This window comes from Crocodylus siamensis, chromosome 15 (assembly GCF_052110815.1).
Source record: "Crocodylus siamensis isolate JL-2025a chromosome 15, ASM5211081v1, whole genome shotgun sequence".
Lineage (NCBI taxonomy): Eukaryota > Metazoa > Chordata > Crocodylia > Crocodylidae > Crocodylus > Crocodylus siamensis.
Genome location: NC_143409.1, coordinates 11,354,719 through 11,643,076, shown reverse-complemented (window position 1 = coordinate 11,643,076; position 288,358 = coordinate 11,354,719). Strand labels below are relative to the sequence as shown.

The 288,358-nt window shown below is 46.9% G+C and overlaps 2 protein-coding genes and 1 long non-coding RNA gene across 9 annotated transcripts; 2 read left to right on the top strand and 1 right to left on the bottom strand.

The window, feature by feature from the left end:
• Positions 1–80,598: 80,598 nt before the first annotated feature.
• Positions 80,599–95,979, top strand: LOC149852101 (uncharacterized). 6 transcript variants are annotated; one of them, XR_016439319.1, is made up of 6 exons: positions 81,203–81,537; positions 82,120–82,216; positions 83,250–83,320; positions 84,081–84,173; positions 89,700–89,762; positions 95,541–95,979. It is a non-coding gene; the product is annotated as an uncharacterized LOC149852101 (long non-coding RNA). The 6 variants fall into 6 exon arrangements; XR_016439321.1 differs by having other exon boundaries at positions 81,520–81,537; positions 82,150–82,216; XR_016439320.1 differs by lacking the exon at positions 81,203–81,537 and adding an exon at positions 81,544–81,974.
• Positions 95,980–98,498: 2,519 nt separating this feature from the next.
• Positions 98,499–173,911, top strand: CHD2 (chromodomain helicase DNA binding protein 2). Its single transcript, XM_090029591.1, is given in 40 exon segments — positions 98,499–99,101; positions 99,467–99,601; positions 114,004–114,235; positions 117,739–117,825; positions 125,550–125,611; positions 126,897–127,019; positions 127,535–127,684; positions 128,499–128,632; positions 129,547–129,772; positions 131,666–131,766; positions 133,331–133,375; positions 133,506–133,681; positions 136,093–136,217; positions 137,091–137,307; positions 138,386–138,475; positions 139,474–139,664; positions 141,376–141,564; positions 142,079–142,241; positions 142,648–142,800; positions 144,373–144,444; positions 146,279–146,428; positions 148,142–148,290; positions 149,372–149,468; positions 151,739–151,831; positions 152,407–152,580; positions 153,565–153,740; positions 156,288–156,329; positions 158,160–158,299; positions 158,824–158,962; positions 159,105–159,255; positions 160,100–160,222; positions 160,789–160,917; positions 161,604–161,744; positions 163,785–163,919; positions 165,499–165,677; positions 167,513–167,612; positions 167,822–168,038; positions 168,606–168,805; positions 168,807–168,856; positions 169,877–173,911. Coding segments are annotated over 39 exon segments (5,517 nt in total). The 5' UTR covers positions 98,499–99,101; positions 99,467–99,539; the 3' UTR covers positions 170,211–173,911.
• An 8,881-nt stretch (positions 173,912–182,792) lies between these two features.
• Positions 182,793–220,935, bottom strand: RGMA (repulsive guidance molecule BMP co-receptor a). Of its 2 annotated transcripts, XM_090028764.1 has the most exons (4): positions 220,608–220,760; positions 207,289–207,404; positions 189,333–189,844; positions 182,793–185,683 (listed from the first exon to the last, which is right to left on the bottom strand). In XM_090028764.1, the coding sequence occupies exons 1-4, from the start codon at positions 220,619–220,621 to the stop codon at positions 184,973–184,975; spliced, it is 1,353 nt and encodes a 450-aa protein (XP_089884890.1). In that variant the 5' UTR covers positions 220,622–220,760; the 3' UTR covers positions 182,793–184,972. The 2 variants fall into 2 exon arrangements, with proteins under 2 accessions (XP_089884890.1, XP_089884889.1); XM_090028763.1 differs by lacking the exon at positions 207,289–207,404 and having other exon boundaries at positions 220,608–220,935.
• Between the last annotated feature and the right edge of the window lie 67,423 nt (positions 220,936–288,358).

Below are 288,358 nucleotides of genomic sequence, written 5' to 3'. Positions count from 1 at the left end.
CTGTGCCAGAAGCTTTTCCCCAGTCCATTGCTCCAATATCCTGCTTATTTCTTGGGACAGGGATAGGTGGAGGATTTAACTCTCACAGCTTAAAAGCACTTGTCCTTTTCAAAAGGTTTTGAGACCTTTTCTAATTATTCCTCAGAGACCTGCCATGAGGTAGATCATCATTATCACAGCCCATCTAAAAGTGAGGGGAGCAGAAGCCCCTGGGTTGTTCAGTAGAATGGGACTCTAGCAAAGTGATGCTTTTATTAAAGAATAAAGTCCCAAGGCACCTGGAAATGAAGTGGGGGAAAAAAGATCTGATCTAAGGTTTTCGCTGTTTAAAGGAAGGCATTTCTGATAGGCCCAGCCAAAATCCTGGTCTTCAACAGAGGTATAAATTCAAGGAATGAGCAGTGCAAAATTGAGTTAATGGGAGAGACTGGAGATCATGCTGCAAATGTGGGTTATCACCTTCCAGTGATCTATAGCGTTGGTCTCCAAAGTGGGGTGCTCGCACCCCTGGGGGCGCACAAGACGATCCATTGGGGTGCGGGAAGAAAATATTAGAACTTCTATTTCTATTTATATAAATATACATATATTGGGGGTGCGTGCTCAAAAATTTTTAACTGATGGGGGTGCGTGCTCAAAAAAGTTTGATTTATAGCATAACTTGACTGCTAACGGTCAAGTAAGAATCCAGCCCTCCAAGGTGACTGGTTGACCCGAGATTAATTATGAGATCTGATTACTAACCTGGGGTCAACTATATAGTGCAACCTGCATGTCCTGGTAGACCTGGAAGAGTCTGTGCCTTTGTGCATACCAAGTTAGCCGATTGCAGTATGTTGTTTGTTTTATATATAAAACCCCCTAAGCGCTTATGGCTCTTTACAGCCAATGTTTCCACTGCAGAAGGCTTGCAATTTAGGTCAGCAATAAGATAAAGCAGCAGACTCTTAAATAAAGGTCGGTAGGAGCTTTAAAACTCAGGTGCAAGGAGATAATCTCTTCCCTGCAATGTTGCTAATGTACACAGTGTCACAGTATAGCTGTTAATCATTATAAGCCAGGAAAGGAAGGACACCAATAAACCACAAATCTTTGCTTAGTCTGGATAGCAATAATCAAAGGACACACAAGCTGATTATGAGTTTGCCTCCCACTGCTTCCCTGGCTATTCAGGCAGTAAGTAAGGCTGTCCTGGTTAAGTGCAATCTGAGTGAAATTCAGAAATAATCCATCTGGTTTTTTTTAGGTAATGTGCAGTTCACATCCTTAGACAGTTTTCCTTCATCTCAGCTGCAGCAAGCAAACTCCCTGGCACCAGAGCTGCTAATCTTACAGTTTCAGATGGCTTGGGGGTTTACTGATGATGTTACAGTCACTGCCAAGTAGCCAGACTTCCTCCAGAATCACAAGCATCTTGGATATGAAAAATGGAATTATCTTTTAACCCCTTCTTTGTCCTGGCTCTTAAGTTGGTTGAATGCATTTGTCCTGTAACCAGATTACCTTGCAATATTATTATTGTAAACTGAGAGGTCAGGTCAGGTGTTTGTGTGGTGTTGCATTGTACTTTCAGGTATGTGAGTCCTGCTCTGGATATGTGCGTTAGGTGCTGGTTTTATGCACGAGACTTACCCAAAGGTTCAGAGCACATGTGGTCCTGTAGTACTTTGTGCAAGAGGAAGGGTGGGTGCCTTACTACCCAAAAGAGCTTCATATTGTTGCATTAAACTCTGCCTCTTTTGGCAACTCACACTTCATTACAGCTGGATATTGTGCCCTCTACTCCTGTCCTAAACTCTTCAGGCTGCATGGCAATGCATCATGAAACCACTGGCACCTCCGGGGCAGCTGTATTACAGTAGGGGATGGAATTATTCTCACAGTAGATCTGCCTGGCAGAGTGTAGGGCTGGCTAGAGAAACTCAGGCTTGCTCTGAATGAGCCAGCATTGGTACTGAAAAGCAGTATGACCCATGAGGAGATTCCCTAAACCTACTGCTGTGGTGTTGCAGCAGAGCTCAGCTGTTTATATTAGCCTGGGAGCCACACGTTGTCTAGGCCTGAAACAGTCACACTCATGACACAAGGTTGACAAGCAGACAGAGCACTGGGTTGGGACTCAAGAAACCACAAGTTTGCAGGGCAACCTTAGTCAGGTGACTCCACTGCTCTGTGCCTCAGTTTCCCCATCTGTATTATGGATATAATGATATTTATGTCTGAGCTCTGCTGGCATGAAGTACTGTGTAAAAGCAAGTTAGTGTCAACTGAAGTAGGTGGTATCCATCTTTCAAACCTTCTGTAATATCATAATGCCTTCTTAGTAAGTCAGGCTTTGTACTGGATGACTGATGCAACTGATAGCTCTTCTGTATGGGTGGACATTGCACAAGTACATATCCATTATCAACCATCATAAGCTCTATTTATCACTGCCTGTCTAACTCTCTAATCCCTACAATTATTACAGCCCAATTTTGGCAGACTTACTGAAGTTTCATCCTGCATTGCTCTGTTTGGAGCAATCCCTTTTTTTGAAGTATGGGGCCCACAAACGGATGTGGAGAATGTGGATAGAGATAAGGGTATTGTGCCTGTGGAACAGCTTCTAGTAGGAAATCGTCTTAAGTCCTTTTCTGAGTTGTGTGATTCATTTACCCTTCCGAAAACAGTTGAATGGCAATATATGTGGTTGCATCACGTATTAGAAAAGCAGTTTGGACCCAAGACTTTAGGTGTATCAAAGCCAAACTAGGAGACTGTTGTGTCAATGCCTACACAGTCAGATGGGTCACTAACTGGCTGGAGGGCCGCACCGAGAGAGCGGTGGTGGACGGGTCTTATTCAACCTGGAGGAGTGGGGGCAGTGGGGTCCCCCAGGGCTATGTCTTTGGGCCTGCATTGTTCAAATCTTTATCAGCAACTTGGACAAAGGGGTAAAATGCACCCTGTTCAAATTTGCAGATGACACTAAGATGTGGGGAGAAGTGGGCACGCTAGAAGGGAGGGACAGGCTGCAATCAGATGTGGACAGGTTACAGGGGTGGGTGGATGAGAACAGGATGGGTTTCAACACTGACAAGTGCAAGGTGCTGCACCTGGGGAGGAAGAACCAGCAGCATACCTACAGCCTGGGGGACTCCCTTCTTGTCAGTGCAGAGGCAGAAAAGGATCTTGGAGTCATCATTGATGCCAAGATGAACATGGGCCGGCAGTGTGGGGACACGGTCAGGAAGGCCAACCGCACCTTGTCGTGCATCCACAGATGCATCTCAGGCAGGTCCAAGGAGGTGATCCTCCCTCTCTGTGCGGCACTGGTCAGGCTGCAGCTGGAGCACTGCGTCCAGTTCTGGGCACCGCACTTCAGGAGGGATGTGGACAGCATGGAGAGGGTCCAGAGGAGGCCACTTGCATGGTCAGGGGGCAGCAGGGCAGGCCCTATGAGGAGAGGCTGAGGGACCTGAACCTGTTCAGCCTCCACAAGAGAAGGAGGAGGGGGGATCTAGTGGCCTGTTACAAACTAGTCAGAGGGGACCAGCAGGCATTGGGGGAGTCCCTGTTCCCCGCATCACCACCAGGAGTGACAAGAAATAATGGTCCCAAGCTGGCAGAGGGTAGATTCAGACTAGACATCAGGAGGCGCTACTTCACTGTCAGGGCGGCTAGGGTCTGGAACCAACTTCCAAGCAAAGTGGTGCTGGCCCCTACCCTGGGGGTCTTTAAGAGGAGGCTGGATGAACACCTTGCTGGGGTCATCTGACCCCAGTACTTTTTCCTGCCATGGCAGGGGGTCGGACTTGATGATCTGCTCAGGTCCCTTCCTACCCTACCAGCTATGAAACTATGAAATACTTCAGATATATTATTTTTTGCCTTGAAATCTGCTTCTCTCCCCCGCCTCCTGTGCCATCACTCTTAAGAATATATAATGTCACATAACAAACCTGATACAATCTATTTAAGATGGAAATGCAATGCAGAACTAGGTATCCAAATGTCAGAATCCCAGTGAAAATCAGCAAGTCGCCATGTTCAGAGATGGGCAGTTGATCTTCAGCTTTGTCTACAGAACAAAAGATCATTTTTTTTGTCGCACTGGGCTCCCTCTAAACTTAAAAAAATTAAATATATGTTTTGGTGATGCCTTATCAAGCCTTTGTGGAAAGGAATTATAAGGAAAGTTAGTTAGCATGGTGTTAAACACAGCGTTGAGACCTTTGGCAAATATGTGTGTTCTTGGACATATTCAAGGTGAATCCTTCTCAGAGTGCACTCTTAGAGCAGGAGTGCAGGTTGTAGCCGTGTTGGTCTAAGGATATACACAGACAAGGTTCTTTGGGTGAATCTGATATCTTTTATTAGATCAACTTTAAATAGTTGGAAAAAAATATTTGCAAGCTTTTGGGTTTAAAAACCCTTTGTCAGGCGGAGGAAGTCTCTGCAACTGGTATGTGCTTTTCCTGGATAGACTGAATAGCAAAGAAGCCTCTTAGAGCAGGACATGCAGGATTATATTGCTGCATCGGAAAAGTTAGGACATCTCTGAAGGTCAAAAGCTGGTACAAAGAGATGGCGCAGCTGGCATCTGTGGAGAGAATCAAGTTTATCAGGTTTAACGGCTGCAAAAAGTTTGGTGCAATTTGGAGGACGTTCTTGGAACATTTTAATGGCTAGAGAGTTGCTTATTGCTCACTTCTCTTTTCTTCTTCTGTTTCTCCCTCTTCCCTCCTCCTCCTTTTCTTTCTTTCTTTTCCCTTTTACTGTTTGTGACAGTTTGGTTTCACATGTACACTTGATATATGTGGGTTTCTTCTGTTTTTTTTTTGTGTTGTATTTTTAAAAAATCAATAAAAACGTTGTTTTTTTTTTTTTAAAAAAAGGACAAGTCAGTGTTATAAAGAGGAGCTGCCAGTTTACAATCCTACAGCTAAGAGGATCCAAGTGCCCATTTCAGAGACAGCAACTCAGCTGTCAGACCCATCTCCTTTAACAAGGGCAGTATGCTGTTTAACCCATTGTTAACCAGATAGTGTGTATAGTTGCCACCCCAGCACTTGCATCACTAACTGGTGTAACAGGGTTTCCCAGCCCCCCAGCACAGCACTCCAGATGCAGTTTCCTTAGTGTATAGGATGTGATACCACTTGCGCTCCTGGGATCCAAAGCTTTGTCTGCAATGAAGATGGATCCCAGTTTGACGCTGGTGGGGGGACCCCAGCATAGCTTCACACATGCACACCCCTCAGGTATGTAATAAGAGAGCTGTGAGCCTCCATATGTGTGAACCTGTACCAGCTGCTGATGTCTGCAAACCACAGTGTGGACAAGAGTTAATATTGTTTTACTGCAGGAAAGATAGGCAAAGAGGGAGATCCACTGGCCTGACGAGAGGAAATCACTGTGTTCATGGTCCAATCCTTGGAACATCTGAGCATTTATTAACTGTCTGCCATTGCAGTGGCAGGGCATTGGCAGTGCCCTCATCTTCCCCTGCTTTTACTTACGGCGCTTTGTAGAGCGGTGTTGGGATTTCTGGTTCTGTGCCTGACAGTTGTGCATGAAGGTTTGATGTGGTGAGTCCTTGGCTAAAATGCATGCTTGCAAATGCAGGGAACTGGACTTGATGGCTGAGGAGGCCCTTTCTCATCCTAGGCTGCTATATAGGGGCCTGATGTCTGTAGTTTGCTGTAGATGGTGTTTAACAAGGGGAAGGAAGCTCTCTGTTTTCACCTCGGATCTGGCCAAATGTCTGTTTTGCTGGAGATCGCTAAAGCTGAGCAGAGATCAAGCAGGATTAGGAGATTACTGAACCAAGGGAGTAAATACTGAGCAGTTTGTCTGGGAAAGGAGTTTTGGTTAATCTGTTTAAATCGGCAACAACAACGAAGAGGTTTAACTCAAACACTTCACAAACACTTGGGGAGAAAAACATGCCTTGGGGAAAATTCAAGCCTCTCAGCCCCCCTCAGTTAATTGCTCAGAAAACTTCTGCTCTGGCTTGAAAAGAGTGAAGCAAAGAAGCGAGAAAACGTTTCTTTCTGGTCCTGAAATACCACGTAGCCTATGTTCTTCTCTAAATTTGCAGGTCTCCTTTACCTGCTAAAAACAAAATGCCAAGTGCATTTGTGCCCTTTCCAAGTCACTGTTAAATAAGCCCCAGATCTGTAGCTCTCTGCTCCCCAGACTGTCACTTCAGCCAGCCTCCGGTCGGTCGCTCCGGCTTCCCCCTGCCACTTATTTGTGTTGTCTGAAATGGCATTTAAAACATTTCCAGCATCCGGCTTAACGCAGCAGCAATTATCAGAAGGAAGCACTTCAAATAAGGCTTGTTCTAAAGAGATCGCACAACTCAGAAAAGCACTAAACACCTGCTGTCACCACAGTTAGCATCCCGCAGGCAAGGCCGGTTTTGTGGCACTGTGCTGATAACAGATTTATTGCAGCCGACGCTCTGAGATGAAAGATGTCTAGTCTGTAAGACTTTCCTGCTCCCCTTCCGCAGGCCCCTCCTTCGCCTAAACCTCTGAGAGGGAATTTAATTCTCTTGGAAGGGGGGCTAAAAGCGCTACCTGGAGCCAAGCATAATGCAGGCTTTCTCCCTGCAGCTTTGCTAATGCACCTTGGGTCTAAGTGGCCATAAGCACCCTGCCGGTCTAGGCCAGGCTCCTTGTCCCCCGCTGACCTCCAGGCATCTGCCTGCTCTGACCATCTGTATCCCATGCTGTTCCCCACATGAACCTGTCATTAGAGGTGCCTCGGACCTGGTCTGCAGCCCTTTGTGCCCCTGTTCCTTCAGCTGAGCAAGTCCCTCTAGCGAGCAGTCTAGGCAGCGGCTTGCCCAGGCTCAGAGACGGGAGAAACTGAGAATTGTATTATAATAATTCTATATTATTATGATATTATTAAAACTCTGATCTTGGCTCATAACAGTTTGCTCTCACATATACCTAGCACCCTTCTATTTGGGAAATCAACGGGAGTTGGCTAAACCTCCCTGCAGCCCACAGGCAGGATGCGAAGATGATTAATAGTAATAGCTGGCACTGCAGGGCAGCATTAAAGTGCTTCTTCGAAACATTCACTCCCTGACTGAAGCCATTGTGACCCCATTTCATGGAAGAGTGAAATCCTACGTGGGGAGTTGAGCAGCTACACCTTCATTCGGGGTAGGATGTTGGGGGGGGCTGCATTACCTAGTGGTCCGTGTGTATCTCTAATTGAATGTTAAATCTGCCAGGGAGGAAACACTGCACAAATCGTGGCAACAGGCCTCTCCGCTAAAGAAGTGGCTCATGCACCTTCAGCAGGAGGGCAGGGCCCTGCGGGCTGTGTGGATGGGGTCTCTGCAGAGTGCAGCCAGTCGGCCCAGGCTGTGCCTCTTGCAGGTGCTCTGCAAAGAAGACACTGCACGTTTCCCCAGAGCTTTCTACAGGGGCTAGGAGTGCCCTCCAAGGAGAAGCAGCCCTCTCCTGCCACACACCAGGATCCCTTTCAGGAAGGAGCCATGTCAAGGCACTTGACTTTAGGCTTCGGTCTTCACTGCCACCTGCCAGGCTGCACTGCTCCGCTGTCCCCTTCTGCCTGGGCGTCCTGTGCCGGTGGCTGCCCTGGAAGTTCCCACAGGGTGCAAAGGAGGGTACCACAGAGCTGTTGGTAGTGACTCGGGCTGTATTATTTTGCAGTATTCCTCAGGGCACTTGGAAGAGCATAATGTATGTAGAGCTGGCCCTGGCCGCTGGCCCGTCCTGCTCCTTGCTGCAGCAATGGATGCTGGGCTTTGCAGGGCTCTTCTGTGGGGACATGCATGCAAACAAGGGAAGAAGAGGGACCAGGCTATGTCAAGTGCTCTTTCCAGAGCTCGGCATATAACGGGTGAACCCATGCATGAAAGGTTTCAGGTGCAGCTGTAGGTTGGATCAGTCCCAGCTTTTCAAAGAAGCTGCCACCATTTGCTCGTTAATTTGCTGCTCTACCAGGGAAGCCTGCACAGACTTCAGAGGAGCCATGGAGATTCATCTTGACTTCCCCCGTGTCAACAGTGGCTGCTAGTAGGGGCTTTCCTGGGCCTGCGGATGGAGATAAATGCACGGAGGAGCGAAAGCGCTGCATACTTTGCAGGAGTGACCGTAGTTTAGTGAATGGAAACGATACACGGTGTTTGATGACACGATCCTCGGCTAGACCCAGTTTTAAATGGATTGCCTGGCAGACGTGCTGCAGGATTTTCCTGTCGGTTTTCTTTCCTGGCAGCTATACTACATATCCCTTCTGGTTTGAAATGAGCCTGTGTCCCTCCAGGGTGCTGTCTAGGGATTACATCCCCACAATGAGTGGGGGCATAACGAGTGTCATGTGCAAAGCCTATAGGCAGCTAAAGGTATGGGACATCCACGTACTGCTACTGAGATTAATCTTGTTCTCAGTCTATGTTCACAGCCAACTTGGGTTCCTTTGCACTACTTTTCTGTCGTCCCCAGTGCTCGCCACTCCTGTCAACTTAGTGCCGCTCCTGTGAATACTGTCATCCATCTGCTTACTCCTTTCTTTAGAGGCAGTAATAAAAATATCAGACAAGACCAGATCAAACACTGATCCCTGGGATTCCCCACTAAACACCTCCTGGCAATATGATGCTTTAATTGATGAGATGGCTTTTCATTTGCAGCTACTCAGCTGCATTTCAGCCCTTTGTACCCGGGGCCAGTTGGCATGTTAGAGTTCGTGATGCCATATGAAATGCTTTTACTGCATGCTCCTAAACACATTCGGAGATTTTTTTTTTTTAAGACCAGACATGACGTGTTAAATCGGGGTCGGCAATGTTTTTGCGTAGAGTGTCAAAAACAGCCCAGCCTGGACTTATAAGGTATTGCTGTGCCAAGTGCAGGCAGAGGGGGAGCCAGGAGGGGCCCAATCTGTGTTGTGGCAATGCAGCACCAGCCCCTTCCCAGCTGTCCACCCAGAGATGCACGTGCACCCGCCATCAGCGACAAGCCGGGCTGGGACTCCATAGACCTCTTTACAGTAGTTTGCAGCCTCCTGGCCCCTGCCACAAGTGGCATAGGCTCTGGGCAGACCCTTGCTGCCCACCACAGATCCCAGACTGCTTGCAGCAGGCAGTGGGAAAGCTGCAAACAGCCGTACCAAGGTCACAGAGACTCTGCCTGGCTTGTTGCTGATGGCAGGTGCACGCACACCTCCGGGCTGATGGCAGGGGAGCTACGAGGGGCCTGATCCTTGTGGTAGCGGTGCAGCCCCATCCCCTTCTCCACCATCCACCCTGAGGCGCATCTGGCAAGCACAATGCCTTCACATGCCACGCTGTAGCATGCGTGTCCCCTGTGTTAGTTCATCAGCCAGTAAGTCATCTTTGTATAACCCAGGCCATAGGATTTTATCCAGTTCCTCTTGTACTGATTCCAATCGTATGCTTGATTGAAACAGGCCTTCCAGTGAGGCAGCCATTCTTGATCGAAGATACTACCAGATGGGGAATCTCCCACTTGGCCTGCAAGGTTGATTCCTTGGTTAGTCACCCACACTATTTAAATCACTGCCTTCCTTCTCATTGAATCTGTCTGGCTTTGATGTCCGGTTGTTCGTTCCCTTTGTGGGCTTTTTTTCCTGCAAGTGTAAAGTGCCATTTAGGAACTAGTCTTTCTCCATGGGAAGATACTTATGCATTTGTATACATTCTCTGTGTGCTTTCTTCTTACCCCCATTGGCTGCAGTCCCTGCAGCTGATTTGTGCCAGTATAACCACGTGGAAATAGCAGAGCTGTGGGAGGGACAGGATCTTTAAGACCCAGCTAGACACTAGTTGGGGATGGTCCTGTGTTGAGCAGGAGGTTGGACTACAATCTAGGGGGATGGCAGGAAGAAGAACATGGGGGAGGGAGGGGAAGCCCAGAGACCCCAGCAGCCTTGGTAGCGAGGGGGCAACAATAGCAGCAGAAGCAGGCACTGGAGGGAAGCAGCAATGGCTGCGGGGAACGGTGTCCGGACCCACGTGGGAAACTGTGGGATGCCAAGGATGGAAGCAGGCTGCAAATTAAGTACTCATGAACCACCAGCAGTCTGTAAGCTGCTAGTTGGACAGCCCTGTTCTGGAGCAATGGACCTGATTTCCCTACTCAAATGACAGCAAATCCAGAGTAACCGCTGCAGAGTCAGTGATAAGGCACTGATGGAAAACTGGTATAAGCACTTGGGGAATGTGCCCCAACATCTTTTAATATCTTTGAGCAGGTCATGCAGAATCAGCATCACAAATGATATCTATGAAATTAGCTGTTCATCACGTGTGCCCCATCATTCTCTGCTCACCCCCGATGCCACCTCCCAGCTGACAAGGTAAGGGACTAATTCAAGAAAACCCATTACCACCTCCTGCTCTCTCCTAGTTGATGCTCATTGTAAAAAGGTCAAATGACCTACTGTATTTCAGCTTCAAAACTGAAGACACTGGTTGACTAGCAGCTTTTCATCATACCTTCATTTGCAGAGCTAGGGTCCCTATCTGAAAAAGTCTCAAGAACTTCAATGGGAATTTTCATGAATTAAAAAAATAACCAAACAAACCCTTCATGATATGTTATAATGGGCCAGATCCTACCTGGTATAAATCAACACTGGTCAATGAACTCCATTGCAACCGAATTGAGGACTTGGGCCATTATATATGTGTACATGCAACATATCTTCAGCAACAGATTGTTCTGGTTCTAACTGCAGGCATAATGCAATCTAGGCTGATGGAGGATTTGATAACAGTCTTCAAGTACTGAAAGGATGATTACAGAGAGTATGGAGATGGGATTTTCTCTGGCGCTATAGAGGACAGGACTAGGATTAATGGCCTCAAGCTGCAGCAGGAGATGAGAAGAAATGTTCTGACTACAAGGTTGGTCAAGCACTAGAACAGGCTACCTAGAGATATTGAAGACTCTCCATCCTTGGACATTTTCAAGAGTAGGTTAGACACACTTGGCTGGGATGGTTTAGTCTGGGATGATCCTTCTTTGAACAGGGGGCTACACTAAATGGCCTTGTGAGGTCCCTTCTGGCCCTACTTTCCTGTGATCCTATGATCTCTTTAATCCCATTAAGTCAGCATTAGTATGTTGTACCATTCTTTCCCTGTTCATGTCTTCAATTGATGGGAATATGAAGCAACTATACATTTCCTGATCTGGACCTAGCATTTCCATACAGAATCAGTCTAGCAGAGGTGAGCAGGCCTGTCCTTAGCTATATCTGCTACTTGTGGTGGAGCTGCAGTTGCCTAGAATGGAGGAGTGCATAAGACTTGCCAAAAAATTGCAGGAGTCCAAACATCTGGCTCTTGAAGGCCATGTCTGTGGCCTTGCCCAAAGCTGTCACAGAGAAGTAAGCACTCCTAGGCCATACAGTCAGGCAGCAGACATGGCTTAGAGGTCCTGAGTGCACATCCCATTGCATTTTCCAGCTCTGTGTTTCAGGACTGTTGGGGCCTGTGCTCAAGACTGCTCTAAGCTGAATCACCTACCCTAATTGCTAGCTTTGCCTTCGCATGGAGGGAGCGAATGAGTGACGGGCTTATTTCCTCGGCCATCATCCTCAGGAAGCAATATAAACCTGGTCTAGGTCCTGACCTAGACGTGAGAGCTGGAAATACAGGTTTGTAGTACTGTCTGCTTTCTAAATCCCATGCACGTCTTGAGTAATCCATGAAAGCCCTTAACACACGTTTTACACGTCCACGTCTCACTCCATTTAGAGCTGGAATTTAGCTTCTGCTCAATCCAAAGAGCAAGTGTAACAACCCTAGGGCTGTAAGAGCACATATCATAACAAAGCTGATCAGCAGAATTCACACACATTTTCCCTTCACAGGTTATAGAGACGGATGAACATAGCCAATAGCCGACTGCGATCCTGCATAAAGCCGAAGACGCATTCAGTCTCCTGGCATCGAGGTTGCCAAGGAACCAGAGCCCCAGAATCCCCTTCATGACTATCTGCATTGTTGCATAATGAATCAGATACATCAACTCTATTTATCCCTCGGGCCTTGAACTAGCCACTTTCTGCTCCCTCATTTGACTAGGTGGAAAAATGTCACAAAGTTAAACAAATGACTCCAAAAGCAGAGACGGTTAAAAGCAATTTGCTGAGAGTGGAGTGTCACAGCAGTGGGAAATTGTTTTACCTTTGGTTTCGTGCTCTGCAGCAGCGAGAAGAGCCCACGTTTTCAGGCAGGTGCTGAAAGTGAACCATGTTCAGGTACCTCTGATGCTCACATGTGAACATTTGGGTCATGGTGTGCTTCCCTGGCTCTGTGCCATGTCTTGTCAAATGCCGGGTTTCATAACTGCTTTCCTTCATGCATCTCCTTTGTGCGAGAAGGCTGTGCCTCGCTTTATAAATGTCCTGGCACTAGGGTACGAAAGACCTGCCCAGTGCCTGGTTGGAAAGGATTAGAAGCCATCCTTTCTTCAGGGAACGGCTGTCTGTTCTGCAACAGAAGCTGCAGTGGGACTGGGGAGCACAGGGTTTCCGCATGAGAACCACAGCTCTTTATCTGCACATGCACCTGGAGAGGTGGGGGAAAGGAGCTTCAGTGCAGGGGGAAGAAGAGAGGATGAGCTAAGCAGGAGCACTGGCCTGAGTCCAGCAGAGTGATCAAGGAGCCCTGGCAGGCAGAGAGTCCCAGGCAAGGCTTGCAGCAGCTGGCATCCCTCTCCTCCTCTCCCTTAGACCTCTGCTCTGGAGGCTACAAGCACCAGATTTTCCTCTCCAAATGCCCATGGGCTCCATTCAAAAGAGCTGCCTCCTCCCCTTGCAGGTGGATCTCAAAGAGGATGAACGGCTTTACAGAGCAATGCCTCTGGCCTGCTTGTATAAGGACAAAATGGCAAAGCTGGGCGGTAGGACAAGATGGCCATCCCCCTTGGGGGCAGCAGGGAATTTCAGGCAGCGACAGCAAAGCTTCCTTCGTAGGAGCAGAGTTGTAGAGCAGGCATTGCTATCACTGTCTGGACCAGGGGCAGGCAATTATTTTGGGTAGAGGGCCACTTACTGAGTTTTGGCAAGCCATCGAGGGCTGCATGACAGGCAGCATGGGGCAGATGAATGTTAATTTTCTAAATTTTTTAGGGGCCCCACAGGCCAGATAGTATGGCCTGGTGGGCCACATTCAGCCCGCGGGCTGCAGTTTGTCCACCCCTGGTCTGGACTAACTGTAATGCAAAGGCAACAGGGCGTTAACAATGGGATCTCCATCCTGGACTGACAGATCTGCTCTCAGGGTAACCAGCCCCCAGCTAGAGCTATCGTAGCTGGTGCCACACTGCATGCCTTTGTGATTCAGGCTACACAACCTGGGGGAGATGGAACTCCATGAAGGAGGAAGAGGAGGGTCTGCTTTTTTCCTGGAGTAGTTAGTTCAAATCCATATAAGCTGCTCTTTACACATGAAACGGACCCTCTGCGGGAAACAGCTGCCTGTAGGAACATTAAAGAGTTCTGCAAAGGGGCAGAGCTCTCATGACCTGCTGCTTCAGCCTTGATCATGCTGCAGCAGGCACACAATGCACAAACAATGTGGGAACAGTGGCATGACTAGGGGACGTGGTGGGGTCTGAGTCCCAGTGAACAAGGGGTTGAATCCCATTAATTTAGCATCTGCCTTTCCCCAGACATCCAAAAGAAGGTGTCTGGGATCAAGAAATGTTTCACTGGGTGCGGCTACATGAGACGCTTTACTGAGAAGTGGCATAGTTTACTACACAGTAAGCATGTGCATCTACACGTGCACATGCTTAGTGCACAATAAACCACACTAATTGCAAGTAAATTTGCTATCTGCAAATGCAAGTAGCAAATTGACTCGTGATTACTAACTGCGCAGTAGCGCTCGTGTAGACGCCTGACGGGGAGCAAATCTGCTCCCGGTCAGCCAGTCATCAAGGGGCAGGAGATTACTCCCTGTCCCCAGGAGCTGCTTGCTGTCAGGGTGAGCTCCATCACCAGAGCCCAGGCAGGGACTATGTCCCCGAGCCCTGGCAGCAGGGAGCTCCAAGACCCCCACTCCAAGATCTTGATCAAGGAGCCGGGGGCTGGGAGATCCTTATCTCCCAGTGCTACCTGCACGGTCACGGGGCCACTGCTGGGAGCTCCCAGCTGCTGGGGGGTGGAAAGCAGTTCCCAGCCCTGCGCCCCAAACAGGTGATCAAGACACAGGGCTTGGAAAGAGCTGCAGGGTTGAGGCAAGTCCCAGACCCCTGCCCCGATCCACTGGCAGGGAATCCTGATCAGGGGGGCAGGGCTGGGAGCTCCCTGCTGCTGGGGCAGAGACATTGTGCCCGCTCCAGCAGCAGGCAGCCTCCCCAGGGAAAAGGAGCAATGTCCCAGCCCCAGCCAGGGGACAGCTGTTTCCTGGCCCAGCGCTCCCTGCCAGCTCCTGGGCTAGCACTCTGGTGGAGCCTAAAGCTCCCATTGGTGGTGGCAGGGCCCCAGGAAGCGAGACCAGTTTCCTGCCATCAGACATGTAGTTGCCTGCCTGGGAGCTTTTACTCATGAGTAAACTGCTCCCGGATCTAATGCATGTGTAAACACACGCGCTGAGCCCTTCGTGTTTACAGAACTACATGTTCCTCCTTGCTGAGTGCTTGGTTGCAGTGTCGAATGCAGGTAGAGTGGAGTGACCCATGGAGCCTCGTGTAACAGAGGAACAATAACAGTCTGTCTCAAAGCAGCTTCTCCCTGGCTGTATTTCAAGAGTTTTTAGTAACGCGTGGGTCCTCTTAAAACAGTGAGCAGCTCTGTGTTAGCAGTATACTTTGAGCACCCATATTGTTTCATGGCCTGGGAACACTTTGGGACCATGTTTCTATGTCAACGCCTGAGAAGTCGTGTGGGGAGCAGAGGGCATCGGAAGACAAAGCAGAATCCCCTTCACATCACTATGCCGTCGTGTCCAGAAAGGACAGTAAAGACCCCGCCAAACTTTTTTTCCTATGTAGGATTAAAGGCACTTTCTGCTTCAAGGCTGATGGAAGCGATATGACTTTTTGCAAGAGTTTGGGACTGGAGATTTTCTTCTCTTGACTGCTCTTGCTTTTGTGAAGGCGGGGGGACCCTGTCTGCCTGCTGAAGAGGCCAGGAGGCTTAACTAATTGAGGCTGGCCAAGCACTACAGAAATGCCTTAATGCTTCTACAGGTAGTAGTACTGCTCTGGGCTGTGAACCAGCTGCCCTGTTTCACTTCAGAGGGGTTGCCCTGAACGGGCTGGTGAAATGAACTCTATTATGAGCTTGCTTGGCAGTGTGCTGGGCTGATAAAATGCTGTGAGATTTGTTAGGATGGAAGGCAGTATTTGACTCTGAGCTATTCGCATGAAATGAGTTTCTCACTGTAACTGCTTACTATAGCACTTTCGGTCCAACGGTCCAACAAACCTTCCTCAAGCCCCACAAAACCCCCGTAATGCCCCTCTTATCTTCTCCCCTGTGCGGCTGGGGAAGGGGGAGCAGTGATGGATTACCTTTGTAGCCAGACTCACAGAAGAAGTCAGTAGCAGGATTTAGGCATCCTGGCTCCCAGTCTCCTGTGCTTCTGTGCGGTAGTCCATGGTGAAAGACCTCCAACTTCTTTGGGCGGGTCTGTGATTCACGGATTGGACTCTCAAGTCATCTTAAGATTCATTGAGCCATGGTAGAGGTCATCCTCGAATCGAGGGATTGCTGACGATGATGATGCCTCTCTCTGTCACAAAAAAATACGGAAGGAAAGAATGGCCTATGAAAGAGCTTTCCTGCTTTAGAGATGGCTTCTCGGACCATAATAGTTGCTTGGCTTTTGATATTCACAGCAATTTCCACCTGCCAAATAACTGCTCCTCAGAACTTCCTGAAGAAGGAAACTGAAGAATATTGTACCCATTTAACAGACTGTACCATTCAACCGACTTGAGGAAGGGAAATCTGGCGGTTGTGGCATTAACCCAAGACTCGGATACCTTTGTCCATTCACAGCACTGTCACAGACTCCTCCTGTGTGACCTTGCCTACGTCATTTAGCCTGACTCCATTTTTCGCCCATCCTGTACAGATAATACCGGGGGGTTATAAGTGAATTACACTAACACACTGTTCGAGTGCAGTGGTGACAGAGCCAGATAAGTATCACAGATAGATTGGCAGAGACCCTGAGGCAGGGAGCTGGGATTTCAGGCCCCCAGGCATGTACTCAAACAGCCGGACCCTGCTCTCATGATTACCTAAAGAGGGAGAGTGTAGTTTGGTTGACAAATTAGTATTTATTGGAGGTAGAACGGAGAATCTCAGTGTTCCTCTGTCCCCCTTCACAGTCCAGGACTGCAAGATAAAACTGCTTTCAAGTTGTTTTGAGTCTTTCTCAGTTGCAGAAGGAAGCAGTTCTCTCTGTCCTCGGAGAAGATGTGCAGCCTCTGCCTGGGGAGTGAGACAGAAGCCAAATCACTACAGTCTTATGAAAGGCTCGAATATTTTGCCAGCATGGAGGGACATCCCTCATTGTGAGACTCCAGGAATTACTCGTAGCTTCTGGCCAGTAGCTTCTTGGGTCCTCTCAAAGCAGCAGCAACAGCATCAGCAACAGCAAAACAGCCGTTGCCTTTTGGCTTCCTGACAGACAAAGGCTGCCTCCAGGTGATTCTCTGATCCAATATGCATGGCAAAGTTAATACTATGCTTTTAAGAAGCCAAGAAATTAATTTTTTACATGTCCTAGTTGGCACAGAGAGCCTGTTCTTATGCAAATGTAATGAAGAGCTGCAGAGAACGTGCTACACACACAAGTGCACAACACTGATGCACTACACAAGGTAGCTGAGAAGTCGAGACCTCTTTCTCCCTTTCAACAAACCTCAGCTGTGCTTGTTCATTGCTCTATTTGTGACTCTGTTGAGATTCCTTCTCTTTTTCTGCCCGTCAGTCTTCTTCCCCTTGCTTCAGTGTAAGGAGGAATCAGTCCCGGGGTGGGTGGGTGTGTGTGGCAACAAGATTAGAGTGCTCCCAGTTGTTTCAGCAACCAACTTTTAAGTCCTCAAACCTTGACTTTATCTTTGTGATATTTTAGAAGGAGCAAACATTAGGTTTCCCAGCCCTGGTTAATGAAAAGCCAGAGTCCTGTGTAAATTTGTCCATTGTTCTCTCACGTCTTCCATCTGGTGCATGAAAGCCACAAATCAATAGGTTAAAGAAGAAAGTTATTAAGGTTGATGGGTTTTAAGCCCCTGTCTTAGCAAAACTATAACACATTCAGTCCTAAAACCTGGCTTGTGTGGGGCTGGCTATCAGCAAGGTCACAGAGACCTCGCCTGTTGGTTCCCCCTCCCACTGTTTCTTTCTTATATAAATCAACTTGTTTGTTCTACCCTAGATCGAGTTCTCTCTCTCTAGCATGGGCAGCAGTGAACTTTCTGCACAATATCCTGCCCAGGAGATTGAATCTTGACCTGGAGGGGCCTTGTCCATGTCTGAGGTGGGAGACTGGTTTCCATGTCGATTTAAGCAGTGGCCACAACAGAGATTGCTGGCAAAGGCAGCAATCGTGACCAATGCAGGAGTAAACTGTGCACCCAGAATTGTGGGCAATGATGGCCGGATCACCTAGCTATGGATCATGATAGATTTGAACCAGAGAATTCACATGAAAGGATTCTGTGTCTTGTAACCACCAGCCAAGTGCTGGGCTGGCTTGATGCTCTCCCTGTCACCTGCCACCCTGGCACTGCCCAGGCAGCCTGTCTGCACCAGCGCTGCCCTGGAGGTCTGTGATTGCACGGAAGTGTCCAGTTCCCATTGTTTGGCCAGAGACCATGACAATGAGAAATAGCAGGGAAGTGGCTGACCATCTTGTTGAGGTAGGAAAAACAATACCTTCCCTGGGAATGTCGGTCGGTGCTTTCACAACAGCATGCAAAATAGACACTCAGACACCCTGGTTCTTAAGCAGCTGGGGATGCAAGTGCACGTGGAGAGTGTCCCACAGATGTACAGAGCCGTGCACACTCGGTCACAAGTGCACACAGCCATCTGCACACATACATTTCATCTGGTTTCCAAATATTCCCTTTTAGCCTCTCAGCAATGTTCATCCTTCAAAATACTGCTGAGTGATTAGGGCACCATACCGGGGCCGGGACCTGCTAAGCCACTAGTTCTCTCAGGCAGCTCAATCAAGCTGTCCATGCCACCGAGATACAGGAAAATCCTAGGGATTTTGTGCATCGCAGTTGACAAAAAAGCATCAAACACTGGACTCCTTAGAAGAAAACTGTGGTACAAAGGTGAATTCATCAGGTCCAGTTCAGTGCTGCCTTGTGCCCTGCTATCACTGGAGCCACAAAGACCATATGAGCATGTTTTCTAGGGCACCGGGGGCCAACCTTTTTGGCAGGCATACCATAAATTAGTCCTGCACCCTCCCCTGAGTGCCATACTGCTCCCTTTCCCCTCCTCCCCACTCTATCTCTTGCTCTGCCTTTTATTTCTTGTGCTATCTGCTGCTGTGCTGCCCATCCCCTCCCTGATTTACTGCATGCCACAACCAGAGGCTGCCGGTGCCCCGGTGGCACATATGCTAGGTTGGCCATCACTGCTGTAGAATATCTCCCATATATCTTGGCATTTATCCAGCTCTTTTGGGGTCAGTGCACTCCAGCAGGCATCCAGTCCAGCCACTGGAATATAGGAGGAGCTCAGATCAGAGTGGGCCATGGGCTGATCAATCCTCTTCAAGAGATATTTGCCCTGAGTCTCAAATTGCCTGACCAGAAGTGCTTTATCGCTGTCACCACAGTCTGTGCCAACAGTCTTGAAGCAAAAGATCCTTTTATAAACTGGGGCTGGCCTGGGAGCTGTGGACAAGAGCAGGGCAGTGTGCAAGTCACAAACAACAGCTCTTCTCATTGGGAAGAGGAGTTGCCCAGGAAAACTGTCTCCCATAGGACACCCCTGACTTTAAATATTCAGTAACTGCCCAGCCAGGCGTTTGTGTGAGAATGCATTTTCCCCTCACTTTCTCCATGTCGTCTTCTGTATGTTATTTCCTACCAGTGTAAGTATGTGGCAGGTGTTTGCAGGGGGAGGTGGAGAGAGGCAGTTTGCTGCTCGCTACTGAAGCCTGAGCTGATAAAATGGGTAAAATGCTGATCATCAGCTCTAGCAGGGACCTGCTACACACTCAGTTCAAAACATCATATAAACCAAGCACAAAAACGTTCTGCATTATGTGTAGAAGATTTTTATGGCTGTTTTTTTCCATTTTATGGCACCTTAAATTGGGTGCACGTGTCACACCTGTGCCATTTATGCCATGATTAACAGATTAATCACAGCATAAACGTGATGTGTAGAGGAGGTCCTGGGCTCCACACTGCGACAAACTGTTCCATAAGGAGAGAGCGGTAGTTAGCCTTGTTAGTCTGAAGTCAGGCAGGGTGGCAACATACAGTTTAACTTGTTCAGAGAGGCATAAGCTTTCAGAAGTGACAGCCTACTTCATCAGATACTATGAACTGTTGCATGAAATTCATGTCTTAAAGCATTCTTTGCTAGTTATACACTGATCTGACATGCACTAAACTAAATATAGCTCCTGTCATATATCTATTGCCTTACATCTCCAAAGTGGAGAGCACTAGCTAATGAATCCTTCCAGTATGTCCTGTGGAGTAGGTAAATATTCTTATTCTTGCTTTATGGGGGTAAAAGTGGAGGCAGAAAGACTCAGTGACTTCATGAATCCAGAATCATAAATTAGTGTCAGAGCCAGGAATAGACCTCTGGAGTCTAAAGTCAGAAGCAGTAGCAAGGGGTGACTTCAACTAGTGTGTGTGTGTGCGTGTGTGTGTGTGTGCGCGCGCGTGCGCGCACGTGCACATGCGCGCATTACCCTTTTGATGAATGAGTATCCATTACAATCCTAGAGTCATACGTTTTTTCATGTGTCCTGATGGTGAAGGCAGGACGTAGCAAAGACAACTCAAGGGCTGTATGGCTGAGTCAGCTGGTCCCCATAAAATAAGAAAGGGCATTGAAGTCCTAAAACCCTTGGGCAAACCCTGGCTCTTTATATATCCTGCTGCCCTTGCAGGATGGTGAAATACGGGGGCTGTGTTTTGCAGCCCTGAGAAGCCTGGACCTGATTTGAACAACTGAACTCGGAGAGATTTTCTGCCCTTACCAGTAACCGCTGAATGGCCCATCACCAGCTGGGAGCATTCCCCTTACCAAGCCACCCTCATGATGATGCTCTAGATTAGCACAAGGCAATGTTTTTGGCAGGCATGACACAAATTAAGCACCGCACTTTCCCCAAGGGTCACTCCGATCCCTTCTCCATGCCAAATCTGCTGCTCTGCTTTCTGCTCCCTGCCGTTTGTGCTCACTGCCCAATCTCCCTGCCAGCATGGCTTCATTGCGGGTAGGTCTTGTCTTACCAATCTCATCTCCTTCACAAACAGGTCTCTCGCCACCTGGACATGGGAGAGAAGGTCGACATTATATATCTAGACTTCCAAAAGGCTTTTGATCTAGTATCTACAATATCTTTATGGAAAAATTGGAATATTGTGGGCTTGACTGCTCAACAGCTCAGTGGGTGGAAAACTGGCTGCATGGTAGGACCCAGAGAGTTCTCATGAACAGCTCTGTGTCGTCCTGGTGCGAAGTGGCCAGTGGTCTCCCTCAGGGGTCCGTGTTTAAATCGGTGCTTTTCAGCATCTTTATCAGTGATTTGGATGTGGGGGTGAAAAGCTCCCTGGCCAAGTCTGCAGACCACACCAAGTTCTGGGGGAGCGTGGTCATGCCAGAAGACAGGTTGCAGATACAGGCAGACCTGGACAGGCTGGACAGACCAGAACCAGATGAAGTTTAACACTCAGAAGTGTAAGGTGCTCCATCTGGGGCCAAACAATCCTCAACATACCTACAGGCTCGGTGGCAACAATTTGACTTGCACCACAGCTGAAAGGGACCTCGAGGTTATGATCGACCATTGCACGAACATGAGCCGGCAGCGTGAGGCGGTGGTCAGCAGGGCAGACACCACTCTGGCATGCATCCACTGGTGCATCTCATGCAAAACTAAGGAAGTGATACTCCCACTGTAACCGCACTGGTGAGACCGCAGCTGGAGTACTGCGTCCAGTTCTGGGTGCCGCACTTCAGCAAGGACGTGGATAAACTTGAAAGGGTGCAGAGAAGAGCCACCCATATGACCAGGAACTTGCAAGGCAAGCCATACGAGGAGAGGCTGAGGGACTTGGGCCTCTCCAGCCAACAGAAGAGAAGGCTGAGAGGGGACTTGGTAGCAGCTTACCGCTACATCGGGGAGTACATCAAGAACTCAGTAAACAGCTGCTCACCAGCGCACCCCTGGACAAGACCAGGAGCAATGGAAATGAACTCCTGGAAGGCCGCTTTAGGCTCAATTCCAGGAAAAACTCCTTTGCAGTCAAGGTGTCCAGACTCCCGCCAGTGGTGGTGCAGTCACCTACCCTGGAAACCTTCAAAAGGAGACTGGACAGTCACATCGCTGGGGTCACTTGACCCCTGTTGTCTTTTCATGTCTAGTGCATGGGGACTGGACCCGATCATCTACAAGGTCCCTTCCAGCCCTTAACAATCTATGAATCTGCTGCTCTGCTTTTTGTTCCCTGCCTGACCTACTGCTCGTCTTTCTGCTCCCTTGCCTTATCTGCTGCTATACTGCCTGCCCCTTCCCTGATCTGCCACATGCCATGCAGAGGCTGCTGGTGGCACCTATGACACCATGCCACAGGTCAGGCCCCCCCAAACTAGATAGTCCTTTGCCTTGCAACCTGTGCAGTGGTTGAAATCTGTCTGCATGTTTCCCTGTACTAAAGGGGTTGAGTATCTCTAAAAACAGGGAAAACTGATTTTTTTCCCAGCTTGAATTTAAGCCCCCACCACAGTCCACGCAAAAATGCCCGACACTGCTACAGCCAGCATGGGAGGAAATTATTTCCCTCATTTTTGCCTGCTTGCCATTTTGGTAATTTCGGCCTTAATAGGAAAAATAACAGCCAAAGAGGCTGGCTGCATTCGCCCAGTTTGAAGCCAGATCGTTCCTTTGTTACATTTGGCTGCCGCTGTTGTTTCAAACAAAGAAATCTTCGGCACGTAGAGAGAGAAGCAACCCAGGAGGCAGCTGAGAAGCGGATTAGACTCCAGGAGAGAGGCACAAATGATACCTGGAGGTGACGCCTTTGGTGCTGAACATTTCATTAACTCCCATGATGCTGTCTGACAGCTGCCTGTTCATTAGCCGCGCACATCCTCAACCAATTGCCCATGCTGCTCTGCAAGAGATCCCATCTCCTCGTCCCAGCCGTGCCACATGTAGCGCAGGGAAGCTGTAGACTTCAAAACTTTCCCCTTGGTGGGAGACACCATTACAGAGTCCCCTCCATCAATATTTCACTCTGTCTCCACCCCGAAAAGGAGCCAGATGCGGGATGCTTGTCTCACGCTTCGCAAACTTATCTCCTTGACAACTCTTTTGTTTAAACAAAGGTTGCTTCAGAATCAGAGTACTGCGAAAATCCACTGGCTCCGCAGTGCCATCTTCTGTTCCTCCCTCGCAGCGGCCTTCCTTGTCAATCTTTGGAAAAATCATGTGTGCACGCGCCTCTGTTAGCTTAGGGCAAGAGAACATTTTGAGTAAGATTGAGAGACTGTTTTCCATGCTGAGAGTCTGAGCCGTAAAATAGATAAAACACAGTGTTGGGGAACTGTAACTACAGCTGGGTAGCCCAGAGGGAGGACGGTCTCAGCGGTAAAAGCAGAGAATGGGAAAGCAGAGCTCATGGGTTTTTATTCCCCTCTGTGCCACTGCCTTACTGGGTGGCCTTGGCCAAGTCATAGATTTTACTCACCGTAGATCAGTGGTTCTCAATTGTTTTCAGCTCAGGGCACACCCCCTTGGGCCAAAGGCACCTCTTGGAAAATGCTAGATCTTGCTTTTCCTTCAGTTTTTTGACTACAGAAAAATTATAGAGCAAATCTTCGGTTGCAAAGAACGCAAAAAGACCACAGCAGGTCAGAATGCTTCTAACACAATGAATTCCTATGTAAAATCTCTGGGTTTATCTTGAGAGTCATGTTTGCACATGTAACAATAATGCTGCATGGCACCCTTGAAAGAATCTCAAGGCCCCCCAAGGTGGCACAGCGCCCTGGGTGGGAATCATTGCCATAGATGAGCTGAACACAACGTGCGCAAGGCATTCAAAAGCGTCTCTGATTTTATCCTTGCAGTGAGTCCAATAAAGCAAGAAGCATAGCATCCAGAAAAAGTTCTTGCGCCTCACGTAATTCCCCGACCATCATGGTTATGACATCATTCTCACACTACCACTGAGGCCGCAGCCCTTCTCACAGCAGCAGCTTGGGTAAAATCAGTGCCAGAACTCACAAATACACAGAAGTTTAGGGCTGGAAGGGACCTTGTGAGATCATCGGGGCCAGCCCCCCTGCTGTGGGCAGAACAGACTGCTGGGGTCAAACCACCGCAGCAAGGTGTGCATCCAGTCTCCTTTTGAAGATCTCCAGGGTAGGTGCCTGCACCGGCCCCCGGGAGTCTCTTCCAGAGTCTGGTCACACGAACTGTGAAGAAGGTTTTCCTTCTATCCGGTCTGAGACCTTCTTCTAGGAGTTTATGACTATTGCTCCTAGTTTTCCTCTGGGGCACTTTGGTGAATAGTTGTTCACCTCGCCCCTGATGTCCTCCCCTGATATATTTGTAAGCTGCCACCAAATCCCCCCAAAGGTTTCTCTTTTCCAGGCTGGACAGTCCCATACCTGTCAGCCTTTCCTTGTATGGCTTGCTCTTCAGGCCTCTAATCATATGCGTGGCTCTTCTCTGGACTCTCTCAACCTCCTCCACATCTTTCTTGAAGTGCGTTGCCCAGAACTGCATGCAGTGCTCCAGCTGCAGCCTCACCAGTGCTGGGTAGAGCGTGAGAATAATGTCCTTAGTTTTGCTTGAGATGCATCCACTGATGCATGCCAGCACATTGTTTGCTCTGCTAGCTGTAGCATCGTACTGGTGGCTCATACTCATTTTGTGGTCCGTTAACTTATGACTTACGTGAACAAGGGATGCAAGGCTTGGCCATACCAGCTAGCACTCCTGCTACTACCCACTTCCACTAGGCTTTCCTTCCTCTGGGTCCAGAAAGGGAAGCCAGAGAAAAAAAGCAGCCTCCTACTTTTCATGCCTCAGTCTTTGGCTGCTGTACCTTGGTCACCTATCTACTTTGGGCTGATTTTCAGAGGTATTGCAGGCCTAAAAGCTCTCTTTGGCTTTGGCCAGAGCTACTGGTGCTCTCAAAATCCAAAGCAATCTTTTAAAATCTGTCCCTTGAGCTCTCTGTGCCTAACTTCCCCACCTGTGCAACGTAGACAAGAAGAGGACTCTGCCTTGCCGAGGATGAATTCATTCTTGCTAGTAAGAATCCCGCTGGCCTGAGGGCCTCTGTGCAAAGTGTCATTGTCAGCCTAAACAAAGAGAAACCCTGGGGGATGGGGTTCATGGGACTCACAGCAGCAAGAGAGGCAGCAAAGACCAAATGGAAGGGGCTAGGGCAAAGCAGGGAGAAACTCACTGAGCTCAGAGAAGCCCAGAGAGGCTGCTGGGAGCATGTACGTGCCTACAAAATAGACCACAGTAGTAATTAATAAGGTATCACCAGAGGAATTGGAGGAGTAATTGATTGCTGTAGTTCTCTGCAGCTCACTGGTGTTAGCAGCAGTCTTGGTGGTGCAAAGTGCTCCTCCTGATCATGTCAAGTTGGTGGTTTCAGCCGATCTTCCAGACCAGCTGCTGTCTGTTCTGACTATCGCACCATCTCACGTACGAGCTCTCCCGCCGTAAGCATGTTCCAAATCCTTCTTCCTCTCTGGGGGCTTGGTCTGTTCACCCATCCTGCCTCTTCTTCACAGTGGTGGGTACCTCGGTGTGAGGAGTCAAATCTTCAGTATTCAGGCTGATGACTCCTTGATCACCTTTTTTCCATCATCTTCAACCGCCTTATCTGACAGTCTTGCCTAACATAATGTCCCTCCTGCCTGTAGGTAAGTGCGTTGTAATATGTGACTGACTCAGAAGAGTATGCAGGGATACCTTTAGCGTGAAAGAAGTCCTACATGGTTTTGTGCCTGCAATCAGCTTCGCCAGGGAATATAATGAACTTAGTGGGCCCTGCCAAGGTGCATCCCAGCATCCATAAGGAGCACCCCTGACTTCCCACTTGTGGATCCAATTGCAGGATATAGCCCAGGGGTGGGCAAAATGCGGGGCCCCCCCCAGACCATTTTGTCTAACCTGCAGGGCCGCCAAAAAATTTAGAAAATTAATAGTTATCGCCCCTGGCTGCCTGTCATGCAGCCCTCGATGGCTTGCCAAATCTCAGGAAGCGGCCTCTGCCCAAAATAATTGCCCACCCCGATACAGCCTCAAATTGTATTGTTCTCTGCATGTGTTGCATTATACTTTGTGTGTGTAAGAAAGAAAGGAACAGAGAGATCTGTGTTTATTCAGCGTTGTGAGGCTTCGTTAATTAATCTGGGTAAAGCACTCAGAGAACCTAAAACAACAAAAGCGACACAGCAAAGTATTCAGATGAAAAATGCAACAAGGCTCTTCAGCTGAAACAAGGGGGTCTCTCTGCTGTGAAACGTTCCCCGTGAAGGTTCCTGGATCATGACAATCAGCTGCTTTTCTATACGCTTTCCAGGAGAGTGTAAGAAATACTTGGAAAGCAGCCACCACGTTCTCACCGGCGGCTGATAAATGTGTGTCAGGTTCCAGGCTATTTCTGTTGTGGAAAGGCTGGGGGTAACCTGTCAGAGACGACCCAGGGAGTGCATAGCAGTAGTTTAATAATGAATGCAGAGTTTATTCCAGAGCCTTCCAGTTGCAAAGCACTGCCCAGATGTTAAGTAGGTAAGTGTTTGGCATCAAATTCTCTTCCCTGTTTGATATGAAAGGGTTTTTTTTTTCTGAAGAGTCACACAAAGCCTAATTTAATTTGCAAGGAATTCAAAGGAATGGATGGAGTGAAACCTCATAGACACAGCACATCCCTTTGTTACTGTTGCGGTGCTCATAACACATCACTAGAGGCTTAACTCTATACCGTTTGGTGCCGATTCAGTGATGGTCCTCTATGGTCCTTGTATCGTCAAATGTCCACGCACCCAGCCAGGGCCTAACACAGGCATGGGCTAACTGGGCAGCTGCTTGGGGTCCAAACAGAAAAGGGGGCCAAAGGACACCTGGCTCTAAATATTCAGTAACTGCCCAGGTGATTTTTTGATTATTATTATGATTATCTCTGGCAAAGTGGGACCCGATACTAAAAATTCACCCGAAACTGCCAGGAGTCTAGGTACAGTGCTGCACCTGGTTAAATGATGACATGTATGCCACCATTTGCACTATGCAAAGCGCGAACGATCCCTTTGCACTAGTGCTAATGAGTTATGCAAAGGGGCAGGGCAACAGCAAATCAGGTCTGAAGGTGTGGCCCAAGGAACAAATGGTACCAAGGTAAAAGCAGCGAGAAGAGCCAGCAGGAAGGTATCCCTTCTCCCTCCTGCATGGTATATTGTTGTCACTGCTCACAATAATTGTCCAGGTAGCACAACCACTGAACCCAGGGCCCTTCCTCCTGGCTCACACCTGCAAGTGGCTGTCTAACACCCAGCTGCTACACAGTCTGTTTTGGGGTTTAATTCTCATTTGTCTCCTTTCTCTTCATGCTCATCAGAACCAGACACAGAGGGACCGCTCACATTGAAATGTCACAAGCCCACTAATGACATTCCGAGCATAGGAGAGACATTTGCTTGTCATGTCTGATCAACAGGGAGAAACCATCATGGAAATTGGACTGCAGCTAAAAGGGAAAGAAAATAAGAGGGCAGATGACTGTGACAGCTCAAGCAGAAGGAACGTATTTCAGGGTGATAGCTGCAAGCAAGGGGCCTGGCAGCTGTGGGAAGTGACTTCTAATGAGCACTTCCCATCAGCAGACAAATACTGAGGCTGGTGGCAGGGGGCAGCAATCATTTGAGCTGGGAAGAGAACTGACTTGATTTTTTTTTTTTAAAGAAGCCCTTTAAAGAAATGACTAATGACAATTTTTAAGACGGGTCAGCGCATCAGCAGCAGCTGAGTACTGTCTGAGCAGGTAACACGAGAGGCTCTTGAAAGGAATCCGTTTTGCTCAGCAAAGAATAATGTATCCTTCGAGATCTCTAAATATTAATCCAAAAAGCTGGCGCAGAACTTCCTGTGGGACTAATAGGAAATGAAACAGAGATCAAATGTTATGAGAGGAGAATGGTTGTATTTGTATGAGCAGCAAGAGAGCTAACGGTCAGCAGGCAGGATGGGGAACCATCGTTCCATTTCCAACCCGGCCTGACAATGCTGAATAGAATCGGAAAAAGCATCCTCTGCCTCATTTTACACATTTGTAAAATGAATGCAGTGATGCTTATCTACAGCATGGGCTCACCTCAATGTGGGATGCACCCACAGGGATCATGGGAGTGTGACCCTTGAGATCCAGCCTTACAATGGAAGTTCCACCCATTTTAGAGGTGGGAAAACTGAGGCAAAGCAGGAGAGCTGCCCATTAGATCTACGTTGAGGCCCTGCTCTCTCTCAGTTGTTAAAGCCACCCTACAATGTGTCCTACCCTACAATGCAACCCAGTGACTCCTCCTCTCTCCTATAATCCCACCTTTCCGCAGGGCTCCTTTGCTGTGTGCTGACCTGTCGGCTCCTCCCAACTGATGATGGTTTCGGCCCCGGGCGGTTTTGCTGACCTGGCAGGGGAGATCCCCTCCTTCTAGGTCTTGAATGACTTGGTTTAGCTGAGGGTTGCATTGCATTGCATTGCAGGCAGGTCCCACTGCGACCATCTATTAAAGCCTCCCAACGGGAGGATCTCAGGTACACAGTTTATGGTAACAGGGGATTGATCTCAGGCTTTCCCTCTTAACTTGCTCCTTCAGCCCTTTGGCTAGGGGCAAGCGAGGCTAGGGGACATCTGAACTCCAAGGCCTTCAGGCTTGGGGCTTGCATATAGACGCCTGCTAGGGCTTTAGGAGTATCTGAAGCCCCAGGTTGAAGAGTGTGGGAGGAAGGATACTTGCCGGTGGTAGCACCACAGACTTGAACAGTTGATAGAATTTGGGACTGATTTGGCTGATTTGGCCCATTAACATTAAAAAATCCTGCTATTTCTTCAGTTGCTCTGGGCCCCTGCTCTCCTCTCACTAGGAACTGTAAGCAGCAGCCCAGCAGCTCTCTCCTCTCTCTTCCCTCCCTTCTCCTGCTATGAGTAAAATAGCAGCCTCGACTGCTCCTTCTCTAAACATGCCACCTCTACGCCACCGGTGTGGTCAGCTCATGGTCTTCCCCTCCCTTCTCTTTGGAAGGACGCAGCAGCAAGGGCCTCGGATCTGCAGGGAAGAGGGTCTCTGCCTCCTTCTTCAAACTCATCAGGCAGCTGCTGGTCCTGTCCTGTGAGCCCGGTGCCAGGGGGGACGTGGCAACCCCTCCAATAATGCAGTCTGGGGAAGAGGGCTTTTGCATACCTTCGCTATGTGCACATCAGCTCCAATTTAGCGTTTGGGGGAAGCAATCTTTGCGCGAGGGAAAAAGAAGTCGGGGGCTCCTCTCTCTTTTCCTGCTTGAGTCAAACAGTATTTTCTCTGCAGCTCGTGCAGTGAGAGCTCCCCCTCCTGTTTCAACCAGCTTTAACCTTTGTTTGTAAAGAGTCTGCTCCTGGGACATGACAAATATCTGGGCTCAATTACAGGTTCTGAGTGCTTTCGGTGTCAGGCCTACACAAGATGCCATAAATAATACAGTTCCACTGACAATCAATATCCAGCCCCTCTGTTTTATTTCCATCCCATTTATGGGTTTCAGAAGTTCCATGAACACATACAGCTCTTCTTGCTGGTCTTCTGTCTTATCTTGCAGCAAAATTACACTTTGTCCGGGAGAATCGCAACTGTCCAGTATGCAAATCATTCATCTGAGTGGCTGGCTATTATTGTCAACTGAGAGACAGCGGTCATTTTGGTCCTAGTCCATGTGGGCACTAACGATGCGGCCAGGAGGAGCCCTGATCGCCTGATGGAGGACTACCACGCTCTGGGGTGCGTGCTGAAGGAGATGGGCGCACAGGTGGTTTTCTCTTCTACCCTGCCAGTGAGTGGACGAGGCAGACGGCATGAAACGTGCATTGCGGAGACCAACTGGCGGCTACAGGAATGGTGCTTCGAGGAGGGCTTTGGCTTCCTCAGCCATGACCGGCACATCACGACGAGAGACATGCTGGGGTGGGACGGGCTCCACCTTTCCCCTAAAGGTAAGCGTGTGTTCTCTTCTAGGTTGGCGGACCTCCTCCGGCGGGCTTTAAACTAGGCTCGTCAGGGGAAGGGGAAGATGAGGGCGGAGGAAACATCAGACTGCCAGACCAAACAGCACCCACAACTACAGCCCAGCCCAGCCCAACGAGTGAAGCGAATAAACAGGTAAGAGAGAGGGGCCAGGGTAACGCTGGGACTAGGGGGTCAGCACACACACCCACAGGAGGCCTCAAATGCCTCTACACAAATGCTTGTAGTATGGGTAACAAGCAGGAGGAACTCACCCTCCAGCCCGGACATAGTGACACCAGCCCGGACATAGTGGGGATTACGGAAACATGGTGGGATGCAACGCATGATTGGGTGGTGAATGTCAAGGGCTATCGGCTGTACAGGAAGGACAGAATAGGAAAGAGAGGTGGGGGCGTGGCACTCTATATTAAGGAGGAATACACATCCTCGTTAATTAGCAAGGAGTCAGGGGAGGGGCACTCTGAAGTGCTTTGGGTTAGAGTACAAGGCAGTCGAGGGGAAAGAGACTTAATGGTGGGGGTCTACTACAGACCTCCCAAGCAGGGAGAAGAGCTTGACCGGGAATTCTTGGGTCAGCTCACAGAGGCAGTGAAGGCTAAGGATGTGGTAGTCACGGGGGACCTGAACTTCCCGGACATCTGCTGGGAGGAGCAGTCAGCCAGGTCTGACCGCTCACGGAGACTCCTAGCCCAAGTGCAGGACCTCCATCTAACCCAGGAGGTGCACAGCCCCAACAGGGGAGACGCCTTGTTGGACCTGGTGCTGGCCACGGGTGACGACCTGGTGAGGGGGCTGCGGGTGCTCGACCACCTGGGCAACAGCGATCGTCGCCTGCTGGGATTCACCATCCAGCGCAAGGTGGCAAAGGCCTGCAGTAAGGCAGCGGCCCTGGATTTTAGGAGGGCGGACTTCAACGAGCTAAGGAGGATAGACGGGGAGGCACTGAGGTCCCGGGGGGGAGGGGAGCCAGGTGTCCAAGGAGAGTGGTCGCTCCTTAAGGAGACGATCCTCCAAGCCCAAAGGAAGGTAATCCCAATGAGGATCAAAGGGAGCAGGAGAGCACGCAAGCCTCCGTGGCTCACCAAAAGCATCCGGGAATGTCTCCTTGCTAAAAAGGAGGCTTACACCCAATGGAAGGAAGGGGTCATCACCAGGGAGGACTATTCTGCTGTTGCTTGGGGATGTAGGGGGGCAGTTAGGAAGGCCAAGGCAGAGATGGAACTGGGACTGGCTTCCCAGATTAAGGACATTAAGAAGTCCTTTTTTAAATACATAGGGGGTAAAAAGAAGGTCCCGGGTAATGTGGGGCCCTTGCAGGACGCGATGGGAAACTTAGTTGTCACACCAGACGGCAAAGCTAACATGTTTAACGATTTCTTTGCCTCCGTCTTCCTAAGTAGGGACCAGAACAGCCACCTCCCTGCTGGGCCCCCCTCGGGCCCTGGGGGAGGCACACCTGGGCTACGGGTTAGTGAGGATTTAGTTAAGGAGCTTCTGGAGGGGTTGGACGTATTCAAGTCAGCCGGACCGGATGATCTCCACCCTAGAGTTCTAAAGGAATTGGCCGAGGTCATTGCAGGATCCCTGGCACGGCTGTACGAGCACTCGTGGTGCTCTGGTGAAGTACCGGAGGACTGGAAGAGGGCCAACGTGGTCCCCATCTTCAAAAAAGGCAGGAAGGAGGACCCGGGAAACTATAAGCCGGTTAGTCTTACCTTGATCCTAGGCAAGCTGTTCAAGAAAATTATGCTGGCACACATCCAGAAGGGGCCAGCAGGGGACTGCATGCTTAGGGGCAACCAACATGGGTTCATCAGTGGCAGGTCCTGTCAGACCAACCTGGTGGCCTTTTACGATCAGATCACCAGATCATTAGACGCAGGGGTAGCAGTGGATATAATCTTCCTGGACTTCCAGAAGGCTTTCAACACTGTCTCTCACCCCGTTCTCATTAAGAAACTGGGGGGCTGTGGTGTCGACACCCACACAGTCAAATGGGTCACCAACTGGCTGGAGGGCCGCACCCAGAGGGTGGTGGTGGATGGGTCCTTCTCAAACTGGAGGGATGTGGGCAGTGGGGTTCCCCAGGGCTCGGTCCTCGGGCCCGCACCGTTCAACATCTTCATCAGTGATTTGGACGAGGGGGTAAAAAGCACCCTGTTCAAATTTGCTGATGACACTAAGATGTGGGGGGACGTGGGTACATTGGAAGGATGCAACAGGCTACAATCAGACCTAGGCAGGTTACAAGGGTGGGCGGACGAGAATAGGATGGGTTTCAACACAGACAAGTGCAAGGTGATGCACCTCGGGAGGAACAACCGGCACCATACCTACAGGTTAGGGAACTTCCCTCTCGTCAGTACAGAGGTGGAAAGGGATCTGGGGGTCATCATTGACTCCCAGATGAACATGGGCCAGCAGTGTGGGGATGCAGTCAGGAAGGCCAACCGCACCTTGTCGTGCATCCACAGATGCATCTCAAGCAGGTCCAAGGAGGTGATCCTCCTCCTCTATGTGGCACTGGTCAGGCTGCAGCTGGAGTACTGCGTCCAGTTCTGGGCACCGCACTTCAGGAGGGATGTGGACGGCATGGAGAGGGTCCAGAGGAGGCCACCCGCATGGTCAGGGGGCAGCTGGGCAGGCCCTATGAGGAGAGGCTGAGGGACCTGAACCTGTTCAGCCTCCACAAGAGGAGGCTGAGGGGGGATCTTGTGGCCTGTTATAAACTAGTCAGGGGGGATCAGCAGGCATTGGGGGAGTCCCTGTTCCCCCGAGCACCGCCAGGAGTGACCAGGAATAACGGTCACAAGCTGGCAGAGGGTAGGTTTAGGTTAGATATCAGGAGGCGCGACTTCACGGTCAGAGCGGCTAGGAGCTGGAACCAGCTTCCAAGAGAAGTGGTGCCACTCCTACCCTGGGAGTGTTTAAGAGGAGGCTAGATGAACACCTTGCTGGGGTCGTTTGACCCTAGTACTCTTTCCTGTCATGGCAGGGGGTCGGACTAGATGATCTGCTTAGGTCCCTTCCAACCCTAGAAAGTATGAAACTATGAAAGTATCTTCCCATTTTTAATGGGGTGGCATCCACACCTGTGACAGACAGATGTTGGTGTGCTACGCCAAAGGCAGCGTGCTTGCATTATGAATTGCTGTAACTAGAAAATGACCTTTTAAAATAATTGAACAACCAGCAAAGGACAGCTGTCTCATCAAATATGAACCCAAACTTCCAGAGATCAAAAGGTCCAACCCCCCCTGCACAAATGCAGAGTCACTCTTTCTAAACCATCCCGGGGCGGGGGGGGGGGTGCCTCCACAGCCCCTCTTTGAAACCCCCCAGTGAAGGAGATGCCACATTTCCCTAGACAGTTAGGATTATCATTCTACTCTTCTTGCAATTAGAACAGTTTTTCCGGAGATTTGATCTAAATCTTTGTGCAGTTTAAAGCCATTGCCTCATGTCCTGCCTTCTAGTAAAGGAAAACAAATGTTGCTTTACCTTTCTCATGGCACAAAACTGTTCAAATACTTGAAAACCACTACCAGAACTCTCCATGCAATCTCCTTTTCTTAAACTAAGCGTACAGGCTCATTCGTCTTCCCCCATTTTGAATTTTCAAGCACCATCTCACATTAGTAAGCTAAAGCAAATGTTACAATGTGTTATCTCAAGTTGTCAAACTGTTCTCATATATTATATGGCATGATTTGAGAAACAGAAGCTGATCCTCGACTTACAAGCTGTATTGTAATGCATGCCCACCAAGCTGTAGAATTAGGTTGCAGTGACCTTTCATACTTTCCAGTTTTTAAATTGTGTCACATATATCTTCCTTTGCTATTGCTTTTGTATGGAATTTCTTAGGCTTTAGACAAAGAACAATGTTGAAGCAAGAAACCTTAACTGTATTTCAGACGTCGACCCGCTGGCAAAGCCTTGGCGATGCGTGTCGGTTCCATTCACTTAAAACCATGGACCCAATCCGTGATTCTCGATGAGAGTGCCACGGCACGTTTTAAGGGTGATGTGAGGTGCTGTTCACCATTAGTATGGTTAGGTGTGCAAATACCTACACATGATTCACAAGATAAAACCCAGAGGTTTCAAATAGGAATCTACAGGGTAAGAAGCATTCTGACTTGCTAGGGTCTCTGTTTGCAACAGAAAGATTGCTCTGTTAATTTTTTCATAGTCAAACAGTAAGTGAAAACAAAAAAACCCAGAATCTTCCAAAGGAGGGGCTTTAGTCTAATGAGGGATACTTTGAGCCTAAAAAGTTTGAGAACCGCTAAGCTAGACATGAGCCCTCAGCTTTGTTTCATCCAACTTTAGGAGGTCAATAGGAGACGGCTCTTTCCCCACACATTTCAAGAAGTTTTCAGGGCTTTTAGGGATGCTCAAGTCCGTTAGCGGTCGATATTTGAAATCCACCTATGAAAAGAGATTGTCAGTATACGCAAAAATGCTGTTATCCCATTGTGCCAGAGTGATTAGCAAAAATGGGGGTCTTGTGGGTTATTTTAATTGAGAAGAGAAATTAGTGATGGAGTCAGGCATTGTCTTAGATACCATCTGGATCTACAAAGAATGCATTAAGTCCTGTGTTCCTGAATGGAGGAGGAATCAAACCGACAAAAAACAGTTTCCTTGCTCACAGTCCTCCAGTTTTGGTAGGCCCGAAAGCTCTCAGCCTGTTCAGGCTGTCCTAGAGACTCCTGCTCTCTCTCTGTCTTTGTGGTGCTCCTTCTTGCTTCCCAAAGGGAGTTACCTCTCCTAAGCACACCTGCTCCTACACAATACCAGCAAAGACGATCTGCCCGAGCTGTCTGACTTCCTGAGCCACCTCACATTTACCTTTGTTTTGGGGTGGCGTTTAAAGGGCATTGCAATGGCCCTTACTGCTGTCTTCAAAGAGGGACAGCAAGCCAAGTGACTAGCATCAACTAGGTATAATCCAGCTTATAACAATCTATTGGGCCAAATGCTGGAGGCCTCAGTCAAGCCAAATTATCATTGGTTTCTCTAAGTAAAGACAGAGTGAGAACTCAAGATTCAGGCATCTGATAGCTAAGGATTTGCAGAAAGACACTGGCATCTGCTCAGAGTGCAGCCACCAAGAGAAACCTATTTTATTCTATTCGAGTCTATTTATTTATTGGATTGATATGCTGCCTTTCCCCACAGCGGTTGCATGGTGGGGGGATGTTTTGAAAGGACCAAAGGATCAATGTTTTGAAAGGATCAAAGGTTTGAGAATCACTGCCCTAAGTAGTCTGGAACTTAAAAGGAAACAAGGATATCACAGTAAAGAGACCCCAAGCAACATTTCATCCTAGTTTTGTTTAGTAAGTTCCTGTCCCAGCAGGGAGGTCTTACAGCACATCCCAAAGATGTCCAGGCTCTGGCAGACCTCAACAGGGAAGCAGTGTCAGAGCTGACAAGTAGCTGCGGAGAATGACTTTCTATGAACTTTTGCCAAGCAGACTTGATATACTGAACATACATGTAGGAGATTGTTCTTCAGAGATTGCAATGCAACGTAAGGGAGAAGGTAGTCCCTTATGTACATAAGGTCCAGACTACTTAGGGCAATGATTCTCAAACAAGATGCTTGAGATCCTTTCAAGGGTGCCATGGGACACCACGCAATGTTAGCAGTGTTAGGTGTGCAAACGTGATTAGGTGATAACATGATAACACAGGTGTGCAAACATGATTGGCAAGACAACCCCAGAGATTTCAACTAGTGCTTAAACCATGCTGACTTTACTGTGGTCTCTCTGAATGCTTTGCAACAGAAGAACTGCGCTATTCGTTTTCTTTAATCAGACATTGAGTGAAAGCAAAGAGGCGGCATTTTTCAAGGTGAGTCTGGAGTCGATTGAGGGGTACCTGCAGTTTGAAAAAGTCGAGAACTGCTGGTTAAAGGACTTGTAGGTCAAAAGCAGCACCATGAGTTGTACCAAGCAAGCTAGCGCAGACTCTGGAGCACTGGAGTTGTGTGTGGCTGGTGAACCATGCCCATCGCAAGGTGGGTCACAGCGTCCTGCACGAGCTGCAGCTTCCCGGTGTCAAGGGCAGATGTCAAGGACAGGGACTGATGACGGTGACCAGTTGGCAGTCTGAAAGACAGGGTTGCAGCCTTCTCACACGATGGAGTTGGGAAAGACTCTCCTCGCCCTTGCTGCTATTTTGGCTGTGTAGTGTACAGTGAATACTAGCTAATTTACTGAGCATAACCCAATCTGTCTGCCACGGTCACTTATCCATCTCTTTAATCTTTTGGAATAAGAATCAAGGGACTTCAGCAAGGAAATGCCCATTTTCGATAGACTGGTGCTGGAGGCCTGGGGGAATACAGGGATCAGTGGGTGGGTGGGTAGATGCAGCGGGTCTAAGGGGAGGTCCAGGCTAAAACTCAGTGGGTGCCTTAATGCCACTAGATGGCAGCAACCCATTTCCTTCAGGACCTTTCCTCCCGGTGTAGCTGGGGCTACAGATGCCCTAGTACGCCGGTTTCCGAGGCAACACCCAGAAAGCAGCAGGGGAGAGAAAGATGGGCTGCAAAAATGGCGCAGGGAGGAGGGGCGAAAAGGAGCCTTTGTTAAGGCGCAGGCGGACATGCGAATTGCTAAGGTCATCAAACCGCTGGCCTGTAAAATTCACCCTTTTTGTGCAAAAGGAAGATGCTTTTTTGTGGTTGTCTACTTGACTGTTCTTTTCAACGGCCCCTCTCCAGCTCGGAGCATGGCTCCTGCTCGCTGGGAAGGGGGCAAGGGGTGCGTGCAGCCACTTTTTTTTTTTGCCCTTCATGGGCGAAGACGACCGCATGCAATATGCAGCCACTAAAGGCAGGGATATGGGAGCTGGAGGATTTGCAGGGTCCTTGTTGGTTTATTAGCAACTGTTATTAGCAAGTGAAGCACGTTAGGGCCGTTTCAAGTTCGATTTACATCCTGGGATTAGGGGCTGTGGCCTGCTCCTGCTGGCAGCTAAAATAGGTCTTGCCCACCTCTATCCTCTGCGATCTAGAAACTCAGCGGTGGGCGTTTGGTTTTATTTGCATTCACATTGTGCCTCGTTTCAGTCTGTTCACTTAATAGTTGGGGCAGAGGCAGTCTCTCGCAGGCTGCTAGCGCTCATAGCAAGTGAGACACATTAACAGCCCCTTCCCCTGATTTCTTAACATGTTTTCCTTTTTTTAAAATTTTTCCTCGAGACACGAGTATATTAACTCTCAGTGACAGGGATTCATTTCTCCAGGGCCTGTGATTCCACTGTTTGTGCCAAATGTGTCTGCTACCTGCTCTGCATCCCACTTTTGGCTACATTTATCTCTGGGGGATTGGTGTAAAAGAAGGGCCTTTTCTCTTGCATCAGCAATATCCTCATCTCAGGACAGGAGGGGAATGAGTCCGAGTGTGCCAACGAGAGGAAGAGAGAACACTTGGCACATTTCGTGAGTCTTTATATTTCTTCGCTATCAGGGTGTTGTCAAGAGCCAAAGAATTATGCACGGAAAAGGGCATTGTTTGACTCATAACAAACTGCAGTGACCTTGGGAGGCAGATTACTGCATCCTGCTGAACCGGTTCTTACTCACCGACAGAACAGCTCTGTGTTTAAACAACAGGAAAGGCTGATACAAACCCTTAAAAATGAGGAATTTCAGGCGAATGCTGCAGTCCCATGGAAAGACAAGAAACTAAAGGCCAACAAGATCCTTTTTGTTCTCTGGCCTTGGAGCACCGGGGCCATGCGGGGCCCTAGCGGTTCCACTCAGAAATGGTGTTGGCAGCAGATCGGGGGTCTTTGAGGTCCCCACACTAGTCAATGCTGCACGCTGGGGTACTAAGTCCTGCGTAGTCACAATAGGGAGCGAATCTGATCCTGCTGCTATCACCTGAGCCAAGGGAAAATCTTCCTTGGTAGGTACCAGATTAGGATTTACGAAATAGAGCCGAGACATTCCAACTCCATCCAGGAGTTAATAATATGTTAACCAGTTGATGACCAGTTCCTCATACACAGTTTGAGGGGACAAATCAGCCCTTGGTGATCCTTTCTGTAAGGTGCCTGACCCGTGCATGTACAATGCCTGTATTTGCACACACTATTACACAAGCAGTGCACGTACAAACTGGAAACCGGGCTCCAAAAGTCTGCCTGGGAACTCCCCCACTCTTGTTTTCCTTGTCATTGTATCTTTGACAGGACCTGGAACAGATGGGATCTAAATTGCTGAGACCATCCTAGCAGTTCAGGGCTGTGATTCTGTCCATATTTAATAAAAATGCATTCTTGAGCCAAGGCAAGCTGCAACAATCAGAGGTGAGATCCAGTGTGTACAGAGCTGTGATTTCAGCTCCAGTTTATAGACTTAAATGATCCTTCTGGAGCCTGGATCCTGCCCGAGGTCCATTCCAGTCCTATTTCTCTATGATCCTCTCATTCTGCCTCCAATATGTATATCCGTTTTCTCCTCCCAAGGCTACTTGTTTACCTGCTGACCTGTAACAGCCTCATTCACAGCCGAACTAGAAATGTTTGATTTAATCCTAATGCATTGTGATTTCTCTCTCAACAAAATGATCCCATGAGCTGTGCTCAGTGAAATAGGGCACATCCCAGCCTCTGCTGCTAAGAACTGCACTGTGAAGATGGGGAAGAGTGGTGTCACCCATGCATTCTCCACCAGTGTGCTATTTATAGTTATTTCTATGTTTGGGATGGCTTAGACTGGGATAAAATAAGGCGTTAGACTAGATGACCTCTCTCAGGTCATTTCTAGCCCTATTATTCTATGATTTTATGAATGCCAGCAGAAGGCAGGGTGATTCAGACTGGGATGATGAAGGGCACTGGCCAGAATGGTAATTACTCCCCTTTCGGGTGCTCTTGGGAGCACAGGGTCAGATTCCTCCCCTCTTGCTCCATCCAAGTCAGAAGAGAAGCAGCTTATTGCTTCTTCCTTCAGTGCCTCACAGCAGAAGGGAGGATTTGGCCAATAAAAGATGCAAAGCAAGTTAGAAAATGAATACATGACAATAATATAAAAGGCTTCATTCAGCTGAGCTGAAATGAAGCACCATGAGCAAGTGAACCATGTTTCATTTCCCCACCCAACCAAACCCCACTAAAATTTTCCAACAAGCTATACAGTTACAAACATGGCATCAGAACAAACTCTTGCCGGCTGAAGGTAAGATAACTGGCTCTAGCAACACCCAAGATTTGCCCTTTCAGGGGCAACACAGATACCATATGCTGATATGAGCCATTGCATAGTTTGTGGGGATTTTAAAATAGTACATTTTGACAACAGGGGCTGTAATAACTTCTTGTTTGAATGGGGTATCCTCCCACATCTACCTCTTCTCCCCATCGTCCTGATTCACTCTTTAGCCAAGAAGACCTGGTCATGATTTATTCTGGCAACAACAACGCGGTACAGTAGTCAGTACAGTCATTCTTCTCCCTTGCCGACTTCATAGTGCTCCGAGCCCTTGTTGTCCTGGGAGCAGAGGACTAAGCAGAGTCTAAAACAGCAATTTCCCAGGTGGCATTGAAGCTGGCAATGCCCACTGGTACCTTTTAGTCAGTGCTGCAAGGTCTGATTGGGTCCACACTGCCTCTGGTGCTGAGAAGGAAATTCCCATAAGCAGTTTGAGCTGAAAGCACAGTATTCAGTTTTTGAACTGTGGGATTTGGGCTGGATATCCAGCCAGATCTATTTTACTAAGGAGTAAAATAGATCTAGTTGCTGTTTGCAGGGCTCATATGTGTCAGCTCAGAGTGGGTTTTTATAGCCCATCTACACTGTGTTGCTCTCCAGTTGCGCTTGTCGTGCATGGATTCACTAGGCATTTGACAAGCCCTCTTACATGTACACCATGATCCAGAGGATCAGTGATTGCCTATGACATACACTGGAGGGAAAAGGTGCTTTAATGGAAGTGCTGACACAGGTTCACCCGCATGGCAACCCAGCTACCACAGCACACAGTAGGGGAGGGGACTTGGCACAGCGTGTGCAACTGAGCTCTGGGCAGACTTGACAAAAAAGCTGTTCCAAAATAACCTTTCAGCCTAAAAATATCCAGAGTCTCATCCTGCCTTCAGCGAGCATTACTCCCAGGGAGTTTAGCCTGGAGTCCAAAACTCGTCCAGGGCCCTCCTGTGGGAGCGGTTGTTACCTAAGGTGTCATCAGAAAAGCTGGGCATGGCTTATTAATACGGCCCGCCCGCTACACGAGATGCTCAGAAGAGTGAGGGAAACTGGCCCAGCTTGTCTTGGGGGAGGGAGGACAATTAAAGCCATCTGCATTTATGCACCGCCTTACTGTCCTATTTCTTGGTGAAGTTCAACAGATACCAGCCCTGAACCTCACATCTGAGAATTTTCTAGGCTGCATTGAATCACTGGGGTCACACTATGCCTTTCTCTTTATGCTTTTCATGAAAATGACCCTTTTAGCCTGCGTGCGAATGGAAGTGCTATTCACAGGGGCAGGGAACAAAGGCTGGCTGTTTTAATCCATGACGCTTTGATCCTTTAAAGAATTTATAATCACATTCCCGGTCCTGTTTCCTTTCTTTTCCACATTGCAACATATGTCACGTCATGAGCCACGTGAGTTGCCAGCAGGGCCAATTCTGCTGCTGGCACAGTGAATCTGGCCTAGGGAGATACCAAATGCACAGATCCCAGAAAAATCAGTCACTGTGCTTCGTGCTTCTGTCCTGGCTGTTCTTTTGCACCTGACTACACATAAAACCTGTCATCAGAAAGCATTTTGTGGGGGTATTAACTAAGCTTGATGCACTTCTGATGTGAGCAAGAGTGTGATCCATTTTAGGAACAGACACCTACACCAACTTCTGAGTGACTCTGCACTCACTTATGCTTTCATATGAAAAGCTCAAGTTGGGTTTGAATTGCATTCAGAGTTTAGAGGTTTGTTCACACTACAAGGTACAAAGTGAAACTTGGGGATTCTGGGGCCTGACGCTGCAAATTGATCTGTGCAAAACCACGAACTTGTACTAACACACCTGGCTTCATGCCAACATTTACAAAGGGAAGGTTATACCTGGTGTATATGACCCAAGCAGTAGTGAGAGCGTAAGACAGATGTGAAGCAAAGTAATATGGGATAGCTATGGGAGGATCCCCACAGGACCAAAGTCAATCTAAAGCACATGTGTGTCCACCTCAGTGGGTTATCCAATTTCGAAAAAAAAGTGTCCAGATAATTTGAAAGAAGAGTTACACCGTGTGAGCACAACACATTTTAATTTGAAACAAAACAAAAGTTCAAAGTGTAAATAATCCCCCCCCCCCATGCAGACAACCCTTCAAATGAGCACTCCACAGAGGATGGTACGCTTCCTTGTGCCATCAGCCACACATCAGAGGGGGGATATAAGTTTAGGTCCCTCCTATTTCCTGTAGTAATGACCAGAGAAAGGATATATAAGGTTTAGCTGTGGCAGTATCTATACATCTCGTTCATTTGGAAGACACAGAGCTCGGGGAACAGACACCAACTATGGTTAGGGCTCTTAAAACTATCCCCATTCCTGGGAGAAGAGTGTCTGATGGTTGGAAGAGCAGACTGCGTCAGCAATGTGTGAAAAGCTGCTGGAATGGAGACACCTTTCTGTTCGACCCGGCTGTATGCATGTGCAGGACCGTGGTCCTTCTGCTGCTCGCCGCTGGCTCTGGGACAGCGGTCGCAGGTTCCAGTAATCCCCGCCAGCTCCGCACAGAGCAGCTACTGTGCTACTCCACTGCCTGCGGCGGCGTGACCTCTCTCGGTGCAAGCAATGCAGCCCAGGAAAGCCCGCACTCAGACACCCAGCCAGCCCCGCATTAACCAGGCTTGCGCGAATCCCGAGCTGTTAGACTAGTTCTGACCTGCACCGTCACCTATCATCCGCAGGACACACTTGCAGGTGCTCGGAGAGAAGGCTTTGTGTCCTGTCGGAGGGTATAATTTCTCAGGGGTTTGAAAAAGAGTTGTTAGAAACCACAGCCCTCTGCTTTTCATTTGTGCATAAGGTAGCTTATTTGCCTTAGGTTTCACTTTCCAAGCTGTATGAGATGATCAGTAGGTAGGAAGCCAGGTACTGTCTATCTTTATTTAGAGGTCACAGCTTCTGATTATGCCCCCCTTTGGAGTTCAGCGCTGAGGACAGGTATGAAATGATGTCTGCATCTATTAAATGTGATTATTCTCCCCGGTGGAGTTTACATGGAAGGTAAAACAACAGTGGTATGTATTAAAAGAGAGAGCAAGAAGAGGAGGCAGCTCCTCTTCACAGAACTTCCCACCGCAGAGCAAGTGCTTCATTTTCTTTTGCCGTCCCGGTGAAATCACAGAGCACCTGGCTAAGAGCTTAAAGCAGGGATTTTACAGAGGAAACAGGCACATCAAAATGTGCTTTTTTGACAAAAAACAAGGCAGCTAATGGCAGAAGTTCGAACAATAAGCTGCTGGGGGTGCTAAGATGGCACAGGCTGGCCAAGGATTGCCCAGAAATGCGGGCAACCCCAGTAGAGGCCACAGCCCAGGGTTACCTGGTAGCTATCTAGATTACACTGCAACCTGAACAATACCTGCACGGTATGACAGACATTATGGCAACGGTGTCAGTGCAATCATGAGGTTGTTTCTAAGCAAGCTAGAGAGGGGTGGGATGGTTACTCATTCTTTTTTTTTCCTGATATAGGGGAAGTGGGGAGGACTATAGAAAAAGACAGAAATAGGTCAGAATGTATCCAAACAAGTGAACTCCAAGCTCACCATTAAAGACAAAAGTAAAATCACAAAAAAATGAATTCTTGTATTATTCTGAATGCATAACAGGCATGGGAACAGAGTCCAAAATGCAGAAAGGGCACAGGGTGTGCAAAACCAACTTAAGTTTTCTTATGAGGCAGTTGTGAAGGGGGCTTCTACGGGTGCCCCGCTCCTAAAAGCTAAGTCCCACAGGTCTGTGAAACCTGATTTGCAGTAAATGAAATGCAGGCTAGCTTGGATGGCTGCTTAATTCTATAATACAAATTGATTTGTACAGCAGTGTCTATTAGAGTTACATGTGCGACTATTTACAGGTGAAGAAAAATGAGCAGAAAGCAATCCTGGCTAACAATTTTAGCCACACTTGAAAATGGGACTAAGCCAACCCGGGCAAAACTGAACCAAAACATGGCTGTAATCCATATTTCTTTTACTGCCCGACACGGTGATGTTTCTGTTAGGTATCGTCTTTTCCCTTTGCCTTGCTGCTTAGAGATTAACCAAGGCAGTTTGTTTGAAAGCTGAGCCTGTCAAGGACTGGAAAGCAATTTTTTGGCTTCAGGTCTCGGGTAATTTTAACTGCGTCACTCGGAGGAAGCCATGTTAGCGTTGAACGCAGCTCTGTAAAAGCAACCTCTACTTTGTTCCCCTCCTACTTGGTGTAGCTCAGCTGCCCCACCACGGTTTAGAGCTATGCTAACATGATTATGAACCACGTCCGGTGAAAAAAAAGGGTGCGGATAGCCTCTCCTTCAGCATTCACATGGAGAGTGCTAGAAAGCAGGGACTCTTTCTCTTTAAGACGAACCCTGCAGTATTTTTCCATTACCCTGCATAGTCTTGCCTACGTGGCAGGAATTGTTTGCACGGCTGATGCATCACGGGTGAGGCTCAAGCACTGATCTTTTTGCTGTTGCCTGGAGACGGCTCTTGGTATGCAGGCTGCATGCCAGGCTCCTGGGAAGCACCTTTGTTTCCAAGAAGGGGTTTGAATTCTGGTTTCATGCTAAAGGCGGAGGACAAACGGTGCCTGCCTGCAGCTTCCTGAGCTGCAGGATTGAGGTTTAGAAGTGAAACGAGCATCAAGAATTGCTCAATAATAATATTTTTTAAAGCTAGGGACTGTGACGACTTGGATGTCTTAAAATAAAGAAATAGCCGTGACCGGAGGCGTCCTATTGTCCGCCGGCCACCATGCTCATAATTGTACTCGTTCTTGCGGCAGTAAATCATAGGAAAAACTCTTGGCATTCCCTTAGTTCGGCTGGTCCCATTGAATTCACTCGAATTACGTTGACGGTTCTGTAGCTTGACGAACGGGTGACATTACACGGTGTTGGGAACCGAGTGACCCGAGTGTCGGTGTCAGTGCACCTCGCAGAGGCACTTAGTCCAGCGCCGAGTAAAACGGTGCGAGACGCTTCCATTCATGTTCGTAGAAGAATGGAGTAGGGTGGCCATTTGTCCAGCTTGATAGAGGACAGTCCGGTTTTCTGGTCCTTTGTCTTCTGTCTTCTATTGGTATGAAACTGGACGCCTTTATGTCCTCTATTTTTCACTACTCGGCACCCTCCCCCCTGCCACCGTGGCTGCCTGTGGGAGCTCCCCGCTCGCCGCCACCGCCGCCTGCCGGAGCGCAGCGTGCCCCCCCAGCCTCGGGAGGCACATGATATTCATGGTGGTGGGGATGGCTGCACTAAATGCAACTGTCCTCTATTCTTGAGGTACCTCGATGGCCATCCTAGAACGGAGACTCATGTTCAAGTGCTTTATCTGTGCTAGAGCTGTGGTAGAGCATGCAGCAGTAAAGCAGTAGCCATCTTCCTACCCTTCCAGACTTGCATTTTCTCCGTAATGTGCTTTTTTTTCCTTGTCAGAGACCTGCCATTTCCAGTGTTACCCTTACTTCATACTCCTCCATTAATGCCCTGCACTGCATCTGCCATCCAGGCAGGGACTCCCCCTGTGCTGCCCACCAGTATCACCCTTTAATAGGCCCCATGGTGATAACTTAAGCAACCCAGACCCTGCTCACTGGGTGACCTGGCTGCTTTTGTTCTAGAGCAGTGGTTCTCAACCTTTTTTGTACCAGGACCCATTTGTAGACAGGGATGACCAGTCCTAACCCAAAGCCCCTCATTCCCGACCCGCTGTCCCCCACCCCCAGGCTCCAGGTCCCCAGTGCATGGGGTAGGAGGGAGTGTGTGGGACATGGGGGAGGAGGTGGGTGGGGCAAGCAGCCCATTGCAGGCTGAAACTCTGCCAGCCTGCAAGGGAAATGCCACAGTTTCCCGTGCTTTTAGGAGAATCCATTTATAAAGTTTGTTTGAAATCCTTTCATATATTCTTGCGACCCACTTTTGGGTCACGACCCACAGGTTGAGAAATGCTGTTCTAGGGCACTCCCAGCTCTTAGTGTTTGTCCACAGTTAGAAATGTACACCAACATGTATTAGCTCACAAAGAAGAACTAACATTTCAAAATCCAGCTAGAAATAGAGGTTGCATTTGTCCTGGGACAAGTTGTGCCTGCTTGTCACAGAACAGGATTTTTTGGGATTGACTTGTATGCTCATGGCTGTTCTGATCAGGGGTCGGTGAGCAGCTGAATGCACTGCTGCTTTTCTGCCATTGATTCAAAGATGCAGTCCTGGGACAACCATCCAGATATACCTCATGCTATCCCGGGAGAAACCATTAGCACTTCCTATTCCACAAATCTTTTTAGGGTTTGTCCCAGGACAACAGACATGGAAGTTGGAACAATTGCACTGTGTCTTGGTATAAAATGGTTTCTCCTAGCAACAAGCTCAATTGTAGCTGTAGTTGAATCAGCGGGCTAATGCAAGCCCTACAGTTTTTACGTTTACAGGTTTTTAGGGACAAAAATCTCTAGTTAGAAATTATGGTTTAGCCCAGGGGTGTCAGACTCACTTTATGCCTCTGGCCAGATCCAGCCTGGGGCACAAGGAAGTAGCAGTGTGTCCCACTGGAGTCAGATGGGCCAGACAGAGCAACTTTGCAGGCCAGATTCATAGATGTCAGGGGCTAGAAAGGGCCTTGGAAATCATTGGGTCCAGCCCTCCCGTCGCTCTAGGCAGGAAGACAACTGAGGTTAGGTGACCCCAGCAAGGTGACTGTCCAGTCTCCTCTTGAAAACCTCCAGGGTAGGTAACTGCTCCACCTCTGGAAGGAACTTTTTCCACAGCCTGGACACCCTGACTGTGAAGGCGTTTTTCCCGGTATTAAGCCTGAAATGGCCTTCTAGGAGTTTGTATCTATTGGTCCGGGTCTTCCCCAGGGGCGCCCTACTGAATAGTTGTTCACAGAGCTCCTGATGCACTCCTCTGATACGGTGGTAAGCTGCTATCAAGTCCCCTCTCAACCTTCTCTTCTTTAGGCTAAAGAGGCCCAGGTCCCTCAGCCTTTCCTCGTGTGGCTTGCCTTGCACGTCTCTGATCATACCTCTGCACCCTCTCAAGTATTTCCGTGTCCATATTGTAGTGCGGCACACAGAACTGGACGCAGTACTCCAGCTGTGGTCTCATAGCGGGAGCATCCCTTCCCTAGTTTTGCATGAGATGCATCGGTTGATGCACGTCAGCGTGCTGCTTGCCCTGCTGACCACCGCCTCGCACTGATGACTCACGTTCATGCGATGGTCAATCATTACCCTAGGTAATTACCCTTTCACCCGTGGTGCAAGTCAAGCTGTTAGCACTGAGCCTGTATGTATGTTGGGGGTTGTTTGCCCCCAGACGGAGCACCTTACACTCGGAAGCGTTAAACTTCATCTGGTTCCAGTCTGCCCAACTCTTGAGCCTGTCCAGGTCTGCCTGTATCTGCAACCTATCTTCTGACGTGACCACACTGCCCCATAACTTGGTGTCGTCTGTAAACTTGGCCAGTGAGCTTTTCACTCCCCCATCCAAATCATTGACAAAGATGTTGTAAAGCACGGTTCCAAGCATGGACCCCGAGGGATGCCAGGGGCCGCTTTGCATCAGGATGACACGGATCCGTTTGTGGGAACGCTCTGGCCCTACCCTGTAGCCAGTTTTCCACCTACTGAACTGTCGAGCAGCTGAGCCCACAATCTTCCAGTTCTCCCACAAGGATATCGTGGGATGCTAGATCAAAAGCCTTTAGGAAGTCTAGGTATATAACGTTTACCACGTCTCCCGTGTCCAGGTGGCGAGAGACCTGGTATTAGAAGGAGATAAGATTGGTAAGACTAGACCTACCTGCGACGAAGCCACGCTGGCTGTCATTCAGAATCTTACCTTCCACAAGCATATCACACATAGATACTTTAATGAGCTTTTTCCAGGATTTTCCCTGGGATGGAGGTTAGGCTGATTGGCTTATAGTTGCCCGGTCCTCCCTCCTCCCCTTCTTGAAGATGGGCACAATGTTGGCCCTCTCCCAGTCGTCAGGGATTTCCTCGGCACGCCATAAATTTTGAAAGAGCTTTGCCAGGGCTTCTGCAATGACCTCAGCCAGATTCAACTCGCAGGCTACATGTTTGCTACCCCCACTTTTGATCCAGCCTCCTGCCTAACACAGACCAAAGAAAATCACCTGGCAACATCTTTGTTGTGTCCCTGTCTTCTGTTTCAGTTAAACCACCTCTTTTAGAAAGATGGCCAACTTTGATTCAAGGCCTCAAGTAATGGAGAATCTTTATGCACTAATTCCCCCGCTCATTAAAATCCGTCCACCATATTTCCCTTCTGTTGGAGTGCACTTCACCCCCCCCTCAGCTAACACATGTTATGACTACAATTGCTCTATGATTTTTAAAGAGTCCTGGTTACTGGATGTTTAAAAAAAAAATGTGTGAGCAAGGCTGACAGTGTGTCGTCCAAGCAAAGGTGAGAGGAGCCATTCTTCCTTCTCTTGATATGCCAGTCTTCTTCTCCTAATTAAAGTGTGCTTGAACTCTTATTTACCAACAAATAAAGTCCAGGGCAGACGTTTATGAAAGAGAATTGGCTTGTGAAGTAGGTAGATCACAGTGCCATTGCCAGCGCAGCGCAGCAGCTCTTCTACTTGCAGCTCCGGAGGATTTGCTCCGTGTACTGGAATGTGGATCTTCAGGTCTGCCAGAGAGAGACTTCACCTTTCTTGTCTGGGCAGGTAAAAACGTGGCTGAGACAGTGTCTTGTTTGCTACGTGCAACCTTAGCTCTCATTTTCCTGAGGGCTTTTACTTTGTTTTGTGTTTTTTAATGTTAGCGGTGTTTTTAAAGGTAACATCCATCGCAACTGCTGATATAAATTGCTGATATATAATTGCTGATATATTTAGGAAATATTTTCTCACTTGGAGGGTATTAAAAAACTGGAACAGGTAACCCAGAAAGGTTGTGGACTCTATCTTTGGAGGTTTTCAAGACCCGGCTAGACAAAACTTTGGCTGGGATGATCTAGTTGGGGACGGTCCTGCTTTGAGCAGGGGGTTGGACTACATGTGACCTCCTGAGGTCCCTTCCAGCCCTCATTCTCTATGTTCCTATATGTGCCAGTAAGCTTCACACCATCTTATGAAGCCTTTCATGTGTATTTCCTTGATCTTTAAAAAATAGGCCTACAGTCCACTGGAAGGGATATATGTTCCTGCAAGTCCAAGAAAATCCATGTTATCCAGCAGACCTGTAAAGGTCCATGTCAAAGTCCCCATGAGTATCCGCTGTGCAGTGTCTACAGTGGTTCCTGATACAGACAGTCCCTACTGGGAAGCAGAGGCCAGATACTGTGGTTTTTGCAGCTTCTGTTGGCAGAAATCAAGGTTCCTCTCCTGTAGAGCCAAGGGTGAGTACTCAAGGACACTGCTTTCTTCCTACAGCAGTGTCACTATCTGAAATATTAATAACTTTCAAATATAAAACCAGAATTATTTTTGGAGGCTAAATCCTGTTGGCTCTGCTCCCCCAACCTTTTATCTTCAAAGGAGCCTTTGACCCTGCACAACAGAAATCTGTGGCGTAGGCTCACAGTGGAAGGATCCTGTTTCTTCTCCCCCGCTCCAGCCCCTCCTAAAATCATTTTCAGTACCAGCCTCCTTTCCTCTTTCACCCTGGCTTGCTGACACACTTGCAGAAAAAGAAGATCTAGATGCTAGAGGAGCTGAGCTAGGCCTTTCCCTGTACAGAGTTGGAAAACTCCTTCCTTGTTTTTGTCTCTCTTCTTCTCTACCCACTGGGTATCAGGGCTCACGACAGCAGAGGCCCAAGGGCTCATCCTGGGAGCGCTGCTCCCAGTTCACACTGCAGTAGCACATGCTGTGGTGGCTACGTTAGTCTCAAGACTGCAATAGTCCCTGCAGCTCTTGCACCTCCACTCAACAACAAATGGCTCTACAAAGCAGGGGATCTTTTTCCTCCGTCCCTGTTTCCCCTGGAGTTGCTCTCACAAATCCCATAGGGCTGCAGGGCGAGCTGTTTTATGCTCTTCGAACCACTTTATTCTTTGTGAAGGTTTTGCTATAAATCAGACCCCTGCAAACGAGTGGGAATAAACTACGTTCTTAAAGGTGCTGTTCTGCTAGGAGCCTACGGTTTTTCACAGAAGCTACTGGTAGAGCTGAGTACCCCTGGCTCCCTGTAGGGTCATAGCATCATAGAGAAGTAGGACGGGAAGGGACTGGGATGGGTCATCTAGTCCAACCCCCTGCTTTGAGGCAGGTTCGTCCCTATCTAAACTATCCTACACAAATCCATTGTCTAATGTCTTAGCAAAATTCAACCTTGGCACACCACAAGATGTAACACCCTAACCTGCCACAGGTAAAGCAGAGGGACTGTGGCTGCCAATGTGAAAAGTTGGTCGTATATTTGTTTTCAGGAGCTAAGAGGCCTAGACTTCAACTGGGCCTTACATAGAAGCTTTTTTCCCACCAGTGAGCAAGCCATCCCTCCAGTAAAGTGGTCTGTGTTTACCTTGAGGTTGGACGGCAAGGAGCAAGTTTTCCTAGGAGCCACACAGCTTACAGCCACAGTTTTGCCTGAATGGTTTACTGCACAGGCAGTTCGGCCAACTGATTCTCTTTCCTCCAAAAAAACAGAAATACATCAGCTCCAAGAGTCTCCAGTCCTTAGGAATGGGAAAATGATAGTTCTGTTCCAGTGCTATTACTTGTGCTATGACTTGGTCAGCCTATAATAACTTGAACTCCATATTCAATCCATTTTTAATGTTACCCTTCCTTCTCACTGTCAAAAGGCACAATAAGCAAGGATGCGAAGGAGACAACTAAAAACCCACCTTCTGCTAAAGTCTACCCATTAGCTTCAGTTGCAAAAGGATGGGGCTCTTAATAAAACTAAGAAAAATAAAGGGAAGGATAGGTAGGTAGAGAGGAGCAAAGAACAGTTGCAAAAAAATGTGAAACATGAATGGGGAAGAAACAATAACATAAAAAGCCCTTTGAGTACAACCAGTGGAAACTTACATGCAAAATTGTCACTATTTTTCAAACTTGATCTAACAACCTAACACCATACCAATATTTAGGCACATGAAATAAGAGGCTTCATTTTTCACACATTATTAGTACCCAAGAGTGTTTTTACACATGCTCCAGAGGTGGGGGTGGGGACCACACACTTAAATTAAAGTGGCTCCAAGAGCCGCTCTAAGTAAAACACTCACAGCGTCTTGTGTATCAGCATCCTTGCGCTTCAGAGTGGCATTAGGGATGCTTTAACGCAAATGAGCTTTAATTGAAGTGCCTCTGCTGCCATTTTGAAGTGCAGGGACACTGGTACACAAGATGTGGAGGCTGCTAGAGCGCACTAATTAGCACACTCCAGCAGACTTGATTAATTGAGTCTGCTGGAGTCTTGATTCAAATTGAGCAGACTGGATTAATGAAGCCTGCTCTGACGTGTTGTAATTACAACATGCCAAAGCAGTCTCCCTGCACATCTACAGGCACCCCAAGAATTCCTAGTGATTTTACCAGTGGCTGTGGTTACCCAGTGTTATAAAATGCCCAATTTAGTATTATGAAATTCCCAAGTTTGAAAAGAGGAAGTATTTAAACAGAGCCAATTTTTATAAACATCTAGTTTTGATCCTACTTCACTTTAGAACCGTGGTGGCTTATGCTGTGTATATATCTATATAAAGAGAGATGGGGGGAGGTAATTTTTTTGTTTTATCTCCAGTAGTCCTTCTCAAAAGAAGGACTCTTAATTTATGTTTTCCAAGACAAACATGAGTCATATGACTGCACTTTATATCCCAGTTAACTTTTGGTATCTTGTTGTTGCAAAATGTTCTTCAACCAGATCTTCTTTGACTACATAGTAAATACTGAGTACTAAGATTACAAAAAGAAAAACTACCTAAAAAACCCAGGGATTAAGATCAGGCATGAGGTATTTAATTTTCTTCCCAGCTAATCTGGGTTACAGGGTAAATCCAGCTCTCCCTCCCTTTTGTAAGTGGTAAAACTTTAGAAATGGACCAGATTTTGTCAACCTCACTTTGTCGCTAAAGAAAGACTGATGAGGTAAGGAGGAGGCAAAGGATATAAGGGACTAAAATCCATGTCAGCAGGCAGTCTGTGGGGGAGGAAGATCGCATAGGTCTTTCCTCCTCTTCAGATTTGAGCCAGAGGATTAGTGATATCAGAATGCACATGTCATATTCATTTCTCAGATATAGGAATAGCACTTGGTCCTCAGTCAGGATGACGACCCGCTTAGGTGAATATTATACCTGATTGGTGCAAAGGTGCAGCAGAAGGATACAACAAATATGGAAAGATAGCATGAAAGGGGGAAGGGAACCGTGGTGTATATGTCCAAAGAGCTCCCCTCTTCTCCTAGCATCACTACTGGTTTGGTGACTGGGGGGGTTGGGGTGGCACAGGTGCTGAAGTGTGCAGTTGTCAGCCCCGCGCTCGCAAGGTTGAGGCCAAAGCAGAAGCGCTCGTGGCGTGGCCTGTCAGATTCCAGCTTCTCTGCAAATTCTGCTAAATACCTTGTCACAAGAATGTGAAAAAGGAAGGGAGTTTGGCGACTGCTGCCAGTGATCTAGTGGATATATGCACCAGAGAAGGTATTAAAAACAGCAATGAAATTAAAACCACAAGGAATCCCATTAACACCTGCATGCTACTTAGACTGCTTCTCCCTACTCTCTGCGCAGCACCCACACCAGCTAGTTATATGTCATTATTTGTGAAAGCTCAGATGAACAGTATGATCATTCTGTGGGTGGCGCTGAGGAAATGGGGCAGCAAGTCTTGTGCGCTTTTCTCCCCCCCTTCTCTACTCCTGCTCACATTTGGCTGGTGTTTGCCTGTTTCCCTCTCCTCCCTGCCACAAAGCACAGAACAGGACCCTAACTTCAGAGAGCTGCTTTACATTTTCTGTGTCAATTTAGTGCTGGTCAAGGAGGCCTGGGCAGTGCAGGCGGTAAGGCACATGGCTGACAGCCCAGAGGTCACAAAGTTTGGGGCCAAAGCAGAAGTGCTCAGTGTGGCCGGTCTGCTTCCAACAAATCTGCAAATTCTGCTGCCTACCTTGTCACAAGGGCGCAAAGAAGGAAAGGAAGGTGCTTGTGAACGTGCCAGCTGGCTATCCTGAGAGATGACAGCCCTTTATTGATGCCCCAAATGGTAGTGAGCAGCTAGTCACTGTTCAGCTTCCCCCACAAGCCAGGATTGTGCCAGTGTGCTGCAATCTTGGTCTCGAAGGAGCACTTCCAAGTGTGGAAATCTAGTGGTCTGTCCCTTTGAAAAATTCAGCCCTTGAGCCGTCTCTTAGCTAAGACTGTGCCCGAGCTTTCGTGGGCAGTTAGTGCCATCTGTGCTGTGTGGGTTGGATCTTTATACGTATGTATTTCTTTCTTTCTTTCTGTGCTGACACTGGTTTTCTGAAAACTGGACTGAAACTCAGCAATTCCTGTCAGGTAGACTATCGAACAATTGTCAGAAGGGCTCGACTTTCAGTTCTTGATTTTGGCAGCATGCAATGGGTAGGTCAAATGAGGAAGCACCTATATTGTTATCAGACCCAAGGGTTCATTAGCCAGCTCCAGACGTTTCTTCTTGAAAGAATCTGCGGCCACGACATTTTCACTCAGATGGAGGAATATTCTTAGTCTTTTCCATCCTGCACGATATCCTGTAACTAGGGCACTGTTGCTGACTGCTTGCATGTCCCGAGGGATCCTGACGTTGTTTGTGAAACTCTGATTGGCCCCAGTAAAGGGTGGAGAAATGCAGTTCTCTGCACAGGATATATTTAGTGAGTGCAGCTGTGGGAGGCAGTAGGAACAAGAGAGTGCTTGTGCTGCCAGAGCTCTGCATGCCTCTCAGGCCTAAATAATCTGCTTTTTTCCTGGCACTGGATTTCTCCCCCTTCCATGCTGTTTGGTTTGAGACGTTTAAACGTACGGTTTAATGTATCTGGAGGTCTGGAAGAATACACTCCGCTGCCAGCTCCACCATCCCTTGAAGGGATGTGGCGTGCACTGTACCTAGTGGGAGGGCGTGGGATGTTGTGTTATCTTCACCCCACCCCCATCCTCATGGGAGAGGTTCGTCCTGTTGGGATAGATCTGCAGGCACAATGCAGAGCTGCGTGATACTGGAAGCAAAAGAGCTGTGTTCGAGTGGCGCGCTGCCCTGCCCGGGTGGAAAGTGGTGCTAATATGGCTGTGCTGCTGCCAGTACCTGAGCTAGCTTGTTCAGATCTGGCTGGGGTCTGTCTCTGGCGCACTGGATTGTACTGTGTAGGCATACCCTTGGGGTTGCTGGCCTCACCAAGGGGCCAATCCATTGTTGCCGTGACCCATATGTAGTAATTTACACCCATGGAAAGGTTGGGCAGGAATGGATGGAAAACCTTCTCAGATCTGAATGGCAACCATCCCTGTGCATGAAAAGGAAGGTGACAAGGGCCCCAAGTGCCTGTGGCTTTCAGCCTCATTGTGTCTGGCCCTTGTGAGCGGTAACAAAGGTTGGGCAGGTTACTTGTACCTTTCTTCCCCTAGTATGTACACTCAAGCACGCAAAGGTAGACCATAGGGCAGTGGTTCTCCACCTTTTTGGACTCGAGGCCCCCTTCACTGCACCTGAGGCACCCAATTTCAAAAACTCATTTAGCTATCAGGGCTTGTGGACAGAGATGATATCTTTTATTAGACCAACAATATTTTTGCAAAAAAAATTCTTTAATTGCAATTAAAGACTTTTTTTGCAAAAACCTTGTTGGTCTAATAAAAGATATCACCTCTGTCCATGAGCCCTGATTGCTTTTTCCTCTAGACCAATACAGCTACAACCTGGTTACCTAAAACCTCATTTATATATTGCAGTGCACTTCCTTACACAGGGCTGGGCAGTAGGGGTGGGGGATCCTCCAGGCAGGAACCAGCCTGATCCTGCCTTACCTGCTTATCTCTTTACACCTCTCTTAGCTCTTCACACTTCATGGCACCCTTCAAAGGATCTGGTGGGACCCCAGGGTGCCTCATCACCCTGGTTGAGAATCACTGGCTTGGGGGCTGGAGATCTGAACTACAGCTTCTTGCCCTTTCCTGGCTCTGGAAAGAGGAGGTCTATATTCAGAGCAAAGCAGATGTCCTCACTGTTTCCGAGCTGATGCCTGTGTAGGGGAGCAGCTTTAAATTACAGCAGGCCTCTGCAGCCACCCTGCCAGCAGAAGCTGTTGAAGTGATGTGCTGAATAGTCCAAAGTCTGGTCTCCTCTGCTAGGTCAGATCCCTGCCCATCCCACCCACAGTTTGCACTGCACTAGCTTACCAGTGGAGGGGAGTACAAGCTGGGTTGCCTTCCACTGCCCCAAACTTCCTACCAAACTTTCTGCTTCCAGTGGTCACAAGTCGATGCCACTAGATGCTGACATAGATCCTGAGATAAATCTGACCATAGATCTCTATTGTGGAAGTTTATCAGCTCTGGACACAGCTTTTACCCCCTTTACACGATGAACAAAGTTTTGGTTTGTTGCATTTTGTTTTATTTTACACACAACACTTCCTTAGCAGACAGTTCCGGTTACCAGTTTTAGTAGGAAAAGTATTAAGAATAAAGAATGGTATTAGAGTAGAAAACCACATTATAGGGAATAATCTTTTATTGGCAGTTGATCAGACTAGATACCCTATGTAGTCTTTTCTGTCCCTAATCTCTTTGATTCAGTGCCTGACACTCATTTTTCAGCAATTAAATGGTTAACTTCAGGACTAATTGGCTCAGAGAGCTCCAGTACTTTGCAACAGATTATTGGCACACTCTTTAGGAGCTGCTCCTCTTCCCCTCCCCCTTCATTGTAAAAACATGTACTGCAGTGAGAAACCAGATACCACATGCTACACTATACGGATCCCATCAGTACTTCAGCTGAGTGTTTTGTACAAAAGTCCTTTTATATTTGAAATCTAGAGGCAAAAAATCTATAGTGTAAGATCTCAATAATACTGACTGAGTTAAGAGAGTTATTTCTCAAGAGATCACTGTATTTGTCATTTAATCTGATTTTTTTTTTTTTTTTACATAATATGTGTGTGTGTTAGAGCAGCCATTGCACACACCCATTTCTCATCTTCCAATTACTTGAACATTTCTGGGTGTGACCTCTATGGGTGTTTTTAAACAGCAGAATCCAATTAGACTGGTTTGAAAAGACCAGTCAGAAGAGCTTTGTCTGCCTCCTGCCATCTCTGCAGCTCGCAGGATGGAGCCATGCAAAGGGCTTCCTGGCAAGGATCTCTGCAGGATCTAAACATAAAGCAAAAAATGATAAATAAATAAAACTAAATGAAAGCACAGAAAACAAGGCACTCCCCACCCCTGGAAAGGTGCAGGTACATTTATGGTTTCCAGGCAAGATGCTGACATTTCTGCGAGACTGCTGTCTGCAGAGGCAGTAGACATTTTGTGAAGCAGAGTTGATGCAGCAGAAGAGACACGCATGGGGTTGATGAATGTTTCAGTTTTCTATGCTTACTTTTCATCTCAGACCTCTTCCTTGCCGGCCTTCTCTCTTTTGATTGCCCCGTTATTGCTGAAATTCTAGCTTTTGCGTTTCCCAAACAGCAGCCACCCACATTCAGTTCAAGTAGCTTGCATTTAAAGGAAAATGAAAACCGAACAGAAAAAAAAATCGTGGAAGAACAGAAGTAAAGTTTCCATGGAAGAGCACAGCATGTACAATGCTTATCTATTATACTACATAACATAACAACTGACTCTAGCAGATTCCTACAATGTTAAAGGTATATCAACCTGGTTTGCCGAAAATGTCCCTAATAGCAGTGATTTATCATGCTTAATGCTTGCACAATTCCAGTATAGTTTGGATAAGGTTGAAATTAAACTGTGCAAACAGAATTTAATTGTATTCCAGTTGATGAGCAGCTGTTTTTCCTTATGTTTCTTCCTGTTTAGGTGAGACTGGTTATAGAGGCGCTACTGTTAGACGTTGTGAGAGATTGCTGCAGGTGGCACTAGCCATATTGACCCAATCAGAATTCATTATTTTTTGTTAACAACGACCTGTGACATGTCCATGGCAAGTCAGGTAATGCAAAAATCAGTTTTTGAGCAGAAAGGTGGTTAGCCCCATTAGTCTGAAGTCAGGCAGAAGGCATGTCAGGGTGACTAAGACGCCACTCCTGCCTGCCTTTTGTGACTTGTAGGTGTACGGTAGGTAAGGAAGCAGAGGCAAACCCTGGAAAAAAGATGATCAGTTGCCACTTCCAGAATGGTTGGAGTAGAAAATGTGGTGCATCTCCTTGGACCCATAGATACCGGTACTCTGTGGTATGTACCAGCTGACTTGGTTTCCAGGAGGAATTTAAAGTATTAATTTTGATCGAAAACACCCACACAGATTGGTAACTGCTTCCAGTTAGAGATTATTCCCCTGCTCTATACCTGTGTATAGTTGAGGTCAAATAAAGGTGCTCAGGCTGGAAAAGTTTATGCATAAAAGTGTGAGAGCAAACAGCAAGACGTTTTCCTTTAACGGTCCTCGGCGCTGGAGCTCACTCTCCATACTCCATGGTCCAAAATAATAGATTTAATTGGCTTTCAGAGCACACTGCAAGATCCCCAGTTTACCCCAGGCTTTGGGGTGAACAGAGTCTGGTTAATGTTATCATTTGGCGGTGGAAGAAATATTTTTGTATTTGACTTTTGCTCGGTTATTTTCGCATTTTGGAGTAAGAGGAAGTTGCAGGTTTTATTTTGTGTTATATTATATTTTGATGTAGGTCAATGATATTTTGAATCCAGAATTAAAAGACTTTTAAAAATGTCATTAATTATTAATAAAACTTATGAGGAGATTGAATGCTTTTTTCCACTGCATGAAATTTCCAAGGTCACACTTTGTTCTACAGCTCCTTCGGCATCATCCAGCCTACAGGAATTATTGCAGCTGAATTTCTCAGTCTTTCAAGCGCTTCTACCATCTCTTTCTTTGACAGCTCTTGAGTTGACAGTTTTCTTGCTTTCACTACTACTCACCTGCTTTAGAGTAGACCAATGCAAAGAAATGCATTTTCCTTATCTTCATGATTGACACTTTATACTCTGCAAATCTAATGGACCTTTGGATAAGCAGAAGCAAGTTGTGCTTGTGGTTTACCAGAACTACGTTTGATGCTGGGGCGCTTTGATGATGCATCTTTCTCTGGTCTTGTAAAACAAATATTTTTGCAATAATATTTTAAAATTTTATTATATTTTGCATATTTAAAGCACCTTATCAATATTTACTAGCGTGTTTTCTCCAAACTTTTGAATACCTTCTTACATATCCAGCCTTATGCTCCCTTTCTTTTAAGATCACTTGAGTAGGCTTTCAGTATTTAAGTAGTTCTTCAGCCTCTCTTTTGGCTCTAAGTTTCATTATGTTAAGTGACACTTTTTTTGATCTTCTCAGCAGGGCTGGCCTTAGGGAAAAAGGCACCCTGGGCGAACTTGTATTTTGGCACCATTTCTTTGAGTTTAAGAATGTTGTAGTATTAGCAAAAGTTTCAAAAATAACACCCCAGAGGAAGCTGCTGGGCTGGATTGGGAGATTTGCTTCCCTTGGTGGTGCCCAAACAGGGCAAAGGGAGAAGGGATGGAGGGAATCGGGGAAGGTTCATCTTTTACTAGCCCTGAAGTGAAGAAAGTGGTGAGCAATGCAAGGCAGGTGCCTATGATGATGAGCAGCAGGAACATAAGGAGCTCCTGCAATAGTAGGACTTGTAGAGCCAGTCGTGGGCAGGGGGCAGCGGGTATTGCTCACAGCCTGCCTGCTTAACCCTGTCTGGCAGGTAGTGGCACTTCCTCATCATTGCTGAGCCCTGCAGCCAGCCAACTTCTCCCAACGCTCCCGAAGTCAGCAGCGCTGCTGCAGAAAGAAGCAGAGGCAGGGGCTCAGGGCACAGTCCAGCGGGGAGGCAGAGGTTGTGTGTGTGTGCGCGCGCACGTGTATGCATGTGTGTGTGTGTGCGCGCACATGTGTGTGCGTGGCACCCCCCCGACCACAGCATCCTGGGTGGTTGCCCCCCCATAAGACCAGCCCTGCTCCTCAGTGCTGCTCTGTTCATTCATACTGGACAAGTCTTGTTCCTGAATACATGATATCAGAACCTGTTATGCCATCCAGCAATGTAATACGGTAGTTAATTTATGGGATTTAAGAAAATGAATCAGATTTGAAAGTCCCAAAGAGCATTTTTATGCATATTATCATTCCAGATCATTCAGACGTTTGACCTTATATCCTACACAGGCAAACACACACTGCCAACATGCATTTTTCAGGATGCTCCATCAATTTATTTACCTTGTGTTCTGGGACAGAATACAAGGTTCAAATATAGGTCATAATACTGAGTCGTTTTTTATTGCAAGAAAATTGCACATAGAGCAAAATAGAAAACCTCCATTCTGGAACCTTCACTGATACTCAAAGACATTTCCCTGTCTAACTTTCTCTCAGTAACCAACATCCCACCTCCTCAGAAGGTTTTAATAACAAATATGAGGAAGATGAGAAGAAGAAAAAACACTGTTCTGTATAATCTAATTGAAGCACACACTGAAAATCTTATACTGCTTATTAAAAAACTATGCAGGCAAAAATGAACTTTCAGGATCATGTGAGAAATACTGGTGCATGCTTTTCCTTGTTACTTTGTCTTTTACATATCGTCTAGCCAAATTCTTGCTTTTGTATTTTTCTCTCTAGTGAAAAGGCTATGTAGTGATAGCTATGCAGTAGCATATTGAAATTTCTGTTATAAAAAAAATCGTTCAAATTCTTAACACAACAGTCTGCTCTCAGTTATGCCAGTGGAAATCTGGAGTGATTCCATTGACTTTAACAGAATTACTCAGGGCTGGATTAAATAGACATTTAAGTAGGGTCTGGGCTCCAAGATAAAACAACTGAATAAAGTTTAGAGAGTAGTTTCCAGTTCTGGGGTTATGTCCTAGTATCCCCCAAACATTCCTGAAACAGGATTTTTGTCCTGAATTTGGAAAATTTGTCTCAGATTGGTCAACCCCTCCCTCCCCACAACTAGCCAACTTCTGACAGTAGAAGGAAGTGTTCTGCTGCATCAGCAGACACAGTATGGTGCTGCCTGATGTCAAGGGAATACAACTATATAGCTCATAGCTTCTGGTTCAGGAGATAGCTGTCTCCTGAATTGGAAGTAGTTTAGCTGTGTGCATATGGTGCTGCCCTCCTGCTAATTAGCCATGTGCATGGGCGGATCTCGAATTCTGAAAAGGGCGGTGGCACATCATCACATATAACAGAACACATATTTTCTCCACTTCAGGGGAACCTAGATGCTTTACTAATAATATGTTAGGGGGTTAGCACTATATCATTGAGTTTACTATTAAAGAAAAAACACATATAGCTATTGGAATGTGCATTAATTTGCTAGGTTATATATAAACCTTTGAAAAAGCACAGCAAACTAGGCAAAATAATCAAAAGATATTGTTTAATTAGTTCTGTAGTCATTATAGTTAAATGTAAATCTCTTATTCAGATTCAAGGAAAAAAAATCTAGTCTTCTTGAGCATTTTGACAGTCCCTTCAATACTTCACTATCAGTCATTTCTACACGTGAGTTAATATTACCAGACCTGAGTTATGGTTTTTAGCTAGTTCTAAAGAGAATCGGCAGGACTATGAATATAAGAGAATTACTAGGAATAGCTAACATAACTAAATTGCAGAAGAAAAACTAGTTTGAATAGTGGAACATCTTTAAAAAGGATAGAGGGCCACTAACACCTGTGGAGTAGAGAGAGGTTAGCAGGAATCAGGTAGATGACAATGAGCCATGAAGTCAGTTAACTCTCTCATTGCTGCGTGAATAAAAATGCCACTGCCGCTCCAAGACTGTTGGTTTTGAACTTTGGGTGGAGTAGGAATCAAAGCGGGGTGCAGCTGTACCACTACATCCCCCCACACCCCAGATCTGCCTCTGGTCCCTTGTACCACTGAACTAATGGGCATCTATACATGTGCTCCAGGGTGGAGAGGGGGGACACTTTAATTAAAAAAGCTCTCAGAGCCATTCAACGAGCTTTAGTTAAAGTGCTCCTGCCATCATTTTGAAATGCAGAGATGCTGAATACACATGACGCGGAGGCTGCTGGAGCATGCTAATTAGCACACTCCAACAGACTCAATTAATCGAGTCTGCTCCAGTGTATGCTAATTAGCACATGTCAGAGTAGAGGTCTGTCATATGTTTAAGTGCTCAATGTGTCTAGACTAAACAGAAGTGGGAATTCTGTAGACTACTTCCAATCCTGGAGGTCTGCAAAGTGTCTAAGGCTGCTTCCCATATTTTGCTCCTCAAAGTTGATCATTTCATTCCAGGAGCCATGAGATGACACTAGAATCACAGCTTTTATTTTTTAAATAATTACGTTTCTAGCCCTCAGGCTTTCAAAGAAACCCTTGGATCATATTTTCAAGGTTAATAATGCATGCTATGGCGTTTACCCAGTCTGAATGGTTCATAGCAGGTAGATCCTGGCTGACTAACGTTGTTTCTTTTCTGTGACCAAGTCACAAAATGTTTAGATGCAGGACTCAAGGTTGATGTAATTTACCTGGATTTTAAAAAGACCTTTGACACACTGTCTCACCCCATTCTCATAAATAAACTAAACAGCTGTGATGTAGATGATTACATGGTCAGGTGGGTGGCAAATTGTCATAAGGAATGCACCCAGACAGTGGTGGTGGATGGATTGGTATCGACCTGGAAAGATGTGGGCAGTGGGGTCTCTCAAGTTTCAGTCCTCAGACCAGTGCTTTTCAATGCCTTCATCAGTGACATGGATGAGGGTGGGGAGAGCACTTTGTCCAAATTCGTGGATGACACCAAATAATGGGGCAAAGTAAACACTAGTGTGCAAGGAACAGATTCAAGTGGATTTGGACAGATTGGAAAAGTGGGCAGAGCAGAATAGGATGCAGTTTAACGAAGATAAGTGCAAGGTATTGCACGTTGGGAGAAGGAATCTCCAAGGAATAGGAGATGCTCTGTTTACCAGGGCACCCCTTGGAGCTACTAGAAACAACAGCCACAAACTGACAGAAAGCAGATTTGGATTAGACATCAGGAAGAACTTCTTTACAGTAAGGGTTGCCAGAATCTGGAATGGGCTTCCAAGGGAGGCGGTGCTCTCCCCTATCTTGGGGGTTTTAAGAGGAGACTGGACATGCACCTGGCTGGGGTCATCTGACCCCAGCGCTTCTTCTTGCCCAGAGCAGAGGGTCAGATTTGATGATCTACTAAGGCCCCTTCTGACCCTAAATATCTATGAAATTTATGAATGTGCTTTACAGCTTAAAACAATAGTTGTGAAAGGTGGTTCTGCCCCATTAATCGTCATATGTTAACTCTAAAACTGCTATTTTAGGGGGCTTTTTCCAACACAACCCCAGCAAAAGTTTCTCTGCATAAATGATGTACTCTGCTATAGGAACTGACAAGAAGTTCATAGGGTGTAGAATTTGAAATGTTCCTTTTGTACTGACTATGCAGTATTAGCTGCCTTGACATAAGGTGCATTTCTGCTCCTACTTGAAGTCAGTGACTAAGTTCTATCAACCTCATCTGGCAAACAGGATGGTACCAATCGTCTTTCCACGTGTATTTCCTGAACGAGTCATCTTCTGATCAGGTTTGACTATCCTGTAAAATATGTCCATAATTACTTCAGGCTGAACCACACTTAACAGTGTGTTGGTTAGGTGAGAGAAGAATGCTATATTTTACCTTGTAGAGTTGTTGCCTGCAATGCAGAAGGATCCTAATTCCAACCTTGGCTGTCATAAAGTGTAGGAAATGCATAAAGTTTCTCTGGTCTTCAGCCTGGTGAATTATGCTGACTGAACAAGGCTCTTTCTAGCAGTGTAGAACCTGTTAGAATATATGTAAACCAGACTGAAAAGATTTTACTATTAAGATGAAGTTACAGAACGAATTAGCTGGAAATTCTGGGCCATATCTATCCCTGCTTTAAGCTCGTTTGATCAACGATAGATTTAGCTCTGTATCTTTTACTGATCTACTGCTACGCAAAAATGAACAAATCCTCAGAATGAAGTCTTGTTTGGCACTACTACTAAATAGGGTCTTCTCTTGTACGCTGTATTACAGTAGTGTAATTTACCACATAAAAATATGCATGCATATGCAGTAAATATATGTGTGTGTGTGTATATATATATATATGAGTGTTTCTTTTAAGGTTACATACAAAGATATAGTTCTGTATCATTGTAAGTGGCAATTTGCTGAACAGTAAACTGCTTTTCCTACAATAATAGAAGAAAATAGCCTACAATACTCTTTACACAATGTGAGCGAGAAGATGTTTGTTATAGAACCAAAACATTACTACATTTTCTGATACTCTGAAGATAAAAATGTCAATTTTATATTTGTATTATTATAGAATTTGTAGGTCTTTCCTGTGTCTGTTAGCAGCTACACCCCATTTAGTTCAATCTGAGTGTAATTCAGTACTCATTAATCAGATTTAAGATAAACTGTACCTATTTTCATCCCTATCACTGTAACTTATGAAAGAAGTATTCTTCAACAGGAATCAGGGATGGCATTTATTGGAAAGTAAAATTATAGTTGAAGTTGGCATTTCTGAGACCTATAATAGTCAAAATAATTTCCAGCAATATGTGAAAATATCTTTTAAAAAGATTTTGCTTTATCTTTTCTGGTCATTCTCTGAGAATATTTAAACAGTCGTTCAAAGCTTCATAGGTTAGTATTTGTATAAGCTGAGCTTTAATTTTGCACATGCAGTAATCTTGCTGGAAATCCTTGCATACTTATCCAATTAAGGAACAGAAAAAATGGGTTTTCTTTACTGCTCATATTACACTAATGCCTAGACCACAACATGAAGGCCATTAGTTCCAAAATACTCTCACAACCTGAAATTTTTCGAGGTTTCTCTGAGGAATAAAATATGTTATCTTCTTTCCAACCCTCAACAGAGTGGTATCTTGGCAGACAAAGAAACCAGTATTTTATGTTGAAATTCTACGTTGGCACAGCTCTCTTATCCTTGCCAAGTGCATTTTGGACTCTCGATAAAATGATGAACTTCTTAAGCATAACAAAGCATCCCTATCACTGCCCAGATTGTATTTACAGATACAAAGCACTGGTGCAAAGCTTCAGTTTGAAACCACTTCCTTTTTTTATCATGTTTAAAACTTTAGCAGTATGCCCAGTCTTCTCATATATGCAATCAGGCAAGTTCCTGAAAACAACATTAAATCACATTTTCCAAGTTGAAGCTCAGAAATACTAAGTCAGTTTCTGGGAAATGGCTCCTCAACTTATTATATATACTGTACTTCCTAAACTGACCTCAGCAGCGTCTCAGACTTGCACCAATTATTTCGCATGTAAACAGGCATGCATAACTAGATTTCATTTCACTGATTTATCATGCCTAGATAAATAGTCATGGTCAAGAATGGTAAATCAAAACCTGTCTGAGCATTCTCCTACATTCTTATATATGTTTTCCCACATTATATAAAGTACTTGTACCTCCACTTTCATACCCTTATATGTAAAAACTGATAACGACTATATGTGTGTAACGGAAGCAAAAGCTGTTTGGGTGGTGAAACAGATGTGCTGCTCAAAGCTTTTATGACCTATTATAACAGGTAATTTCAGCATCCTATATAATAAAGTTCAGTGTCTTTTGAAACAATTTTGAGTTAAAATTGCCTCATAAAACCTACTCAGACTGGAGCTAGGTTGTCTGTTCTTGCTTCCTCAGACTCCCACTGAGTTAAAGTTAAGAGCCACTTTTAGGTGTTGATGAACTTAGAACCTTATAATTATTGTTTATTTTAGTTAGGAAGGCAAAGAAAGCTATAATGCTGTTAATCTTGAACATCAGCACAGAACTTTTTACCTTTTTATCACTCTTTAAAAGTAGTGGACCTGATTGCATGAGAAAAGTACACAGATAAGCCCTAAGACTTCCCTATAAGATCAATCCCATAATTAATTCTCAACACACCAATGTGAAATACAGCAAGTAAGTATTATTAGCCTATTTTTACAGATGTAAAACTGAAGCAGAGAGATGGGTATGCCAGATTTACAAAGTCCTGGTCCTGGTTCTCAGGCATGACCTCTGTAAACTAGTATTGGCAAAGTAGTACTGGCCTTTGACACTGAATGGCTGTAACTTTTTAAGAACTTGAATTCTTGAACAGGGAAACAAAAACAACAAAATATATTGTCCCCTCTTATTTTTACTTATGCCTCATTACCTTTATTTTCTAACTTGCTTTCCCTAGTAAAATAAGAATATGAAAAGTCATAGCTGCATTTATAGGCTAAAATAGTTTCATTCTGAGTAAAAAGAAAAAGCATGGAAGTTTGGTTTAGCAGACTGGAATTTGTTTTTCTCACCATATGTTCATCAACACTGATGAGCATTTTTTTCTAATTATTCTTGGTAAGCAGTCTTTTGCTGTTGTTTTGAAGACTTCTAATTCCAAATCTAAATATAATAAAAATATTAGCCAAGCCATCATACTGGCTTGATCTTGGTTTTCACTGTTAAACCACAAAAATAAAAAACGAACTGTTAAACCACAAAAATAAAATGGTGTGTGTGCATGTGTGTGATATGTGTGTTTGAATGTGTTTGTAGTTATATGTTGGCTAAAACCAAAGCCGGAATCTGAAACCTAGATCCAGAATTGAATTGTATAGCTTGAAATATAGTGTTACTTTTAATTTGAATTGTGGTAATGCCCATAGGCCCTAGTCAGAACCATATGTACTAAATTCTGTCAAATGTAAAGGAAGGCAAGGTCCATGTCTAGGAAACGTGACTTATGAAAAAAAGGTTGGAAGAACTGGGAATATCTAGTCTGAAAAAGAGAAGATTTGTGGAAGGGAGGGTTGCTAACAGCCTTTAAGTGCCTGAAGGATGGTTATAAAAGAGGATGATGATAGATTATTTTCTGTGGCTGCAGGGGACAGGATGGGTCTTAAATTGCAACATGGGAAATTTAGGTGTGATATTAGGAAGAACTTTGTTATGATGAGTGCGGTTGAGCATTGGAAAGGATTACCTAGAGAGGCTGTGGAATCTCCATCCTTGGAAGCTTTTAAGAGCAGGTTGGACAGACACTGGCTTGGAATAGCTTAGATGGGGATATCTGCCTTCAGCGGGGGCTTGGATTAGACCTCCTGAGGCCCCACCAGCCTCACTTATATACGATTCTGTGATTCCAAGGCTTCAAGCAGATTTCACCTTTGTACGGCCATAAACGTTTTTACGGTGTCACAAAGCAAAAGCAAACAGACGTCCATGCCCTTTGTCATGTCATAAATGCCCAAATTTATGGCCATGACAAAAGGTAGTGTTAATTTGTCTTGGTATTTTGTGGCAGATGTCATTGTTTTAAGGTGGGATCATGTGGATAACTTGGAGCTGCCCATGCTCTCCAGCTGCCCCAGACTGGTCTTCCTGGGACCTCGGGGGGTCTGATCCTGCATGCCTTGGAGATTGCCCTGGATTCCCCAGCACCCCTCTGCAAGCAGGGAAACCCAGGGTTCCCCCATTCGCAGCGGTACGTCCTGAGTGTTGTTCCACAGGAGCCCAACCCCACGGGACCACAAACAACCTCCATTTACACGAAGAAGTGAATCCCAGCACAGCTGATCTGCTTCATTTGGCAGTGCCTGTTTATAGCCTTAACTAGAGCTTACAACTAAAACGGTGGCTAAAAGCAGACCCATTTCCTGCTTCCTCCATTCTGGGAAAGTTTAGGACAGATGTAAACTTTAAAATCTTAACTTCTACCGTGGGTGTACTGTAAGTCTCTCTAAATCTTTTAGAATCACTCTGTTGATCTCTTCAGAAGACATCTCAACAATTTTAGTTCCTGCACTCAAGTAGTGGTTTTTACCTCAGGTACCTGAGGAAAATGCACAAGTCTTGTTTTTTTATTCTTCCTACCTCTAAAAATTTTATGCAATATAACAGAAAATAGAGCTCATGATTATTTCCCAGGGAACAAACTATTCATGTGAGTTCAGTGAGCAACATTTGGCCCACAGATGGTACAGTATTATTTTATCTTATAGAAGTATCCAAATGCATGGATAACTGACTTCTTGGCCTGATTTGTCTCACATTTACAGCTCACATTTACAGAGGAAATTCATTTAAGACAACAGAAAAACATTAGCTTAGGAAGCGGTAAATAAGGCTTACATTTTGGGAGTAGTTGGCTAAGTTTCATCATGTTAATTTGCTTATAGAGTAGTGCACTAATACCTGAACTGAAAGAAAAAACCAGACACAGTAACATGAAATAAATATACATACACATTGGGTGCATCTACACGTGCATTAAGGCACTTTTTAAAATTCACATTAAATTTAGAACCTCCAATGTTGGGGTGCCTGTATACGAGTGTTGTGGCTGTTCTCATGCGCTGTGATTACTTGTGGTTAATTAATCAAGTCTGCTGGAGAGTGGTAATTACTGTGTTCCAGCCAGCCTCCTATGTCTCATGTATCAGTGTCCCTGCACTTCAAAATAGCGTCGGGGGCGCTTGAAATAAAGGTTGTTGAACAAGCTGTAGTTGAAGTGCTCCCACTGCCATTTTGAAATGTGGGGACACTGATACGTGAGACACTGCAGTGCTCTAATTACAGCGGCTCTTGGAGTGGCTCTAATTAAAGTGACACCCCCTCCCACCACCAGAGCATGTGTAAAAGTGCCCTGAGGTACTACAGAAATGCATGTTAGGCTGCCTTAATGTTCAGTAATGTTCATTACTTCATGGTTTTTAAGTGCTGTTTAAAACACATAGTAGCCTATTTTATTGCACATTAGCCTAATCATGTGTTTTTGTACGTGACACTTTAATGCACAGTAAAATAGGCTACTGCACATTAAAGCACATGTGTAGATGCACCCAGTATGTATTGTATTAATCATCTTGCTAAGAACTAATTTGGCTTATATTTTCTGCATACTACACAAGGGCCCAATCTGCACACAGAAGTTATTCTGATTTTTTTAAATTGTTTGTAAAACAATTTAGTTAAATCAATCAATGCTTCCCAGACAAATAATATTAAATCAATAGTCAGTTTTTCGTTTGATTTAGTTAAGACAATGCCTGAGTCCTCGATTTTTCAGAACTGAGATTGTGGGCAGAAATTGTGCCTCTAATATCAGGTGTTTGAAAGATCTAGATGCATCAGCTATTACTGTGATTTAAATTATGAATTATAGATTGGGAAAAGGTAGAAAGACACAGAGTTTAAATATAAAAAATATAAATAATAACAATATAATTTGAAAGAACCATCTCCTTTATCACTTTCCCTAGAGTCTTGGCAATAAGAACGTAGGATGGGGCAAGAAGGGAACACAATCAAAACATAATATGCTCTCTTTACTCTGTAATTAACTAAGAACTAATTCTATCATATTACAGATGAAAATACTGCTACATGATTTCATTAGGCCATGGTGTTTTGAAGCTAAAAGTAAAGTATGCTTTTATATACAATGTTCTTCCGAGATTGTGCTCTGTAGCAGTACAGCGAACGTATGCCAAATGCGGAATTATTCCAAATTCTGTTTGGGAGACTTGAGCTCAGCCATGCATATGTATGAGAAGTATTTGCGCCCCATTACTTAGGCCTTTTCAGCTTCCAGTTTTGTGAAGAATTCATGTTTACATGCTTACAAGGTGGTGACCTTGGAGGAAGAAGCAAAGGTAGCAGAAGGAAAGAATTTGGACAGTATAAAGGGTGGAGATAAAGTAGCTGAGAGGTTAAGATATTCTGCACTGGGTGCAGGGGGTCTGAGTTGGATTCATGCCAAAAGCTGTCTTCCATCAACTCAGTTGTAAATAGGTATCTGATCATCTGAGCTGTAGAGTCAAAGGTGGCTGGATGTGCACTAGTTACATCATTCTCTTGTATGCCATCATGTATATAAACTGATATGTCTTAACCACATAGGCTCAAGTAGACTTTTGTTTAGGAAGCTAGTTCATTTTCATGTAAATAGAATGCTAGTGGCAGTTGGAGTGTCTCTTTAAATAGTTCTGTTTATTATTAGAAACATTAAGTTGCCTTATGTTACTGTCCAGGGCTGGGTACATGAAACAGGGTGACAGCGATTTATGTACAGACACCCAGAGCAAGGAGGGAAACAAAACCAGCACCTAGAAAAAGAGCAAACAGGCAGCATGAAGGGATTCAGACCAGCAGAAATGCTGGATTTATAGACAGTAAACTTGCACAAGCGTAGTAGCGGTGGAAGCAAGGATGATGCGTATAAACAGAAGTGACTTTGGGGGATAATGATAAGAAAATGAAGATAAAATTTTATTACTACCTCATCAGGGAATAAGGATGAGAAGAAAGTAAGACATTTCCCCCCCACCCCCGGAATAATGCCTGAAGTAGTAAAACAACAGATAAATGTGTTGGATGAGTACCGTGACCCCAGGCAAAATGAGCCTGTTGAGAGATACTTATGCTTTCTGCCCAAAACCAGAAAAAAGAGGGAATGGATGTTCATGTTACAGAGCTGAGAACTGCAGCATCCACATATAACTTTGCAGACATTACAAATTCCATAATTAAAAAAAAAGAATTATATAGGGGGGACAGTTTCACTTCATGGGACAGTTGATTGAGACAAAGCTCTTGAAAAATGCATCCAAATAGCAAGGATAGTGAACTGTCCATGGAACAAATCAAAACACTGACAGTCAATGATACAGAATAAAACCAGAGGCTTAAACCAAAGGAAGCCAGGAAACACTACAGAGACTACGACTGCCACAGGGTGGGATGGATCCTGTATCTCTTTCTGAAAGCTGCTGCCTGCTTCCTTATATTCTTCTGCCATGCCTTGATGGAAACAAATGAAGGGAAGCTGAATTGTGAAACAAAAAGGGAAACAGCATTCACCCGACAGGGGATATGTCCTCTTCACAGGGCTTCACCTCCCTTACACCCTGCCCTTACCACACCTGCCAGGTTGGACCTATGACCTTCTGAGTGTGTCCGAGTCTCTGGACCAGTGACTTGTCCAGTCACTGAATGCTTGTTTAGAACCATGTCACAAGCTCCCCAGGGCTCAGTTACTCTGAGTTTATGCCCCTTTAATTTCTAAGCATGCCCTTGATCAAAACATTACAAGAGTTCAGGATCAGTCAATTGGCCCCTGGGCAACCTCGAATAAGGGTTTTTTAATCAATCAACTCAATCCCTTTTTACAGCCTTATCAATTTCTTCTCAACTGTCCTCGGCCATATCACATCTGCACCTTCCCTGGCAATATCCTTTTAGCTGGCACCACCATCACCTGCCCATCAGCTTAGTACTCAGGTTCCCAGAGAAACCTCGCAGTCACTCCCTGCATGTAGATGCTTACCCCTGTGTCCCAAGCCTGACACTAAAGGGTTGTGGTAGGCTCTTCTTCATTGTTTACTCTTTACCAGCTCGTTCCAGTCATCTGAGGCTTGCCCTAGGCTGGGACCCAGGTTCATAGCATTCCTGGTCTTCTTCTGGGCCTCTGCAGACATGCTACGCTCTCCTCCAGGAGACCATGCGCTCCCCTCCAGGAGTTTATGCATCTCAGCCCTCTCACTTTTAAATCCACTGGGTTTCTCATGGTCCAATCTTCTCTTACTCCCTAGTCACGTGGTTGCCAGCAGCTGAGGATTGCCAGAAGTTGGGGTTTGCTGGCACTTCTGGATTTCTCCCAGATGAGCTGGCTGCTGGTGGTGGTAGGATCCCGGTGTGGCTCTTGGCTAGGTCAGGCGGGGACCCTGTCACTCTTGAGGTCCCCTTTGTCTCTGGTGTTGTGGTCGGCTCCCAGCCATACCCAGATGAGACTGCCAGCAACTGTCTGCTGAAGTTGTGTGCAGAGTCATTCTAGGAGATTCAGAAAGACTCAATGTACACCCATTGCAGAAGTATACTACCAGCCATTCAGCTAACTTATTTGTAACTATGCTATTGGATCAAAGCCATCTTCAATGGAATCCCAGCAACACTGATAAGCAGCAATATTAGAGTGAAGAAATGTGACCCAGTGCTGATGATGTACAATAAAACCATTTTGAGGCTAGTGGACAAATGCAGATTGTTGGTAACAAATCCACAAAATAAAAAACTCTGTTACCTGGAATATATAATAGGTGCACAGGAATACTGCCAGCTGCCAGGCAGTAGAACAGAGCCATGGGTTTGATCGCAGAACAGCATCAGAATATTTTTAACACAGTAGGGATGGGGGAGAAAAGTTACTGTGGTCTCTAACTAACAGTATAGCAAAATGAAGTGCATTTTCTTAAGGAGATGAACACCTACAGGCCACAATAGGAATATGCTATGGCATATTGAGCTAGATGAGTTATTCTGTCACCCAAAAAACCTTTGCCACACTTTGGCAGGTACCACTGGGTGGGAATGGCTATGGGCATCAGCCTTATCCTGAAGGTGTTCCAGTGTAAACCAAACTAGACAGTAGGAAGACTCTCAAGCATCAAGATAGTAACTGATGGTGTTCTTGTAGGAGAAAGGGATGTCAAGGCATAGGCAATTCAGGACCATGATACTAACCTGTGACAATTCCTTAGCAGGTGGAGGGAATAAAATAGTTAGCTGAATGCATATAACTGAAGAGAAACTGAAGATAACTGAACTCCCTTGTAAGTGGGAATCTGTTAATTGCTGAGGGGCTGTGGCTAGATTGAAAAACGGAGAGCTATTAAATGTCCAGACTATAGGTTGTGAAGGAAGTTAAGCGGTGTATCTTTCTAGATCTTGTGAGAGATTTGACAATGATGCAGCTGGGAATGTTCAGAGAATCAAGAACAAGTGTTTGAAAAAGTAAAGAAAATCAGAACACTGGTCTTGAAGCACTACCACGGATTGGTGGTAAATGGACCAAACTACTGAATGTTACTGAGATTCCAGCACTACGATAGGAGGACATATTGCCCAGGAAAATCACTGTTGGTGGCAGCTATGCTGAATGGGGCATACCTTCCAATATAAAAAAACCAAAGGATTCTGTGGAATGGGAGACAAAGTTTGTTAACATGCTCTAAAACCTTGCTATCTCTCATTCAATTTGAACAAAGCATAATGGGGTGAGCAGGCTGGGTTGATATAGGAGTAAAACAATTCATCCTCCAAACAGAAAGAATCACAGAAAACCCTTCCGTCCGTCCCCTCCCCTCCCCTCCCCTGCCACTTGTCTACTAGGTGAGGAATAAGCCATGTGTACAAGGCAGAATTTTCTTTTAAAATACCAAGTGGTAATCTCGCAAGATTTATGGGCTGATGGGCTGGAATAAATGCATCTTTCATGCCTGGGTCTAGAGAGGGAAGACTGATATGAGTATGATGGATATACTGACCAGGTGAGAATTGAGAGTGTACACAGAACAGTGCAGAATGTATACAGTCCAGTGACTGGCAACAGAAGAAGACTCCACAGCCTTATTGCTTCTCAGTACAACCCTGAGAAAAGGTTGAAAGGAACCTATTCACTTGAAATGACAAGTACAACTGTCACTGTAGATGAATATTCCAATTTCTGGAATGGGGGTTATTTTGAAGACATTCAAGCTGTGATCTGGAAGGTTAAGATACATTTTACAACTTACACCATAGCTGACACAATATGATCAGACAATGAGCCGCGGTACACTGCATCAGAATTCAAAAGATTCATCACCAAATGGGAATTTGAGCTAAGACATCTTTCCTTGGGAAGCTACAGAGAAACATCAGTAAAAGGTGGATAACAGATTAATAAAAAAAGCAAAACTGATAGGGAGAGATCCCTGCCAGGCAACATTGGACCACATCAAAGAACCCTTCCAGGTATTAGATATAGACAGCAACCTGCCAAAGTGGACCAGTAGAGAATCAGGGAATCATGGGCATTTATACACGTGCTCTGGGAGTTGGGGGAAAGGCACTTTAATTAGAGAGGCTCCAAGAGCCTCAGAATTCAAAAGATTCAGCACCAAATGGGCTCTAAGAGCCACTCTAATTGAAGTGCTCGGAGACTCTCGTGTATCAGTGTCCCTGTGCTTCAAAATGGCGGAAGGGTTGCTTTATCTAAAGTTTGTCAAATTAACTTTAGATAAAGTGCCTCCACCTCCATTTTGAAGTGTGAGGGCGCTATATATGAGATACAGGAGGCTGCTGGAGTGTGGTAATTCCCATGCTCCAGTGCGTTGGAGAAGCCTCCCTGCTTGTGTATAGGCACCCCACATGTTTTAATGATAATCTGTTATAAATACAATATTCTTTCCCATCTAAATGTTATGGTTACTAGTTTTTAGTTTAAACCTAAAGCAACATACAAAATAACATCAAATACAATTTTTCAAGAATTGGTTATAAAAATTTACTCTGAAAAAAGTGTCATGTCCTTTAAAGGACTTCTAGTGGATTTCACCATTTTCATCATCTACTGTAAGTTACAGCCCATATACTTTCCTGTTCGTACTCTCCGCAGTTTCTTTTTTGGTCACATGTAGAAGCAATGCAGTAATTGACTTTTTATATGTTTATGAACAGTGTGCAAGCATCTGTGACTATTTTTAAATGTTTGATTTCACTTAGTTTGCTTATGTTTACTGTAAACCATCACAGTTTGAAGGACCGTATATATAATAAGCAATCTTCTAGGCAGTTACAAAGCACCCATGCACCCTAAAAATAAACAATGAAAATGAGAAAGACTGGCATCCCTGTTCTTAGCTTTGCTATGAAGTTGAATCCCTCAAAATCTGCTATAATATGTATATACAATTAATTTCTGTGTCCTACTTGTGTATTAACGTTGTCCTGGCTTGATAGTATTTAGTTAGGTTGGTGGTTTTTTTCATCTTTTATCTTCTACCCCAGGTATTCTTCCAAGGAACAAAACCTCTGGGTTCCAATCCTGTAAACACTTTCATATATGAATAACTACACACACATGCACAGTTTCACTGAATCAGAAGGGAATCGTGTTTTCAAGGATTTGGATACTGGTTTGCAAAATTACAAAGCAAATTTTCTGCCATCTGCATTCACTTTTACAAGAGTGTATGCCTTCAACTTTTCTGTATGTACAAAACAGTCTTTCTGCTTTTCTCTTCCACTAAGAAGCAATAAATGGTGTGCATCACTTATGTGCATACCAGCTGCGTACATAAATTGTTTAACTGTATACCAAAATGTCTGCCCCAACTTCTTCCTTGTTGAACATATTATTAAAAAAAGACTGGCTATCTCCAAATTGGTTAAGTACATAAACTATTTAAAAGCATAACATGTGTCAAGCCCCTGATGGCTACTTTCTGACTCGCTTGTACTCCAGTAAACTAACTACTAACTGTAACCGGAACTGTGTACTTTATAAATAACTGTACTCTATTTGACTATGTCCGAAACAGTAAAGGGGAAGCAGTGGTCAAAGGACTGTTATTAGAAGCTTTGCAAAAGTGATAGGAACTAGTCAGTATTATAGCTGCCATCCACCCACATTTTCAAGGCTTCTAAATAGCAGCCCTGAGGCTAACAAGCTCCCTTCTTTTCCAAGGCTTCTTATAGTCAGTTTTGTGCTGCTGTTAGAAACTTTGAAAATAAATGGAGCTAGTCAGTCTCATGCCTGTTAATAACACAGAACTGAAAGCTGCATAAGCAATGTTCAGTACCCAGTGTTGTCTGCACTAGGTGTGTCTACACATGTATTTGCGCCGGCTAAAATTTACTGTGCAGTAAGCAGGAATAGGCCAGTGTCTACATGTGCAGGCATTAAAACACATTAATGTTGTGTGTGGACTGACTTGGGACTGACTTTAGTCCCAAGTCAGTCCACACTCAGTGTTACTGCACAGTAAACAGTGTTACTGCACAGTAAAGGGTCTATATATGGATTACTGTGCAGTAACTAATCGGCTGCATGATGCAGGTATCAAATATATGCTCAAGTCAGTATAGGTAGCCATATTTACTGTGTAGACATGCACCTGTACGGCGCAGTAATTCCAGTTACTGCACAGTAAATGCACACATGTAGATGTGCCCAATGTGTACCTTAATGAGCTTTGCTTACATTAAGTTTGGAAATGTGCAAACTTTGGGTGGGCAAATGTATAGCTCGAGGTTATACCCTTAAATAGAGTATGTTGTATCTATTTTTCACCACAGAGGGCATTCACGTTCCCTTTCTTCTTCCTCTTCCTGGGAAATTCCATCTGCTTCCCTCTGACATTCCTAGATGCTTCCCAACCCGTGCTACTCAGAAGGAAATATTCCTCCCAAAATCTTTCCTTCAGAGATCTCTTAGTGAAGAGTATTCTGATGTCTCCCCAGTGAGCCACTTTCTTCCTGTTCCTAAGCTTCCCTGCATTCCACAAAGTAGGAGTCTGAGTCCAACTACTAAATTTCAGCTGTCATAAAACCTATTGGGACTTTCCATAATTTTCTTCTTTAATATTGTAGCTTTTGTTACTGCCACAGCCCCCATATTATTCACCTATGGAATGAAGGTTAAGCCATATCACCTTGCAAACAGAATTTGTAAACATTTTAAATAGCAAAGCAGCATAGAGAAAAGCCCTGGATAGCCTCTAAAAGTCTGTAAATGCTCAATGAAAAACTGGCTAGCTGTGGCCTCAGCTACATCACAGTCCACTGGCTGGGGAATTGGCTCTGAAGTCAGACCCAGAGAGTGGTAGTTGACAGAAGTCAATCAACATGGTGCGCCGTGACTAGTGGGGTCTACCAAGGCTCTGTCCTTGGGTCTGTTCTTTTCAACATCTTCATTAATGATGTGGATATTGGTGTCAGAAATGGACTGGCCAAGTTCTCTGATGACACCAAACTTTGGGGTAAAGCGTCCACACCTGAGGACAGGATGGTGATCCAGGCTGACCTTAACAGGCTCAGAAAATGGGCAGATGAAAACCTGATGGCATTCAACACTGAAAAATGCAAGGTACTCCACCTTGGGAAGAAAAACCTGCAGCATGCTTATAGGCTTGGCAGTGCTACGCTTGCTAGGACCACAGCTGAAAGGGTGACTAACCAGAAGATGAATATGAGCCACCAATGTGATGTTGCAGCTGGCAAAGTGAGCAAAACTCTGGCTGGCATCCATAGATGCTTCTCTAGCAAATCCCAGGATGTCGTCCTCCCTCTGTACTCGGCCTTGGTGAGGCGGCAGCTGGAGTACTGCATATAATTCTGGGCTCCAGGATTTAAAAATGATGTGGAGAGGCTTGAGAGAGTCCAGAGGAGAGCCACGTGCATGATCAGAGGGCAGGGAAACAGGCCTTACCATGAGAGGCTGGGAGCCATGGAACTCTTCAGCCTGGAAGAGCGCAGGCTCAGGGGTGACCTGGTTGCTGCCGATAAGTATATAAGGGGTGTACATCCGGATCTGGGGGAACACTCATGGGATGACAAGGACAAATGTCCCAAACTCCAAGATCATTTCAAGCTGGGCATAAGGAAGAACTTCTTTATTGTCCGAGCCCCCAAGGCCTGGAACAGACTGCCTCCAGAGGTGGTGCAAGCACCTACTGTGAACTCCTTTAAGAGCCAATTGGACATTTATCTTGCTGGGATCCCTTGACCCCAGCTGACTTCCTGCCCCTGGGGCAGGGCCTGGACTCGATGATCTTCTGAGGTTCTTTCCAGCCCTAATGTCTATGAAATCTATAAATCATGTTATATGTTCTGAGAATGGCTGTGGAAAGGGAGTGTCATGACTTGGTCATGACTGACATAGTCAGACCAATAGCAGCAGGGTAAGCCATCTGATGGGAGATAATACTGGTGAGCAGTCGAAAATAGATATTATGGAATAGTTTCTGCATTAGGTTAGGTGAACCAAAAGCTGTAGGTATATCAATAGAGAAATAGTGAACACAAATATATGTGTGGGAGGAGGGCAGATATAAGAGGGGCTAGTTTGACAAACAAGGGCATAGGTAGGGACCTACTTAATTTGAGGTTTCATAGATTTTGCAGAAATTGTGAAATCTGGGATTGTCCGTGAGGGCTGCAAAATCAATAACAACAAAACTTAATAAAATGCTTGCTTCTTAATGGGAGCCAGCAGTCACCGCTGCCAGGAGGGAAAGACAACAGCTGGCAGGGTGGCATGAAGGGCAGCAGACAAGCTGGCGATTGCCCCCTTGTCCCTTCTCCTTGCTCCCCTCCCCGATGGGGCCTCTCCGCCAAGCAGCGCTGAGGGGCGGGATGGCACAAAGGGCAACCAGCAATGAAGATGGCAGCTTCCCCGTCATTGCTCCTTTCCTCTGGTCTTCTCTACCAATCAGCCCCAAGGAGTTGGGCTGCTGCGAAAAGCCCGTTAAATTAGCTCTGCACGTTGTGAGTGGGCTCCAAAAACCCTTTTGTCTTATCACAACTTAGGTAGGTCTCTAGATATATGTGAGGGGGAGATAGGAGAGCAGTCTTAGTGGAAAGTCAGCACTGAGGCTTCCATTGTTAGAAAAAAAGCCCAGCTGGGGTAAGTACCCACCTAATGACATTTTACCAACAAATGCATACAAACCGCAGGTCTGGTTTTTAGTGGTTATGACCTTGCCACCTCTCTTTTATTGCTATTTTTATAACAATGTTTTTCCTAAAACAGAAGCTCCCAGAATTATGTATATATCTGAAAATCTGTTTTCATTCAAAAAATAAGTCTCTAGCTCTTATGGAAGCTTGAATATGTGATTTAAGTGTACACCAAGTCCTCAAAGAAGAAGGCAAATATAAAACACCCAGGGTTCTTTCTTTTTTATTTCATTATTTTAAAACGAATACTATGATATTAAGGGACTCAGCTCACGATTTTTATCGAGCTCCATACTGTACTTAGATCGAAGACATGGCAACAATTTGCATTACGGAAGAAATAAATTAATATAGACATCTTTTCTGAGAATAGCAAAGAACTTGCTTTTATTTTTTTAAATCCATTATACAATTTCTTTTACTTGTAAAGAATTTCAAGGTTTTTGTAAGAATAAATAACTAAAAGTTAAGTTCACAGTGCAGAAGACAAGCCAATGCTAGAAAAAGAAAAATACTTAAAACAGCTAAAATATCAGTGGGTCATAGTCTGGATGTCTAAGTAAGGCTGACATGTAAAATTGCTTTTGTGGCACTGGCCAGACTAGGTAGTGATGCAAAGGCCAAGCTGGGAAGTCAGATGGTGTCTGTGATACTGTCCAAAACAGGGATGGTATCCTGGTTAGGCTGGCATGTGAAGTAAGTTCTGAAATATTGGCTTGTAAGAGTGCTTATGTGGCAGTGGCTGAAATACAGGCTGTTGCCCTGGACAATGCAGGGCATGTGGGGTAATTTCTGTAGCCCCAGCCAGGAGGCAGATGCTCTGGAAGTGTCTCTGCAGCACTGGTTGGAATAGTTTATGCTCACGTCAGGCTGGTGTGCAGGATGGTTTCTGTGGCATGGCTAGGTAGGGGGCAATATTCAGATTAGGTTGATGTGTGAAGTGGTTTCTATGGTGCCAGTTGAAGTTGGGGTTGATGCTCAGGCCAAACATGGCATGTAAAGTGGTATCTATGACACTGGCTAAGGTAGAGGGATATGAGCAAATTAGGGTGGTATATGACGTGGTTTCTGTGGGACTATCTTGGCCCAGGGGGTGCTAAGGGGTCCAACTGTCTGTAGCACTAAGTTATGGAGTGATCTTCAGGTCAGCCGAGTGTGTAAGTCTTCCTGTGGCACTGGCTGGCATAAGCAGTGAATGCTTCAGGCATATGTGGTGTTTTCTGAGATGTTAGCTAAAGTAGGGTTGAAGCCCAGGTCACTCTGATATGTGGGGTGGTTTCTGAAGCTTTTATTGAACACCAGGTGTACACCAAGTGCTCCAAAGCTTCAGAAAGCACTTCACGTATCAAAATGACAGTATAAAAGGTCATGTCATGCTCAGGTTGGCATGTAAGGTGGCTTTTCTGGCACTGGCTGGGGTAATAGTGGATGCCCAGGCCAGGATCACATGTGAGAGTTTCTGATGCATTGCTTGAAGTAGACAAAAGTGCTTCACTCAGATTGGCATAAGATGCCTATGGCAGTGGCTTTAGTGAGGGTCAGTGGGAAGTGCGTGATACAGTTTCTATGGAAATTAATAGGGCAGTGAGTGGTGGCCATATAAGACTGGCAGGTGAGGGAGCTTGTATGGCATTGATGTTGCCCTGGGTAGGCTGACACAAAAGCTAGCATAGTGGGGAAGGGAGTTTTTCTGATACTGGCCAGCAAAGAAGGATGGCCAGTCAGGCTCTTGTGTGAGTTGCTATCTGTAAGGAAAGGCCAATGGGGCTGATGGCCAGATCAGACAGACATGTGAAGTGCTTTCTGTATCATTATCCAAAGTAGGGAATGATGCCAAGGTCCTGCTGGTGTATGAAGTGGTTTGTGTGGCACAGTTGGGTGATGCCCAGGTCAGACTGAGGTAAAGTTCATAGATTCACAGAAGTTTAGAGCTGGAAGGAACCTTGTGAAATCATTGGGTCCAGCCTCTTTGCTCTGGGCAGGAAAGACTGCTGCGATCTGATAACCCCAGCCATGAATGATGCGTGCCCCAAAGTCTGGGGGGGGCACGGTGACCGCCTGCAGGCGGTGGCAGCAGGGGTGTGGCAGCGGCAAGCAGGGAGGTTTCACAGGGAGCTGCAGTGGTGTCGGTGGTAGGGGCAAGCTGAGCAGAGAGCTCCTGCAAGCAGCCGTGGTGGTGTTAGTGGCGGCAAGCACCGACCAGCAGTTGGTGACCACCCGCAAACACCGCTGGTGGTGTTGGCAGTGAGGGAGGGGGTGGCGACCAGAGACTGCCTGCAAGTGCCACCAGCAGCGCTTTTCATAGGGGGTGCACTGCCAGTCTCAGGGGGTACACGTGCACCCGCACGCATCCCCTATGCGTCGCCAATACCCCAGCAAGGTGGGCATCCAGTCGCCTTTTGAACAACTCCATGGTAGGTGCTTGCGCTCCCCTCACTGGGAGTCTGCTCACACAAACTGTGAAGTTTTTCCTTCTATCCAGCCTGAAACTTTCTTCTAGGAAGGTATGACTGTTCCTTCTGGTTTTCCCCTGGGGCGTATTGGTGAACAGTTGTTTGCCTCGCCCCGATACTCTCCCTTGATATATATATATTTATAAGCTGTAGGAAGTTACAGCCAGACCTTGACTTACAACATTTTGAATTACAATGTTTTGCACTTACAACATTTATAAATTGATACCCTGTTTCAACTTTACAGCACCAGCTTCAACTTACAACACTTGATCTGATGTGACACCACGCCAGTGAACAAGTCGCTGTGTCACCCATCTTCCTGGATAACATCTGTCCAAACTTCCTTGGACACTTTCTTTAAGAAAGCTGACAAGACTCCAGAAAAACCCACAGCCAGGACTCCTGAGAAGAGTCCACCCAAGAGCCCTTCAAAAAGTCTAGCAAAGTCACCTCAAAGAAGACCTTATAAATCAATGATTGCTATTTACAATATAAATATACTAATGTAGCTATATTACTCATCTATAATTGATCGAGTACAAAATTCTAAGGTATTTCTGGTGAAAATAGGGTATCGGGCCTTGGTTCAGGAACCAATCCCCCATTTATAACATTGTTTCTTATGAGAAAATTGGTTCCGGGTTACAACGTTTTGACTTAAGATGCAGTTTTCAGGAACCAACTGTATTGTAAATCCAAGGACGGCCTGTATTATCCTGCTGTACTTGGCATCAGTGACGCCGCCACCAAAGTATGGCGTCCGGCCTGGATGCCGCACTTCAAGGACATGGAGAACCTCCAGAAAGTCCAGAGAAGAGCCACTCGTACGACCAGAGCCCTGAAGAGCAAGCCAGACAAAGACAGGTCAGCAGATACAGGACCACCCGGCCTAGAAAAGAGAAGACTTTGGGCACTTTACGAAATATGAGGTCCGCTTGGTTCCTATGTAGAGGGCCAAGCCTGGCTCAGACGGTGTTTTCTGTGCCGGAGGTTTGAATTACAGGGGTGGAGCCGGCGGTGGCTGAGCGGGTGCGAGCGAGGTGATTCTTGCACTAAGTTGAGCAGGTGTGTGAGGGCATTTCTGTGACGGCGGAGGTGACACGAGGCACACCATGGTGTCACGGGGCAGTGGCAAGGCCCAGCGAGGCTTTCTCTGGTGCTGAAGGAAGTCTAGGCCCATGGGGTTTCTGTGATGGCAGAGGTGTCATGACGCAGAGGTGACATGAGGCATACCGCGGTGTCCGGGACAGTGGCAAGGCCCAGGAGACACTGAGGGGAGCCCAGGCCGAGGGGACTTCTGTGGCGCTGAGGTGGCCTCAAGGCGGAGAAGCGCGGGAGGAGGGGCCGCGAGCGGGGATTACAGCCAATCGGAAGCGCCGGGCTGAGCTCTCCGCGCGGCGACCGTTGATACCGAGGGGAGGGGGCGGGGGAGGACCGCGGCCAATAGAAAGCCGCCGCCGGCTCGAAGGTGGGAGCCGCGCGGGCCAATAGCGGCGCGGCGCGCTGCGGCCCCGCAGGGGAGGGTGTCGCGCGGCCAATGGGGAGCAGCCGTGGACGCATGCGCAGAACTGGGGTGGGTGGGTAGGAAGGGAGGGGGGAGGTGACGGTTGGGGGCCCCGCCGCAGTGAGGAGTGAGCGGGCCGCCATATTGCGCGGGGGGGAGGGGGAAGGGAGGGGAGGAAAGAGTCGAGAGGAGACGGGCGAGAGTCTCCCTCACACACAGCGCAAGATGGCCGGGGAGGCAGCCGCAGCTCGGCTCACGGGCGCGGCCCCGGTGTCCCCCCCCCAACACCCGGCGGGGAGGCGCGGGGCGGCGGGAGGCGATGGCGCCGTGCCCTCGGGCTCGCCAGGCGGGGAGCTGGGTAAGTGGCTCGGGCGCTTCGTCCCTTTGTCCCCAAAATGTCCTTGAAAGCGAGGGGGGGGCTGCGGCTGCAGGGAACTCCCCTCCCAATGCCGCACTGCTTGGGGGGGCTGCAGGCAATTCACCCCGGGGGGGCAGCTTTGTCCTCTAAACCCCCCCAGGCTTGGGGGGTCCACAGGGCAGCCCCTGAACTCTGTTGCAGCACGAATGGGGGGTGGGGGGGGGCCTTGACTCCACTCCATCCCTGCTTAAATGTCCCCGTCCCCCCCCCCCCTCGGAAACCCTCACGCGGCTGTTTAAACAGGCAGTGGAATGGGAGAACAAAGACGCCACGTCTGCTTCTCTTAAAACAAAACTATTTTTTTTCCCATTTTTTTTTTGGGGTGGGGTGTTGGCTTTTAACTCTTCCCAAGCCGGTTGCGGAAAGCAGGCGGCGGAGGAGACTGCCCTGGCTTCATTTGCGAGCGGCTCGCTGGACGAGAAGGACAGGGCGGGCGGGGGGAAGGCAGAAGTTGAACCCAAAGTCGGAGATGCATAGACAATTTAAGTGGCGTTGCCTCCACTTGGGCAGCTTTTTTCCAAACAGCCTCGGCGGTGCCAAGCCCACAGCGTAAAGTGGGGGGTGGGGTGGAGGGGGAAATGCCGCCGTTTGGATACGAGCTAGAAAAATGGGGTGACAGTGCTGCCGTTTCGGGGGAAAGGAGGGTGACCAGAGAGGATGTGTCGAGTGAACGGATAGATTTGTACGCTGTGCAGTGAGTAGCTTTAAAACAAACAAGAAAGAAAAAGTATTGAGAGTATTTTGTCTCTTAGGTTTTTATGTGTGTCGCAGGTAGCCAGGGTGCAGCCCTCTTTATTAGCGTATTTTTGTTGCCATTTAAAAAGGACTTGTTTAATAATTCAGACTCCGTGTACAGATAACTGTGCAACTTTTAAAAAGAAAAGTTTTAAATGGAGCATTTAATGTTTGCTTGACGTTGGCTCAAGTCCAGTGACGATTCCCCAGGTTTTGGAAAATGTTCACATTTTTGGTTTGTAAAAGTTGCTGTAAGATATGGGAAGGTAAATGTTCAGCAGCTGTACTCTTACATTAAATGGAGATGATGTGTAGCCATGTTGGTTGCATTTTAGTTGGTGTTGAGTCATACGGGATTATTAAAATCTTTATATTCTTTTCGACTGCGATTGAAAGGTAAATCTAAGGTTTCATGACAGCCTTTATAAATATATTAATTGGGGCATTAAGATGATGAAAATAGGCTTTTAATTTTAAAAAGAAATTTGAAGGGTCATTATTGTTATTCTCCATGGAAAGTGTTTATATATCTTTATTTTAGATTTGGATTATGATGATTTTATGATTACAGAAACACTCCTGCAGTGTTGGGCAGGCTGTGACATGCATAGTTTGGTGAAAGAAAGTTCTAGCTTTAGGTGGGTGTCTGTTATTTTTTTAGTATGTTAATATAAACATTTATATAAATAAATTGTGGTTTTCTTCAGCTTTTGTTTCAGCTTCAGTAGTTAATTTGGTTTAGAAAACAAACAAGTTGATCTTATTTCTTAACAGGTTTTTCTTTTCTCTTTTTAAATGGTTAAAACATCCGCACCCCTTGTACTTTAAGAGATAGGAGGAATTGAATTTACGTATATAGGTGTTTTTAGTTGCTGATTTTGCAAATGAGTTTAAAATAATATTTTTGTAGAATGATCTTTCAAACTTTTTCTAGGTATGGAGTACGAGGGATGGATGTAACTGCTGCAGCATTATGTTAAGGCTTTTGACAAAAGATGACAAAAGTTGGCTAGAGCTAATGCAGATGTACTTTTAGTGTGAAAGAGCATAGTCCTGGAGCTGATTAAAGGTCAAAGATGCTGCAAGTTTTAAAACTGTACTCTAAAGGGCAAAGCTGATATCTTACTTGGTGAGATCAAGTAACTTGTGGCTTAAAATTCACAGAAGCCGATGACAGAAGCCATTTTAACAACACTGGTTGCTGTTAGTGGGGGTGGGTTTATTTTAATTTTGCATTGCTTGCTTTTAAGGGCTTTGTTGGAGGGAAGGATTTGAGGGGACGTTGTGGGTTAAATTGGAAAAGTCACGCTTTGGAAAAATAACTTTGGTTTTGCTTTCTAAAACACACAAAACTCACTGCAGTTTTTTTTCCTCTTAGTAATATGGTAGTAGTAAAAATTAAGAAAAGTCAAATTTACCTCTTTTCATGCAGTAAAGCTTCATGCATGTGATGTTGAAAATATACCTTATTCCAGTGTCTATCTTAAACCAAGTATGTAGAAAGACCAACGTTCTGGCTTTTTTTCCCCCAGATTTTAGTTGCAGACGTACTTCTGACTTCATCTTAACATAAAATTTCTGAAATATGCTTATATTAGCTTTACAAGTAATTATTGCAATGAAATAAAGGGGGGGAAAAACCCTAAAACTTATTTTTTTTCTCTCTCAAAGGTTGAATTCGGCAAATATTTACCTTGATTCCTGACTGTCTTCCAGAAGAATTGTATAAAGGTAATTGTTAGGTAAGGGTGGTTTATTCCTTCTTTTCATAGTTTGCGTTCATTTCCACTTGAAGGTTTTTTTTCAGTTGTAAAGGTTTGTCTAACTGTAATCTTCTACTATGTAAAGAAAAATTAAAATAGACATTCTTGAAAACACCATTCTTAAATGAATGGGTATATTAAAATAATTTGGATTCTATAGAGTATTCTATTTAGGTAGTTGTGAGCCTCATCAGGAAAATTATCAAGTTTAACAGTCCTGCTGTATAAAATCCTGAGTTGGTTAAAACACTTAAAAAGTGAATAAATTATACGTTTTAGTTAGTGCATTTTGGGAGAGGAAAATTGTCATCTTTAATTGGAATATTTCTTTTTTATTTTTCCTTTCTTCTAAATGAAAAATATGTATTGACTTTTGTAAAGATTTGAATGGTCTATTTTTGATGTTCAGTTAAAAAAAAAAAACAAGTTCACTTAAGCATACTGAGAATTTTAAATGTGGCAATATAAAATATTGGGTATTTATATACAAAAAAAAATGCTTCTTGGAGCAGGATCTCTTTTTTCCTTGGGATGAGCTTGATCACCTGAAGTCTTTAGAAAGAATCACGTTTTGGTTTTATTCGATATACTTTGGACAGGGTTTAAAACACTCATCACAAATATGCTCTTTTAGGTAGAATTTTAGATATTCCAGGTGCTGAGATATTGGAATGTAGATAAGTTACTCTTTGAAACAAATCTGTTTATTTTTCTCTCTCTCTTTTCTTTTTCTTTGAAGGAAGCACTGGGTATTGTTTCGTGTTCCTTTCTGAAGATTTGGTTGGCTCATCTGTTAAGCATTGATGGAAAGATGCATTCAGAATTCTGTATGGTACGTATCAGGTATGTTACAGTGACTGTTACTCCCCTAAGTCACTTTTTGAGCAAAATAAATAATAACAATTTAAATGGTAGCTTTTGTTTAAAGCACAAACATCACAAAATACTGTATTTTAACCAAGCTTTCCTTTTTTCCCCCAGTATTTAAAGACTATATGCTAAACACCATTTATAATGTTGGTGTGCTTTTTAAACGCATCTTTTCTTAGGGTTATGCAAAAAGCAGATATGTTTATGACATCTGAAATGATTTTATGTTAAATGTTTAAAGAATGAAGGATTAAGAAACTGGCTTCCACCAAAAAGGTGGAACTTCCTATCCTTCTGTATATACACTTGTGCATGTACAAAGTCTCATTGGACATGTATAACCAAATTGAACTAATACATTTCCCCTTATTTTATTGCTTTGAGGTCACCTGAATCTGATTCTTGTTCAGGTTTTTGTGCACTTAAAAAAAAAAAACCCAAACAAAAACCTCTAATGTTTATATACTAAAATATTTTTATTTTTTCTTAAGAATAACTTGGAACGCTAGCCGTATCAAATATCATATTGTCCTGTCTGCAACATACAGCGACTAGTTTTCAATTATGTTTGAATTTGAGACATCACCTAAGATAGAGTTTTGGACTGATACACTGTAACGTAATGCCAGGTAGAAATGTGATTCTAATGTAATTCAAAGTTGCCAGTCTCTGTTTAGATTAACAGGTTCAGTCTCACAGGTTACCATACCCTGTGGTACTTAATACCAAATTCAGATCTTAAACTTTTAAGGTCATCTTGACGAGGAGACTGAGAAACCTGACATGCAACTCTTAACTTTGCCTGTTAGTGCTGAAGAAGAGCAACTGCTTGATACCACAACAAAGCAGTATGGTTCTTTTAAATGTCTTCCAGCTGAGAATGCATGACCTTCGACATATTTCAGCTAATTGCTTTAGTTATTAAAATGTGTGACTTCTGTGAGCACATTTTCAAAACACCTCTGCTTCGTGCAACTGGAGTTTCACGTTAGTCCCAGTATTATTTGAATGCGGACTTCTTGCCCATCTTTGACTTGCAGATCGTTTGCATAATATATGTGGATAACATACAGTATAGGTAAACTGCTGGAAAACACATTAAACGTTGACTGCGTACACTGTGTAAAAATCCAGCAGAAATCAGTTGTTTAAATGCTTAGTGTGAAACTTGTGAATTAGAAATCATCAGTAATCATCTTTGCGAAGAGCAGAACGTGATATATGTGGTATGACTCTGAAGGGCCGTGGAACAGAACAGTACCAAGCACAGACTTACTGAATAACTTAGTAATGATAAAGCTAAAAGAAGCTTATAACTTTGGTTGAAGAGTACACTTGTAGAAGTAATTCTCAACCAGGGTTTCACGACACCCTGGGGTGGCTCGAGATACTTTCTGGGGTGCCACAGGATGCCATTCAATGCTCACATTGTTAGAAGTGCAAACACAAGTCACAGGCCTAACATTTTCAAATAAGAATCCACAGTATTTATTTATTTTTAAAGTCGGATCTATTGTGGTGTTTTGGAGTTCTTTGCAACAGAAAAATGCTTTATTTTTTCCTACTAAAAAAATAAATGAAAACTAAGAGTGGGCATTTTCTGAGGAGTGCATTGAGCCTAACGTGGGGTGCTTTGAGTCAAAAAAGTTTGAGAACCACTGTTCTGTAGTAATACTTCCACTTAATTTGAGAGAGTCAAGGTTTGTATTTCTTTGTCAAGCCTTTCACGATCCAAAATTCAATATTGATTGATCTATCCATTATTAAAGATACATATTTATGGTGGGCTGGCTCACCTTGACTGAGTTAGAAGCTTGTCAGGCATTTGAAAAAAGAGTACCTTGACCTTATTGGCTCTACATTCTTCTAATATCAACATCGTATTCTGTGTAGTAAATATCATGTAATGTAAAAATATATTTTTTTAACTTCTGAATTCTTTTGCCTACTCCTTGGAGCTTCACTTCAGTTTTCCTCCCTTATTTTAATTCAGGGTGGTACATCTTTTGATGTAGTATATGCCAGTAATTCTGTGATGCAGATCTTAGTAGATTTGATACATCTCACTACGGAATCAAGGAAAGGTGTGTTCCAGGCACTTCACAGCATAGTAACATGGCAACCTAAAAATGTCATTTTATGTGCTGTCCTGTTGGTGTCACTGCTGTTTCAAACTAATTGCCCCCCAAACAGCCATGGTTAGTACAACATCACACCAAAGGAGCTGCTGCTTTCTTCTCACTTAGGACTCTCTTAGAACTAGTAATGCCCGCCCTTTGGTTGAAGAGCCACTGTCAAGTGACACAACATGAGACACCCCCTTCTGAGAAGCAGAGCATAATATTTCTGAGCTTCTAACTCATGGAAATGCTTGTACGTATCTCCGAGGTCAGCTGCAAATGTCAAATGATTGCTTATTTTCCTGTTTTGGGGTGACACGTTTTTTACTATGAGTTCTTCAAAGGTTACAACAGCTAGTCAGACTAATATCCTATTTTGCAGTTGAATAAAATAAATTTAGCAGCAAATGGGAAATGTATACGTGCTAGCTAAAAGTGCTACTATTCAGCTAAAATTATGTTTTTCTTATGACCACTATCCTAATTTGTGGATCTTACGCCTTTGTGAACACTTTTTGTTCTTAACTGATGTAAGATAAAGTTGTAAGTAAGTTAGTACTGTACTGGCAAATCAGTGTGATTAGATTTGAAGTTGTACAAAGGTATTTCAGTAAATAACTCCAATTTTGAAATAAAATAATTTTGTGTGCGGTGATCATTTGCTGGACCACATCTCTTCTCTACATAGTCATTAATGACGAGCATGTTCAAAAATACCACCATCAGTGTTCCCTGCTGCCATGAAGTTTCCCATACATTTCATGCAAAATGTTATATTTTTAAATTGCAGTTCACATGGGTGTTTCAGAAAATAATGGCAAGTGTAGTGGGCATGACTGGAAATTAGAGAAACTGTACACTAGTGATTAGCAGGCAAGAAATGTCATTGATTACTATCATTTCACTTCTGCCACTACTTGCTTGCTGTGAACCTTCTTTCTTAGTTCGTCTACTCACTTAGGGCAATGGTCTCCAAAGTGGGGTGTGCAAGACGATCCATTGGGGTATGGGAAGAAAATATTTGAACTTCTATTTATATTTATTTTTTATCTAAAAAAAAAAAACAAAGAAATTAAGCTTTACTAATATTTAATATACGGATTGACACAGGCGCTTTCACTTGGTCCGTATGTCAGACGGTCACGTGTTTATAATTTATAAATAAATAAATATACATATATTGGGGGTCCGTGCTCAAAAATTTTTTACTGATAGGGGTGCGCGATCAAAAAAGTTTGGAGATCACTGACTTAAGGGGTAGACAGTGCTACTTGATTTTTTTTTTTTTTTTACCAAAATTATACTGATTTGTAAAGAGCCCTTAAGTCAGTATATTCAATCCTGCTTCCTTTGTCATTGGAACTGTTCTGTTGCCTTTTTTGAGTTTAGGGTCTCTGGATTTCTTTGGGTGATATCTTTTGTTGCGATATCCATATCGCCTTTAGTCTATAAGGTGCAGATCTACCTTGCCATCTTTAATTGGACCAACTGTATCATTGCGATAACATTAGATACATTTTTGAATGCAAAGCATTCTTGCTCAGACCTGTAACTTGAGTAAGGCAGAATGACTTTACTGCTAGTAAGGTCGTTGTGAAATTAGTTTAAGTAGATATTAAATGCACATTGAAAAAGATCTCTAAATGTGGGTAACTGATGCCAAGAAATTATGAAATGCCTTTAGAAGTGCCTAGATTGGGCTTTGAATTTCTCCATAGGTTTTATATAGTTACTTTAAAGGTGTTTGTGTTGCATATTTTTCTTAAAGAGTGAAGTGATAATGTCTTCTGTACATTTTTTTTAATTGGACAAATGAGCATATTGTTTCTGTTTCATCTCAAATTTTGCCCATCTTTGCTTGGAACATAGGACTGGAAGGAACCACTTGGGTCTTCAAGTCCAGTCCCTTGCTGTTTCAGGCAATCATATCATAGTGTCTTTCATATACTCATCGTAACAGTCAGTGGTTGTTGCCTCAGTACTACTGGAAAGTTGATTTAGTTTCATAGCCTGATAGTTAAAAATCTTTAAGTTCCAGCCTAAATTTCTTTGATAAAGAACCTCCTTTAGCTGACTGAATGAAAATGGAAGTATGCTGAAAAAACAGACTGCTGTACTCCATATTCTACTGGATCAAATAGGAGCTGTTGAATCACATTTAAATGTGTTGTTTAAACCTATCAGCTCCACATCAGTGTATCTGCATAAATTGACTGGCATATACTGATTATTATTTTAAGTTTGTTGGATATCCAGATGTGAAAAGTAACCATATTTCAATAAGTTTTTTTGTTGGAGCTAGTTTACTTGAAATGATAATTAAAATGGAAAGATCTGATGTTGAATGGTAAGTATTAAGTGAAGAGGGTAACTTGTAAGGAAGAGAGCTGAAGTAAAGGATTGGAATTTATAAAACTGCATCACAATTTCCCAAATCATTGGATGTATTCATATATTACGACATATTGGGGATTACACTTTTCATGAGGAATGTGTTACCTGAAGCATAAGGGAATAATTTATCCTGACTCTCTTTGTAGGGTAATGTGTATGGTTTATTGCTTTAGACCATTTGATTCAGATGAAGGTTTTCGAGCTCAAAAAAGAGCTTTTAGTATTTTGCTCTTCATGTTGTAGTTAGGTATTTACCTACCTACCTACCTATTGGAGATGGACCAATATACTAATACTGATATGGGTTATGAGTAGATGTTTATAAAAATAGGCCTTCAGTTCATTCCAGCTGACCACGTGTGGAAAAATGTGTTGGGTCTAGAATTTTGCTGTATTCTTACAGCTGCATTATAAGAAACATCAGCTGCATGGCAAAATGTGTTTGAATACCTGTACTATACTTAACTTTATTATTACCTGAGTGATACCAAGGATCACCTGAGGATCCTTTTTTAACTGCACTATCACTGGAACTTTGAGAGTTCCAGTTATTGCTGTCAGAGTAGGTGACTTGTAAGTAGACTGGAAGTATCAGGGTATTTTACATGGGTGCCTTAGTCTCCTCCATCTGGTTTGGTTTTCAGATGGCTAGTTTCAGCTTCCTTTTTCAGTTGCACCTTTGTGTCTATGGGCTTTAATGTAGCTGGGTCTGGAGGGTAGTTGTAAACTGCAGTGGTGATTTTAACAGGACCTAAAACCACACAGTCTGTACAGTTACAATTTTTGGCCCAAGTGCCTTCTCCCTTCCAAATGCTTCAGCCTTTTTTGCACTGTTCTCTCTTGCTGAGTCTTTATTTCATCTACACAGAATGGGGGCTTTGGGGTAGGCTGAAGCTGGCATTTGTGTGTTCACATTAAAATGTGTTTTTAAAGCTGAGTTGACTGAATTTGGGTGTTTTAATTTTCCCCTGCAGGTATGTTGTAGGAGATTGACCCACTCAGTATATACAAAGTAGCTGATGTTGACTGAAGCACTGGTAAGCCGTTCTTGCTAATACATTTACATATGATTTAAAATATGTTCTCTGTGGATGTAGTGTTTTAACTTGATAAAAGTTTTTTATTTAATTTTTTTAAACTGACTTTAAGTATGTTTAAAAAATATATATATATATTTTTGAAAGGACCAGAGTAGTAAACTCTTAATTTGGGGATTTTACACAAGAATGCAATTTTTACATGGCATCTTACATGGCTCAGTTGCTTATTTTAAAGTCTCTTCCAGGTATTGTAGGAGTTAGAGTAATCCTTTTTTTTTTTTTTACTTAAGTCCTTTACGCATTAAATATATTACTTTTTAAAAGTACTGTTGTGTTTCATTGATGCTATATTACACATTTGTAATACAGAGTAGCAAACGACATAGCCCAATGAACAGTGTTATAAGCATCCTGTTAGGGGCTGTCCTTGCGTTCTCCAGTTAACATCAACAAAAGTTCTTCATCTTCAGTAGGCTGGTTAGTAACCATCTCAAAGGAATTTTCTTTTCTGAGATTGTTCTCATGTCTTTACTTAATTGGGATCAGAGGCCTTTAGCTTCACAAAGGACAGTACATGATTTTGGGTGTATGAACTACCGTTTTAAAGAGGTAGTTTATAGGATCTTGTTTAGGAATAATTATCTGTGCAATCAAGGGGCAAGATTGCCAGGTCTGAATAGGAGAAAAGGGTTGATGCTACTTTGTAGGTATTATTACTGGATGAAAATGGTAGTGGCATTTCATGGGGAATAACATTTTGCTTTCAGTTTCTGGTTATCAAAAGAACCAAACTCTGGGGCAAGATATTGCTGCCTTTAGTACATAATTCTCTTGGGGTTCTTTCATCTGCCAAGATATCAGGCTTCTTCTTGACTGTCTCTGTATAAACTTCAGGCACCTTGGTCCTTGCTTTAACCAGGGTGTTTAGTGCATTTTAAGGTCCTGCAATGACAAAATTTACTATTAAATTTACATTTTGCTACAGAACTGGCTCAGATTATAATCTCTCCATCTTTCTTTCTTTTGAAGCTAATCTTCCAAGTGTGAAATATTAACTGATTCAGTAGTGCCTTAGATTGCAGGCAGTACTTCCAAGATGTGAAGACAGTCCAGCATCTGTTAACTTTGAAACAAGGAGATGACATTCCGTCATCTTAATAGTTTCACTACTACTTGTATTACCACATTATCTGGGTGTTTCTGCTTACCTTGCAATGCATGTTACCTTCTGTGCCTCCACAGGTGCCAAATACCCCATTGCTCTGCATGTGGCTGCCAAAGCTGCTCACTCTTCCTGATAACTTCCAAATTAGTCATTCTTGTCAAGACTAGATAAAGCTAGAGCATATTGTAAACGCAAAGTGAGTGGGTGCAGGTGTAGCACAGACCATATTTTAAATCTAAAAATAAATATGCTAGGGGCTATAGTATTTTATTCCTTTTAATTAATTTTAAATCTTCATTTTGATTAAAACTTCCCGTGCCTTCAGGCAGTTAAGTGGAGTTCGCAAGCCTAGCTGTACAATCTAGAATTTGCTAGATTGTTGTGCGAGGGCTTGTGGGGTCTTGAGCTTGGTGACTTAATTTTTGAAGATTTTGTGTGCTTTTTTTTTTTTCCCTCAACTTTTTCCTGTTTGTACTGTTAGCTTTCTTCTTTCTTCAGGTTTATTCTGTGTTGTTTTCTACAGTGCTACCTACATTTGGATCAGAATATGCTTTGCTGTGTTTTAAACAATGTTTGCCTCTTGAAGTTCCTTCTTGGAGCTTGCTTTTGCCACGTTATCCAGTAGAGACCGTTGTGCTGTGTTCCTCACCTTCCTTCTTGCCATGCTAAAGCCTCTGTTTAAAAGTACAAGCATTTCTATGCTTTCTTGGCATGCCTCATACCTTTTGTGGTAACTTTTGCAGTCTTGTTTCTTATACTTTATTATTCCTCTAATTTGGATTTTAAAACTCATGTAATCAGGGTTCTTGTTTCTCAAGCAGTAATTTAGTGACATCTCAGGCATACATTGCGGAAGTCTTTCTTTATGTAATTTCTTGAGTAGGCTGCATCTCAACTTGGAACCCTGAACCGATCTTGAGGAACAGTTATTTTAACATGTATTTGCAAATTAAATGAGCACAACCTAATTTATTGGTCTGTGAAGACCTTGGTGTCATTTTTCATCAAGTTCAAAGGTAGATTAAGTTCACATTTTTCAGTGAGCTAATGGTTTGGGATTCAAGTTGTTTTCGAATTAGAAAAATGTGTGTGCTCACAAATAAACGTTTGTATTTGGAATTGGGTTCTCATTGCCATCTAGAATGCTTGGTTTTGGAGGTACTCCCCAGACATTACAGTTAATTTCAAAACATAAGATGTCAGCAAAAACTCTTGGATCCAACTTCAGGTAAAATAAAATCCAAGGAATCTGGGGGATACTTTTTCTGAGCCAAAAATTTATGTAGCCGTTTGTATGAAGTTGTCATGCTCATTGCTGTGCTATATGAGCACCTATAGTTAAAATCAGCATTGTCTCAGTGGGAAAGGAGAGAAACTGGTCAGTCTCTCTTACAAAACCTTGTCCTTAGCCAGGCAAGAGGTATGTTAATATCAGTGGGAATTAACTCCCCCTCCCCCCGCTCCCCGACCTCTTGAAGTGGTCCAGAACCACGTTGAGGCTTACTGAGACTGTAAAAAGCAGTCTTACATTTTTCTTTTCCTTGAAGGTCTCATCAAGTATTGTTGAACAGAGAATGTTCTTTCATTTCATTATCCTTCAGTGAAAGATGAGGTGACCTCTTTGTACTAGTGTAAAAGTCTATCACACCTCTGTCCATGCAGAGAAAGCCTACTTCTGTAAATTTTGGCAAAAGTGAAGTCTTCTGACTGTTCGCTCTGTACTGTGGTAGTGTAGTGAAACAAGGTTTTTTGACAGCTAAGGGAACAAACCAAGAACACTTAGGACTATAACAGATTTCATTTTTGTTTGTTTCTGTGGGCTCTTGCCCATCTTTCAACATGGGGGCAAAAAGTTGGTTTGTGATTGTAAGAATATGATAAGCTGAACTTAAAAATATCCAAACTGAGTTTAAACCTTTCCATAAAAATTGACTGTTCCTACTTAATGGATAGTTTGACATGAATTTTGGCAGTGTTGTGGGGGAAATTTACTAGAATTGCACTGTATACTGGCTAGAGTATTAACTTTGTTTAGTCAGAAACAGATACAATAGCCAGTAGACTGAGAACATTTTGAAATGTGGGTGGCTGTCTAGCCTACTAATTCTACAGAAGGATGTAAATAAAGTGTAAGCTTCAAGTAGCAAAACTTGACAACTATGTGGTCATTGATTCCAATAAATACCTAGCGATTTTTAAAAGCTTACTGGAGGGAGGAATACATTCTGGGCAGACATTGTTTTTTTTCATCAGATCTACTTGTAAAAACCATACAGAGTAGACAAGTAGTCTGAAAAAATGTTAATTAAAACTTTTAGTATTAGATATCATGTCCAAATGAGCGTAGCTTTTCAGTGAATACTGTTAATATGTTGCCCTCCGCTATAACAGGTTTGGGAGGGAGGGGGTAGATCTTTCTACAGAAATACTAATGAGTGTATAAATGTGAAATTTGGGGATTCTTCTTAAAAGGAAAATATCAGTTATTTTATAATGAAAGATGTCTCCCCACTTCTTCCCCCCATATCTGTATCAGCCTACTTGGTGTAACCAAGTATGGCTGAACCAAAAGAAGTTAGGATTAGATGTCTTTCATCAAATTTACTTGCTTTTCAGGCAGAAGAATAGAATTAGATTTGCATAATTTGAAGACCAGACTGGTTAGCAAGCCAATGATTAAGCTTCCCTTATTTCTTAACAGAAGTAGTAAGAACTTAATGACTTGTTTATGTATTGGGTATTAGCTTAAGTCTTCATATTTGACTGAGGCAATTGATAAAACATGGCTCTTCATTTTTTGGTGCCTTAGACGTAATTGGCTTTTTACAAAATTAAAAAAGGCCCATTTTTAGGTGCCTAAATTGCTTTAAATCTAGGCTTTTTGCATGTTTGATTTGATAAATTAGTATGAAGTTAAACTCAAATAATACTGTTCTAAAATACTTCCTTGCTTGCCATATTGTTTGAACAAAAAAAATAAACTTGGGCTATGTGTTGTATGTTGCCCACATCGTGCAATGTAATCTGAAGCAAAACAGCAGGTCTGTCTGTCATTTCACTGATGTAGAAGTACATTGTAATAAAGTGGTGGAGAGGGGGACATTTTGCCCCTAGAGGAATGCTAGCATGGGGACCATGATATAAATGGCACTCATGAAACTGGGAGATGAACCTCTTCATTAACTTGTAGGATTTTTCACTTGTTGTGCGTGGATATTTGAAATGAAAATGGTGGAACTTTCTTGATGAGGTAATTCCCCCCCCCCCCAACCAATACAAACCCCAAAAGCAAATTAGATGGCTGCACTCAGTTCTGCGGTGTTTTTCAGACTTTCAGGACCAATTTCTGTTTAATATTCTAGAACTTTCTGAGCAGACCAAATACTGGTGGTATTGGTTGTAAAAACTGAACTAATGGCTAAGTTAAAAAAGCACGCTATAAAAACCAGGAGGAAATAAAAGGTCTCAAAAGCAAAACTGGGATGCAAATAAACAAAATCCAGAGAGAATAATAATGAAAAACCTTTCTTACATTTTAAGCTTTCCCCCCCAGTAGATGGTACTTGCCTGGCGATGTATAGGTTTTTAAAGTTCTGTTTGCTGTTCTGCCATGTAGTGGTTTCCTTGTTTCAGTTTTGTCTACTGGGGTCAAAAATCATTTACAAAAGTAAAAAGTCCATTTTTTTTCTTGAAAGTCAATGAAAAAGATTGATATTGAACCAAATGTCCTATTTTGATATAAGTTACAGTAGGGCTTCATTTGCCACTTGTTGCTTTGACCCAGACTGCTGCCATTGCATGATGGGTAAATTTGGAGGGTTGGAGGAAGTACGATTGGCTGGTGTGGCATCCTGATGGCCATGCTGAAGGCAGATACTCAGAGTACTATAACTTGTACCTTAATTTCCATCTCATTTCGGCATTTTCCTTTCCCAGAAACCACGAAAATGATAATTCCATATATTTTCACATGTTAATTGCATAGAAAATTGCCATGCGTTTCTTGTAGGCTAGGCTGTTGAAGCTAAGAAGGTGCTGTTCTAGGAATTTCTAGTGTTTTCCAGTAACACCCTGTCTTGGTAAACCTACCTTTTATGACTTTGGTATTTTGAAGTAGAGACTGTAATTCAAAATACCAACTTTAATTGTAACAAAGTTTACCTTCTACTTCAGAGCCTCATGAGATAGCTGGTCTATGCTGACTGAAAGTACTTAACAGTAATAACTTGTTTACCTCAACTTGAGGTGAATATAGTATCACTTGTTGCTAGACTTCAAAACTCTCTTTTTACCCTATGTAATTTCTTATGAAACTTTCCATGTGAAATTTTTTATTCGCGTTTTTAATTGTCCTCTCAATTTTTTTATTATACTTTTTTAAAAGGAAAAATGCTAATTGGCTATCACATTGTGGGATGTACTCACGTTAGCCTGTGACAAAAACAGGTGTTCTGGCATGTGTAATTAAACTGAACCAAATTCATGAAGCTTTAACTGTGAAATAGATGTTTCAAATGTCTTTGAAGAACAGTACTTGAATATCTCTGCTTTAGTTTAAGGATAAGATTACCTATATTCCAACAGCATTTTTCTTTTAATTTTTTATAAAGAATCCAGTCAGATGAAGAGTGTCAAATGGAGTCTACGAATGGGAAACCAAGATGGCAGTTCCACTGTTGATTGAGAGGTTGAGGAAGTGGACTAATGCATGTGTGCTGTGATATATCCATCCAAGACAGGGGCATTTTAACATGGACTTCAGTATTACTAAATCAGAGAAGATGTGGGTTTGTGATCATCTTTCCAAAATGGACATTGGACTGAATTGACTTCCTAAGGGTATTACATTGGTGAATAGAAGATGGAGCTGTTGGAGGGGTGGATGTCCTTTTTTTAAATTTTTTTAAATTTTTTTTTTTTTTTGCTTCAGGAGACATTCACTTAACCAGGAACTTAAGGTGGCATCAGGTGTATTGCTGCCTAATTAGACGACATGTATTATTGTGCTATAACAAATGATTTATTTAATAAAAAATATTTTACACTTTATTCTTGGTTTGTCTTTTGTGGTGGAAAAAGTCTTAAAATGTATTGATGCTTGGGTATTTTAACTTTTTGTTTGCGTGGTAGCATAAAAATAAGAAATATTGAAATGTGCTAAATATTGAAGGCATGAGATGCTTCATTTGAAATGTGGTATTTGGTTCCAGGGCTCTTCACTTGGTCACAGCTTTCAAAAAGAGTCTGTTCTGGGTTGTGTTCAGGGGTGCAGCAACTACTTGAGAAAGGGGTGGGGGGTGTTTGTTTGTTTGCTTGTTCGTTTTGTTTTGTACTTGGTGAGTTAAAAATATTCAATTTTGTTAAACTTCAAGTTGCTATAGGATGGAACAAATTTCAAGTAAGGGATTTGCAATCTTGACAATAAAACATGACAATTGGCTTGCAGTGAAGGGCCCCTCTTAACTGTGGTTGGTCTGACTGAAGAGTTCTTCCAACATCTCTGTTACCTTGTTTTACTTATTTGTCTCTAGCTGTGTGTGCGCTCACCCCTACTGAATTCTAAACGACTTTCCTGAACAGTATATTTTTAAAAATTGAAGATGACTTGTGTCAAAATCTTGATTTATATTTGGGGTTATTTAAAAAAGTGCGCATGTCATTCCTAAAAATCTGTTTTGGAGTTTTTTACCTTGGCTCTTCTAAACCACCTATTCAGGTTTCTTCAGATTGGGTCTGTACAAAATGTCCAAAATTATGTCTATCCTCTAATATACAGTTAACTGCTTTAATAGTTGCCCTTTATTTGCCAAAAATTAAGTAGAGCAATTCTGATCTGCTTTTTTTATTATTATTACTTGTAAAACACCAAAGCTTGACCTTTACGGACTTAAATTGACTATAAAAATAATGTTCAAAAATCAGTTTTTCAACTTGCACAAAAAATTAATAGTTACTATAACCATCTGATCTAGAGAAACATTTTTATATTTGAAACTTCCTGTTGAACTGGTAGTCCAATTTTTTCCCCTCTTACATTGGAATATCAGGACAGACCTAGTTGCTACCTATTGAGACAATGTAGACAAAGGGGCTCTTCCAAATGTTGCGACTTAATCATGTGGGTTGTTCATATTTTACTGATAAGTTGTTGGATTCTTTTTAATGTGATAGCGGTTGTACCAAACTGTTGTCTTGTGATGTTGAATATACATACTTGTCATCCAAGTTATATGTTTCCACCATTTATCATATAGTGGAATTAAGTTCTGAGGTCTGTCTAAAAAGACGAATTTTCACAGTAGTGGATTTCCTGAATACTGTACAAATTCATTTTGGCATTACAATGTCTTTTTTTTTTTACCTTTATGGATTAAATTTTTTAATTTAGGAAAAGTGCACAGAGTCGCTAGCATTCTTCTATAAGCATTTGATCGATAGCATGTCTGTAAGTTGGTATTACAGTGTAGGAGATCAACCTATTCTAGTGAGTACTATAGGGGATCAGGCTAGATTGAAGAGATGGGATGGATTGACTTAAGGGTATGGTTGGGAAAGATGTGGAGGAGTTAAAAGAGAGCTTCTTGGTCTTGCCTGGTAGAAGTTGATGCTTGCATTGGTTGAGACCCTGTGCCATTGATGCACTCACTCAGTATGAGACCAAATTAGAACATTGCCCCAAAATCTGGACCACTAATGTCTTGTTCCAGCACCTTGTGTAATCTATTTAAAATAGTGTGAAAAGCCCCTGTGACACTTACTGGCAGGCTATTGCTCCTCTGTGTGGACCAACAAATGGTGGTGGTGGAGGAGAAGGTCATGGTGTTGTGCTTAGGCTTCCTCCAGTTCCTCAGTGTGGGGTTTCTTTCTCAACTCCAGGGTGCTGTATCTGAGAACTTGGCTGGTTTGGCACCACTCACCCTGGGCCCTGAACACAAGGTGGCTGTGCAAGTGCCACTCCCAGGACTTTTAAAGGCTGTTCCTAACAAGAATGGGTTAAGAATTGGGACTGGGGGATGGACTTGCAAAGATGGCAGCCTTCACAACCATGCCTTGAGTTGCTGCAGGAAAATGAGAGCTCTTGCAATTTTGCTCCTCTCCAGCAGAGCCTCCAGGGAGGCGCTGTGGAGCTGAGCAGAGTTACCCTGGCTAGCTGCTTGCTCAGGGCTGGAGTGGCTGCAGTCCCCAAGCCTGCAGGCACTCAGTGGCAACTGGAGGAAATCCCCCTTGCAAATGGACTTGTAACCCCACATATTTGAATTGCTCCCCACTGGGTGGGGTGGACACCCAAGGTGGGCACTTGCTGAATCCCTGCCTCTTAGCCCCACTTCCAGTTCTTTCAAAATGGCTTGTTCCAGCAGCACTTCCTGTCCAGGGAGGAAGTAATTTTAGCCCAAGGACTGAAATATTTAGCAAATCTTGACAACAAAAGGAACAAATTGCATTTTTTGCTGGGTGGCAAAGGGTGCCTGAGCCAGCTGGGGTTAAGGTGCCCCTCCAGCTGGGGTGGTCTCGGGGAGCCAGGGGCTGGGGGGTGGCAGGCACCCTTGAGGTGGAGGCTTTCTCTTTTTTTGGTAGAAATGAAGGGGTGGGTCTATGGTACATCACCTGAGTTGTGGGGTAAATGTAGAGAGTGTCAATCAAAGGCAGAGCTCAGAGCTGGGAAGGAGCTCTAGATGGCGGCTGTGCCTTAGAGAGAGCGCGCTCCGCTCCGTGCCTTCCCCGACACTTTACGCAACTTTCCCCAACTTTCGGGCAGCCTCAGGGGGCCCCCACGGCCCCTTGCCTCTCCTGGGCACCGGTCGGGGGCTGATCGAGCCCTTTTCGGGCAGAAAAGCACATTTTGAGGGCACTCTTTTCGTGCCTTGCTGGAAAGAAGAAGCCGTGGAGAGAGCCCAGGTCGTTGTTTTTCCAGCTTAGAAGCCATGGCGTACCTCCATTTTTGTGCGCTCTCCTAATGAGCTTTTTCCCCCGGACATTTTTGGTACTAATTATCGCCTCTCCTGCTTTAACAGCAACCTATTTTGTGGATTAGCATCTATTCAATTGTTTTTCCTTGCCGTTTTTGTACGTTTTTCTGTTCGATCGTTTTCCCTCGAAATATTTTGGATCTAATGTTTTTCCACCACCCGAAACTAAAATCGCCTGGGTCCTGGCGCCGGTGCATGGATCAGGTAGGTGGGCAATTAATAATCCTCGTTTTCCAATTTCTGCCGTTTTCAGTCCTTTGATTCTTTTTTTTCCGACGGATTTGAGCTGCCTTGGGATGACGCAATAAAATACAGAGATTATTTGCATCCACTGTTACTTTGGGAAAGTTTGCAGGATGGTCCTCTGGTGTGTGTGTGTGCTCCTCTCTCTCTCTTTTCCCCCCCCCCCTTCTCAAAATGAATATTCTTGTTTTTAAATCTCCGTTTTCCCGTGTGGATTGGTGTTGTGTATTGTTATAACAATATCATTGCAGCGTCAGGACTTTGTTCCTGCTAACGAAAGCCAATGAGACAAACTGGGACCTTACCTTTCTTTCAACTTTTGACAGTAAATACCTGGGCACAGGACTTCAAAGCAAACACAGACACCCCTCACCCCCCTTAATATTTAAGAATTAAAAGATGATGAGAAATAAGGACAAAAGCCAAGGAGAGGAGGGTTCAGTTCACAGCCATGCATCGAGGTATGATCTGTCAACTTTATTTTATTTTTTTGTAAAAACCTCTGAATACACTGTTTACCTGGACAGCCCTGGGCTCCTGTCAATACTTAATGCAGAATATTTTACTGATTTTGATTCTTTTTTGAGGAATGACCTTGAGATTGTTAACATGCCACACCCTAAATTTTTTTTTGGTAGCAATTTCTGAAAGTTGTGTTGTGACTTAAGGGCCCATGTCACAGTCAAAAGGTAATGTACCTTTATACAAGGGAGTCCTTTTCTCAGTATTATGTTTTTTATGTTTCTGAATTTCAGTTTTTAGGTTTTTGTGCTGTGAAAAATGACCTTGTCGGTTTAGCCATTGCTGCATTGCACCATTTTACATACAAGGCAGATTTTTCTTTGAAGAATCTCAGAAGTCTAAACTTTAACTGAGGGCCATACAGAAGCCTGGTAGTAGTAAATTATAGTAAATAGACACTAGAGGAAGTTAGATGAATGAAAAAAACCTCATTTTAAAATATAAACTGAAAAGTGTCTGTTTGACTGACACCCCTTTCTTCAAATTTTATTTGGGCTTGTAGAACTTTGATACTGTTTAGGTATTTTTAGGATATTTTGATACAATTTTACCAAACTTTTCCCCTCGTGGTGGTAGTATTTCATGCTCATAATATATAACCTGAGATTGTTAATGGGAGCCTTGGAGTCCTTTGATTGTTTTTATATTTTTGCTCATTGTGGGTTTTTTATTTACTTTTATGTAAAGTGATACAATTCTTTTCAGATTTTGCGAACTTAACCTTGATTTAGGGAAGGATACAAAACATTGGAAAGCTGTTTCCATTTGATGGACATATAGAATATATTTGTAAAACTTCTCATTTTTGTACTTTAATGCGTGTTTGTTCTAAAACGAGTCTAAAAATTTTGCACTGCTCTTCTGTGGCTTGTAAGTATGCTGAATTTTGGTTTTGTGTTAACATAATTTAATTTATGACCTGTTTTATTTTTTTGAGTGTTTTTTTTGAAGCAACTCAACAATAAAATCATTCTCCACAACTATCTTTTGTATCACATGTGCACTATATAAGGTTTATGTTTATGAATGCTGTTCTTGATGGCCAGTATTTAATCCATTCCCGGACACGAGAACTTGAAATATTGGGATAGAAACATGTTTCTGATGAGGTTATTTTACAAGAATCCTTTAAAATGTGCTCTTGCATTGTATTTGGGTATGCTTTACAGTTGCAATGAAATAAGTAATATCATTTGATTTAAAATGTTTGTTGGATACATCTGTTTAAAAGGATATTAAAAACATACTAAAATAGCACCTTCAAGGGCTTGCATTTTAAAAGTACACTATATATTGTTTTTCAGCCTTAAAGGTATTCTTCTACTGCAGCTAATGATTGTGAAATGCATCTAAAAGAGGTCGAATGGGCTTTACTTAAAAGAAAAGTTGGTTAGCAATTTAATTCAGATGTCTCTTTAAATGTGCATTATCAGTTGCAAAAGCAGCAGCAACAAGAATTTATATGGTAATCCGAATAGAGGCATTTCAGAAGTGTGATAAACATGTTAAATACAAAATGAAGTTTTGGTGATGCCTAGAGATAATAGGGAACACAGACACACAACCTTCGGTTCTTTTTCTGCCCCTGAGGTCTTATTTGCATAGTCTCGCATGCAGTTTTTTGCTTTCTTGTAAATCATGTGTTTAGCCTCATTGATCAAGCTGTCTGTGTGACACCTGTTGTATTAAACAAAAGTAAAAAAAAGGTTACCATTTTTCTGCCCCCTTTCCCATCCTCACTAGAATAAATTTACTTCTGGTAACATTCACTCGCCTGAACTGTGGGAACAATTGAACAGAACCTATGAGTGAACCATGTCAAGCTTATTTTCTGAGCTGTGAGTCAGCTGAATGTCGTAAAACGTGCTTTACTTCCTGAGGTTGAGTTGTAAGATATAGGAGAAATGATTTCCAGGAAGTAAAAGCCTGTAACTTGCTTTACTGTAACACTGAAACATGTTGATATGTGCCCATAGCATGCTTCTGACCTGTCACTTATTTATTTATTTATTTATTTTTGTGGGACAAGTTCAGAAACATGTCAAAGCAAAAATACAGGCCTAGAAAAAGTGTTGAACCTGAAGACACTCACTGTCTGTTGAGTACCTTGGTACAATGACTGGGGAATGTGATAGGAATTGTCACACTTGCATTTCCAGCCCTAGGAAAGCAAAAAAACATATGCCAAGCCAGCATACACATTCCTCTGAGAGTTGTCTTGAAACAGAAATTATCCTTGAGGGAAAATTATGTGAAATTTAACTCTTTAACAGCTTCCAAGTGTGAACGAGTCTGCATTTAGATCCTTCTTGGGGCCTTTGAGATGAATAGCAACACCTGTCTGTCACTATACACCCAGCACACTTTGCTTAACTATCACTATTAAGGTTCACTGATTCCATTTAACTTTCTAAACCCAATCTAAAACTACCATGTTGCAGAGATACCAACACCTGTCCCTAACCTGAAGCTTAAGTACTGGAACAAAGTTCTGATGGTAGTTACTATTTAAACCCCCTCCCCCCACCCAAAAAAAAAAAAAGGCTGTCATCATCTGCCTTTTTTGAAAAAAAACAAACCAAAACTTCCTTTTCAAATCAGGCAGAAGATGCCAGATTATTATTTTAAGGGAAGACGCGGTGAGGAGGAGCAGCTACACAATACACATGCTTAATGTCACCTTATGTTTAAAAGCTGCTCTCCAAAATACAGATTGTGATGCATAAGGCATACCTGTAAATCGGGGAGTGGGAATTTTGTGTGGAAAGTGGGTGACATGAGGCAAAGATGCATTGATTGCATATGTGCAACTTTCCTCAAATCCTTGGGCATTTCTTTATGGTTGATCCTTTTCTCTCAGTCCTAGTGAATGCAAAGGACTGTTCGTGTGTCTCTGTGGAATACATGAGCCGCACAAACAGTTGCCTGTCCTTCCAGCTTGCACTTCTGCAGAGCATAAAACACAGCTTGGCAATATTTGTTGGCAGTGGGTCAGTGTTAAGCCTGCTTTCTGCTCAGATATGCAAGCTTTAGAGCCGTAGCAGGGCTTATTGGGTGGAAGTAAGCTGCAGAGCACTGCAGCCTTGCAAAGCAGAACAGGCTGCGTTTCTGTGGCAGCCATTTTATGAAGATGGAGTTTCATAGAAAAGGGATTTTTTTTTTTTTGTCTGGTGGTGGGGGGGGGGGAAGGGATGTGGAAAAAGCAACCTCTCTGCTGGCTGGGGAAATGAGACCGTATTTTTTTATTTTTTGAATCTGGGGGATGCTTCAAAAGCAGCCAGGCACCCCGAAGGAAAACGAGAGAAATTGGGGAACGCCTGGCATTTTGGTGCAGGTCCAGTTCAGTCACAAAATGGCTGTTCCTTTGTGCCGCAGAGCTGACAGACATACTGCATTGCACTGTGTGCACTCTAAAAACAGCAGGAAGTTGCTGGTGGGGAGTTCAAAGGCCATCTTGTCTGTGCTGCGCGAGCTGATTGGCTGGGAGCTCACTTGGTAACAGGAGGGTCAACAGTGGCGCCTCTGTGAAAGCAGAGCCCGGCCTCCAGTGATGTCACCCGGCAGGGCCTCCCCTTCCTGCAGGCCCCGCCCGCCTTCCCCACTGCCCTGCCTTCACTTCCTCTTTGTCACCAGCGTGCTTCTTGAATAGAAACCCTGCCAGTTATTTTCGGAAGCAAGGGGGTAGCCAAAACCTCGCACGGGTTTTTGGGGGAGAATCTGTCCCTGTTTAGTTTAGTTTTGTTTTTTTTAAAGGCTTTTCTCATCCCGAGTTCAGTATATTGTACGACCAACAATTTTATTTTTTATTTTTAGTTTTTTTAATATATGCATTTTTTTCAGCCTACTTTTAAAAGCTCCTCTTCCTGGCTTTCCCCCATTCTGTCTACCTTCTTTAATAGGGGATTATTTTTATCCTTTTTTCACTTTTTCACTTTGTTTTTTTTTTTCCCCCCTCCCAAATGGCAGGAGGAGAAAATGCTGAAGATCCCTTCCCGCCCCCCCCTTCTCATCCACCAAATGCTTTTTAGTCCTTTCTGGTTGCAAATTCATGTTGTGCTTTAGGGACAATTGACTTCCTTGTGACAAGAGTGCTGCTTTTGTGCCAAATTTGGCAGCAGGGTTTTACTTGGTTCTTTATAACCTCATGAAGAGAAGTTTGCATGTATGTGTGTTGTGTTTTTTTTTTGTTTGGTTTTTTTTTACCCTTTGATAATTTGTAGCCTGAAACTTTTCCTTTTTAAAAAAGTAAAGGCATGGCAAAGGAAGTGACATGCAAAGAATTGAACTGAATGATGAAGAAACCTGCCTGGAACATGAAAGAATTTTTGTGGTCTTGCTCCTGCTGCCTTTCCACACTGGCATCTTTTTCGGGAAGTAACTTGCCTCATTCCAAATGCATGATTGAGAGATTTTTACATCGTTTCCTGTTGTTTGATCATAGCCAGGACTGAGCAAAGAATATACAGAATGCTTTCTTGTTTGTTTGTTTTTTAAATAACATCTTGTAAACTAATTGGAAAGTTCAGTTTGAACTTTAGGGAACGACTCCCTCCATTTTTAAATAATTTAAATTGGTGCTGTGCAGTTCCTTAAAACACCTAGCCTGAGTTTTATGGAAAGCAAGAATAAACAGATCAACTGCATCTGATTCTGCAGGAACTGCTTTCATTATCACTGTCAGCAATGCCTTCACTTCAGAGTTAACCCAGGTTCTCGCCTGTATGCTGCATTACCCTTCTCCTACCCCACACACAATCTCTGGGCCAAATTTAGGAGTGCTTTCAGCCACACTTGTTGACATAATTAGGATTTATAAATTAAAATTTGTGTTGGCCACACACCTGCTCTATTAACAGTGAGCACAAAGAGTAATGCTAATTGTCCTCCACTAGTTTTCTAGTTCTCCTGCTATGCCTAGAAAGGTGCACAAGCAATCCCATGGTTCACAATGGCTCAGATTTTGTGCACAAAACACCCTGGAAAATCCTGACTGTGTAGGCAATGCAGGATTAAGATGGTGATTGGAGTTTGTGTATGGCTTTACACTTGGTTGTTTCCACCTGTGTTAGGCCTGCCCAGGCAGCCATCGCTACAGCCTTGAAGCTGAAGGGAGCTTTGGGTGTTACAGGGTTTCTACAACTGAGAAATTAAAATCTCTAATCCTTTGAAGAGGTGGATCAAAGTCACCCTAGAGTTCAGCCTCAGCTCAGCTCCCACTGAAATGGCTTGTAAAGGTGACAGGCTGCCTATTACCTTAGTCTGCTTCCCCAGTGCATTCAGAGCTGATTTTAGTATGCCTAGCCATACCTCAGCTAGCTTTTCAGCTAGCTAATTTGGGTAAAAACAAGGGCTGGGATACTTGCACTAAAAAGTGCTCAGGATTATGAGGCCTGTGCTGCTGTGGATCCAGCTAGCTAGCCTTAAAGCTAGCTGGGGTTTGCCTGTAGAGGCTGAAATTTCACCTTCCTATTGCAGTATATTTGTCAGTTCTTGCCAATTCAGGTGTGTTGCCTTTGGATCCTGGTCTAAGTGTGTTTCAAAGACCAAAGAATTCACATCTGAGGAAGGTTTCTGGTACCCAGAAGATCAGTTCAGGAAGCCAGTAAAAGCCAAAAGAAAAAAGATTCTGTTCTGAATTAAAAAAAAAAAAAAGATAAGCACTAAAACATGCTTGAAAACACTTCCTCTGCATTTTATAACACACTCATCATTGCATCGGAGTCCTGTGAAGGGTTCTTGGTTGTGATAGCGAAAGCGTTTAACTATTGGGGGAAAAAAAAAAAAGATTTCTGTGGCAGTTTTGCATTCAAGCTTTTCTAAATTTGTCATTCTGTCAACATCTTATTTTCCTGCAGTACAGAGGAGGGGCTTTATACTGAAGTAGCTAACATGTGAGTAGGGGAGATTTTTCAAAAACAGTAGTTTGAAACGGTATTCTCTTTGTAGCAATGCTGTTTGGGACTTCAGTTTCCAGTGCTTCTGACTGCTTTTGCTTCTTGGGGGATAACTGCTGAATAAGGTGCAAAATTGGAGGAGGCAGGGAAATAGTGAGCAGTTTCTTAGATTTCCACCCCCCCCAGCTTTATTTTTGTCCTGGAAGCAAAATGAAGTTTTGGTTCAGCTGAGAAATAACTTGCTGTGCTAATAACTTCTCAAGTGAGGCTTTTTATTAGGACAGAAGGTTTTTTATTGCTAAGTGCTGTCCTTTACCCACCCCGAAGCAATTCTGTCTTCCCCACTACAGAGAGGCAGCCTGCTCTTTAAACTACTGTGCTGCAAATGCTTGGGCTCCTGCAGTGTGTGTTGTTTGGAGGCATAGACCAACATCATTCCTAATCTCTTGTAAAGACAAAGTACCGAGTTTGTAAAACAGCTAATCTTTTTTGTTCTGCCTCTTTATTCTGAATCTGCCACTTCCTTAGAGCTCTATCCTTGTGTGGGGAGCTGTGGCTGTCCTGTGATGTCTGGGGGGCGGGGATGAGGCTCATAGAGCAGAATCCCAATTCCTTCAGCCAAAACTGCCTGTAAAAAAAAATCAAAAAAAAAATCAGTTAAAATACAATCCCACATCAGGCCCAGTTTTCATCAGAAACCTTTGGCTGCTGGACTTCAAGTGATTGCCTTAAGTTTAATCAAGAATAGGAAGAAGACTCTAATTCCAGATCTTGGTAGTGATATTTGGGGGCCCTGTTTCTCATACAGCCTTATCTCTAGACTTGTATCCAGCTTGATCCAGACCCCAGGTGATTAGGCAAGGCCCCTTTTTGTTACTAATTAAAATAAGTTAACTGTTTTGATTGGAATAGCTGTGGCTGTGCTGAATCACGTTTTCCTTCAAAGTCTTTGGCCTCAGATTTGCAATGAACATGCAATCTATCCCATGCAGAATCTCTTCTGAGCTGCCCATTATGTTTCATCCTGACTGTGGTCTGACATAGTTAAGGCAAAAGTCATCTGAAGCTGCAGTTTAAAATGACTGGAGTGATGTATGGATTAGTCTCTACTCTGTTGGCTCTTGCCTCAGGGAAGAGTATGCATATTAGCCAGTGGGTGTACACACTGAGCAAAATGCCTTTTATCCCTTTCTATGCAGTTGTTAGAGGGTTCTCAGCAGTGGGTGCTATGGGAGCAGGACCATTTTTAAGTGAGTGTTGACTATAATGCTTCCACCCCCCATGCTGCAGTTTTGCAGACAGGAGGCTCTTCTGCCCCTTTGGGAAGCCTTAAAAGCTAGAAGTGTGTGCTCATTTAACTAGGGGCAAACTGGGAAGAGGCTGTTTCTGCAGCTTCTCAGTGATTTTCCTGAATCAAGCAGACAAGTTGTGACTCCCTTTGTTAACTACATTGAGTCTTTTCTCCTCCCACCAAACATCCTGCATTTGCAGCCGTTGACTCAGGGGATCAGAGTAATGGAGCCACTATTCTGATTTTGAATGTCCTTTATTATGCAAACGTGTGTGATATCCATGTACTGAAAAGCAGAGTTAGGAACAGGGCTTTCATAGTATCCCAGCGTGCTTTCCAAAGCAAGGAATTCCTTCAGAGAGAGGGGCAGTGGTGTGAGCGGGGTGTTTAGCACAGCGCAGACTCATGCATTGGTTTTATCCGGGGAACTGCATGAGAAGAGGCAGTGTTTGCCAGAATACTGTATGGTCCTATGGCCCGAGGGGCTGGGAAAAGTCTTTTGGAAGCATAACTCCTGGGGGGGGCGGTCCATCCCCTGAAGTTAAACTAGAACAAACCTATTAGGGGCTTGCACACATTGGGTATCAGTTGTGAGTGACTATGCAGTTCTCTGTTAGGGGTAATTAGAGAGCCCTATGGTGCTGGCTACCGTTCAAACAAAAAACAGTAATTTATGCAACTTCTTTATAGGTAGAGCTGGTGGTCGTAACCCAGAGGTTCCCAGACTTTTTCTTATTCCTTCCTTCCAGATTTACTAGCTGCCTTTGTACTCCTGCCAATACATGTTTGATATTTTAACTACTTAAATGCCAATTATTATAATGAAAATTAGATCTGCCATTACACAATTTCTTCCATGTGCACCCCCCCCAGATGTCTTGTGTACCCCCCAGCGGTATGTTTGCCACAGTTTGGGAAGCCCCGATATTTGGTTCCGTATGACTTGACCAGTTGTTAGTCATTCAACCTGAAATTTTCATTGCTTGCTCCACGCTGGGCTTTTTTTTGGAGTTTCAGCAAAACTGGTTTAGTACTTCCTGAAAATGAGGATGGAGCAAAATAGTTCTTTTGTTTTTCTTGGAAGGGTGCTAATGCCTCTGGTTTGGCGAAGGGGCAGGCTTCTTGGAAGAAGAATTACTGTGGCTATAAAAAGGGTGCTGTTTGCTATGCCCATGAAAACCAGTTCAGAAGTTGGCCTAATTATAACCTCTGAAAATCACATTTACTTTTTGCAAATCTGTTTAAGATTCCATCTGTGCCAAAGTATGCTGTTAGTCCCCTACTCGGTTGTAGTTGCAGGAAACATGTTCACAGATACAAGCAGAGATGCAGACAGGATGAAAGTACTACAGTATTTTATTTTTTCTAGCCTCTAAGAAGAGCTCCTTGCATTGGCTGATTAATAATTTTGTGCACTTCTCAACCCTTAACACTGAGCAGATCTTCCACTCCTGGTTTAGAAGATGGTAAACTTTGCATGCCCATCTTACTGATATGGTACCTCAGAGGTTGCATGAAGTCATGAGCAGGGATTAAAACTGTATCACTATCTCTAATTAGTAGCTACTGGTCTCATCCATTTACCCACCCAGTTTTTCAGGTTCAGTGTGCCAAGTGTATGTGCTCAGTGTTGCTGTTTGTAACTACCAAGTTATACTCCTTCCAGAGCCCGAAATAGAATCAGGAATTCTGATTCCCCGCATTCCTTGACTGTGACACAGCTAGGTAAGGCACTAGCACAATGCATTACATCTACTTTCTGGCTGCTTGCAAACTTTTAAAAAATGCTTTAGTGGAAGCAGCAGCATGTGACTTCATCCTGGCTTTGGAGCATCTGTAAAAATTGGGCACTTCAGCCAGGCTTTTTGGTGGTTTTAGCTAAAGCAGATTTAATCAGACGATCAGGAGTGAGCAGTAAGCAGGGGGATGCACGGAGGAACCTGTAAGATTAAAGGAGCCACAGTACATCCCACTTCTGCCATTGATTCAGTAGGGCCCTATATAAGGTTGCCTGGTGCAGCCTGAGTTTGGTTGACCCTTATGGCTAAAATATATTCCTCCTCTGCACATCTATTTGCAGGTGGGCAAGCAAATGTCCCGTGGACAGCAGAAAGCCAGAAGTGTAAATGGCAGAGATATGCAGAGGAGAATCATTATTGAAATTTAAAAGTACCAGGAGGCATGGCTGAACAGTGACATCCATGGTGGCCCACTTTGGATCCAGCGCAGAGCTGCTGCATTTGTATTGAAAGCACCATGGTCGCTTTCTTCACATTGCCTAACGGAGCATTCCTCCTTTTTTTCCTCTCTTTTCCTTGCATTGTTCTGTAGTATCCATATTAGAAATGCATAGGCAGGGTTTGGATTGAATCCAGTCAAACCAGGCCAGTGATCCACCATTGTTTTTCAGGTTGCCCTCTAGTCCTCTAGAATTGCAAAGAAAATCTGCAACGCGTGAACTCCCCCAGTCCAGTTCTGGGATCCGGGCCTGAAACACACTCTGCCTCTCACTTCAGATGAGTGCTAATGCAGATGCCCAGTGATGACCAAAGCATGTGATTACTAAGAAGACTGCTGATTTGTGAGGAGTGTGCTCTTGTGGAGTCACAAATGGAAGGTATTTGAGGGAACCCCAAAAACTCTCCTGTGGATCCAAAAAGCCAGAGAGGAAAGATTAAACTGAGGGGCTATCCCATCCTCACTGAGGAGGAGACAGTTCCATGGAGATTAGTGCAGCATCAAAGCCAGCAGGGACCTTGTCTGCTCCAGTCAGCAGGTCTGCAGCTTCTCTCCTGACTTTAATGGCTGCTTGCAGACTCAGGCACAATTGGTTACAATTGGACCACGTTGTGAAGCTTTTCTTTGCAAATGGGAAATCGTTTTTGAGTTTGTTTTCACCAAACACTTAGATTGTGATATTACATGATTTTAGAAACCCAGGTTGCAGGATGTTGAACCCTGGTGCATGGGCCCTGGCCTGATGGAGCCTAGCAGAGCATTCATCTGCATAGTATACTTCAAATGGTGTTTCCAGTGGGAGGTGGTTGGTTTGTGGTCAGATCTCGGGATAAAGAGTACTATTCTGCCCTCCACATAAAATGCCAAATTTGAGTGTGTCAGGCAGAATCCTATCACTACTGGCACAAGAACCCTTGCAGTTTATTAATATTTGAAACAGTCTTCCTGTAGCTTTCTGCTTTACAGGCTGCATGTCCTCAAAGCATGCCCCTAACTTCTGCTCTCCAGTTAAGTGTGGTAAGTATGTTGTGATGCATTAAAAGTCTATGCAAAATCCAGTTTGCATGGCCCAAGGGTGAAATGCTACAGTGCTGACTTAAGATGTAGGCCCTAATCCTTTTTTTGGGGGGAGGGGAAGGGAGGGGTTTGGGCAAACTTAAGAATCATAGTTGTGAAAATGTGACACAACTGGAATCTAGCTCTGTGGTTAGGCTTCTTGGGAGGATGATTTCTTCTTCTTTAGTAAGGAATGCATTTTACCAAGATCAGAAACATTATTCTCATAAAGTCGCAGCCTGAACTGCCACCGTTGCTGAGTGAAACTAAATTTGTACACTGCCACCCCACTGTAAAACTGGTTGCCATAAAAGGTCCATCTGAACTCCCACCTAAGTTGAAAGCATTTGGCCTTTGGTGGGTGTTGGGCTGGGACCCAACTGATTTTCAGATACATTAGCTAATAGCTTGATTGAAAGAAGTCATGCTGTGATGACCCTTATTTAGCATCCCAAAAGTTCATCTCCCAAAAATAGACACTAGAAGAGGGAAGTTTAATCTCCAATTATGTACTACAGCTCCCAGGACTAACAGGGGACACAACTTGACTAATCCTTCACACTTTATTAAGAGAATTGGAATTTCCTGGTTGTCTTTGAGATGGTTAGAAAGGATCTACTTCTTGGAATGAACTTTTTATTTTTTAATAACTTTCTATGTATTAAAATACAAAGAAAAGGAAATGTTAGTAAGTGTGCACACACACATTCCTCCTGTCCCTAAAGAAATTCATCTCGTGTATACAGTGTGGTGTGTTTTCATTCCATCTCTGGATTATAGTAGTACCATAATATACTAAATACTAGTAAAAAAAATTATGGAGATGGCATTCCTACTCCAGAAGAACTTCGAAATACAACAGACAGCAGGCAGTGAGAAAGAGAAGACTTAAAATCAGTTCTATTTTGTTTTGTTTTTCAATAAATACCTGTTGTGTAATACCAGTATGAGCTGGTTACTGTCTTGGCCTTAATCCGAAAGAGTTTGATTTTTTTCATACTTCCAAAATTATTTTTGTAGGAATCCAAAAGATCTGTCTGGGAATATTAGGACTTGGCCTCATGGAAGTTGTGGTTTGGGCAGCTCAAGTCACTATTATTCCTGAAAGCCTGAGCTCCTTGGGTAAACTGCATGTATCCTGATGTAGGCAGTTCACGGGAACGCCTGGCTGTGTAGTCCAGCTGCATCGAGCCATTAGAGAACTGGATGGTGCATCCAAAATACAATTTCCTGGGAGCACTGTGGCAGTACGCTGGGGATGGTTTCCATAAAATATACCTGCTTGTGTATGAGACAGCTTGCAGTGAGCTCTGATCAAAAGGAATTGTTGAGTTAAGTGGTCCAGAGTCAGGATTTGGAAGAGGAGGGGGAAAATGTTTTGGACAAAATTGGTGAGGACCTGTCTGTATGTAAGAGGAGGGGTAAGAGGAGTTGGAGAAGTGCAGCAAGAGGGGGAAATGAGGCTGGCATGGAGGGAAATGCAGGAAAACATGGTCTGTTATATAGCGAAGGACAGACCTGTGAAGAGCCTGGATGATAAGGACAAGGAGCTTGTAATGATGGAAAATGAGAGGGGGTATTCAGAGATTTGGGGAAGCATACCAGTGGTTGTTTCAGTTTACTATGGTGGTATTCAAAGGTTTGGGGGAGCATAATTTTATTTTGACTGATGCTCATAGCTTTCTCACAGCAGTTTTGTTTTGCATGCTCTGGGTCTATGGCAAAGGCAGTGTGACTGATGGAGAGGCCTAGAGAACTAGGACTGGATTTGATTTTCCAGTTCCTGGGAGAGAGAAGGGGAAAAAAGAATACTGAATACTCCTTCCCCTTTTAAAACTAGACTGAAGCCGTGAAAAGACAGCGGGCATCAGTGGTCATTCATCTTGAAATACAACATAGAAGACTGCATTTCCATTGCTGTATGTAGATTTGAAATTTTCACTGACGGCTACTTCTTTTTCCCTCCCTTCACATTTCAAGTTCCTCCATTTTAGGACTATACAGCAAACCAGAAGCCACAAGAGCAGTGAAATCATAAGATGGTGGGAGAAAAAAAGTGCTCTGAAATGGCGTCTGGAAGCCTGGCTGAGTGCCCGGCACTGGAGGAATTTCTGGATCAATTTTTCATGTAGTGCTTCACTGCTGCCCTCTGCCAGATCTCTGAGAAAAAGCAGTTGCATGCTTTAGGGATGATGATTTACTCAGGGAGCGACAGAGATGTCTTCATTAAGAGCTGGGGGTATAGTCTTAGGCCCTGGAAAAAGGATTTTTTATTTTTACATGAACTCATAAGAACCCCCCTGCCCTCCCATTCTTCTGTCTGTGGTTAACTCCCTTCTATTAACACGTGAAAGTGTTACCAATTTTAATTTACTGTATCTCTTCAATGCATACTGTATGTTGAACAATGTGTATTTTTATATGTTATCTGTTGATTCCGCTTTTACTCTTTTGGGGTTTTTTTTTTTTTTAATGTATTGAATTTTCTTGAACCAGCCAGACCTGTAATAAAAAGCCCAATGCTTTTTATAATTTTGTAGAAGGGGAAACATTAGAAAGGTGCCTTATGAATCTACATTCTCTGCTTTTCTGTACTTTCCTGCAATTTATTAATTTAAACAAAAAAATAAAAATAAAAATATTGATTATGAAAGCACATAGTCACAGAACAGAACCTGATTTCATTAGACTTTGAATAAATGAAGGACAAAAAAGAGTTTATGGTCTCATGTTCTTTCATATTATTTCTCTTTCTGGTTTGGTGTTGGTGCAGATAGTTTTACTAGGGTTGCTAACTCCACCTTCAGTCCTTGTTTTGTGTCACCTGGTGTAACCAGTTTTCCTTCCTCTCTAGTTGGGTGGTACTTCTCCCATTTGATTTGTTTTGGAGGTGAGAGAGCCTGGAGAAATGGAAAGAAAAGCAACGTGGTGCATCTCTTTGAAAGAGACGGGCTGTGTGGTGCAAACCTTTTGGTTGCCAAGAATTGTTGGGTTTTTAAAATAGTGTGGCCTCACCATTTTAATTTGGAGAACCCCCACAATGCAGTGATATAGGTGTGCATAAAACTCTTGGTATATCTGTGCTTAAAGGACCGTTCCTTTTTGCACATCAGAAAACTGGAAGCCTCTGAGTTTAGAAGCAGGTGAATTACTTCAGTGTGTGTGTGTGATGGCAATTTACTTTTTGAAACCAAATATCCTGATTTAGACTGAAAAAGAAGAGATACTTATGTGCCCTACAAAATAAATAAAATCCCAGGAGGGTTAACCATTTCAGCAGGAACTCAGCCAGCTAGATACTCATGTAGAAACCCCTTTCCATTGTGTTTTTTTTTAACTTGTCTGGAAAATTTACCACTAATGCGGCTAGTGCTGGCCCCTTTCTGACAACATACTAGCCTACTGGTCTCATGTCACGTGAACCTTACTCGCTGCCACATGGGAGATGAACGGCGTTCCTGGCCCAATCTGTGGGTCACTATCCTCTCTAATTCAGCAGTGCAGCCTGTGGAGCCTCCCTATCATGTGCGATGCTCCCTCTTGCTCTGAACAGATCGAGTCTTCTCAAGAGTGTGCTTTCTTGCTGCTTTAGCTGAGCAGAGGGAGGGACTGGGGCATGAAAGGAAGCCCATCCCTTCCCTCGTGTACCAAACACACTTCCTCCATTGGGCAAGAATGGTACCCGCACAGGCGTGGCAGTGCGTTGTGTCGTTGTTAGTCTCCGGTGTGATTTGACACCTCCAGGGAAGCCTCTGAAAACAGACGGATTGCACGGTGGATGCGATTCAGGTTTATTCAGCCATTGTTGAAACTAAAGAACTTAAGAGAAATACATTTTCATTTCTTCTGTCTTTACCATTAGTCACTCGGCATCTGAAGAGGCCTCTGGCTCCGACTCTGCAAGCCAGTCTGAAAGTGAGCAGGGCAGTGAACAGGGCAGTGAGCATGGCAGTGATTCGAACAGCAGTTCGGAGTCCTCCGAGAGCCAGTCCGAGTCCGAAAGCGAGTCGACGGGCTCAAAATCCCAGCAGACCCCGCCTGAAGCCAAGGAAAAGCCAGCCTCCAAGAAGGAAAGGATAGCAGATGTGAAAAAGGTATCATCCCCATCACGTTTAAGGAGCTACATATTGCCACGCACTGTCCACCCCTCTGCTCAGAATGCAAGACACAAAGCGGCGTGCTAGCAAAACCGTGGTTGACTTCCTGTCTGCCAGCTTTCTAAACCCAAAACACCAGCCCTTTTTACAGTTAGCTTCCTTGAGTACCTTGTCAGTCAGGCACTGCCCGTGTGCACTGTGCCAGCCTGACGGCTTGAGATGTATGCTCTGGGAGAGGAGTAATGACAGGATTGACTGACATGAAAGAAAGAGGCAGACATGAGAAAGGCTTTGCCAAGCCCCTGCTCACCTTCAGGATGGTAAAAGTAGTAATGTGTCATAGTGGAAAATGCCCAAAGATGAAAACCTGGAGCTAGTAGTCAAGGGCGCTGCATATTATCAGGGAGTTTTAGCGCCATCATTTGTGTACCTCAAAAAAGAAGTGGATTTTTTACTGCCTGATTCCTTTTGGGAAATGGTTCTCAACCATTTTTTTTTTCTCCCTATGAGGGCCCTTCCTTCAAAATTTCTCTCCTATCTCACTGTGATCACTCTTCCACTTAACAGCATGGGAAAGGCAGGGAATTGCACTTGCTGATGTTTCTGCTCCCTGGCATTACATTTTCCAGGTTGAGAGCTTTCCCCTTGTACAGAAACAACTAAGACTAACAGATTTATCTATGTTACTATTTTTAAAGCAGTTATCTTTTTTTTGCAGCCTTGATAGTAAAAACATGGTGGGGAGCGGGCTGAGAAAGATGAGACTAGGTTTCTGTTTAGGAGTGGGAACCCAGGAAAGATAGCAAACTAACAAAAACACTCAAGTCAGATTAGGCAGTCTCTGTTTTCCTGGTGTGTGATTGTCGTCATTTCCATTAGTGTTTGCAATTCTAGATTGCAAAGTCAAAACACAAAGGGTGTGGCCAGATGATCAAAAAATGCTGTTCAGTGGTGACTGCCTTGTGTGTCTGCTCTTCCCCCATGGTAAGTGGAAGCAAAAATCACTGTAAACTCAGCCCTCTTTCAGTGAGAGGTGACTACCACTGTGTAGCTTTCACTTGCGGCAGGGTAAAAGCATGCACACCAGCCATTCACTGCATGGGAACTAAAGTGTGATAATTCCCCACTCCCTCTTATCTCTCTGAAACGTTCGGCCATGACCAATATATCTGTGCAAGTCTCTTCTTGGAAAAAACAACTTTGTTTGCCAGGCTTCGGGGAAGAACTGTGTTTAAAGCCTAAGATGTCTGCAGGGAGAGAAGGAGCATTCTGGTGGTGAACTACTGAAATTCAAATCCTTGTAAACCATTACAGTGCCAGCTTAAATCTTAGTGTTCAGGGGGGCAAGGAAGGGTGCATGTGTAAGGTGGTAACAATAACACAAAACTACACTTTCTGTTTTATTGTTGTTTAGTGGGGACCAAAGGAAGTTGTCCCTTCTTCCACTATGAGCTCTTGGCAGCATAAGGCTAGGAGAGAAACACATCCATGGCCAGGCTTCTATATAGCATGAGCCAGGCAAGGTTGCAAAGTGAGCCTGCTGCCCCTGAAAGCCCAGATGCAAATGTGCTTAGGCCAGGCAGTTAAGTGTGGGTGTGTGGAGTCTATTAGTGCTTTGTGTCAAAGCCTTGTTTCGTGTAGGTGGGGGAGGTTTGCTTTCTGCTTAGTTGTTTGTAGCTGTTACAAGCAGACAAATCCCTTAAAAACCCTGCGGTATAATGAATTACCACATCATGCATGTATATGACAGTGAGGTCCAAGCCCCGGCAATCAGCATTGTATCAAAAAGAAAAGGGGGTCACAGAACTTGCTCTGGGAGCATTACTGTTTAAAAGGTGATCTCTTTGAATGGACCTCTGCGATTAACAAAAGAAATCTTTAGCCAGCCCTTTATTCCTAAGTATATTCAGTGGAATCTAATATCTTCTCGTGTCACATCATATCCCCATGTAAATGTACCAGCCAATGCTGGTGGGGTGCAGCACATACCTGAATCCTAGCTACCACTTTTGCAGCAGTGTAGAAGTGCTGATCCACATCAGCAGCAGTGGATACAGTTCCTAGCTTTACTGCTCCCAATGTTTTTAAGCTTCCTTTTCCTGCATATTGCTATAGAGATGAGTACCATTGAAAAGTGATAAAAATTAAATGAGAAAAGTAAGAGGTAACCAATACAGACTCATGCAGGAACATCTAAGTAGCTTGTTTCACTGATATTGGTGTCCCACGTCCCCAACACAGCCGTGCAAACATCTCCTTCCAGGCCAGTAGTTCTTGTCTTTTTCTCCCTCTGTATAAAATACAAGTCATATTTCTGTAAACGGTTTCCAAAACACTTTTTTGACTTGTTTACCACAAACTTTGTTTTTAGGACACAACTTTTACCAATAATTAGTTTGGCACATTCATACTTGTGCAGCTTAAGCACATTCACGACCATGCATTTAGGGGCTACTAAGCAGCCACACCATCTTACTTTATCGGGGAACAGCAGGACTTAGAAGTACGTGCAGTGTGCAGCATCCACAGTAAGTGGGACAATGATTTATGCAATGTCCTCTTACAGGATGCTAGGAGGAAGGACTGGCCCATGTCATTATGCAGGCATTTTTAGGAGACCCCATCTACATAGTAAAATCTGCAAACTAACCTTATGACAAGGGCAAAACCCTGTTAGCAATCATGATGGACCATGTTTAAAACCAATCATGCCATTTACTGTTTACCAACCCAATTACCAGTTTCAGATTGGTCTCTGGGGCAAGAGTGATGAGCTCTTGAAGTAATGAAGTTCACCTGCTCTGATTAAGGCAAACAGAAATCCAGCTGCTTTCTATTATCCTACATCAGCAGGAGTGGCTACAGTTCCTGGCTTTACTGCTCCCAGGACCCCATAAGATCCAGTTAGTATCCAGATCAGAATACAAACCTCAGAGCTATCCTGGGTAGCTTTTTTTGTTTTGGTTGCTGCTGGTGACCCACATGTTTCTGGGAATGGGGTGGGAGGATGTAGCTAGCCAGGAAATTTTCCCTAAGGTAGAAATAACGGGGGGGAAGGGATAAGATTAGAGAGATTTCATCTGTTTTGCTTTTTTTTGCAAAATGGAAGGATTTTCCTCCTTTGTTCCTGCAGGATTACTTGGAGTGCCTGGTCCTTCTAAAACCTTTTGTCCTGCAGAAGGCCTTTTGAAGTAACTTGGAGGAAAGACACGTCAGTTCAGATGGCTCAGCAGAACCTCCCATTAAAACGTACTGTTACAAAACAGTGATTGGCAAAGAGCTAAAAAAAAAACCCAGCCACCCAGACAACTCCACCCCCCGCCCCCATGATGCTTTCAGTTTTGTTTTACAAGTTTCCAGAGCTTATCTAACTGACCCTTGCCCCTGATGGCCCCTCCTGGTTTCATATCAGTTGATCAGAAATTCATTATCAAACCTCTCAAAAATAATAGCTATAATTGGGGTGAAGCAGGCCTTCTGATGGTCTGTTTATTTTGCAGATGTGGGAAGAATATCCTGATGTTTATGGGGTTAGGAGGTCAAACCGAAGCAGACAAGAGCCGTCGCGATTTAATATAAAAGATGAGGTAAGGAAAAAACAAAAAAGATGAGATGAGGGAATACTGAACATATAAAAACAAAAAAGAAAGAAAAGGACAAAGGCAGTTCAAATTGGTGTCACCTTTTAACAAGCACTGAGATCTATGCTGATCCATGGATGTTGGGTTTTGCAAAATAAGGCCCCAGTCCTGCAGCTGGATCCATGTGGAAAGAGGCCCATGGAGTCAGTGTCCCTGTGGGCATTGAGGTCTGCATGTGCTGATCTGATTGCTAGAGACGGGTCTTAATGCAAACCATGCTCTGCTATAGAAACATGCATCAGAGAAAGGGAGGCTTTTTGTTAAAGGAAACTTCCCAGAAACACCTTACAACAACAAAACAGTTTTTGCTCTACGTCCCAGAGTGTATCACAGGGGAAAAATGCATTTGTTTGTATATTCAGCTTTATGAACCATCACTTTTACATCTTTTTTTTTTTTTCTTTTTTTTGGTTGAATTTTTGGAATATTTGCGTTTCAGTTTAACGTGAGGGACAGTGGTACATGAGTTCAGTATAACCTGGCAGTCAGAACTCTAAATGATTCTGTACTGCAGAACATGAAGAAATGTAGACATTAGCTGTTGCCATGCTCGTGCACGTTAAATGGTGTTTACCGTGTAGGACTTTTCACGTGCACTTCTCCCAGCAGGTTTGGCATCCTTTTTGCTGTTTTATAGAGGGGGGGAAGTGAAAGAGAGAGAGAGGTTCAAACTAAGGTTTTTGAAAGTTGGAGGCCTACAACTATGATCAGATACCTACAAATAAACAGCCAGGTTTTTCAGAGGAGCGGGATCCCTGTTGAGTCCTCTGATAATCAGGCTATTATGGGCAGGTGTTTTGTGTATTTGAATGGCTAATAATTATGCACATAGGTTTGCAAATTTTTGCCTAAACCGTGATGTCAGTGTCACAGATGAGCGCATGGAATCTAGGTTTCCTGACTCCAAGAGCCAAACTCCAGAAAATCCTGGACTCGCGCTGAACGTCCCACATAGCAGCAGCAGCAGGGGAAAAAAGGCATCTGGCACCTCATTGACTTAGCTTTTGTTTTCCTTTTCAAGTTCCGCAAAGCCCAGACTCGCTGGCGGCCTCTCTGTGCGATGCCCCAGCATGCACTATGCTGGCGATGTCACACCCACCACCGATCTCCGCTGCAGAGCCGTGTGCCCTGTAGGGGGCTCAGGTAAGTCCCGTCTTTTTTTGTTTTACAATATTACGTGGTTTTGCAAATGTTTGTTTTCTTTTTCGATATCTTCATTTCCTACCAAACAAGGCACCGTTTAAAAAAAAAAAAAAAATCCGAGATGTAAAAACTTTGCTATACCACACAATATTGTAAAAAACAAAAAAAAAAAATCCGTCAATTCCTCTCACCAAAAAAATAAGAGAAAATTTGCAACCAAATTCTTCCCCTCCACCCAAAGCAGGACTGATTGATTCCTGTAGGGCGGCTCCCATCTGCAGCAGAGTCCGATGGAGGGTGTGACCGGTCAGTAGCACAGCGCTGGGGCTTCACAGTGAACAGAAGACGGAAAGTCTTGAATTTGGAAATGTTAACTGTGGAGAATAGTTGCCCTTGGGCTCTATCCTGTGTAGTGCTGAGCACTCCCCGTTCCCAGTGGAGTTGGTAAGAGTTGAAAGCACCTAGCACCTAATGAGTGTGCTTTGTAGCTTGCAGGATCAGACCCTTTGACAACGGCATTGTTTTTTTTCATTTGATGTCTGGGGCTTCCAGCACAGTGCAGAGGAGCTTTTCATCTGCACTCTTTCCTAAAGTGTTTGTGCAGTTAATGAAATGATTCGATCAGGCAGCATCCCAGGTTGAAATCCTATCAATACAGAACAGAATATCTCCAGTAGCAGCTCTTTCAGCATTCCTGTGTGCTGCCCTAAAGGGTCTCCTAAACTCTTGACCTGAAGGGATTGCTTGAAAGGTTAGATAGTCTCTAGGGACCAGTCAGTTGCTGGTCTCTGCTGAGCCTGCTGGTTTGGGCAGGGTTATTTTTGTGCTGTGAATGCTTCTTCCTCTGGGAACTGAACTGACACCATCGAACATATATCACGCAAGTCACCCAGCAGACATCAGAGATGCTAATGACTTGCCATCTGTACTGGTTTGGGCCAGAAGGTTAGGAAGTGAAAGAGAAGTTTTGCATGTTTCTTAAACGTTTGTGACCGTAAAGCAACGTCCAGGAATGAAGAGGCTTTGTGAGAGCTTGAAGTAAGAACAGTCCCCACCCATGCCTTCTCACTTTGAGCAAAAGGGCAGCATTTCACACCAGAGGGAAGTGAAATGTTGACGTTTGCTTTTGCTATTCTGAGGCATTAAGTAAATTAGCTTGCACTTGCGAATATAACTTAAGAAAGTTGTTTCCTGTTTGGAATGAGTAAGAGCCTACAAAGCTGGAGGCTTGTGTTACAGCAGGAGTCCGCTGCTGACAATTTCTTGATTCATTACTATTTTAAAAAAATCACAGTTTTGAATGTATTTTTATCCGCCGCCTTATTATAATGTGTAACGTGCAAGCTCCTCTACTGCTGCCTAGTGGAATACTTGGTTAGGCAGGGGAAACCTAACCTTTCGGTCAGGATTCTCCAGCATTTGGAGTACAGCACAAGATGACACCTACAACCAAAGGGGAAGGGGGTGAGGGAGGGGAATAGAGAGCTTGAATGATGATGAGCTGAGCTGGACTTTTATTACTGTTCCTTATTTGTTAAATTCTGGCATTGGACCTGGTCCTGTGCAAGACATAAAATGGACAAGGCCTTAGTCATTATAATGAACTTAGGGGCACATCTGGAATGGGAGCGCAGTCTTTCAGGGACTTATGTAGCTGCCTAACTCCTTTGTAGTCTAAAACGGGACCTGAAGTTGCTACCAAATGAAAAGTGGTGGGCACATCTACACGTTGCCCTATGGCGATGTAGCGATGCACTGCATCGCTGTACGGCGTGCTACGGTGACATAGTGGTCGCATGTGCTTACGCATGATCACCAGCTATGTTGCTGTAGTGGCACGCTCCTCGGGTGTAGTGTGCTGCTACAGTGACGCAGCGGGAAAATCTACCCATGTGCCACGCGCATGGCGCAGTAACCTCCCATTCTGTGCCGTGCTTTACTGCTTCCAAAAGGCAATGTGTGGACATGCCCAGTGACTCTTAAAACTTTTTATTTTGCAGTGTGATCTAAGCATACTCCTGTAGGCCTGTGAACACACTGCTTGATACTTGCTGGTTTTTATTCTGGATTACTAAAAAGGAAGGACTATAGATCACAGAGAGTCTAGCAACACCTTAGCGCTTCTGATCTGTAGTCCTCAGGAACAGGCAGCATGGTTGTAGTTTTATAGCGTTGCTTACATGAACAGATGTTTCAAAATACAATAGAGCTAAACAATGCGGGGAGACAGAGAAACATAAAAAAGCTAGTTAGGGAATGAGTCATTTAGCGGTTTTTGCAAAAGATGCAAGAAATGGGATGAAAAGTCAGAAAAGCAGGAGGCAGAAATCTGTTTCCTGTGGTAGAAAGTCACGGCTGCTAAGTAAGCAGGAGGAAAAAACAGGAGAAGGCCAGTGCAAGTTAAATTGGAGTGAAACAGAGACAAGTGAGAGATTTCACACTGTACCTCTAGGGGAGGAAAAGCTAAAATGGGTTAAAGCCATTGTTCCACCACCCCCGGTCTAGGCTGTTCCAAGAGCTAAGTTAATAGACAGCCCATGCCTATCAGTTTTGGGAGCAATGCAGCTCCCTCTGTCCCCACCTCTACTTGTCGGCCTTAAAGGGCATCTTTGGAAGGGAGAGCATTGAAAAGTTAGTTTATCTCTGCCTGATGGATTGCCCCACTAGGCATCCGTAGGCTCTCTCTCTCCCTTTAGTTCATGCACAGAGGGGAAAAGTCTTCCCTGGTGCATTTAGAGCCCCTTTTGGTCACGTTGCCTTTTTTACTTGGCCAGCAGAGGTCAGAGTGGGGAAGAAAAAATCTCATCCAAGTTTTGTTAGTTGGAGCAAATCTGTGGAGGGCTTTTGAACGGGATGCTGAAAATGACATGAAGGGCGAGTTAAAACAAAGATGGGCACGTGCTTGCTTTTTTGTGCGTCTGGAGCAAGTAGGCAGCAACTTCCTGCATGGGGCCTGGAAAAGCGGGGTCAGATACTGTTGAACGGAAGGCGAGGTTAGTCCCGAATAGAGGAGGTGACGCAGCAGAAGATTTCTGTAGAGGCGGAGCTGGGCCAAAGGGTGTTTATGAGCAATACTGCAGACGTGACACTAGGCCTGTCTGCCGACCCAGGAGGCTGTGGGAGCACAGGGAAGACTCAGGCTTGGATGAACTCAGCGTTAAACAACTAGCAGACAGGTGACTCATATGGGAGGCTGGCTGAGCTTCAGGGAATAGAGCTGAACTCCAGATTCATGTTACCCAATGGCTGTATCTGAACAATTTAGCCGAAGGTGGCTGCGATGAAGCCACAGGGTCCCTGGGTCAGAGCAGAAATATACAGGAAGCTGGGGAATCATCCAAGACTTAAGTATCACTCGGGTAATTTTAATGGTAACAGAAAGGCAATTGAATGGGAGGAAATAGAGAAGGCAGAAAATTGAGCCTTGTTAGACTAGAGAAAGAGCAGCCACGATTAGAGCGCAGCAAAAACAGTTGCCCTCTCCACACTTTATCTTGTATGACGCAAATCTCTGTCTACAGAGTGAAAATATAAATTTTGTTATTTGTATGTTATCAAAAGAGAAAGCGAAAAAGTAGGTGTGCAGCAAAGGAAAGAGAGAAAACTTGCTCAAAAAAAAAAAATCCCAAAACTGGGGATGGAGGAAAGCGCAGTGGGGATGAAAGGGTTTGGAAACAAGGAGAGAAGATAACTAACAAAAGGGACCAATGGTTCTAACCAAGCATATTGTATTATACTTGTTCAAATACTAGAAATCATAGAGATGGGCTCATTTATTCAGTGAATGACGAGAGGCCTGAAATTAGAAGATGTAGTTAGTGTGATGCAGCTCGGCATTATCAGCCAGCCCTTGTCTTGTTAGATAGCGGGGGGTAAGGGAGGGGACCAATTTTATGTTTATTGCAGATAACACCGTATGCTGGTTCAGAAATACAGATCTGTTGCAAAATACAATTCATACCGTGTTAGATTGTCATGAGCAAAATGGGCACAAAACACAGCAAGGGGTGTTTGTCTTTCTGCCAACCTAGTCTGTGGCTAGGATGGTGTTCAGTGCTTCAGATCAGCTTAACATAACCCTCCACTTAAGCAAGGAAGAAAGGAAATAAATGACAACGAAGGCAGAGAAAGGACATAAAAGTTGTAAGAAAAAACAGGTAAAAGGGGTATGTTCCCAGTGTCCATGGGATTGTCTCCTTAGTGAACATCCTGGCCTGTGCCATTTAAAAAAGTTGTTATATTAATGCCACTCAGTTGTGAGCTTTGTTTGCTCTTCTCCGTGTCATAGGATAGGGATGGATCATGCATCGAGCACCTCCAGTTTCCATGGAGTTGGGGTGTTCAGGTTTCTCTGGAGCACTTGAGCGTCTTACAGCTTCCAGTCTAGGTGGTATTTGCATTGCCTGAAACACACCGCAAGTTTTGGTGCAAGAAGTAGCTTGTCAAATTGAGTATACAGGAAATATGAACGCTATCTCATGTCTTTCCCAACATCAGATGGCAGAGGCCAACATTGTTTTAGATCGGGGTGGCCAACCTACAGTATGAATGCCACAAGTGGTGTGGGAAGCCTCTGTGTCTTGTGCACAGCAGATAGTGTGGGGAGCAGAAAACAGCAGCAAATCCAGAAGCGGATTGGAGTGGCACTTGGGGAAGACATGGGGATTAATTTGTGGCATGTCTGCCTAAAAGGTTAGACTCCACTGCTTTAGAGAACAGTTTTCTTAGGTGTTCCTTCCCAGGAGTGTTTAAAAATTACTGCATTTGACACCTCAGTCTTTCATTGCTCATGGTACAGCTGTTGTACGATGGGTTGGATGTGCAGACAGTGCAAATCCAAGTATCAGCATAGAGTGAAAGGATATACTCTTAGTGAATTGCCAAAGCCATTGCCAGTAGCAGTATGTCCCAGTGTTGTAGCAAAAAGTGGTTTTGGAAGGAGAAATGCAAACGAGCAAGTTGCACAGAGCAAATCTGACGTGGCTGTTTCTGTCATTATGGCACGATCTGGGCCACATTGGACTGTGTTTTTTCCTATGCTGGTGTTAATGCTTTGTGTTTGTATGAGGGTGTCGAAACCAAAAAGAAAGGTGATTTGTCTCATATCAGAATCTTCTATTTTGGATAGCTTCTTTATAGGACTGCTCAGTTTTTAAAAAAAATGAGGTTAGGCATATGGCTCAATTGAGTTTTTAATTGTCTCAGCACCTCCAAGTTAATGAACCTGATGTTAAAAAAAATATGGCAGTTTTTAGAGAATCCATCTCTAACTAAGAACTAATTGCAAGGAGTGATTTAATTTCATGAGGATTAAGAGGAGGGAAAGCAGCAGAGTATCCTTTTTGTTTGCTCATCTTATTAATTATTTTTACTGAGGGGAAAAGAAACGTGATTCTAGCAAAGTTTCCTTTGCTTTGTTAAGACCTCCAGGTCTTCTTTGGGAACTGGATGATGAAAAGTTGGGTTTTTATTTTATTTTATTTTAACTGTATAATTTTTACATTCCTAACATTCCTAAAATGTTTCCATCTGTCATTCTGAGCTTAATTTATACGTAAAGAAAAAAGCCTGAGTTTTTTTATTGATGAACATAACTAGTTTTGATTTTTGTTGTCCTTAAGTGTTCAAAGATCACGAATCAGGACCCTCAAACCTATTAAATTGGCTTCAAAATCATGTGATTTTAAAAATAAGTGTCGTCTTTGAACCTCTAGTTTTTGCGTCTTTTAGGGCATGCTTGGGTTTTTCTCCATGACCATGATGGGCAGGAACATTTCTAATGAAGTGGCTTGATTTCAGGATCTAGGTCCAGATATCTCAAGACTCGGGATAGTCACAGTGGCTGGCATGCATTCTTCATCACTGCCTCATCAGGCAGTGGCCTAAGAAAATAGCTGAGCCTTAGTCATACACTATCCCCTGAAAAGTACTGAGTTTTGGCTTTGATCAAAGAGCACAAATATCATCTTCGCATTCAAGGAATGATCCTTAATGTTAAAAATGTAGAAGTTGTTAATAAATGCATCCTAGCTTATCATCTTGTCTCCATGGTACATCTGCAGCCTCGGACCTGGAGGCAGTAGCTCAGATTTCTCTTGAGTTGAACCTTTAGGAGACAGTATATAATGTGCATCTTGCTGCTGCCATCAGGTGTTTTTTGTGCTTAGAGACTGATGCTGAGAGGTAGGTGGGATGTGTAGCCTGTTGCTTGTCTGGGCTCAATGAGTCCAAGATCCATGTTCTACCAAGGCTTTTTGTCCTTTCTTCTGAGTTGCCTTTATAATCCCTTGCATTTAGAAAACAGTTACATTTTTAGTCTTCAGGCCACTGAGTGGTGCTGGTAGCTGCCACCTTTTAGTAACGTGGTCACACAGTTGCATCCCATTTTAATTTTAGTATCACAAGAGAGAGTTCATGGGCTGCTTTTGAGCTGCTTTCTAGCTTAGGCAGTCTGTGTGTTTCAGTTGCTTCCGAAAGGAAACTGTGCGGAATAAAGTCTACAATCTGATCTCTCTTTTTAATTGAAGGCAAGTAGCGAATCTGAAAATGAGAGCCCCAAAAGAAGAGGCCAGAAGCAAATGAAAAAAACGTAAGTTTTGGTGGAGCGGGTTTGGAGTTGGTTTGGTTTTATTTGACGTCTTTGTAGAAAATGGGCAGTCAGTTATATTTGAGGGACACAGCTGAGAGAGATCAAAATATTATGAAGTAATTCTGCTTATTAATAATGCGTTGGATGATTAACCCTGAAACAGCAAGGATTTTGGTGAGAGAGATCTTTTCTTGGATGAACTGCATGGTTAGGATAGAGTTAGACAAGCACGAGAAGCAAGACTTAGACCATGCAAAGCAGTCTGTTCCTTTTAGCAATTTACATCCTTCATTTACCTTTTTTTTTTTTTTCTTTTTCACATAACTGATGGGGAAATTGCATTAGTTTTCTTAGTTAGTTAGTTAGCTTAGTTTTCCTCATCTGGTCTTTCACCTCTTTTGTCTGGTGCTGTTGATTTTCAAGTTTTCAACGCAATAAAGAAAGCTGACTTTTGCAATCCTAAGCAAATGTTCTTGTTCATGGCAAAAAATCATGAATTTGTCTCTAGATACATGAGATTTTTATGATTTTTTCTCTCTCTCAAAAAAAAAAAAAAGGAAAGACCCTTTACAAAATTTTAATCCCAGTAGACTCACCTATATTCCTCTGGATTTGTGTAATATGGCTGTATTCTTGCAGTATGTGCTAATAAGCCTGCTGTCAACAAGAGGGGCTTCCATACTAGTGAACACTTTGAAACACTGACATGCCACAAAATTTAGTTGCTTTTCTTTAATTTTTTTTTTGATTACCTACTTGCAGTTCAAATGAGATTGTATATAACATAAGACGCAATAAGGTTAGGAGAGAACCTAGACTATATGAGATCTTACATAATACAGACCACACTCACCAAGCTGAAGCCCATACTTTTTAGAAATATGAAAGCAATGTTTTCAGAAACTTCCCCTGCAGGTTTCCCAGATAAGCTCAGAATGCCTGAGCGGAAATGAAAAATAAAAGGAATGAAAGTCCCTACATATCAAATCATTAGAAATGCAGCTCTGTTAAGCATGTCACAGCTATGCATTTTCGGCATTTTTCTGACCTCAGAAAATATGTAATTATAGTGTCTAGGTGCGTGGTGGAAGTAGGGGATGATAGTGTGAGATCCAGGTGTTTTCCCTCGAGTGATGAATCTGGCAGTGCTGGTGCTGAACTTTCTTTCTTGTCTAGCTCCAGTCCACGGGCATGAACCCGTGATCCAGCTGACCTGAATTTCTGTGTAGTCAGCTGATGTTGTTGAAGTGCAAGTGTCCCTTCTGATTTATGTTTTTGACCATAGAAATAAATGGAAAAGGGAGGTTTCTGGGGAAGAGGAGGATGAAGATGGAGGGGGGCAAGGCACCAGTGCAGAAAGTGAACCAGAGCCGAAGAAAGTTAAAGCTAGAAGACCTGCCCCAAGAAGGTGAGAAGGGATAGGGTTCACTCGTTTTCCCTTTGATATGGGATCTTTGATATGGGATGTCTCTAACTTCACTGCTCCAGAGATACCTGGTTAATGACCTTCTGTAGGGAACTGCTGCTGGGAGCCTGTATGTGCAGGTGGAGCCAGTTAACATGGAGCTGAAGCTGTGGAGCAGCCTCCCATGGGAAGAGGTTGGAAACCTCATCCCTTGAGTAATTTAGAAGTGACTGAAAAGTATGCTGAAGGGACCAGTCCTGCACTGGGGTGGAGGGGGAAATCTCTGCAGGCCCATGCAGAGGTTTAATATTGTTCTCAGTTGTGGTGCTGGGGACCTGATTCTGCTTTCCGTTACACCAGTTTAACACAGCTGTGTGTAATCCGTTGATCTCCATGGAGTTGAAGGGGAAATGGAGGATATTGAGATAGGCACATCCTGAGGGTTGGGCAGCCCTGTTGAAATAGGCTCCCTGCCTAAAACGTACTGTATTACATCTTCCTATTCATAATCATTTTAGAGCAGTGGCCAAAACCGGTGTTAAAAAGCCCCACAAACCCCAGCGTGGGAAGAGGAGAAAGAAACAAGACTCATCGGAAGATGACGATGATGATGATGATGACGAGACTCCAAAAAGGCAAACTCGCCGCCGAGCAGCCAAAAATGTCAGGTACAGCTGAGCTGCTGAGGCACGTTGTGAGCAGAGCAGGGACTTGGGATTTGGGCCACCAGCTGGTTGACAGCATGAGTCACAGCAAGGTCCCCAGCTAACTGGTATGGGTGACTCGCTGTGTTGCATGTGCACCCACTGATTCTCACACAACCCTTCCCACAGGATCAGGGCCTCTGATATTTAGCCTCTGTAGCTCATGATGTCCATTATATTGCTTACTGGTCTATCTCAGTGAGGTGTTGGGAAGCTTCATTAATGTTTCTGGTCTGCTCTGAGGTCAGAGGAAGGGTGCTACGATAATGCAAACTTTTGGATGGAAACGTATCAGACCTGCAGGGTATCAACCTGCAGAATATTTGCCCACGGCTAGAAGCTCACAAAGGTTGAAACAGGGTCCCCAGCATCTTGCGGGTCCCTTTCCAGGCACTTGGCACTCTGTGAGGCTCATGGTTCTGAGCGGAAATTAACCTTTCGTTAATGAAGGATAGGAAGAAACTCTGTAGGCAGCTTTTTGCATAACTCTCTGTTGCTGGTTTTATTGTACCCCCTTCTGGCCCTCGTGAGAGGCAAGGGTACAGGACTAGGTGAACTGCCGCTCTGATGCAATATATCTATCTCTGTCTCTTAAGAGGCAGAGTAAAATTTCAGCCAGGCTGAATGGGGACTCTGAGAAACTTAGGCATTGCACTCAACATCAAATCCTAGCATAAATGCTGGAGGGGTCTGTTCAATCCCTTCCCCTGCCACATGTGTTTGGCTGTAGTTTAAGAAAGTTAAGGACATTTTCTCATTTGAGCTTGGTCTTGTACAGTTACAAAGAAGATGATGATTTTGAGACTGATTCGGATGACCTGATTGAGATGACTGGGGAAGGAGCGGACGAACAGCAGGACAACAGCGAGACCATTGAGAAAGTCTTGGATGTCAGGATTGGAAAGAAAGGAGGTGTGTTACTTCAGGGTGCCGTGTTGGGTTATGAGTTTGCTCACATTTGCTCTCTGAGTCTTGTGGGCAGGTGTAATGCTGCTGCATGTTTACTTTTTCCGGAGGGCAGAGGATGTTTAAATTCCATAACCTCTTTCCTCTCTCATTTCCATTTTCATTTTATGTTGAACGTTTTTGTTTGCAGCAGTACCTTTCATACAGTCTGTTCCTTACAACACCTAAATGTTCCCTGTGCTGCCTGACAGTTTCCTGTGCATGTGTTAGAAACCTGCAGAAAAATACGGGAGGCAGGAATGAAGCAGGTGCTTCCTTCTGCTGCCTGTTTTCTAAAGAAATCCGCTCAGCTGGTATAAGTTGCTTTAAGTCCATTGCTGGAACAGGAATACTTTACACCAGCTGGAGCCCTGCCTCCAAAGCTTTTGCATGATTGAACAGCACTAGAACGTTTTAGGAGAGCTTTAAAAGGTGAAGGAACAAAACACTTGTGACAGTAGGGTTTGAGGGGGATTCTGGTATAAGGAGAGACTTTAATGTGGTTATGGTAGGTTCAGAGATGCTGTGGGACAGTGGTTTCCGAACTGTGTTCCACAGAACCCCTGCGTTCATGACAGGTCATCGGGGTTTCTACAGAGAGACTGGGGCTAATAACATATTGGGCTAGGAGGCAGTACTCCATCATTGTCAGGCTGGGTTGCCCAGGCCTGTCAGCTCACAGGATAGGGGTAGGAGCTGCGCAGCAGCAGAAGTGATTTGAAACTTTCTTGTCATTTTAGGACATTTGAAAATCACTGCTGTAGGATATTATTCATGTTCCTGCAAAGATGCACTAGTTAGGAACTGGTCCCTTCCCCGGTACAGCTCACTTTGAGCACTTGGCTAACAAATGTATCAACTGCAGCCGAATTTTCTTCCAGCCACTGGTGCATCCACCACCGTGTATGCTACGGAAGCCAATGGTGACCCGAGTGCTGACTTTGACCCTGAAAAGGATGAAAGAGAAGTTCAGTACTTGATCAAATGGAAGGGCTGGTCTTACATCCACAGCACGTGGGAAAGTGAAGAGTCCCTCCAGCAGCAGAAGGTGAAGGGTCTGAAAAAGCTAGAGAACTTCAAGAAGAAAGAGGAGGAAATCAAACAGTGGTATGTTTCCCTGGAGACAAATGGGGTGGCAGACACGGGAGGTTATTTCACGCCAGGCAATACCTGAGCTCTGCCAAAGTGAAGGGTCACTTCCCCTGGGTTTTTCTGTTCAAGGGTAGGCCTTGGAGAACTTTTTTCTTTGGATGCTGTCTAGTGGAAACAGATCTCTCTTTACAGAGTAATGTAAGGTGCAGTTTCTGGTAGGAACGTGTGTGCCAGATGATCCCAGCAGTATAGTCTTGCTAAAGTATCTAAGTGAACTAGGGATATAAATCCTATTTTCAGTGATGACTTAAGCGTTAATTCCATTGACTTTCCATAGGACGTTGTCTCCTTTGGACCCAAGTGACTTGATAAGCTGTTTGGGCATCTAGGTCCCATCGGATGCTTTTGAATATTTGAATATTCGATGCTTTTGAATATTAGGCTCGGCAGTGCTACGTTGGATAGCACTACAGAAGAAAGAGACGTGGGGGTCATCATTGACCACAAGATGAACATGAGCCTGCAATGCGATGCTGCGGCTAGTAAAGCGACCAAAACGCTGGCTTGCATCCATAGATGCTTCTCGAGCAAATCCCGGGACGTCATTCTCCCCTTGTACTCGGCCTTGGTGAGGCCGCAGCTGGAGTACTGCGTCCAGTTTTGGGCTCCACAATTCAAAAAGGATGTGGAGAAGCTTGAGACAGTCCAGAGGAGAGCCACGCGCATGATCAGAGGCCAGGAAAACAGACCTTACAACGACAGGCTGAGAGCCATGGGGCTCTTTAGCCTGGAAAAGCGCAGGTTCAGGGGTGATCTGATGGCCACCTACAAGTTTATCAGGGGTGACCACCAGGATCTGGGGGAACGTTTGTTCACCAGAGCGCCCCAAGGGATGACGAGGTCAAATGGTCACAAACTCCTGCAAGACCATTTCAGGCTGGACATAAGGAAGAATTTCTTTACTGTCCAAGCCCCCAAGGTCTGGAACAGTCTGCCATCGGAGGTGGTTCAAGCACCTACATTGAACACCTTCAAGAGTAAATTGGATGCTTATCTTGCTGGGATCCTATGACCCCAGCTGACTTCCTGCCCTTTTGGGCAGGGGGCTGGACTCAATGATCTCCCGAGGTCCCTTCCAGCCCTAATGTCTATGAAATCTATGAAAATCTATGAAAACCAGTCTCCTCCAATAACAGAGGTTCTGGTAGAAAACTTTTCCATGTCTCTATGGAAGCTAGGGTCCCGTTGACAATACCTTCCCTAAATGTCCTGAGACAGACACACAGAGTATTACTTTTTGTGTAAAGCTGCTTTTCATGTAATTTTGGCTTTGTAGAGGAGCAGCTTGCAAAAGTATAAGGGAAAACTGTTAAGTTCCCCAGTGTTTTGCCATTGGTGGGGTTTGGCTGTCAATAACGTGTTCCTATAAAAACGTTAAGAGGTGTATCAGGTGTATCAGATAAGTGACTGACAGTGATTCTAGGACAGTTCTCAACCTTTTCAGACTCTAGGCATCCCTTGGAAAATGCAAATTTTTAGTTTTCACAGGTGTTTTGACTCCAGAAGAAAATTAGAGTAGTTCTTCTGTTACGAAGAACTCAGCCCACAAGAGGACCACATTTTTTTTAACCTTTGTGGATTCCTGTTTGAAATCTCTGGATTGATCTTGTGAATCATGTTTTCACAATTAACAGTACTAATATTGCATGGCACCCCTTGACAGCACCCTTGAAAGGCTCCCAAGGGACCCCAGGATGCTATGTCACCCTAGCTGAGAATCACTGTTCTAGGAGTTACTTAACTAACTCATGAAACTGCCTGGGTTGGGTAGACTTTCAGCGCATGGCCTTGATGAGTGCTATGTAGGAAGCGAGCAGGAGAGTTGTTACACATGTCTTTTCTACCCAGGCTAGCTAAGGTGTCCCCCGAAGATGTGGAATACTACAACTGCCAACAGGAACTGGCTGCAGAGCTGAATAAACAGTATCAAATAGTGGAGAGAGTGATTGGTAAGTGGAATAGTAAATATTAGAGATGCACCGATACATCGGTCTGATATTGGATCGGTACCGATATAAAGAAAATGTGTTGTATTGGATATTGGCCCAATGAGGCCGATATAAACGCTCATGCTGCGTGCAGCTGCAGTGCAGCACTCAGGCGTCCAGGAGCACAGCCAGCAGCGTGGAGAGTTGCCTCCTGCTGGTCAGTCTGTTGTGGTAGAAGGAGAAGGGGGAGGGAAGGGGTGTGGAGGGGGATGCAGATCAATGCCCCCTGCGATGAGGGAGGGGGAGGGGGCAGGCGCTGGGTGGAGAGGCAGCTCCCACTGCTGCTTGCACCCCTGGGGGGTGGGGGGGCATGTGTCCCCGGATCAGGGCAAGATAGGCTGCAGCCTAGGGCTCTAGGGGCGCTTGGAGCAGGCAGTGGCGGCACTGGGAGAATCCTGCATCCACCCCAAATTTTGCCCCCACTATGCTCCCAGCGCTGCCACCTGCCAGTCTGGCTCTCCCCAGCGTGTGGGTGGAGGTGGGGCATTGAACTGGAGCAGCAGCAGTGCTGGGAGCTGAGCTGCGTCAACATTTGGGGTGGATGCAGCATCCTTTCAGCACCACTGGCACCTGCTCCAAGACCAGCCCCCACCAAGAAGAGTCCCGTGCAGCCCCACCCTGCACAGATCCAGGGGCACATGCCCCTCCGTGCCCACCCGGGGAGCAAGCAATGGCATGAGCTGCCCTCCCCACCCCGGCTGTGGCTCACGTGGCCCCCCCCCCCCCCCTGGGCAGTACCTGTCCCTGCCTTTGCCCCCTCCCTCACCACGGGGGTGGTTTTGATCCTGCCCCCAACCCCTTCCCTCCCCCTTCCTCTTCCATCACCCCGGACCTACCAGCTGGAGGCAGCTGTATGGGAAATAGGATCGATATCAGCCGATATGCCTCCTTAAATATCGGCTATCTGTATCGCCCCCCCCAAAATCTTTGTTGGTGCACCCCTAGTAAGTATTCCTAGAGGATGAAGAGCAAGACTTCAGAATTCAATTTATTGGGGGCGGGGATTCGATTTTGTAAGAACGAACCTCTCTGCCATCCATCCTATGGGAGACAGGAATCTCAGGATTAATGCACAGGAGAGCTGGGTTTTCTGTGGCTCAGTGACCCGAACTGTAAAATGTAATTGTTAGTCCCTATTTCCTGAGTATTATTGTTCATAAAGGTGTTGGAGATCTATATGTAGAAAGTGAGTGAGGCACAGCGTTGGAAGGACCACGTGGTCTGACATGTTGTTAATAAGAGTGGCTTGTCAGGTTGGAACTTAGGTTTTTGTGCTTAGTGACAAATTGTGGCTCGGTCAGGTATTGAGTAAGTTAGTAATGTAACGCCGATTTAGTGGGGGCTGCCCAGTGCCTTTGGAAACTAGACACGAAGAACTGAGTGTTGTGTTTTAACAATCTTTGAATACATTGAAGAGATTAAAAAACTGTTAGTATAACTATGGGAGCTCCAGAATATCTTGTTTGCCCTTTCTTCTGGCTGTTCAGACACTAAAGCCCTTCTTTTATTGCTTCTGTAAACATAGCTATGAAGACCAACAAGTCTGCAGCGGGACATTCTGAATTCCCAGGTAAAGTGGTCTTTAATTCCCTTTTTGCCATGCTGGGCTGTCATTCATGTCCTGTCTTGCAGTGGCAGTGGTTGACAGCATCATTGCCTTGGTCTCCTCTTGCTCACGGTGTTTTGTTTCTGTGCTGTAGCTCACAGTCGGAAAACATCCTCTAACGATCCCGAGTACCTGTGCAAGTGGATGGGGCTGCCCTACGCAGAATGCAGCTGGGAAGACGAGGCTCTGATCAGCAAGAAATTCCAACACTGCATCGACAGCTTCAACAATCGCAACAACTCCAAAAACATTCCCACACGGGATTGCAAGGTGCGCTTCCTTCCCTGCTGTCTGCTTGCTAAGTGCTGGATCTAGGTCTCTTCCGGTTTTCTTGGGGCATTCGGGGGAGTTTGGAGCAGAAAAGCAAGATGGTCCCAGTCCCCCTTCCCCCTCCTGCAGGTTAGTTCCTTTGTTCAGGGGTTTGCTGCATTGTTTTTAGTGCCGTATCGTGATTTTCAAGACAGGTCACTTACCCTGCAAAACAGGACCTGGGACTTTTTTCCGGGAGCTGTTTCATTGTACTATGTAAGCAGATGGGGCGGAGTTAGCACTAAGTCCAATGGCAGCTCCTCTCCTTAAGTTTATCGTCTGCCACTAGTGATTGTTATCAGAGGATGTCTTTTGTTTTACTACATGCATTGCGTGGCAGAGATTATGTTTGTAAGGCCCTATCCTGTATTGCCCTGCATCTGTACATGAGGTACTGTAGTTTTGAGCTGGAGCACATTTGCCACACCAGGGTATCGTGTTTTAGACAGCTCTGTTTAGTGAACTAGTCAGAACTGAGTGTCGTTATGCTCAGCAATACAAAAAATCGTCTCCCTCCTTCTTTGGGGCTTTATGTGATGTCTCTTTAGTTTGCCAGGACCATGCCAGCATAGATTGCATCTTCAGGACCTGGCAGGAGTTAACTGGTGTTTATAACTGAAATCTGAAATAACTGAGCTCTGTTTTGGTGGGAGGTGAGCGTAATAGATTTCTCATCCTGACTCCCTCAGAAAATATGTTTTACCTGCTGCATCTTCTCTTAATTTGAAATGGAGCATGGCATGTAACTGCCATGTTTCTCTGTGGGAAGAAAAGATCCCTGCTTAGTGCCATGTCAGTGTCTAGAAATACTTTTGAATGATTGCTTGTTGTTCTTGTACTGTCTGTCGCAGTAGCAGTAGTAGTAGTATCTATAAATTGGAACAGTGACACTTACGTAGCCCACGGGGTGCGGGTGGGGTGGAATATGAAACTTCATTAATGCTTGTAACGTGCTTCATAATTCACAAAGAAAAAGGTGTTTTAGAAATGTGACAACATGCCCAAGGAAAAGGGGAGATTGGGATTTGGTGGTGGATGGGGGTCCTTCTCAACCTGGAAGGACGTGGGCAGGGGGGTCCCCCAGGGCTCGGTCCTCGGGCCCGCACTGTTCACCATCTTCATCAGCGACTTGGACGAGGGGGTAAAAAGCACCCTGTTCAAATTTGCTGATGACACTAAGATGTGGGGGGATGTGGGCACGCTAGAAGGAAGCAATAGGCTACAATTGGACCTAGACAGGTTACAAGGGTGGGCGGATGAGAATAGGATGGGATTCAACACAGGCAAGTGCGAAGTGATGCACCTGGGGAGGAACAACCGGCAGCATACCTACAGGTTGGGGAACTCCCCTCTTGTCAGCACAGAGGCCGAAAAGGATCTTGGAGTCATTGACTCCAAGATAAACATGGGCCGGCAGTGTGGGGAGGCAGTCAGGAAGGGCAGCCACACCTTGTCATGCATCCACAGATGCATCTCGAGCAGGTCCAAGGAGGTGATACTCCCCCTCTATGCAGCACTGGTCAGGCCGCAGCTGGAGTCCTGCGTCCAGTTCTGGGCACCGCACTTCAGGAGGGATGTGGACAGCATGGAGAGGGTCCAGAGGAAGCCACTCACATGGTCAGGGGGCAGCAGGGCAGGCCCTATGAGGAGAGGCTACGGGACCTGAACCTGTTCAGTCTCCAAAAGAGAAGGCTGAGGGGGGATCTAGTGGCCTGTTACAAACTAGTCAGGGGGGACCAGCAGGCATTGGGGGAGTCCCTGTTCCCCCGAGCACCGCCAGGAGTGACCAGGAATAACGGTCACAAGCTGGCAGAGGGGAGATTTAGGCTAGCTATCAGGAGGCGCGACTTCCCGGTCAGGGCGGCTAGGATCTGGAACCAACTTCCAAGAGAAGTGGTGCTGGGTCCTATCCTGGGGGTTTTTAAGAGGAGGTTAGATGAACACCTTGCTGGGGTCGTTTGACCCCAGTACTGTTTCCTGCCATGGCAGGGGGTCGGACTAGACGATCTACTCAGGTCCCTTCCGACCCTAGAAACTATGAAAGTAGATAAAATGGAAGGAATGAGAATGGAAAATGGGAGATGGGAATAAAAGAGGTAGAATGAGAGAGCCAGGAGGCAGAGACATGGTAAAGGTCTGGTCAGTGTGGGTTACACATTGTAGCTTTACAGGGTTTCCTTGGAGGGTTGGCCTGTGGCTCTGAATGTGAGCTGGGGCAGAAGTGTGTGAGCAAGCTGTTGTTGCTGGTATGAGTACTCAGAATTGCCTTTGCATAAGTACGTGCACGTGTGTCACAGTAAGAAGTACTGTTTTTGTGCATTGAGTCTGAAGCCCTTATTTCTACTGCAAGCTTAACGATTGTGCCTTTTTAGGTGCTGAAGCAGAGACCTAGGTTTGTTGCCTTGAAGAAACAGCCTTCTTATATTGGTGGCGAGAACCTGGAGCTCCGAGATTACCAGCTGGAAGGCCTCAACTGGCTGGCTCACTCATGGTGCAAGTATGTGCAGACGATGTGGTAATCTGGTTGGGTAATACTCTAGTTTTGTCTGGGGCTGCAGCATTAGTTTTATTTTTATTTTATTTTTTTGAGACATTGGGCCGCATCCCTTTCTGATGTATCCCTGTTGCACCACACCAGGATGTGGCCCTGTGGTAGTTATATCTTTGTCTTCATTTAACCTGCTTTTTGCACCTTGAAAGTTAAGGATCTCAAGGATCTCATATTCCTCCAGCAACACTACCTAGGCCTTTTTTGCAAAAAGGGATTTTTTTTTTTTATATGAACTGAATGGGGAAAAAAACAACTCCCAAAACTAAGAGGGGAACCCCATTGCACTTTGACGATGGGTACAGGAAGAGGCATATTCCCAGCACTGCTGTCTCATTTGTTTTTTCCCCCTCCTTATTCCCAGCATCATCCACTTGGCTGTATGGAGAGGTGGGTGAGCCACTGCTGTGGAGATGGATCCTGAAGTTTGAAGGTCCGGTGGCCTGGGCCAATCCCATATTCCTCAATCAAATGAGAAAAGCTGAATCTCTCTCTTGGCAAGCTTGAGCTAGCCCCTGTGGAACTCTGTTCCACATTAGCCCACCAGCTTCTTTTTTTTCTTTTGGCTTGGTGTTTATTTTCCAATTTTGTGTGAATGTGGCCCATGCTTTGACCTCGTCACTCAGAAGTAGTTTCTTTGTAGTACAGCATAATGTGGATTCTTCTAGGCTTTTCCAGCCAGTGTTTAAATGGTGTTTTGCAATGCACACCTTTCAGTCTCTCTCATTGTTTATATCTCTGTCGGTGCTTAGTAAATCGGTTGTAGCCTGATGCTACAACTATATATATGTATATATATATGTTTTCTGTTCTCCGTCTCAGGAACAACAGTGTGATCCTGGCTGATGAAATGGGCTTGGGGAAGACTATCCAGACAATATCATTCCTCTCCTATCTCTTCCATCAGCATCAGTTGTACGGTCCCTTTCTAATAGTGGTACCTTTGTCTACTCTCACCTCATGGCAGAGAGAGTTTGAAGTCTGGGCACCGGAGATAAATGTGGTCGTGTACATAGGAGATCTGATGAGCAGGAATACGGTGCGTGAACAGAGGCTTAGGGGTGGGTAGAACAACAGCCGCAGTGTAGCCTGCTTAGATAGATCAGAGATAGCGTGATCCTCTATGGAAAGGCAAACTGCACTAGAATTTGTTGCAGCGTGTCTATGTTATGATACCCTGGCTGGCATAACCTTGAGATCATGTATGAGTTTAAAAGACTGCCTTACTTTTAATTCCAGGAATATATATGTAATAGTTGTCTCACATAAAGAATCTTGGGGCTTAATATTTATAGTGTTTTGCAACCTGCTGACTGTAGATGTGCAGTCTTACCATTTGAGCAACAAGGTAGAAAAAGACGCAATTTTATTGGGCAATATAGAAAAGCCGTAGGTTGTGATTCATGATGGGACCGCAAGTGTCGTATTAATAGAGACTAGTGAGTTAAGACCATCCTTTAGCAGCTCACCCTGCTGAGGCCTTCCCAGTCGCAGTACTTTCTCTGCAAGAACAGTTGTAAGGTGTGTGGATTACAGTGGGATTCCTACGGATCTTACAACGAAGGGGTGGTCATATGGTGTTACAAATTTCACAGGCTTCTGCAGCTATGGCACTAAAATATACATGAGGCCAGAAAAATGTGTCTCATTAAAAGAAAACTGGTCCCTTGTTACTGAACTTGTTGGCTCTGGGTTGATCTAGCCAACTAATTAACCTGCTTCGTTTGCTGACTGAACCAGTGTTTTTGCTCAGTATCTCAGTGCAACTCCAAGCCAGCATTGCTGAACAGAGCACACTGGAGCATTCATGGGATTGCCAGCTACGTTCTGACCCTTGCACATATTTATTGCTGCTGATGAAGGAATCGGAAAGCACAGTTGCATGTTCAGGAGACTAAGCATGGAAACCCAAGGTTTTAGGTAGTCGTTTGTCTGCCTGTGCCTGTAGGTAAACTGGCAGGTGCCTTGCTGTGGCCCCACTTTGTCTATAGAAAATGGAAGATTTTTGTGAGGGAAGCAAATGTTAGGCTTTTCTGATTCGGATAGAAGGACGGTGCTGAAGGAAGGCAGTCGACTGTAGACTCGTCTTTGCTCAGCTTTGTCATCTCCCCTCACAGATCCGTGAATATGAGTGGATCCATGCTCAGACGAAAAGGTTGAAATTCAACGTGCTCATCACGACATATGAGATCCTCCTCAAAGATAAGGTGTGTAACAAGCAAAGAGGTGTTTGTGTGGACTTCTTTATCATGCGTAAATGGGGGAGTCCCTGAGACTTCTGCTGTGAGTAGAGCATCTAGCCATGATCCAGAGCTGCATCCTCCTCTGTGCTGGCTGAGAACCTGTAGATGCTGCTTGCTTTTACTTGGTCTGCTAAAAACACAGAATATAGTGTTCATGTGATAGGATTGTTACACAGTGGGAATCACAATGTTCACCATTACACACACAAATAAGCACCCGTCATCATGAAATCTGGGCTTTCTTTGCTTGGGTTAATCTGTGCTCATGGGGGTGGATTAAAGGGGCATAAGTGGGAGTAGGGGAGAGGTGTGCTGTAGGAACTTAGAAAATGTAAAGCCAGTCTGTTGCAGAAAAGCCCTTGTAACAGGTGGCCGGTCCTCTTAAGAAGAAGCAGCAGGCAGCCCTGTTAAGGATGTTCGGTTGTGTTGCATTTGGCTAAAGAGGGAGTGACCCACTGGGGCCTTTTCAAGTTCCTGGAAGCTGGAGTAAGGAGGGATGGGGCTGGGAGTGAAAATGGCTCTTCTAATATCCAGGAAGGACAGAGCATTTGGGTTTTGTTGTGTTTGTTTCATGAAGAATAAACTGTCCTGAAGCACTAATAACACAACCAACTCCCCTGGTTAAGATAGAAAGAGAAATGACCTTCTTACAGCCCTTAAAACATGTTTGGGGCACTAGATAGCATGCTAATTTTAAACATTTCTGTCCCATTTAAGTGAAATCATAATTGATGTGGGGCCTCTCTCTCAAAGGCAAGATAACAAGATAATAAAATAACTTCTTTTCAGGAGTTCCTGAAATCAGTAGGTGCCCAGACACCAGGATGATGGGCACAGTATAAGAATCACAGTAGCACATAATGGGATTACATGACTGAGATGAGGTGCACAGAGAGGTTAAGCCAGATGCTTATGGTGCTTGTCTAATCTGGTGTATCCTTTGGCTTTGTTTTTTGCTCCAGGCTGTCCTGGGCAGCATTAGCTGGGCCTTTCTGGGAGTGGATGAAGCCCATCGACTGAAGAATGATGACTCTCTGCTATATAAAACTCTGATTGATTTCAAGTCCAATCACAGGCTGCTGATCACTGGGACCCCACTTCAGAATTCCCTCAAGGAGCTCTGGTCACTGCTGCACTTCATTATGCCAGAGAAGTAAGTCTTGTTGTGTACTTCAGGAGAAAACAGCATGTGTCAAAGCCACTCTGTTAACTAGACATGAAAGTGAACAGCATGGAGTAGCTTTGGAAAAGCATGCACACCTGTGAATGAAGTGTGAATAGAGTTAGAGCAGAGGTTGGAAGCGGGAAGTTAGCACGTGCATAAAACACATAACACCGATTCCAAAAACAACCCCAAAAGCAGCTCTTGCTGGATTGCAAAAAGAAGAGATGAACGAGTCAGTCTCTGCCAAGTGCAAATGGGCAGATTTTCAGTTTCCTGAGGGGCTCTTATGAAAAGATGGAGAGGGCATAAAGAAATTGATTTTAAAATGGAGTAAAACCAGATCCATTTTTAGGGAGGACTGTGGCAAATACAAAACCTGCTGTCACGTAAGCGCTGGGTAGCCCAGAGCGGGGGAATGTGAGAGAGTCTGATTTTAATTCAGGAGACCAAGTATAGTGTCACAGAGATGCAGGGTAACATTTTAAAAAACGCATGTCCCATTTTCAAAATGGCTTTTCAATGAGATCGACAGTCCATGTGCTTAAGGCAGTTTTGATAATGCGACTCAGCATTTTTGAAAATGTTGCCTTTCACCTAATTAAGCTGGTACAGGCACTTTCAAAAAAATTTGAAAAAGGAAATATTTGGAGGATGGTGGGGGTTATGTTTAATATGTGCATACTTCAGCAACTGATGAAGTGAACATGGGTTCATGAAAGCATATTTTCTCTCTAGATATGCATCTTATTTACTGTATGAAGATGCATATCTGCTCTGTCTTCTGACTGCCCACTAACATGGCTAAATAGCTCTCTCTGCAATATGTACTAGCACAGATCGCAGTTTGGTAGGGAAAGCACTGTGTCTGAGACCAACTGAAGGATTTCAGTTTTGTGTCAAATTGTTCTGGTCACTGTTCAGTCTCCCATTGGCTCCAGCTGGCTTTGGGTCAGGCTCTTCAACAACTGACACATTACACCCCAGAGTGGTTGCAACTCAGTGGTGTATCCTTCTGCATACCACTGGGAAGAAAACTATTAAAGACAGATGAGGTGTTGATAGTAGTTGGCTTGGAAACCAAAAATCACAGAAGAAATCTGGACTGGAAGGAAGGGATGGTAGGATAGTATTGCAAAGGCCCATATTTATTCAGTAGTACCTGACCTGATCAGAGTAAATGTTAGGTTTCCAGGCTAACCTCAAAAGTTGTGAAAAGGAGACTAGTGTCTGCAAATGGTATGCTGAATGGTGATTTTTTTGGCTACCGTTTTTAGTAATATCTTTATTTTGGAAGGCGATTCATATTTATATTTACACGCTAGAGATCATTAACAGTATTTGGTAACCCTACTTTTGTTTGCTGGAGTGAATGGTGATGTATTGTATGCAACAAAAATTCTGGTCCCTTGTCCAGGAGACACGGTTCATCAATGAAGGCTGATTTGTACAGTGATTAGAATAGGAAGCTAAGGTTAGCACAGTATTCAACGTTGCCATTTATTGTCTTGGGCAAGTCACTTAATCGCTCCATTTTACCCTGCTATAAGAAGGCAATTTTGCAGCTCACTCACAGGGGCACTGAGTACATTGCTTTTGATTCAGTTGGGACTCGTCAGCTAGGAGGCATAGTCTAAGGGCAGATAATGAGATGGCAAGCCAAGAGGCTTTCTAACCCCCAACTCCTAAATTGTACCATCAGGTTTGAGTTCTGGGATGATTTTGAAGATGATCATGGGAAAGGGAGAGAGAACGGCTACCAGAGTCTCCATAAAGTCCTGGAGCCTTTTCTCCTGCGCAGGGTGAAGAAGGATGTGGAAAAATCCCTGCCAGCCAAAGTGGAGCAGATTCTCCGGGTGGAAATGTCTGCCCTGCAGAAGCAGTATTATAAGTAAGTTACTTTCTGAGTTACTGACAGTGACCAGTAGGTGTGGGTATGGGCTTCTTCATTAGTGCCTAATGGATCGTTCTTTACCCAAAATCTGCCGGACACGGTGTGATTGGCAGCTTCCTTCAGCAGAGGAAGAAGCTGGGAAAGGTGGCATAGCATCTTGTCCCCAAGTCACCTGTGTTTGGATGGACATTATAATTTACGTACATGCTGGGGTTTTTTTTGAAGAGAGGGCAGTGATAGAAATTAGCTGGTCAACTTCACAGGGAAGGGACCACACACTTCTCATTTCTGTGAAGCTCCGTGTTCTTTACTGTTAAAGAAGTTCACAGAGAGCAGCATTGGGATCTCAAGGGAAGAGCAAGCGGAAGTGTCATGGGGGAGAAATGAAATGGAGAGACATCGGTGAAACTGGTGCCGGAGCAAAAATGTCTCTCAAAGGTATTTTTCCTGAGGATACAAGTCTGTCTGTCTCTCCCCACTGAAATGATTTTTTGTTTTCTTCTGCCTGCAGATGGATTTTGACCAGAAATTACAAGGCTCTTTCCAAAGGGACAAGGGGCAGCACATCTGGCTTCCTAAATATTGTGATGGAGCTGAAGAAGTGCTGCAACCATTGCTATCTCATCAAACCTCCGGAGGAAAATGAGAGGGAAAATGGCTCTGAGATACTGCTGGTGGGTAGTTGTTTGGGGTGTAGTTGTTTGGGGTGCAATGGCTTTCTCCTTTCCTCTCCCCTTACTTCCACGCTCAGGCCAAAAAAAAGTTTTGCAAGTACTCTGGCCTCAGCTTGCTGGAAATCTGTTTTCTCTCCACAGCCACTCTCTATCCAGCCTTCCCCCTTGCTTTTGGGAAGACCCGGTGTCTGTTTAAACTGGTCGTCTAGGGTAGGATGGGCATATAACACCAGATCAGAGTTTGACACTTAGACTGTTTTGAACAGATGCATTTTGATTTGCACTGCAAAGCTGTATGATGTAGTTGGTGTAATGAGGGAAACATTACCCTGTATGTGTTGGGTCTGTATGGGACTTGCAGGGGAATGGTTGGAAGGATCAGCTGGAATGACTGTTACTTCTTTAGTCTCTGATCAGGAGCAGTGGAAAGCTAATTCTCTTGGACAAGCTGCTGACCAGGCTGCGTGAGAGGGGTAACAGAGTCCTGATCTTCTCTCAAATGGTGAGGATGCTGGATATCTTGGCGGAGTACTTGGCTATCAAGCACTACCCTTTTCAGGTGAGGAGTTCAAGCAGTTGTACACTGTGATTAACTGGAAAGGGCAGATTGAGAGCATGGGCCATTTTGAGTGCCCAGATTCTCAAGAGATTTGTAGCTGGTACTAAAGCAAAAGGCTCTGGTATGAACTGGGAAATGCCATCATATTCCCCCATTGCAAAGTGCTAATTGGGTTAAAGGAATGAGCACTGCATAGTCTGGGTGGATAGACAGAACTGAGCTAGGATTTAGGAGATCTAGGCTTAGTTCCTGGCTTTGCTGTTGGCCTGCTTGGTTAATCTTGGAGTCAGTCACACCATTTCCCTTTATCTCAGTTTCCCCACCTATAATATGGAGATGATGTTACTGACTTCCATTTAAAGCTTTGTTGAAGAGCTACATGCTGTTATTCATGTTGTCCTTATTACTCATCACATGTGAACCCGGGCATGGTGGAAAATACAGTGTGTCAATTCAGTGGTCTGTTCTGTTGACCTTGATTACCAAAGTGCCATGTGGCATCCAGAGAAATCTTTTCGTCCATAGTGGGTGCATCTACACATGCACACTTACTGCACAGTAATTAGGTTATTGTGCAGTAACCAAAAACTACTGCATAGTATGGGCACATGTCTACATGTGCGCACCCGTACTGTGACTTGTAACTATGGTGACTTATGCTAACTTGGGTGTAATTTTGCTACATGATGCAGGTAACAAATTTATGCCCGAGTAGTTACTGTGCAGTAACGCACCTGTAGATACGTTGCTGTGCAGTAATAGTATATGTGTGCGCGCGTATGTGTATGGACTGACTAACTGTACTCCCAAGTTGGTCCACACACAACATTACTGCATTGTAACGCCTTCACAGGTAGATAGATGCTGGCTTAAAAACGCACTTATTGCACAGTAAGTGCACATGTAGACATGCCCATATTGTTTCTACAGTGCATACATCTCGAGCTAGAAGTCTCCAGGGATGTGAACAGTTCTGGTCTGCTCATAGGGTGGTTTCATCAGGGAGTCCTGAGCTTTGGACTGGGCTTCTCCTTGTGGTACAGTTAGCTGATTCCCTCAAGATATGCTTGCTGCCTTCTGCTTGAGTGGGAACATGAGTGGGCTCCCTTGGCTAGTTTGGCTGTCCACTCCATTTCTCTTTAATGGATGCTGGCTTGACAGCCTTCAGCCCAGACGTTATGGAAGTGTCCATGTGCACAGAGCTTGCTAAAAAGGACACGCTTTACACAGGCAAATGTGCAATAAAGCCCCTCCTCCCTGCAAAGCAGGCCTTGATTCTTAAAACCCCACTGAGGGCTGTAAATACAGAGATCCTGGCAGGGAGCCTGTAACGAGAGCTGCCGTGTCACCCACCGTGTGACTGCTGTCTAAGCATGTCCCCCTGCCCTCGCAGCACAGCAGGTTATAGCAGTGCAGTTATTTTTAATTGGCGGTTATTTTTAATGATTAAAAGCTTGTAGCTGACAGCAGGCAGGGCAGGAGCCTGCAGAGCTCCCGGAGCTTTGGGGCAGTGATTTTTTTTTTAGGGGTCCTTTCTTTTTCTTCCTTTCACCATAATTGTTGGTTTTGCAGCGCTTGGACGGGTCGATCAAGGGGGAGATCCGGAAGCAGGCTCTGGATCACTTCAACGCTGATGGCTCTGAGGTACGGCGGCCAGGGGACCTGGGCAGGACGCTTGATCTGTGGGAGTTCACAGCTAAGCTGCAGCTGCAGTTTATAGCTACTGAGTGGGAGTGAGTTTGTGGCTTTTTTTTTAAAGGGCTCTGGGTACAATTAAGGGCATGGCACTGGCAGGTTTTGTATCCTACAGCTGTCAGCATTGCTTATTATAAACACCCTAAAGCCACAGAAAGCAAGGGGGGCTGTCTGGTTAGATCCAGACAGGATGCTCATTGACTACCAAGGATCAAAGCTGCTTGGACTTTCCCCATCTCAGTCCTGGTACTGAATCAGTCACAAAACGACTTGACTTTGCTGGGGTGCACAATCACCTCTGGGTTTGAACTGTTGGGAGGGGGGGTGGGAAATGGCTGGAAGCGCAGCCTGGCAGAGGGGTCTAGTGATTGCTGGATAGGGTTACGGTGCAGAGAGGCTCCTGGTTGCAGTCTCTTCCCTCTGGGCCTGCCTGCTGACTCACTGTGACCAGGTGTATGTCACAGGCTTGTTTATGCCTCACTCAGTCCAGTCCTCTAAAAAAAACAAGACCTTGCTTGGAAATCCAGGGTGGTGATTCCTGAGGAATGGGCTGGGAAGAATGAAAGGAGACTTAGCTTCCTAGTAGCACAAAGCGGCGTATTCAGAATGAAGGTGAAAAGCTGACTGTGATGCAGGCAGGGGGCTGGCAGAAGGGGAAAGAGGGCATGTGTCTTAAAACCTGCTTTTTCCTCCCTCTGGAGGAGACCCTGAGAGCCAGGCTGGCACAGCCAGTGACTTGGGCAGTCCTCAGAGTGACGGTCAGGTCAGGTGTCATTAGCGTGGGGTTGACCTCATACTGAGGGGTCCCAGGTGACGAAAAGGAGCATGCATTTGTCTGCTGCCTGGCGTGACCTTCAGAAGCAGCCGACTCAAGGTGCCTTTCCTTTTGAGCTGCTTGTTCCACCGCCCGTAGTGACACCTGCTGGCTGATTCTGCAGTCACACATCTCCTCTCCAGGTCTTCTCTTTGGTCTCACTGTAAGTCAGATGGCAGCCACCAGCAGTGACAAGCTTCTCTGCAGGCTGCAGGTGGCTTCAGTCAGGGGATCCTGGTTTCCTACCATGGCCCCCAAGACCATTAGTGCTAGGATTGACATGTCAAGGGTGTGCAGAAGGGGAGTCTTTCTGCCGTTACATCTCTTTCCTGTTTGTCCCTGAGCTCATCGGACTTCTCTGTTGTCCTGTTCTTCTCTGCGCTCCCTTGTAGGAGAAGATCTTTCTACCACGTTGTCCGCATACTCGAAACCTAATGGTCTCCCACTGTCCTTCCCCTCCTGTCTCCTCCCAGTGTCCTGGTCTCTCTGGATTCCCTCCCTTGCTCCTCCCCACCCTGTTCCCCCTTTGAGAATCTCTCGTTCTGCACTTAATCTTTCTTCCTAAACTATAGATTTCACTACACCAGGGGTAGGCAACCTCTGGCACGGGTGCCAGACCACAACACGCGAAGGCATTTTGCTTGGCACGTGCACCTCGGGGTGGATGGTGGGGAAAGGGTAGGGGTTGTGCTGCCACAACAAGGATCAGGCCCCTTGTGGCTCCCCCGCCGTGTGCCCCTGGCACACCAACATCTTGCAGGTTGGGGTTGTGGGTGTTTTTGGCACTCTGCCCAAAAACGTTGCCCACCCCGTACTACGCCTTCCTCTTCCTCAGCCTAGCTTGCAAGTCCCTATCGGGTGTATTGTAACCTGTGTTCCTTTACTGGCATTTGGACATACGTGTTTTAAGCGACCAATCCTATTTTTTTGCAAGCAGAGCTGTACCAACCTATCATGCATTGTACACAGGACTTCTGTTTCCTGCTGTCAACACGAGCTGGTGGACTGGGGATTAACCTGGCTTCTGCAGACACCGTGGTGATCTTTGACTCGGATTGGAACCCCCAGAATGACCTGCAGGCGCAGGCCCGGGCTCACAGAATCGGACAGAAGAAGCAGGTCAGATTAGCTGCCTGGTTCAGTCCCTCTGGGAACTCAGTCTGTTGATATAGTGCAGCAGATGCTACAAAACATCAACATATCCCCTTTACGTGGACTCCCAAGAATCTGAGCCTTCCCATCAGATCCAGAAATCTGTGGAAACTCAAACTGAGATGCAAAAAATCAAGCCAGATTTTGCTCAAAGCCAGGTCCAGACTTTCTCAGTGGGCTTGCAAGCTTCCTAGCAGATTGACTTTTATTAGTAGATGTTTTGGATGGGGAATCCAGAAAAAAGACGACAAAGCTGAGATGGAAATACAAAGCGCCCGAGCGAGGGACGGGGGAGAGGAGGGGAATGCGACTAGGTTACAAACGATACAACGTTAGCCGACTAAGCCCGGGGGTGGGGGGATGTGGGAAGGGGGGAGGGGAGGTGGGGGTTGCGACGCTGAGAGGGAAAGGAGATAGATACACACATACCTGTTACAGTGATCTGCAGCGTTGGAGGAAGTGGCTCGGAGAAAGCGTCTCAGTCCATAAAATCCGATCGCGGGGGTCCTCTATTGCATTAATACTACAGCCCACAAGCAAACATGTCCTATCAATCTTAGTCTCGTGCAGTTGTGGTATCCAGTGGTTGACTCAAGGAAGGAGTGGTCTAGGCCAGGGGTATCGAACTCCTCAGATCCTGTGGGCTGGACTGGGCCCACAGACTGGCCTTGTGTGCCTGATCCATTGTGTAGTGTTGGTCTATTCTGGCTGTCGCATGCATTATCTACCCTGGACAGGCCCATGTGCTGCCAGAGTGCACAAGGCCAGGGCTGGGGCTGGGGTGCGCTAAATTTAGGACCAGTCTGAGACCAAGAGGCAACACTGCGGGCAGGTGATAGGTTTACTTCAGCTGCTTCTTCAGTGCCCCAGGTCGAGGTCTCCCAACTTTGATAAGTTGGTTGAACATCTCTGGATAAGAAGCCTGTTAGAACAAATATGGGGCTAGAGACAGTGACCATGTATTCCACCTACTGTATTGTGGTTCACTTGTGCTGCCTTGTTAATATGTAAATGCTGTAGTTCACTCGTTATAGACATGATGCCGGGTGAAATTCCTTGGCTTGTTCTATTCAGGCAGTCAAACTTATATGATCAAAAATTGGCCCCCCTCTGACCATAAAATCTGTGAGTAACATTTTTCCACAACATCACAGAAACTCCAGTGTGGAAAGTGTTCAGGAGATCTGCCAAGAACTGCCTTGGTCTGTAGGCTTTGGTGGGGCAGAGAACATGTCGCACCAGGGCTGCATTTGCCTGTCCTGGTGGGGCAATGATGGGGAGCGTTTGCACAACATTTGAAAGCCATGAAAGAGAGAGCCACATAACTGGACTTGTAGCAGACTTAGCAAAAAAGTCCCTTTTGAGCTAAAGGCACAAGAGGTTCTTTACTAGTTTCCTTACTGTCCAAATCCCTGTAAAATAGTTTGCAGTGAAAAGGCTACCAGACCTTCAGCTCATTATTATAAGGGTCCCTCCAGGCTTAGGGGTGTGTGTATTATGTAACCTGGTCAGATGCACTATAAAGGACACTTATTTGCAAGAAGCAGATCTGCAGACACATTATTGCTGCCTTCTGGGAAGTGCCCCGAGACTGCTAGGAAGTAGCACAGGCTGTGAGGTAGTTTAGGCCAGATATATTACAGGTCCATAAAATATCCCTTCTCTTTCCTTACCCCTTAGGTGAACATTTACCGCTTGGTAACAAAGGGAACAGTAGAAGAGGAGATCATCGAGAGGGCCAAGAAAAAGATGGTGTTGGATCATTTGGTGATCCAGCGTATGGACACCACAGGTCGGACTGTACTGGATAACAATTCTGGGAGATCCAAGTAAGTGTCTGAGGAGGGTGAGGGAAACAGGAGCATCATGTGAAGTAATCAGCATGACTCTCACAGAGTCTCAGGGTAGTCCATGGGTAGTTTTTCTGCCAGAAAAGCACTAATGGTAATAGTTCACCATTGACTCTGGCTCATGTAGTCATTGGTATGGAAGCCCCATGGCGTGTCAAAGCTAGCCAGGATATAAAGAGCATTTTGTCCTCTCTTGTTTCCTATTCAGTCTCTCTCTACTTCCTTTTCCTATCTTTTCCTCTTTCTCCCCTGTATGGCTAGCACGTTTTTTCCTGCAGGATCCCCCGAATCATTAATATGTGAAGAATGTTAATTCCACAGCTGGAGTCCACTAGGATCAGCTGCAGTCTTTCTCTGGCTCTTCACCAGAATGTCTATTTAAATATTGTAATCCTTAGTCACTTCCCCTTTGCAGCTGGAGCACTTGAGGCTGTAGTCATCTCCTGTAGCTGTTGTTGCTCTCGGTGAAAGACCAAATAGTTGGACGGGTATAAGAGAGAGGATCATTTTCTTCTGCAAACGTCAGGAGAAGGAGGCTGTGGGATTAGCTTGCTACTGGGTCTCCCCATCTTGCCCCTTCCGTTTATTTGTCAAGTGATTTAGGACATGAGAGTAATAAAGGCACTGAAATCCAGACCTGCTTAATACCTCCCTTTTGGCAGCCTCCATGCCTTCCAGAGCTTTCTCTGCTTGCTCTTCCTCATTTCATCCTCCTCAGCCCACCCCTGAAGCCACTGATAAAGATAACCTTCCAAACACATAGGAACTCTTCCCTTTGGAGCCACTCAGTACTGCCACTTAATAAGCTGTGATTTAGAGTACAGACCTTCTAGGTGTCATATCAGCAGCCTTCTCAGCACTCCTGGCCCCTGCCAGGCCAGAAAGAGAGAGCCAGGGAACAGGAGGCAAGGGTTTCCTTAGTGCAGGGGAAAACATACACTAAACACCTTTGCAGATGGTGAGAAACATAGCTGTGTTTTTATGCTGTTGGAGAGTTGGCTTGGTGGCTTTTGAGAGGTCCAACTTCAACCTTTGTTTCCCTCCTCTCTCCTCCTTGCAGCTCAAATCCTTTCAACAAAGAGGAGTTGACAGCTATTCTGAAGTTTGGAGCAGAAGACCTCTTCAAGGAGCTGGAAGGGGAAGAGTCAGAACCTCAGGTAGTTTCAAGTAACCTCTTCAGGCTCTGAGGCTCTTTGTGAACAGCACTTCATCTGTACATTGGGATGGCGTAGAGGCTTGCCGGTTCACTGACCCTCTTGTTTTGTGGCTGGGGAGGATGGTTTAGGAAACCTAGCAGCTGAATTCAAGTTTCTAAAGCAGGAGAAGGAAGGGAGCAATGAGCAAGCCAACTGTGAAGATCCCTGTAAAAATGGGAGTGTCACAGCTGAGGTTTCAATGATGGAAGTTTTTAAAGGGGAGCTGTTCCTTCTTTTCAATATACATCTGTGAGTGTGTTTGTCCAGGACAGAGCAAACCGAGTCCCCCAACTCTACGAACAATCTATGAAAAATATGAAACTCCAGTGGGCACTTTGCTTTGGTAGTTTTTACAGAAATAAAGGAGTTGGCTAGAGCCAAAAAATTGTTGGGTCCCTTTCACCCTGTTTCCATGCATGGTTGTTTGACAGCAGTACTCTGAACAGCACTGTTAATGGCCCAAATAGCATACCACCGTTTTGTTTGGGGGAGAAGATCCACAATAAATAGGAGTCAGATTGAAATTTTTTGCTGTTCAACTGAAATATTCCCTTTATTCATCTAAACCGGGGCGGGCAAAATATGGCCTGCTAAGGGATTTTGTCTGGCCTGCAGCAGGTCCATCAGACCTGCCCAGCCCAGGTGGGTGTAGGGGTACAGTCTGGGCCGTGGCACTGTGGTCAGTCTTGCTGCCCCCAGGTGGGCAGCGGGGCTCGCGTGGTGCCTGGACTCTGTTTCTTGGCAGCTGCAATGGTGGTGGCTCCTGGCAGCCAGAGCTGCCTGACCTGGCCTCGTTACCTCAGTCCATCCACCCCGCGCTTCACTGTCGGGGCAGGACTTGTGCAGGCAAGGTGCTTGGCTGGACAGTTGGAATGGGGCCATGGATGGGTGTGGAGCACGGTTCCCTCTAAGATGCACATGTGCATGGCTGCACACAACTAAAAGCATGGCCACACAGAGCCATTTCAAGGCCGCGCACCAGGAGAGGCTGGGGTGGGAGACTGGCACGGGCTCCGCCAGCTCTGGGGAAGTGCTCCGCTCCCCAGCATCAGGGCCAGGGAGTGGAGCACTTCCCCGGAGCCGGTGGAGCCCGCGTCAGCCTCCGTGCCAGCCTCCATCCCTGCCTTGCCTCACCTCCGGGGAGGAGCCGCTGCCTGCCCCAGTGAGGCTCCGCCGGCTCCGGGACACTGCGGGACATGCCCCTGGAGGCGGAGCAGAGTAGTGTCCTGGAGCCAGCAGAGCCTCACTGGGGCAGGCAGCGGCTCCTCCCCGGAGGTGAGGCAAGGCAGGGATGGAGGCTGGCGCGGGCTCCGCCGGCTCCGGGGAAGTGCTCCACTCCCTGGCCCTGATGTGGGGGAATGGATCACTTCTGCGGAGCCTGCACCAGCTCTGGCCCCCAGCCTCCCGGCTCCAGGCCCCAGCTCCGGCCTCCAGCCCCCTTTGATGCATGTCCCATGCCGACCGAGGTGGTGTGCTCACAGACTGAGGCAGCACGCTCACAGACTGCTACTCCTTAGAGGGAACATTGGTCAGGTGTGGTGTTTGGGAGCGAGACGGGCGGGGGGAGAAGACCCTGGGATCTTGGGGTGGTGACAGCACAGGACCGGGGCACAGCTGCAATCCACTGCCCACATCCTCCTGAGGTGGACGAGGGTTTCAGAAGCAGGGGCATGCAGGGAGTGGGTCTGGGTTGGGGCAGAGCCATGATCTGTTCCCTGCATGCCTTCTGCCTGTGGAGCCCATACCCATTGCAGGGGCGTGCAGGCAATGGATTGCAGCTCTGCCCCAGGATTCACCCCTGTGCTGTCACTACTCCACAACCCCACCTTGTGATCCTGGCCTCGCCCACCCATCCCACTCCCAAACACTTCTCCCCACCCATGGCCCCATAGGGAGTTTTGATGATCTGTTAGAGGAGGGAGAGGGACTGGGGTGCTTATCTGGCCCACAACAGCTCAGCAAAATTCCCTATGTGGCTCATGAGCCCAAATAATTGTCCCGTTTATACTCTTGTCCTACCTAAAAGGTTTTAAGCCCTGACCTCAGTCGTAACACCTTTTAAGTATCTACAGATGACTAGCTGGTCTCCCAAACCTCCTCTATTTTGTTCATAGCCACATGATGCATACTTAGCTATCATACCCACCCCCCGCCGTGTAGCCGTGAAACCTCCCATTCCTTTCCATGGTTCATCTCACTCTGGTTTTACACTGTTCCTGTCTGCCTCTTAGGAAATGGATATTGATGAGATTCTGCGCCTGGCTGAAACACGAGAGAACGAAGTGTCCACAAGCGCCACGGATGAGCTCCTGTCCCAATTCAAGGTATAAAACAGATAGGCTTCTTAAGGACAGGAGAATGAGAGGGCCTCTCTGTCTCCCTAGCAGTGGGTGAGTTGAGGGGCTATGAACAACCTTGCCAAATTCAACATCAGTGAAGTTCATTGAGAAGAAGGGACGGATCTGATCAATACTGGCCCAGCCCCACATTGACTTCCCATGAGAAGGCTCTAGCCAATCTCTTGGCAGGCTCTACAGGAGCAAATAGAAACAGTCTTTACCCAGCAAAGGCCTGATGAGTTTGATGCATGGGAAAAACTAGAGATATGCTTATAAGTGATCTTGAGGAAGGGAAAATACACAAGTTACTTATCTTTGGGAACTAAGAAGCTAACCTGACAGAAGCTGAGGCTGAAGCCTCAATATTGCTCATAAATTTCATGTTCCTACTGATAGTTGGAAGAGAAGGCAGAAATAGGAACAGAAAGACTTTGGTTATAAAATAATTACTTAAGCCTTGGCAAAGTTCCTCGAGAGAAAACTTGAGACAGGACCAACAGATCTCTGGTAAGGTTGCCAGTGGGTGCCTCCAACCCTAAGGGTGTGCCTTTGCTTACAAGGTGGCCAACTTTGCAACCATGGAGGAGGAAGAGACTGAGCTGGATGAGAAGTCCCAGAGGGACTGGGATGACATCATTCCTGAGGAGCAGAGGAAGAAAGTCGAGGAGGAGGAACGACAGAAGGAGCTGGAGGAAATCTACATGTTACCCAGAATCCGGAGCTCTACCAAAAAGGTACAGTGTGTATGGGGGGAGCTGGGAGAGAATATCACCGGAGGCAAAGAGTAGGGAGAAGGCATTCTGGTGTGAATAGTTTTCTGGATCTGAGACCATCCCTGTCAAAGGGCATTTGAGACAAAGTGGAAATCAGATGGTAGGTCTGTTGTGTGCCGTATGCGTTAGACCTTGGGTCTGTGGTACAACCTTTGGATCCATGATGAAGTAGTAATGTGTCCGACTCATCTTGTGCTTTACAGAAAAAAATATACAAGCTGTGGAATCCATCTAGATTTTAACACAAGGCCAAATAACAAGCTGTTTGGTGGAGGCTAGATTAGAGATTATTTTTGAGGTGTAAATGGGACAAATTGCTGAAAGGGAACTGCTCCTTTTCCACTTAGGTCTGTGGGTGTTTGCAGGGCCAGCTGAGCCCCTCCTTCCATCTACATTGGGCACTTCACTTTGGTAGTTTTCATAGAAATAAAGGAATTGGCAGAGCCGGCAATTGTTAGGTCATTTCTACCATGTATGGTTGTTTGACAGTGGGCTATCAAGTACTCTGAACAGCACTGTTAATGGCAACCTTACCTATTTCCAGGATGTTTGCTTTCCATCTCCTCACTGAGCTTCACAGCTCACCACGGTTTCCAGAAAAGAGAGCACCCTTTCCAAGTTAGGTGTTTAAGTAGGAAACTCCATTAGTACAGGGAACTTGTGTTTCATTCCCATGCTTTAGATAAGGTGCATAGTAAGTGTTGACTTCAAACGTGTAAAAGCAGGTTGGTTCAGTGCTTGGGGACTATGGGTTTCTAGAAACTGGAGATCATCATTGGCACCTTGGTGTTTCTGAGTTTGACTTTGGGACCTTCAGTGTTATCACAAAAGTGTTTGGAATTAGCCTGGCCCAAGGAGTCGCCTGCTGGTTGCCTTGCAAAAAAAATGAATGAGATAGCAAAGTAGTTCCTGTTACGGTACTATTGCCCTCTTGTCACGTTTCAGGCTCAGACAAATGACAGTGAGTCGGATGCTGAAACAAAGAGGAGGCTTCAGAGGTCTTCTGGGTCGGAGAGCGAGACCGATGACACTGATGATGAAAAAAGGCCAAAGCGCAGAGGCCGTCCCCGGAGCGTGAGGAAGGATACCGTGGAAGGATTCACGGATGCTGAAATCAGGAGGTCAGTGCTGTGTGCAGGAGATGGGGAGAAGAGTGAGTTTGCGCAGATACAGCCATGACCATAGTTATGTCCCTCCTTCCCGAGCAAAGCACTTGCAAGTGTTGAATCACTTAGTTGGACTGGAGCCACCATCTTCTGAAAATCTCTCTTCTCAGGTGTCCTCTATACTTTGGGGGAGCAAACATTTATTCTGGGATTAATCCATTCTAGGTGGTGGCACTACATGTGTCTCTGTGCCTTCAGAAGGCTGTTGTTATTTTAATGCAGGAATTGTGAGGAGGAGGAATCCTGTTTTCCTGGCTCCTGTCATTTCTTTCGAATTTCCATACTCTTGGGCTTGCCTCCAGCTGATGGCTTTGAAATGAGCTTGATAGTCATTAGTCAGGCTCCAGCAAGATACATACCTGTAATTCTCCAAAAACACTCCTGAAATTGCCAGCCTCCAAGTGGGTGTGCTTAATTCAGGATTTAGGCAAGGGTGCGTGGGGGAAGCTTGAACTGCCACTTGGCTCAGACCAAGATCTCTGATTTTGACACTGTTGCTAAAGCAATGTTCCTGAGCACCAAATTCACCTCAAGAAAGAAATGTTTCCTTTCAGTTTTAATTTAAATAAAAGGCAAACTGACATGTTCAGTCAAGAATAGTAACCCAAGAATAACTGGTGTGATAGTGAGGTATCCTCCACTCTCAACATATTACATGTATCAGTTTGGCTGGGGCACAGAATCCCAAGACACCTTTTTGTTTTTGTACTTCCAAGCTGGAACTACCTCTAACCTCTTAAGCCTTTCCAAAGGAGCTTTATTGGAAGGCAGTGTCCAAACGCTCTTGTCCAGAGGGGGACAAGAGGCTTTCTTGAGTTTTCACCAACTTAGAATCACAGAATCATAGAAAATGAGTGTTGGAAGGGACCTTAGGAGGTCACATCTAGTCCAACCCTCTGCTCAAAGCAGGGCCATCCTCAACTGGATCGTCCCAGCCAGGGCTTTGTTGAGCCAGGCCTTAAATACCCCCAAGGATGGAGATGCCACCACCACTCTATGTAACCTGTTCCAGTGCATCACCCTGCTAGTAAGAAAATACTTCCTAATATCTAACCAAAATGTCCCTTGTTGCAGCTTGAGCCTATTGGGCACCTAGACATATGCCAGACATCTGCTCCCATGAGCTTTAGTTCAAGTATCTCTGCTGCCATTTTGAAGCACGGGACATTGAATACACATGACACTGTGAGTGTTTTAATTAGAGTGGCTCTCAGAGCCACTCTAATTAAAATTCCCCCAATTCCTCCACCCCAGGGCACATGTATAGATGCCCTCTGCTTCTTGTTCTGTCACCTGTCACCACTGAGAACAGTCCAGCTCCATCCTTTTTCGAACCCCCGTGCAGGGAGTTGAAGGCTGCTATTAAATACCCCCTCTGTCTTCTTATCTCCAGACTAACTAAGGGGGCAATCATTACTTCCCGTGATCTGCTGGCAACTCTCCTACTAATGCAGCCCAGTACACAGTTAGCCTTCTTGCCGACAAGGGCACACTGCGGGCTCGTATCCAGCTTGTTGTCCACTGTAACCTCAGGTCCTTTTCTGCTTAGCCAGTTGGTCCCAAGCCTGTAGCTTCATCCCAAGACTTGGTCCCAAGCCTGCAACTTCCTTGCATCTTTGAGCTGCTGGATTTACATCTGCAATAACTAGCTTGTTGCCTTGACTATAAACCAACCCTGAAATTGTATGGAGGGATGAATGTGTTTCATTGTGGAATATAATAGTTAGAGTTTTACTCTTTAGAAGGCAGAGAAAGCTGAGTGAGCAGGAATTTTGGGGGTGGATTTTTTAAAGCAGTTACTCCTTTTTTATTTATTTTTTAATCGGTCGCTGAAGTCATTGGGACTACTCAGAGAGGTAGTATTCTTCAGTCTGGGGTACAGTTGGCAAACTCTAGATCTGTAGCTGTGTGTATGCCATGTGACTGTAAAAGACTCCCCTCCCTGCCTTACAAAAATAAAATCATTTCAGGCTTGTCTGCCTGCTAATGAACAAGACTGGTTGCTAGATGGCTCCACATTTGGTTCTTTTTTTTTTCAGTGGTTTTCTATGTTTACAGCTTAAGCTTTGAAATTACTAATGACATTTATTTAACACCACTTTTCTCCATGGAAAATAAACTTAATATTTACTAGCACAGTGTGAGCCAAGACAGTTCTTTTTAACTAAAATTATGACTGTCCTTTTTTTTCACTATGACAAATGCCCAGCATTAATAGTAACCCTCTGTCCTCCTCCAGCTCCTTCTAGCCAAGGATTACAAAGCTCTGTGCCGTCATTAATGAATTAAACCTTGCAAAACAGCTCTGTGAGATGCTTAGGCAGTGGAAGTGGAAGCCTGGACAAAAGGATGTGGGAGCTCATGAAACACCTCAGTGTTTCAACTGCACTTAACATTTAGGACCCCTTTTATGAATCAAAGAGAATCAAAGACTCATGGAGAAGTAGGGCTGGATATTTCATTGATTCTGTTTTGAGATTTGTCTGGGTTTTTTTTGTTTAGGTTTATCAAGGCTTATAAGAAATTTGGGCTTCCTCTTGAAAGGTAAGTGTCAAATTGATTCTGCTCTTGAGAAAAGTTATCTGGGCTAATGCATTTATAAATGTGATGTTATTGAGGGAGATGAGCAGGAGACTTTTAAATCTGGTGACATGAGAACCTCCATGCATTGCTCAGTCCGTGGATGTCTCCAAGGTAGTAGATAGGCCCTGGGCTGCTTGGATGGAGCAAAACCTCACTGGGTCGTTGCATTCAGGGATAATAGAGTAGGAGTTCTGTATTGGAGGCACAGGAACACACTCTGCCTGATCTGGCATCTGTAGTCACTGAAAAAGCTTTCAGGGAAGATCTGTAAGTCGTCTACAGTAACATCATGCTATACTGTACTGTAGGGGAAATGTCCTCTTGTCCCCAGTGGCCATCATCTTTAGCTCTGAGATGTCAGGATCCCTTACACCTTGTCATTATTTCCCTTGTCATTTTTATCCTAGCTAGTTTCAGCTCTGTTGTGGGGGACAGAGTGTTTGGGAGCAGGGAGCATTTATCTCGCGTTCAGATAGTGCAGGGAAAGTCTTGAGCAACAGAGGATCGTCAGTGACCGAGCCTCCAGATGCATCCAGGAGTTTTCTCTATGCTTTAACAATGGGAAAGTCCACTGTTGTCCAGAGGACTGAATTGTTCAGACAACTCACAGGCAGTTTAAATGGAGTTGGCTGCATTACATTTAGAGTATGATAAACATATACAGTTAATGGGAAGCTCTGCAGCTGCTGGTTACATGCAGGATGTACCTGCCCTGTTGAACAACTGTAGTGGATTTGGTATGAACTTGTTTACAGCCAGGCATACTCAGAGATGCCTCATTCTGGGTATTTCTTTGGGACTGGGAATGTTGCATTGTGTTGTGGGATGCTGGGTCCTTCCTGTATATGGGTCTGTGGAAGGTGGCATCATATCCCATCTTCTGCAATCTGGTATCTTAACCCAGCACAGTGAATGTGGAGAGTGCCGATGCATGCGTCTTGCTAAACAGCGTTATCCTGATCCAGCCCACAGTTAAGCAATAACTTGCTTCTTGCTGCATCTGCTCTGAACTTTGAAACACTAGGGCAGCAGCTGCGTGGAGTGCCTTGAGATCCTTTCGAGGGTGCTGTGGGTGCCACACAATGTTACCAGTTTGGTGGGCACACCTGATTAATGAGATCAACCCAGAGTTTTCAAACAGAAATCCATAGTGTTAAAAACGTAGTGTCAGAAATCCATAGTGTTGTCTGAGTTCTTGGCAACAAGAGTTGTGCTATTACTTTTCTGTAGTCAAAAAGAGTGAAAACTAAGAGATGGCATTTTCGAAGGGTGCCTCAAGTCTGTCGAGGGGTGCCTTGTATCTAGACAGCTTGAGAAACACAGCACTAAGGCTTACTATGGCCTTTCAACTAAGCAGTATTACTCCAGGATTTAACCCTTGTTAAAGATGAACATAGGAATTTCAGTGCATTGGACAAAAAAGGGTGAGACACTTGGGAGTCGTAGCATGAAAAGCTAATTCAGAGATGTCCTTGACACTGGGAGAGATGTTTTGGCTCTCAGTTAAGGGCAGCTAATGTAAAAAGAAAAAAAAAAAGTTGAGCTAAAAAGAAATGTTTTCCCAAGTATAATAGGAACTGATCAGTTTTATCTGGAAAGCATCATGCCTGAATCCTAAAAAATTGACTGTGTGCAATGTGATGGATTATTAAAAGCTCAGAGAGAGATTCTTCATGCAGGGGAGGTTATACCACGTACAGTTAGCAAGGAGGCTCGGAGTTATATAATCTGAGCACTGTTAGCAGCCAGAGTTTGAGCCTGAAGCCTTTGATCTTTTTTTCCCTTTCTCAGACTGGAGTGCATTGCCCGGGATGCTGAGCTGGTGGACAAGTCTGTAGCCGATCTGAAACGTTTGGGGGAGCTTATTCACAACAGCTGCGTGTCAGCGATGCAAGAATATGAGGAGCAGCTGAAAGAAAATCCCGGTGAGGGTGAGTGAAAGCACTGCATGCTGGTTGCACTGACGTCTTTGTGTTGATCCACGGTGCTACTGGGGGAAGTATCCCTGTTCTAGATGAGGTGGTGGGTCAGATTAGCAACGACACGGGCAGTGGTCTTGTCACTGAAGAATAAGAGCTAGCTTAAATTTTGCTGCTTCTGTCACCTGTAGAAAGCTAATCCAGTTCTAAATCCTTGCATCTTTCAGATGGTGCTTATAATGAGAGAAATAAGTCATCAGCTTATTTCAGGTTGGCGCATGAAGCCAACCACAAAACCAGGGCATATTTAACTGCTTTCTGGGCTGGAATCAACCCAAAGCGTGCATCCTTCATTAGATCTGTGCTTTCAATTACCACCCAGAAACATTCCAGTGCTCCCATGGCACTGGGCCAAAGTCGTGTACATACTTCTAAAGATTAGGTCTGGGAGGACTTAAAAGCCCATCATGGCATCTGAAATTTTTCCAGTCTGTTCATTAATGTTTTACATTGAAATCTTTGTTGCTTCTGAGCAGGGAAAGGGCCTGGGAAAAGGAGGGGCCCAACCATCAAGATTTCTGGAGTCCAGGTCAACGTCAAATCCATCATCCAGCACGAAGAGGAGTTTGAAATGCTGCACAAATCCATTCCCACAGACCCTGAGGAAAGGAAGAAGTGAGTGTGGACAGCTGGGTGCGCAGCTGGGGGGTGGTTGAGTTTTGCGATGGCCAAAAGATAGCTTGGGAATATGGTTTTACTTTACACCACAGCCTTGAATGAGCCCCTCACCCCCGTCTTGTGTTTGAACTCCCCTCAGATACTGCCTGACCTGTCGTGTCAAAGCTGCCCATTTTGATGTCGATTGGGGAGTGGAGGAGGATTCTCGCTTGTTAGTTGGAATTTATGAACATGGCTATGGAAACTGGGAGCTAATTAAAACAGACCCCGAACTGAAGTTAGCTGATAAGGTAGGTCTCGGGATGCTGCTTGCTATGGTTCCTTGACAAGTTCAAGGAGACACGTTTGCTTTGCTTCAGAAGTAGATGTTCTCTGAACTGCTTCAGAAAAATAGTTTGAGGAAAACTGTGACCTCTGTGGAATGCTGCATCGTGCCTGGTGGAAACCAGAAACCAGAGTTATGTTACTTGATTGACAGTGAATTTGCTCTGAACCACTCCATATAAACCACATTGTAACAACGTGTGAGGAAAGCAGTGACAATGGCATTTGTGGCGAACTGCACAGTATTACGAAGTCTGGCCCTAGTGATTGTTTCCTTGTGCATCTAATGAGTATAAAGAGTTCTTCCCAGTATAATGACAGTGCTTCAGGCTCTGGGGTCAACTTCTGACTTCAGGTAATGCCGCTGCTAGTGGATACAGATGTGCAGGAGCAAAGATCAGATTAAGTTGTGATGTGACTGAGTTCCCTTGCATGCAATGCAAAGAAAAACAATTTAAAACTGAAATGAATGCCGCAGACATGGTTGCGGGAGTTCAGTGGGGTGTTAAAGAAATACTCCTGTAAATCTGACTCGCATCAAGCTGGAGAAAGCCTCCTGTAACCCATAATGGAGGGTCCTAGCAGGCTGTGCTCACACATATCCTTTCACCTCAGTAACAGTCGAGGTGTGGTAGCCCTTCACATCTCGAGAGTGCTTTGTGCTGAGCGCTGTTTGTGCCTGGGAGCCAGGCTAAAGTAGCTTCCTTGAGGCTCCTCTACTTTCCTGGATGGGAGGAAGGGGATTAGTAGTGTGTACCTGTTCCCTTCACAGTTTGATAGGTTTGTGTTGGTGTTTTGTTTTATCAAAAGATCCTACCTGTTGAGACAGATAAGAAACCTCAGGGAAAGCAGCTCCAGACCCGAGTCGACTATCTGCTGAAACTGCTGAAGAAAGATCTAGAGAAGAAAGAAAACACGAAAGACGGAGAAGAGGTGAGAGTGGGCCAAGTGTCCCACGAGCATTTGGACATTGTGTAGAAGGAAACAACACAACCCAAATGTCCAGCTCATTAAATAGTTTGTTTGAGGGGTTCATGGATGTGTCTGAACTCTGATCACTTCATTGTACTAAAACAAGGTTAAGGAGTGGGTATTAGTGGATAAGACACAGAGACCCTCTGCTAACTTTACAGGCCTGTCACTTTTTTTCTTACCTATAAGTGAGTGCTCTTGATGTGTGACTCACTGGAAGACCCGCTAATGGTAGCAGGCCCTAAGTCTTTCTTAGTCCTGTCAGTAGCATTTTAGTGTCAACGGTCTGTTCGTTCACAGTAGGGTTTTTTGCACTCAGGATAGCTTTCTTAGGCCTCTGATGCATTTTCTGTTTCTAGCCAACATAAGAGCCGCTGGCCGATTGTGGGTTCTCGCAGCCTGTCAGTGGTGCTCTTTGCCCTTTGCTGCCACCTCCCATTGCCCAGAGCATCTGAAGGAAAAGTGGCGTTTCTCTTTCCAGGAAGCTGGCTGAAGCTGTGTCCTAACTGGGTTCTCTCTTTACGTAGAGCAAACTAAAGAAGAGGAAACCACGTGTAAAGAAAGAGAATAAAGCTCCTAAAGTCAAAGATGAGCATGGGAATGAACTGTCCTCGCCTCGGCACTCAGACAACCCATCAGAAGAGGGTGAAGTCAAGGTGGGTGAATCCAAGCTGAAGTGGCTTTTCCAAGTGTTTCTGAACTGCATTGGTGCTGCAGAAGATAGGTTTGAACAGCACCTAGAGCAGTGCTTCCAGTGACCAGCAGAAAACCTAGTGTTAAACTTCCGTAGGAGATTAGCAGATCTGCCCAAGCAGTGGGCTTAATCACTTGTGCATGGAGGACATAATAAAGCTTTGATATAGATCAAGGCTTCTGACCCTGTAAAGGAGAAAATTCTTTCCATAATCAGGAAGCTTACTATTAGCAAAGTTTATCAGGATTGTGTTGTTCCATGAAAGGGAGTCTGTGTGTGCATGGCTTGGCAGGCAGTTTGAAGGTTCGCTCGTGCTTCTGATCAGTTGCTATCTGTTAAGAGCTATCTGATGTGTACTCTTGACAGGTAAACTGGATTATGGAACAGTATATTTGTTTGTATTTTGCCAGCCCACTACAGGTGGAGGTTGATTTAATTCATATCCTTAAGTGGGAAAGTTTATAGGGGATTAGGCAGATTACTGCCCTGGCCTTGCTTTCAGATTAAAAGGAGCAAGGAAAAACTGAGTGAGCTGGAAGACTTAGCTGCTGTTCAGGAACACGTGCTTTGTAGAAGCAAGGGTGTGTGAAGTGAGGGACTCTGGTTTTGTGAGCAATAGTTCAGTCTGTGCTGTAACTGATTTTCCAGGAGGATGGTTTGGAAAAGAGCCCAGTGAAAAAGAAACAGAAGAAGAAAGAGAACAAAGAGAACAAGGAGAAACAGACAACCACTAAAAAGGAGAAGGAAGGCGACAAAGAGAAAAAAAAGACAAAGGATAAGAAAGAGAAGGTACTGGCTGTGTTTCATGTGGAGCCTTTAGATCCAGGTGTTCCAGGCCTTAAATCATGTTCAGGATTTATATTCAAATCCCAGGTCTGTTGATGTGTATTGATTTTGTAGAGCTATTTAATTGAGAGAGGGATGAAATCCCAAAGGATAATATTCAGGAGAGGGCTTATTCCCCTTTCAAGCCCCCAGAAGTTCATGGAGAGGTTTAGCTGGAAAAGGAGGAAGAAAATTTCTGCACAGAAGAATGGGAAAGCATAACATATTTGCAGAGTTTGAAAGTGAGAGAGAGGGAGGACTCCCCAAGGCTAGGGACAGGCATTACACACAAACCGGTTTAAGTGATCAGAAACTGATTTAAACCTGTAACAGAACAGATGCTCAGTGCACATAAACTGGTTTAAAAATGTCTGAAACTAGTTGAATGTAGTATCAGACTTAACTGATTTGGCTCAAACCAGTTTATTCAATGCGTGTCGCAGACCCCTGTGGAATAAAAGGGCAGAATAGCTGGAATCTGTGACCAGAGCGAGAAGAGCCGGGAGCCTGAGGGTGTCGGACTTTGGTCCTGGGCTTGGCAGGTCCCTGTGCAATCCCCTCTAAGTAAAATCTACCCAGAATAACCCAACTGTCCAAGACCCACAGACACCACAATGTGATGTCATGTCTGCTCACATATCCGCTGACTGTGATTCTCTCAGCGCAAGTGTCAGGCTTGGGACAACGCGTGGCCAAAATCCTACTTGAATTTCTAGTCACTTGCCCTGGGCAGGATGCAGGCTAGACAAAAAGATGCCTAATGATTTCTAGAAGCACCTGCTCATGGAATAGATGTGTACTGAATACTCAGTCCATCCTGAAATTGAAGTCATAAGTCAAAGCTGAAATCTTTTGGAAAATACTGGTGTAAAGTTCATTTTCCAGTGGGGTGCAGCCTGGCCTCAAAGCTAACACTGAGGACCAGGAGCTGTGAAATGGTTGTGCTGATGACTCTTAACAGATTTTGTGTGTACCCTCGGGCACTTAAGTCAAACTTTTCAGTAGTGGCCAGTGATCTTGAATACCCAGTTTCAGAGCAATTGAGCTTGATTTCCAGTGGTTCTGAGGACACGCAGCTCCTCCTGACTTCAAATGGAGCTGCAAGCCCTTGTAAATCTCCTGTTGTGCTGAAACCCGACCCTTCGTAGGGGCACACATTCCACATCTCCAATGTACTCTGTCCGCAGGTCCTCACAGATGAGTTCACTCGTATCCAGATTACACAAGGGTGACACAAACTTAATTTCTTCACTTGCAAAACACCCTGAGATCTGCAGAAGGAATGGGAAATAACAGTTGCTGGGGTGATGATACAGTTGTAATATCCAGGAAAAATCTGGGAGGGAAGGTTTTTTTGTGGCTGTTGTCTTATTGGACCAGCTGTATGTAGTGTTGGGAGGGACATAGACAGGCTTTTGGGTACCATTGTATACTGGCATCCAGCAGTTTGTCTCTCCCAGCTATATGGTTGGTCCCATAAATACAGTTGCTGTCAATGCCCAGGCATTGATGGCTTAGTGGTACAGCTTTTGCCTGCCATGTGGCAGACCTGGGTTCATTTCCCGGCCAGGGCACCAGAAGATTTAGTTGTTTGCAAAAGGGAATCCCCACTGGGGATTTTTTGGCTATAAATTCTTGGAAGATCGATTCAGGCTCAACATTAGGAAAAACGCATTCACAGTCAGGGTGTCCAGACTGGAATAAGCTCCCTCTGGAGGTGGTGCAATCACCTGCCCTGAAAATTTTCAAGAGGAGACTGGACAGTCACCTTGCTGGTGTCAACCTGACCCCCAGTTGTTTTTCCTGCTTAGTGCAGGGGGGCTGGACCTGATGATCTTCCGAGGTCCCTTCCAGCCTTACAGTCTATGAATCTATGAAAAGATAACCCACAAAAGCCCTTGCCAAATAGCAGCGTATCGTTTATGAACTGTTTTCAGTAAGACAGGCAGGCAAGGAGAATAGTTAATAGGACCACTCAGAATCAAGAGTTTTGTTCTCTTGTAGGCCAAAAGCAGTGATGCAAAATCTGGAAGTAAAGGGAAGAGATCTCAGGGTCCTGTGCACATTACTGCAGGAAGTGAACCCATCCCCATTGGCGAAGATGAGGATGATGACCTGGACCAAGAAACGTTCAGCATAGTGAGTATTTTCTTTTGGGGACCAGAGCTGCAGAGGGAAAGCTAGGATGTGCCATCACTCAGTTATCACTTTCGGTTGCTCTCTGGGGCTTTATTTATCTTAGTGCCAAGATGCCACAATACAGTTACAAATTGTTACCCTAATGTGGACTCCTCTCTGCACGGGCAGCCTTTGAGGGTTTTGTAGACTTAATGCTTTCCGTTCTAGAGGGAAACATACTCTCTGTATTGTTTAGCAGCAATCCCAGCCAGCTAATTTGAGAGCATTGGGAATAAGCTCCCAAAGGAATCCAAACAGACCTTCACCTGGGGTGGAGGTGGCTGATCTCACATGGGCCCTGACATGGAGGAATACTGAAGACTCCAAATAGGGACCTGGGTGCTTCCATCCTCCCAGAAAACCATCACAATGTTGAAATAAAGCAGGAGAGATTTGAGTTACTTCCCTTCTAAATTCTGCCCCATGTAGTCACGCTGGTAATGCCCGCTTCATCCCTTCATCCAAAACGTCGTAAAATGGAGGCTTAGAAGGGGCAGTGCAGCACTGTCTTCATCCATACTGAAGGTTTACATTTCCCATGGCTTTTTTGACAGTCATCAGCCAAAGGTGCCCCTGTAACTGTGGGGGGGGGGTCTAGTTCCTTCAGTAACCAAGGAGTTAACAGGTTATTCCTGTGCTGGAGGCATAGAGAAAGGGGGGTGGGTGGGGGTTGAGAAGCACCTTTTATGGCGTGGAGGAGCTGCAGTGGCTCATTGAGCCAGGTCGACTGCCAGTGCGTCCCAGACTGTAAAGGAAAACTCAGCAATGCAGAGTGTGCTGCAGCAGCACATTTGCCTGGTGTGGGTGACTGCAATACCAGACCCAAAGACAGTCTGTTACATTAGACTCTTATCTGTTTGCCTTACATAGCTAAACGGATATGAGCTTGAAATCTGGATGCCTGTGAAGACGACTTTATTGGTTTCAAGCACTACATTTGCCCTAGCTGCCCTTTGCTGGTTTTTGTGATTTTTCTGGTCCCTCTCCTAATTTTTTATGCATTTCTCGCCTTTGTTATAACCAAGACCCACAGTCAGCACGCAAGTTACTTAGACTACGTGCAAAGTGTGGTCACATGCAGAAAGTAGAAAATAATTATGGTTTCCTCTCTCCTCTTCCAGTTTTGTTAAAGCAGTAAGTAAAACTTTCCCAATTGGCTAAAGCAGTTTTAAATTGAATGCCCCTTGACCCAGCACCTTTAATTTAGTGCAGGCATGCTCCAACTCTTCCCTGCTTATCCATGTGAGCAGTAGGATAGTAGGCTCAGTGCATGTTTAGTATCTGCAGAGCAGATTATTGGCCTCCAGAAGGGAATTCGGTAAGTAGATGGTTGTGAGGAGACTGTCATCTCTGCCTCATTACATCATAAAGTGTCTTACAGATGACCATTTCTATAGCATACTTCTCCTTATTTTAAAGGGAGAGAAAGCTAAGAGGCAGTATGAATGAATTTCTGCAGCTATGATGAGCCCAACAAGTGTTAGCAAAACCAGTAAAAAAAAAAATTAACAAAGTTCTGCTCTGTCTTGCTTCTCCCAAGTGCAAAGAAAGGATGAGGCCAGTGAAGAAGGCATTGAAGCAACTGGATAAGCCAGATAAGGGATTGATGGTGCAGGAACAGCTGGAGCACACCCGCAGCTGCCTCCTGAAAATTGGGGATCGCATCTCAGAGTGCCTTAAAGCATATAATGACCAGGATCACATTAAGCTATGGAGAAGGTAACACGCCTTTTGGGTTTCTTTGGTGAGTTTGTGAATATGGAAGTGAAAGGAGTGTGCAGGGGATGCTGGATTTACAGTCCTGGAGGCAAAGGAAGTCCAGATTGTGTGGCGTTCCCAGACTTTCTCACCAGCTTGTTCTAGAGTTACCTGCTGAGAAATGAGGGGCTGAGACTCCACAGCTCTGAGATGATGGCTTTACCTGTACGCAGGTCAGCACTATTTTTGGCCAGAGTACCAAAAACACCCCAGCCTCAACCCATGCCTCGACTTGGCATACCAAAGGTAGATGGTAGGGGAGCTGCAAGGGGCCCAATCCTTGTTGCTGGGGACAAATGCACATGCACCTTGGGACACATGGCAGGGAAGGGGCCTGGGGCAGCACAACCTTGGTTCCTCCCCCGTCATCTAACCGGAGGCACACGCGAAGTTTCCACTGCCACAGAGCCCAGCCAAGGCACCAGAGCCTGGCGCAGCTGTTTGCAGACTGTCTGCCACAGCTGGCCCAGAGTCTGGGCAGCTGCAGCAGATATCTGGGAAGCTTCGAACAGCTGCACCAGGGCCTGGAGTCCTGACTTCATGACAGTGGCTGCTGTATGCTCACTTTGGGGCACCTGGTGCAGGAGGGGTGCACCCCAAGCCGTGTGTGCAGCCACTATGGCCCCAGAACCCAGTGGGGACTGTGGAGCCCCGTGCAGCTGTTTGCAGCTGGGCTTGTAGCCTCCTGGCCACCTGCTGCAAGCAGCCTGGGCTCTGTGGGCCAGGGCTCCATTGCTGACCCCTGACCCATACCCTTACTTACGTGTAAGAGGTACTAATATCAGTCTAAGTCACTTCCTTATCTGCTTGAGCTAAATTGAAGCAAACCACTCCTAAGCTAAATGTGCCTACCATATCTTCTAATTAAAACAGATGCAGATTGGTGGGTACACCAACTGGGGGGTACTCTGGTCTGAGGAACTGGATTGAAATGGCTAACTCCTGTCTAGGCTTGCCACTCAGATATAATCTTGAAATACCGTTATATAAAAACCAGACAGGTGACAGCCACTGTCCCACCTGAGTGGAGTAGGCAAAGTAGTTTAATAACATCAGTGAGGGAAAGGATATTGGATTTTAAATCTCCCATGAGGTTGAATTAGAAGCACAGCTAGAGGGCACTTTCCCTTTTAAAATGTGTGGGCGGGTGAGTGGATTAGTCTTGACAGTTCCCTTTCCAAGATGAAAGGGATTTTTCCCCAGTCTTTGCGTCCATATTTATTACTTCCTTTGGTCTGTTGTTAAGTTTCACCATCTGAGGAGAGACCAGACCAAAGATATTGATGGGAAGGCTGGAAGACTGTCTTGGAGGACAGATAAATCTGTGGCTAACCTGCTGCAGTGGGACTCTGGAGTCCTGGGTCCAGTTCTTAGTTTAGTTCATAAGCCATATGAAACTCTGGCATTCAATCTTAGTGAATTGGTACCTCATATGTCAAGCGGGGTGAATAACTCCCAGCGCTTCACTTCTCCCGTCTTTGTCTATCTTGTACGTTTAGACTGTAAGATCTTCAGGGCACTCTGGGGTCATGATTTCAGGAGGGGGCCTTCAGGCTCTTTTACTATAAATAACATTTGGAGAATATTGTTGTTGGCACCATTAGGATGTATATAATGCACTTTCTACTTTGTGCAATGTAATTTGATAACGAAAAGCCAACCGTTTCAAGTATGTGTAGGTACAACTAGTGTGAAGGATGCGAGCTCTGTGTTTTGTACCACTGTTCTAATGAGGAAGACAGAAGTTATGCTGCTGTTTCATAATTAACAGAAAAAAAATCTTCATGTCCCTTCAGGAACCTATGGATCTTTGTGTCCAAGTTCACAGAATTTGATGCCAGAAAACTGCACAGGCTCTACAAGATGGCTCACAAGAAAAGGTCCCAGGAGGAGGAGGTAAGATCTGAAGGAGGGTTTTGTCCTGGGCAGAGTGCTCTCTCCTCACTGGAAGTCTCTCCTGCCTCAGCCCTCGTTAACGTTATTGGTGCTGTTTGAGGAGAGCAGTTGCTCACAGCCTGCCCGAGGCATTTGGCTGGCAGTTGAAGTGGAGAGCGGTGTTTCTGTGCCTTCTGTTGTGCTGTAAATCTCTCCGTTGACCTCTCCAGGAGCAGAAGAAGAAGGAGGATATGTCTGGAGCCAAAAAGCCATTTCGCCCGGAACCACCAGGCTCCAGCCACGACTCTGTGATGTCTCAGTCTCACATGCCTCACAACCTGCACTCTCAGAAACTCCACCTGCCTCCCTCCCACCCTCAGCAGCAGATGCATGGCCATCAGCGGGATAACTACAGCCACCCCAACAAAAGACACTTCAGTAACACAGGTGAGTCTGATACCAGGGCATCAAAGAGAGGTTCTCCCAGGTCCGCTGTTCATCCCCAGCCCAGGTCTTCTCCCAGCGGTAAATCCCCTGGAGCTTTGGAAGTGTCCCAGTCTCCCTAAGGAGATGACGAGAGAAAGTACCGACCAGATGTTAGCCATATATGTTATGCAGGTACTATAGGAATGGGGACAATATAGGAAAATAGAATTAGGACATTTTCCCTTGTATGTGATGTATGTTGGTCCCAGTTAATTTCATTTTGTTGCCACAAGACCCCTTTTAAAGAATCCTCTTCCCTTCTGGTATTTTTTAGCTGTTACTAGTTTGCTCAGCATCCCTGGATGTAAGCTTCAGGAGAGCCCTGTAAGACCCACAAAGCTACACTGAAATCTTGACTGGGACAGACAGAAACCACTGCTCCAAGTAGGGGGTGAATTAACATTTAAGCATGTCGCTGAGGCTTGTAGCCTGAGTCACGTTTTGGTCTGCGCTTGAAGGGAGGGTGGGGTACAGCCATCAGGCCCGTGCCTGAATGAAACCATCAGGCCCATACTTTCTAAATTGCAGATCGAGGTGACTGGCAGAGAGATCGAAAGTTTAACTATGGTGGTAACAGCAACCAGGTCTGGGGTGGAGATCGGCATCACCAGTACGAACAGCACTGGTACAAGGATCACCACTATGGGGATCGCCGGTCTCGCGGCGACCCTCACCGAAGCTCTGGGAACTACCGACCAAATAACCTCTCCCGCAAGAGGCCGTACGAGCCCGTACAATAGTGAGCGAGACCACAGAGGACACAGAGATTATTACGACAGGTAACTATTCATCTGGATCATCCTACACAGGCTGGAAGGAGCTGGTAACCAGTCACCCAGCTGCTGGTTTCTTTATATCCTGGCTGCCACAAGGGGGAGCCGAGAAGCTCAGTGACCTGCCTGGGTTTCTTGGCATGGAGCTCAGTCCAGGTGCAAGCTCTGATGCTTAATTGAGCTTTTTCTGGCTTGCTGGGTTACGTTGGGCTGGACATCATTTCTGCCCTGGCATCTGGACTGTAGTTGTCTTCCCCTCCCACCCCCCTTTGTTAATCTCTAAATAAGGGAGAGCTGATCCCTTGTTAGCTCTTAGTTTGCTTGTGCTGCTGACCAGGAATTGTCAGACACTATTGGAAGCTGACTGGGGAACTTCTTAAATGACTTCCCTCAGTTTCTCCTTTTCTCTGGCCATCCCAGCCATGTCCAGCTTTCATCTGGCTTCACCCTGAAAATCTTTTCCTCCCTGTCCCAAGGATAGTTTCTTTCTCCCCTGCACACGGAGGTAATTATTTGAAGTCCCGTGGGCCTTATGGCAAGGGAAGGGGGTGTAGTCTCTAAATTGGGCAGTGACAGTCTACCTGATTTGATTCAGCAGTTTCAGCTGGATACAGTTATCTTCCTGAATGTGGTCCAGTGCACTTTGCATGGAGTAGTTGTGGGTTGTTAACAATCAGCTGCTGCCTTCCAGCCTAGCTAGCAGTGGGTGAGGTAACGGTGTGCAATTAGGATTTGCTTAACTTGCAAATGAGTTGGATAAATAAGCGCAGAGGATGCACCTGCTTTTCCCGTTGTTTACGAGTAGCCCCCCGTGGCACTATCTCTGCTGTTCCTGTGCTGTTTATGTTTCCTTGGGAAAAGGGGGCTTGTCCAGTGTGCCTGCAGAGCACACCTCCAGGGCTATGTAAGTCACCAAAGTGTCATCCAGATGCCAAAGTTAGCCCATACGTGGAGTCCTTCAGGGTGGGAGGAACTATGCGAGTGCCTGCTGCCGAGCTGATTTTCCTGTTTGTGTTTTCTGTCTAGACACCATCACGATTCCAAGCGGCGACGGTCCGATGAGTTCAGGCCCCAGAATTACCACCAGCAGGATTTCCGGAGGATGTCGGATCACAGGCCGCTCATGGGATACCATGGCCAGGGACCTTCGGACCATTACCGGTCCTTCCACATAGACAAATCGGGGGATTACAAACAGCCACTTCCCCTTCCTCACCCCCAAGTCTCGGACCCTCGCTCGCCCCCGTCTCAGAAATCCCCTCACGATTCCAAGTCGCCCCTCGATCACCGGTCGCCCCTGGACAGGTCATTAGAACAGAAAAACAATCCAGATTATAACTGGAACATGCGGAAAACATAAAGCGATCGGGAGGAAGAGAGCACGTCTGAAATGTTTGGTCTGATGCAAGAGCAGCTGGTTTCTCACACCGGTAACCGGAGACTCTGAACATGCTGCTATCATCCTGTTGGGCGACAGAGGATTTGAGGGAGCAGGCAGGGGGGCTCTCCCCAGCTCTTAGTTCTGGTCTGGATTCCTTGTTGACTTCCCCCTTCTCCAGCTGAGCGTTGGAACCAGATCTGTTGCCCTTCTTTGCTGGGAGGTGCAGGTATCATCCTTTGCTTTAGAGTTTTGTTTTCCAAATCTGACAGACTCTTGCGAGTATTTCACAGCTGCAGAGCTTTCCCCACAACTAAGAGTGTGGATTGATGCTGCTGAGGACTCTGCGGACGGTTCTGTGCGCCCCGTCTGACTTGATGTTACACGACGGATGCTGCTGTGGGGTGGAGAGAAGCCAGTCAGGCTGAGGCTCAGATGTAGTTGTGGTCGGGGTGGGAAAGATTTGGGGAGAGACGAAAGGTTCCTCCTGGAGTACGTAACTGAACTGGTTCGCAGGCCTGGGAAAGGAAGCTGGGGGTGGGAGGGTGGGCCTGAGGTCTCTCCAGGGTGACTGAAAAGGTAGGAGCAGGGAGGTGCTGGTGACAGTCCATTGCTTTCCTGCCCACATTATCATTTCTCATGTCATTATCCATTTCAAAGAGGGTGGCTCTGCTTTGCTGTGTCATCACGCCTTCCTGCAGCACAGATGGGGGTGGAAGACATTAGCTTTAGGGGCCGGAGCTGGGGAATCTCAGATCCACTGGAAGTGTGGAACGGGTGAAGGTCACACTCCTATGAGTGCTCAGTTCACTCTTCACCCCAGTGGGAAGGGAAGTGGGGGTGAGGGGGCAACAGTATTTCCCAGCAGATGGGCTTAGGAATCCATAGCAAAACCCCTCTTTTCTCACTTAATACTGGCAGTCGGGATGTTTCAGATGCTCATGCAGGGCATGTTTGGCTAGAAGCTGCATGGTCCCAGGGCACAGGAATGCTTCTGGGTGTCAGGGAATCCTAGCTTTTCTCCTCTCTGGCACCGACCTGCTATAGCCATTGGGGAAAACCATCCCCCCTTTGCATCTCAAAATGGATCACACCTCTTCCAGTGATCTGAGGATGAGAAGCTGTGCAGTGTGCTGGCGGAGGGCATCCACGGGTGTCCCAGGGGGAGGGCAGAGCTGAATCTGAATGCAGTTGGCTGCCCAGAGTTTTCCACAGAGTTTGCACAAAGCAGCGGGCTGGTCACCTCTGCCAAAGTCCCAGCAATCTGTAGTAATGCTTGAGAAGCTGGAAGTGGCTGTGTTGAATAAACCCCTGTGTTGCAGTGGGACCTTGCACAAAGGCTCAGCACTTATATTTTGGGTGAGCAACAGAGCAAGGAGGAGGAGGGCAGAGGGGTCCCAGACTCTGGTTTCAACCCTTGGTGCCCCAGGTCATGAATTTGTAATGGGGTGAGGAAGAAGGATGGTTCCTGGTCCAGCATTGCTGCACTTCTCAAAGTATGAGGAAAACACTGCGTGGTGCAGGGGGAATAGCCAGCTGCAGGGACTTGCTTCAACACTTCTGTTAAGCCAAAGGAGGGCAAAGCGGCGACGGCTGGCCAAGCACAGCCAGGGGTTCTTCTGCAAGGCAGCTGTCATCTCCAGCAAGGAGTCGAGGCCCCTCCAGGTGACATGCGAGGGTCTGACTGGACCCCGGCAGCCAGGCCGTTGAGTGCTGCCTATCTCTATATTAAGGACAAAGCTGGCTGCAGATTGCTCTTCTTGAGGCAGCCCCAGTGTAGACCGCTGGCTGCTGGAAGGATGCCAGCGTGATCCTTATTTGGGCAAAATCATGGCATTTTCTTGAAAGGTGGGTGTCAAGGGCATGCCTCGCTGCTTTGCAGGTGGTTGAGGACAGGGTGTTAGTTTTCCTGCTAGCTACTTGGAAATTGCACATAGATGAACACTAATTATTCCCAAATGTCCTGTCTGCTTGGCACTGAGCGAGTTAAGTGCTCTGAAATGCCTGTGATCATGGTGCATTGCATATACGCTGAGCTGTCTGGTTTCACTGGGCGCCTGCGTCCCATTAGACCGTAACAGAGTCACTGTGATTTGCTGCAAATTGGGAACAATGAAGTGGTGGCGAGTCCCCACGACCAGCACAGGGCACATCCGGGCCACTGAATCCGGCTCTTCAGTCCTGTTCATTTTACCCCTTCAGTGCCAAGGGACAATGAGGGGCATCATGGGGCGACAGGACCAGGCTCCATTAAGCTGTGCATCCTGTCAGTCTCTTGAAGCTTGGCACCCTTTTCTTTAATTTCCTTTTCTTTGTAAGCTTCCCGCAAACCTAAACGGTTTTGCTGGCTGGTGGGGAACCAGCTGCTGCTTCCTTTGGGGCAGTCCCGGTAGTGTTAAGTTGCTGTGGTACAGAGGGGAGAAGGGGGTGGGACAGGATTGAGCAGTCCTCCCACGTTTCCAATAAGCTGTGACAGCCAAGCATTCACATGCTGGCATTTGCAGAGAGGTCCTTGCTTTTCAGAGGAAGGAGCTGGCTCATCATGTAGATGCGGAAGGCAGCTCTTCCCTGGGTGGGGTGGAGAGAGATGTACTCTTTGTTCACACTCATCAAACGTCGCTATCCTAACCAGTGTTTGTGCCATAAAGTTGTAGCAAAAGGCAGTACCAGCCGGACCAGTGTTAAGGTTGCTGCAAAGCAGATGCGACTCCCCCGCAAGAGAGGGATTTTCGGTGTCCGACTAGAGGGCTTCGGCCCTCGCTAGTTCCAATCAGTATGAAAAGTGTTTTGATTTTTCTTTTTAAAATAAAAAAAAAAAAGGAAAATGCAAAGTTGAAACTTTATCCAGGTCCTTCTGAGAACGACGCTCAGAAATCACGATTGCCTGATGCCGAACTATGGATTCTGTTTAGTTCTGTTGTGGCAGGTGCGTCTTGGCTGGCTTTGGTTTTACAGAAGCTGGAGAAAATAAACACTAGAGAAATAATCGCCCTCCCATGTGCACCCTAAAACGGGGACTGCAAAATCAGCGATTCAGAAATAGTCAGTTGAATGTCAATAGGGTTGGGAGGAGACAGGCCCACATCCATCAATGTCAGTGTGATGCTTGTGTCAACATCTGGTGCAGCTGTTTTTACCAAACCAGCTACGGGATCGGCTGTAGCCTCATAGCAGGAAAAAAAGTAGTAGCTTCTTGTGTGGCTTTATTATTTTTTAAAGACATTCTCAGCCTGACCCTGTTCGATATGGTGCAGAGCTCGAGTCCATTGTAAATTCATGCTTGACAATGGAAATCCCACAGACCAAAACCCGGTGTCAGCAGGTCTTCTTGGTACAGTACAACTTAAGTGGATATTTAACAGCTCTTGGAGACCATTGAAAGGGTCCACACAAAAGTCCTAGGTCTACTTGCATCCATTTCCTCCCTGGCTCCCCCTCCTGCAGGGGAGAGAAGGACTCTCTTACTGTAAAATTGTGGGACTTTTAAACCTGTTGACTTAAAACAAAACAAAACACAGTAATTAATATTAATTTATATTTGTGAAAAAAAATGCCACTGTCCTAGTGATTTCTGATGTAAATATGTTGTTTATATAGTATGTATTAAATTTTCCTACATTGTAAAACTGCTGTACTTTTGATTCTTGTATATTAAAAAGTGTTACTGAGATTTTCAGAACCTCGCCAGCTCCTTGCATCTGGTGTGTGTAATCCATAACGCGACACGGCTGTCAGCTCCTGGGATCGCTCCAGCCCCAGCTCTGGGATGCGTGTCTCTGGGCGAAACTCACACCCTTGCAGGTGTCTGGACAAGGCCGTTGCCAACACAAGGCTGGAAATTTTTCGGGGGGAAGGGGTAGGAAGGGGTTTTTAACTCCTTCAGGCCATGTCCATGCTAGGAAGCAAAGGTGGCTAATAACAGGTATTAAAACCCTGGCTCTGGTCTGCAGTTTGCATACCGTTGGCATTTTCTACAAGTGGGCACTGACTCTGCTTAGGGCAGCGGTTTATCTGTTCTTCTAAAAATTTCCAGCGAGGCTGTCTCTCTCTCTGACTTAAAATAAGCCTGTTTTGGATGGGCTGGCACAATGCTGGCCTTCACTTGAGACGTATCTTGGGTTTTTTTCCCCTTTCGTTAGCAGAGATAGTAGCACATCTCAAGGTTTCTCTGCAATATTTTTCAACTCCTGTCTCCTGCAGTGTTGGCCATTAGCTCCCATCCCAGCAAAATGCAGTGGGCCCTCCAGTTTAATTCAGGGGATAAACAGGTAAAAAAGTCGAACCAAAGGGCACGTCTATACTGTGGCATATTAAACCTCAGCTCTGAGGAAATAAGGCTCACCCACCCACGCCTACTCTGTGCACATCACTCCTGGGAATGGGGTGAGGAGGGGGCCCTTGGTGCTGTGCTTAAGACCTGGTTGGAAGGACCTCAGGAGGTCATCTAGTCCAAGCCCCTGCTCTAAGCAGGACCATCCCCAGCTATATCTAAAGTGGCTTGGGATGTGTCTGGGCATTTTTGCTACCTCGCTTCTGGGGCTAATAGACCTGGAACAGAACAGGTCACTGGGATTCGCTTGCTCCACGGTCCAGCCGAGCACCCTTCTGCTGCTGCATCCAGAGCAAGCCTACTGTTCTGTCATCTTGGGTTCCCCTTGCTGAGCAAGGCACCATTCCCAAGGTCGGGGGATCCAATTTGTCTGAGGCATAAACATCAAAACCAAGGCCCCGGTAAAGAAAATGAAGCCGTATAAACCCCATCAGGGAAACAACAAAACCAGCAGGGGGGATTTTTTTCCCCAAAGCACTTTCTTGTGATGTGGTAGAAGAGATAGTCACGGAAAACAATACGGGTGATGGTAGACGGCTCTCAGGTGTGTTAGCTGTCTGGCATGAAGAATTAGGGGAGTTACTTAAAATGAGCCACTTGAGGCATGAAAGCTTTGGCTTGGGCTAGGCGAGCTTTCTAATGAGGCCGTCACAAGTTTCTAAGGTAAGTAAGGTATTTATGAGTTGAATGGGATAGTGTAGGGGCCATGGCCATGCACCCGTTGCACTGCTAAGGGCTGGACAGAAACAACCACCGGTCTGCGCCCCAGAGACGAAAGCAACAACCAAGGTGGCTCTGAAATAGCATCTGATGCAGTGGTGCCAGCTTACTTGTGATATTTGATGCATTTCTTAAAGCCCCAGGTTCCAGATTCAGAGGATTGTAAGCAAATCTGCGTCTGCTAAAAACAAACATACTTGGTTTTATGCATTAAATTGTGGAGGAAAGTGTGAAACCTAACAAGGCATCCTGAAGCCTTGAAAACCAGGAGGCAGAGAAAGGCCCAGGTGCGGGTGCATATAGATGTGCACGCACACAAGTCAAGATATTCAAATCAATCCCATGATTTTTGATCGCTTTAGGATTGGCAATGCTCCTAACCTATGTGCTGTCCTGGAAGACGCTTGAACATGATAATTTAGCTGCCTGGGTGGGTATTTGCCCTCCATGTTCATAGCAGGGGGCCTTGCCTTTGATGGTCTTAGGAAACAATCCCCTTCGGTTGTGACCTTGCCAACTTCTCCCTTCCTCTCCGTGAGCACGCAAGACCTCAACGGTGGGGGCAGCGAGAGCTGTGCAGAAAGGTAACATCACAGAGGTATTTGTTTTAATGCAGTTTCCCTAAGGGCTAATCCTTTCTTTGCTCTTCACCTTCCTGCCCCCACTCCTGTTTGACCCTTCCCCCAACCCTTGCATGTGTTGCCTGCCTGCCTTTCATAGATGTTTGGGGCTGGACGGGACCTTATAAGTCCTCCCTCCCTCCTGGTGCTCCGTTTCCTTGGCTGAAGATATGCCAGAGCCTCAAACAGTAGTAGCTGCCTAACTCACATTCACATCACTGGCAGGCACCCCAATACCGTGTCTCCTTTTACCTCTTCAGCCCAAGATTTTGCACTCAGCTGCCTCCTTCCTTCAGGCCTTCAATCATTCCTTATAGGCCGGCAACTAGCAGATGATGGGGGATTAGTTCCTGACGGCTGCTCCTGTTTCATTTCTCCTTTATATTGGCAATTCTGTGCTTTTACAGACAACCAGGCTGTTTACAATGAGCCGCTTGGACACCCGGAGACCAGGGCCAACATCATATAACCAGCGAGCGACCCGAGAAGCAGTTTGGGAACCAGGGCCGAGGCGATCTGAACCGCTTACTGTCTGCACGAGGCTTGGCCAACGTGGAGGGCTAAATTACTCGGTGGGACGTGCAGCAGTGACACATCTAGGAGATCATCAACCCGGCAGACCCTGAACCAGCCAGCATGAGTGGTGAGCCTCCCCCGGGCACGTGACAAGACCCTGTAGCGGTTGTACTTCAGAGGGGTTCGTGTTTATGGCAGAATCATCAGGCAGGATGAAGTGCTGTTCCCAGCACACAAGCTGAGCTCCCACCACCCCCGGCCTCTTTCCCTCAACTCTACTTGGCCCGCTCCCGCACGATGAGCACATACCCCACCGCAGCCGCTTGAGGAGCCCGCCAACCCCAATCCACTCTCAGCAGGGTGGTAGGTGCACCAACCCCACTGGCATCCCACCACTGCCCTTGCAGCCCAGGGGCCGGGGACGAGCACGTGCCGCCAGCCGCTCCGGTCAGTTTTCAGCCGCTTTCTCCTCCTCCCCCGCGTAAGTGGAGATGCTGCCAGCGCGGGCCATAGCTCCAACCCCAGCCAAAATCAAGGGCAGGGCATAAAGCTATTTCTCGGAGCTGTGAGCACTCATTATAAAAAGGCTTTTGCTTTTCACACCTGTAGCCACTGGATTCGGGCCGTTCTGTTCCCGCGGCTGGTGTCAGAGCCAAGCCAAGTCTCAGCCAGGAGTGAAATTTCACAGCTGAGTTCTACGCCCCTGAAAAATGGGTTTTATAATGGAAACACTGACACAGCTGTTCGCTCGAGCAATTTGGCACAGTGGGCAGTCTCAGCTCGAAAGAGGCCCAGGCCTGCAGCAGAAGGGAGGGAAGAGCCGAGCTCTGGGCTGGAGCGTGCCTGGGGAAGGGGAAGGCTTGCACAAAACCCACTCGGGACCCTCTCCCCCTCTTTTCCACGAGTGCCAAGTTTAGTTCTTGGGGCTCTTCTGTATCCTCCCTCCCCACCCCTCTGGGCTGCACGAGTTCACTCTTGTGACCAATTCCCGGGTCAGCCCAGCCCACGTGAGAGCAGGCGTAGTGCAAAGCACTTTCTAACTCACTGGTGTCCTCAGTGGTGTGGCCCTCCCCTCTGTGCGTCACTGGGGACACATGCAACACCGTTTCTTGTGTTGCAAAAATGCTCTGTAGCTGTCCCCGTGAGCTGTAGATCGTGCCTGTTGTGAGCTCCCAGGGTGAATCGTGAGCAGGTGATGGGGAGCTATTGGCATTCAAGTGACGTAACCTCGTTGCAAGGTGGGTGGGTTACCAGCTCAAGTGACAGCAGCACCTTGGGCTTTAGCTTATGCCCCAGCTACGTGGGAAGAAAGCACTCCGGTGAGAAGGTTTTGGGTGCGGACAGGAGGGGATGAAGCTCTGCAACTCGATCTTACACCCTCGTGCTACCTTCCAGGGCTTCCTTGCTCCTCAGACAGACCTGTATCCCCTCGCGTGCCCTCCGTTCCTCTCTCTCCCTGCTGATAGCAGCTCTCCTCAGCTTTGGGTCTGTTGTAGCTGGAAGGAAGCCGCTGGCCTTCCCCTGGGTCATACCACGCATGGGTCCTCACCATGCAATTCATTTTTAATTGACCCCCAGCTGCTAATGAGCAGCCTGCCAGCCCGCCCCTGGGCTCCTGGCAAGTCCTTTGCCTCCCTTTGGTGGGCATCCCCAAGAAGATCCCACTGAGCAGGATGGTGAGGGATAGCAGTTGGAGTGAAGAACTGGGTGTCCTGGCTCCTGGGGCCTGTTTTTTTTGGTGCTCGTGCTCACTCACCCTCTAGCCTTAGCCAGACCACTGTGCTTGTGCATTGGTGTCCCACTCTGCAGTGGGACTCGACCTCCTTCCCCCATGGTTCATTATGCGGCATTCCTCAAGCCCTCGGGGGAAACGGGGCTGGAGCCAGCTCAGGAGCCCTTAACGAAAAGGAGGAGGCATGCAGGCAGCCAGAGGCACATGTGTCTCTGCAGGCAGGGGCTGCCCAGGGACTTTATTTTAAGAACGGGCTGTAATGCCAGAGCACAGCTGATCTGCAATGGCAACGCACCCACCAAACTGGCTGTGGCCACTTGCATCATCCTGGAAAGCGACCTGCCGGCTCTTCAGGCCAGAGAGCCATTGCACCTGGCACCAGGCACATCCCCACCACTTATTGGCAGGGGAGGGGCTGCTCACATGGACACGGCGCCTCTGGCTCAGCTGAGCACCCAGCCCTGCCAAGACCTTCACCTGGGAGCTGCTTGGAGGGGAAGTGGTTGTACCTGGGACAGTCCCCCCTGCTGCCCAGGCAGCCCATGGGGGTGCCGAGTTGGCACGGGAGGAAAATGCCACAGCCAGGGCTGAGCTCCAAGAAGGTGCCAGCAGGGGGAGAGTGCCTAAGCCATCAGCTGTACAACCGGGGGGTCTGCATCCAGCTCAGCTCAGCTCAGCCCTGCTCTGCACCCTGACAGGAGCTGCCTGCCTGCTCTCCTGCAAGAGCTCCCACAGTTAGAGGGTTGGAAGGACCCATAGCACAACCGGGGAAGCGTCCTCTCCCACGAGGTAACCCGCAGCTCCTAGCAGTCCCACATGCGTGACCATCTGCACCGCCCTGCTACACGCAGGAGTCGATTTTCCCTCTTGAGCAGCGAGATCCAGCATACTGGGTTATGTGGCAGGGCTAGCCTGAGCACCAGGAAAGTGCAAGGAGGGCCTCAGCAATGCAACTAGAGCAGAACTTGGTGCTTTCCAGCCTTTGGTGTTGCAGTGCTTGAAAAGGTGTGATTGTACGCAAGGAAGCCTACACAAAACCAGGGAAAAGACAGATGCTGAAACTTGACTGAGGTCACCAGGTGAGGCAGTGGCAGAACTTGGAATAAGAGGCCAGGAGCACTTGAAGCACTGGGCTCACTCCTAAAATGGAGTTTGCAAGCATCCAGCAGATCGATGCCAGGCCCCTGGCCACATCTCACAGCCCAGCTACTTCCCCGCAGAACAAGTAACACCAGCTCTTGGCAGTCCCATTTCAACTCTCCCAGCACTGTCTCCCCCTATTAAAAGTCCTTATGACAATGAAGGGAAGGGAAGAAAGAGCACCCTACCCCTGCTTCCCACCCACCCCAGGCTGCCCCAGAGCTCCATCCTCGGCCATGCTGGGGTTGCAGTGAGCACCCAGCTGCTTTCAACACCTGCTATTTCAGAGACAGTCCTTCAGAGGGCAGCAAACCCCAAACAAAGCCTTGGCCAGGCCCACTTCTGAAGTGGCAGGAGTTTGCACACCAAGAGGCACCTGGGCATGCTCATGTAAGACAGGCAGGTGCAGCCCCCTCACCATTAAAGCCACTGTATGGCATGCACGTGAGCTCCAGAGCAGAACAGATCCTGTCTCAGGTCCTAGAAGGGAAGCTGCCTCTAGCCACTGGCAGCTTGAAGAGGAGCAATCCTCCACACCCCAGCTGCCTGGCACTGGGAACTGGGCAGTGGGCTCTGTGTAGTGCCAGCCTGCGCATGCAACGACTGGGCCCTTGCAGCTTTTGTTGTCCCAGGGTTTGGGACACAGCTCTCTCTCCCTGCTTAGCAGCATGCCCCATGGGGAGCTTTGCAGAGAGCAGCTATATACCCTCTGGTCAGGTGTGTGAGGTGGTTACTGCCCCAGCTGGTGACCCTGAGCCTTAAGCTGTGCAGAGCCACGTGCAAGAGGCACCATCTAGGAGCACTTCTGTCCTTAATTGCCCTGGGGTTTGATTGGCATGACTGGTAAAGGAGGGGATGATCTCCAGACCCACATGGATGCCTGGGTGTTCCTGTTTTGGGAAGGATGCACAGCTCAGTCCCCAGAGCAAAAGCTGCTTTATTAACACTGGTCCCTCAACACCAGCACAACCACAGGCTACTTTCTTCTCCCCAGTGGCTACAGCCTACACTGGAGGGCCTTTTTAAACTGGGAAATCAGGCATGCCCTTACCTTGACTTAATCACCTGAAGCCTAGCAAAGATGAGGAAGTTTTTAAGTTAGGGTCATATAAACTCCAGTCTCAAGCCCAGGCTGCTGACTCGGGTGAGAAAGGCAGGCTGCCTCCTCTCCAAGGAGCTCACTTAAATTAAGAACCCACCTTTATTTCTTAGGAAGATCAGGCCTCACTGACTGCACCAGCTAGGCTACAGCACAGGTTTGGATGCTAATAAAGTGTTAATTGGTTAGCAGGAGCATATAATAAGAAGCACAGAGCAACAGGCACAGAAAGATAATATAAGAGAGTAGGGTGGGCTCTGTTCTGCTCTATATAGGGCTTCTAGTGGGTTTTTTCTTTCTGCAGATTGAGTCCTTGATGCTGGGTTTAGGAATAGGGATGAAGGGAGCAATGAAGCATGTGTTATGCTTTCATCCAAGGGGGTGAAAAACCATGTTGGGTCACTGGCCAGGTCTGCAGGCATAGGAAGCCCCTGCATCCTGAGTTGCCAGCCTAGCACTGGATTCACAAGGGGGGAAGCAATCGTTCCATATCCCTGAAAAACCCATGGGGCTTGAGTGACTTTGGATGGGTCAGATTTCTTCTGGTGGGTTTTCCAGCCCCCTTTTAGAGCTGTTTATTTGGGGAGAGCTACCAGAGAAAGGGCTGGCAGTTTTCCTACCTGCTGTGGTTTGGAAGGGGAGGGATACAGACCCTACCCTGCAGCCAGGGGCTCTGGGTGCTCCCAGGCATCTGAACAGTGAGCCCTTGCCTCGAGGAAGACAGCAGACCATTTCAAGCCTTTGGTTACCTATCCATCCCATTCCTTCTCTTGAGCCAAAGCCAGTTGATTTGCCCGCACTTAGAGCTAAAAGAGGGCATCCTGTTTTAAGTCACAGGAAAAATAGCAGGCTGACTTGGGAGGCATGGCTGTAGCCCTGAAGAGATGAAATAGAGGGGCATGAGCTTGCCCCACTCTAGGCAATGGGCTATGTGAAAGTATATGGTAGCATTTCCCAGATCTGGCCTGATTAAAATGGTTGCATTAGGGTCATGGGGGTGGATCTCACCGGAGCTCTGTCCACGGGCTTACAAAACTGGCACGAGAAGCTGCAATATAAAGTAACCGGAGGGACAGACTTACCCTCACCCCAGCAGGTAGCTTGTGTCCTGCAGTTGTAAGCTGTCTGCATCCCATCAAAAAGCTTTACTCCTGCCTGTAACCGGTCTTTTAGGTCCAGGCTCTTGGTCCCATGCAGGTAGTAGGGCAAGCTCCTCAGTTTTTCATTATGGGGAAAAGCAGGGTTTCTGCTCGGGGTGGGGTAATAACAGACCCCATTTTGGGCCTCAGCAGGGCTTGAAATGGGCCATCACAAGTGAAGGTATTAACCACGGGAGCTTCTGATGCAGGCTGGCACTAGAGGACTCCCCGCAGCGCCCACCCTCTTCCAGCTGAACTAATGTTCCCCAGCTCCTTACAGCAGTTTTCAACCTTTTGTGTACCAGGACCCACTGGTAAATCTCAGTGGCCAGTCCCGACCCAGTGTTGACCCCTGCCTCCAGGCCCCAGCCTCCCAGTGTGTGGGGCAGGGGGTGGGTGTGTGGGACGGGGGAGGGGGGGATGACTCCCCAGCTCTTCCCATACGTCTGCTGGGGAAGGGGATCTTGGCTTAACAGCAGGGTCCAATGAGGGGTGAGTGTCGAGGTGGAAAACAGGATTGTGATTTGGGAAAGATGGAGCATTCACTGATGGAGAGACAGCAAATTCCTTGAGGAATTGGAGCTCATAGAGTTGTATCTCGCAGAGTTTATCACGCTCGCATGTCTCTTATTTTTCTTCCGGATTAGAATAAAGCATGACACAGACCAGAAGAAAAGACTCACAAAACTGTTGTCCCAAAAAACAAAACAAAACAAAACCCCTTTACTTGCATTTTTGTCAATAAATAATTTACAGTATGTACATGCGGTAACATCCCACACAGGTCCAAAACACAAAGAGAAATTGGGGGGGGGGTTCTTTCTCTACCCCTCCATCTCCCAACCATCACGTCTTCCTTGGCCATACTTCACCTTTAACCAAAACTGGGTCAAACAAAACCAAAATAAAGTGCTTAACTGATTGTTTCTAAAATAGGGATAGCCCAACCACTGGAGTGCTGACTTGACTGGGAGGAACTGGGCAATACAGAGGCAGTTAAAGTCCTGAAAGACTTTTTTCCTCCGGACTACAGTGCTCAGCCATGGCAAGGGACGTTTATGATGACGGCACAGCAAGCAGCACGGGTGACAGAGCTACTTTCTGGAACCGTGGGGCTATTTTGCCTGATTCTGGGTGGCTAATAGAAATTGGGGTATTTATGTAGGGCACTACTCGTTGTAGCGAGACCAGCCCTAAATACTTGGTGCTTCTGGTGGGGTACACAGGTGTGTGGCAGGTACCCCACGGCTTGATTGTGGCTGTAAATATTCACCTCTCCGATTTCTGTGTGAAGCAATGGAGAGTTAAAGGAACAGAAATGACTAACTCTAGCATGAGCTAGCTGATTTTTTTTTTTCCCTTTCAGTTCTGCAGGGGCATGGGCTGGCGACTGGCCTCCCCAGGTCCCCGCTGTTGGGATATCCCTATTGTAGAATCTCCCTAGACAGAAACAGGGGCCACCAGCGAACAAAGCAAGGAGCAAAGTAGTAAACACATCTTTTCATTTCTTTTTTTTTTTTTTTAAACATTTAAAAACCAATGACACCTCTTCATCTGCAGAGTCACACGAGATCAACGCCAGGGCTCTATATATTAAGGAGACAATATAAATTACATCCAATGACACACTTTCTCTGCTGCTTTACAAATGTAGTTCTAGAGCTGTTAGGACACAATGAACAGTCACTTGAGTATTTACATCAGGCTGCCATCACGGCACCAGTTCAGGCTGCAGGGTGGAGCACGTGCCACCTCCTCTCGGCGCTGGCTCATCTGGTGCCACCAAGAGACCATCCCTCCATCGCTGGCTGCCCCTGCAAGCTTCACATGCTTCCAGGGTGGTCATCAGGGACTTCCCGCGGGGGAGCTGAATAGGGAATGCCCACGGAGGTCTCCAAAACACAGACCGAGGTAAAGATGGTCTTGTTTGTTCAGCAGGCGATGAGGTGGACCAGGAAAGGACACGGGGAAGAGGAAGGGGAGCCACATTCTGTGGGTAGCAGGTAACCGATGCCTCAGAGCCAGGAAGAAGATGATCTGGGCAGCTGAGATATCTCTGGAGCGCTCTGCCCCTTGCCTGGATTGCTCTAGCAGCACCTCCTTCACAAGCAAGGTGCCACCGGTCTCAAGTGGAGGCACGAGCCAAGGCCCAGGAACCAGGAGAGGAGCAAGGACCTAGCAGCAAACAAATGTCAAGCAAATCTCCCTGCCTGGCCCCTGGGCACTGCCGTGTTAGGGTTCTGCCTCAGCCCTGTTGCTTCAGAGCCTCCCCCGGGGAGGTGGAAGAGGGGTAAGCCCCAGGTGCTTTGGCCTGTCAGCACAGGGCAGGAGGAGGAACGTAACCTCTCATCCCACCGTACAAATCAGGGACTTGCCGGGGGCCCCCACACAAAACACCCAGCCCATTTCTTTGCTTCCCCTGGGTTCCCAATTTGGAGCAGCCTGGGAGCTGGTCGAATCCAGGGGCTATGGCACACTGAGCCCCTGACATGCTGGGATGAGGTTACGGGCAAGGGTCAGAAGCCACTGAAATACTGGCCAAGTTTCTCCTTTAGCACCTGGAGTTCTCCGGGTTTGGGTGGAGGGTGCCGAGGGCAGGAAAAGACCCTGGGATTAAACCTTGTGGCTACTAAGAGAATCGCAGGGTTAACTGGCCTGAGATGGGAGAAGTCCTTGGAATTAGGGCAAATCCCACTGCTACCTTGGACACGATGCTGGGTAGCGAAGGACGAACGAGCACATCGCATTGCACTGAGCAAGGTGCTGGAGAGGGGTAGGCCCTTCATGAAGGACAGAAGCAGTACAGTTGGGGGTGCTCTGCCATGAAGGGCACTGCCGTCGGCCCTGGGTGTGATATTCTGCACTCGCATGTGCCAGCAGGACTGGGGCCGTCTGTATGAGCGCGCTCCCAAACTCATGCCCCTTAGCAGGAGCATGTGGGAGCAGAGCTCGCGTGGCAATCAGAGAGCAGCATGGAGCTGGCTGAAAACCTGGTCCTGGCTGTCTGTGTCCTGGGAGGGTTTCCTAGTGTGTGCCCACCTAACCAGCCTCTGTCGCCGGAGCAGTGTCCCCTCGTCCCAGCAGCAGCCGACACCCCTAACACAAAGCCACTTGCACGAACGCCAACAGCACAGTCACCACAACCGTTTGCAGGACCATGAGGGAGCTAGGAGGAGATGGGGCCATCCCAGCCTCCTCACTCACAGCGGGAGGAGAGGGTGAGGTGGGGGGAAGGCCCCGCACAAGCTGACAACCGGTCTCTGGGGCAGGCGTGCTCCCTGGCGAAGTCCCAGGGAGGTCTGAAAGGAGGGGCTGAGATGCGGGAATGATCCTGTACCTCCCGGCTGGACCTGCTGTTCAACTTCTCCTCGTCCAGCGCAATCATCTCATCCATCATCCCCTCCTGCTGCCCCTGCCCCTGCCCTCCAAGGTGAGACGGGGCAAACACCTATAGGAACGCTGACCAGCACTGACTCAAACACACCAGCGCCATCAAGAGGGCGAGGAGGGCCTGGGGATGCCCCGAGGGGGCCAGGTTGCCTGCACCCAGGTCCTGTGTCCTTTCGTAGAGATGCAGCTTGTCCTTGTTGGAATGAAGCATCTTCACATCCTCAAAGGCATAATAAGCAGCCAGCATGAAGTTGACATCTCCCGTGGTCAGGAGGTCAAAGACGCAGGACTGAAAGTACAGGTCTTCCACGGGGAGCTTTTCCCTGCACTTGGCTGTGGCCGTTTCGTACGTAAAAGCCTCGGGGGTGGCGGGCAGGCTGGGCCCTTTCCTCCGAGCCCGGCCCTCCGTGGCCTGAGAGGAGCGGAAGGTCTGGAAGTCGATCTGCTGGTTGAGCGGGCAGCCCCGCAGGCAGAGGTAAAGGCCCTGGTTGTCTCTGTCCTCCACAGCGTTCACGACTTCCTCGGGCATGCGCACGGCAAAGGTGAGGTAGCGGCCCACCTGCCTCACCACAATCGTGGTGCCGATGTACTTGGCTTGGATCTCAATATGCTGGCCGGAAACTTTCTCCGTGATCTTCAGGCTGTTGGCGCCGTGCTTGTCGCCGCCGTTCTTGGAGCCATCCGCGAAGGCAGCAGGGAGCTCGTCCATCTCTGCCTGGTACACTTTCTGGTCCACACATTCCTGGAAGCTCTTGAAGATGATGGTGAGCTGTCAAGGGAAGGAGAGAAGAGGGGAAGGGGCCAGGTTATAACCAGCGCCAACAGCCTGGCGGACTCATCCCACTCCCCCATGAAGGGGCCTAACGAGCCTGTCGGCTCCACCGTAAAGACAGAGTTTTGGGTGGGCTCGCCGTTCCTCATCCCCAGCCCAAAGCTTTTCTATACTGCATATTTCTACTCGCAGTCTTGGAAAAGTCACCCTTGCACAAGCACGGCACTCCTCAGGGCCCCAGCTGCTTCCCGTTCGCCAACAAGACTTGTCCCTTCACTCTGAGACATTTCCTGAAACACGAATCCCCTCTGGGCTTCAGATGCACCATTGCTCAAACGGGCTGTGCAAAGCTTTCGGAGGCTTCCTCTTTAGGGGCCTCAGTGGAGGAAGAGGGCATAAGGGATTGATTTGAAAAGACACAAAAGGCTGTACTGGGCTTCCTTCTCATCCACCAAACACCGATCCTCGAATAGTTTGGCATGTTCCTCGCATGCTTCACTTGCTGCAGACCCCTTGAATAGGACTGAGGCCCCCTCCGAAGCCTGCAAGGCAGGGAAGCACTCTGCCCCTTGCTGTACAGATTCAGAGAGGGGAACAGGCTTGAAACACGATGGTGGGAGCTTTGGGGTTAGATGCCCAGAGCTTCTCGATCCTGGATGTGCCCTCAAACGAGACCTCTCTCTGGTTAGGATTTTTTGTCAGGCTGTAGCAGGCCTCGTGTCATTGAACAAAAGGTTTAGAGTTGATTTAATTTATTTATTAGGGGTCGTTCTGATCCAACAGAGCAGGTCCAGTCCAGACCTCCTGTGAGGATCACACCTGGATCTGAAATTCACAGCTAACACCTACAACCTTGGCTCTGACCGCCGCTTTGCTGGAGCACTTGGATCAGTCCTGGGAGAAACTCTGCTTTCTTTGCGCTTCTGCTAGAGCTGAACAGAGCACCAAATGGCTTCCCAGGGCCCCTGCATTCCCCTTGGATCTCAGCAGAAAGGGTGTCCACACCAAACACGTCCCAAATCTCTTGCTGCCGCTCCCACGGGTTCAGCCGTGGTTACGGCCAAGAGGGCAGCTGTAATACAGCCTACCTCCTAACCCTGGGCCAGCTAGGTTTGCAGGGTATGGTGCTTCAACCCCCACCTGTGGCCTGGAGCACTGGTTCTCGTCGTGCTATCAGTGATGGAGCCAAACGAGCGCTGGGAATGGTGGGATGTGTGAGGTGGCACTTCCTAGAGCAGCTGTCCACAAAAACACGATCACCCCTGCCACTCGCAATCATTTCTCCCACTTTGCCCCTGCTTCAGGGTCTCCTGTCTGGAAGGCGTGCATGGATTTAAAAAGCAAGCGTCTCTTTGCCAGCCCAGATGTCTCGCTCTGTGGCTGTCAGGTGTTGGCGGGTCTATACTAGGCTTGCTGGAGGTCACACGCCTCACTCCAGTGAACAGCAGCAGAGCACCAGGCAGGAAGCAGGCAGCTGCCATCCTTCCCAGCTCCGGTGTGCTGAGCTAAGGGCACCTGTTCACATAGCTCCGCCTGCTCAATCATCTTGCTGAGTCACCACATTAGAAGATGACTCATGACTTCCCTAGGCAGCTATCAAGGTACAGTGTTGTGATGGGAAAACATTGTACAGGGCCCAAAATAATTCCTGGGAGGCTTAAATGGCCCTGGATGTTTTACAATGCCTCCTTCATTGACCCTACATTGCTTCCTACCTCAAGAGAAACAGTGGCGGCCTATGGCTGAATCACCAGGGATACCAGAAGCAGGCAAGAAACCATGATCTATAAAAGCGCGGCCCCTGAAGCATCCGGATCCCTGCTTGCAAACTATCCTTCTTTCTTTGGCATGCGTGTGCACCTTCCTAGCTTTTTAGCGCATCAATGAAGAATAATTCACCAGCAGCAACAGTATCTCTCAGTCCCGGATATTTGCTCAACCAGGCCCTGGATTTAACGCTTGAAACATGTGACTTTACATCTCATCACATTCAGGCCTCTGTGTTTGATTTACCTGGTCCCTGTAGGATGCTTATCTTGGCTGTCAGAGACCAGAATGCCCCACCAAATATCTCATCCTGGCTGCAGACAAGAGAGACAATTAGTAACTAAAACATCTGGGGACGCTAGAAGCCCATTGCTATAGCTCTCAATCTCTGGCTCTTCCACAGGAGCTAGCACTCCACTCTTGCTGTAGTGAGGGTTGCTCATGTCTGGCATTCAAAATGCCTTATTTTTCCTGTAGATCTGGCCACCAGAGGGCACTGCCAAAACACACATGTCCACACGTGTGCCTGCACACGCATACGTTAGGAACAGATATTGGGTTTTATCTGATTGTCCTGGGCTTTGGATTGCATCAAAACAGACACAGGACAGTTGTTTACATGTCCCAGAATAAAAGGTTTTGTCCTTTTCGATGCACATATGTGCACCCACATGCATGTGTGCACACACACACACATATTAGGAGTAAGAACAGTATGGGAGGTCAGAAGGGAAGATGGTATATGAGGCTTCATTATCTCCACCAGGAAAATAGCTTCTCCTCCAGCATTAAAACCATTCCTGGTTGTGAGAGGCTGGATAGGAAGACTAGATATAAATAAAAGGAAAGCAGGGCTGGAAGGCACCTCACAAGGTCATGTAGTCCAGCTCTCTGCTTAAGTCACGACCATCCGTGACTTAAACCATCCCAGCCAAGTGTCTGTCTAGCCTGCCCTTGAAAATGTCCAGGAATGGTGGTTCCTCAACTTCTCCAGGCAGCCTATTCCAATACTTGACCACCCTCATAGTCAGGAAGTTCTTCTTAAATCCCTCCTGAATTTCCTCTGCTGTACCTGCATGCCATGCTCCTACTCCTGCCCCCTTCACCCACAGAGATATGTTTGTCTCCATCCTCTTTATAATCTCCCTTCAGGTATTTGAAGACATCCCCCCTAATCTCCAGACTAAGTAATCCTAGTTCTTTCAGCCTTTCTTCATGAAGCATGATTTCCAGGTCCCTAATCATTTCTGTTATTCTCTGCTGGACTCTTCCCAGTCTGTCCACATCATTCTTGAAGCGTGGGGACCAAAACTGGACACAGTCTTCCAGGTGGGGCCTCACCAGTGCTGAAGAGGGTGAAAAAACCACTTCCCTTGATTTGCAAGAAACATTCCTGTTAATGGGTACATCAGCCAAACTGGATAGAGTCTTTCACCTGGTTTAGATCAGAGACTGATCTGTCCATGGTGGTTTGGCGGCATATGTGAAATGAGCTGTATGTGTGCGTGCCTGAGCGTGAGTCCTACAGCTGGCACTAATCGCTTCTCTTGCTTGCAGACATACCAAAGAGGCCAAGACCTATTTGAGCCAGTGCCTGCAAGCCAGGCTTTGAGACACGGCAGAGGAACTGGCTGGGCCTTCAGCATCTGGAGAGAGGAGGTGCTGGGAGAGTCTGCACAGAGGGGGCTTGTGGGCCCAACCCGGTGTCCCCCAGGTGGGCTGGCATTTGTCTCAGGGCACTAGGTAACCTACCACAAGTGTGAGGACCCCAACTGCTTGATGGGAGGCAGTGAAGGAAAAAGGTTGTTATTAAAGGGGTGGCTCCAAGGGCCATTTGCTTTACAACCCCATGGGGTGGTGGGGGAACAGACAGCTTTACCTTGCTCGTTGCGGTGGCCGTCGAGCCGGGGAGCACGGGCGTGTTGGTGACTTGGACATTCAGGTAATTATTGTCTATGAGTGGCCAAGCCCCCTGCACTTTGCAGGTCTGGAAGCTGTCTGTGAAAGTCCTGATGTGGGGGTCCCCGAAGAGCCCACAGTGGGTGTAGTTTGGGGGCGCTGAGTGCTTGTGGAAGCTCTTCTCGTAGTGGCAGATCTCCGGGCTGTCGGAGCGCTCCTGGCTGTCCCCCGGAGGCAGCGTCCGGAGACGGGGCTGTGAGGTGGGGCCATCCTTGGAGCAGTTGTGCTGGACCATGAGGTCGTCTATGCCATGAACGGCAGAGTGGTAGGCCAGGTCCCCCCTGCAGGTGCGAGCCGTGCGGCGGGTGCAGTGGGCATACGCCCGGAGAGCCGTGCAGAACTCGGGCGCCTCCTCGGTGCCCAGGTGGTGAGAGCCAGACGTGGCGGCCCAAAACTCGGAGTTACACTTCAGGATCTTGCACGGAGACGTTGCTGAGGAAGAGAAGACACAAGTGCTGTCAGGAGGCCCAATGCACCAGTCACCCGCAGCACCCGCTACCCACACCCCCCCAGCAAAACACTGTCACTACAGTAGCCAGGAAGCACTGCCACCAACTCCTTAAGGCAAGAAGTGTGGAAGAAACCAGTTGTGGTGGGGAATTAGGATGATCTTATGGGACTGCCCATGCTGGCAGGGACCAATGGCATTAAGCCTCGGGAGAGATGTCAGCAAATGGGTGGCTTTTAGGCCTGAATTTAACTGCACAGTTGTACTCCCAAATGATGCCCACAGTTACGAAGCCCATCTGCATTCTGACTACTTCCCTGACATGCCTGAGTCAGATGTCACTGCGTGCTCCTCTTGTCTCACAGAGTAATGTATTGCTCCTCCATGGGGCACACAGTCACGGGCACTTGGAGCTCAGTCGTGTGCCCGACTGTGGAGGGTGGTATCTGGGCAGGTCGTATAAACGTGCCCCTAGGTTGGTCTTTGCCAGGGCCCTCTGCCCAGCATGAAGCTTCTCTGCTCCCCCATACTCAAAGAGCTTGTTCGCACGGGGATTTTTGCAGTGATAAAGCTGCACCAGGCTGAGCCCCTAGTATGGGTGTGACACGCTGGTGAGAAAGGTGCCACGCACAAGTGCAGCTTCCCGCATTTTCCGGCTGTGGCCCCTGTCAAAATACAGTCGAAGGTGCCAGAGCAGCACCAGCATCTGCACTAGTGCAGCCACGTCTGTGCAAATCCCGGCCCCGTGCAGACAAGCCTTGAAAAGTGACACCCTTTACCCAGTCAGCAATGGCCACAGGTCAGGTCCCTGGGCACTAGGCTGCTCACACTCCTGCCCTGAACCATTTAATCACCTTCGCTGGGAAACGAAACCCCCTCTCATGAAACCACAGTGGTTCAGCATCCAGCCCTGTGCTGGGTTCCCTGCTGAGGGTCCCCTCAGCTGCATTCAAACCCCCTTCCGGCCCTGACTTCTCAAAAGCCAGGCACCCACGCCCATGGACGTCTCAAGAGCCTGGAAAGACGGGGGGAAACGCGGGGCCGGGAAGGAACAAGGTACAAAGGAGCCTTCTCAAGCAGCCATCCATCACCTGATCTCCTGCACCAAGCACCCTGACACAATGCACGTTCTAGCGGCTCCATTAATGCTGGGAACAGCGCCTGCCAACCTCTGGCCTGCCTGCCGCCGCCTCATCGCTTTCATAAAGCTGCATGGAGATAAGGGTATCACGGGGAAACGTGTGAAAAGAACCAGGCAAAGCCCTAATCAGCCTCTGGCTTGGTATGTGGGTACCAGACCCGCTTCAGAGCTACTAGAGCAGCCTTGTACTGCATCAGCAAGGCTTTGGCTCCTGGCTCCGCATGCTTGGGGCTTGCTCTCCAAACCTGGGTGCTTCAGCTGAGCGCTCCAAGCAGCACTGAGGAGCCAAAAGGCCTGTGTGAGAGGTTTAAGTGTCTATGCTGGGACCTGGCTGCCTTGAAGGACAAAATGCAGCTTCCTCACCCACCCCAGAGCAAGTACCTGCTTTTCCTGGTCAAAAAGATGATCCTTTGTTTTTCATTCATTCTCAGCAACAGCCAGTTAGGGGCAGGCAAGTGTACTGGTGCCTGGGTTGCTTTAATGACTATTTCATGAGACTGATTGCTCTTGGGGGTTGGGGGCAGGGGGTACACACATCAGTCAAAGCATGCGCCAGCTGTGCACGGTGACTTTGGGTCACCCTAGAGCCCTGCTTTTAGGTGCAGCCTGCCACCTCTGAGGCTAACTTATGCCCCATTTCTTGTGTCAGAACTGTGCGGCAACGAGTCCTGTCTGCACCTGGATGCCACACAAGTACAGCAAGGGCCCGGGCAGCTAATCGGAGGTCACTTGATACACAGTTGGGAGTGAGCAGGTTTCATATACACGTCTTGCAAACTCCCACCGTCAGCAACTGGATGTCGCCAGTGAATTGACACAGATGCTGTTCTCATGCTCTTCTCTAAGCTGCAGGAGCCTAATAGTCAGTGAAGGAAGTCTATTTTCCAGGGCCGAGCCAGACCTCAGTCTCTTTGCACCAATGCCAGCAGTGCTTTTAGTGATGTGTGGATGCCAGATTTGGATTAAGACCCACCAGATGCCACTACAAGTTATGAAGGACTTCCAGCTAGCTGCCAGTCTGGGCAGCAGGCACTAGTGACCCAGAGGCAAAGGGACCCACAGCCCATTCCCTTTAGCCAGCTGGGTTCCCGTTCCTCCCAGGACACGGGGATGATGCAAAAATCTCACCAGCTCAGTGCTGCTCCCCCCTGCAGGCGCACACTTTCCCGAGTGTCCGTTCGAGTTCCCTAGTGCCTGAAGTACCAGCTGCAAGCGTGAGTCAAGGAAAGCAGGATATTGTGGCTCGCTTATCCTGGATGCAACGGGAACCCACACTCCAAGCAGCCAACGCAGGGGGCGGCACAATGGGAGTTTAGGCTGAGTTCTCTCTGCAAGCCTATTTCCCAGGGCAGCACTTGAAAGCAGCTCCGCTAAGGCATTCCTGGCACTGCCTCCCTTGACCACCTCATCCACAGCGCTCAACCAGCTCCCTGCTGGGTGAATCCAGCCTTACGCCGCTTAAAACGTCTCTCATTTCCCTCCCCTTCAGCTGAATCAATCCCTTTTGGAGTCTGGCAAGAAACAGAAACTGCACGTGATCACACAAAACAGGCAGCGGAACAAAACCCAATGTTTCCAGATGCTTTTGGGGTCCCTTTCCAAGCCTTGCATGTGCATTCCTGTCCTGCGCTTTGTTTAGAGGAGGTTGGCAAGGCGTTTAGGCCAAAATAATTTAAGATTTGCTTTAAAAAAAAAAAAGAAAAAGAAAAGGTTACAAAACCCAGTATTGTTTCAGTGAAAACAGTATGTTTTAAACATTCCCTTGTAGTGCTGGAAACCAAAACACAAGTGGTGCTGGAGCCCTAGGAGGGGAAACAGGACTATAAATAAATGATCCCGCATGCAAAGGCCAGTTTGGGTTTGCTTTCCAAGAAGAGTGAAATGCAAAAAGGAAATAGTGGAAAGTTTACTTGGAATTTTAAAATGCAAGTTTAATAAGCTCAGGTGCGAGTCAAAGCACAGGAAGTATAGGATTGCTTTTATCTCACTCATGTCCATTTAAAAAGGACGAAGGATTCTGGAAATCCTTTGCGTTCTTACTTCACTGGTCAGAAGCCAGAGGTAACTTGGCTGTAACCTTTCATTTGTTACACTGGCTCTGATTTCTGCAGAGCTCCAGCATTTCTATGGGCTGGAAACAAGTATAAACCCACAGTGTTTCATGACCCTTCATTTTTGTTCCTGGGGTTGCATCTTGGTGGAGGGCAGTGAGTCTGGGTCAGGGAACAGCCAACTTTTCACCACAGACAACAGACCTGTAGGGAAGTCTTTTTCCCGCGCGTTTCGCTCTGATGAGATTTTCTGGATGTTCGGTCACGTTTTGCCCCACGCATTGGTGCCTGAATTTAGGACTTCGAACTCCAGCCCCTACATGGGCTAGCAGAATAAAAGCTGCAGAGTGGAAGTATCTGTGATCAAACAGGGCTGATATAACCCTGCCCAGCAGGATTCCCGTGACATAAGGGCGCCACGGTGCCTACGTAGCTGTGCTTCTGCTCGCAGCGCAAGAGGGTTTCTGGGCCAGCCGCGGGGATACACACAGCCGCTCGCCCCATGACGTGGAATAGCGATACGACCGTGTGAGGATGCAAACGCGGGCTCTGCTGGCAGGTGGAATGCAAACAGGCCGCATTTCAAAACGGGACACTCTAGGTGTGGGCTGGACAGTATGCAAGGGTGCAATGCAAGGAAAATCCTTCTCTTTCTCTGGGAACAAAGCCACTCAGACTGAAGCTTGCCATGCCACTAGGGACATTGAGAGGGGAGAAGTAAGGAGCTGATGGAACAGCAGGGCAGCAACACCAGGCCAGGTATTGGGACATCAGGGTCACCCACTAAACCATCTACCTGTGGCCTAACGCCACAATACTCCCCATCTATAGCTTAGTTGAGATTCTCCCTCCGCAGCTTGATTTTAGCAAGCTTGACCCGATGCTTGACTCCAGCTATTATCAGGAATAGGGTCCTCCATGCTGCTCTTTAAGGGGTTGCATATTTAGCTTGGGTCGGAAGATGCAGGCGAAGCTCCGTGCTGGTGTTGAGATGCTATCCCGAGCTGACAAAGCAGGAAGGGCTTTGCTGCTGCATCAGAGGTGACATGTTAAAACCCAGCTCCCTTCTGCCCATCTCTCTTTGCCCTCCCTGGCATGCAGGGCATAACCGCAGCACTGCTTTTTCGGGTCTCTTGACACCTACAGCTTGAGGCACGGTTACTGCTGAGCGCAGGGCGGCTGCTACAAAGCCCATGTGCAACTCATTACTTTATAAGGTACTAAGTAAAAAAACAGACGAGCCTGTTTCGTTCCCTCTTGTGGCCCGAAGGGGGAGCCTTTTTCTTAAAGATCTTATTGTTTGGGCTTTGGCAAATATTCTCGGCTGCTGTTTCACTCGAGGCCCCATATAAGGCCAGATTTCCAACACCAGGTGCCTGAGACACTGCGTGCACCATGTACGTGCACACGCATGTCTGTGTGTTGGTCTGTCTGCAAGGCACATGCAGAAGAAATGGCTTCACATGCAATTCTGTACCTTGCAAATGCATCTGTACCCTGCCCCGGCACACAGCGTGTCACTTAGACACCTGGGCTTGGAAAACAGCAGCCTGCCCTGCCCTGTGTTTGCACCTGGAGGGAGTCGGAGATGTGGCCTTTCCTACCTAATCTCTCCCTTGTTGGCAGATAAAGGCGGCGGGGTCAATCCTATTTCACAGGGAAGCGAATTGCTCCCGTGCTCAGGTCGGCTGTTTGTGGCCTTGTTCTTTTAATCTGTTGGCAAGGCCTCCCTCTTTCCGCACCTCCCAATCTGACCTGTTCAATACCACGATTGTCTGACGCCTCCGGCTCACACAAACACCTGCATGACTCACCCGCTGGCAGGGCACGCGCCGGGGCTGAGAAAACCCACAACGGTCCTGACACAACGGGGCAGCCGGGGAGCAAACCGATCTCTGGAGGAAAGAGAAAGCAAACCCCTGCTCCCCCCTGGCACGCCATGCACTCCCTGCCGCCTGCTCACGTCTCCTAGGGCAGAAGCTTGGCATAAGAGCGAAAACTCATTTGAACGGAAGCCAAGAAACGATGTTTATTCAATTTCACATAATCTATTTTCCATCTCCTCACAATGGATCTGTTTTTCAGCCACAGATGACTTCGCACGGAAACTCCCCCCCTGCTGCTATCGCCGAGACGGGCGCATCGCAAGCTGGCACGGGCCTCGCGGGCCTGGCCTAGATCCCGACGACACCTTGCTCGAGTCTCCGTATTGAGCCTCTCTCGAACGTATGGGCAAGCACAAGGAAATGAGCTTCCTGTGCGGGCTCCTGAATACCTGGTAACCCTATACCTGCTTTCCTCCATTTAAATCCCCCACATTGGGGCTGTCTGCTTAGGCAGGGTATGCAACTTCGGTTCAAGGAGCCGGGACTTGCTGCCACCCCTTCATCAGCCAGGAGAGGCACCAGTGAGCAAAGTGAGGCTCGTTCCTAAAGAATAGTAGTTTCCAGGTACTAGTTTCCATGCCATGGCCCATGTCATATGGATGACACCTGCCTCCCACCTGCCAGGGGGTCGGACCTGAAGATCTACTTAGGTCCCTTCCGACCCTACATCTACGAATCTCCCCCCACCTATAACGTACAGTTCCCCTGAGCGATCCTTTCTATGGAGAAATAATCCTAGTAAGGCATTGAATACAGGCCCACCTTCTTCCAGGCTGGTTTAACAGATAAAAGCTATGAGCCAATAAGGGTTCAACAGTTCATGGCTGCAGGAAGTCTAAATTTGAGTACAGAGATGGTCCGTAACCTGCTGTAGTTCACTGACTTGAGGTCTGGTTTGTAGAGCTATAGGTCGCACCACCTCTCTAATGTCAAATCACCTACCCATCACACTAGTTCTTTCTTCACCTAGTGCCTCCATCACAGTGCCCCTAGAGTAGTGGCTTTTATTTGCAGACCCCTAAAAAATTTCAAATGGAGGTGCAGACTCCTTTGCATTGGAAGTGTGGGTATTCACGTACTCTTGATTGATCAAAACCATCTTTCACGGACCCCTCTGACATAGTTTGTGGACCCCCAGGGGTTCATGGACCACAAGTTGAAAACCACTGCCCTAGAGCGCTATCTTTTTTCATTGCCAAATGCAGGCTGGGTGCAGCAGCGCTCAGCCTGGTCCAGCCCCTCCACAAGTCCTCAGAAGACCAGACAGTCATTGCACATTGAGCTACTGCACTCACTGGGATGTAGCAACATAGCTAGATGTGGGCAACTGGGGCACCAGCCCTGAGATCCCATTCTGAAGGGGTGCCAAGAATGGCAGCCGCTGTTGCCACTGGTTGCCTCTACCCCGGGCCAGTAACGATTTGCACGATGGAGAAACTGCTTGTCACACCTGTCAGGAGGAGCAGCGAGTGAAGATTTTAAGGTATCTTCCACAGTAGGGATCTTCATTTTTTATACACATCTTCTTGAACATCTAACATGCAGCGATCCTCATGGCAACTGGACAAAACTCAGTGTGGTGTTCCCAGCCATGATCAAACCTCCCCGGTGCCTTTGACCCTGGGATATTAATGCTAGCCGCAAAAGGGTCTGTAAGGAGAAACTAACTGCTTGGCGCCAGGAGCACAGCCCTAGTTTTTACAAGGGTTTGTCTGTTCTGCTATTGGAGGCATGAACGCAGCATGTGTAGGCAAGGCCATGCTGGCCTTAATCTAGATAGCTCTGGTAATGCTTGCAGTAAGGATGCAAAGGCATGGGCCTGAACCAACCTGCTAGAGACCTTGGGACAGCACTGGAGCTCAGTGTAGCATCTTCAGGGCTCACGGGCTAGCTTGGGTAGACTCTAGAAGGGAAGTAAGGGCCCCAAAATACACTTCTGTGACAGAAATGTGCTGTACAGCTAAGCCTCCAGGGTCTTTTTCATTGCTCAGGGTGGGAGTGTAAACAGCAGGCAGAGTTACGCTGTTTTCTTTTGATGTGTACAAGACTTGCAAAAGTGCCTAAGTGATTTGGGAGATTATGCCCCACTTCCAAAAATAATTTAGGCACTTGAGGATACTTTGGGGCTTCCTGGATTCACAGCCCTGAAATCAGAAGGTGCCTAAACTCTCATGGAAATCAGTTGGACTTCAGGCATCTAAATAAAAATTAAGCTCCTACATCAGGGGCAGGCAATTATTTCGGGCGAAGGGCCGCTTACTGAGTTTTGGCAAGCCATCGAGGGCTGCATGACAGGTAGCCAGGGGCAGATGAATTATTAATTTTCTAAATTTTTCAGGGGTCCTGCGGGCCCATTTAGAATGGCCTGGCAGGCCGCATTTTGCCCGCCCCAGCCATATGTCCTGTTTTTAGGAGGTGATCTGTAGGGTTTGAGGCCATAAGGGCCTATTGGATTATTTGGTCTGACTTGCATATCACAGGCTCTGGTTGCACCCAGTTATGTCTGCAGTGAGCCCCAAAGTTTGTACTCATCTAAAGCCCATCTCCCAGAAATACATACAGTCTTCATCTGAAAATGGCAAGAGAGAGACTCTGCTACTTCCTTTGGCAATTTGTGCCAGTGGTTAATCACTCCCTCATCACAAAATCTATGTCTTGTTTTTTACTTGAATTTGCATGGCTTCAGCTCCTGCCTTTGGTTCTTGTTCTGCTGTCCTCTGCTACCTTAAAGAGCCACGTAGTACCTGGCACTTTCTCCTACTTATCTTCTGTACTCAGGTCACCCTTTAATCTTTCCTGCTAAACAAACTGATGTCCTGAAGTCTATTGCTGGAAGGAATCTGCTCCGGCTCCCTGATTTTTAACTTCATCCTCTCCAATTTAAAATGGAGATCAGAGCTGCACACAGTAATCTACTATTTGATCTCACTAGTTCTGGGCACAGAGGTAAAATTACTCCCCTCCTCCCCTGTTTCTATGTCTAAGGATTTCATTAGCTTTTTGCCACTGCATCACCCTGGGCATTCATGCTGAGTTACTTGTGCATAATGATTCCTCGCTCCTTTTCAGAATCCCTTCTCCGTTCTGCAGGCCTGGCCGGCATCCCTTCTTCATCGCTCCATAATTCTGCATTAGGACTTCTTAAAATGCTCTTTGTGGGGGTCCGGCCAACCAGGTTGCCCTGTTATAACTGCCCTGTTCTCTTTGTCATTTACCACTCCGCCAATCTTTGCACCTCCACCAGTTCTGTCAGCAGTGATTTTGTATGTACTACCACAGCATTGACACACCTATCGAACACAACTGACTCTAGCTTGTCCTTGCAACCCACTCTCGCAAAATCCTTTTTGGATGTTTGTTCCCCATCGACAGCTACTTTTTGAGATCTGTCAGTTATCCAGCTTTTAATCCACTTGGCACACACTTTCTTGCTCTCACATAATGCTGGCTTTTTCATCGCAATGTTGTACAGCACTAAGCCAAAAGCCTGACCAACGTCTAAGTCGGCTGCATGCACACAGTTACATATATTGCCCAAACGTGTAATCTCATCAAAGAGTGAAATTAAGTTTGCTTGACAAGACCTATATTTCACAAAACTCTATTGACTAGTTTTAGTTCCATTCCCGCAATTCAATCTTTATCTGTTGAATTCTGCATCAACTTTTCCAATATCTTCCCCATGACTGATATGAGGCTAACTATACTGTAGTAACCCAAATCATGCTAGTTCCCCTTTTTTGAATATCAGCAGTCTTCTGGGATTTTTTCAGTGGTTTAAGAGCTACTCATAATTAACACCAGTGAGCCAAAGACCTCAGCCAACTCTTTTAGGACTCTTGGGTGTACATTACCTGGGCCTGCTAGTTTTAAAATGTTTATCATTGAAAATAACTGTTTAACATCCTTCTGAGTCACTAATAAACTTCCACCATCCCCACATGCTATAAATAAATCAACTTGCTCCTTTCCAAACGTGTGTGTGTGTGAGAGAGAGAGAGAGAGAGAGAGACTATATGTGTTATGTAAGTCATGTACACAGTACAAGATTTCTTAGAAGGCGTACTACAAGTATTATTACTACCTAAGACAGAGGGCGTACTACAAGTATTATTACTACTAAGACAAAGGGCGTACTACAAGTATTATTACTACCTAAGACAAAGCTCCTAAACACACAATTATGTAGGCGATCTGAATAAATGCAACTATCCTTATACTTAGAAATGAGTGGTGCTGAACACCGTGCCGATCCCAGTGGCTTCAACTGGTTTTGCAGGTACTCAGCTCTTCCGCAGGCAGCTTTTCCTACTCACACGGGTGTGCACACATGCAGTGAGGAAACACCATGCTGCTCTTTGCAGCCACAAACCAGAGCCAATCCCCCAAGAATCCAAAGAGGAACCAAGCGGATGATTTACAGAGATTCCTGCCCGGCATTAAACCTTCATCTCAGAACCAGCACTGTCATCCTGCCATACAAATCGCCAAGCCCTGCTGCCTAGATCTCAGCTTGGACGAAAGAATGAAAAGCTGGATGTCTTTCATCAGTGCCTTTAAGGGCTGAGGGCTTAAAGGGTGGGGAGAAGAGACTTCGTGTTTGTGGGTGGAAGGAAAAAGCTGGGTCCGGGACTATGGAAACATGTAACTAATACCGTACTTCAACCTCTACCATAATAAATCTCGTGCTGTGTTTCTGTTGCGTGCCTGAATCATCAGAAGGTCCCTCCAGTGTGCAAGTAAGTACCTGTTTGGGGGGTTGCATCTACACCATGTCCCAGAGTTGAGATGGGGACCAGGACAGCACTGATACTGCGCCCCGCGGGCCACTCCCATGGTTGGGAACCTGCGTCCTGTCACAAGGCAGAGAAATGTAAGGCCGCGACTCTGTGGTGGGGAGAGGGGAAACAGAGCTCCGGTCCCACCAGCCTGACTGATGGATGGCGTCCCTTTGAATGGAGTCCAACTATGTTTCAACAGGAGAAGGGGAAGGGAGCCAAGCCCCGAGGAAGAGCTCAGTGGCCATCTGACCCAGGCAGTGTGAAAGGATTTGTGCATCATGGCAGCATTCGTTTCTTCCAGCGACCTCCTTTGAACTGTTAATCAAGCACAATCTTGCAGAATAATAGCCTGATTATTATTGCCTTGTTTGCATAACAAAGAGGCCCAATAAAACTGATGTGACTGTGCTCAGAGGGGGTGTGAAAGATCAGCCCTGAGAAAGGAGCTGCAGGAATGCAGCAAACTGCTCCAAAGCCTCAACCCAGGAAGAAAGACAATGCAATTTGCCATCAAGAAAAGCCCAATAGACCAATAAATTACCCATGTGCAAAGGGATTAGATCAGGTTTCAGTTGCACTGAACTGGGGGCGGGGGAGAGGGGACTAAAGGGGGGAAATACACCCGATGGTCTTAAAGTGGCCGTGCTCCTTTTTGCGGGGGAGTGGGTAGCATTATGGACGGGGACGCTTTGGGTTGTTATGAGCTGGACCGTGCGCAGTCTCACCTGGGTGTAAATTGGGAGGAATGCATTGAGTTCAAGGTGAAAGGCCCTTGGGTGGGAGTTATTCCCAATTTATGCCTATGAAACAGCAGAATTTAATCTGTGTCACCTCCTTTGTTTAATCCACCCACTGCCCTGCCCAGGCTTGAGCTGCAGCAGATGGGGAAGGCTTTTTTTCAAGGCGTTTCCTTAAGTCAAAAGAAAATGAAAGGGAGATGGAGCAAAACCACTTGAGTGGTCTTTCCTATTTCCACCATGTATCACACGGCCAGTCCCTGGGCTGACCTCAGGGGGGTCCTTTTGTCCCCAAGAGAGAGCTCAGTCACCCCCTACTTCTCTTCTCCTCCTCTCACGGCACAAAAATCCCCGAGCCAGCAGATCAACCCGGAGAGATGCTGCTAAAGTAGCCCTTGATTGTTCTTGTCACTTAGTCAGCTTTTTTTGCGCAGAGAATCAGCTTTCCACGAACCCAGAATGCCTTGCAAGGAAGCAAATGCTTCTCCTCTTCTTTGGCAACCTCCCTTCCCACAGGGTCCTAGCAAGTATTTCTTCGGCAGCCAAGGGAAGCGCTCACCTCAGCCTCTTCCCTGCCAAAGGGAAGCGCCGGCTCTTGCAGAGGGAGCCATCAATCAAAGGCCTGCAGCTTTCAACTGGGCCTCTGGACTCCCCCCCGTGCAAGATGCTGCTCCAGGAATTACAGACCACGCTTGAAAAGGTGAACTTCAAAGCTCACAGCTAAGCAGGCTGAAAAAGGGCCGAGGCATTTCCATCTGAAATTGCAAGGACGCAGCTCAGCCCCTCCTCCGCGCTCAGCCTTCTTCAGACTCGAGTTCAGGGTTCAGCGCTCCTCTTGGCACGGCTGCCAGCGCAGCTTGCAACTAGACGGAGGCAGCCCGATCCTGCAGCTACAGGACCGAGCTGGTGTTCGGGAGGCCACGAGGGCCATTCCCTGCCCTTCTGCTCGCTGCCTGTGGGACTGCGGGCCCGTCTAGGGGCCTCGGTCTTCACATCTGTAAGCGCTTCAGAGGAGCCTGCTCCCCTTTGTCATGCACACCTAGACCGACGGCTGGCAATCGGCGGCCAGGGATGCAAAATCCTGAGCCCACGACTTAGCAGGGGTGGGATGGGTCGGGTTCTTCTCATAACCCGAGGACTTCAAGTGCTTTTATAAGGGTGCAGAACAGGCCCAATTTACGCCCGAGGCCTGGAGTGCTCCTGACTCTTCACCCCGTGCTATGACCGCAAGGCTCAGCATCCTCCACGCCAGCCTAGCGGGCTTTTGCCAGCGGCCTGTGATCTGAGGCCTGTTCTCCAGCCTCCATTGCCTTTGCCTGCCATCCCTTACGCGGGATTTCCAGGTTGCTGACAGTGGGTGTCTCTCCATCTCCAAGCCTAGGGAACCGCTGGGATGGGCTCACCAAATGCCAGGCTCAGAGCAAAGCCACCCATTTCACATTGGCAGCATTTTGCCCAGAGCCCTCTCCAGTTGCATTAAGGGCATGGACAAGCGGGGCGCTCGGCCGTTCAACCCTTTGTGCAACGACGGGGACAAGACCGTGCCGTGAAGGCTGGCGAGGGAAAGCGCTCCAGGCCTACACGCGTGTGCTTTCTCTAGGAAGAATCAGCGCAGCTGCGTTCCTGTGCGATGTCAGCCCTTCCAAGCCCGAGCTCAACGAGACACAGAACCAGGAGACAGAGAAGAGCCCGAAGCACATCAATCCGAACGAGGCAAATACTGACAATTAAAAGCCTGCCAAGAATTGCAGCGTCCCAGTCAGAGGTGCTGATTTCTGCACGGGGTGTGGATCGCCAGCTGCCTGCCTTTCACCGATGTCAGCCAGAGCCCCGCACCACCGATGGAAAAGGCACACAAGCGCGCCCACACCCCCACAGCTCCCCAAGCAGTCTCGTCTCGATTTGTCTTGGAGACTGAGCCGGGTGGGAACAGCTCTGTTCCCAGACACCTGCCTCCCTCCTATACCCAGCTCCCAGCGCCGCTGCACCCAGCCTGATGCAAGCCTGCTTCCCCCTGGCTAGAGGTGCAATGGGGGTGCAAGTCACAGGCAAAATCCAGACATCCTTCCAAAACTAGTGGCCTATAGCCCAGGCCCTGACATTCACTGGCTTATCTCTTAACTTTCAGATGTGTAGCTTGATGCAGTCTCAGGTTGCAAAGTCTAAGTGTAATAAAGTCAATGAGATTTTAAATGGAAAATACCAAATCAAGGCTTCCCGTGAATCTGTAACACCCCCCCCCCCACACACACACCCTCATCTCACCCCAGCAAAGGGAGATGGGCTTTGTGCTCTGCCCCTAAGGCCTGTCATATCATTGCGGACAGTGTGGGGGGCCACTCTCATGGGCACAGGAGTTGAATCCAGGGTGCATCACACGATTTCCACCTCTCCGGCAAGAGCTGGGTTTCTCAGGAGCCGAGCCACCAAGCTCTCTATGGCCTCGGAGACTGAAGGCAAAAGCCGAGGAAGCCAAGCTACGCTTCAGACTCCCACCGCCTCCTGGGCAGGTTGTTCTGCAAAATAGTCAGGACACAAGTGAAGTGCATTGTCTACCTCGATCCCATAGAGGAATTAGGACCCACGAATTAAAAACTCCCATTGATTCCCATGGGATCAAGTCAGGGCTCTTAGCCCAAGGGACCATCTGCCACGAGGAACGAGCTATAAGAAAGGGTCCAACATTTTTCCGCCCAACTGCAGCTCCACACAGCCATGCCCAGGCCGTGAGACAGAGCGGCTCAGTCTGCGCTTCGCGGGCTGCTTGTACATAGGGAGCCAGCTTGTTCTTTCGCCATAAGAGGCGTATGACTTCATCGTGGGGATGGCATCTGGTTTGGCAATTGGACATAATTCAATTTTCCCCCTCACTACAGAAATGTCAGCTGGTGGAGCCATGATCCTGCAAGCAAAACTGCACCTCTTCAGTGCAAAGAAAGCCTCAGGCTCCAGCTGAAACCCCCACTGCAGCTCGTGCCAAAAATGTCACTGCTACGGGGTTCCTGCTCTTAACTATGAGAGCGGCCAACTGCAGGTCTCGATGCCTTTAAAGAAAAGGTTTATGAGGGAATTTAGTCCTCAAATAGAAAAAGGACTCATAGCACTGTGTGATGCTGGAGCAGGGCTTTGCCAATGCAACTCCTCCTCAACTGGCAATGCTCCCCACCCCAAATCTTGCCTTCTCTGCCAGCACGCATTGCTCCTGATATGCGGCGCTGCCTGTTCTTCCAGTCCGCTTGGTCCTTGCACCTCCATCTCCGGTTTCTCTTTCAATATTTGGCTCCCCACCTGCTCTGCTAATACCCCTCAGTCCTGGCTTGAAGGACCTTCTGCTAGTCCAGGGTTGACCCTTGCCCCGGCTCTGTCAAACAGCAAAGCCAGGTAGATTAGTCACCCTGCCTTCAAACAGCAAAGCAACGTAACGCCAATCTTACGGCATCCCCTGCTCTTCTGATACTTGACACCCGCTCAGCTCTGCCAAAGCACCTCGGTCCTGATCTCCGCTCTGCACTGAGCCTGTTCGGACCCGCAGCAACACCCCGACTCTCCCAGCGTGCAGCCTCAGCCGAGGAGAGACTGCCAAAAGCATGCTACCAGCCCGAGGAGAGCCCTGATTCAAGCGGCGTGTCCGTCGGGGGCTCAGCTGCGAGACCCCAAACTCATTGTCACTGTGGCTTGCCCCCCTTCAGAGGCAGCAGGTTGGTGCAGAAACCAAGCAAGCCCCCAGGTTAGGAAGTTTTATGGCTGTGCCGCTCTGTGATCACTTTTATGTGCACGCCTGACTCCCCGCAGCTGTTCAGGCCACAGAGAAGAAGAAACCTCAGCTGCTGATATTATAAACCCAACTTTCCCAGTAACAGCTCCCAGCTCCTATTTGCCAGGGGCTGGGAATCAAAGAGAGGCGATTTCTGTGAGGGGGGGAAAAAAAAAAGCAGCAATCCACATCACATGCATTACAAACAAGGCCCCTCCTTTGAGCTCCCCTTCCCCTGAGATGGGCAAGCGCACACAACTCCCTGCTCCAACTAACCGACCAGCTTCAGCAGGAGAAGAAATCCGCAAAGACCAAATATTTCCAGGATTGCATTTGAATCCCTTCCTTCTTCTCTACCCTCACAGCCCCTCTCCACCGCCACCGCTGTGCCCTGTCTCCCCACGCCCGGGAACGCTCCACGGGCTGTCACTTTAAGAGTGGAGAAGGTGTTGTTTTAACAACCTCTAAGCCCCCCTTCTCAGTTTCAGCTTAGTGCTGAGATCACATCCCTTGCTGCAGCTAAGAGACAAAAGCCATTTATCAACCTATCTGATAAACCTGGATCCTTATCTGGAGTCAGCCTCACTGCCTGGATGGGTTGGAGGCATAAATGCCCACTCCTTGGAGAAAGGGGGTCACGAGTTTCAAAGAGGAACTGGATCTTCTCCCAGCTAGACGCACAAGTGGCCTTTGGGAGCAGGGGACAACCCCTGAAGTCTCAGGCACAACTCCCAAGGACAGGCTTTCCAGGGAGCACAGCTCCACTGAGCCACTGAAGGAGGCGGGTGGACGTTCAGGAGAGCTGGGGCTGAGGATCACGGCCGGGAACAGCTGGACACTGAATCCGCGTAGGAATCTGACCCCGCTGGGTGACCCTTGGAAAATCTGGCCCCTGGTCTCCTCCACAGCAGCTCTGCTTAGTGCAGATGCCTGGATTTGGTCCCTTTTCTCCAAGTGCCCTTTCAGCTTTCTCCAGTGCATCCGGCAAGGTTACTTACCCCCGAGCTGGGCAGGGGGAGCCGAGAGGAGAAGCAAAGGTCCAGGCCCTCGTGCGTGCAAACCAAGAGTCCCCCACCCTGTGCAGCCATCAAGTGTCAAAGCAGCAGGACAGCAGAGCTGCACCAGGGCCGAAGTCTTATAAAAAGGGAAAAATAAATACAGGGCCGCGGAGTCGGACCTGGCGAGGCACTAGGCTCGCACACAGAGCGCTCTGTTGGGCTGGGCTCTACTATAACTCTCAGGAGCAGTTTTAAGACTGCAGCAGGGTTATGCCACCTCTTTACAACGTGCTGCTGAGATGCTTAGCAGGAGGCAGAAGTAGAGGGAGACACCCAGGTGCAGAGGCCCCCCTTACCATCCCCCCCCCACACTTCTTGGACCCCTATTAAAATGCAGAGCAAGGTACAGGCTTGGGAACAGGGAGCTTCCTCCACCCTGGTGCCCAAGACCCCCTGCACGCTGCCCACAATCTCCCTGGACCGCCCTGTTTTGCTAGTTCCTTGCAAATGGATTTAACAGTTGAGGGAGGAATAAGAGAAATAAAAAAAAGCCCTTGGTACAAGCAAGCAAACCAAGCAGATTCCTTCTCGCACACCAAACTCAGCCCCAACGCTGGGCAAAGATGTCAGGCAACAGGCATCAGCTCTGATCAAAAGCTCCCAGCAATGCAGATCTCTGCCTGCCTGTTTGCACAGGGCGAAGAAAGCCCCAAACTAGCGTCGGTGCCAACGTTTCGCTCAAAAGGTTTATTTTCCTGCGTTGAGGCTTAAGGGAGGTAGTACTGCGGGGGGGGGGGGGGGGAGTAATGCATTATATATTTATTTATTGCTTGTGGGAGTCCTTCCATAGCCCTAGGCTGCCCATGTATTTCTAACCTGCGATCAACAAGGGAAGAGCTTTATAGAAACTAATCCCCCCCTCCAAATAAAGCAAACTGGCAGATTTAACCTTAGGGTTTCACTCTCTCTTGCTCCATTTCTACCCCCCACCATCTAAAAAAAAAAAAAAAAAAAAGTTAAAGAAACTGGAGAGTTTTGGAAGGAACAAGCCCGCCTCTGTGGAGCTGCTTCCCCCTCCCCCAACAAAAACAAGCACTCAGGGCTCGAAGGAATTTGCAGGCAGAGATCAGCCAAAAAACATTGTGAAAAACTATGGGGGATTCATTGGAACCAGATGGCATTTTCAGCTGCACTTCTGCAGCTCTCTCCTGCTTTCTGACACAAGCCAAACAAACTGGGAGAAGGTGCAGGGGAGGGGGTGGCCCTGAACTCTTATCGAACAGAAAGATTAGTAAGAGCTGCAAGTGGCTGTGGGCATGAGCCGGGCGAGGGACTGCGGGGGGAGGCTTGGCAAGGGAGATCAGACGCTGGCCCTGCCATTTGGTTGCAGTCTCACCATTTGCTTTGGATGGGCAGCCGGGAGCCACCGCTTCCCACCCAAGAACCTGAAGTTTTCTACCTGGACAACGGCCAGAGAGAGGAGACAGGCAGGGCTACAAGCCCACGGCAAGGACGAGCCAAAGCGACTCGGGAAAGGAGGCAGCGTGTTTGGACCCGGCCCCTTCCACCCTGACCCGACTGGGCCCGGCTGGATTCGCTGGTGTGTGACCCCCTGTTTAAATGGGTGCCACCCCAGGTACCGTGGGCGCACAGCGGAGAAGGGGGGCAGGCATGCGGTACTTAAGCCCTGTTCCTATAAGACCGTTGCACGAGCTGGTGCCTGAAGCCAGGCCAAGAGGTCTGCCCTCCAGCCCGGAGCCAAGGGGACGTGCCAGGCACCGGACCCCGCTGCAGCCGGCACATCCCACTGACGGGCAGCCTCTGGCACCTGGCACATGTCAAGGGTCCCAGTCTCCCTTCTGCAGAGGCCTGCCTGGAGCAGTGCACCCGCTGGGCTCGCTCCTCCTCACCCCCCCTGCTCAAGGGAGCCCGTGGGGGCCACCCTGGCAGACAAAGAATAGGAGAAACGCTGCCACATTAAACCATGTGCCAAGCTGCTGGAGAGAGAGCCAGGCCTGCGGCCGGGGGGGCTCCGGCTGCACGGCGAGGGAAGTCTTGATGCCGAGGGGCTGCTGCTTACCTGAAGGGAAGATGCAGAGAAAGACAGGGAGGATGTGGAAGAATCCCAGGGCTGTGGCTCCTGCCCCTCTCCCCATACCCATCCATCCAGCTCCAGGTTTAACCACTAGTCTCTCCCTGGAAGAAGAGTTTAAAAAAAAAAAAAAAAGAGAGAGAGAGAGAAAGAGAAAGAGAAAGGGAAAAAACAAATCAATGGAAAGGAAAGGAGGAGGACTGAAAAGAAACACGCGGTCAGGCCGGGCCAGGCAAGCTCCTCGCCTCTGCGCTGCTGAAGGGTTGCACAGACTTCTTTCCCCCCTGCTTCTCCTCTCCTCTCCCCTTGACAAAACAGCCCAAACCATCAATCATCCCAGTCCCTTCCAATGCCTACAGAGCTCGTCCTTTCTCTCCGGCTCCTCCAGTCAGGAGCTAGGGGCACCGCCTCCCGGGCTGGGCAGGCTCCTGTTACAGCCATGGACGCAAAGGGGTGGGAGAAGACGAGGGGCGGAGGAATTAATTCATTCCATGCCCTGTAGTAATGGGAGAGAGAGGGGAAGGGGCCAGCTTTGCTACAGGCCTAACCGCAGAAACCCCCAAGCCCCCAAACGCCCCTTTGCAAAGGGAAATACTCCCAGACCCCGGCCAGGCTGGAACGTCTCTCTTTGGCTGGAGATCACCATTTCCTTCTGCTGTTACAGCAGGATTGCCTGTAAAAATGACACCGCGGGGTCCCATATCTCTCCCCCAGCTGCTTCCCGAGCAAATTTCGGCTCAGTTTACAAGCCCAGAGATGATTTTTCTAGCTGCCAGCAAGCGCCTGGGATGTGAAAAGCCAGCTGGGTTCCCTCGGCCTGCTGCAGAATGAGACAGTCGTGCTGAGCCCTGGGCACTTACGGCTTACCAAAGGCTGTGTAAAGGTTGATATGGGAAAGGAAAAGGGCCATCACTTCTGTTTTCCAGAGGGGGAAACTGAGGCACAGAGTGCATAAGTTCTTTACCTCGCTGAGTTCATGGCACAGATCCAGGAAACAGGAGCACCTGGCTCCCAGCCCTGTGCTCAGTCCCCCCCAGGGCCACACTGCCACGTCTGCTATCTGGCAATGCGTACGATAATCCAGCCTGCTCCCCCACAACTTCGCTGAGAGGTCTGAATGAAGCTGGCCTGACTCCGAAATGCACAGGTCCCAGGTCTGACAGACACTCTCCATTCATTTGGTAGGCCCCAGAGATGGAAATGACCTATGGTATTAGTCGTGTCATAGTGATGTTGGTCTGCTAGTCCAGCTCCCAGCCAGGGGAGGACTGATCTGTCTTGCACCTTTCCTATCCTACTCTCAAGAACGATGTTAAATAGCTGGGCAAAGGCTCTGCCAGAAGTTTGATGGGATAATTATACCCGAACCCTTCCTGTCCAGAGTTGGTCTTGATTTCATCTTGTCCCTGCTTAGATGGGAAAGCTGTACCAGTTTCACGTGTGTGCAGGACCGGTGCGTCCCACATTTCTGCTGGGCATTCTTATTTTAGTGCAAGACTTGCCTTCTTGCTTCAGTTTCTATTGCTTGCAACTGGGGTAGCTAAACAAAAGCATGTCGCACTAGTACCAGAAAAAAAGCGTTCATGTGGGACCTCTACCTGCGTAGCTATTTAAATTCACTCCTTAGCCTATATCAAAAAACCCCTTGAAGGAGCATTAAGTTGCAGTGAAATTGGACCCCAGTACTTTGGAACATGTCCCCACGCAGGTTTCATGGCTTTAACTCATTTAACTTCCCCGTTCTAGTGAATTCACGTGCATTTTTGTGCAAATAAGCCCTAGAGTTTCATCTCTTGCAGAACTTGTACTGAAGGAAAGGTGCCGCTTTACGTAGTCTCTTTCCTGACCGCAGGTGCCCTTTAACAAAGGAACTATTGTCATTCAAATTGTTCCTTCTACAGCTCAGAAAAAAACTCGCCAGGCTCCACAACTCCATTACTTTTCCCACTTGTTCGTCATGGAAATCCCTCCCTCGCCCTCCCATAACCTTGACTACAGTTTGCTGAGATTAAGTTCCTTTAAGGTTTCCAGCAAGTCCCTGTGATCACCCCGTAACAAAACTCCTGCCTGGGGTAAAGATGAAGCAGGAGCAAAGATCTGGAGATGTTGATTGGGCTAATGGCCCTGTCTGGCTGCAGCGTGAAATGGTAGGGGCTGACAATCCACAAAGGCAGCTTGAGTGGCAACCCTGAGTTTTTTTGTCCAGGGTGTGACACAGTGACAAGGCTCGAGGTGTTTATACCTGGAATCAGAAGTCTGTGTTTGCAAACTAGGAGCCTTCTTGCCTCCAAGACTGTAGCCTGTTGGAGCCTGAACCTGATCTGACCATGTAGCCTAATGTTATGGCACTAGCAAGAGTCTTATGTGTAGGCAGCCGGCAGAGCCAGCTTGAGTGGGTTAAAAAAGAGGCCTCAATACTTCTTCCATCCCAGGCAATACAAGCTGTGCTCTAATTTAATGGGGTACAATCTTAATTAGACTAACGTGCCTTCTGATGTGTTGCAGGCTGCTGAATTGTACCAGGATCTAAAATCTCATTGCTTTTTTTGTACAAGCTACAAAACTGCAGAACTGTCAACGTTTACAATTCTGTTGCCACATGGGTGTACAGGAAACCAGGCTGATTGTATAACTCTCACGTATTGGTGCTGTGTGGGGAAACTGAGGCCGTGCAAGGATAGACTGGGATCTGGTAAAACAATGTTATGTTTTTGAAATAAGACCCTTGTGAAGCTCCTGCCTTTGGTTTTAGTGGGAACCGTGCTGCCAAAAGACAAGGGCTTGATGCAGCTGGCTCCACTTTTTAAAGTTTTGCTCCTCCCTTTTTATTTGGTTCAGCTGTATGAAGCAGGCTGCAAATGAAATGCTGATCTGGGGACAACTGGTGAAAACAAGATGGCTCCAAACCAAAACTCCAAGAAGACCTAATATGTGGGTATTTTTGATATCTCATATGGCATCCCGTTCTTCATCTGGCAAATGACCGTTACCTTTCTAGTGGGTTGAACCAAAGACCGGGATTTTAAATGCCCCCAAACAGGGGCTTGAAGTCCGGATCTGAACTTTGCCTAAGGGAGATTTTAGATGTGGAATGAAGTGGGAGGAGATGTTGACTTCATTTTCCCTTTTATTTTTTCTCCTGAAATCTGAACGCTGCAGTCAACAAAGATCTTGCATTCGGACAGCGCTTTCCCCCAGGCAGGATCCCAGAGCTCGCTGCCAATACTGTGCATCCACCTCTGAAATGCAGCCACCTCTGGAGTGGAATATAGCAATGCTGCACAACAGCTTGGCTCAGGGAGCAAAGAATCCCCCTTGATCCAAATGAGGCCGGTAGGGAAATATAGGCTGGCAGGGTATAATGACCCGAATTTGCATCAGACCAGGGGTTCCCAAACCACTTCTCTCTGATGAAAGGGACACTGGGATATAAATGAGCACTGGCTGGCAGGTATCTGGTGCAGGCATCTCATGAAACACAGGATGATTCGTGAAGTCTCCCCATAATGAGACTTTGGTCACATGTAGCCACAGCAGAGCATGGTATGTACTGATATGGCTAGATTTGTCCCTGGGGTAGCTCTGCGGGTTTGCACTAAGCTCCCTCCCTCCCCACAGTAGGAGTTCACTGAGTACCTGAGCCACCTGGTTAGTAAACAGGGATTAGGACCTCCTACAGTATGATGGACAAGGCCAAACCTGTCTTCCCATTACCCCCAAATTCAATAAGAGCAGCACAAAGCCTAATGGGATCCAATAGCTGTTGTTTGTCATCTCCTGAAAATGATCTGTCCTTTTTATACAGAGACCCTCTTCTTTAATTATGTGTGGTACATATATATATATATATATACACACACACACACACACACACACACACTATAGCACCCACCCACACATATCACATACACACAGAGATTATAAAGGCACAGTGGTTGTCAGTATAATGTTAGTTTCATAGTTTCTAGGGTCGGAAGGGACCTGAGCAGATCATCTAGTCTGACCCCCTGCCACGGCAGGAAAGAGTACTGGGGTCAAACGACCCCAGCAAAATGTTCATCCAACTTCCTCTTAAAGACCCCCAGGGTAGGAGCCAGCACCACTTCTCTTGGAAGTTGGTTCCAGACCCTAGCCGCCCTGACTGTGAAGTCGCGCATCCTGATATCTAATCTAAATCTACCCTCTGCCAGCTTGTGACCATTGTTCCTGGTCACTCCTGGCGGTGCTCGGGGGAACAGTGACTCCCCCAATGCCTGCTGATCCCCCCGACTAGTTTATAACAGGCCACAAGATCCCCCCTCAGCCTTCTCTTGTGGAGGCTGAACAGGTTCAGGTCCCGTAGCCTCTCCTCATAGGGCCTGCCCTGCTGCCCCCTGATCATGCGAGCGGCCTCCTCTGGACCCTCTCCATGCTGTCCACATCCCTCCTGAAGTGCGGTGCCCAGAACTGGACGCAGTACTCCAGCTGCGGCCTGACCAGTGCCGCATAGAGGGGGAGGATCACCTCCTTGGACCTGCTTGAGATGCATCTGTGGATGCACGACAAGGTGCGGTTGGCCTTCCTGACCGCGTCCCCACACTGCCGGCCCATGTTCATCTTGGAGTCAATGATGACCCCCAGATCCCTTTCCGCCTCTGTACTTACGAGAGGGGAGTTCCCCAGCCTGTAGGTATGGTGCTGGTTGTTCCTCCCGAGGTGCATCACCTTGCACTTGTCTGTGTTGAAACCCATCCTACTCTCCTCCGCCCACCCTTGTAACCTGTCTAGGTCTGATTGTAGCCTGTTGCATCCTTCCAATGTACCCACGTCCCCCCACATCTTAGTGTCATCAGCAAACGTGAACAGGGTGCTTTTTACCCCCTCATCCAAATCGCTGATGAAGATGTTGAACAGTGCGGGCCCGAGGACCGAGTCCTGGGGGACCCCACTGCCCACGTCCTTCCAGGTTGAGAAGGACCCACCCACCACCACCCTCTGGGTGCGGCCCTCCAGCCAGTTGGTGACCCATTTGACTGTGTGGGTGTCGACAACACAGCCCCCCAGTTTCTTAATGAGAACGGGGTGAGAGACAGTGATAGTTAATATATGCTGCTTCCCAGGGCATTGGTGTTGGCAGTAAAAGCTATAAGATACCAGAATCCCCAAAATAAATGACACCAGGGACCAGCTGCATGGCTTTTATTTTTCATCGTATCTAGATACCAAACAACCCCCTGTCCTAAGATATGCTATGTAGGGCCACGGACTTCAATGGGGTCGAACGAATGTAAACCTAATTTGAACCATAAGGTTTGTAGTGGATCATTTCCCTTACAGCCTTCCTAATGAATTTTCAGTACCTATAATTATACTGCTAAAATAGTAAATATGGGTAATTTTGAAGACTCTTTGCTGCCTGTAGCTAGTAGTTAGAGTAGGGGACTGGAAGTCAGGTCACCTGGGTTCTGTTCCTAACTCTCCCACAAACTTGCTGTGTGGCCTATATCCACTAGTCTGTCTAACCTACACGACTCTATTTATCAGTCATTTCAGCTAACAAGACCCTTAAGAAATGTGCATCACCTTTCTGTGACAATGCTCTGTGACAATGCTGTGACCTTGCAGGGGTTAGGGAATTTAATCATCAATGTTAGCAAAGTGCAGAAAGTTTATAAACACTTCTCCTCCCATCTAAGTCAATGACAAAACTCTTATAGTCAACACTGGGTGTGTCTACATATGCATCAATGTGCTTTTCCTAATGCGGATTAAATTTAGTACCTCCAAGGTACTAATAAATGCACATTAGGCTGCCGTAATGCATGGTACTGAAAGCACATGTTGTTTAAGTGGTGCTTAATGCTCAGTAGTTTATTTTACTGTGCATTAATGTAACTGCATGGTATTTTGTGTGATGCTTTGGTGTGCAGTAAAATAGGCTACTGTGCATTAAAGTGCACATGTAGATGTGCCCACTGTTTACTATGCCAGGTGTAGAATCAGGCCCCAAAAGAGCTGGTTTGCTGTCATTTCTTCTAAGGATGAATGGCTTCATTTTAGTCTATGAAATGTCATTTAACACATTGGACTGTAGAGGCCTATACTTTATCTATCTATCGTGAATTATCTACATCACACATGCCTGGACATTATACAGCTCCTGATGAGAGATTATTGCTATTGCAGGGTTTCCATATGATTAAAACAAACCCCACATGTTTAGCTATCAAAGACAGGCACATTAAGATGAAAGATGGTGTGCATGTGCACATGCCTCTTGACAACCTCCAGTGCTGAGAATTTGTATGAATGAGCATATTTTTATGCTGAATGTGAATACAATGAATATGGGGAAGTAGTAAAATAAATAATAGAAGTAGATGTAGAGAAAAGGGCAGTTTATGCCCCAAAGAGCCTAATTTTAAAACTAGACAAGGTATTCAAATTAGAACTGGCTGGAAGGATAGATATCAAAATGAAAGACCCTCTCCAAACATGCCAAAAATCTAGACCAGCAACTCTCAATCAGGCTGTCCAGTGCATCCTGGGGTGCCACAAGATCCTTTGAAGGGTGCCTCCAGGTAAGAGGAGGTAAGTAGATTACCTAAATAGATTTAGTACCCTAGGCTTTCCCTGCCTCAGTGATCCCCCACTCCTACTGCCCAGCCCCTCTCCTCTGTAAGGAGGTGAGCACAGTAATACACAAATTCATTTTTGAATGGGGTGCCACTCAGTTCACAAAAGTTATGGAGGATGCTTCGAGTCTAACGAAGGGTGCCTTGAATCCAAAAAGCTTGAGAACTATTAGATGGGTCCTCCCTGAGCACATTGTGGGACCCGACTGTGCCCAAGACAGTGACCATCTGCAGTGCAAAAGCCAGAGGAGACAACGCACACTTCTGGCCCAGACGTGTTACTCCAACGGCTATTCTGCAGAAACCATCACTGGCACACAGTGAGCAGATGCTGCTGGAATACACATCATTAATTACTACAGTGGGTCACTGAGGCATGATTAGGGCTGGTGTGTTTTATTCAGGCTCTGGACAGAGTGGTTGTCCTTTCCTGAACTGCGCTGCCATAGGAGTATGGGTATGAAACATGCATCAACAACATGTGCTGGGATTTGATTTAAATAACAGAGCCCAGATCATTTGCAAAAGAAAAGGAAGGGGAACGTATTGAGTCTTTGGGGTGCAACAGAATGGATTTCCATCTGGGGAAGACTGACAAGTGATGTCAAAAGGTACATGCAGATAAAACCATGGGCTTGTTCCCTGGAAGAAGTATTTAAAACAACAACAGAACCAACCCTCCTCCCCGCCTTTATCCCCCTGCAGTCATGAGCAAAGCCTTGAGAGTTTTCAATAGAGTGATTAGGTGAATGCCGCAGTACTTTTTAAAATGAGAGCTTTTACGGGACATCTAATTACTCATTGTGCTACTTTCCCTCAAAATGGGGCTATAGAGTCACTCTCATTAAGTTTGCATTTAGCCCCTTAGAAGTTAGATGCTGGTATTGTCTATGTGTCGGGAACTCTTGAGACGGCTGGATAAGTGTCTCAAAATGCTAACCCTACTAACCTTTTTTTTCCTGTACTACAAAGTCTGAGCAAAGCAGCTAATAGGAAATGTATTCTATTGCAGGTTTCATTAGTGCATTGCGCAGAGTTGTTACAGTATCTTAATGGAGCAGGTCAGAGGAGATGGTATCTGAAAAAGGCTTTGCAGGCAGGCTGACTTGTGCTTGGCAAAGTGTGGAGAGGGTCTTTCATTGCAACAGCAGCTTTTTTTGGAGCTTAAGAAATCTCTGGGTGCAACTGCTTACATGGAGCCTGGGCTCATCAGTGTGGCAGTTTAAAGGAGTGCCGTCATATTTGGCCCAAAATTTAGTTCTGAAGCCACCGCCACCACCAGTAGTAATGTGACAATAATTAGCTGCTACTGAGATTTTTTTTTTGAATGCATATCTTTGGAAGTATATTATTAGTAGCTGTACCAGTATTATTAGTATTGTTATCACTGCACCTTCCATTCAAAAATCTCAAATCCCTCTGCAAACACTAATTGCTTAAGCTTTTCCATCCCCTATGAGGAAGGCAAAGCTATTTTCGGGCATCTGTTGGAAATGCCTGCCTCCAACATGTAGCCCTAGTACTATAGGGTGTCATTTCCGAAGGCAAGCAGGCCAGACAAGGATGGGACATATGTGAAAGGGAGCTTGTGTCACCTTGTGTGACAGGTGACAGTGAAATCTCCCCTCCCCTGACTTGGCTTGGCTCACACACATTCATAATATAACCTTTCCTTGCTCTCCAGTGGGGAGAGGGCTGGCTGGAAATCTCCTTGTGTATGTTTAGCTCTCTACAGGGAACCTAGTTTTCACGCCGTATCTCCTATTTGGCCTAAGTACCCCCTTCCTATGGCATCTACTTCACATTGGCTTATAATAAGCAGGTGTTCCCTTGAGCCGGTTTCACGACCCTGTTGGTGAAGTGGGCGCTGCTCAGTAGAAAAATCTGCATAACTTCTAACTGCCAAAAAATAAATGGCACAGAGATCAAAAGGGATTGAATATCTATCAGAACAGACAGAAATCAATGCACAGAGTAGGACAGTAATGCTGCCTCTTCTTTCCCTGCTGCTTTTAAAATCTACTTTTGTCTTGAGAAATGGCAGGAGTTCCCACAAATGTATTTTGTCAAACGACCCCAGCAAGGTGTTTGTCTAGCCTTGTCTTAAAGACCCCCAGGGTAGGAGCCTGCACCACTTCTCTTGGAAGTTGGTTCCAGACCCTAGCCACCCTGACCGTGAAGTCACGCCTCCTGATATCTAGTCTGAATCTACTCTCCGTCAACTTATGGCCGCTATTCCTTGTTACTCCTGGCAGTGCTTGGGGGAACAGGGACTCCCCCAGTGCCTGCTGACTACTTTGTAACAGGCCACTAGATCCCCCCTCAGCCTCCTCTTGTGGAGGATGAACAGGTTCAGGTCCTGCAGCCTGTCCTTGTAGGGCCTGCCCTGCTGCCCCCTGACCATGCGAGTGGCCTCCTCTGGACCCTCTCCATGCTGTCCACATCCCTCCCGAAGTGCGGCGCCCAGAACTGGACGCAGTACTCCAGCTGCGGCCTGACCAGTGCCGCATAGAGGGGGAGGATCACCTCCTTGGACCTGCTCGAGATGCATCTGTGGATGCACGACAAGGTGCGGTTGGCCTTCCTGACCGTGTCCCCACACTGCCGGCCCATGTTCATCTTGGCATCACTGATGACTCCAAGATCCTTTTCTGCCTCTGCACTGACGAGAAGGGAGTTCCCCAGCCTGTAGGTATGGTGCTGGTTCTTCCTCCCGAGGTGCATCACCTTGCACTTGTCTGTGTTGAATCCCATCCTGTTCTCATCCACCCACCCCTGTAACCTGTCTAGGTCCGACTGTAGCCTATTCCTCCCTTCTAATGTGCCCACATCCCCCCACATCTTAGTGTCATCAGCAAATTTGAACAGGGTACTTGTTACCCCCTCGTCCAAGTCACCGATGGAGATGTTGAACAGTGCGGGCCCAAGGACCGAGCCCTGGGGGACCCCACTGCCCACGTCCCTCCAGGTCAAAAATGACCCGTCCACCACCACCCTCTGGGTGCGGCCCTCCAGCCAGTTGGGGACCCAATTGACTGTGTGGGTGTCGACACCACAGCCCCCCAGTTTCTTAATGAGAACGGGATGAAAGACACTGTAGAAGGCCTTCCTAAAGTCCAGAAAGACTATGTCCACTGCTACCCCTGCATCTAAGGATTTGGTGACCTGGTCATAGAAGGCCACCAGGTTGGTCTGACAGGACCTGCCACTGATGAACCCGTGTTGGTTGCCCCTGAGCATAATCCCCTCCCGGTCCCTCATGGACATGAGCCAGGATAATTCTCCCAACAAGCTTCCCCAGGATCGAGGTAAGACTAATGGGCCTATAGTTTCCCGGGTCCTCCTTCCTCCCTTTTTTGAAGATGAGAACCACACTGGCCCTCTTCCAGTCCTCTGGCACCACACCAGAGCACAACAAGTGCTCATACAGCCGTGCCAGGGGTCCCGCAATGACCTCAGCTAATTCCCTCAGCACTTGGGGGTCGAGATCGTCTGGACCAGCTGATTTAAATATGTCCCGTCCCTCCAGACGTCCCCTGACTAGATCCTCACTGACCCATGGCCTAGGTATGCCTCCCTTGGGGCCTGAGTGGGGCCCGGTGGGGAGGGTGACCCAGTCCCTGCTCAGAAAAATGGAGGCAAAGGAGTCGTTAAATATGTTAGCTTTGTCATCTGGTGCGACGACCAAATTTCCAAGCGTATCTTGCAGGGACCCCACATTACCCGGTACCTTCTTTTTGCCCCCTATGTATTTAAAAAAGAACTTCTTGTTGTCCTCGATCCGGGAAGCTGGTCCCAGTCCCATCTCCGCCTTGGACTTTCTGACCCCCCCCCACATCCCTGAGCAACCGCAGTATAATCCTCCCTGGGGATGGCCCCTCCCCTCCATGGGGTGTGCGCCTCCCTTTTAGTTAGGAGACATTCCCAGATGCTTTTGGTGAGCCATGGGGCCTTGTGTGCCCTCCCTCCTGCCCCCTTTGATCCATGTTGGGATTACCTCCCTTTGGGCTTGGAGGATCGTCTCCTTAAGGAGCAACCACTCTCCTTGGACACCCGGCTCCCCTCCCCTCCGGGACCTCAGTGCCTCCCCGTCTATCCTCCTTAGCTCGTTGAAGTCCGCCCTCCTGAAATCTAGGGCTGCTGCCTTGCTGCTGGCCTTTGCCACCTTGCGCTGGATGGTGAATCCCAGCAGGCGACGATCGCTGTCGCCCAGGTGGTTGAGCACCTGCAGCCCCCGCACCAGGTCATCTCTCGTGACCAGCACCAGGTCCAACAAGGCGTCTCCCCTGGTGGGGCTGTGCACCTCCTGGAGGTCCTGCACTTGGGCTAGGAGCCTTCGTGAGCGGTCAGACCTGGCTGACTGCTCTTCCCAGCAGATGTCTGGAAAGTTCAGGTCCCCCATGATGGCCACGTCCTTTGACCTCACTACCTCCGTAAGCTGGCTTAAGATTTCCTGGTCTAGCTCTTCCCCTTGGTTGGGTGGTCTATAGAAGACCCCCACAGTTAAATCTCTTTCCCCTGGACTGCCTTGTATCCTAACCCAGAGCACTTCTGTGTGCCCCTCCTCTGACTCTGTGCTACCTTGTGAGGATGCGTATTCCTCCTTAATGCAGAGCGCCATGCCCCCGCCTTTCCTCCCTTCCCTGTCCCTCCTGCACAGCCTATAGCCCTTGACATTCACCGCCCAGTCGTGCGTCGGGTCCCACCACGTTTCAGTGAGCCCCAGCCAGCAGGAGGGTGAGTTCCTCCTGCTTGTTTCCCATACTACGAGTGTTTGTGTAGAGGCATTTGAGGCCTCCTGAGGACGTGTGCACTGGCCCCTAATCTCAGCATTACCCTGGCCCCTGTTGCTTACCTGTGTATATGTCCCACTCATCGGTCTAAGTTATCTAAGGACATCGCCTAGATCTCATCCATAAAAGGTACTGGAGCTTTCTACGCAGTATTTGGGTCTGAAACACCAAGGGCCAGATTCTAGTCCACCAATTAGGCGTGTCAATGGATTTGGGCACCTAAGTGTGACTCTAGTTCACCCTGCTCAAGTCTCTGAAAAACGGTTAGTGCGAAAACCGGTGGGTCCTCCTTCCCCTCCCTGCTTTTTTTGTGACTCAGTCTTAAGGGCAGGATAATGGTGCGTTACAAAAGTAGATGCATTAATGGATTTTCAGGGACTTGAACAGGGTGGAATAGAATTGCACTTATGTGCCTAAATCCACTTAAATGCCCAATTGGTGGAATAGACTCTGGCCCCCAAGTGCTCTGAGAGCTGGATCTTCAATATATTATGGATGAAGAAAGGGGAAGGAGGTTGAGAAGCAGGCAGAAAAAGCATTTTAAGTTGCTTTCTGTCACACAGCCATCCTCACTCAGATCCCCTGGTGCTGATATTTGATGATGGGGGCAGGCATGTGACTCATCCCACCACTGCTGCTCTCTGTGCAGACATGCTAATGCCCGTCTAGGGTAAGTATTAGTGAACCTTTGTAAAAATCTGCCTACCTCTTGGCCAGAGTAATGGCTAAAAAATGAGACGCATACAAATCTCAGTGTTGCTCTCCCCGCAGATTTTGCACATCAGTTCCACTCCTCCCAGGGGAGGATGCTGTCCATCTGAAAAGCATTCAGAGGGGCACATGTGCTCTCCCCTTGGACGAGACACACCGCTCCAGGGCCCTTTATACCCGGTAGGTGGCACTGCTCTCCCTACACCGCCTGCAAAACTATCCAGTTTCTAAAATAAATGCAACCCAAGGCTGCCTGAAACCACATGACATAACAGCAGCTTGCAAGCTCCCATTAAAATCTCAATTTGGGGAAATTGATTCTACCTCTGAGCGACTGGGAGGCAATTACTGCAACAGGCAGCAATCAAGAATCACATCAAAACACCACCGAACTTCCAGCTCCTGCCTGGGACCTGGCACCACCGCAACCCAAGAGGCACCTGTCTTGCAAATGCAGGGTGGCTTCCTTAGAGATGTCGGGTCCGGACTGAGAGCGATCCTGGGTGAGGCTACTTTGCCAGCTCACTGGGTGCCTTCTCTAAATGCCCTGGCTTCAGGGCTGTGCCGTCCCTGATGCGCAACTTGCTCCCAAGTGAAATCAGGGAGGCTGCCGAAGAAGGTGCTGGTCATTAAGAGTCAAGGAAGAAGCAGCCCAGCCCTGTCTCTCCTCTACAACTACTGCTGGGTCTCTCTCGGGACCGGCGGCCTCTGGCAGCCACAAGCAGTGGCAGACACTGTGGCCGGGGCTCTGCGAACATTTTGAACTCTGAGCAGATGGAGATGGCAACTCTTTGCCCTGGGCTTGGTAGGCACCTGCCTTGCTGCCAGGGAAGAAAAGCAAATTATTATTTGGGTGGGGGGACTGATTTCTGCGTCCCTTTCTCAAGGAAGGGCACTATTTGCCCCCTTCAAATCTAGCTCCTTTGGTGCCTTTTTGAGAGCAGTCATCAAAAGCAAGGCAGGTCGGGGGTGGTGACGATGGGGGCTATCTGCCAGCCCCAAGGGGAAAGGATGGAGGCAGGGAAGGAGCTCTGCCCTGGGAACTGCGACCTGCAGCAGCTTCTCAACAGGTCCCCAGGCAGACAGCAATGGGGGGAGAGGGGGAGTCAGGGCGAGGCAAAGGCGGGGCGGGAAGGTCATGCAGGGGGAGCCTGGCATCAGCCCCCTTCCCCCCCATTTCCCGGCTTACCTGAAGGGCTGCATGAGCCTGTCCAGCCCGCGGGGGGAGGGCGGGGGGGGCAGCTGGATGCTCCCAGCCCCGGGCGGGGGGAGACGGCAGGGCTCGTCCGCACAGGGGCACCCCCTCCCCGCCCCAAGCAGCCGCGGGGCGCAGGCTCGGCCCGGCTCTCAGCAGCAGGACAGCGAGCGCCGCCGCCTCCTCTCCAGCTGCATGTCTGCGAGAGACTGGCGCAGCCCGGGCAGGGCGCGAGTCCCCCGCCCGGGAGAGGGGCAGGGACAGGCGAGCCCCCTCCCCGCGCCGGTGCGGGAAGGCTGGTTAGCATGCGGGGGGCGGGGAGGGGAGGGGAGGGGACGGGAGGGAGGCGGCGGGCGCGGGGGACGTGCCCCGGGATCCGCAGGCAGCGCCGGGGCCGCAGCAGCGGGAGCCGGAGCGGGACTTGCTCGCGGCCCGGGGGGGCTGCACCTGCAGCTCGGGGCGCCCCCCCCCCCCGACATGCACACGGGTGCACGCACGCGCGCACGCAGATCCACAGTGACCTGCACAGGGATGCACGCGCGCACACAGTGACACGCGTAGGTGCAAACACAGTTTCTAGGGTGGGAAGGGACGTGAGCGGATCATCGAGCCCGCCCCCCCCCCGCCACGGCAGGAAAGAGCGGCAAGGTGCGGCCGTACGTACACGCGCACTGACATTCACACAGATGCACACGTACAGACGCACGTACACACATGCACACAGACACGTGCACATGCAGATCCACAGTGACATGCACAGAGATGCACACATATACACGTGCACTGACATTCACACAGATGCACACATACAGACACACGTACTCACACAAGCACACACACACTTGTACACACGTGTACATGCACACAGAAGCACCCCCCACTGACATGCACACAGATACACACGTACAGACGCACGCACACACATGCACACAGACACATGCACATGCAGATCCACAGTGACATGCACAGAGATGCACACATGTGCACACTGACATGCATAGATGCACACATACACGTGCACTGACATTCACACAGATGCACACGTACAGACACACGTACTCACATGTGCATGCACACAGAAGCACCCCCCCACTGACATGCACACAGATGCACACGTACAGATGCATGCACACGGACACGTGCACATGCAGATCCACAGTGACAGGCACAGAGATGCACACACATGCACACTGACATGCATAGATGCACACATATAGTTACATGCACACTGACATTCACACAGATACACACGTACAGACACACGTGCTCACACAAGCACACACACACTTGTACACACATGTGCATGCACACAGAAGCACCCCCCCACTGACATGCACACAGATACACACAGGTACACACACATACAGGCATACACGTGCACACAAACACAGACACACACATGCTCACATGCACAAACACATGCACACAGACACACAAGCACACGCGCGCATATGCACACATAACACATGCACACATAGCACACGCACACACAGAGACATGCACACAGCTACACACATACAGACATACACATATGCGCACACACACATGCACACACATCCACCCACACTGACACACATACACACACAGACACACATGCACACGCAGACCCCCTGCCTACTATCACTGGCCCTGCACATGTGTGGGTGTCCATACACCCCCCCCAGTGCCCTTGCACACACGTGTGGGTGTTCAGACACACCCAAGCACATCTGGATTTGCCTTGCCTGACACAGCATAGGCTAGAACAGGACTGGCAAATGAAGAGCTCTTTAAATGTATGGTTATGGTATTCCCTGGCGTGGTGGGGAATGGGCTGGGCGAAGCAGAGAAACCCCTATGTGCTCCGACAAGCTGATGCTATGTTTTCAAATGATCCTTGCTGGGCAAACATCACCCAGCTGTATGAATGAGCAGGAGCCTCTAGGCACGGCATGGCTCTGGGCGCCAGAAATTTCAGGGAGGGCGGGAAAGAGCCCAAAGACCAGAGGAGGGGAAAGGAAACGAGAGTCCATCCAAGCAGTTAAGTCAAGCAGAGCTGGGCTGCGCTCAAGATCTGGTGCTGTCAGCCTCACAGATCATGGGTTGTTGCCTCTGTCTCATAGTTAAGTAGCATGTCACACAACAGACTGGGGGACCAGGCCAGGCCCCAGGAACGGAGCTTCCCAGTGGCTTCAGTGGGGGGCACGATGCGAGTAAGATTTCATCTGCATCCAGGCCCACTTGGCAGCTCGGCTAGGGGCCCCTCCATTCCCCCACGAGATACGAGCTGTGCTACTGCAGTCCCTGTGACCCACCCAGGTCTGCAGCGAAAGGGGGCTTGGGCACAGCAATGTTGGAATGGACCATCAGGGAGCTATTCGTTTTGAAGATTATTGCTGTTATTTCTTATTTATTTATTACAGAAATGAATGACTGGAGGGCTAGGGAAGCCTGCGTGTCAGACAGACCATTAATTACTGCAGTCCCAGAGCTGTGAACATGCTAAATATGCTATTGCCTTTGCAAGAGAAGGGGGAAGGAACAGCTCCTTGCAAAGCCAAGTTGTTTTCTCTTTTTTTTTTTTCTAGCGGGGAAGACAACAAATGCTAATGACAGCTATCAACTGCTTGATTAAGTCGGCACAAAAAAATGGCATGTCTGTAGTCAGAATTTAACGATATAGCTGAGGGTGCATTAGGTGCAAATTAGAAAACTGATGTGCATTAACAGCAACAAATATCAACATCCCTGCTGCAAAACCCCAGAAGGTCAGAGATGCCCTTTTTCAAGGAAATAGTTCTGAACCGGGGCGAGTTTTTATCTGGACTCATCCAGCAAAGAAGAAAGATGGGGCTAGGAAAAGTTTGATGCCTGGCATAAACCTAGTAGCATTGCTGCATACTAATAAGGGTAATTTTTTTTGCAGAGGTATTACAGTAAGATTAATAACCTCCCTCCATCTGGACAATGGAACTGGTTGTGCTTAATGTTGCACAGATGCATAGTAAAATGGGGACCCTGCCTTAGAGACATTAAGATCTTATTTAATACAAGACATAACAGGAGAAGGAATATAATAAACAGAGGGAGGGGGGTGAGAAGTAGTGAGGAGAACAGGCACTTCCACAAGCCAGCTGTGCTCACAGCTAGGTGCCTTGGAGTCAAATACATTTAACACATCCTATGGTGTATAAATAAGTAAGGAAACTATTAGAAGTCTCCACTGGCAGCCTACCTAATGCTTATCAACTTAATCTTAGGCATTTCAGCAGGAGTTGGCACCTTTTGCTCCAAAGTGCCAGTTCTGTTTCTTTGACCTTGTCTTCTCTTTTAGAAATAGGTAGCAATGTGCATATTAAGGGAACTCCAGACCGGGATAAGACACTCCACTGGCCGCCTCTTCCCCCACTGGGAAAGGATCTCAAAAACAAATCACAGGTGACAGATATTCATGTCACGTGGGATGAATTTGGCAGCCACATTGGTCCGAGTCAAAAAAAAAAAAAGCAAAAATCTAGAACTCTAGGTTTAGAGATAATACCTCTTATTAGGCCAACTGAGAACTTGCAAAAAATGTATCTTTTTCTGCAAGATTTCCAACCTACACACCCTTCATCAGGTGCAGGGGAAGTTAAGGATGTCAAAAAGTCCCCGTATCATTTTTTTTTGCAATTTTTCAGTTGGTCTAATAAAAGGTATTGTCTCTGAACCAAGAGTTCTAGATTTTTGCACTGCAGGTATTAGTCACATCACTTAACGGGCTGCTGAAAGGTGCTTATATTTTGTGGCAGGGAGCCCTGTATTTAAACAGAGTAGAATAGAATAGAAGTTGGGTGAGAGACAGGCTTCAAGCTTTAGGGCTTAGTTCTAGAAGAGTATTTCATGCCTAAGCAAGGACGTGGGAGAAAGCAGCTGCTTGGGGCATTGCAGTCGCTCTCTGCATTCATCGTCCCACAGACACTGCTCCTGCCCCTGGAGTTTCACTAGCTTACCCCAGGGATGAACCAGCCTCCTCTGCTAGGTACAAAAGTTACAAGTGAACAAACAGTGGCAGCACAGCTAGTGCTTCCTGAACCAGTCAAGCCTTCTGCAGGTGAGTAGGCGGCTAAAGCAGGGGCCCAGCAATATAAGCGGGGGAGGATGAGTACTGTTGCAAAGGGAAGGGATCAGGTAGCAACAAAGGAGCAGATGGCTCTACAATGGCATTGCCCACCAGTGTGGGTGGCGATGTGCACCAGCGGCTTGGTCCAAAGCCAGTTGAATTCAATAGAACTAGTGCCATTGACTTTAATGGGCATTAGGTCTGGCAGCAGGGAGTACAAGGGAAGTGTATTATACTTATTAATCCTGGCTCTTTATACCGTCCTTTTCATCCATAGATCTCAAAGCGCTTCACAGAGCGAAGCTACCAGGGGCCCCAGCGGGAGGGCGAACGGTCATTATAATAGGCAGCCTGGGTTACGCAAAGGGACTCGTGGGCAGTAATGGCCCCAGGTGGCACAGTGAGCACCCAGCTGGCCGCGAATGGTCGACACGCACAGTTGTAGGGCTGCACGCTGACGGGCAGTTGTCCCCCAGATGCCGACTGGAGGTGCAAGTCGTGTCCTCCAGGAAGGGAGGGGTGTGGAAGGACAGAGAGACACAAATATGGGCTTGCTTGCACATAGTAGCTGAGTGCAGTCCAGTGGGATGTCAAGTGGAGGTATCCAGAGCCCGCAGGTAAGTGCTGGCCTTACCAAGCTCTCTCCTCAACTGCTAGCAATCAGCAGTGGCCGTAGGCTGGGCTCCGTCGTGAATGGGAGAGCTGTCTGCTCCAGCGGCACGTGTATTTCCTGAGTCACAGCCTGGAGGCGGCTCGTCTCCTGCATCCTTCCTTCCCCTTGGGGCCTTCCTTGCTCACATGTGTAGCGACTGACCCTTGCCCCTGTGTTCTTCGATCGGACGGTGCCTCATCGCTGGTCCATCGCACCCTTCCCCTTTTTCTTTGGAGAGCAGCCCTGCGCAGAGATGCAGCCACCATCTGCTGTGAGGTTCTCTGTTCTGATTTTTAAACTGAGCCCAGGCCCTGCCTACTTCTGAGACATCTTCCTACCCCATACAGCTGCTGATCGACAAGGATGCTGCGTAGTGTGAGTATCCCCGGAGGCTGGACATTTTCCCCAGGAAGCCCCTCTGCTGACGAATCCAGGATTCATCCCTTTAATATCTAAAAATTGATGAACCTGAGATGTACCGTTCCAAGGACGTGGTCCAAAATTAGTATTCTGAACCAGTAACAAAGACTGCCTAAAAATCTGGAAGCATCTTTCTCCCCCGACACAACCACTGAATAAGGCATCCTTGAAGAAATGGCAAAAATCAAGCCAGTGATGGAGAGTCCAATCCAGGGTTTTGCTATTGTGTTTCCATTTTGTGGTGGCAGAGGCAGTGGATAGATTAGAGAGAGCAGCTCTCATTGCCTGCCTCGTTTTCCCGTGGCTACATGGGAGCTCATAACAAAGGATATACCCTAAATGAAACTCTACACCGTAGGCTTAGAGGAGGTGTACCAATCTGGGGAGAAAGGGAGTTGTCAAAGGCCAAAGCTTCTTGAGTGGCATGGTGCAGGGAGAGAAATTCAAAGTTCCCCCATGGAAAAGGCTGGTAGAACACTGTTTGGAAGAGATTGCAGAGAGAGGGATAGGAAAACCCTCGGGTGCATGCTTTTTAAAATTTTATTTTAGTGAAAACCATTTTCTTTCAGTGGCAACACTCCCTTTTCTGCATCCATGTTATGACGAGCATCAGACAGCAGCACTGCGCTGGACAAAGGTGGGCAATGGCTGTGAATTAGACCCGGGTTCAAGCTAGCAACCGTTAGATCCCCATCTAGAATGGAGACTGAGCAAAGCTAAAACACAAGGCCAGCCAGCTTTGCTTTGTTTTCCTTGAGGCGAAAGAATAGCAAAAATAATAGGGTGAGCTTGGAGTCATTATATCTGGCTGGATAATCCAAGAGCAGCTCACAAACAGGGAGAAAATCTGTGAACGTTTTGTTTCATTTTTTCTTATTTCTCACTGAAATTCCAAATTGGTTGAAAATGCATTTCTTGCTAAGAATTACTTGCTCCTCCTGGATAGCACAGATGATGACATCGCCTCTCTGCCGAAAGCTTCTTGCCATTTGAGTTAATTTATTTCGTCTTGTAAAACAATGTCTGGGAAGTGCTCAGCAGGTGTGTAGAAGGTAGTGTTGCTCTTATCCAAGCTCTGGCCTAGGCCAGACAGCATGACTGAACATAATCTCACACATGCATAAAACATACCAGCTACACTGGCTGGTGACCGAACCTCCCGCCTTGTGTGCAATCTGTTATTAGCGTTTTTAATCTATAACTTTTAACCTAACACTGTCCTCAGACAGTGAGAAATGGTACTGATACAGCAGCAACCTGAATAGCAAATACAGCACACAATCGATGGAGAGGTACCAGAAACCAGCCCTGGCACTGATACGTGTCTGGGGGAAACATTTCACCCCAGTTCAGCAAAGCATTTAAACAAGCACCTAACTTCAGGCATGGAGGTGGCCCCACTGATCTAGCAGGGGTTGTTTCTTTGTTTAAAACCATTGTCCCACCAGGACCTTGGAAAGTTTTGCAACTGTTTTGAATGACCAAACATGAAGGACTGTCCTCGGCCACAAGTGAAACAATGACTCGGTGATAGCACAAACCAAGGATCAGACACTCACCGTATACAAATGGTTTAGCCAGTAACAAAGGTTACCAAACTGATCAACAGCTGGGACCAGGAAGATGTTTCTCTCTCATGACATGATGTTGAACCACACTGGGCTTTTATTCTTTGCAGTGAACCCCTCTCCTGAATCACCGCACAAGAGACGGCCCTGGAATAGATGGAGCCAGCCTCCTTTCCAATGTGGCAGCTCTGATGGTCCTCATCTGCCAGGCTGCAGTTTACAGGGTATCTGAGTGTGGGCCTAATTTTGAAAATATGAATAATCCCACTGAATGCAATGGGGTTATTTGCCTGTTTAGTGTTATGCATGTATTTGAGCAGCTTCTTGAATTGGAAATTTCTATTAGAACAAGCCTCGGCAGTGACACTGATTTCACTAGTCTGTGGCTCACAGTAAATGTGAAATTCAGCATAAGGTTATACTCAGATAGGATGGTAGAGGTGATAAAGTAGCAGAGAAGTGTGTGTGCCTGGCCTTCCTGCATCAGCTCTGTCCTGTGAAGGTTTCTGCTGTCACTGCTCAACTTTACATCACATGACGCAAAGAGCAAGAGGTGTAGAGTCAGGTGGAGGAGGCCGACACTACCAGCGGTTAATGGAGCCTTGCTGCTGTACTGAGATCTAACTTCAGTTCAGACGGCGATGTTGATTGCAATTTATTTCAGAGCAAGTCAGCAAAAAGTAGGGTGGGGTGGGCATGGGTGGATTTGTTTTTCATTTGAATTTAGGCTGTGGTTTTCCAAAGGGCTCAGCACACACCGTTCTGGAAGAGTTTTCCCAGTGAAGGCAGGTGAGCTTCAGGCCCGAAGTACCGCAGTGCTTGCTGCTGCGTGCAGAGCATGTCTGAAGCTCCAGGCGTGACTTAGATGCCTGAATGGGAGCAGAACTTTTCTGGAAACGTGGGTGTTTTGTGCACTGTACTGGATGGACATTGTGGGAGGCTGCGTGCAAATCATCTCTCTGCCCTTCTGCTGCAGTGGATCTGTTTGACTGAGGAGGGACTGTAGCATTTCACTCCAGAGGCTTGCCATTTGGAAGGTACTTTGGGGGTCCTTGTGGATAAAGGACATTATCCTTACATCCCTCCCTTCTCAGGAACTGGTGACTTATCTTTAGAAGTGACATGGCTGCCTTTTAAGCTTTCTTTTTGTTTCACCTGGGCATTGTGCTGCTTGGTGAAGAAAAGCTAGTCTTTCCTAGGGACCCCAGTGTAATGGTAAGACGGCATGAGCAGACTGCATGTGACAGAAATACTTTAGGCTTGACTGGTGGCCTGACTGTTTGACTGGTGGCCTGAAAAGGGTTAACATGCAATCCCAGGGCTCCCACCCAGCCACTGCTTCCTCTATTGCTCTGGCTACAGCAGCAGCCCAGGTCTCAGGGCTCCCCCCTCTTCCCTGGCTTCTGCTGCCTGCCACTGCCCCAGGTGTGCAGGGGTCTGTGGTTGATATGTCGGTCCCGTATCGGATCGGCACTGGTATAAGGAAAATTGACAGTGTCGGCAATCAGCTTTTTTTGGCTGATATGGCCAATAATGTCACTGATAAATGCCCCCGTGCATGTGTGCAGCATGCAGGCGGCCAGGACCACAGCCCGGCACTGTCCAGCTGGTAAGTCTGTTGTGGGGGAAGAGGCGGAGGGGCAGATTGAGGCCCCAGTGGTGAGGGAGGGAGTGGGGCAGGGGCAGGGGCGGGCGCTGCCCAGCTGGGGCGGGGTGCAGGATGGAGTCATGAGTGGCTCGTCCGGAGTGAGTCGGGGAGGCAGGACGGTTCCTGCCACTACATGCACCCCTGGGGGAGGCATGGGGGATGTGTACCCCCAGATCTGGGGGGGGGGGGGGCAAGGGCAGGCTGCAGCTGCAGGCTGGGGCTGGGGCGATGCTGGGCTTTTCCTGATGGGCTTTTCCCGGGCTGGGCTTACCAACTGGATGCTGCTCGTCAAGCTGCCGGGCTGCATATCAGCAATCGGATCGGTTTCAGCTGATATGGCTCCTTAAAAACGGGCCATCGGTATTGACCAAAACAATCTGTCGGTGCACCCCTAGTCTATGGGGCATAAAGGGCTAGTTTTGCCCCAACTAAATGATGGCTAGGCCTCCCAATGGGACCAAGGACTGCAGGCTCAGATGCTGATTTGTTGCAAAAACCTGAGCCAGAAGCTTTCCTCTGGGGTGCTTTTTACCCTTTCTTTCCAACCGGCACTAACATCTGATCGTGCCAATACCAATACTACTCCTACTAATGGTATCTGGCTGCTTTGGTAGCGGGGAGGATTCAGCCCCTACCTGTTGGCAAAGGGCTTTTGGAAGCAGAAAGAGTTAACATCAGTAGCCATCGGTGCCTTGGCAAACGTAGATCGTAAGGCTGGAAGGGACCTCGGAAGATCATCGGGTCCAGCCCCCCTGCACCAAGCAAAGCCCCCCACAACCCACCTAGAGAGGGAGACCCAAGGGGCTTGGAGCAGCACAGAGGCTTTCTGCTTTCCTGCTCCCGGAGGCCCAGCACGGAGGAGCAAACCATGAATGTCTGATGAGGTCTGCGCTGCCTCCCTGCTCCCCCCTTTCCTGACCCAGGAGAGTTGATGGCCCCCCTGTGCAGGCGCGGTCTGTCTCTCGCCGCTCCACTCCAGCGCCTCCTCCCCATTAGAATACAAATTGGACACCGCTGAAGCATATGGAGGCGAAGAATGCTCAGCTGTGAATCTCGGGCCGGGCATTGTACAAACCCAGCCACCAGCACATCACCTTTTCAGAGGCTTCAAATCCGCTACAAATTGCTTCTGAATGACAATGGAAATTTCTCGCCTTTCACAAAGCCACGGTATTAGCATCTTTATTGGAATAAACTAGCTAATTTCTCCAGTCAGAGGGCTGGCCCGGAGAATGCCTCCTTCCAATTAGATGGCTGTTCCTCAGCAGCAAGCTAGCGGTCGTGGGAGCTGGTGCCCCACCTCATGCACCCCGCATATGGGTGGATCTGGACCCACCTGCTGAGAGTCCCAATCCCAGCAAAGCCCAAGGAGAAGTGATGCAATAGATTCCAGGTGCCCAGAGCAGAGGAAAAGCCTGGTGGCTGTTGCAGGGGATTGCTCAGTAGAGCATCAATTTTGGTTGGTAACTCGCAGTACAAGGCAGCGGGAGGGCATTATGCATTTGAGGGCTTGGGGAGGTGAGAGGCTTAGAGAGTTCACCATTTGCTGTGCAGGGGTAGAACAACTGTTCTGTTACCTTCTCCGTGGTTTGGGACTGCTGGGTACTGCATGTGCCCTTGGCATAGCCAAGCACTGGGCACGTTGCCTTGGACTAGAGCTCCGTCCCCACGCACTATTTGTGTTTGCTGTATCTGGTCTAGGTCACTGGTGCTCAACTTTTTGGCTCTGTGGGCCAAATGAGGGGTACAGGGCCGGTCTATGGGGCAAATTAGACTGTATGTGCCAGGTTGAGGCCTTTGGTCCTGCCTGCACTTGCTCCCAAGTGCAGGGGTCAGACTCTGCGTCACCTTCGCCTGGTCCTGCATGTGAGGATCAAACTCTGGGGGCCTCGTGCCCCCCCTGCTGTGCCCTGCATTGTCAGGATGGGACCCTGGGGACCCTGAGCCACAACTGCTTGGTCTCATGCACTGGGATCAGGTTTGGGAGCCTTGCACTACTCCTGCACACCAGGATCGAGCTGTGCATCACCCTGCATGCCCTATCTAGCGTGGAGGGCTACGGTCCATGGGGTTCCCCACAGACCTGGGGGGAGTCCCACAGTCTGGATGACAAGGCACCAGGGGCTGGATCTGGCTCGTGGGCCAGGGGTTAAGCATCCCTGGTCTAGGAAAGGAAGGCACTAAGGGCCACACTAAATATTACTGTTTATCGTGTTAGCAGCAGAGCAGCTGTTCCCAAGCTGAGGTCTGAAGCACGACTATTGCTGGTTTGGTGAAGTTGGGAGGTGACCTGGAGGCTGGCACTTTTCATTTTCAGCTGCTCAGATGCATTAAGAGACACAGCAGATTGCCCCCTGTGCCCCTCAAATATACCCCGAAAAATCTATAATGTGGTCCCCCAGACAGGTAAAGCCCATTTGTACCGGCTGCAGGAGTGAAGCCTTTGGGGTTTTGGATGGATAGGACCCTGTCTTTCTATTCTCTGTACAGACCCCTGCACAGTGGAGTCCTGGTCTGTGCTAGGTGTTGCTGCAAATAAATAATGAACCATACCTCCTGCCCCTTTCCCATGCATTTCCTGGGGTACTGACAGGGATGGCAAGTGGGAAAGAGGGCGGTGTGTACAACCGTAGTGAATGGGACCGCAGCGGTCCAGAGGATGAACTGTTCAGACACCATTTGCACTCCAGAGCAGCTGGCAATCCCGACATGCACAGGACAGCAGACGGGTCTTGTCATGCAGCAGGCTCGAGGTTGCTGCAGGAACCTTCGCTTTTACACTTCTGGATTATTTGTGATTGTAGCTGTGCATTCACGCTGAGTTTGTGTGGGTCTGAGGTATCATTAGGACACTCCATTGGACCTGATACCTGCAGCTGACAGTTGTGACACATGCTCTGCCCCATGAAAATACATTGTATGTACATTTTAATACTAGATTTAACTCGTGGGGCCTGGATGTCAAAGGATCAGTATCATTTTTGAGGTGGATGTTTTGTATTTTATTATTTTCCAAGGTTAACTTCAACTTAGGACTTTGCAGTGTGGAGTGTCTATATGCTGAATGGCTGTATTCAGACCTGGACACAGGCATGGGTGAACTGGGTGGCCGCCCAGGGCCTGGACAGAAAGGGGCCTGAAAATTAAAAAAAAAATTACAATTGCAAAAAAAAGTTTTAATATTGCATGTATACAGGACTGGCAATGGTTTCCATTGAGAACAACATATTGAAAGACATCAATACCACAGATGGGATAAAGACTTTTGCAACTAAAAAATCATTATCTCTGGCAAAGGAGGGGCCCAAAGCTAAAAGTTTGCCCGAGGCTGCCAGGAGTCTAGGTATGGCACTGGATGCATTCCCTGAATGCAGCATCTCTTGCATCTCTGCTGCCTGCTCAATCAAGAGAAGAAAGTCTTGGAGGAGAGGGCTGCCCACCCCCCAGCTGAAGCAAATAGGATAAGAGGAATCTCACAGCTCTGTCCCAGCTGGGAGTATTTACAAGCAGGAGGGGCTGGCAGGCTCCTGCAATTAGCAACCGGAAGGCAGAGGGTGGGAGTTCAAAGTTGCAGCAAACACAGGGAGATGCTGGACTCCGCTCTTGAGCCTGGTGAAATCCAGGGGAGGGCTTGGGTGAGGACATCAAAGGACAAGGGAGCCATTTGCAGCCACCTGTTCCTAGCCCAGAGACCCAGCTTGTGCAGCTGGAGCGAGGGGATATCCCGAGGTTTGGGAAGGAGGGCAGCGGGAAAAGGGAAGTGAGTGAAATAATCCTGGTGCAGATGATCTGAAGCCATGGTAGAGAGAAGGAGAAATCTGCAGATGAGAGCTCAGTCTTGAGAAAGTAAATGCCCCTGTGTCCCCTTCATCTCTCCTGACTTCCTCTCTGAGCAGCACTTGAATCACACCTCTTTCCAGCTTTGCACAGACGTGGGTTATCTGTCTCTCCTGCCCCACTGATGCAGTCCCCGCACTGTGCGCCAGCTGGGAGTAGAATGGCCAAAATGGCCTGGTTTCAGCTGCACTGCCCTGTCCGGCTGGGATCACTGGCTAATACCTCTGGCTAGTCACTAAGCACCACCACCGGCTACAGAGGACAAACCTGCAGTCTGCCTGGATCTCCAGTGCACTGGTACTCTACCAAGACCCTTAGGCTGTCCAGCAGATTGGTTACAGTGGCCAGGATCGGTTCTTCCAGGTGTGTAAATGGACTTAGGCACTTAGGTGTGATTCTGTTCCACCTTGCTTTAGTGCCTGAACAACGGTTAATCCCAAAGGTGGGTGGATTCTCCTCCACGCTGCTTTTTTTCTGCCTCATGCTTAGAGGTATGTTACAAAAGTTGATATATTAATGGATTTTCAGGGTGGAGGGGAATTGTACCCAGGCACCTTAGTCCACTTAGATGTCCACTTGGGTGGACTGGAGTCTGGCCTGTTGTTGCGATTCTCCGCCAGTCTGGGGTTTCATTGCATGTGCACCGAGTAGCTTTGCACAAGCTCTGTTGGAGCAGAAAGCAGCATGTGCAAGGCCAAATTCTCTCCTGTCATAATGCCATGGAAGCCAGGGGCATTACGCCAATAGGGATAAGGGATTTGGCCCGTAACAGGCCGCTCCATGAGCTTTCATCTCCCCATCCACAGGTGGCAAACACTGCTTTTATCCCTCTTCCTTTGCACTGTGTGTTCGAAGGAACCCAAGCATATTTACTCTTCAGTGTCACCTTGGCTAGTCCTGGCACACACAGAACAGGCAAAAGAAAAACCAACCCAGCAGCCACATGTCAAACTTCTGTCTCCTGCTTCTCTCCTATCGATAAATATTGGCCCAGCCACCTTCTCTGAGCACACCTCAGAGCTGCTGTGTGTCCAGCCTAATAGCAGCAAACACCCAGCACAACAAGCCCATTCATGATCTCATTCTCACCTCCTTAGAGGGTTAATGGAAAGAGGAGATGGTCTGCCTAACCTCTGGTAAACAAGGCATGGTTGCCTCCGGGGGTCAAAGGACAAAAATGAGAACAAGCCTGCACACAGACTGGGCTAATGCTACTGCCGCCATCTGCCAAAAAGCCCCCAGATCGAAACTCCTGCTGCAGAAGTTCACTTCATCGTGCTATAAGCGTCGCCCTTTTATCTCAAGTGTGGTTGTTTGAGCTAAATAATTAATTGTTCCATTTGTTAGGGGGCTTTTTTTATTTCTCCTTTCTGGACACTTTTTGCTATTGTGCTGGTGTTTTTTTTTAAAGAGAAATGATTCTTTAATGTGGCCATTAATATTATATGATATTTAATATACAATAAAAGAAACCCCAGCTAATCAAACTCCAATCCACAACAGGAAACAAAACTTGTCAGTGCTGAGCTCTCTTGACAAGCCTGTGTGTGTGTGTGTGAGTGTAGCCCAGGGCACAACCATAAGAGGAGGCCTGGATCATGACCCTGCCTGTTTTTCTTATAATCACTGGGGGTAAGGACCTGCATTTTTAGAGGATCGGTTGTGCTGTCTTTATGGGATATATACGGGGATCACTTCACCTGCTGCTGGACAGCCATTGCCATTGAAACGTGGCAGCTATTCAAGACCCATCAATTTTCCATCTTCTATCAAGGGTCTTATTATATCGCACGTACCCACCCCAGCACCTGTGTGCCTTGCAGTCTTTCCCTGAGTGATGTGACCCACGTCTCTCATGCTTTTTTATTCTCCCAAGGGGAGAAGTACGTACAGTGGAGTGTCTTATTTTAGAAGTGGGTTTCTGAAGACACATGCACGTTTTGGAGTCTACGCCTGTTAGAGAAAGCAAGGTCAAAGAAATAGGAGCCTCAAAGGTCGTTGAGTCTGACCCCTTGTTATTGTATTATATAATTCCTCCCATTCACTTATAGAGCAATATCTTAAAATGAATTATATTGTTTGCCCTCCCTTAGCCACCCACTGGAAGGCTGTGCCAGCGCCTCACACACCTGGGAGTTAGAAAGGCACCTTGCCCTGAGAACAAGGTGAGGAAGCTCATTGCAGGGTCTGAGAAGTTGCATCTCCCTGACACAGGAGGGGTGGGGAATCCCACCGTGCCCGAGGAGCAAAACTATTGACCACCGTGTTCAACCTGGAGCTTTCTGGGATGTTGGGCCCAGTCCACCGGCTGCTACCATGACTGAGACCTTGAACTTGAGTGCATCATACCGTGGGAGGCCGGTGTAGAGAGAAGAGGAAAGCTGTGATGTGCCTGAACAGCAAACCTACCGGCTTATTTAAGACAGGGAGGGAGGAGGAATACTGCATCCACTTGGACCGAAGGGATTTCAGTATGGCAGAGTTCAGGGCTGGGACTATGCGTTTAAAACCCTGAGATACCTGAAGGCCCGGGGCAGCACAGCTCTCCCCCTTGAGATCGGCCCCGGGCACTGGTTCAGCTGTGACTCAGAGGGAAGAGGGCCTGCTGTTTAATCCCCAGTGCTGCTTCCTCATAGCACCTGACTTTTCCTTGCATGCTGTGACCAAGTGTGACCCCGTCTCACTTAGTGAAGTCTGATGCAGTCACAGCCTGACTCAATTTGGCTTCAGGTCATCATGCTGAAAAGGATTTGGGAGCTTGGAGTCCTCCCAGCCTGAAACGGTCCTCCCTGCAAAGTGACAGTGTTTAAACATGAAACGTGCAGGGATCCCGCCCCCAGGCATGATATTTGGAAGGCGTGCAATGAGGGACCCGACTGTCAGAAGCTCCCAGTTAGCTAGCTGCTATTCTGATGACAGCATTAGCTTGTACTTTTTATTCAGATCACTTTTCATTTGCTGATACTTCACTGTGGATAGCAGATTGGGAGTCAGGAGATCTGTGTACTTGGTCTCCACTTGGAGACCTGGGAGTTGCAGGGCTCCTCTGTAGGGCAAACTTACCTGTGCTCACACCGTATTCCAGAGGGAATATCACCCGCATAGCTAGTTTAGTTGCACACTGTGTCTAGGTGCAGAGTGGATAATCTAGGGTCAGATGCACAAGTGGAGAAAAGCTCCTTCATTTTGGTGACAGAGGTTCCAGTCTTTTGCATCACTTATCTTTTCCCTTCTCTGAGAACTTTAAAATGAATGTTCTGCTCTGGAGGCCTCAGATTCCCCCATCTCTTTCACGCCTCGCATCTAAACCCTATCATGACTTCTCAAGACTGCTACTGCCTGCCCTTTGCCCCTAACACTTCCCACTGCTGCTGCATTTCAGCCTGGTCCCAGGGGTGCCACAGCAGTGATGAAGATGCCGGTGACCAGCAGCGTTGTACCCACCATAGCACTGCCGTGCGGGGAGCTGCCTTAGTGGCTGCAATAATGGGATATGAAGGAGATGGGAGGACAAGACCAGTGCATTTAGATCTGCTTTATGGTTGGGGTGTGCAGTAGTTTCTCCACCACGTGGTTTTTCTTCAGGATTTTGATGAATATTTTCAACAGAGGGAGACTAATTGTTGCTTAGGCATGCAATGGGGGACCCGACTGTCAAAAGCTCCCAGTTAGCTAGCTGCTTTCCTGATGAGAGCATTACCTTTTACTTTTTATTCAGATTACTTTTCATTCCCTGGCACTTCACAGACTTTACCAGGAGGGCTACAACCACTTTTCTACATAATTGCAGTCAGACCACCCGGGCGGTGAACTCACCTGGGATAGCAATTCACACAGACACCACACAACATTTTAGGAGAGGAGATGAAGGACTTGCAACTGGAAGGTAATAGGCAGGAGAAAGCAATCCTGACATTTTTGGATAAAGCGTGAGGATGCTAGGGAGACAGTGGGATTACTGAGCTTGGTGTTTGGCCAGGACACCAAGATTAACATGGCCCTTCTTGTGTGCAAATAGCCATTAGACATTTAATAACCACAGGGTCTGAATCTGAATCTTCCAACTCACGTGAGTGCAGTAGTTAATGATCAGGAATGCTTTACATTTGCTGTGGAGTCTCCTGTTGATCATTACCATTGGATGTATGTGATAATGAATTCAATACTGCTCCTCCCTCCGGTGTACTGGCTTCTCTGGTGTAACTGGGAGGCTGTTTATGTATCTGCTGTTTTCAGCAGTAATGTTCTGGGTGAGATATACTTCTGTCCTCTATAGAAAGGCTTAGGAGGGAAGGTTCATCTATGCCAGACAGGCATTCTCGTACAAGTGTTTTACAGTGCACGGCTGGGATGAGACGTAAAGACCAAACGAAATTGAAAGCACATGCTCTGAACATTTCGGGGAATGGGCAGGTGCTTTTCCTAAGCCAGAATTCAGTCACTGCAGGGTGTGCCTTGGACTCCAGCTTGTCCTCATATTTCACCTGTCTCACTAGGATGCCTGGTAAATGATTTTATAACTCAGGGCTGTATGGATTATTTGGAGGCAACTCGATAGCCTCTCACTGAACCCCTTGTTATTGTTATATATAGCATTGAGCCCAAGACAAAAGCCCCAGCCCTGCTGCTCATCACTGCGTTTCCCTTGGCATGTGCACTGTGGAGGAGGAATGTGCAGAATTTCCTTTTCCATCCTCTCAGATCCTCTATCTTGGGCCTGGCCTGTGCCCAGAAGCGCAGCGGATACAGCTGGAGAAGGGCAGGTCCAGTCTTGCTGCTTAAGCTGGGAGACTCCAGTGACATTTAACCTTGTCTGCAGCCTGATCAGCAGGCAGCTGGAGTTGGATGTTTAATGACTACTCCAGGATCAACTGCTGCTGGCTGAAGTGGTAGTTTATGAAGCAAGGGAGCATCCTGGGGGAGAAGCCATGAGCTGGGAGAAGAGTTCCCCAGACCAGGATGAAGTCGGCCTTCCCTGCTCAGGTATGTCACGGTTTTTACCCATCTACCAGCATTTGATTAGTTGACCTGGTAGAGAAGTCAAGAAGCCACAAGGTTTGCTAACAGGATCCCCAGCCACCACCACAAAAACTGAGCAGACACAACTGCACTGCATGCCGGACCGTTCTGTGCTTTTATCAATGGCGTCGTCTATTAGAAATCAGCCGGTGACTTCGAACTAATGTGTAATGGGACTGATGTATGCCTAGTGAACCCTATGAAAGCCGGCAGGGAGGCATTTCAGCCCATTGGGACAAGTTCTTTTCTCATTTATACCAGCTCCACTGGGTTCAGAGAGGCAGCACAGCTATAATTCAGGGGTATGGGGCAACAGAGACAATTATAATGAGTTAGAAATGGTAAGGATAACTCTTCCATCTGTCTTTTCTATCCCACAGTAAGTGGAAGCTAAATTGTTCTAATTCAGCAGTTGTTTCATCCAGAGTGAAACTACTCTGGTTCAGCTTCCATTTATCACAGGGCGTGGTGAACAGTGGCCATGGATCAGCTAATATAAGTCTCCCTTATAGTCATAGACTCATAGAAAATGAGGGTTGGAAGGGACCTCAGACGGTCACATCTAGTCCAACCCCCTGCTCAAGGCAAGACCTTCCTCAGCTGGATCATCCCAGCCAAAGCTTTGTCTAGCCGGGTCTTGGAAACCTCCAAGGATAGGGTTTCCGCCACCTCTCTGGGTAACCTGTTTCAGTGTTTTATTATTCTTCCTGTGAGAATTTTTTTCTAAAATCTAACCTAAACTTCCCTTGCTGCAGCTTAAGACAGTTGCTCCTTGTTCTGTCATCTGCCACCACTGAAAACAATCCGGCTCCATCCTCTTTTGAACCCCCGTTCAGGTAGTTGAAGGTTGATATTAAATCCCTTCTCAGTCTCTTTTTCTTTAGACTCAGTAAGCCCAGTTCCCTCAGCCTCTCCTCATCAGTCATGTCTCTCAGCCCTGGAACCATTTTCATCGCCCTCCACCAGACTGTCTCCAATTTGTCCTCATCCTTTCTGTAGCGGCGGTCCAAAACAAGACGCAGTCATCCAGATGTGGCCTCATCAGTGCTGAATAGAGGGGAAGAATCACTTCCCTTGACCTATTGGCAACACACCTACCAATGCAGCCCAGGTTGCCATTAACTTTGGCAACAAAGGCACACTGTTGGCTCATATTCAGCTGATTGTCCACTGTAACCTCTAGGTCCTTCTCTGCAGAGCTGCTTCCTAGCCAGTCAGCCCCCAGCCTGCACCGGTGCATGGGATTTGTCCATCCTAAGTGCAGGACTTTGCACTTGTCCTTGTTGAACCTCATGAGATTCCTTTCGGCCCAATCCTCCACTTTGTCTGGGTCACTCTGAATCCTAGCCGCACTCTCCAGCATATCAACTACTCCCTCCAGCGTGGTGTCATCTGCAGACTTGTTGTGGGTACACTCAATGCCATCTTCCAGTATTGATGAAGGCATTGAACAAAACTGGCCTCAGGACTGACCCTTGGGGCACTCCACTTGATACCGGCTGCCAACTAGACATCGAGCCATTGATTACTGCTCTCTGAGTCCAATGCTCCAGCTAGTTTTCCATCCCCCTTAGAGTCCATGCATCTAGCCCATGCTTCCTTAGCTTGCCCATGACAATATTGTGGGAGACCAGATGAAAAGGCTTGCTAAAATCGAGGTACACAACATCCACTTGTCTCCCTGCACCCACAGCACCAGTTGTCTCATCATACAAGGCAATCAGGTTGGTCAGCCATGCCTTGCCCCCAGTGAATCCACGCCAACTGCTCCTAATCACCTTTTTCTCCCTTCCGTCTTCTCTTTTTAACAGGCTGTTTATTAGAGCCTGCCATGAAATAAGCAAGGGTTTAAAGCAGTCTGACCAAAACATCGTTTCCCTTTACAGTTATTCAGTTTTGAATCCCTTGTGATGTCTCAATTTTGCCAGTCCTTCAGTCACCCTCCAGGCTTCCAGGCTAGACAAAACACAAATTCCCTAATGTAAAATCCAAATAGGGAAAAAAACACATACTTTGTTTGGACAAAAAATTGTTCATGCCTCCTTTATCCATCATGAAGCAGCAGCAGCCAACATGAGCCAAGGTCCTCCACCCTGTCATTCCCAGTTCCTTCTCTGTTAAAAAAAAAAAGTGTCCCTTGGGCAATTGTGTTGGGAGGGATTTGGCTGAATAGAAAGCAGTCATCAAATCCTTGCCGTTAGGCCAGGGCCATGGCTACTCGGGAAACAATTTTCATAACTTGACTATTTTGTTCTCATCTCTTTCTTTTTTTCCCTGTGGCTGTAATGTAAAAGGGTTCAATTGTCTTTTCCCCAGAGTGGTCGGCGGCGATAGAAGGAACAAGCTCTGTGCTAATGAAACCCTATCTTGGTTTAATCTAAAGAGGGATTTCAATTATGAAATAATGCATTTGTTCAGTGACCCGACAACATAGAGCACAGTTGGACGGCTCACCCGGAGGGCCATCCCCGGAGAGATCAGATCTGGTGACTTCACCACAAGCAACTACCAGAAGGCACCCAGGGTTCATCATTTCTCTCTGACTCTGGTACAGCACTCGCTTTGATGGGTAATTGGGTATACAGCAGGGAGCAGAAGCAGAGGGAAGAGAGACAGTGGCTCATGCCATTTTTCTTCACCAGGAATTGCTTCAAACTGGTCACCATTTTGACTCCTGGGAACTCCCACTTACATCAGCACAGCCACCAAAGTCAATTGTGAGAGTTGTAGGAGCTGCTATAGAGAGGTAAAATGTGTTACTGGTTAGGGAGGTAGCCTGGACATGGAAGACTTGGGATCAGTTCCCTCCTCTGTCACATTCTACCTTTGTGACCTTGGGCAAGTCTCTTAAAGCCAGATCCAAAAAGGTGCCAGAGGTAGAATTTAGGTGCCAAAGTTCATGTTGATGCCTGAGAGGCTCTGGGGGCACCCTATACACGTCATGAGATTGCTCCGAAGCGCAGTAATTACAGCACGTTAGAGCAGACTCAATTCATCGATACACAAGATACTGGATTAATGGATACATGAGACGCTGGTACACGAGATGCCGGAATCAGTGGAAGTGCAGTAATTACTGCTCTCCAGCAGACTCCAGCGTCTCGTGCAGCAGCGTCCCCATGGTGAAAAATGGTGATGGGTTTTCTTTAGTTAAAGCTTGTTTGACAAGCTTCAGTTAAAACACCCCCATCACCATTTCACACCATTTAAGACAAGATACTGTGGGTGCTTAGAGCCACTCTGATTAAAGCTCCCCTCCTGGAGCATGTGTATAAACACCCTGGGTGCTTCAATTTTTGCCAGTCAAGTTACCGAGGGGCAAGGACATCTAATTTCATAGATTTCATAGATTTCATAGACATTAGGGCTGGAAGGGACCTCAGAAGATCATTGAGTCCAGCCCCCTGCCCAAAGGGCAGGAAATCAGCTGGGGTCATAAGATCCCAGCAAGATGACCATCCCAGCAAGAAGGTGTTCAATGTAGGTGCTTGAACCACCTCCGATGGCAGACTGTTCCAGACCTTGGGGGCTCGGACAGTAAAGACATTCTTCCTTATGTCCAGCCTGAAACGGTTTTGCAGTGGTTTATAACCATTCGACCTCATCATTGCTTGGGGTGCTTTGGTGAACAAACGTTCCCCCAGATCCTGGTGGTCACCCCTGATAAACTTATAGGTGGCCATCAGATCACCCCTGAGCCTGCGCTTTTCTAGGCTAAAGAGCCCCACGGCTCTCAGTCTGTCATCATAAGATCTGCTTTCCTGACCTCTGATAATGCGTGTGGCTCTTCTCTGGACTCTCTCAAGCTTCTCCGCATCCTTTTTGAATTGTGGAGCCCAAACCTGGATGCAGTATTCTAGCTGCAAAGGCCGAGTACAAGGGGAGAATGACGTCCCAGGATTTACTTGAGAAGCATCTACGGATACAAGCCAGCATTTTGCCCGCTTTACTAGCCGCAGCATCGCATTGCAGGGTCATGTTCATCTTGTGGTCAATGATGACCCCCAAGTCTCTTTCTTCCATGGTGCTAGCCACAGTAGCACTGCCGAGCCTATAAGGATGCTGCAGGTTTTTCCTCCCAAGATGGAAAACCTTGCATTTTTCGGTGTTAAACACCATCAGGTTCTTGTCTGCCCATTTGCTGAGCTTGTCCAGGTCAGCCTGGATCATCCGCCTGTCTTTTGGTGTGGATGCTTTGCCCCAAAGTTTGGTGTCTTTGGTGAACTTGGTGAATCCACTCCTGACTCCAATGTCCACATCATTAATGAACATGTTGAACAATATGGGTCCAAGGACAGAGCCTTGGGGGATCCCCACTGGTCAAAGGGCACCACAATGAGTGACTTCCATCAGTTACCACCCTCTGGGTCTGACCACGGAGCCAGTTTCCCAGCCAGTGGATCATGGTGGACCCAAGTCCACAATTGGCCAGTTTCACCAAGAGGTGATTGTGGGATACCAGATTGAAGGCTTTTTTGAAGTCAAGATATATGACATAAATCTCTTCTCCCTTGTCCAGGTGATAGGTCACCTGGTTGTAGAAGGAAATGAGATTGGTCAAGCAAGACCTACCCACAACAAACCCATGCTGGCTATCCCTCAGGATGTTGGCGTCGGCCAGTCCATTAAGAATGGCCTTTTTAATAAACTTTTCTAAGACCTTTCCCGGGACAGAAGTCAGGCTGATGAGCCTATAGTTACCCAGATCCACTTTCCTCCCTTTCCTGAAGATAGGCACCACATTAGCCTTCTTCCAGTCTTCAGGCACTACACCAGAGCACCAGGACTTTTCAAAGGTCTGTGCCACAGGTCGAGCTATGATGCTTGCCAGCTCCTTGAGTACCCTGGGGTGTAGACTGTCAGGGCTGGCCGACTTGAAGGTATCCAGCTTCTCAAGATGTTCCTTCACAAGGTCGGGGGGGATCTCCCTCATCCAGACCGCCCTGTCCCTTGGTGGGCATGGGCGTCCCATGGGACTGACGAAAGACCGACACAAAGTACCTACTTAATAGGTTGGCTTTTTCCTGGGCGTCAGTTATCAGTTGCCCCATCTGGTTCAGCAGGGGTCCAATGTTGCCCTTGCTTTTCCTCCAGCTCCCCACATATCTGAAAAAGGACTTTTTATTGTCCTTAATGCTTGAAGCTAGTTGGAGTTCAGTTGCAGCCTTGGCTTTTCTGGTTTGCTTCCTGCAGGACTGGACCAGTGCAGAATAATCCTCCTTGGACGTGAATCCCATCCTCCATCCTTTGTAGGCCTTTCTTTTTAACCACAGGAGGTCTGCTAGGTCCCTGGAGAGCCAGGGGGGCTGCTGTGCCCTCTTGCTGCCTTTCCTCCAAGGTGGAACAGACTTAGCTTGTGCATTGAGGATAGCTCCCTTGAGGAGCAACCACTCTTCCTGAACTCCCCTCTCCCAGGGGTCGTGGTCCCTTGGAGCCTCACTGACAAGCCTCCTGAGCTTGTCAAAGTCAGCTTTCCTGAAGTCAAGGACTTCCGTGTTGCTGATTGACTTGTCAGCTTTACAGTGGATGGTGAAGGTGATCAGCTCATGGTCGCTGTCACCCAGCTTCCCATCGATCACTAGTCGTCGATTAGGTCATCCCACATAGCCAGTACCAGGTCGAGCAGTGTTTTGCCTCTTGTTGGACCATAGACTTCTTGAGTTAGGTAGAGGTCATCCACGCTCGGATTTTGCTGAGTGATCCTCCCACGAGATGTCCGGGTAACTGAAGTCACCCATGACAACCATGACACCCATGACAACCATCCTTCACCATGAGTTAGGCACTGAGACACCCAGCTCACAAGATGGGCCCAGGGTGTAGCAGAAGCTTGGGTGTCTACATCCCCTGAGGGTCTGCTCTGGTATACATGCTCAGATTATGTCTTACAAACCCCGACAGAGTGGAGTTGTGCACACAGCACAAGAGCCACAGCACCCTTCGTTCAAAGGCACCAGTAGCATTGGTGGTGATAGTGCCCACCTTGGAGACAATAGGTTAGTGGTTAGAGTATGTCCCAGCAAGTGGGATGCCCAGGTTTCATGTCAAACTCAGTCTGAGGGCATATAAACCCATGTTTCTCCCCTCCTCGCTTTAGGGCAGGGCTGAAATGGGGGGTGGATTTCCCATTCTTCCTGTTGAAACTGGGTCCACTTAGCACCCAGGCATACCTTCTGGTACTTGTTTGTGGTGAAGTCACCGCATCTGATCTTTCCAGTGATGGCCTTCATTGTGCTCCATGTTGTTGGGTCATTGAACAAATACATAGCTTCATAACTTGCGGTAGAGGCGATCTCTTTTATTAGACCGACTAGATGTTTACAAAAAGGTTTTTTTGCAAACATCTAGTCGGTCTAATAAAAGAGATCACCTCTACCATGAGTTCTGATTCCTTTTTCCTCTAGACCAATATGGCTACAACCTGGATATTGAATTTCATAACTGAAATCCCCCACGAGGCCAGGGAGGAAGCAAGCAAGGAGGAGCATGACTCTATAGCCCAATGACGAGAGCACTTGCCTGGAAAGAGGAAGTCCCAGGTTTGGGTCTCTGCTTCGAGGATTGCCTACATGCTCATCCAATGAATCTATAATGCAAAGGGCATGTCGAACCAACATCTCCAACCACTCTGCGTTGCGGGTGTCAGTATTTATGAGATCAGTATTCGATGAAACAGAATGACTGTGTTCATCTAATGCTGGAGAAGATCCTGATGGATACAGGAGCCTGCTCCAAGTCTCCTTGAAATGTCTCTGTTGATCTCATGTGAGAAGGATCAGACATAGGCCTTGCAGTAATTGCATAACACCTATTACCTTTATCATGACGAGGGACTGAACCCAAAACTTTTGCAATTAAGAACATAAGGCTCTACCTCTTGAGCTAAAGAATGGTTACCCCCTGTCTGCAAGCTATAGTGCAACCATATCCTCTGTGGATGAAGCACAGAGGTCGATGTGTAGCACACATTGGAGAGTGGATTACAGCTATGTATGCACGAGGTGCACGTGATACATGGAAAACTTTTCTCTAGGACAGTGGTCTCCAACAAGATCACTTTTTGAATTAAAGTGCAACCCAGGATCTACCTCGAACCCCGCCCCCCCGCAGAAATAACAGTTTATATTTATATTTATGTTATATAAGGCTGAGATCAAGTGCTTAATATACATAATTACACATTTTCCCTACTTACTAAGTCTTAGTGTGACACTCTGATGATTGGACCCTGGGCAGCTTATTCAGGGATGCGAGGGCTCCCACCACTGTGCGCACGCCAGAGGAGGCCCCAGAGGCATGTTCCCCTTGATCTGCATGTGGGGCAGAGGTGGTTGCTGCTGCATGCTTGGCTTTGCACCCCGCTGCAGCTGCCCTAGTGCCTGCTGTAACTGGGCTGCACCGTGACCCTTGCCCACCTGGCAGCTGGGTCATGTGGAGTTGCGTAGGTCTGGAGGCAGTGGCAGCTGCACCTGGGTGCAAAGTGCAGCACACAGTGGCAGCTGCCTCCACCCCATGCACAGATTGGGGGGCATGTGTGCACCCCCTGGGCCTCTGCTGGGGTGCGCACCATGGTGGGAGTCACCCTGCACCCCTGGATGAGCCACCTGGGCTCCAATTGTCCCACCACCCGGCCTGGCTGGGGCTCCATTCACCCCAGCCCCTGCTCCTGCCCTGCTCCCTCCCTCACCAAGGGGGCCTTGATCTGCACCCACATCTTGTCCCCCTCCTCCCTCCCCCAAAGACTAACCTGCTGAGAAGGGGCGGGGGGGGGGGCGCGGAGCATGCGTGTGCACATATGCACATGTGCTCAGCCCCTCCAAATAATTTTTTCTCCCTCTGCCTATGGATACGGGGGACTGAGACTGAGATGGACTGTCAGAGCTCCACGCTTGACGTCGATCGCAATCCACTGGTTGGTGACTACTGCTCTAGGAGATGGCTTGAGCCTTAAAGCCATGTAGGTACTGCCCCTCCTCCACCCTGCTCCCCCACTCTCGTTTGAGGCAGCAGGATCTTGGTGTGGAGATAACTGGTCACCCTGCTCCCTGCACCTGCCCACCTCCTGTGCACCAAGGTTAGAAAGGGTTAACGGAGACAGCTGTGCTTCATGCATATTGGCTTGTTTGGTTTTCTTCTATTGATTGCAATTGCCCAGAGCTGTGCCTGTAACAAACTGCCTTAAATTATTGCAATAACAATAAGCACGCTTTGGTAAATAATGCATGAGATGTATGTAAGCCTATATTCATTAGAAAGAAAGAGCGCACAGTGCATGGTAATCAGTTGGGCTTCATGAGTCTGATTGAGATTTAGTAGCTGCCAGTGACCTGGCATGAATCAGAATTTGGTTTCTTGCAAGCTTCCAACACCTAGAAGTATAGACAAACTACTCTTCACGTTCATGAATTTTGCACGAGATGTTTCAAATGCCTTGAAGGTTCATAGAATAATACAGCTTGGGTGGAAGCGTGATCATGGCCGGTCTCCAACCAGTATAATACTGAGGCATCACAATTGATAGTATTTAATATATCCTAATGGCAACAAAACACACAATGGGTAACTAGTCTCTCAGAGAGAACATTAAGTGAGTTAATGGACTGGATGTTAGAAGCCTTTGTTTTCAAAATGCAAATGAAGAAATGCTTAGGTTTCCATTTGTCTTCCAAGAAGCAAAAATGCAGTGGAGTAGAGTGTTTTTTTAAGTGAAACTCCTTCCCAAAGAAGTGCAGGATAACAGATCCATGGGCTTGGCTCCACAGCTGGGAAGGATTAGGTAAGGGCTCCCACAGAGTCTTATGGGTTAGGTATGCAAGTTGCTAGGTAAATTAGATAGGCAGGATTTTTTTTCCCACCCAGGGGAATCTTTTTAAAACTACTTTGATAAAAGTTGCTCCAGATTTACAGAGGTAAGAACTGGAAGCAATAGCAGAAGGATTGAGAGTCTTAGAGCAGACTTACAGCTGGGAATGACAAATGGGCAATTGCACTTCATTGTGATTTCCAGCAGGTGAGTACCCATGACTGTACAGGGGCATCTTTTCTCCGTTATGACTTCACCCTATAGTCTAAATAACTTGCTCTTTCTCACCAGGTGCGAGGGGATCTTATATTGATTTTCCTTTTATTTTTTTTTTTAAGTGAAATTAGCACCAGTGTAAAGTGTCAGCCTGACAGCCCTGAAGATGGAGGCTTTCTGCTTAGCCCTGAGTGACAACAGGGACAATGGCAGCGAAGGTTCACGCCATCACCACCCAACACCACTTGGGGGGCTCAATCCTGAAGGAAACCATATTTTAAGAGCAAGTGAGGTTTGTTCTCTGTAGGCCACTTGCTGCTGGGCATAATTGCTGCAATCTGGACTTTCATTCAGGTCTTCCACTTGCTCTTCCCAGGATTAGAAGTGAAAAATGCCAAAGTCCAATGGATAGTGCCTGTTTGCCCAGTATGTTCAGACTGAGTGGGAATGAGACAGACAGAGCCTCTAATGAGAGACATCATTCTCTTGAACAGACCTAAGTCTGGGAGCAGATGTATAAATGCCAGTGTATGGGGCCATGTCACTTGGCCCACTGGGTTCCCCATGGGTCTGGAAATTTGGGGGTGCGGGAGCATGGCGGCAGTAAATGTCACAATTTCAAGAGCCACTTCCAGAGCCACTGCTCCCCCGCCACCAAATTTCCAAACCCATGGTGAGTCCAGTGGGCTGGATGACATGGCCCCACAGGCTGAATTCACCTATGGGTCCGACGTTGATCGCCACTGATTTAAACCAAACCTAAAGGGGGGTTGCAAAGAGGATGGAGCTGAACTGTTCTCAGTGGTGGCAGATGACAGAACAAGGAGCAACGGTCTCAAGTTTTAGCAAGGGAAATTTAGGTTGGCTATTAAGGACATCTTTCTCTCTAGGAGGGTGGTGAAGCACTGGAACAGGTTACCTACGGAGGTGGTGGCATCTCCATCCTTGGAGGTTTTTAAGGCCAAGCTCAAGAAAGCCCTGGCTGGGATAATCTAGTTGGGGATGGTCCTGCTTTGAGTAGGGTATTGGACTAGATGACCTGTGGTGGTCCCTTGCAACCCTAATTTTCTATGATTCTAAAGTTTGGAGATTTATGCCTAAAAACAATCAGTGATCACCACAAAATTTACTCTGAGTCTAATTATGTTAAGGGCTTACTATGTTGAGGGAGAGTTAGATACCAGGAAAAAACAGTGCAGCTACTTTTCTCCCTAGAAGTATCAAGAGGAGTCACACGTCAAACTCAGTGGTATCTGCTGCAGTGTTACGACATGTATGATTTTGCTTGCTGGGTTTTCTCCAGTATCAATTCTCTTGATTTCCTCTGGGGTAATTAAAGAAATAAATCTACAGCTGCCTGGCGTCACATGGAGCAGAACTCCAGCGAAAAATGATGATCCTAGTCATTTTGTACTGTTGTTCGACCATCATTTTTATGTACTGCATGCTGCATCATCTATCCGAGAACAAAGCAGGGAGGAGACAAACATTAAATCTCAATTTGGCCCATTGAGGTTGGAGACGAAAGTGAGAAATGGGGACAGGAAGATCAAACAAGTATGAGGCCTCTAGAAGAAGATAGATGGGGAAATAACATTATACAAACTGCCTAGATCCTGTTGCTATTGCCCTATGAATGCTACTTGCCTTCAAGACACTCTCAGGGATTGCAGCAATTCAAAGGCCAAGATCCTAACCCCACCAAGGTCACCTTTGAAGTGGCGTCTTGTGCAGCTGGGATAACCTTCAGTCCTGGCTGCTTCTTGAACGGTGTGCGCTCACAACAGGTGCAGTAGAGGTGAGGGTAGTGAATGAGGGAGACCCTCAGGGAAGACGATAGCAGTGATGGCCGTGTAATAACCTGCGTGAAGCAAGCTGGTCCCCTCAGCCTGCTTCTTGCTGCAGGCTTTATAAAAAAGCCATTATTGTATCTGCCGTTTATGTTGCCATTCTAGTCCCATCCCCTGTCCCACAGCTTTGCTGTTGCACCTTACACTTGAGTGTCCCCGGCAATATTTTAATTCCTCCCTTCCCAGCCCTTCAATCTAGCTTGACAGGTAGCACCTGAAGCTACTCTAGTCATGGGATCTTTGCATCCGTCTCATCCCTGAGCATCTCAGCTCCAGCTTGTTGCTGTCCTCAGCCAATGCCCTTCCTTCCTAACTCCATCCTGGGTTTCCCATGAGTGGTGGCTGGGCTCAGTTGCACCAAATGGTGTGGTCGTTTTATGATGCAGCCAATTGTTCCCCATCAGGGTGATGATTACAGACTATCAGGCTCATTGTCCTTGGTAACCTGAGCTGGCATTTGAACTAAGGCCTCTGAAGGTGAAAGGTAATACACTTGCCTCCCCCTGTGCCACCGAGCCCCTTTTGCTTTGTTAAGGTGATGTACGAAGTTTGCAAAATCGCTGCTGCAAGCTGTAAATGATGCATGAAATGAGAAATCCCAGCTTAGCGCACAGAGAGAATACAGGCAGGCTGATCACTGCCGGGCTATTTGCTCTATAATATTCAGCTAACATACTGCAAGAAAAGCTAGCAAAGTCCTAGACAAAAGAACAGGAGAATCATAAAGGAATTGAAAAGCTTGTGAAGCTCAATTATAACCTGGGATTTAATTCTGATGGGTTTGGTTGGATTTATTTTTCTTTCCCCTTCAGCCGCTTTCACCCCAGGCAAAATCCCTCTCATAAGTTGGTTTCTCTCAGGGCTCAGGACAGCATGTAGTGGTATTAGCCACAGAGAGGCCTTTTTATTCATAGAAAGCCCCACTGATACCATAGAGCCTTGTACAGATTATTTCTGGGTGACATCGTAAGGCTAGAAGTGAAAGGGGCTTTTGGTGTCTGTGAAGCTTAGAAATCCAGGGTGCAGAGGACAGAGAGAGAGAATTAAAGCCCATAAATAGTTTGGGACTAAGGACATAGAGGGGGAGACGAGGAATCCTATCCTTTAAAACAGATCAGGCTAAACTGCTTTCCAGTATATTTCCTGCTTATAAAAACTCGCTGGGGGGTGTTTCGAGGTAACCGAGGAGGAAGTTGCCAGAGGGTTTTCTACAATGGGATGGATTTGACATGGCTTAATGGAAACATTGAGTATCACCTTCACCTTATCCTGAATCCAGCAGCCCCCTTCCAAACTCCGCTCAGGCCCGTTGCTGTAGATCTTCCACATCTGGAGACAGAGTATAAGTTTCATAGTTTCATAGAGTGCCAGGCCAGGAGGGACTATTAGATCATGTAGCCTGACCTCCTGGCTATTGCACGCTAAATCATGGTTTTGTCAGATGCGTGCGAGTCCCCTCCTAGCCTCCGGTGACTGCTTGTCCTCTTGCGCAGCCTGCATTGCACTTGGCACCGTTCACCAGCTTTGCTCTAGGGAAACCCAAATCTGCAAGGGCTGGGAACGCTGCCAGCTCGACGGCGAGGTGCGCTGCGAAAGCTGTGTGTGGGCCTACAACTCGAATAGCAGAGGGTTTGCAGGGCTGGCAGAAGTGTGCTGCGTGTGGGAAGTTCCCCCACCTGGGCCAAAGGCTTGGACTCGCTGGTGCGGATGGCCGCAACATGGCTCTCGCCCACAAAGAGGAAGCCCAAAGCACATTCTGCCCTCAACCCTGGTTATCTCCCATTCCCTAAGTCTCCTCATCAAGGAGACCCAGGACCGCTTGACGGCAGCCAACTCCACTGCTTCTTACTGTTAGGGATGGAGGCTGTCAGGAAAACCACAGTCCCATGGCGTGAATCACTACAGGCATCAACCAGCGGAGGAAAGGAGATGCTCTCCCATCATTTCATTGTTTTCTTCCTGAGCGCTTCAGCATAAGAGTGTCGGCCTCAGGAGAGGCCTTGCAAGTTATTCCTTCCTGGGCTCGGTACATGTAGCCTGTGAGAGAAATTTGGGAGCCTGAAACGTTTTAGTAGGGACCTCCTCCACTCCCATTTTGGAAACAAGAAATAGGGCATGATCGTATTTTGTGGGCAGGCTTGGGAGCCTGGTATAACTGTACCCCATTGCCTCCCTCTCAGAGACCCTGTGTAGAGGTAACAGGAGGCCGGACGAGGGATAAAGGTTACTCTTGCTGCCACTTCTTCCCTCCCATGGGGATTGCTCATGCATTCCCCCGCCCATGCTTGCTCACCCGGAGCAAACTAAAAATATGGCAGTGAAGCCATTCTGGGAGTGTCCCTCGTAGCTGCTCTCAGGTCTTCAGAGTGGTGGTGAAGTGCACCCCTCCAGAGAGGTCTGATCCCCGCTGTTCGGGGTTTGGTGCATGCAAGGAGGGGTGGGTGGATGGCAGGTCCTCAGGAGCATCTCTCCCTGAGGGAGCCTTGCAAATGGCACAGAGAAGTAGACAGATCCTTGGGGACAGGTGGGCATCAGTGCGATGGGGTGCCCCTGCACATGCCGTCAATCTGACGTGTTTTTCTGACCCTCGGTCCTGTCATGTCTGAGCACCTCCCAGTCTTATTGTGTTAAAAGAGTGCTATTGCAAAAAGACGTACAAAAAGCTACAACTCCTGGTTCCAAAATGATACCTTTTTTTAGACCAACTGGAAAATGGCAAGAAAACTGTCCTTTTCTGCAAGTTTTCGGGATCAAAGTCCCTTCATCAGGCTCTGGGAAAAGTGTAGATGGTATAAGATGGTACAAAGTCCCCATAGGTAGGAAATAAACTTCATTTTTGCACAGAGGGAGCTGAAGATGGAAGGCTGTCCCTCTGAAAAACACACTTGTCCAGACGATGGGCTCAGTCTCCCGGAGCAAGTGATCCCATCCTGTAAGTCACTTAATGTCAGTCTGAACTTGGAAGTGGGGAAATGCAACATTAGCAGAAAGTGCCAGCTGAAGTGGCATGTCCTCTCCCTCTCTAACGTCTAGGATTCTGGTAGCTAGAGGAGTCTAAACAGTTAAAAACTTGGAGAAAATCTGAGGATGCAGGTCGACATCCCAACTTCTTTGAAGTCTGTAGTAAAGCTCCCAGGATTTCACCTGCGGTGCTGACTTAGCTTCAAGGTGACGGTCAGAGGCAAGTGTGTGCCCAGGGGCTGCTGAGAACCCATTGCCAGAAAATTAAAACAACCTCTGAGCCTTCCCTCTTGCCCTCCCTCCCATAATGAACAGTGATGGAGACCTCCTGCTGCAGGCTGGGCCTTGGCTTTATTAGAGGAAGAGGCTGGATTTGAATTTAAACGAACCAGAGGGCATCTGTCAGCTAATTTGAGGCAGGCCAGGAAAGCATTAGAGCCACGAGTTTGTTAAGGTTTAATTGCTGACTGTCCCCCGTGAGGTGGGAAGAGCATGTTAATCACATTGAAGGGAGGAGGAGGTTCAGCCGTGGCAGGCGTGGTGTCCAGGCTCCCAGGAAAGGAATGAGGGAGCCTGGTGCAGCCTGATGGCATTTGCCCCTGCAGGGAATTGGCTTGGAGATGCAGAGCCTTGTTGGAGCTGCTGCCTAGCCTGACACGCTGCTGGGCTATCTCAGGCCTTACGACTGATGCTGAGCCCCAGTGCCTGCAGAGTGAGCTGTCCTCTTGCTGCTGGGTCTGGGCAGGGAGTATTGCAGCTCCCCGACAAGGGGCTAGCTGTTATTCAGAGCACGAAAGAGAGGATTGGGCCTACTTGCCCTGAAGCTGGACAAAGAAGGAGACTAGGGCTAGGGACAGAAGGTACACAGAAATTGGTATAACTAATTGGAAACCGGTTCAAATCTGTAACACAACAGACGTTCAGTGCACGTAAACCACTTCCAAAATGGCCCAAAGATAAACTTGGATGAATGTAGTATCAGACTGAACTGATTTAGGTTAAATTGGTTTACTGAACTTCTGTCCCAGATCCAGGACACCTGGTGGGGAAAAGGGATGAGAGAGAAAGGCTAAAGGAAAGGGGAAGGTACATTTTGGTGACCAACATCCCCAGCTTGAAGCTCCCTTCCTGGCAGACTCCTACCACAAGCACTGCTCTGTTGATATTATTGCAGGAAAGAGGACTTGTTCTCCCCTGAAAAATGTGCTTTCCTCCCCAGGGAAGGGAAGCACAGAGGCTGTGTAATGCGGGGCTGCAGAATGATCTCAGCATGTGGCAGGGGATAGCGGGGTCTTTTCCTGGGATAACCTCATCTGTTTGTCCGCAGTTGTGTCTGGTGCGCCTGTCACCCAAGTATCTGGGCAGCCACATAGTTATTTAGCTAAATTTTCAGCAGGCTCAAGGCAAGCTCCATTTCCAGGCATGCATCTATTTGAAGTGATTTTTTATGAGCAGATCCAATAAATTGTTACAGAAACATTTCCACAACACTAACTTTACAATTCCACACAGGATCTCTTGCCTGGGCATACTAGCTCCAACTCACCAGCCGACTTGCAGAAAACAAAGACAGCAGCTGACAAAGGCGGCAGCAGGTTAACCTCTGTATCCAAAGAAGTGTTTTCTCATTTGCCTGGCTGTGTTCACAACACTCAAGCTGCATATGTCTTCGGTGTGCAGCTCAAGCACTAAAGCTGGTTTGCATGCATAAATGACTGCTTGGACATGACAGAGGAGTTCACATTTACTTTTGCCTGGCCTGACGGTTGTACATTTTTAAGTCGGCACAAAATGTAATTCAAGGCTGGAAACACGACTTCTTCAAATGCATTTTATTCCATCTTAATATCTTCAAGTGCATTTTATTTCTAAGCAGGTTTTATGTTCTAGGGTTTGTGTAAGTCCATTTCACTAAGACCGGCTTTCAGCTCTTTGTACCCCTGAAGTTCTGACCTGCCTTCAACTCTGTAATAAGGGAGAGGACCAAATTATTTGTCAAGATTGTAAAAGGTCCGGATGCCACAGTAGATTTTTTCCTCCCTGTTCCTGTATTATTGTTCATGAGCAAATAGGATGTTGCCTCTACACAAAAAAAGATAAAAAGAAAGAGGATTTCTAACCCTTTCACCCTTGCAGGAGGGGTAAAATGGAAATGGAGACGGGTGCGGGGAGAGTGAAGCTGACAAAGAAATACCACTGTAGAAACTAGAAATAAAAATCTTTGTGGAGATGTCAGATGCAGCCAGCTCCCCCCAGGGGAGTGTTTTAAAGTTTATATTTCTAGTAGCGATGGTTGCTTCGCAAGATCTTTGGACTTTTTTTTCTTTTTTTTTGCTAATGCTAAGCACCATAAAGTCAGAGCCTACCATACCTGAGCCTCTTGAGTATTAAACATATGGGCTGGAAAACTCATTTTCCTGACAGTATTTTCCTGTTTGAAAAAAGATCTATACCAGTTAATAGAGATGGAACTACTCTAAAAGCCCACAGAAGCAGTGACTTAGGATTTTTCTATAGGCTTCACGAAGCATCTTACAGAATTTAATAGAGCGATGATGGCCACTTTCTCAGATTCGGTAAGACTGTTGGAATGAAAACCACAGAAAAACAATCATTCGCTTTTAAATTCAGGAGGTTTTTCTATAGGGCTCCAGCACTGTGCAGAAGCAAGAAATGCACGGGAGAATAAGGGAGACCTACAGGATCTGAAAATTATGCAGTCTGTCTTTTTTGGTTCACACTGAGATTCAGGCTGCAGTTCTGGTTGGTTTGTAGGGAATCTTTACAAGTGCTCCAGGATGCAGGCGTGCTTTAATTAGAGCCGCTCCTAAGAGCGGCTCTAATTAAAGTGCCCACAGCATCTTGTGTATTCAGCATCCTGTGCATTCAGCATCCTGTGCTTCAAAGTGGCATCGGGGGTGCTTTAACTAAAGCTTGTTCAGTCTTTCACCAGCATTTGGCACTGCAGGTACGCTGAATACACGTGACACAAAGGGGCTTTATTAGAACATGTCATAGCAAGTGTTGGGCATGGGTACAGGTGGCCTTATTTAAAGAAATTTCTCCGTTCCTCCCTTGCCTCCTGCTCCTGCTTTCTCTGCTCTTCTTCCTACTCTCACTGTACTATTATATTATCACTTCCCTCAGCTTTTAACAGTCCACAGCCCTCCTGCTATCCTGCTGCCACCCTGACTTTGTAATTCTGTTCCCACACCTTGCAGCCCTATTTTAGCTGGTGAGATCAGTGTCCTGCTGGGCTGCTGCCTAGGGTTGCCAGCCCTCCAGGATTGCCCTGCAGTCTCCAGGAATTAGATATACATCTCAAGGACATTGCTGAGAGTCACCTGGGAGATAAATGATAGGGCATTCATTAGAATAAATATTAAATGTTGAATCCAATTGATACAGTAGTCTGCTGGGCTTTTAAAATGTAATAGTAATGTGTATTTGCCTTCCTGACATAACGTCTACGCACCATAATCTGTAACTGATATAGGCAAGCACGCGGGCACATTTGCGTTGTGTGTCGTGGGCTTGCTGGCATTTTGGAAACCTCCTGGAATAGATTCAAGCAGAGTTGGCAACTCTACTGCTACCTGACCATTCACCTTCAGCTCCTCTCCCCAAGCTTATTTCCCTAAATGGTGATGGCTGAAACCTAGCATATATGGAGTTTCCATTGGCATGGAGGCCCCGGGGGTCTGTGACCAATGTGCCAGGAGTGTCCTTTTTTTGTGGACGCACCTTTGCAGCTGCAATAAATCACAGACCTAAATATACCACAGACCAGCAGAGAGTAGTAGCTAAAATTGGTTGACGGTTTTTCACAGGCCTATTTTTCTCCAGAACGGCTCCCCCATCCTTACTGGTGATCTGGCCAGCTAATGGAGAGAGTTCAGAAGGATCCAGGTGTAGCAATCTCAGGTCAAACAAGCAAATATAAGATTCTGTGTGGCTCGAGTGAATCTCAGTATACATTTGGGTGAGCTAGTGCTTACATTGCAAGTCTTCAGTCAGCTCGAAATCCGGTGTAAACCAGGGCTGAACCTGTCTTCCCAGACAGGGTTAGATGCCCAGACAGGGTTAGATGCCCAGCTCTGTACCCCGTGCAAGGTTTGCTAAAGTACAGGCAGGAAATTGTTCTGGCTGGTTACTGACGTCAAAAAGGAGCAGTGGGGAAAGTCAACGTCAAACGCGCCTCACAGCAAAGACTCAGACACTTTTTTCTGTGGGTAGCAATATCTCTGGTGAACTGCTGAGCCATGCATTTTTGACCGAAAGGAAAATTACAGACAAACCTTTTGCTTTTGTTATTGAACATAATGTTATGTGTATATCTCACCAAATTGGATAATCAGCTGCCCACATTGCTTCTGTTTCCCGCTGCTCACTCAAATAATGAATTTTGAGGATGCAAATAATATCCCAAGGGCTCCTTGGGATAAGGGTAAAATACAGATTTAATTACTCTGTTGATGAATACATTAATAAGAGGAAAGACTTTTCTGTATGGCAACGTCCACACGTATTTTTTGGTATTGCCCTAATTAAGTGAGTTGGATCTCTGTAGTTAATGCAGGCTGTTGTTCTGTTTAATGGAAGTGCTTCCTTTGAGACAAACTGGAAGGAAACTACAAGCTACTCAGCCAAAACGCCCTGGGGGGAAAAAGAGGAGGCCCCTTTAAATGAGCATCAGAAAAAAAAACTTTCAGGCAATGTACCAAGTTCTAGCTTCGGGAGATTAGGATAGTCTGGCGGTTAGGGTGCTAAATGGAAGTAAAGACACTGAGTATAGATCCAAGATGACAGTAGGACAGGCAGTTTCCAGATGAACTTCAGCCTGAAGAGGAAGAAATGCCATCTTCAAGGGTCACCACATCTCAAGGAGTTTATAGAAAATCTCCATCTAGCAATACTAGGATGCTTTGGACAGAAGAATGCCCCAAAGACGAGGTGTGGAAAATAAGAACCAGAGGGATCCTTTTGACCTCTGTGCACGCACAGTTGCTGGCCCTTGAAGCCCCAAAATAAAACCCCAGGTGTCCAAGTAAAAAAAACGTGAGACTAGAGTGGTTGCCCTGTGTCTCTCGTTGGGCTGTGCAGAGGCGAGGGCTGAATGAAAGGTCAGGCTGGGACTGAGCCTCTTCTGGGTCAGAGGCTGCCACTTGGTTTGTGTCTCCATACAGTTATCGGAGTGCCGTCCTTTTGGTGTATTTTTGATAAGTTCTCATTTTCTGTCTCAATCCTAAATCGATTAAATAAAACACATGTCGTCTACAAGGACCTCTTAGGCCTGCAGGTCAAGGGTCAGAGAATCTGTGAGACGTGGACACAGATTGATTGAAATCAATTAGCAAGGACAATGACTCCACATGCCCTGCCCAGGGTCCTCATAGGTGGTGTGAGAGTTTCCAAGCCTTTCCTTTAAATGCATTTTCCTTCAGAGCACCCAGGCATTTTTAATGGCTCATCTCAGTTTTTGGCATAAGTTGACTTGTAATATAAGCAACTGTCTGCCAGTCTGCCTGCCCATAGGCACTCTGCAAATATGGGTTTATCTTTAGGTGTATTGAATTCCCCCATTAAACACTCTCTAGGTACAAGGACATAAATTAAAAGCAAATTATGCAATCTGCTGCCTCTTTAAGCAGATACCCTTCCACACAGTGGATAGCTGAACCCCTATCACATGAGACTGAAGCTTAAGGAGAGACACAGGTCCTTACAGCAGGCCCTGAAGGTCAACCAACTCTGGCACCATATGCATCATGCATGGTTGGGTCAGATTTTGAACAGAGCTGCATCAAGCAACCACTATTCCCATTATGTAACCTGAGCATTCATGCTGGGGAAAGCTGGTGGTTTCAGGTGACAGGTGCTGGATCAAAAAGCAGAGGAGATGGTATGCAATTCCCTTCCGAGCCAAGATAAATTATTTACGTTTCTGGTCATTCTGTCAAGTGCCTGATGTAGTTTGGAGTGTGTTTTCCATTATCTGGAACAATCTCACTTGTAGCCTGATGTTGCAGGTAAAGATACCTTTAAAAAGTCATTACGGCCAGGAGGCTGGGCATTATGGCAGACTGGCTGAAGTGTCTTGCTACAGCGCTGGGAGCATAAATAAGGAGGCATGTCCTGGACTTTTGTTCGGCTATAAATGGGCCCCTGATCATTCAGGCTGGAGGGGTGCAGGGAGCTGATGATGCAGGGAGCTGAGGGGTGGTGCATGTGATGCTAGCCGCAGCTCTTCCCTGTGCACTTTGGACTCCCTTGCTCGCACAGGCAGCCTCCTATGGTTGATTTTGTGAAACCGGGCTGCCTTAAACCTGCCAGTGCAATGGGCTGTTAAACTTGGGTGGACTTCTGACAATAGGCAGGGAAGGGACCCCATAAAAATGGAAATGGGATACTTTCCCCCACCCCTATTTATATGTAGAGACTGCAGAATAGCTACTCTTCTCTATCCAAAGCTTGACCCCATGTCTTGAAATCAGAGTTGTCCACCTCCGGCCTCCTACATCATCTCAGATAAAAATCACAGGAATTGCTGGCCAATGTGTTGATGGTACAAGAAACAAGAATTATGACGGCGCTTGTTAGTCCACTGTTGTTGTCCCTGCAGTGGTTACAAGTCAGTCGAGCTTCTTTGGATGTTGTTGCAGCTTCCCCAGCTGGGGATAGCACGAGCTTGGGGTAGCACAAGCCTGGGATGCTATGTTGACTGTCTGCTTCCAGACCATTTTGCCTCCTGTATGTCTGCATAATGAGGATTTTTTTTCCCATGGAGAAGGTGACTTGGAATGACCCATTTCTAAAGAAGCGATTACTTTTTTTAATTGGCTTGGGAAAAAAAATCTTACTTGACATTGTTTCAGCCGGTTCTAGTTTTAGTGAAGAAATATCACTGTAATAATTCAAGCTGCCTTCAATATTTATTGCTTTAGATTATGCTCAAATCCCCTAAATCCAAATTCCACCACGCTTGTGAGAAGTTTGGATCTGGCGTTTGGCCCACAGAGAATTTTAGCCGATTAAAAGCGGAGCAAAAATTATGAGCCATATTATCTCCTCAGGAAGTTTATATGAGCAGCCCTTGAATGCAACCTCACAGAGTTTCCTCTGAGTCCTTTCAAAAGTGGAGCAGTGTTTACATTGCCTGCAAACCACTGACGGACAAAGAAGCAGGTTCCCCCAGCTGTGGATAATTTTCTGGAGAGACTGAACCATCTACGTGCCTATCAAGGCCTTTTCTTTCCTTTTGTAGCAGGCTCTGAGACCCCATGCTACTCCTCCTGACCCCTGACAACCCACATTCATTGGAGTGCATTTTTGGGTAGACTTATACAGGTAGCCTCCTATGACTGATTTTGTGAGACTGCTCTAGCGTTGAATGCCTCTATTAGGGCTATGCAAAACGGCACCGTTCCGTTTCGCCTTGAGGTTCAGGGTTTTGATGGGACAGCATTTCGTATTAAATTTCATTTAGATTCGAAACAGCTGTTCCATTTTGCATCATCGAAACTGTGAGGCTGTTTCAATGCTGTTTTGACATTTTGATAGATCCCCTGGGGCTGGGAAGTCAGCCCAGCTGGGCTGATTTCCCATCTCCCACCTGATCTAGAGCTGGGCATGGGAATTCAGTCCAGCTGGACTGACTTCCATCCCCAACACTATGGTCAAAATGTTTCAACTTTTGAAATGTTTTGACTAGCCTTGTTTTGTTTTGAGGCTGTTTCGAAGCCCTTGGTTTCATTTTGATTTTGTTGTTTTGACCTTGAAATGAGTTGAAACAGTGTCGAAATGAAACAGCCAGCAAAATTTTGCACAGCCCTAGTCTCTGTTGTGTTCACCTATCATCTGCTCTCAAGGCTTGTCACCTATATCTTAGATCAGGGAAAATAGGGGGTCACTGAAACTCAATGGGAGTCAAATGGGAGCACCTTAAGGCAGTGACCTGGCTAAGACCCAGGTTTTTTTTTAACTTCTCTGCAGAGAGCTGGGGTTGGTAACAGTGGAAAGTCCCCAGAAGCAGGCCAACATTGTCAGAGACTTAAGAGGCTGAAACTCAGAAGAAGGACCCCTGGAGGCAGAGGAGCCTTGGGCAGGAGAGAGGGTAATGTTTCTATAGGAGAAGTGATATTTTTTGAATGCAGAAACAGCTAAGATCAGAGGAGGCTGCTTCAAGGACAGAGTGAGAGTGAGAGCAGATTTCATTGTCCACAAGAAGCCATGAAGGAAAAGGTGCTGGGCAGCAGGCATAAAATCCTAAAAGGGACCTGGTCTGAATGTTGGTAAATACTCCAGAATGGCGAGCAGGGGTGCCTTACTATTTTATTTGTCTCCGTACACCTCTTGTTCTCAAGAGAAGAGCAGTTGGTTTGGGGAACTTTTCCTGAAGTCTGTGTGGTATGTGCATCACCTGTTACCTGACCCTGAAAAGCTACTCGAACCCCAGAGTGCTCACAAGGCTGGGGCTTTGGGAATGGGTATGGATAAGGTCCCACTTCCATGGGGGTAGCAAGCTGAGAATCTGCACCAGGGGAGTGCACCGGGTGGCTGGAGTCAGAGGACTGGGGCCTGCTAAGACCCAAGCAAGCTTAAGGCACAATATTATGAGCATTCATTACAAGAGGTTTATTAGAGCTGTGCCAGTAACATAGGTGGGGTTCACATTACTTTTTGTGTACAGGGGAATGGTACACATCAGCCCTCTGGTCTCATCAGGGAAATGTTCCTCCTTTTCTACCTCTTGTACATTCATCCCATCCTCCTCACACATGGACCCTGGGGGCGGGGAGAGTTGCAGATATCCTTCTACAGGCCTGGGAAGATAGTACCATGGAGGAAGTGGTCTTTCTACATTTATTGGGAAAGTCTACGTGAGCGTCTTCCCTCCACCCATAAGAAATATCTTCAGGCGTTTGGCCTTTTGTAGCCCTTACTGGTGCATTCATCAGGCTCGTGACATTTTGGGATGTGGGATTGGATGACATAACTATTGAAGTTCCTTTTCTAACCCTATGCTTCTATCTCTCTGGTTTCAGTGTCTGGTGCCCACATCTTTGAGAATATAACTCCCTGCTTAGGACCTGTTTAGGACCTTTGAGCTCCATGGATGGTCTAAACCCATTTGTTACCTTCTCGAAGAAGAGAAGTACAATTCTCTGTCTCTCCTCCCCTCCCTTCTTCCTCCCCTCCCATTCCTCTTCTGTAACCCAGAGTCATCTGTATAAATGCTGCTTCCTGCTAAGTATATGCTTGCTCAACTTTAAAGGGGTCATAGCACCAAAATTAGATCGCTCCAGGGGTTGCTGAAATCTTCTCAGTGCTGTTTATTGCACTGTAAGGCTCCTCTAATTGCAGACGGGTGAGATTTCAGCTGAGGAGCTTGAGAAGTGTGGCTAAAAAATGCTGTTTTCTCAGGGGTGGATGAACAGGGGAGTCGGGGAAAGACAAGCCAGTGTCTCTCTCTTCTTTGCCCCAATTTTTCATGGGGAACATCTACATTTTACAATTGGCTGACTCAGAAATAAGGAAGTGGTGACTGGATCTGAACTTTCCCAAAATTTTTCTTGAATCCAGGATTCTGCTCTCCACTGTCACTTTTGGTTTATCTGTGCCATGCATTTCCTTAGGGCAGAGGTAGGCAAGCCCCGGCATGGGTGCCAGAATATGGCATGGGACGGCATTTTACTCAGCATATGTGCCTTGGGGTGGGGCTGTGCTGCCACAACAAGAATCAGACCCCTCACATCTCTTCCACCATCTGCCCCGGCACATCAATATCTTAAAAATCAAGGTTGTGGGTGTTTTTGGCATTCTGCCCCAAAACGTTGCCTACCCCTGACTTCGGGCATGAGGCAGGGCCAGTAGTAAGTTACAAGGGGTACAGAAGTACCATGTGAGAGGGTCCTAGAAGAGCTACCCCCAGTATACTTTTGCCCAGCTGTGTATGTTCTCATAGATTTACATTTTCCCCGAAGCACCCAAAGTTTATGACTTTCAGAGCCACCCAGGGGACCAGTGGCCTGTTCCAACATGGCAAAGCCTATCAGTGTCTCATTTCTACTTACTTACATACCAAGAAGCCATCCTCACCAGGTGGGGGAATCTAGGACCTGGGTTCCTTGCCTCATGCTTGGCAGTTCTGCCTGACGGTAGGAATGAGCGTGACTTTTCTATTTTCACAGGTAAAACACCCAAGACATTTCTGCTTGGAATGGCTACAAACACTGCCCGCTTATATAGCGTGTCGAAATTACCCAGGCTTACCTTAAATCAAATCCTCCATTCTCTTTAAACCAAGTCCTCCTGTTATGATAATTATCTGTGAAGCTTGCTGTCCAGAATTTGGCCTAGGAGAAATCCCCCCCATACCAAACTGTGTACAGAACTCCTTCAGTAGCAAATTCAGCCCTTTCTCAACTGCATGCACAGTTGCAAAGAAATTGCTTTGTTACATTTTCTGAGAATTCCCAGCTCTTGAGATGACATTTCCAGTGGTATTAACACTCCTGGAAACTGAAGCTAATCAAATTATCAGAATCTTAACCATGTAGCATAATGGCTTCTCTTGGGTAAAGACATTTGCAGTATCAAATGCCACAGGTGCATAAATAAAGCATTATCAGAAATATGCTGAGGGCTGGCTGTGGGAGCTGAAGGGTGTGTGTGTGTGCGCGCGCACGCGCGCATGTATTTAAAAGAGATTTGCTGTCCGAATTGCTCACTAAATACTTGCTGAAAACTGTCCTGATTTGAATCCTGCCTGTACTCATGTAGTCGCCGCACTGTAGCATGTTTGGGGGACTTGTGAAGAACTGATTACCTAACAGTCCATAGAGTTACATCGGTGTAATAGTAGGTGCTAAGTGAGATGAGAATCTGGCCCAACTTGCTGAATTTCTTGCTGTCTTGCAGCACACATGGTAGTCTTATTTGACCTTATAAAAGTCTATTTGAGGGAATTTCTCTGTAAATATTTAATCTAAAATCCCATGTTGATTCAACACTCTACCCATTTTTGAGCAGAAGCCAATCAGTTTTCTTCCTTCTGTTTTCAGAGTCCAGATACTCTAACTTGGCGGATTCTTGAGAGGGTTCCCAAGTAGTCATTTGGTCTCTGTTCAAAATACTTGTCTACTGTGCTATGTAACAGAGCAGCTTCCAGACATATAGTCTAGTCCAGAGGCTTCCTTGGCCCATCAGAAGTCCCTCCTTTTTTTCCCCATTTTCATTGTTATTTCTGTGTTTTATTGGTATTATTACAACATTGCTAGGGTGAGAAACCTGGAAAAGACACAGGAAATCGTGAATTATTGCTTATGTCGTAATATGGAATAGTGGAGAACTGCAACAATCATGGAGTAAATAAAGACCATGCTGAGTTGAACAGGATGAAAATGCTCCGCTGGATCCAGGGTTAGTTCTTTTGAACAACCATCTATAAGCGCAGTCTACTCCTTAGACATGGACACCCCTGAATAATTATCTCTGTGTGTGCAGTACTGCATGGCGATAGGGGATGGCAAAGATCCTGATACGAACCTGGACTTCACAACACTGTCAGAAGAAAGCTCAGTCAAATAGTTATCGACAGAGAAATAAGAACAGGGGGTTTTAAAGAACGAAATTCTGGGCTCTCTACAGCAGTGTGAGATGACGATTGCTGACTTTGGGATTCCAGCGTGCTAACTCCTGAAGGGGATCGAACATCTGTTGAGCATTTGTCACCTCCCACCAGCTTCAGCAGCCCAGTGTCTGAACAGGAAAGTGGAACGCACAACCATCAGAAAATGAGACCGATCAGATTAATTTCATTGCTTGTGATGAGTAAAAAGCTGAAAGAAAAAACCCCCAAAGACTCCCTAACCAGTCAACAGATAATTTTACCTGGTAGTAAGCTTATTTTTTTCATTTGGTCTTTAGATAGCCTGCAAAATTTATGCTGATTGATTTCCTGAAGTGAAAACAGACAAACAAACCAAAAAAAAAAAAATCACACAAATCAGGTAATTGGCTAATCTGCTTTTTGTCTGAATGCTGAATTGCTCAACTGAGCTTTTAAATTCACTTGTTAGTGCATGTAAATGGATGTACTCCCAATATCTGCAGATGTTCGTATGAATTTAAATATTGCCTCTTTTGTTGGTTATCAGCGTGTTATTAATAGCACTGGTAAGTAATTAAATATTGATATATATCATTTTTATTTTGACACTGCCCTTTGAAATGCTAAGTGATTGTTGAGGTTAAACAACTGTATCTATTATGCACTTGTCAGATCTCAACAAAAGTGCTTTTAATAACAGTTTGTTATTCAATTCACAAAGAATTGCAAATAGATGCAGTTTCTAGGAACAAGCCCTTATTTTTATGGTTCCTGATCATTTTAAGGTATCTGACAGTGCTGCAGTAAAGCTGTCTGTTAGCTATGTTCGGAAGAGCTCAAGCACCTGAAAACGAAGAGGAAAGCAAGAATTTCATCTTGGATTTAAAAAGGAAGCATCAGGAAGACTCCTGGACATCAGTGAATGGGAAGTTATTTGTATTTAAAGGATGGGGCTGTACATTACTCGAGCTTTTTTAGATCTCTACACTCTTTACAAACATTTGCGCCTGGAATGACCTCTAACGTCTTGTAATCACGTTTATTTGGGGGTGGAACACAGCAGCTGTTTGGCTTCTATTACAGGTTAGGAAAGGATGGGAAGAAGACTTCTGTACCCACCTGAAATTGCAGGGGAATGTCATTGCGACAGGTGGAGTGTAATTACCTTGCTTGGAGCTAGGCCAGGACAAATTGCAAGGAAGGTGAACTTTGCTGCATGTGCTCCGTCTGGATGTTGAAGAGACCAGCATGACAATCGTGAAACTCCTGGCACTGCTTTAGAAGCGCAAAAAATTATTGAATGTTAAATAAAACATCAGGCGATTGTTGGGAAACATGCCTTTATTAAGATATAACAGTCAATTGCATAGTTGTTAAAGAGCTATAACTATGCATTAAATAATCAGTTCAGCTGGTATTTATTAAATATAATCGCAGCCTATTAAACTGAATTAAGTACAGCAGTAAGCATTGCTGGGACAGACAGTTAAAAATGTTGCCAGGAATGTCTTACGTTGCCTCAAACCTTTTGTCAAAAACTCCCACAGAAAATCTCTGAAAAATTGTCCCTAACTTAATGAGGGAAGCACCATCTGGTTCAGGTCAAGTAAAAAAAAAAAAAAAAAAGCAGCTTCACCCTAATCCGAAGCTCAACCCAAAGTACACCAGACTTTTGGGTAATATTTTTTAACCCTTTATACTTCCCCACATCTGTTGCCTTGCAATCTGTGCAGTCATTTTTACCACTGCAAAATGTATATAAAATGTTACTAGATCAGAGTTGCCATGATTTGGCTGGTGTCCAAAATGGAAGGACTGAATCCAAGGCATTGGTTGAGTCTTGGAAATGCTGTATACAAAGGCCCAAGTTTGAGTAAGATTCAGATAAACATCCAAACAATAATCCCCCCCCTCCTGCTACTTCCCTTCCCCACTCTACAGGTACTTCTGCTGTGTCTGTTTCAGAAAAAAATGACCTTTTGGTGACAATAGGCACTAGGGCTGTTCAAAACGGCACTGTTACATTTTGCCTCAAGTTTTGACAATTCCACGGAACAGCGTTCCAATCCGAATTTAATTTTGAGTCGAATCAGCTGCGTCGCTTCATTCCGTTGAAACAGAAAGGTTGTTTCGATGCTGTTTCAGCCTTTTGCTGGGGATGGGAAGTCAGCCCACCTGGGCTGGCTTCCCATCCCCAGCACTAGATTGCACCGGGGGTGGGAGGCAGCTCAGCTAGGCTGCTTTCCCATCCCTGGCACTAGATCATGTGGGGGGGTGGAAGGCAGCGGAGGTGGGCTGCCTCACTGCCCCCAGTGTGATCTAGTGCCGGGGATGGGGATCTAGTGTGGGGGATGGGAAGTCAACCCAGCTGGGCTGACTCCCTGTCCCCTGCCGGATCTTGTGCTGGGGATGGGATGGTAGCCTAGCTGGACCGACTTCTCATCCCCAGCCTATGGTTGAAATGTTTTGACTTTTGAAATGTTTCGACTAGCTTCATTTTGTTTTGAGGCTATTCTGACAGCCTTTGTTTCATTCTGATTTTGCTGTTTTGACCTTGAAATTGGTCGAAACAGTGTCGGAATGAAACAGCCGGCGAAATGTCGCACAGCGCTAATAAACAACACCAATAGGTATGGTAGAATTGGCACTGAATCTGGTTTAACTATACATGTAGGCAAATGCTGCCTTGAACAGTACTGTAGTCAAATACAAAACAGTTGGTGTATACACAAAGTGGCAGTGAAGTACTTACTGGTAACTATTTTTGACACACCTTCTCCTGTTTATTTCTGCATAGGGACATGGTTGTTTTGGCTTAACCTTATTTTATTCCAGTTTAGTGTGAGCCTCCCCACCGCCCTGCATTGATTTAAGTCAAATCAAAATCAGACTTTTTTTTTTCCAGAATAAGTCCGTCCATGCTCAGACTTGCACTGAAATAACATGAAGTGTGAATTTCAACTGATTTTAATGCAAGTTTGTGTGCAGATCTGCCCTAGCATATGTTGTACCTGAATGCCAAGGCTTTGTGCAGCATTTTATATTTCAGGTATTTTATGCATCTTGTGTCTGCTTATCCTTTGGCTTCAGGAAGGTAATACCTAATCTCTGTTCCTAGCTGTTGAGAGGAGAGAAGATTGATCACATTTTATTTGAATCCCAGGACAGTCTCCCCCCAGGCAAAAGTGTCCATGAGGTGCACGTGCATGTAGCGAGGGTGCCTCTTTTGCCCAAATCAGGCTTTAGCTTGCACCATTCAATCAATGGAAGTTTTTTCCATTGTCTTGAATGGGAGATGAATCAAGCCTGTACTGAGCTAATCAGGCTGATTCAGGTTCCTGCCGAACCTCAGCGCACGTCCCTATTGAATGCTGCAGCCGCAGCCCCCCCTTCCCATTCCCCTCCCTCCGGCTAATTAGTGTGCGCATAACCCCAGACAAAACCCCTGTGCACCTGCACTGCCATGGGAGCACAATGTAGGGCCAGCCAACAAAGCAGCATGGCAGGGACCCCAACTCAGTGAATGCCTTGCTATCCCTTGCAAACACAATGTTCAAAAAGGAGGAGGAGATTCACTTGCCTGGACTTTTCAGTGCTGGAGAGAATGGGCAAAGTCCACAAAAGGGACTTAAAAAGGAGAGAGACAGAAGGAACAAGGCAAGTGCGGGGAGGGAAGAGGAGGAGGAGGGAGGGCCTTCCAGGTTGTTTAATGTGTTTTGCCCTCCAGAGCTCCTTAGTCTACATCTCAAAAGCCTTCAGTGACATCAAGTTGATTGTTTTTGCTGCAGCTATTAAAACTAGCGGCTAAAGAATCAAACGCTACCGTCTTCAGCACAGAACCTTCTTGTTAGCAGGACAAAATGAGCCTGAATCATGCAGGCCATAAAAGGGCCCTTTTTGGCTTTGAGGTGATGATGAATGATTCCTTAGTGGTGACAGGTTGTTTTTTTCTTTCCTTGGGAGGACTTTGGCGATGCGCTCGCTCAGCTTCACTTTTGAGTTTGTACCTCTGGGCACGTTTCACCCAACAGTGGCTGCATTTGACAGGACTTGAAATGATTCATTTGACAAATACCGTTGCTATTCTATTCAGGGCAGAATTAAATAATACACATTACGGAAGGAAAAACGGTGCAGGAGTTATCATTGTTTTGGGCCACGGCTAGCTGAAATTCTCCGTAGCTTCTATTGCACAGATGTTTGTGCAGAAAAGCATGCATCTGCCTTTGCTATAAGAAGTCACATTTTAGAGCGTTTCTCATGCTAGGCCACTAGATGCAGGCTATCACATTAGCCTATTCAATTCTAGTCAGCTCAGCAGCCCCGTGCCAAAGGGAAATGGCTGCCGATCATCATTCAAAATCCCCTCCATCACTTCACAAGGCCCGTGGTTTGATAATCTGGATTGCCTTCACTCCCCCCATGATTATCCCTATTTTATAGATGAGCAAACGGAGGCAGTAAGGCCAAATTACTTGCATAGTCATAGAGAGGTTTAGTGTTCATGGCAGTAGCAGAACTCTGGAGATCCTGTTTTCCAGGCCCAGTATTCAGGATACTAGATCACACAATGATTTATTATTGTTATTGGGATTTCTACTAGAGCTCATAGGGCCCAGGGCTCTTAAAATCAGAGCTTCATTGTGCAGGGTGCTTCAGGAAAGAAAACACTATCAATACAAAGGAAAATGCCAGATAAAGTTCTTCTCAAGGCTCAATGCCTTTTTGGCACCGAGATATGTGGGTAACGAAGGCCCTGTCGGAGAGAGAGATCAGAACACCAGAGCAACTGCTGGAGGTCGGTGGGAAGAGCTACCTTTTTCATGTTTCTCTTAATTCAGGACTCAATCTCTAAATGGAAAGCATGACTTTCTTGGGAAGAACTATATTGGCACTTACCACCAGCTAGAAACAGAACAGTCAAGGAGGCAACTGGAAGTCTGACAAGCCACAGGCTGGAGCGAGTCCTTTCAGCTCAAAGCAAAACCCACATTGTTGCATCTCAGATCTCATCCCTTATGACACTTAGATTCGCTCTGCAATCTTTTCCTAGCAACCGTTGCTGAAAAGAGACAGCCGCCTTTTTTCAACGTACTGGGGCTTAAGAACACAGGCAGCATTAGTTGGGCTGCTGATGGACAGATTTTGTTCATTGGGAAGAAGAATAGGAGGCCAATCCCAGTGGATGTTTTTTCCTTTGCAATTTTATAAAGCCATAAACCTTCCCCCCAGGAGTAGGGACGGCCAGAAAATAAGAATTCTGCTTAACAAAAAGTCCAGATTTCAATCTGCTTTTTACTTCAGCATCGGAACAATAATTAGACCTTTCAAAATGCATGAGTGTTGTTGTCTTCAAGAATACGGAGGATCCCAATAGCACTTGGATGCAGTGTATCTGAACTATCCAGACCTTCTAGGTCAACAAAAATGGCTGAAAGTTCCCTTGGAAATGAAGCAATTCCTGGTAGTTTTGATTTTGGTTGGGATGCAACACAGCCTAGGGTTAGAAAGTTAGAATACCAACCCTGACTGCCACTGCATGTCCCTACAGTGATGCAAATGTGTTGCCGCGCCGGCTGAAAAATCCCCTGCTGTTTATGATTCTGAAGGCTAAGGAAAGCTTGCCAGCCATTTTCAAGAGTATAGTCCTTCTGCCAGGCCTGGAGTAGCTAGATCAGCTCTCAGATTTCCACTCGCCACCTCTGGTTTCATATAAATAGGCACATACATATATATTTCCCCCACAGAAAGAGCTAAAACTAAATCAAAGGTTCTGGTGACGTCTGAAGACATCTCCAAGATGTTCAACAAAGAAATTGATCTCCAAGAAATCTGGCATATAAACAGCCATTTTTTCTTCTTTGAAAATTGGTTTTTGGACCTCCTTGCTCCTGAAGGGTGCACGGCTCTAGACTCTGCCAGCACCTCTGTACCACATGGACCATGGGACTGCAATTTTTGCTGAAATTTGCTCATCCCCGCCAGCCTTGGGAGTGTTTTTTCCTTCTGTTTCCCTATATTGCCAACGCATTTTAATGCTGATTGGATCAATCATCCTCAAGGGTGCTTGAGCTGTCCTTCCCATGAATAGGGTAACTAGGGCAGCAGCCCTGGGTGCATATTGGGGGGAGATGGTGGAAAACTGACAGCCACCCAGAAGGCACTTCTGCCCCAGTGTATTGCCAATGCTCCAAATGCCCAGCTGCCCTATTTTGCTCTGCCACCCAGTCTTTGGCCCCTTTGCTGAGATGGTGAGGATGGCATGAACACATTACTGATTGTGAGGGTGTCTCTTTGTGAAACAGATGTCTGTTCCAGGGGAAAGGGACTGAAATTCAGCTAGCAAACCACTATTACCAGTTGGTTCATGGCCAGGTTTATTAAGTACACTGGGGGTTATAACTATAATAGGTTATCTTACACCCAAATCCCAGGGAAATCAGTGAAAATCCATTTTTTACAGTGTGTCAACCCAAGTCTGAAATGGACAGTTGGAATGGGCCCATCTCTTCTTTTCCTTGGATTAATAAGTTTGTGGCCAGTAAGATAATTGCCAGTTAATCCCCAAGCGGTGGCAGACCACGTTAATCAGAGTTAGCGAAGGGAGAGGAAAGCGTTTCTTGCATGGTAGATAGCATGTTATCTCCTTGCTAACCTGCTTCATGATTTTAATGACTTTTTTTCTTCCCATCAGCAGATTGCCATCTGCTGTTGAGCACGAGATCACAGCTCTGTTTGTCTAAATCACCTGGGTGCTGCAGTTGATAAAATGTCACTGGGAAAAGAAATGCAATGAGGTTTTTAAGCATGAGCATCCCTTGTGAGTCATGGGAATCATAAAGCCCCAAACCTTGCAGTTTTCCAGCTGTGGCATATTGGCAGCTCCTCGGTTTGTAAACTGAATGGCATTGCACATAGAGATAAGGGCAGAGGAATTGCCACAGGGAGACAAATCTCCGGTCCGTTCAGTCAGATGATCAGTCTCTGGATGTAGTGGGTTTGCAACTATTTTGACTTGCAAATAGAGCATTTTGGTCAAGTATCACTTTGAAATTCAAGGTGAGCTTGAAATCTGCTTCCCCAGGAAAGCAAAACTTGCCAGCTGGGGTCAATGTGGCCTGACCATACGCCTAGGGCACTGGGTTTCCCTGGTTTCTAAATCTGGATTTGATGTCTTTCTTGTACAGAGAATTAGCCCCAGTTCAGTCTCGGGTAGCTGGTATACTGCATTCAAATCAGCTTAGATAGGCTTATTTGTTACCCAGGGGTAACTGTGGGGCTGGGCCCACAAAGAAACTGTTAGACTCCTCTGTTCTTAGAAGGGGCTATTAAATGTTCACTACTTGGGGCAATTAGGGTGAAAACAGGGACAGGAGTACAGGTCAAAGTTCAATATTGAGTGATCCCAGGTGGGGGGCATGAAGCAGAGTGCACTGACCAGCGCCTACTGGCCCTCGAATGAGTCCAAGGAGCCAGTGGACACTGCCCAGTGAAACTCTCCCTAGATATGTGACTGGATCAGGGCCAGGAAGGTGGCCCCACAGTCACCTGGGGTTCCTGGCCAAAGCCTCCTTCCTGGTCAGGTAGATGGTCAGTTTGGCAAAGGCCAGGAAGAAGTTGATGAGGAGGTCCAGAGACCTGGTGGGGCCACAGATGGGGTTGCAGAAACAAAAAGGAGCAGCCAGAACCTCAGCCAGAGGATCCTGAGAAGAGATCCTGCAACCTGGTGCACTCATGGTAGGTGTGCCCCAGGTCTCCCTCTGCTGCCAGAAGGGGCAGGTGTCGGGGGTGTCCATAAAATGTGCCAGATACATGCTCATGGTGATGGCTCCAGGGAGTAGCTGCCACCTGAGATCCTAGGCAGAAAGGCTGCTATTTACATAATGGATCTTACCCTGTTTCAAAGCTGGAATGGATTTGGCCACGGCAAATTGGGTACTGACACAGGGACGGTCCGAGCCCCAAAGAGCTTACACTATAAACGAACAAGACAGACAAAGTGTTGAAGGACAGACCCTACAAGCAAGATGACGGGTGGGACGGTGAGGAAGTAGCACGTTAGTGTCACTGGTTTTCAGTTTGGTTTCTTTTTGGGGGGAAGCATTAGCAAAATGGAGAGAAGAGACAGCAGGGAGGGGAGAAGGACCAGTTGGGGTGACGCTGAGCTGATGAGACTGAGAGGGAGGGAATAGCCAGGCAGCCCAGGGCTGAGCATATCCATACTAAAAAAAAAAAAAAAAAAGGAAAAGTCCTGGAGCACTGATGGTGCTACAAGCATCTGAAGGTCCCTGTCCAAGCTGCCGGTTTGTGGTCCTGCCCGTTTTGTTTCCAGCTGGCTCTTTCTAGCAGTTGTGCTCTCTTTTCCCTGAGATGACATGGCTGAGGACAGAAGTGGTGCCACTGAAACATGTGGGAGAATCACAAAGTCATAAGGTTGGGAGGGACCTCAAGGGTCATCTGTCCCAAACCCCTACAAGAGGGACCCATGGTGCTGTTGCAGTAGGGTCTGCTTTAGGGGAGCTTAGCTTCGTGCATAGGCCACTTCCAACCCATCTCGAGTTGCTGGATCCACAGTCATTCTTCCCTGCAGTGCTGCCGTGGGGCTTGTCCTCATCACCCATCCACTGCACGGACAAAAGCCCCTGCCACAGAAACAGCCCTGAAGCCCTCCCAGCTCTACGGCTTGGATCTGACCCAGGGGCTTTAGGGTGCCACTCCCTGCCCTAGGTGAATTCAGGATTACTGTTTCCTAAGCAGTCCTGACTGGGGCTTATTTAGCTTCCCCTTGAAAACCTGCTGTAAAAGAAGACTGCAACCAACTGCCCAGGGAAGTTGTGCAAAGCTCTGGAGCAGGTCTAGGACCACAGGTTATAGATGAAAACCCAGTCTGATCTAGCCCCGTTGTACAGGGCTGGATTGCGTACAAACCCAGAACAGTAGTGCCTACCTCAAGCCTTTCTGATGCTTTATTTTTTAACATTGGCTTAGTTTTGTTTGCCATTTAGTCATGGAAACCTGACATGTTTTTCCCCGCAACCATGAGAGCTAGGAACTTACCTTTTATTTTGCTTAGAAGTGAGGTTTTTGAAGGGAAAGTGCAAGCCCAGAGACCTAGGTTTTAACCCCCGCATTGCATTGAGACTTGCAAACCAGGCGTGAGTCATCAGTGTGGAGTAAGGGCCCTCGCAGAGTCTACAGCTCAAGAGGCAACATGTACATGAGGCAAACAGGCACCAGAAATATCAGCACATGCACCTTCCCTGGCCCGGATTCCTGCGAGAATCAGGTCCTTTGTTCTGGTGCCTAAATAGGAGTTGTGTCTTCTTGAAAACGCAGCTCAGACTGTGAGGTGCTGAGAGTTTTGTGAAAACCAGGCCATTCACCTGGGAACACACTCATTTTCCCATCTTTAAAATGGGGATAATGACACCTAATTACCTAGCTCACAGGAATGCTGTGAAGCCTAATGCTTTGCCACTGCAACACAATTATTATTATTACAGCTCTCAGACTAAAACACAATGGGGATTTACAGCCATGGCCTCAACCCCTGCAGTTTCCAGCAGCTCTGCACGCTTGTGCTCTGGGCAGCTGCGCTGTTGGAGCAGGTTTTTATTTATTTTACATCTTCCCTGTTTGGAGGGAAGGGCAGGATGCTTGCGTCTTAAGTGAGGGTTGTGGTCAACCCTGGGAAGCGTACTGAGCCTGATGCCAGTTTAGCTTAATTGAGGCAACAATCTGACTGGGTCCCCTGAGTGGAGGATGTTTCCAGCTGAGCAGTACTAAAGGGAGGAGGGGTCACTATAAATGTGGGGCATTTAGCAGGAAGCAGATGCTGAGAGTAGGGATGGTAGACCATAGCAAAGCCTTTTTCCTGCAGTACAGCTAAACTGGGAGGATTGTGATTGGTAGAGTGAGAGGGACCTCAGTGAAGGGACCTGGAGAGCTAATGAGAAGAGGCAGCAGCATATGAGGAAGGAGGAAAGTTTCTGAAAGCAGAAGAAGGGAAAAGTGGCTTGGCAGTATCTTGCAAAGAGGCTGCAATGCTGCATGTCCCTAGGGCACCAGCAAGCTTGGGTCCTCTTGCTGATGGCTGTGGCCTCTCTGAAACAGGCTAACAGCGCGTGAACATAAAGCAAATGAGTGTATTGTGTGGAGAGGTGTTATAGATCTGACTCTCTTGTTGCTGTTTTATAGCCAAATGCTGTGAAAGGCAGACTCTTCTAATCTCTCCCTGTTTCTCAGAACAGCAAATAAGGCACCCACCTCTTCTGATTCACCTGAAATGCTTTTGGTTGGGAAAGATTACGGAGGGGCAAAGATACAATACTTCTCTACTGTGATGGATCAGGGGCCTAGTCAAGATTGCAAAGCCTTTATGCTTGGAGCGGTACAGTGGAGTAGTCTCTGTATCAATAGTAGGTTGAGAAGTAGGGGGTTGCTATTGCAGGATCCTCTAAATCCACTAGGTCTTAACCCTCTTTGTACCAGGACCTATCTGTAAACATCAATGGCCAGTCCTAACACAGTACCTCTCACTCCTGACCCACTGCCCCCGGCCCCCGGGCTGGAGCCCCCCAGTGTGTGGGGCAAGAGGTGTGTGTGGGGGGAGGCATGGAGGAGCCCAAGCAATCCCTTGCAGGCTGGAGCTCTGGCAGCCTGGAAGGGAAAAGCTGTGGTTTCCCATGTTTTTCTCTCTTAAAGGAAAATCCATTTTTAAAAGTTTGATCCACTTTTAAAACTTGTTCATGACCCTTTCATATGCTTGCAACACACTTTTGGGTTGTGACCCATGGGTTGAGAAACGCTGCTTTAAATGAGCTGCATGATGGAGTTCAGTGAGTGGCGTGGCACCAAATGCATCTGTCCTATGTACTTCCTTCACTTTTAATCATCCGACTGTGTAACAGTGAAATGTTGCTCCTCTTTTTTAGCTTTATTTTTTCATGCGTTCTGAGCCTCTTGATTTAAAATTGTTTCACTTTTTTTCTTCCTTTTCTTGAGACTTGCCTGTTGGACTTCTCTCTAGTGATGCAAGTTGCTGGACTCCAAAGAGAAAATGACAACCCTTTTGCTGTAGTGAAACTTCCCAAAATCTCTTTTTTTTTATGGAGGAGGAGGAAGGGAAACTGAGGCAGGTAGAGGGCAGATGCTTTGTCCAAGGTCAAGGAGTAGCTTAAGGTAGAGCAAACAGCAGATCCTGGATCTCCTGACTGTCTGTCAGTTAGATCATGCCAATGGATACTCCCACTGCGGGCTTTACAGCTCTTCCTATAATCGCTGTGTTAGTTCATCTTCCTGCTTTTGCCTAGTGAGCCTCTCACTCCCATTTGATCTCCACCAGGAGCTGGCACCTCCACTATCTCCAATATAAGTCCTCCTGACAAAGAGTCATTCTTTTTCCCTTGGCAGGATTGCGCTGGGTAAGCATTGTATAACTCTGTCCCAGTTCCAGTCACTAAAAATAGTCTTTTTACAAAGGATCCTCTCTCTAAGATCCTAAAGTGCTTGCAGATATGGAACAAGGGCAGCTTACTAGCAGTGCTCACCTGCTCTTTGCAGGACCTGGCACTGAAGTACAACTCCCGGGGAGCTCTTAAGACAGCCCCTGGAAACCTATCGAGACATTTTCACTGGCATGGATATAGTGACTGAAATTCAGCTGCCTGGCCATGCAATTCCTCTGGTGTTTCAGCTCATCACAGCTTCACTCTGTTAGCAGCTGCTGTTGAACTGATGCTTTGCTGAAGAGGTCAGGCAGAACATCTCTCCCCCAACTACATACCACTAGCTGATGCAAAGGTACAGCAGTAGTAAAAACACCAACAAAGCCAGTGCTGTCACATGCCCTTCCTTAAATATTCACCCTTGAGTTTCAGTGCCTTTAAACACTGACAAATGACAAGCTATGATAATGATCCAGTTTGGGGTCTACCTTCTAGGAGAAGCCCTGGGTTCACTGTGAAAGGGTGTTATCAGGAGTAGTTAATCACCAATTTGATATTTAAAGCTGACAGTAAAGTCAAAAGAGGTCAGTGCTCTAATGGTCATCAACAGTCATAATGACCAGTTTCCCCAGAATTATTGTCAGTGCACGCTACAATCAGTGGCTCAGACCAGCAATCTTTTATTTTTAAATTGGAGTCAATATGCAATGAGCTGTATTAACAAATGAACCCCTACCTGACCGCTTGCCGCTCGCCTTCTAATTGGGAGATGAGTGTAGCTGTGAAAAATAGGATTATAAAGAAGGGGCAAAGCATTTTCCAGCTTAGACAGCTCCTGTGTTTAGACATACGGTTTTATGCATATGTTAAACTTTTGCCTATGGACCACGAAGGTCCTTAAAGTGAGGCCCCTGCACTAAGTATGTGACTCCAGGAGGTCCGGGGTAGATAGCCCGGTCTGGCTGCAGGCCCTGAATCGAAGGTGGGTGGGGGGTGGATAGGTAGGTGCTAGGGCTCAGGCACTGCTGCGGCTTGTCCCCACGACACCATGGGGACAGTGCCCACAGCTGAAGCCCTCCACTGCTAAATGCCACTGAAGCTCCACGTCCGTGGGCTGGATCTGGCCTGTGGGCCATACGTTGTCAACCTCTATACTAGCTGGTTAAATTCAGTCCAGCCATCCATTAGCAATTCCTTCTATGACCGTGTTTAGCTCTGACTGGGAATTAGGGAAACCCTGGCTATTGCTATGAGGCATCACAGGCTTCAAAGCAGGAACGAAACTTTGTGAACATTTTTGGAAGTCTTCCGGTCAACCCTAGATAATCTGGGAGCTTAAGGGACAGGGAGAAAGGACTGGTCTGTGCCCGCCAGCTTCAGTTCAGACCTTCCTTTTATATCTGGTACCATAGAGTCCTGGTGACCCCGCAGAAGTAGGTTCATAACGTGTTTGTGTCTTTTCCAGGAGGCTGGTGCTGTCTACAGTCACCAGCTCTAGCTCCCCCTTCCTCATAAAACACCCCAAACACTTGTGCTGTTCTCTTCTGCTTGTGTGAAATTGCTCTGGTGTTTTAGTGTGGAAGCTAAAGGAGCTGATTCTGTGTAAAGGGAAGATTTTAAGTGATGTTTTCCCGAAGTCTTATTTTCAAAGCAGTTGGGAAAGGAGAAGTTAGGTCCCTTTAAGAACCACCAGCATTATGGCATTAGTATGCTCTATGCTAGTGAGGAATCTATTATTTATATGTATTAGTATGATCATTTATGATAGCTTTTAGAGCTCACACCAAACACCATTGTGCTCGGAGCTGTACCAGGAGTTGCATAAATACAGAACATAAAGTCGATCCCTGTCCCCAAGACCATCCAACCTAAATATATCCATCCTGGATCTCCCAGACTTCACTCATCATTTCTCTCCAAAAAAGGGACTTAACACATGACCGAGTGTTGACTCTCTGCCTCTAGATTATATGATGTTAAGACAGAGTTTCAGTGTCTTTATCTATTAAAGCAAATTCAGTTCCAGGATGAGAACCCAGAGGAATGAATGGGAGGGACAGCAGTGCTGAGCTTTCCTCACGTTAACCCGTGCCAGATGAGGGCTTACTTCTAGGGATGAGAGGGCGATCCGCTTATCGTTCAGGTTTTGGCCTCTGCCCTCAAATTGCCATATAAGGGGCCAATGAATAAGTGCTAGTTTTAGTGATGTGGACGTGCATGACCAAGAAATTGGACTCGAGACCAGCAATTCATTTCATATAATACCTTTGTTGTTACTGACTTAGGCCAGATTTGAGCGGATGACCTGGAGATGAAAGGCATTAGCAACCCCTGAGGCAACCAGTTTTGTCAGCCTTTATGTGTTTGGAAACCTAGACCCAGCTGCTACCTTCCCTTCCTCAAGTTTAAACACCATCCCCAAGAGCTTTGAAGTCCTCGTTGGCTGCTGGGCATGGCCAGAATAAAAAGAGGAGCAACAAGAGGTGTAGGATGAGCCTTTTTTAACCGTTCTGCAGTGTTGTATTGTGAGGCCATCTGGGGTCCCACGTGTTGGTGTGCAAATGCAAAAAATCTCAGTTGCTCTGAGGCATTGAGATGGACCGTTTTGCAGTGAGGAGACAGGCTGAAGTGGTAACATCACTGCCTGGGACAAATGGTTCATGTTTCCAGAGCCTAAAGGGTCCCGCATTTGGCATCCAAGTCCTAGAGCAGAAGGCCCTTTCTGATGTCCCCCAAAGCTGGGCAGTGTGTTGAGTACCTGTAGAAACTTTCATTCCCCTCAACTAACTTGGGATATCTCCAGTCTGAGCCACTCTTCATCACTTCAGTGTAGTCCCCTTTATCACACAACCACCTCTCCTTGTGCCAGTGGCTGCCAAGAAAGCTAGAAAGATAATCACGCAGTCTCCTGGGAGTCTGCAAGGAGACAGCCAGGCAGAAGGAAAGGGGAATAACCCGCTCCCTAAGCATCCTCTTCAACCCCCTTCCTGAAGACAGCCTCTCTGGCATCCTGCTTTTGGGACATCCTTGAACCAAGAGAGGATCCACATGGTTGTTCACTTCAGACGTCAGTAAGGCAGGTTACCACTGACATGTCTCAGGGCAGGGAGGTAGAGTGAATGTGCTTGAGTTTCTCTCTCTCTCGCTCTCTATCCAATGGGTGTATAACTAAAGGTAAACAGCCTCAAGGGCCTTCTGAGCTGCTCCCAAAAATGTGTTTCTAAATTGGGATTAGTCAAACATGCCATTTCTCCTGTTGTGAAGGGCTCTGACTGAACGGTCTCACAGGCGGAGCATTCTTCTAGTAACTCCTGTCTACATCTCTTATCGCAACTTGCCTTGGGCCTGGAAGGCTCTGGCCTGCTGCTTCTTGCTCCCTAAAGCTTCTTGCTGGCAAAAGAACGTGCTAAATATGCACAGAAATCAACCACAGAGGGTATGTCTTGGGCTCCACAGCCAGTACCCCTTCACAACTGGCTTATAAGCTCAATGCTTACCCAGATGACTAGGGAATGGAAGATGTTGCCATTTAAAGGTTGCTAATATAGAATATATTGGGAGGATGTAGTCCAGTGTCTAGGGACAAGCATCAGCCCTGCATGCATGATGCAGGGTTTAGAAGTTAGTGTGGAGACCTGCTGGAGCAATAAAGTGTGTGTGTGTGGGGGGGGGGGGGGGGGGAGTAATTGTATCAGAAATGTTCCTGGCCTCATAACATTAAGAGAAGAGCTGTGTGGAGCAGCAGGAATTCACGGTGATGTTTATATGCCAGTGCCTCTTTTCACGGCACACACAGCACTTTGCCAACCCTAATAAATGAAGCTTCGGACTACCTGGAGGCAGGGTGTCTCATTATCTTCTGCAGCAATCCCTCACCATCGAGGATGATTGTCTTGATTGTTTTATCTCTGTCTGAAGATGGCTGATGGGACTTATCCAGGATCCAGACTTCACTGGAGCCCGGACCTGGGTTTCTCTGTGGGGTGGGCGGCAATGGATTCATGATTTGGTCCACGATGCACTGTTTTCCCCACTCCTGCTTTTGTATCTCCTGTTGTTGCCGTAAGGTTTCAAAGTACTGAGATCCCTGCAGCAGAGCCTGCCTCCATTTGGGGCGGTCCTGGGCGATAGTCTCCCGTGAGCTGAGATCGGTGTTGCAGTGTCGTTACAGCTCTCTCATCTGTAAAGATGAGGAAATGGGGCACAGAGAAATTTGATTTGCTTGCAGCCGCACAGTGACACAAGAAACACAGTCCAGTGTGGAGCCCAGGAGCCTAGGTCCTCGTCCTCTTCATAACTGACCTCTTCCAAAGCCTCACCACTCTTCCCACCAAGCACCTGGCTCACTTTTTTCTTTGTGGAAACTCCCCCGAGATCACGCTTCTGTTCATCCACCAGAGCTAGGGATTTTCAGCACAGCAACCCTCCCCCCTGTTCAAAGCTGCCAGATAAGTGACAGGAGCTCATTCAGAGGTGCAACAGGTTTCTGCAGGTCTCACACTGAGGAGCTTGCGTGTGGACAGGAGGAGGAGGAGGCCCTTTCACCCGAGTTGCAGGGGCAGGGGCAGAAAAACGTGGAGGCTTGCATGGGTCGCTCGTCTCCTGTGAAACATCTGTATCTTCTTCCCCCTCCCTTTTTCACCGGCGTTGCAAGGACCTTGAAAACCTAAGCCAGTGTCTTATGCATGCCCTGATTAAACAGCCTCTGCCTCTGGGCAAAATAACCTCTGCTTGGACAGCTAGATGAAGACATCACTCGTCAGGATTCAGTTCTCTTTGGGTAATAAATGTCTTTCTGCTTTACTCAAAGAATGTCTGAAATAACATGTTCACACCTGAGGACAACTACTGTCTTCAGAGCCACTGGGGGCCCCCTCATGTTCCCCTTCCTGATCCGCCTGCCCCCACCACCCAGCAGCTTCATGGGCAGAGGGAAGGAGCAGATGTATTTTGCTTAGGTTTCCTGGTACAATCTGAAAACGCTTGTTCCCCTGCCCCTGGCTCCTCCCAACATTCATGAGAGCAAACAAAGCTAAATGCAGAGAAAGGAAGGCAGACTAGTCAGGTTTGAGGAAGGAAACTGGTTTCACCTTCAAGACGCCAAGGATTTTTCATTACATCCAGCCTGGATCATGGATCTTGTCTGTCTGTTCACACTCCCATGTCTGCCCCTGTCGCCCGTTTCCTATAGTACTCCTCTCGGCTCTCCCTAAGGAGCTCCCCACTCCTACAGGGGGAAAAAGGCCAGAAAAATGCTCTTCCCATTTCTTTTTCCCATGAGGCATAGCCTTCCCATCCACCTGGATTGGAGCGTCCACCCACCACCATGCATTGTGAACAGATTTGGGGGTACTCCCTTTGTAAGGAGGGAAGTATGAAAGGAAAGGCACTGGCAGTCTTGAGAGGAACTGAGATGGACTCAGCTGGGATGTTTTGGGTTTGTTCTGAGTTTCTATCTAATGTCAGTGAATTTGCAGCAGAGTCTATTGTACTAACGGGTTTATGGGGCACCTGAAAGGATCGCACCCATTATAACCTAGTGCTTTACTGGGATCTGCGTTGTTGAAGGTTAGGCCATTGGTCTACCAGAATGAGCATTTTGCACCCAGCAAGGACCCTGCATGATGCAGGGGTGGAAATCTGCTCTTCCCAATAACATATCTGTCCCGGTATAAATGGAGCTGGTGCAATTGTTCCTGCTGATTGTGTGTGATACTGTTGGATTTCAGACAAATTCTCCAATAGCAGAGCCATTTACTGCATGTGTGTCACCTCTCAAAGCTGGCTCTTGCGGGAGCTGGGACATGTGCCTTGGAAATGGAGGCAATTGCATGATAAGATGGAGCGATGAATAGTTGCCCCCAGCTGCTTCACCAGCATGGGCACATTCTCCGCCACTGTTAGTGGCAGCTCTTTTGAAGCGCGGCCATGATTTGTTGTTTCTGGAAGTCACGCCTCTCTCTGCAGCAACAGGAAATATTTCCATGGTTCTTGCCATGTATTGCATAGGATGAAGTGCCTCTAGCACATGGAGAGGGTGCTGAAAATATCAGCAGAGAAACTGCTTAGAAAAATAAATGGACTCGCAGCAGGCACCAGGGGAGAGGCTGAGATGGAGCCCCGCCAGGGAAAACAGGCCTCTGTTATGGGTCATGGCATAAATACAGTTGTATCAATCTGCAGCAGGAACTGAAGCAGAGCTATCGCGTGGGAGAGGGCTTGCCATGTGCTGCAGGCCAGCTACGAATAAACCGTACTAGTAGCTTGCAGACTTACGCAACCCAGAAGATGAATCATGTGTTTGGAACGACCCCAGGATAGCGCAGCATCCCCTGCCACTGCCTGCGGCACCTGCAAATCCCCCTGGGACCACAGCCAGGGTCATGCTGAAGACGGACAGGGGCTGGGGCTGAGCCTTTCATCCTGCTAGCTGGCTGAGGGGCTTGGACAACTCCCTGTAGGAACTCTTGGCGGTTCTTCGCGGACAAAGATGTTACGAAGCTAACTGCCCATGCGGTTGCAGGCCCGCTGATGACTGATCAGTCTAGCTGCAGATGCAAATCCTGCTGCAGCGGTTACACATGTATGGCTGATTGCTTCTAAATGAGGGTGCATCTTTCCTCCTGCTCCTCTTCTCCTCGATGCTGGCTCTGTGCTGACTTTCAACGAAAGCTGTTGCCTTTTTGATTCGGAGCCTCCAGGCATCACGATCTGCAGCCTGTGTTTCCCACCATTTATGGTTAATACTGCAGGCAGAACAGGACTCCTTCCGAGCGTCCTTGAAGTGCTTGCATTAGGACCCTCTGTCATGTTTCCCCATTGTTGGTTTCCCGTAGGAACTATGAAATACTCTTATTGCCCTGTTGCCTGTAGGGTAACACAAGAGTCTAAGTGATTAGACCAAAGTCACCCAAGTTGTCTTGCACAGAGCGGATAATGGGAGCCGGGTGCCCAAGATCCTAGGCTAGGGGCCAGTTATGGGATCATCTTTTCTCTTCTCATCTTGCTTCGATGATAAGAGGAACCGTTAAGAAACTCAGGGAAAAAACGCAGGGCAGAACGAAGTTCTGGAAGATTAGGTTTTTGGGCTGTTTGTAAGTAACACATATGGGAAGGGCTGAGTGGATTTTTTCTCTATGAAATGAATGGCCCAGTGAACAGTCTCACCTCTGCTGATAGAAATGAGAGATGCTTTGATTTGTGTTTTTGAAGAACTTCTGCGTCTGAAAACATTAGAAGAAAGAGAAAAATTAAAGAAACAAGGGGGAAATCAGCATATGTGCTGGTGCAGGCAGGCACAGCAGCTGAGTGAGTAGCAAGGGACAGGTCTTTGAATCTGATAGTCTAGTGCAGTGGTCTCCAAAGTGGGGTGTGCACACCCCTGGGGGTGCACAAGATGATCCATTGGGGTGCGGGAAGAAAATATTAGAACTTCTATTTCTATTTATACAAATATACATATATTGGGGGGGTGTGCTCAAAATTTTTTTACTGATGGGGTGTGCAAATATAAATATACATATATTGGGGGTGCATGCTCAAAAATTTTTTACTGATAGGGGTGCGCAATCAAAAAAGTTTGGAGACCACTGGTTCTAATGAGAAGGTGGTGGGTTTTGGTTCACTTTCTTGCGGCATTTCATAAAATAGTCACCAGAGCTGGCATTTAACTGGTACATTCACTGAAGTGGCTAGGCACAGAGGGGCTATAGGAGTCCTCAGCAGAGAGGCAAAATGGCTCTGTTTAGGTGGTATTAATGCCCTCTGTGCCATCCATGTATTGGTGTAATCTTCGGGCTTTACTGTGCTGACCCAAGACTACCAACAGGGGAACTTTTTTCACCAGCTCTCAGTTCGCATGGCTTAACTCTCATGCAAATTAAAGAAAAAGAAGTGAAAATAAAACCTGGAAATTGGAGAAGAAAGCTGTTAAAAGGACAAATGGCCTTTTTGTTAAGTGTATTTATTAAGTGTATTCTGAGAGGACCTTTAAAGAGGTCCTTGGAAGCTGAACTTGACCACGTTTCTCTTCCGGTGAGTGAGAAACTAGAGAAGAATCCAGGTCTGCAATGAGACATGCTCCAGAAATGAGACAAAGGACGGCTGAATTTACACTAGGGGAGGGGTAGCAGGAATTTCTCATCTTAGACTTCAGCAGTTGGAGGAGGAATAAAAAGCAAGTCTGGACTTATTGCCATCATGTCTTTACATTTTGACCTAATCCCGATAATTCTACACGGTAAATATTGCATGAAATTTGCTAATAGGCGCCCAGCAATTCAGAGTGGGGCTGGTTATCTGATGCTCCTGGTTAGAAAGAAAAAGAGGCTAGAAAACTAAAACCCTTAAATGAGTTGAATTAATAGGGGGTGTAGACCATTAAACGTCAGCCTGGGACCTGTGTCTCTACTCTCCCTAATGCATGAGTAAAATATTAGCTGAGGACAAGTGGGGTTGTATGGTGACACCTGGGAGAAAAGGCTGAGCAGCTGACAAGGTGCAGTTGATTGTTGACAAAGCAAAGACTCCTTTGCTGGGACAGGCTGGTGTCAGATCTCCCTCTTATTTGCATTGCAGTCTGTCAGGTTTGCTTGCATCTCAGCAATGTGCTTATAATACCTTTGCACTTATGTAAGCTCTTCACCCAAAGAGTACCAGCCCCTTTGTTAACAGGAAGAAATTGAATCTAGCTGCTCTCCTCCACCATAACGAACAAATGGGGAGGCCGTGGCACAGGGCACTTCAATGCCAACATGGGAAGACCAGGATCTGGTGAATGGTGCTGTATGCCTTGTCTGCCTATGTCTTTAGACCAACATGGCTACAACCTGCACCCCGGTGCTGTATTGTCATTCAGGGAGAATGCGGCCAAGCACGGATACATAGAATAGGTAGTGAATACATCTCCCTTACTAACTCACCCTGGGACTGCACACCCAAGGCTGAGTCTATGTCTATTCAATCCTGAGGTCTTGCTGCTAAGGCATGAAGATTTGGTCTAAAAAATATAGTACCCTGGTATCTGAATATGGGGTCTCTGTGGAATCCACATGTTTCCTCCCTGGATTATGAAAAGCCAGGAGGAGCACGGGGTTGCTTAGGAAGGGTGGGGAAACTTGAATGAAGTACTGCAGACAGGGCTCCAGGGGGATGAAATGATTATGAAAAAAATGGCTGGCTTCCTTGGATGGACGGGTGGGTGGGGTGAGCAGGAAAACAACCCAAGCCCAGGTCAGTGCTCTCCAGCTGCATGCAGAGGTTGGCCAAAGGTAAGAAAGACTTTGCCATTGTCAGCCAAAGGTCCTCACTGGGCTGTCCGCTACTGAAACAGCCATGTGTGACAGGGCTGCAAAGCTCTTCTGTGTTCTGCAGAGCTTGTTTCCGGCAGTCTTGCAATAGGGACAGAGATTTTATTTTTTTCTGGTGGCCCAGGATTTTGTGTCCCATCCCTCTTTCAATCACATTAAAGGCTCCTTGGGGTTATAAAAGAGCCCCGGTTGACTGGCACCTCTGCCAAATGGTGCATTAGGAGCAGTAGTCTGAGAATGAGGTCCCCAAAGACAGGACGGCAGTGACCCATCTATGCACTTGCAGCAATACTTCTAAAGAGTCTCTCAGCCCCAGAGCCCGATACACGAATGCATGGCGTGGCAGGAATTAGAACTGGAAACTGAGGAAGATGCAAAGGCAACGTTCAAGGTAATGAAAAGTAAGGGACAGACACACTGTGTGAGCAACTCACTTGGGTACCATGCATAGCACAGGAAGGCCCATTTGGACAATTCAGTCCATTATAGAGAAGATTTGAGGTTCAAATGTTGAACTCATTGCCTCAGTAAAGGTACTTATATTAACTTGTGTTCACTCAGGACAAACCTGCGTGTCAGGATGCCGTGACTTCACCCCTCTTTAACTGAAATGTCACAGTGGTTTGATGTTTTGCTACTTGAGTGCATCTATGCACATGCTCCAGGGCGGGTGGGTGGGGTGCTTTAATTAGAGTGCCATGTTCAAAATGGCAGCAGGGGTGCTTTAACTAAAGGTCATTCAATGAGCTTTAGTTAAAGCACCCCTGCCACCATTTTGAAACACAGGGATGCTGAATACATGTGATGCAGAGGCTGCTGGAGTGTGCTAATTAGCACGCATTGGAGCAGAGCTCCATCACGTGTGTAGGTGCCCTGAGAGAGCAATGAGTAGCACACCCTGCTAGATCCTGTAAGGGAGGAGCTGAATTTAGAGCTTGAATTCTTTCTCCCTTCCCCTCTGACATCCCTGCAAAGAAATAAAAAGGTGACGCTACTCAGTTTCCACCCACAGTCCCAGAGCAGCTGGAGGTTCTGCTAAGCTGATCAACTGTGAGCTATTGTAAAGTGTCTGCATCCTTAATAGCCTATTTGGGTGAAAGAGCAAGCTCAGCTCTTACTTTAGTCTGTGGCTGGGTACAGATATTTCACTTTTACCAGTATAAGTGATCGGAAACCGATTTAAACCCCGAAACAGAACAGAAGTTCGACATACATAGACTGGTTTAAAATGGTGGAACCTGGTCTAAGATAGGCAGCCTGGGTGCAGACAGAAGTGCGGCTTCTTGTTGTAATGGAGAACGCTTTGCAGGAGGCGTTTTAAGTTGCAATGAGCTTCCCGGAAAAAAACAGAGGTTCACTTTTGGTTCCAGTGCGGAGGGGAGTCTAGCTGCCGGCTGTGAGCCTGCAGCAGGTTCCCCCTAGCACAGCCCCTGCTCCCTGCTAGGCTGCAAAGTTTTCAGGATGGGGGAGAGAAAGGGGTTCTGGGGGTTCCCCAGCCAGCACTGGAGGGTGGGGGGAACCCCTCGTTCTAGGGCTTCCCCAGTCAGTACTGGAGGGCTGAAGAACCCCCCCAGACCAAACTCCCTTTGCTCCCTTTCCCCCTCCCATTTTGAAAACAGTGACGGGCTGGGAGACAGCACAGACCTAGGTTACAGAAAACACTGTATTTTGAAACATCTTCATCTAGCCCTTCATGCAACGAGGATCAAATTTTTACCCGATCGGCCATTTTTGAAGCTGTCTGCAGCCTTGCACTTGTGTTTGGTCATGGTTATAAACTAGGGTCGCCACATGTCCAAGTTTTCCTGGACCTACCCTCTTATTTGATCCTCTGTGCTGTGTTTTTTTTTAAATACAAGCAAAAAGTCCAGGATTTCCTCCTCTGATCCATTTTCAACATGGTCGCACATGTGGTGCATGTGTGGTTGGGAGCTGAGTTCACGATTTTGCTTTGCTCTGCCGGTGGAAGCAGGGGGAGGGCGATCCGAGGCAGCAGGGAGCCCAGAGGGTTGGGAGTATGGGGCACCAGCAGGGCTGGGGGGGGGGGCAGGGGGTGTGGGTCGGGAGTGAGGGGCGGGTGACTATTGGTTGGGTGTGTGGGGCACTGGCAGTGCCAGGGGGCTGCAGGTTGGGAGTGAGGGGCACCAGCAGGGAGGGAGAGGGGGCAGCTGCTATTTTTGGGGTGAGGTGCACTGGCAGGGCTAGGGTCAGTGGGTCTGGAGTGAGGGGCAGCCGCAGGGCTGGTGCAGGGGCTGTGGCTTGTCAGTGAGGAGCAACATAATGGGCAGGGCACTGCCCCCCTTCCATCATATTCTCCCTGTTCTACCCCCACCCAGGTATCCTCTTCTTTTTTGGACCTGGAAATATGGTAACCCTAATTAAACTGCTTTCTTTTTCTTCTATTGGTAACCCTAGTTAATTTGCCACGTCTGTCTGTGCCCCCTGCATGAGTCACTTTTTGTTTTTAGGGAACTATTTAATTCATGCTTGGGTTTATATTTTCTCTGGGTTTGTTTTTAACTGAACCCCCCCCCCCCCTTCTCCCTCCCCGCCTCCCCAGTATATTAAACATCAACAGCAATCTAAACTGGTTCCTCGACAGGTCAGGACTTCAGTATCCCTGAAGCCTTTTTAACAGGCTCCTCATTAAATCTGTTTGCTAGGTAAACAAGCAATGATGATGTCTGACATGGAGTAATATATGTTTCCCAAATGCTTAATAATTGCCAAGGCTGTTGGCCAAGGCGTATGTTCAGAGCTGCGCGAAGGAGTCATACATTCCCGGCTTTACTGACAGATGCTCTTAATTGTGGGACTCGGTGTCTTCCTCTGAATGACGGGCTGCAGCCACGCACGGAAAGCAGCGAGGATTTTCTTTTTCTTCCGTGGACTGCAGAAAACCTGCGAGTCATATGTGTATGTTGGAAATGACAGGATGGGGCTCGGAGGGAAGACCATCAGGATACCAGATTCCTTAGCCCACCACTCACGTCTTGCATCCTCGGATCGAGACAGTGCTCAGTCTAGTATTAGAAGCTGTCTTGACAGCACTTTGGTTATGAAGTCCTCTCTGTAAGCAGGGGCCAGATGCTGCTGGGAGCCGGGGCAGTGCACTTCTCATGCTTCATTGGCCGTGCCTGGATCTGACAGAAGATTTGTACTGCTTATCTGTGCAGAGCCATTGCCTTGTTGCTGATAATCCCACCAATTAATGTAATAATTGATTTTTGGATCCTTGTCAGCTTGCTACTGGATTGAGACTCTAACAAACAATAACCAGACCGTAACAACTTCTGACTGTCGCTGCCCTGGCTGAGATGTGAACTAGCATCTTCCAGGCGTCATGTCAGACTCACTCCCCTTAGAAGGAAGCTCACTGTTGTTCATAAAGTTCAGGTAGAGTTGCTCCCTGTCCTGTCTTTTCAAGACCTTCTTGCTTCTGAAGGGATTACTGTAATTTGTGACAGCACATTTTTGGATTTTACAAGCCGAGTTTGCAGGCGCCCTGCAGCTCCTGAAATAACAACCACCTCTTCCTAGGGAGGAGTGTGCCACAGTTGCACAGTTCATCTGGATTTTGCTTGACAGTATTGGCAAAATGCACTTGAAGTTGCACATTTATCACCTAAAGTTGGGTTGGGACCACCACATTTTTTTTTCGGCTCCTTCCCTGATCATTTTTGTGGCTTGGAGGAAATAGCAAAATCCGTATGTGCCTAGCCAGTCCCTTTGAAATGCCAGTTTAGGATTTGTTCATACTTAAACATAAACCATGTTCCTCTTAGTCTGTTTCTGCCTTATTTCACTAAATTTCTTGCATGGTCTTGCGGTTCACATACCTGGAAAGTGCGCATGTGGTGACATGCCTGAAGATTGATAATGTGTTGGGGCTGGGCTTGCTTTAGACACTGCCCATACTTCTGAAAGCTGTGATGAGTTCAGTAACAGATCTCTTTTTGGACTGGCCCCGGTACAGTGACAAACAGCCTCTTTTTTTTTCCCTTGATGCTCAGTGAGTTTGCTGGAGAAGATGATGGTCCTTGAGTGAGTTTGCTGGAGAAGATGATGGTCCTTGATTGTCTGATGGGGTGCTGACATTTGTCCCTTCATTTTTAGTTGCTCTTAGCCTGAAACAGGGGGCATCCCAATCAGAAGTCGCTTTTTGTTGCTAGAGTATGGAGAAACTGAAGAGCAGTAGGGTTGAGTCACCAAGAGATAGGGAGAAATTTAATTTCCTTTTTCCACTTGCATATGCAAATTGATTTACAAATAAGCCATGCATTTAATGAAGGTGGAATAATTTATTACGTTTCCTGGGGTGGAG

Coding starts and splice junctions, on each gene's coding strand:
- RGMA (XM_090028763.1), bottom strand. CDS start 220,920: ATGCTAACCAGCCTTCCCGCACCGGCGCGGGGAGGGGGCTCGCCTGTC. Junction 189,845..220,607: donor AGGCTCATGCAGCCCTTCAG/GTAAGCCGGGAA, acceptor TCTCTTCCTCAG/CAACGTCTCCGTGCAAGATC. Junction 185,684..189,332: donor CGGCCACCGCAACGAGCAAG/GTAAAGCTGTCT, acceptor TTCCCTTGACAG/CTCACCATCATCTTCAAGAG.